At 46.6% G+C, this 244,605-nt stretch overlaps 7 protein-coding genes and 1 pseudogene across 10 annotated transcripts; 3 read left to right on the top strand and 5 right to left on the bottom strand.

The window, feature by feature from the left end:
• Window positions 1-13,511: 13,511 nt before the first annotated feature.
• Window positions 13,512-32,077, bottom strand: LOC133348583 (potassium voltage-gated channel subfamily A member 1-like). Of its 2 annotated transcripts, none has more exons than XM_061561484.1 (2): window positions 31,986-32,077; window positions 13,512-16,575 (listed from the first exon to the last, which is right to left on the bottom strand). In XM_061561484.1, exon 2 carries the CDS (start codon window positions 16,540-16,542, stop codon window positions 15,070-15,072), a length of 1,473 nt encoding a protein of 490 aa, XP_061417468.1. In that variant the 5' UTR covers window positions 16,543-16,575; window positions 31,986-32,077; the 3' UTR covers window positions 13,512-15,069. The 2 variants fall into 2 exon arrangements, with proteins under 2 accessions (XP_061417468.1, XP_061417469.1); XM_061561485.1 differs by lacking the exon at window positions 31,986-32,077 and adding an exon at window positions 30,393-30,412.
• A 16,642-nt stretch (window positions 32,078-48,719) lies between these two features.
• LOC133348586 (potassium voltage-gated channel subfamily A member 3-like) lies at window positions 48,720-72,513 on the bottom strand. Its single transcript, XM_061561489.1, has 4 exons — window positions 72,264-72,513; window positions 57,647-57,712; window positions 56,485-56,508; window positions 48,720-55,096 (listed from the first exon to the last, which is right to left on the bottom strand). The coding sequence occupies exon 4, from the start codon at window positions 55,055-55,057 to the stop codon at window positions 53,594-53,596; it is 1,464 nt and encodes a 487-aa protein (XP_061417473.1). The 5' UTR covers window positions 55,058-55,096; window positions 56,485-56,508; window positions 57,647-57,712; window positions 72,264-72,513; the 3' UTR covers window positions 48,720-53,593.
• An 11,893-nt stretch (window positions 72,514-84,406) lies between these two features.
• HP1BP3 (heterochromatin protein 1 binding protein 3) lies at window positions 84,407-109,616 on the bottom strand. The gene is given in 15 exon segments (XM_061561216.1): window positions 84,407-88,763; window positions 89,204-89,395; window positions 89,767-89,878; window positions 91,095-91,227; window positions 93,366-93,456; window positions 94,197-94,342; window positions 97,714-97,782; window positions 98,585-98,728; window positions 99,640-99,763; window positions 100,486-100,744; window positions 102,299-102,349; window positions 105,066-105,126; window positions 105,128-105,157; window positions 109,350-109,442; window positions 109,548-109,616. Coding segments are annotated over 15 exon segments (2,121 nt in total). The 3' UTR covers window positions 84,407-88,216.
• A 1,163-nt stretch (window positions 109,617-110,779) lies between these two features.
• Window positions 110,780-149,686, bottom strand: LOC133348573 (zinc finger protein 595-like). Its single transcript, XM_061561467.1, has 6 exons — window positions 149,233-149,686; window positions 132,580-132,684; window positions 129,334-130,611; window positions 126,931-127,020; window positions 124,900-124,953; window positions 110,780-121,622 (listed from the first exon to the last, which is right to left on the bottom strand). Exons 2-6 carry the CDS (start codon window positions 132,674-132,676, stop codon window positions 120,895-120,897), a joined length of 2,247 nt encoding a protein of 748 aa, XP_061417451.1. The 5' UTR covers window positions 132,677-132,684; window positions 149,233-149,686; the 3' UTR covers window positions 110,780-120,894.
• A 10,909-nt stretch (window positions 149,687-160,595) lies between these two features.
• LOC133348578 (metal regulatory transcription factor 1-like) lies at window positions 160,596-177,546 on the top strand. Of its 2 annotated transcripts, none has more exons than XM_061561474.1 (8): window positions 160,596-161,415; window positions 166,268-166,506; window positions 169,892-170,023; window positions 170,900-170,973; window positions 172,022-172,134; window positions 175,532-175,618; window positions 176,078-176,177; window positions 177,223-177,546. In XM_061561474.1, the coding sequence occupies exons 1-8, from the start codon at window positions 160,603-160,605 to the stop codon at window positions 177,534-177,536; spliced, it is 1,872 nt and encodes a 623-aa protein (XP_061417458.1). In that variant the 5' UTR covers window positions 160,596-160,602; the 3' UTR covers window positions 177,537-177,546. The 2 variants fall into 2 exon arrangements, with proteins under 2 accessions (XP_061417458.1, XP_061417459.1); XM_061561475.1 differs by having other exon boundaries at window positions 176,059-176,177.
• A 174-nt stretch (window positions 177,547-177,720) lies between these two features.
• LOC133348597 (uncharacterized) lies at window positions 177,721-184,696 on the top strand. 2 transcript variants are annotated; one of them, XM_061561504.1, is made up of 4 exons: window positions 177,721-177,892; window positions 178,006-178,081; window positions 180,048-180,236; window positions 181,763-184,696. In XM_061561504.1, the coding sequence occupies exons 1-4, from the start codon at window positions 177,770-177,772 to the stop codon at window positions 182,290-182,292; spliced, it is 918 nt and encodes a 305-aa protein (XP_061417488.1). In that variant the 5' UTR covers window positions 177,721-177,769; the 3' UTR covers window positions 182,293-184,696. The 2 variants fall into 2 exon arrangements, with proteins under 2 accessions (XP_061417488.1, XP_061417487.1); XM_061561503.1 differs by having other exon boundaries at window positions 180,048-180,242.
• Window positions 184,697-190,353: 5,657 nt separating this feature from the next.
• Window positions 190,354-197,829, top strand: LOC133348420 (beta-1,3-galactosyltransferase 2-like; annotated as a pseudogene).
• A 36,232-nt stretch (window positions 197,830-234,061) lies between these two features.
• LOC133348592 (beta-1,3-galactosyltransferase 2-like) lies at window positions 234,062-236,300 on the bottom strand. The gene has a single exon (XM_061561497.1). It carries the CDS (start codon window positions 236,252-236,254, stop codon window positions 235,067-235,069), a length of 1,188 nt encoding a protein of 395 aa, XP_061417481.1. The 5' UTR covers window positions 236,255-236,300; the 3' UTR covers window positions 234,062-235,066.
• Window positions 236,301-244,605: the final 8,305 nt, after the last annotated feature.

The raw sequence follows: 244,605 nt of genomic DNA, 5'->3' as shown, positions 1-244,605 counted from the left end.
ACGCAGTGGCAAAGCGCCTGTCAACCTGATATTACCAGCCGAGGGTATGCTATTATGCTAAAATGTTAGCAAGTGAAAGGTTGCTCTGCATTTACATACCTGGGCGTCCCAGTCCCCAGTCCCAACTGGGTCGAAGCGATACGCCGCTTTGTAATAATGCCTGCGATTCCCTGCTTCCTGTCCCACTAGATCAGTGGTTCTTTCTTGGGGTGCTAGACGTGGCCACATTTTTTTTGGAAGGTAAATTATCAAAGCAAATTAAGCACAGGCACGTAAGTACTACTTTGTTTCATCAAAAATTTATTGACATAATTTTTTTTACGATTGAGAACCAAAAGGATGCAAGGCTGCAATAAAGGTTAAGAACCACTGCACTAGATCATGGTTGCAAGCTTAAGCAGCGTTAAACTTCTAACTGTGTTTCTCTGGTTCATTTTCACACTGGGACTCCAGATCACGATCACAAGATAACTCGGGTTGGACTTCAAATCCTGGGGGCTCACAGAGCCACTGGCCTCTATGACTCGTGTATTACTGTTACCAGGACCACTGGCACCCTGTCTCCTTGTGTCCATGTTTGTCTCTGTGTCTCCCTGTGGCGTTTGGTATCTCCCTGGGACTCTCTGTGTGGATCTGTGTCTCCCGTCTCACTCGGTCGCAACTCAGTCAAGGAATTTAAACTTTTACATTCCCAATAATAATGCTTCCGGCGTGGACTCGGTGTAAACTGCATTGAGCGGGGCTGGCTCGACAGGGTAGCCGAGAGAGCAAACTCCTGGTCGTTGAGGAGATGCCGAGAAGACAGTCTCTTGAGGCAGGGCGTCCAGACAAGGACAGGGTGGCCACGTGGCGAACAGGCCGTGCCACAGCACCCCAACCTTTTCCTCGTAGACTCGGTCGGCGACAAGGATGACCTCACGACTCTGTCCAGCTATGTAGAGGTCCCTGCCTCAAAGCGGATGCCTCATAAATGTCTTTGTGGTGCCGCACATAATTTAAACGCCGTCAACAGGCATTTCATATTTTTGTTTGTACTTTCCAAAATGCCATCGACAACATATACAATTTGTCGTACAAAAATTTGGCTAAAGACGGCCTTATATTTGGATTAAAAGTAGTAAAACTGAAAATAAAAAATCCGAGTGGCTGTTGAGGACAAATACACACACACGTGTTTGTAAATTATTTTTTTAATGAGTCGTTTCGAGAATAATTGCACACGTTTTCGTACATGCCTTGAATTTTATGTTAATACTTGGAATACTGTTAATATTTAAATGTCTTTGATAACAGTGCACTGGTGCCTTTATTATTTTTAAAAGCTATATTTTAAAGGATGAAGCTCATGTTCCTTTTTATCTAAAAGCTAAAATCCCGGCAGCCACAGCGGGCAGTACCGGATATATCAAAGTGTGCAGGCGGTGCAACTGCACCGGGACACACCAGCCAGAGGAGCCCAGGTGCCAAACTATGAAGGTGGGGGGGGGTAGTTGATGGGTTGGGGGGCGAAATTGAACAGGGGGCCCCATTTAATTCCTTGCACCAGGGTCCAAAGCCGACCACGTGATGCCACTGCCCAAACGCGTCCCTTAACCTCCATACGTTACGTAACTTATTGTACTTATAATCATGCCTAGTGTATTGACACAGGACTTAAGAAAACAGATTGATTTAAAATGTAATTTAAAAGTGCAACGAAGCTGGCCTTTCCCGACCTCTGTTGAGTTAATTTCACAAAGCTGTTGTCTATAGTACTCTCACCTGTCTCTCGTTTATCTTGGGCTCGCTTATATGCACCCCTTGCTCATCTCTCTCACTCATCTGTATCTGTATGGGCCATTCTTAAATAAGTATAACCCGTAAAAACAAAGTTTTTCACTCTAAATCCTTTATATGCGTAGCGGCTAGAGTCCTCTCGTCCTCTGGCTTGAGATGGCTGCCACCTATGGGTCAGATAATTGTCTGCCAGTATTAAGCAATTGGTAATTACATATTTTTTTCTTCCCTAAACAGTGTAACATTTTGGAAAAAAAATTTCACGAACATTAATTGTCTCGCACAACGAGTCTGTGTGCAAAATGTCAGCTCGATTGGATCACGGGAAGTGGGTTAAAAAACGACCGAAAGATTTGCACGGTCGTAAGCAAGCAAGCACGCAAGCAAGCAAGCGAACTTAATATAAAGGATTTAAAAAGAGCCTTCACGGGTCACATGTGGCTCTTGGGCTTCCAGTTAAAGAACCCTGGTCTAGAAGAACCCACTATAACTGTGGAAAACTGAAGAGTCCACAGATGATTAACATGATTGCATGCGATGATTTGCATACTGAGAAGACCTCTGCTTATGAACACGAAGGGTGATTAAAGACCCACCTAGACTCTGAAGACCCGTCACTCGAACAGAATAGTCATTTCATGTGTACATTTATTAGCTCACAATTAAAATTTGACTTGTTGATCAGGAATTCTCAAGATGGCAACAGATCGTCGAGTTCATCTTCCGTTGTAGTCGCAAGTAACTCACGGCAGCTGCTCTATGAAGTGTTTGAGAACCTTGACACGAAGCTCTCAGCGATGAGACACAACTGCAGACGTTTGCAAAGTGATCCTTCTCGCAGCCATCGTGCGATATTGATGAAGGCAATGCTTTACTCGTGGCCTATTTGAGACATGGCAAATGGTGGCCCAGGTTGAACTTAAAACTCTATTAGCCGCTGATAAAATAATTAATCTTCAGCAATAACCCTGTCATTTGTTGCGATTTATATTCTAAGGTTTTTTCGGTAAAGTCACGTAGGTAAAAAATTCAAATTAATAAAAGTAAAATAAAAAATAAAAATCACGACGTTTCGGAGGCAACACAAGCTTCCGTCTTCAGGTGGAACCGTCACAACACGATACCTCTCACTTGATACAGCTATCGTGCTGTGACGGTCCCACCTGAAGACGGAAGCTTGTGTTGCCTCCGAAACGTCGTGATTTTTATTTTTTATTTTACTTTTATGAATTTAATTTTTTTACCTACGTGACTTTACCGAAAAAACCTTAGAATATGAATCCTTGCAGTCACGAAAGCTTCAAATCTAGAATTGTTGCGATTTGCTATGCATTGTGGCATGTGTGTGTGTGTTAGCCATTACAAGCGCAGGTTAATGGCGCATCTGTAAAACCTGGGTAGAAGTTGTAGAGTTCTGTTGTCAGAAACGCTCTGCGCTGCTGCTTTTCAACCTGGTTGGCCACTCTATAAGCAAGAGCCTGAGCACAGGTTCAGCACCTGCGGTTAGTGCGGTTGGCTACGTACGGTGCGAAGACGTTCAACATACATGTTATAGACAAGGCCATGACATTAAGATACCTATCGAAAAAGATTACACTTGCACAGGGACGACATGAATAAACACTTTTTTTTTAAATCAGATTAATGCCTGAAGGAAAGGTTTCCCAAATGGACGCATTCCACGCACTAGATCAGGGGTCGGGAACCTTTTTGACTGGGAGAGCCATAAAAGCCAAATATTTCTAAATATATTTCATTGAGAGCCATATAGTATTTTTAACGTATAATAAATTAAATATGTCTTACTTTTAATGCGACTTCTGGTCACGGGACCCGTGACCCGTGAAATTTATCTTCAAAACTAATTTCTGTTTACTTTAAAATGACACAGTATTATTAAGCAATATCACAAGTTTTTAAAAATCAGTTCCAAACTGATTTTTTTTTTCAACTCAAAATTGTCTGGGAGCCATATGCCGTCACCGGAAGAGCCATATATGGCTCGCGAGCCATAGATTCCCGACCTGCTGCTCTAGATTGTTGTTAAAGACGTCCCGCGTGCACGTGTGTCGACGTGTTCCACGACTGTGTGTGTACACGTGCTGCACGTGACGCAGGCAGTGCTACTTTGTTATCGCGTCACGTGGGGCGTGTTTAACAATCATCGGGTTTGTGCAGCGTGTGGAGTAGATTGGTAAACAGACGTAGCTCGATGGGTCGCGAGGAGTGGAGTTTGGGAAACCCTGGCCTAAAGAAATGTCGAGTTGTAGTACGTTGATTCAACTATTTATATTTACACTGGACAGTCTACAGGATGGTCCAGATGTCTTGTGACCCCACAAATTAATTTATCCCTAACATTTTTTCCCTTTTCATATTTATTTCTGTTTAAATAAATCTTACTTACAAAAGATTACGTTTTAGAGATTTCGAGAATGGGTTGTCACAAGCCATCTGGACCACCCTGCACATTAACAGTTTAACAACTAGCCACGAGGTGGCACTGTTTACCAAAATGCATTGCAAAAGTGGTAAGGTCCGTACTCGTTGGTTCTTTCGGTAAAGTCACGTGGGTAGAAATAAAATAAAACAAATCTCGACGTTTTGATCGCAACACAAGCGATCTTCATCAGGAGGGACAACCACAGCAAGAGAGAGCTGCCGTGGCAAGAGGTTATATAGGTAAGAGAGGGGGTAGGAGGCAAGGGGGGGAGAGAGAGAGGGGGGGTAGGGGAGGGGCCGCGTGAGCGCTAGGGGTAGAGGACGTGAGGCTGGTGAGGGGGGAGAGAAAGTGGGCGGTGCCCACTGCATCTCCGACCAACACCACCTAGCCAGTGAACTGGAACACGTACACCAAGCCCTCAAGATGAATGGGTACTCGGACCGCATTATTCGCAAAGCTGTTTCTCCAACCATGGAGAAACAATCGCCCGAGAATACAATAAAAACCATCACTTTACCATACATAGCAGGTGTTACCAAAAAGATTTCCAAAATCTTAAACAAATACAAGATTCAGGTCCGATTCAATACAGTACACAAAATCCGTGATCTAATCCTATCTGTGAAGGAGGCCATTCCTGACATGCAATACCCTGGAGTCTACAAGCTGAGTTGTACCTGCGGTAGCAGTTACATTGGGGAAACGAAACGACATGTCTCGTACCGTGTTCGCGAACACAAGGCAGATCTTAAACATGGCAGAACCAATACCTCTGCCGTAGCTGATCATTGTTACAACGCTGTGGCCTCGCATGATATTGTTTTTTTCCGAGACCAAGGTACCCTGCAAACCTTCGGGCTGCTATCAAAGGATTTGTTCATGAAGCCATCCAGATATATAAACATAGACAAAACGTCAACCGAGAAGATGGATACAAATTGAACAATCATTGGAAGGATGTTATCAAACAGGCAATGCCTTAACTTGGTGTTGTTTCTATCATTACCTGCCTGTTTACTGCTAGCCCCGCTCCCGCCCCCAGCCTCACGTCCTCTATCTATTCTTCCCCAACTTCCCACTTCTCGCCCCGCCCACTTCCCCCCCACCAGTCTCACGTCCTCTTCCCCTAGCGTTCACGCCCCCCTCCCCCTACCCCCCTCTCTCTCCCTCCTTGCCTCCTCCCCCCTCTCTTACCTATATAACCTCTTGCCACGGCAGCTCTCCTGGGCGGATTGAAAATGCAGCGGAGCCTGGGATAGAAGAAATAACGGCAGCCGTACGAGGAATGTCACAAGGGCCTACCCAGAGGATGCGTCGATGGGTGCCTCACCACCCTGGAGCAACCAGTCGACCACGCAACGTCATCTTCCACCCCGGCCACATTGCTCATGGTTGCTGCACTGACGTGGTCCCTCAGACAGCTCCTCCACATCAACAGCAGCCACCCACTGGGGCATACCCCTCAATGACTCATTCATCTCGACTATCTTCCATCGCAACCGTGGCCGACTTCTGGCACACATTGGCGTAAATTGGCCAGAAGAGTAGTGGCGGCCGCAGCGGTAACGTCAGTTGTAGCGGGTTCGGTGGGGGGAATCAGCATCCGCATTTCGATAGACACCGCGGCGTTGATGACCATTATCTCCCTGTGTGTGTTTAACATGCTCCCCCAGAAATTTCGCTCATTACATCCCGTGAAGTCATGTTATATTGCAGCAAACGGAGGGAGTATGGGTATTCTGGGGCAGGTGGAGTTACAAATTCAAGTAGGGGAGTTGGTCATATCGGAACCTGTGTTGGTCTCTAGAACATTTGCGATTCCTTGCCTTCTAGAGATGGATTATTTGAACTGCCTCCCTATTAAGATAATGGCGAATACACTTTTTTTGCTGCTAGACAGCGGAGCAGAGAGGCTGTCTCCCGTGCATGCGGTTGTCAGGGAGATGCTCGCGGTACCGCCAGCTGCTCAGATTTTGATTCCCTTACTTTATCGCACGCCGCTGGTGACAGCTCACGTGGACTCACCCATTCTGGTCTCGCCAGCGGCGATGGCCATGCATCGTCATGGTCTAGCGGGAGCAGACACCGTGCTGCGCCAAGGGCAGCAGCTATTCATGCAAGTGTTGTGTGGTGCACGCCGACTCGTAAGGGCTTATGCCAGTTTATTAACACAAAAGGGGTAACAATACACACCAAGACATAGGTGCCCTATACTCGGTCCTTCACTCGGACCTAGCTCGGCTATCTCTTGGGCTCTCTCACTCGGGTCGGGACGGGGGCTCAACCAACACCGCCCTGACCGAAGAGAAGCAGCACTCCACGTAAACCTAGCCGGCTCTTGCAGACTTCTCTGAGCCCTACCCCTGGCTATATCTTCGGCTCTCCTACTCATAGAATTCGGACGGGGGATCAGCCAACACCGTCCGGTCACGAGCCGGAGAGACCTCCTTCAGACGCTCACCATCCCGGGCTCCCACAACTGACCCCTCTTTCGTCCCGGGGTCCCCCTTAAGTATCCCCTCTGACGTGACGTCATCCCGCCTTCAGCGCACATGACGTCACATCATCATACTACTCCTCTACACAAGCCTTGAGTACTGCTGACACAGTGATCAGTGAACATAAAGCAGACCTGATAGACGGTAGGATAAACACCTCAGCCGTGGCAGATCACTGTTACAATTCAGTGGGCTCACATGACATTGACTTCTCCAAGCAAGCAATCTGGCTACCATGAGAGATTCGTTCATGAGGCGATACACATATACAAACACAGAGACAATTTCAACCGAGAAGATGGGTTTCTGGCTCAGCAATCATTGGAAGGACGTAATAAACCATTTCGGATCTTAACTGATTGTGTTCACGTTTACGGTGACTTTCAGACCCTAGTCCACTCACTGGCATGACTATATATCTTGTATTCTCCGCAGGGAATGGATTCTTTGCTCCGCTGCAAGTCTCCTACTACCACTCTTCCATTGACATATTTCGTTGCTTCCTCTTAGTATCTTTCACTCGGCGGTCAATGGTATAGTGTATAGCAGATTGTATAATAATAAATAGTATAAAATTGTAATGTTTAATGCAATGTATAAGGCAATATATTGTATCGTAATTGTATAGTGAATATACAGCAGTGTGATATACAGTAGGGTGGATAGAATAATACATAGTGTAATATTACACTATGTATTATTCTAAGGTATAGGGTGGTGTATAGTAATACAGTATATAATTTAATGTTGGGTTTGTCTATGGCAGCATATAGTACGGAATAGGACCCGTGTGATGTAAGGTAAAAAAGTTTAGCTGGAAGCATATTATATTTTTTGCGACATAGAATTGTAATGTATTACTTACTGTTAGTAGCTCAGCTTATTGGAGAGTATATTTAGTATACTGATGATACTATGTAGTTTATACTTTAGTTTTTTACGTGGTTGTTTACTTACTGCAGCTACATACTATTAAAATTCCTTCCCTTTATTAATGCTACCCTTATCCCCTCCCTTTGATGCTGCTAATCCTGCATAATGCACGGGCATAATATGACTTTGAAACCCCCCCGCCCACCTCCTACGCATTTCACAAATAGTATTAATCACATACCTGCATTTCCCATAAATATGCTAAATTCCTCTTGATATGCACATTCTGTTGTCAAGGCGCCCTTCCCCCCTTCCAACCCAGCTTAAATATACGCTCCAAGCGTGGTGGTGTTTCATTCAGACGCTGTCTCCCCGACAGATCTTCACCTGAGGATGGCTGCTTGCGTTGTGGCCGAAACGTCGTGAGAATTATTTTATTATGTTTTATTTTTATTATTTTATTACTTCCCTTCTACGTGACTTTACCGAAAGAACCAAGAAGACAGTGATCAGTGTTCATGCGGGGATGGTTCTGGCGCGCGTACGGCCACTGTCCATGGAGGGGGAGAAGGTCTAAGCGACTGGCGTAGAGGCTGATGCAGAGCGCACAAATGCAGAAGCTGCATCGTGGTTGGATGGGTTAGCTTCACAGAACCCTGATTTGTCTGACTCCCAACGCCGGGGATTGAAGGTACTGCTACAGGGGTTTGAAGGGGTTTTTAATGAAGGCCCCTATGACTTGGGCCGGACGGATTTAATGTCGCACTACATTGAAACGGGGGATGCACCACCGATCCGTCAGAACTCATACTGCATGGGGCCGGTGGAGAAGGCTCACGCACAGAAAGGTAGATGAAATGCTACGAGCAAAAGAAATTTCACCCTCCACCAGCCCGTGGCGGGCCCCGATCGTGCTTGTCAGAAACTCCGATGGATCCTTACGGTTCCGCGTGGACTTTCACCGATTAAATAAGGTTACCTTGGCAGATGCCTATCCGTTGCCACGAATCGACGATTCTTTGGATGCACTGGGGGAGCCAAATGATTTTCTACTCTGGATTTATAGTCAGGATTCTGGCAGCTACGTTTGGACGAGGACTTCAGGCACAAAATCGCATTCAGAACACCTCAAGGCCTCTTTCATTTCAACTGTTTGCTGATAGCTCTTCAGTCAGCACCAGCCACTTTTTAACAGTTGATGGAGTTGGTCCTGACAGGTCTTCAATGGGACGTCTGTTTTGATTTACTTGGACGACGTCATCGTCTTTGGTCGCTCTTTTGAGGAACATTTACAGCGGTTGGCACTGGTCTTTTCACGCATTCAGGGGTCGTGCCTGAAGCGCAAACTGTCCAAGTGCCATCTAGCACAGGCCTCTGTAAAGTATTTGGTGCATTCTTAATTTTGGAGCTTTCGTGACTGCAGGAATTATTCTTTGTTTTTTTCGGTAAAGTCACGTATAAAGATAAAATAATAAATTAAATAATAGCATACGACGTTTCGATTGCAACACAAGCAATCATCATCAGGTATAATGAAATAGCGACATAAAATCTAACCAGAAAACTATAGACAGACATATAAGCAGACAGATATCACCAAGATACATAGAGAGAGCACCCCAGGTACAGAGAGGGGTGATCGTCTCTGTGGGGTGGCCTTAAATAGACAGAGGGGGGCGGAGGCAGAGGGAGGGAGGGGGTAGGAAAAAAATTTACATGTCAATGAGTATGAAGGGAGGGGAGTAAGGTAAGCAGGCTTAGAGGGAGACAGAACACACTAAATTAAATAACCTAGCAAAGTATCGAAATGTTATGTAAAACGACACAGAGAGTCGGTCAACACACAATTAACGCATAGCCTGGTCGATTACGTATTTCAAAGATTGCTAAGTTAGAATTTAAGTGTGAAAATTCCAAAGAAAGACAAAACATAAAAAACAAGAGGAACGGAGACACACAGACAGAGCAATCGAAACGTCGTATGCTATTATTTAATTTATTATTTTATCTTTATACGTGACTTTACCGAAAAAAACAAAGAATAATTCCTGCAGTCACGAAAGCTCCAAAATTAAGATTGAACCACTTCTACGGGGAAGTTCCAAGTTTACCTTTTTCTCTCTCTCTGGGTTTTTGTTCTCTCTCTCTGCCTGTATATTTAGTGTAATTTTTTCTGTCTACACTCGTTTTTTATCGTTCTTAGGTTCTGCTCTGTCTGTATGTCTCCGTTCCTCTTGTTTTTATGTTTTGTCTTTCTTTGGAATTTTCACACTTAAATCCTAACTTAGCAATCTTTGAAATACGTAATCGACCAGGCTATGCGTTAATTGTGTGTTGACCGACTCTCTGTGTCGTTTTACATAACATTTCGATATTTTGCTAGGTTATTTAATTTAGTGTGTTCTGTCTCCCTCGAAGCCTGCTTACCTTACTCCCCTCCCTTCATACTCATTGACATGTAAATTTTTTTCCTACCCCCTCCCTCCCTCTGCCTCCGCCCCCCTCTGTCTATTTAAGGCCACCCCACAGAGACGATCACCCCTCTCTGTACCTGGGTTGCTCTCTCTATGTATCTTGGTGATATCTGTCTGCTTATATGTCTGTCTATAGTTTTCTGGTTAGATTCTATGTCGCTATTTCATTATACCTGATGATGATTGCTTGTGTTGCAATCGAAACGTCGTATGCTATTATTTAATTTATTATTTTATCTTTATACGTGACTTTACCGAAAAAACCAAAGAATATTTGATGCATGTTGTCAGCACGGCAGGGGTGGCCACAAACCCTGGTAAGACTCGCTGTTTACTTGATACAGCGAACGTGCTGTGACGGTTCCACCTGAAGACGGAGGCTTGTGTTGCCTCCGAAACGTCGTGATTTTAATTTATTTTTTTATTTTACTTTTATTAATTTTAATTTTTTACCTACGTGACTTTACCGAAAAAAACCCAAGAATATGAATAAGACTCGCCGTGTTTGCGACTCGCCCACACCCGTCTCGGTGTTGAATGTCCAGAGGCTTGTTGGATTCGTGTCATACTATCGCCATTTTGTACAAGATTTTGCCACCATTGCGAAGCCACTCCATGCACTTACTGCCAAGGGTCATAAGTTCCACTGGGGTCCTAAGGAGAATTTGGCCTTTAGGAAGTTGCGAGGGTTTCTTTCGGATGTCCGCCACTGGCTTACCCTGATTTTTTCGTTGCCTTTTATATTGGACACGGATGCCAGCGATGTGGGGTGTCGGGGGCATGTTATCGCAGGCTCAGTCTGGCTGGGAAGTCGTGATCGCCTATGGTAGTCGGGTGTTGTAGCTGGCTGAACAGCGGTACTGCATCATGTTACGAGAACTCCTGGAAGTCGTACATTTTGTCATTCAATTCCGCCCTTATACGGCCGGCCATTTTGTGGTGAGGACTGATCATGCGGCGCTGCAGTTTTCATTGCACATTGAACATCCTTCAGGCCAGATGGCCAGATAGATTGAGCGCCTGCAGGAATTATTTTATGACGTGGTCCACAAGAAAGGGGTGCGCCACGCCAACGCGAACGTGAATGCCTTCATGATAAACGTTTTTGGAAAAGATTACGTTATTTATAAGTGTGTCGTAACCCTCCACCACCCGACACGGCCAATCAGTAAAAAAGTGTCACGTTGACAAAAGACAAATAGTTCACTACTTTAGCCCACCAGTGTGTTGAAGAGTGAATCCACAACATCGAATGCCTTGTTGCACCTGCCAGCTGGGATGGCTTGCGCTTTCTCCGGGGGGTCTGCTAGGTGCAGGCCTATTCCGACCGAGATGCTGAGCCTCATGGTCGCCGATCTACATGCATGCAGGCTCCTCCGAGGCTACACTGCCGGAATGGGATATAGGGCTTTGCCTGGAGGATTGATTGCATTTGCAAACGGACGAAACATTCATGTCGTTTCGTGCCCGGGCTCACCCTCACGCTCCCACAAGTCGAGATCTTGTTGTGACATCGTTTACTAATGTTGGGGGACTGCTTACGCGGTGGGAACTGGACACCCAGTGTCATTGTCTGGTTGTTCCTACTCCTGTGCGGGAACGGCTGGTGACGGAGGTTCATGGTCGCCGTCTCCTGCGCTTGGGTGAACACAAGACGCTCTCCACACTTAGAAGTCGCTACTTCTGGCCAGGCATGGCAGCAGATGTACGCACATGGATAGCCACGTGTGCTGAATGTGCACGCCGCAAAGCCCCCTGCACGCCCGGTGACAGTGCCATGGCCATCCATCACCATCTCCCAGGTGAATGAGCTGGTGACTCTCGACATTTTAGGATCTTTCCCTCGCACTGCTCGTGGTCGTACATTTTTGCTTGTGGGTGTTGAGGTATTTCACCCGATGGCATTATGGCGTGGCCCCTCGCCGATCAGACGGCTCAGTCCATTGCGGAGGTTTTCTTACAGGGGCACGTTATGGACAAGGGTGTCCCGGAGAAATTGCTCACGGATCAGGGCCGCAATATTTCTCCTCTAAACTTGTGCAGGAGCTGTGCGACATTTTGGGTACGAAGAAGTTGCGCCCATCACCGTACTACCCACAGACTGATGGGATGGTGGGACGCCGAAACCGCACCATCACCGCGATGCTGAGCCAGATCGTCGATAAGTCACAGACCGATTGAGACCTGCTGTTGACATCCTGTACAGGCCGCCATTCGTGCGTTGTGTCACCCTGGCTCTCTTGTTTTTTTTCCATCCCTCGACCCTATTACACTGTGGGTGTATTGCTGCCTGCAGGATTGTCATTTTTGTTTCCATTTCAGGGGTGTGTATGCTTATGTCGTTCCCCCCTTTCCCCAGTCGTTGTGTTACTCAAGGCGGGTTTTCATTTGGGGGTGGGGGGGGGTATTGCAGGTGTGCGTCTGCACGCTGAGGTGGGACACGCACGCACATACGAGAGCGATGGGTTCAGGGATGACTCCTGCCGGCACTTTATTGGGACAAAATGATGTGGTGTATCTGGGCATTGTGCTCGCACGGGCACTGTGCAGCGGGGTTCCGTCGAGGACGACTTTTTATGGGGGGAGGGGGGGTAATGTAGGATACTCAGGGCAGCAACGCGTAGCAGGACCTCCCTCACCGCTCTCATATTGGAGGACGAGCCGCTGACACCCCATGATGCACGGGAGGAAAGGCCCTTTGGGGGGACATGGTTGTAGGGAGAGACATCGCAATCGGGTAGCCGATACCCGTACCCTACCCGATACCCGGCTACCCGTACCCGCCCGGGTACGGGTACCCGTTTGCGACCCTGGTGCGGTCGGGTACGGGTACGGGTAGGCCGTGAGTCACTGGTGAGTCACCGTTTGTCACTCATTTCCCAACGTCTTGTTTCTTCTCACAATTCAAGTTCCTAGAATCAACCCACCCGCGCCTGTAACATGGCTTCATCCCAGAGGTCGCAATCGGGTACCCGATACCCGTACCCTACCCAATACCCGGCCGGGTACAAGTAGCCGGGTATCGGGTAGGGTACGGGTATCGGGTACCCGATTGCGACCCTGGTGCGGCTGGGTACGGGTACGGGTAAGGAATCAAAACCCGTTTGCGACCTCTGTTGTAGGGGAGAAAAAAGAGCGGGAGTCGCGCAGGCGGAGAGGGTTGTAGATGGATTTGTAAGGGGAGCTGGAGAAGAGAAATAAAGAGGGTTGATAGTTACCTGTCTCCCTCGTGGATTTCATTACACAAGTCACAGTTTTTGTCAGGTGCCTGATAATGCATCACTCAAGGCAATACATTTGCATGCATTCATATGTAATTCCCCCCCCCACCCACCCCTCTTCCAATATGTGAGATATTCTTATTCACCATCATATGCCCAAGTTGTTTGTACCTAAAGTCGCTCACAAGCAACCACCAGCTCTGTTCACGGGTGACTATGAGAGGAAGTCAATGATGACACAAACATCTGGTACATACAAAACATCATGGAATGGCCTTCACACAGCAACGGCGTGTTGTGCCGAGATTCCCACCACGATGACTACAATCAAAGGCTGGTCTCTCACGAGTTATTTCAACTTCAGTACACAAGCCAACTAACGATTTACACATCCCAATCCTAATCTAAGCTTCCAATTCTAAGCCATCATCCTAATTGCTCTTCCGTAGTCCCAAGAGTAATGCGCGTCGCTTGAGTTGCATTTCAAAGCTACTTAATTTGAGTGCAATTGTCTCTAACGCCAAGCTTACAAAAAACATAAATTGTGAATTGCCTGCTGCTGCTCATGAGCCAACAGGCTGATGGGACAGAGAGATCCTGTGACTACAAAGACGTGGGCTTGTGTATAAGACATTCACCACTTAAGAAACATTTTCTCCTTTTCAAATGGTCCACTCACAAAATAAACTCTAAACAGTGATATTGATTCTTGCACATGAGTCCTGTGAAATCAAACACAGTGACAGCTCGAGGAAGCCCTACAGTCTACAAACTCCAAGGCAGACATCACAAACTACATTAACACAGACCAGCAGTTCCCAGTCTCTGGTCCGTGGGCCACTGTCCATCTGCAAGGCCGTGGGTACACTTGCCAGTGGAACTGTTGCAGATCCGTACTAACGTTTTTTTTTAACAAAAAATTACTGACTGCCCATTGCACAATTATTTAGAAGATTGAATTAATAGCAAGTTAATGTTTTTTTATTGCTTTTTAATGAACAGGGTTGTATTGAATGTTATGGCGGACTGCTATTCCCACGTGGTGGTCAACGAAGATGTCTTGATTGGACTGTGGTCGGCGGGGCCAGAACGGTTGGGAACCACTGACTTATACAATTTACATTTCTAATGAGATTAGATATGAACATCAGTTTACATTATTGATGCTTACTTGTAATTATTATTCGGCATGCATATATCATTACTACGAACGTCTCGCCAGTCGCTTATATATTAGAATTTACCAACGCAAAACGATTTAAAGTATACAGCAAAAAAAGCAAGATGGCAGAAAGTTACAGGATTAAGTTAAGTGGCTTTCACCTGGCAATTAACTCATTCCAAGCTTTTCAAGTGATTGCATTGCGTTAAAGTGCTTATGAGCATCAACAAAAGCTCTCGGGAAAGCCGAGAAACACAGGACTTGCAAAGCAATTCATAGTGCGGTAATCATTTCATAATTGAAACTAATTCAAACAAGGCCATGTCGGTATCTGAGACGATAGATTATAAACACATACAAATTGCATACCATTCGAGATTTCAAAAAACAAACAAACGTCGGAAATATTTTCACATATGTGTTAAGCATTCGGAAAAAAGCAATGTATGTATAAAGATAAGTATAAAAGTAAACAAAAGATATGAAAATACTGCCAATGCATTTCAAAAAGGTAAATAACCCCCACCCAAAAACAAAACATGGAAAAAAATGTATAGTACACAGAGGCTACATGAATTTAGACAAAAGGGTTGAACATTTCCAACCAATGGCCACGTGGCCTTCACACATCGGTGGGCTTGCACTGATGCTCAAAGCTGTTGGCCACATATGTGTGTGTGCGCGTGTTGTCGCTCTTGCTCATGGAGCCTGGTGCGTGGACGGGCGTGCTCGGTGCGCTCCTCCTCAGCGACTGGACGATTGACATCCTGGCGGCAGAGTGCTCCGGAGAGTGGGCCTTGCCAGAGTGCGAGTCGTCGACGTCGGTCTCGCGGTGGTAGAAGTAGTTGAAGTTGGACACGATGACGGGCACGGGCAGCGCGATGGTGAGCACGCCGGCGATGGCGCACAGCGACCCCACCGCCTTGCCACCCACCGTCACGGGTACCTTGTCACCGTAGCCAACCGTCGTCATGGTGACCACGGCCCACCAGAACGCGTGCGGGATGCTCGTGAAGTACGTTTTAGGCTCGTCTACCTCGGCGAAGTAGGCGGCGCTCGAGAAGAGGATGACGCCGATGAAGAGGAAGAAGATGAGCAGCCCCAGCTCGCGCATGCTCGCCTTGAGGGTCTGGCCCAGGATCTGGAGGCCCTTGGAGTGGCGCGAGAGCTTGAAGATCCGGAATACGCGCACCAGGCGGATGACGCGCAGGATGGCGAGCGACATGGTCTGCTGACCGTTGCCCTGCTGCTCGGCCAGCTCCATTCCGAGCGTGATGAAGTACGGCATGATGGCCACCACGTCGATGCTGTTCATGATGTTTTGGAAGAACGCAGTTTTGCTAGGGCACGAGAGGAATCGTGCGACGAGCTCGAAGGAAAACCACACGATACAAAGGGTTTCCACCAGAAAAAATGGATCTGTGGCAAAACTGGCGGTTGAAGAAATTTCGGTGGCATTGAACTGCTCTTCTTGATCAACATGGTCTCGGAATTGCGGCAGCGTTTCCATGCAGAAGATGAAAATTGACACTAAGATGACGACAACGGAGAGAATCGCGACGAGGTGGGCCGCACTCGAGCTCTCGGGGTACTCGAAGAGCAGCCAGACCTGGCGCTTGAGCTCCGACTCGGGCAGCGGCCTCTCCTCCTCGCGGATGTAGCCCTCATCCTCGCGGAAGCGCTGGATCGTCTCCTCGCCCAGCTCGAAGAAGCGGATCTCCTCGGAGAACAAGTCGAAGGGGATGTTGGCGGGCCTGCGCAGCCGCCCGCCCGACTGGTAGTAGTAGAGGATGGCGTCGAAGCTGGGCCGGTTGCGGTCGAAGAAGTACTCGTTGCGCAGGGGGTCGAAGTGCTGGGCGCGTCGCGCCGGGTCGCCCAGCAGGGTGTCGGGGAACTGGGCGAGGGTCCGCGCGCACGTCTCGAACTTCATGCCGGCCACGTTGATGACCACGCGCTCGTTGCTGTCGAGGAGGTGCGCACGTATGTCCTCTCGCGTGACGGCGCGCACGCAGTCACGCGTCTCGTTCGTCGGGTTGTAGAGGCTGCCCGTGCTGCCATGGCCCGTGATGCTGTTGTTGGCGCTGGCGATGGTCATGGCTGGACAGTGCCTGGGAGTTTATGTAGAGATCTGCGAGTGAAAGAGAGAGAGAGAGTATGAAGCGGAGTACGTACTTGTTGAAGATATTTAATAATTATTATTAATAATGATTATTAATAATTATCATTATCAGGTGGGTTGTTGCACTGTTGTATTGCAGGATCATGAGGTCTTAAAATGCAGCAATCCATCTGGATCTTGCACGCAGGCTAATATCTCCGTGGTTCTAATCCTCTCAGGTAGTGAGATTGACTTTCCCAAAAATCTGGAAGGGCTAAGTCTCCATTCGTTTTTAGGATAGGTTAGGTAATTGGTTTTAAGTCGAGAGAGTCATTCAAATTTTGGCTTTTTTTTCAAGATATCATCGGGAATGTTGATGTGGAGAAGAAAAATAAAAGTAGTTTTGGGAGCAACACCATTGTTCCTTTGCTCACTCAACCCAAAAGTGAAATTAGAGTATTCCTGGTGCTGAAAGCCTGAATGGAATTATTCCGATACACTTGGGTTCGATTATTTGTCATATATACGCCCCCAGGTTTTTTTTTAATACGAACCCAAACCGAACAGTCCTTTGAGAGGTATACATGTGAACCAAAATGCTCAGCGAACCAAAGTATCATGTTTTCGAGTATGAGACCTATAAGGTGAAATTTGTATCTGCCCCCCCGCCCACCCACCGTGGATGCCCCCAGATAGTTCAAGATGTCTGATCGCCCGGTAAAGGGACACAACCACTGGGTCAAAGTCATGGAGAATTGAGGTTAAGCGGCCTTATCTTCGAAGAGTTTGAACGTATTTTGCGTGAAACGTTCCCCTAACCCAGTGCTTCTCAACCTTTTTTCATTCCATGGCACCTTTTTCTGGGCTTGCTCTATCTCTCAGCTCTGCACTGCTATGAAGAAGGGCCTTTGTCCAAAAACATTGCCTATTGTATATATTTGGTTCTCTTAAGACAGTGTCATTGACGAAGGTGTTGGGAGTGTGTCGATGTTTGTCTGAACAGCTATGCGTTTAAAGCAGTGGTTCTCAATATTTTTTTGGCAACTTGTTGAATTTCGTTTCAATTGAGTAGCCCCTTGCCTGACCTAACACGGTTTTTAGAAATAAATGTATGAGTAATGAGCATATTTTAACCAATTATCCATCTTGCGAGGTATCCTAACGAGTGAGTGAGCTAATGGGATAGTGGCGCAGCTTTTCGGCAATGCGAAAGCAATTGGAATGTCGAAAACAAGAACGCACGGTTAAACAACCGCAGAAGATACACTCTCCACCAGTGTCAAAAGCTCTCCTCTGTCTGCAGCTGTACTTCCGGAAGAAATAGATGCCGCACTGATGGTAAAAAAGGCAGATAAAGCCGCAGGAATAGATGGGATTTACCTGGAATTCCTTAAACACCTTTGGCAGCAGAGGAAGAACCTGGCTGATTAAACTTTTTTCTTTTTTCAAAAATCATCGCCACCAGCAAGCTACCAAGACTTTAGAAAAAAGTAAAAGTCATTGCTCTCCTCAAGCCAGGAAAACCGGATGATGACTTACACAGCTAAAGGCCAACCTTTCTTATCTGTACAGCCTAATCCTTTCTTGGAAGCCACCATACCACTTGAGCAGGCAAGTTTTCAGCCACAACGAAGCAGTTGTGACCAGGTCCTCGCCTTGACATCACACATCGAGGCAGCTTTAAGCATAAACAGAAAACAGCGGCTGCTTTAATAGACTTGTCCTCTGCAATAGGACACGGTCTGTCGCCGAGGACTTCTCTTTAAACTCGCCAACACCATCAAGTGTGAAAAAACGGTTTGCCTCATCGCCAGTAGGCTCAGCAACAAACAATTTCGCGTCCATCTTGGAAACAAGATCAGCCGCCCACGAACTCTATAAAATGGCCGACCGCACCAGCCCTGTTTAATATTTACACCAGCGACATGCCGGCTACATTAAGCTGCAAGTTCATTTACGCAGACGATCCAGCACTGGCCGGCCAAGCAACGGCACTCAGCGCAGCTCAAGAATATTAAACACCGACTTAAAGAAATTGGAAAATGATTTCTACTCCCGGCGACTTTAGCCAAAACCAACCAAGACAGTGACCTCAGCGTTCCATCTCACGAACGCGGAGGCAAAAAGTATGCTGAAGATCGAGTTTAGTTGTAAAACCATCACCCGCGACCCACTCCCGAAATACCTTGAAGTGGTGCTCAATCAAAGTCTCACTTTCAGGCAGCACATTGAGCAAAGAACAAGATAAAATCCGCACAAACATCCATAAACTGGCGGGAACTAGTTGGGGCTGTGATGTTCGAACACTACGGACTGCCTCGTTTGCCCTCGTATATTCGACGGAGAGTATTGCTCATCTGTTTGGAGATGCAGCGCTCACACTCGAGTTATCGACACACAACTGAACATTGTAATGCGTGTCATCTCAGGTCCGCTGAAGTCGACGCCAACCCAGTGGCTCCCAGTGCTCACCCACATCGCTCCGCGGCAAAGCCGTCGTGAAACAGCGGCCGTCCGGGATGACCAAAAAATTATTGTCAACCCCCGCAACCTTCCGATACATCGGGACATAAACCCAGCGCTGCCTATTTGCCTAAAATCACGCCACCCCTTCTGGATCACAGCAGCCTCAGTCCACGCCACAAATACAAATGAAGACGCGAGATGAAAGCAAGTCTGGTCTGCGGCCGATATCCAAAGTAAACATCTCATACAGGACCCCTTCCGTCGAACCTGCCGGTTTCAACCTTTCACCTCGCCAATGGTCGACTATATCAACCGAATCAGCACCGATGCGGCCACCTGCGCATCGAATATTGCGGCCATGAATCCAAAACGATCAACCACATTGTAAACACGCTGCTGCTGCTGCTTCTGTCTGCACTCCTTTGGAGGAGGAATGGGCGAGATCCACTCTGCTTCTGAACAGACAATTAAGAGGACAACAAATCTACAATTGCATCTTTAATCTGCTGGTATTTATCCACACGAAAGACGACGAGTGAGTTAACTGCATGCGAATAAAAACTAATTTAATGGACGCACTGCACGCATGACGTAATTTGTTCATGCTAGCTGGTTACTCTCGGAAACCAGCATTGTTTATGATCAATGAGTTTAGAAAGGTCTTTTGTATCGTTCTAGGTTACTATATCGATTTAAATTTGATCGTAGTTATTTTATATTCGCAGATTCATACGTAATTATTCACTCATGACTAATTTATGGTCTAATTCCACGCATAAAAAAAATCACCTCACGTACCCGCTGGGATCGAAGTAGCCCCTGTTGAGAACCACTGGTTTAATTGTCCATTATACCACTTCCTGACTGTTGGGAGACAAAAGATGAATGTAAGACTTGTCCTCTACACAACCTACAGATGTTGAATGCCTCGGTGATCATCAAATGTATCTCCTGGAGGAACACCAAGTCTGGTTGAAATAGATTAATATTAGTAAGTGCGCTGCCTTTGGATGGGGATGATTTAAGTCACGGACGTTATAGGAGACAAGGTTAACCTGTTTAAGGCTTGGAGGAGCTCCGTCTGTGAGGGCAGTGAGGTGATTGATAACGCTGACAAGAGTAAACAAAAGATTGGGGTATTACCCAATTTATCCCGTCGTTCTACCCAGCATCAGGGGTCAATTATCTGGAGTAGTTTCGTAATGTTTCAGATCTATACCGAATACCGGTCAGTAATATGTCGTACATCGGAGTTGCCTTCATAAAACCCCTGTACTTACTTACACCTTGCACTTCAGATGGGGCGAGAGTGACATCACAATTTACATCGTGCTCAGTATCGACCGCTAGAGAACAACGTAATCCGTAGAAATACTCCAGTGTAGCTAAAACACGCCGAAAACACTCTGCTGGGGGGATAATTTATAATCCATTAATCATTGTTTGGGTTTGCGTAAATTTTTTTACTCCCGCACTATTTGTAAACAAGCACAATTTTGCGTGATCCAGGCATCAAAAATAATCCTGTTGTGTGTTTAAAAAAAATGTCTTAACCATTCACAGTTAAAGTTTTTACACTTAAGACAACCCCCTTCCTTTCTACTCCCTTCCCTTTAATATTGTCCTGAGAATAGATACGTGCCCACTATCCTCTTCTAGAATAACTACCTGGCCACCATAGCCCGTGACAGACTGTTGGGGCAAGTGCTGTTAGCGAGCAGCACCTATGCAGTCCGGCATGGCACACACGGGGGTGGGTGGCCAGCACAACGCCCGGGTCGCTTTTGTCTCCCCAGTGGCGATGTTTATACACACCATGTACTGATTTGAGGCTGAGTCGACCTAGGGGAGGCCCAGGAATGGTTCAGATAATCGTCACTGGTGTTGGCCGTGAGCGGGAATCGAACTCGGGTAGCAGGGTTCGTAGTGCAGCGTAGCGCTAACCACTGCTCCACCGCTCTTTACCAAGGAACCTAAACCACTCCAGCACATTCCCTTGATCCTATAATGTTCTATATTAAAACGACACGTGCGAAGAGTGGGTGTTCACACAAAAACATGGAGATCCACGTGTGAGTTATTGCAGGGAGGTACAGTTACACACGTACACATATATCTCCAGAGATGAATGTCTATTGGAATCTATCTTTATGCAGTATATATAGAGTACAGTGTACATGCGGTATCTCTGTTACACATCAAATCGTTCCATGTTAACGGCCGCTTATATTGCATATTGCCCTCGAGGCATCCCCATTCCATTTGCTGTAGAAACAAGTCCTCAGACTCCCTTCTTTGCTTGAATGAAGGTCATTTGTCTTAGACGATGCTTTTAATGGTCTCTCTTGGTGACGATGGCCCCACGGTGGCGAGATGTTAACTACTTGGTCTGGTATGCAGGAGGTCGTGGGTTCAATTCCCACCCTAACACCTGTTGTATATTCGGAGTTTGCGTGTCTCTCTTTCCCTGTGGTCGCGTGTGTTTTTCTCAGGGTCCTCCGGTTTTTCCCTCCGTATTTAGAATCACCATGCCAGGTGGCTTCTGAAAAAGAGCTATAATGATCAGTGGGTTGAACCTGTTAAAATAAAAAAAATAGTTTTATAGTTTCAATTATGTTTTATTTTACTAGGCATGGCCCACTGAGCTATATAGCTATTTTTCAGAAGCGACCTGGTTATCACAAATGATAGCCCGACGAAGTGGCTTATCATGTAGAAATGTACAGCAGCCAAATATTGGAAACGCGTGATGTTGATTCTAAATGTGGAGGGGAAACCGGAGGACCCGGAGAAAAATCCACGTGACCACGGGGAGAGAGACACGTAAACAGGCGTCATGGTCGGGATCAAATCCACGACCTCCTGTATACCAGGCGAGGTAGTTAACATCTCCCCACCGTGGCGCCCCATTTGGTGGGGCAATGCCCAGGATTCTAACTTTGTGATGATGAGGATGGGTATTGAACACGGCGTTCTTCTCGTATCTACAATTTTGCATACCTGTTCACCCGCTCCCGAAATAAACTGAATAAAGAATACCTGTCAACGCCTTATGAGTTCCTACTTTATTACAGACCGATTCAGACCGTATTGGTCACCCCGTGCCCTTATAAATTTCAACGTTCATCCTACAAAGTCCCATCAAAAGGGAGAAACACACACAAATAGACAAAAAAATTATTTGCCCGTATTGAAACAGCTGTACGCTGTATGGACCTGAAAACTCAATTTCCCTGCTCAAGAATACGGGTAAACCGTATGGGTTGACAGGTACGAAACTATAAGTTCCGTAAAATAAAACGGACGGGGGCACGGATTAAAATGGATTTGGACTCGGATTAGCTCCGCCATTTTGTTTTTCTCAACAGTGAACACAATGTCTCAAAGTCGCGATTGTCCCCTTATCCACGCGTTTTGTTCCCCTGCATCTCATTGTAATTCCAAGCGTGCACCCTCCTGCTTGCTCTTTTTCCCCCCTCTGTCTCGCATATTATACAATCCAATAACATTTGGATTTGAACAGCAAACTAAAGGTGACCCGCATCTCAGTATGCGACGCACATCGACGAAGCGTGCCCATTTAAGGACGTTACAGAGGAGGTGGTTCAAAACAGCAGAGGGGATCTTGAATTCTCGAGAACGGAGAGAGAACACTGAGACGACATCACGGGAGCTAGGAGAGTGCATGAATTGGGGCGGTTACAATAGTTTTTTTGCGTACATACGCCCCAGTTAGTCGATTGCCAAGTCGCGTGTGAGCGAGGTAAAAGTCTGGGTAAGCTGACCCTCTTCTAACAAGAGTTGAACAGACACAGTGCAGTTCTCTAGAGCTTCCTCGAGTGGAGGCGCTTCTGCCAGCAGTAGCGTGAGCGGGCAATTGCAGTGCTGCGCCTTTGCCCTGTGCGTCTATGAGAAACAAGGGCAAATGTGCCCTTAGGGCTACGGCCGCTCACTTTGTAGCTACGCGCGTGCCAATTCAATGTCTTCATGACTAAAATGCTGCTGGAAACGGTTACCGGTTCATGCCTTTTGTAACCAGATATGGAATGGGGAAACGGTTATCGTTTTTTTTACTGAATGTCGTTTTAACAACAACAACAACCCGTGACATTAAGACGCTGTATAATATAGTCACTTTGGTTGAACCAACTTTTGTGATTTGTATTATATACTTTATCTATTTTTTAAAAATCTATTTGAAGTATTTTTTTGTGATTTGTTTACCTTTCCTATACTTTGCACTCCAACCGTTTGTTTGGTATGTGTCGTAACTTTTTGACCCACCTCGACTGGACATCTGTTAAAAAACGGCTTCATAAGCTCTTCGAATTTCTCCAGGATAAATAAAGATTCTGTTTCAAACATCCCCCCAACACAAACACACACACGATCAACGCGGCATACGAAGGTATTCACGCAACTGGCTGGTGGATTGACAATGGGCCATGAATAACGTCAGTCTGTAATTGGCAGGCCACGCATCGATGGCCATCCCAGAGCTTTGCAGCCTGAGCCAATGCCCTTCCTTTGCTCTTAGTGGCCGTGCCGGGCAGGCAAGCAGCGCATGCGGCTCGTACGCAAGTCCTTGGCGTGAACTTGAAAGGAGAGAGTGGCATTCGTGGAGAGAGAGAGGGTGCAATTAATGGTTGGGATTTTCGGTTTTTTATTTCAAAAATGTACGTGGTACGTGTCCAGTCATTTGTCGAGTCCACTTCTGGATGAGGAGACCTCCCCAGTCGTGGGATGTTGTTTCGCCATATTTCACCACGCTGCCCGGTGCGTGTTTTTTTAAGGTGGGGGAGAATTCGGCGTGGGAGCACAGATGTGCAGTACAACAATGGATGCTGCTGCAATGCTCTCTGCTGTCACAGCGTAGACCCTGCAGCTGCCGATAACACGTGTTATGCAAGGTGGGCGCCTATGCTAAGCGCTGTCAAGGACCGACCCTGTTTTGTATGCTTCTGAGATCTGATGACATCGGGCGCATTCTGAGTGATTTGGCGATAGGCAAGTTACCCTTCAAGCTAGATTTGAAGTTTCCGTGACTGCAGGGATCCATACTCTTTGGTTCTTTCGGTAAAGTCACGTAGGTAGAAAATAAATGAAATCACGACGTTTCGGGCGCAACACTAGCGTCCGGATGCTTGTGTTGCGCCCGAAACGTCGTGATTTATTTTATTTTATACCTACGTGACTTTACCGAAAGAACCAAACAGTATAGGTTATCCTTCGTGTTGCAGTGCGTCTTCCCTGCGAGCACTGTGTGTGATGCGCCACCCCCACACACAAAACAAAACTCGCCGCTCAAGAACGTGGTGGGATTCGAGCCGCCGAGCCACTTGACTTCCGCCGGCTGCGTTCGATGGGCAGAGCGCTCTGCCGTGGGGGCGATTATTATTGAACGGTGCGTTCAGGCGGCAGGCGACGGCACGTTGCTCGCTCGGCCAAATGAGCGCGGGCTTTGCGTCCGCGAACCCCAGATTTCGCGGATGGATTTTGTTGTTTGACTTGCATCCCACTGGGATTTTTGCACACAGCGTTGGTGTACGGTGTTTTTTCTGCAATGTTTTTCCGTCTTTTCTTGGTTTTTCTGTTTGCACATAGTCACATATTCACTTTAAGATGTTTTCTTGTTCATGTTTTTCTTTTTTTGTTTGTTGCGGTTGCACCCGATTCAAGAGCCGAATGGCTCACAGGGCTACACCTAAATAAATGAACTTGAACCTAACACTGAGCGAGGAAGCGCCTCGGATCGTTTATCTGCCTGTTATAATGCGCTCCAGGCTAAGAGGACATTCAGCAGAAAAAAGTGCTTTGGAACGCTCTGTCCATTGAATGCACCCCTGCTCGATACTGGTTGAGTCTTCAAGCCAGTTCTCCCGTCCAGGGCCAGAAATGGGAATAAATTACTGGGGGAACTCATAAATGATCCCCCCCACCCCCACTAGATCTTAGGAGGAAGAGGGTGAGGAGGAGGAGCTTCGCTTGGTGTGTGGGTCTCTGTGCGTGTCTGTGGGTCTCTGTGCGTGTCTGTGGGTCTCTGTGCGTGTCTATGGGTCTCTGTGCGTGTCTGTGGGTCTCTGTGCGTGTCTGTGGGTCTCTGTGTGTGTCTATGGGTCTCTGTGCGTGTATATGGGTCTCTGTGCGTGTCTGTGGGTCTCTGTGCGTGTCTGTGGGTCTCTGTGCGTGTCTATGGGTCTCTGTGTGTGTCTGTGGGTCTCTGTGGGTGTCTGTGGGTCTCTGTGCGTGTCTGTGGGTCTCCCTGTCAGATTAGGGGTCTATCTGTGAGTCAAATAAAAACAAATATAAATCCTTGATTCCTTCTAAAACAAATGTTCAATCCCGCCACGGCGTTCTGGGGTGCTCCGGCCCATTTCCACCACTGCTCCGGACCAATAGGGACTTGTCGTGTCCCGAGCCTCTCTTCTGGTTTACATGGAGGATGTCGATCAACAGGAGCGTATCCATCGAGTGTGCAGGCGGTGCAACTGTCACGGAGCCCACGGACTGGAGGTGCCCAGATGACCCGGGCTATGAAGAGGGTGAGAGGGTGAGAGGCTGTTTGGGTGGGATTGGACAGGTGGCCCCAACCACACTATGCCACTGTGACCCACATACTTACTTAGTGACTCATGCACTCACATAGAGACCCACTGACTGTGCCAAGGTGCCTAGGTTTCAGTGGACGGGCCCCATTTAATTCCTTGCAAAATGGCACATTCAGACCACTGCTACGCCACTGTCAATCAATGAATCTATGAATCCTAAAGAGGATCGCCGGGCTCAGGAGGTCAGCCGGCATGCAGAGCACGGCGATTGATTTTATTGTAATTTGATTAAGAGCCCCCCACCGTGAAATGTCTTTCAATGACTCAACTAATTGGCAGCAGGGGAATGCCACGGCTGCTGTTTTTCGGTGCGTGGATCACGGGTAGGCCAGACGACGCAGCGTGACAGCTCTCTGGAGCGCCGGTGATGGCGTGTGAATGGTATTTGGCCTACTCTTCCACGCTGGCCAGTCGTCTTGGAAGAGGTGGGAGTGCCCACGCTTTACCCCACCGCACGCGACCTGCCGATCGCTGGGTGGACAAGAGGCGAAGTTTGGGAGATTTCAACAAACTTGCACCATTGTTTAAACTGCCGCGCCAGGAGATCGAATTGGCAACCAGTGGCATTGCATGTCCAGTGTAGATACCATTACACAACGGCAACATCGTGTGATAATATACGTATTATAAATCACTTTTTGCGCGTAGTTTGTTCGTTTAAATTGTTTCCAGCTGTGATCCCGTTCTGTATGATGAGTATCTTGCTCTTAGTTTATAGTCGCGCCAAGGCAGTGCCAGACTGTCCCCACAGTCAGAATCTTTATACTGGTTACACCAGCCCACAGGGGATTATTGTGTCCGTCCGTCCGTCGTGCAGGGAGGCGCTGGGTGGGGAGGGGCTGGGTGGGGAGGGTGGGGCTAGGTGGGGAGGGGCTGGGTGGGGAGGGGCTGGGTGGGGAGGGTGGGGCTGGGTGGGGAGGGGAGGGTGGGGAGGGGCTGGGTGGGGAGGGTGGGGAGGGGCTGGGTGGGGTGGGTGGGGCTGGGTGGGGGGTGGGAGGGGTGGGGCTGGGTGGGGAGGGGCTGGTCACCCCGTGGTGCCCTTATAAAACTCAACGTTTAACCTACTCACGCCGGCTTGTGGCCGCCCTCACAGTCGGGCATATTTGCGGAATACACCACGCCGCCGTTGACCGTGGCCATTGACCGAGCAACCCAACGTTCCTACCAGCTCCCTCCGCAGGAATGTGTTTTATCCCCGGAGAAATCCGATGAGCTATGAAGCTCTTTTTCACAGATGTCCAGTAGGGGCGGGTCAGAACGTTCCATTAACAAATGGTAGAAAAAAAACAGGATAGGAGTGCAAAGTTTCAGCAAATCACTCGAATAAATACGAAAAATAAATCAAGTATGTAAGTTCAAATGTCATAAGTACACAAATTGTCAAGCTTGGCCACAGCGGCAACACAACATCAACAAGAGTCCCAGACCACACCAAGAAAACACGGTCCCGCAATAAAATCTCACGTTTAATTCTCCATACACGGGTTAGGACGAACGTTACAAACCACATTTTCAAATGCAATTGTACCCAGCATTGATCGTGTGCTTCAGGATATTTTTTTGAAGGAATATTTACGGTGTTAAGGCAGGAAACAGGGTCGTTGCAAAACGTTGGTGCTGCAACGGCAAAGGCTTCGTCACAGTGATCACGCTTTATCCACACGAACCACCTGGGACTTATGGCAGCTGTGGGCAATTGGGGGGGCTGAACTGCAGTGACGATCACTCACGAGAATGAAACCGGTCATACAACAGTTATCCAAATTTATTGCTGTTGCTGCCAGCCAATAAACACATTCCTGCGGAGGGAGCTGGTAGGAACGTTGGGTTGCTCGGTCAATGGCCAGGGTCAACGGCGGCGTGGTGTATTCCGCAAATATGCCCGACTGTGAGGGCGGGCACAAGCCGGCGTGAGTAGGTGAAACGTTGAGTTTTGTCATGGCACCACGGGGTGACCAGCCCCTCCCCACCCAGCCCCCACCCAGCCCCACCCTCCCCACCAAGCCCCTCCCCACCCTCCCCACCCAGCCCCTCCCTGCACGACGGACGGACGGACACAATAATCCCCTGTGGGCTGCTGTAACCAGGAGGTTCCTACCAGCATAAAATTGGCCCAATTTTGTCTCCTTTGAGATGGTGGTCTACAACAGTGGTTCTCAACCGGGGGTTACCAGTCGGACCCCTGGGGGTTACCACGTGGCAATGTCCCAGGGGTACGTGAGGTCATTTATAAATGTGTGAAATTATAGCATACATGATAGTCCATTGGTGAATAATCACGTATAAAAATCAACCAAAATAAAATAACTATACGATAAAATGTAAATCCATATGGTAACCTAGAACGATGTGAATACCTTTCTAAATTAATTGATCTTAAACAATGCGGGTTTCCCAGAGTAGCCAGCGAGCGCGAACAAATTACGTTGTGCATGCGGAGCGTCCGTTGATTGTGTTGTCCATTCACTTGCGGTTACTCGTTCGTTAGGATGCCTCACAAAATTGACGACTGGTTAAAATATCAACGTTCACTATTCGTACGTTGAAATCTCAGGACAATTTTGGGTCAGGCGAGGGGGGTGCTCGCTTGAAACAAACATAGCCAGAAAAGGTTGAGAACCACTGGTCTAGAACAAAAGGCTGTGGGAATTACTCAGTGGTTTTTTTTCTTTCGAGATTTGAAGCTTTCGTGACTGCAAGGATTCATACTCTTAGGCTTTTTCGGTAAAGTCACGTAGGTAAATAATAAAAATTAAATTAATAGAAGTCAAAGTAAAAATAAAATAATAAATCACGACGTTTCGGAGGCAACACAAGCTTCCGTCTTCAGGTGGAACCATCACAGCACGATTGCTGTATCAAGTAAAAATTAATTACTCAGTGTGGTGAATTCACGAGACAATGCCAGGGGCGATGGGATCACCCATCCAGTCTACAAGGTGGTCCCGATGCCTTGTGACCCCCAATTAATTGACCTTGAATATCTTTTCCTTTGCATATTGATTTCTGTTTTGGATACAATTATTTTCAAAAACTTATTACGTTTTAGAGGACCTTTGGCTGTCCATAACTAAATTAATACACCGACGATATGCCTCCTTTATACACATTGAAATTATTTCTTACACACAGTGACCCATCAGCCGCACAGGGAGTGCGTCATTTCAACAGCACCGATTCAAGGCGAGCACACCCTCGGCCGGTTTCGACATCCAGTGTGTCATCAGCAGCGACGGGCTTGCTTCAATCAATGCCGGTGAACTGGCCAACACTGCAGGCGAAGGGCCCCCTCTCTTTGCGCTCTGGGGTCCGAGTTTGACGCACCCGTTAGAATAATTGCGTAAATGCATAACTCGGAGCGATCGTTCGCGTTGTGGGGTGACGTTTGACGCAGTCGCCTCGCGGTTTACACGACGCGATTGTGGAATAGCCCGTTAGATTTTAACTCACGCTTTAATTTTTCGGTTGCGCGCCCGCGCGCTGCTATTGAAATGACGCGCTCCATCCAGCGCGTTGGCCACGGTGCACGGGACGCGCCTTGCGAGCTTCATCGTTAGTCGGGGCAGCAAAGTTCAGCAGCGAATGCCGCGTGACGTGCAAGCGGCACGCACACCTGTCAAGCCTCTATCAGTGCCCTCCCTACCTTATTACTGACCGATTCAGACTTTATTGGTCACCCCGTGCCCCCTTAGAAATCTCAACGTTCATCCTACAAAGACCCATCACAAGGGAGAAACACAAACAAATAGACACGGTTTTGTGCCTATATTGAAACGGCTAAAAAAAAAATCGCCGTATGGACCTGAAAACTAAATGTCCCTGTACAAGAATACGGGGTAAGACTTGTGGGTTGACAGCTATGGGTACGATAGCAACCACAAGCGCGGACCGCATCAGCATCTCCTTCTCGCGCGCCATGTTGAAGATCTTGTGAACTTTGCCTCGTTTAAATTCTGTTTAATGTTCGCGATTTTGAGTTACTCGCCGCTTTTTTCTTTTAAAGAACACAACCTCCGCCTAAAACACGAGATGTAGCTGCAACACAAATAAATACGCGGACAATACGTGGATCCGTCTCTAACATCAACTCTTGCGTGAATTGTTTCACCCACACACACACACGTACGTGTGTGTGTGTGCTGGAGCCTGGTCAGCCAGGTTCGATTCCTAGCATCTACACACAGGGGCAGTGGGGGGGGGAGGGGCAGTGGGGGGGGGGGGCAGTGGGGGGGAGGGGCAGTGGGGGCAGGGGGGGCAGTCAGGGTGGTCATCTGAAATTTCAAGCGTTTTAAACGACAACAACAAAAAGCCCTCCAATGTATTTTCTTTGGTATATATCAATAAAATAACAATTTTGGGCAACTTTTTTTGGCAACTGGTGGTGGTCTGTAGGAGGCATTACCCACCCCCCCCCCCCTTTGAATCGTCCAATTCACAGCTCTTGGGTTTGCAAGGGGTTCAACAGCACAGAGGCGACACACAACGGGGTTCGAGTAGACGTCACGTTACTACACGTGCCGCATTACAATGTACGCACGTGCGTGCATTTCCTGTGTCATTACCGCATCCCCCCGATTAGCGCGGTTGGCTACGTACGGTGCGAAAGAAGTTCAACATACGAACCATTACCAGTTATTACATATCCATACGCGTGTATATACTTCTAGCTTAATACGCGATATAATTATCGTCATTTATATTCCTTTGTCAATCCACCCGCTAACGTGTATACCTCCCCACGCCGTGTCGGTCACGTGGGTCGTGTCGCCATACTTCACCACGCTGGTCAGTGCTGTTTGGTGAAGGGGTGGAGGAGGGGGCGTCCAGGATCGGTGCAGAACCTCCCACTACTTAGAACCTCCCACTGCTCAGAACCTCCAACTGCTTAGAACCTCTCACTGTTTAGAACCTCTCACTACTCAGAACCTCTCACTGCTTAGAACCTCTCACTACTCAGAACCTCTCACTACTTAGAACCTCTCACTACTTAGAACCTCTCACTACTTAGAACCTCTCACTGCTTAGAACCTCCCACTGTTCAGAACCTCTCACTAGTTAGAACCTCTCACTACTCAGAACCTCTCACTACTTAGAACCTCTCACTGCTTAGAACCTCTCACGACTCGACTGAACACAACGTGTGTTATGCACGCTGTAATGACTGCCTGCCCCCTGTCGAAGTTCGGCTTCAAGACCTCCCTTCCTCGTATCCTCCTCCGCGTGTGTCCCATCGATAAAGTGTGCCACGTCGCCCCCCGGCCTTTACAAATGTGCACACAGAATGTAAACACTTGCCGACCAATGACAACTTCTCGGTGCGCGACAAAGCCGACAGTTGCGTGCGTTAGGGCGCGTGGCTCCACCACAGCGTGGAAAACAACGGAGTGGATTGAGGATATTGGAAATGGGATGGATCCGGGAATCATGGGATGGATCTGGTAATATTGGGATGGATTTGGAGATATTGGGATGGGTTTGGGGATTTTGGGATGGATCAGGGAATATTGGGATGGATGTGAGAAAGATGGAATGGGTCTTAAAAAAACGGGAGTGAGCTGGGAATATCGGGATGGATCGAGAAATATTCGGAAGGAGCTGAAAATATTTCAATTTATCTGAGAATGTCGGGATGGATCTGGGAATATTGGGATGGATTTAGGAATAATGGGATGGATCTTGGAATTTTTGGGTGGATTTGGGAATATTGGGATGATAGGGGATAGAGCCGCACTATTTCCCAAGTCTTTTGGAATTTTGGGAAATTAGGATGAAGCCATAAATTACGGGATTGGCTGGAAATATGAATATTATGATAGGATGCAGCCAGCAATGATATAATGGGACACAACCAGGAGTTACAGCAATGAGTGTAAATGGGAATAATATAATGGTATATGGAGACTACTCCATTCAGGATGAAGCCGGGAATAACATGCTGAGATGGCAATCGTAGTAATTCGATGAGACGGAGCCAGAAACATTGCGATGAGATGTAAATTGAATGGGTTTTGACGGAGCCGGGAGTAATAGTATGAGAAGTGAATTGAAAGTGTGGCACGAGAGTGATCCACGGGATAATTGGATGAGAATTCGTCCACGGTTTATTGGGTTCGGAAGGAAATGAGAACATCGCAATCCTTAGTTTTCTTTTTACGCAATCATCAACAACTGGACGAGAAGAACATCGGAGCGATGCAATGATGGCATGTGATGCGTTCGGGAATACGGGAATGTTACAGAATGATGATGGAGAGGCACCTCGGCGGAACGAGCCTGGAATATCGGGTCAGCGATGGTGACTTGCGGAGCCCGGGTTGATGGGATGTTGATGGCAACCCGCTGGAATGCGTTGGAGGCGCCACGCACCTGGGTTGACGTCCCGTCACGGGCAGCTCGCTGGCGCGCCGCGTCTCCTCCTCCTCCTGTGCGCAGCTTCACGCGGAGCGAGGAGGGAGAGGAGGACACGCGAGGATGTGGGGGGTGTGAGGGCGGCGGGAGGAGGGGGGGCTTCGTGCGCATGCGCGTGCCATCCTCTGTGTGTATCAGCACGCGTGTAGTGGGTAACACGTGTGTAGTGTGTCAGCACGTGTGTGTTTGTGTCGTGTGTGTAGTGTGTGTGTAGTGTGTGTAGTGTGTCATCCCGTGTGTGTGTCGTGTGTGTAGTGTGTGTGTAGGGTGTGTGTCGTGTGTGTAGTGTGTCAGCACGCGTGTGTGTGTAGTGTGTCATCACGTGTGTACGTGGCGTGTGCCAGCACGTGTGTGTGTGTAGTGTGTGTATAGTATGTGGCAACTGCGAGCGCAGTGGTTATCGCACTGAGCTGCACACCTGGCTCTCCGAAATCGATTCCCGGCCACGACCAAAGTCAGTAGCGATCGTCCTGAACCTCCTCCCATGTCGACTCACACTCACGCGGCTGCCGGGTGCTTTGAGCAGGCGGTAACCTCGTGTTTATGGTGCTGAGCGAGTGTTGGAAATTCCACTTCCCTATGGCGGGCTCGAGTCTAACCATTGAGCATCGCGCGTTTTCAGATGCGCTTCTGGAGGCCGTCTGGAACGCTCTTCCTTCCGATAACAGGAAGCCACTGGAGCGACGCGCTTTCCATTTTAACTTGAAAATTCATTTCTTTAGAACTGCCTTGTTTTGTAATTCGTTCGTTGTCCTCCCCCCCCCCGCACCTCCGATAGGCGCGTTTGGCGATGTAGGATGCGAAAGAAGGCTTCGTTATTGGAGAGACTGAGATCAAGGGAAGGAGTGGCGACTGCCGATCACGCATCAACCCCTGCACCTTCACTCGGGGGGCACCATTCGAATGCCACTCGTATTCCATGCGAATACAGGACCCATGTCGGAGGTCGTAGGGGCAGCATAAGTTCAGTCGCCGGCCACGTGCAGGCGATGTGCAGCTTCTCGGCGACTGCCCTTTTCAGCGAGCACATGGGGCATGAATAATGGAGACGGCTAATGCGGTGCATTTACTCCCGACAACTCATCCTCAGTGGAAGGTCACCGACTTGAGACGCACTCCGGGCAAGACGCACGGGTAACGGAGCACTTTTTCATTCGGGGGAGAGAAAAAAAACCTCACAAAAAACAAAGAGATGATGGTCAACGGTTTTGTGTTTACTGGCAATGGGAGCCCTCCCTCACCACTGTCCAAATTCCCCTCCTCTTTGGAGCCCAGTTCCTGCGCAGTTGCACCGCCTGCACACTTTGATAGCTACGCCACGCGTCACCACCTAATTGGCAGATATCGCCCAGCGTGTTTGCCCATGTATCGTGGTGCAATTTGTCCACGGTGGGGTTTTCTTCTTCTTTTCTTCTTCTTTACCTCCAGTTGGGTGTTTCACGCGTGTCCTTGTAACGCACGCTCTGCAAGTGATGTACCTACGGTACAATATGATCACGTTTAGTAGCGACTGTTCTTGTTCCTGCGATAACACATTCCTGCGGAGGGAGCTGGTAGGAACGTTGGGTTGCTCGGACAATGGCCAGGGTCAACGGCGGCGTGGTGTATTCCGCAAATATGGCCGACTGTGAGGGCGGGCACAAGCCGGCGTGAGTAGGTTAAACGTTGAGTTTTATAAGGGCACCACGGGGTGACCAGCCCCTCCCCACCCAGCCCCACCCTCCCCACCCAGCCCCACCCTTCCCACACAGCCCCTCCCCACCCTCCCCACCCTCCCCACCCAGCCCCTCCCCACGCTCCAGCCCCTCCCCACCCAGCCCCACCCCGCCCACCCCCCACACAGCCCCACCCTCCCCTCCCAGCCCCTCCCCACCCTCCCCACCCAGCCCCTCCCCACCCAGCCCTCCCCACCCAGCCCCTCCCCACCCTCCCCAACCCAGCCCCTCCCCGCCCTCCCCACCCAGCCCCTCCCCATCCAGCCCCTCCCTGCACGACGGACGGACGGACGGACACAATAATCCTGTGTGGGCTGGTGTAACCAGGAGGTTCCTACCAGTATTAACTGTTGCTCTTTGCCAATGTGAGTGCTTACGTGTTTCATGCCGCCTCGGGCTGACGAGTCCAGTGACGGCGACCTGAGACTCATGGGTGTATTTATTTATTTATTAAATGTGCGCGTATCAAAATGCGTACTTTTACCAGGGGGTTGCGCTTAACACCAAACAAGGCTCTTGGACTCATGTCTAACGTGAAACAGCAGGCTTCCTTTGCACTTGAGCGCAGCTGCACGTCAATGCATCTGCACTTTATTGGCAGTCGAGTTGCAGCAGCTGTGAACGTGACTCCCAGTCCACTCCCCTCGACTCGTGCAGCTTCATAGTCGCGTGATTGGGTTTTTAATCATTGTTATTTTTAACAATCGCTTCACGACATTGACTGACAATCGTTTTTATTCTAACCCCACCAATGTTTCGAAAGAGCCGAAGCATTTTGCAATTTATGTTTCCATGAACAGATTTTTGTTGTTGTTGTTGTTGTTTGTTGTTGTTGTTGACGTCGTGGAAATGTTTGGCGTTAAAAGTGTCCGCGTTCTTCATTTCGCCCTTCGTGTGGCCTCGCGCCTCCAGCGCTGTGTGGGAGCTGCTACTTTGTCGCGCTTGAGATTGACGTGCGGCACGAGGCAAGAGCGCCTCCTCCAGGACAAGCTGTCAGCCATCCACTTGTATGTAGTGTGTGCGCGTGTGTATAAACTAAAACTATTATAGATTTGAAGCTTTCGTGACTGCAGGAATCCATGCTCTTTGGTTCTTTCGGTAAAGTCACGTAGGTAGGTAGGAAATAAAATAAATCACGACGTTTCGATTGCAACACAAGCAATCATCATCAGGTGAGAAAACCACGACAATATATTTTTTTTTGCTGAAGTGGGAGAGAGATGCCGTGGTAAGAGGTTATATATATAAGAGAGGGGGGAGGGGCAAGGGGGATGAGAGAGGGGGGGGGGGCTGCGAAACGTCATGATTTATTTTATTTTATACCTACGTGACTTTACCGAAAGAACCAAAGAGTAAAACTATTAGACTAAATTGATGTTTTTATTTGACCAGGTAAGGCTCAATGAGCTGTAGCTCTTTGTCAGAAGGCGACCTGGCCACAAATGATTGCTCAACCAAGCGGCTCATCCATGATAGAGGGTTTTTTGGGGGGTTAGATCTCGATCACGATCTAACCCCAAAAAAACCTCCATCAGGGATGATATCGTCTTATAATCCGGTAGTTGTGTGTTTGTGCGTTTGAAGCGACCCGGGTTCAACTCTCGCTCACGGGTCGACACCAGTGACAGCGATCTGAACCGGCCCTGGGCTTCCCCTAGGTCGCCTCAGCCTCAAATAGAGTGGCTCATACGGTGTTGTATAAACATCGCCAGTCGGGAGAGAAAGGCGGCCGGGCGTGGTGCTGGCCACCCACACACCCTCGTTGTCCGTGCCGGTTTTCAAAGGTGCTCGCTAACAGCAAATTTCTCCTAAAAGTCTGTTGGGGCTTTATGTATGATTCGACTTCGCCAGAAATGTCACCGTTGCATCTGTGACCCGGTCTCCGAGTGATTGTGAAGCTTGGGTTCGAGACGGCTGTGGTGGTCACTTTGTGGACAAGCGTCGTCCCGTCTCAACATGCAAACTCCTGCAGCAAATTGCGCTCACCACAGATGGCGGTCGACGTTTCGAAGTGGAACTCTGACGACCGTTAAAGGAGTAGTGTCGCCATCCCTGTGGTCACCGCCCCCCCACCCCCGCGTGTAGTAACACCCGACACTAGCAGTCTTCAGACTCTGTCGTCTCGACAGACCTGTTCTTCACCTGAGGACAGCTGCTTGCGTTGTTGCCGAAACGTCGTGAGAATTATTTTATTATGTTTCATTTTTATTATTTTATTATTTTCATTCTACGTGACTTTAACCGAAAGAACCAAGAAGACAGTCTTCAACAGTTCGCTCGTTTCTCAATCCGCTTGTTCTGTCGTGGGTCGCTGCGGCAGCATGTTGAGCAGGGCGGTCCAGACCTCCCTTTCCTGGGAAATTCCCTTGCGTTCCCAGGCCAGCCGGGCGACATAGTCCTCCCGCCAGCGTGTCCTGGGCCTGCCCTGGGATCTTCGCCCAGTGGGACGTGCTGCTGCTGCCCGGTAGAGTTCCAGGGGGAGTCTACCGGGGGGCATCCTTACCGGGTGCCCGAACCACCTCGACTGGCTCCTATCGATCCAGAGGAGCAGCGGCTCGACTCTGAGGCTCTCCCGGAATAGCGAGCTCCTCAACCGATCACGGAGAATGAGCCTGGAATCCTGAGAAGAAATCTCATTTCGGCCCCTTGTACCCGCGATCTCATCCTTTCGGTCATTACCCAAAGCTCATGATCATAGGTGAGGGTGGGAACGTAGATCGACCTGTAAACCGAGAGCTTTGTTCGAGAACTCATCTCCCGCTTCGCTGCCACGGAATGGTACAGTGCCCGCAACACTGCAGCTGATCTCCCGCTCCCACTTACCATCACTGGCGAAAGAGACCCGAGGCACTTAAACTCCTCCACTAAGGGCAGCTTTTCCCTCCTCACATTGGAGAGCACAATCCACCATGACCTACAATTTGGAGGTGCTGATACTCCTCATCTTAGCCGCTTCACACTCGGCATCAAACCGTTCAAGTGCACGAGACTACACACGGATCTTCAAAAATTATCTTCTTTCCGAGGGTCCCGACCTCTCCCGCATTATCCAATAGGCCACAGTAAGCGCTGTGCACAGGGCCTACGAAAACTCAAGGGCCTACAAAAAAATATTTAACCACGTGTTTTTTTTTGTTTAAATTATTTAAAAAATTAACCAAGATATATTATTGAATAAATATATTTGCATAGCAAGGATAGGCACATCGTATATAAAAGAGGCAGAGTCATGTCAATGTTTTTTTTCATAAAGTGGGAGAAATTAAACACCGAAGATGAACTTTTCGACATTTTTTCCATTGCAAAGTTCGCAATAACATATTCATATGGTGTGTTTCACACAATCAAGCCGAGTGGCAGTGGCGGTAGCAGTAACACGGGGCAGCAGCAACTGTAGAAACGTATCACGGAAGGCCTACGAAACAGAAGTGCCTAGGGCCTACAAGAACCTTAATCTGGCCTTGTCCCTCAAGTCCCCTTTCTCGAAGTTTCCTTGACCTGCTTTCCCTCCACCTTCCCACTTTCCCGAACGGATCCCTAAACAACCGCCCCTGTCAATCATCCTCCGTTTCCCGGCTCTTTCCGTTTCATTTATCGTTTACCTCTTTCAATGTACCTGCTTCAAAATCTAATTACCCTTTCCAGGCCAGTTAAGTAGCAATCAGAGGGCTTTGTTTTATTTCCCGATTGTCCATCTCCACCCACGTCAGATGTGCGCCGTCGGCTCGTGACACAATCTCTACACGTGGATCGAACACCAACAACAGAAACATCACTCGGAGACGCCGGTGTCAGGGCAGCAAGGGCAGTTCATGCGAAAATCGGTCACAAGAGGTCACGCGTTTGGCGCAAAGGTCCTTTCGCCGACTCCTTTCGTGATGGATCCCAGCACTTGCTCCTCAAAAAGTCTGTGAAGGCTATAGCGGCGTGATATATATTTCAATTTCAGTAACACTATAAACACCGGCGCACCGTCTTATAATCCGAGGAGAAATACGGTAAGTGAGTGCAACTTTGCAGGAGAAGAAAATTCGAGCGAAGCAGATACAACTCCCTCCGAATAAAACCACACGCACTCCCAAGTAGATCCATGCTTCATTTTATTTATTATGAATAATTATAATCGAGAACGCAATATATTCCATACGTTTCATTTGTAATTAAGTGCAAACTATGCAAGCACGCGTGCACATGCGCAAATCATAACACAGACCAATAATAACAACCAGAGATCTTCGTGTGCGTGATAGGTAAGTGTCAGTGCTGTGTGGCATTGTTCAGTACAAACACCCACGTGTGTGAACGCATCTGTGTGTGGCTGTATATGTGTGTGTGTGTATCTGTGTCTGAGTCGACCTTGGGGAGGCCCAGGACCGGTTCAAATAGTCGTCGCTTTGTGTTGGCCGCGAGCGGGATTCGAAATCGGGTCGCTGGGTGTTGTGTAAACATCGTCACTAGGGAGACAAAGGCGGTCGGGCGTTGTGCTGGCCACTCACCCCTCGTGTGCCCTGCCGGCTTTCATAGGTGCTCGTACAACAGCACTTGCCCTAACCGTCTTCTAAAGGCTATACGGGGGATCTTTGTCTTTATGTAGTCTGTATGTATTACCGTATTGTTGTTGTACCGTCTGCCTATGCTCCCTCCGTGCCATCACCAACCGACACTGACCATCGTGAAGAATGGTCAAATAACCCCCACGACCTAGCATGGGGTTAGGCGGCCGTCATCCAGCAGCTGTACACATACATATGTGTATGTACTATGCAGCATGAGTGAATGTTACGTGCATGCAGATTCCATCGTTAAATGCATGCCACCAAGTGCATTGTGTTATGTGAGCGCACCGTGTATGAATTGTAGGCACAACAACACACGTACAAGTGCTTGCAAATGCATTCGCTTCCCAACCTCGCATCACAGACGCCACGAAGGCCATTAAAGCGACTAAACCCCGATTTTCATTTGTTCCGTGACTCACGTCCTCGTCGCAGTGTGATTCCAAAGCGTGCTCCTCTAACCGTAGCTTCTTTGCGCAACTCGTCAGCCTTTTGTTCCACGTTCTTTGTCCATGTTTCACGATCTGTATATTTCATGGCACTTAACTGTGGCAAGACGTAAACTAAAATTCAAACATCAATAATAATAAAAAGTTAACACAAAGGCAATCAAGAGCTGATAAGTTAAATCCAAGGTTCACGTGCAAACAGCAAAGTTGGCAAGTTAAACCACAAGTTGTCATTCAATACACAGCAGACAAACCCAGCTTAACATGCAGGCAGTGGCGAATCAGTTAAGCCCAGGCCAACACGCAGTACGCAGTTGATAAGGTAAACCCCCAAGTTAAAGCTGCCAAGCTAAAACCCAGCTTAACGTGCAGGAAGTCGATAAGTGAAACCGTGGTCAATATGCGGTCTGAAGCTGATAAATTAAATCCAGATTAACATGAGCACTGGCAGAGCCAATGATCCGATCGAAATCCCTAATTTATATCGGATAATTGGGGGTTATTAGTGATAAATCGGCATTTTGCGACCCCCACTACCACTGTGTAGCATATTATTATGTGCCAGGGACTCTATGATATGATAGGACAATAGTCTGAGTCCATAATTGGCAATAAGTAACGGCAAAGCAGTTATAAGTGACTCACAGAATTGTGCGCAGTTGCATCTACAGGACACGACTTCCCTGAAGGCATCAACACCTTCAGCGAGCGCGATGCCGATCACACGACGCGGTTCGAATAAGACCCTCGATCGATGGCTGCACCATCGCCGCACACGCGTCGAATAAAAAGCAAGGGGCAAGTCCTTACTTACTAACAACTCCTATCGTTTTTCATTGCTGGAGGGGTTGCCCCCCCCCCCCTACCTGAAGATCCTGGCTCCGCCATTGAACATGAGAAATTAAACCAGGTTAAGACACATGCAATGGCTGATAAGTGAAATCCTGGTTAACATGCATTTTGTGGCTGATAAATTAAAACCAAGTTAAAAAGAATACCAAACTGACAAGTTAAACCCAGCTCGACGTGCAGAAAGTGGCTAATAATTACTATATTATTTAGGTATTTCAGTAAAGTCACGTAGATTGGTTCAAAGGCGTCGGCCCTCGTCATGGACGTTGCCCTCCGATCCCTACATTGACATGCTAATTTATCACATTAATATGCTAATTTCTTACATTAACATCACTAGCCCCGCCCACTTCGTTGATGACCATTGGGTTACACCCATTTTAAACCTTTAAAACAGTCTGCCTCAGCAGCTTTCCCCCTCTTGTTTTCTTCCTGATGACGAACGCTTGTGTTGCGATCGAAACGTCGTGGTTTTTTGTTATTTTTTTGTTATTTTCTTTGAACCTATCTACGTGACTTTACCGATAGACCCACAAAGAAAATGAATTCCTGCAGCCACGGAAGCTTTAAGTCAAGATTTGGCTGATAATTATTTAATCCAGATGAGCGTCATTTAAATCCAAATGAACGTGAGAAACGAAAGCAAGTTAAGAAACATGTGATGGCCGAACGGTTACATCCCAGTTAACATGCAGGCAATGGCTGATAAAAGAACCCGTAATAGCACAATTTGAGTCCAGAACAATATGATAAATGTACCCGGGTCAAGATACATGCGATGGCTGATAAGTTAATCCCAGGTTTACATGCATTATGCTGCTGACAAGTTAACAAGATTCGCAATTATTAAATACAGAATAACATAAATTAAACTCGCGTTAAGACACATGCGATGGCCGATAAGTTTGACCCAAGGTTGGCACGCAGGCAACGGCTAAATTGAACCCAGGTAAACACGGCAACTTAACCGATAAATGAGGTCCAAGCAAAGCAGCGCGCGTGAGTAGGCACGTAACGTCCAAGTTGTCCCGTGTGTGAACAAAGCCTTTAGCCCACACACGCAGTTGCGAGGATTTTCAATGAAAGAGAAACAAAAATGTGATATTCCAATTGCCTGGCATACCGGTGAATGCGTTCACCTGTGGATGCCATAAAGGTGCGAGCGAGTGCTTGCGAGTCATGTGTGAACGTCAGAGCCGTTACGTGTAGATACTCGCACGCTTTAAACACGCACGCGTTAATGCGTGCATCTGAATGAAGGAATGAGCAAGCGAACGTGTACGTGCGTGTCCCCCAGTGGTATAGGTGCATTGACGTGTGCGTATGAGCGTGTGTAACTGTGTGAGCATATGTAGGTGTGCAAATATCAGTTTACGTATACGAGGGATGGTCAAGGAGCAAAGGTCACCTGCTGGAGCCTCTCCTAAACATGTGAATGTGCACACACGTGCGTGATACAGACCATGTGTGTGTGTGTACGTAAAGGCCTTCATAGGTGCTCGTTAACAGCACTTACCCCAAAAATATGTTAAGGCTATGCGGGGGATCTTTGTTCTTGTATTGTACGGATTGTGCCTGAATGTACGCTGTGTAACGGACGTGGACCAGGGTTCAGATCCTCTAAGGTCTGGGGCGTCTGAAAATCTAATCCTCGGGAAACTAAACTACCTCTGGCACGATGCACCAACCAACACTGCCCATCCATATGCTTACCGAGGTGCATCGTCAATCCTTCAAGGGGCCAACCCATATTGCACAAACGCCACGCTAATTTGTCCAACGTTATAATTACCTAAGTGTTTTCTCTGTGCCTATCGGACAAATCTGGAAAATGCTCAGAGCTGGGAATAATTAAGTGCAACATTCATTATACCATGACGTTTTGTGTGTGCGTGCAGGTTTAATAACGAGCGCCTTGCCTCGAATTTGTGAGTTTAGTGGTGGCAACTCTGAGTGTGTAAAACACTGCAGTAGCAGCCTCCTCAACCCAGTAGCCATCTCTGGTCCCATTGTTTTTAGACTCTCATAGCGTCATAGGAAATCAATGTGTTTTTGGTCTCAAGTGACACGTGTGTTACAAAGACATGCAGATGGTGACCATTTCATATTTCCCAAAAAAATCGAACCCATATTATTTACAAACATAGCGTGCATTAGTATACCATATTTTCTTTTCTTTTTACAATTTGTTTTTTTTTTACAAAAATATTCAGTCTTTTTTATTTTAATATTCACATAATCTTAGCCCACACAGCTCTTAACCCGCAGTATTATGACGAGCCATGAAACAAATAGTGGCAGTTTCTCCCACTTCCCAGTCAATGCCCAACATAACCATCGACCCTTCACTGTGCCAGCACGTGATACAAGACCATGATACACTCTAGAAATGTCAGGACAACCGTTGACACCAGTTGTCACTAGAGGAGTGGTAGCTCCTGCAATCTCTCATTTACTTGATACAGCTGTCGTGGCTAGTGACGGTACCACCTGAAGACAGAAGCTTGTGTTGCCTCCGAAACATCGTGATTTTTATTTTATTTTACTTTTTTAATGTTTTACCTACGTGACTTTACCGAAAAAACCTAAGAATAGGCCTCTAATTGTCACCAACGACGGTGGTAGCGTCACCATTTTCCTCGTTCAAACAAAACTCGTTGCCCAAACTGGGCAAATGTCACAGTCGATCCCTCTCGTGGGCAACTTGAGATCGCAACTTCTAATCAGATGACAGCGTTGGGTTTGTCACACGACAACACGAGCTTGTGTTGCGCCTTGTCGACCAATCGTTGTCTGTCATTGGTTCACTCTGTGACACTGCCCTATCATCACAAACGCGTCGCCGGTGGCGATCGCCAGCGACGGGTGGCGGGTGACGATCGTCGTGGTCTCATGGTCCCAAGCGATGGTGGGGGTGGTGGTGGTGGGGTGGTGGTGGGGTGGTGGTGGGGGGGTGGTGGTGGGGTGGTGGTGGGGGGTGGTGGTGGGGTGGTGGTGGTGGGGTGGTGGTGGTGGGGTGGTGGTGGTGGGGGTGGTGGTGGGGTGGTGGGGGTGGTGGTGGGGTGGGGGTGGTGGTGGGGTGGTGGTGGTGGGGGTGGTGGTGGGGTGGTGGTGGGTGGTGGTGGGGGTGGTGGTGGGGTGGTGGTGGGGGGTGGTGGGGGTGGTGGTGGGGGGGGTGGTGGGTGGTGGTGGTGGGGTGGGGGTGTGGTGGAGGGGGGGTGGTGGTGGGGGTGGTGGTGGGGGTGGGGTGGTGGTGGGGGTGGGGGGGTGGGGGTGGTGGGGGGGTGGTGGTGGTGGGGGTAGTTCGTGGCTCCAGGTTGAGGAGAGGACAAAGTCCGCCTCGGGTTGACCAGTCTCAGGTCGTCTCGCACGCAGCTGGATTTAACGAGACACTGGAATGCGCCGACACAGTGCCGGATGATCCTCGTAGCAAAAGTAGCTACTACACATGTAGTAGCTACTACACTACACATGTAGTAGCTACTACACATGTAGTAGCTACTACACATGTAGTAGCACTTTCAAGGACCCCGCGCTCAATGCTTTCAAGCTATCAATTCCGGTTCAGTGATTCTGCACTTGCTCTATTACTATAGTACTATACCGCCTTCAACTTTTACGAACGACTGGGTGTTTAAGGTTAGCGATTTGTCGTATTTCCGGCTGTATAGCAAATGAAAAAATGCAATTATTTTACTATGCAAGTTTACAAAGTTATGTGTTTAATATTTACGTGTTTTATTTTATTTTATTTAGGGCCCCTTTATAACACGTGCTACAGGCCCCGCACTAGCTTAATCCGGCACTGCGCCGGCAGCGGCTCCGTTCGCATCGCCCCCCCCCCCCCCCCTCGGGAAACCTGGTCCGGTGTGGCCCAGGACTCGTGCGACATCGTCCATTCCACGTTGACAATTTGTGGCTTCAATCATCGATTCATTCCACCTGCGCGCATTGTAACCGGGAGACTGGGGGGAGGGAGGAAACAGAAGTGGCCAAATGTTGACCCCTCAAAGCTGGAACTCAGCGACTGGCACGGTCCATTGTCTCCCAAGACGACTTCCCAGCGCCCCAGAGTCAACATTGCTCCCTCCCATGCGAGTCTCGTCATCCGAGGGCTCTTCTGCCCCAATCACTTCACGACCCCCCCCCCCCCCCGCAGTCAATTCACCTCTCACTCCAGCGGTGTCGTTAGAACGGAGCTCGTGTTGTTTTTCTCTTCATTTGTGTCGCCTCCCCCGGTCACATGCAATGTTCACGTCACGCAATACACTTAACAGGTGTACACGCACGAGCTTAAATATGGTTGTTTGTAATTCGTATACGTGATATCGTCATATAGGTTATGCATAGAGTATAACAATATGTTTTCCCCTTTACTACAGTGCATTTCGTGTTTTAAAAAGTAGCAGCATTTTTTTCCCCGTTTGTTTACAAATCAGTGGCGTGAGCGTCAATGCGGGCGATCCGCTCTGCGTACCCTGCCTCGGGCGTGGGGGATCTTGCTCGTCCGAGCCAGCGATCCCTAAAAGCCCCCCCCCCACCCCCCCCCATGAATCTAACCCTAACCCCACCACCCCGACCAACACGAATTAAACACGGCCTTTTGCCAGAGAAGAACTTTGAGCCGGCTTTCATTACTCTTTGGTTCTTTCGGTAAAGTCACGTATAAAGAGAAAATAATAAATTAAATACTAGCATACGACGTTTCGATTGCAACACAAGCAATCATCATCAGGTATAAATGAAATGGAAACGCAAATCTAGTATACTTAGAAATGTAATGTAATACAACAGAGAGTCGGATAACATAACAGTCAACACCCTACCTTGTTGACTACGTTCTTCCTTATACCTGATGATGATTGCTTGTGTTGCAATCGAAATGTCGTATGCTCGTATTTAATTTATTATTTTCTCGTTATACGTGACTTTACCGAAATAACCAAAGAGTAATTCCTGTAGTCACGAAAGCTCCAAATTAAGTACGAACCGGCTTTCATTATTTGATAATGGCCCTTTCTGCAAAGCCATCATCAATGAATTCCACGTAAACCATTGCAAATAAATGTAAGTTCGCATGTTGAACTTCTTTCGCACCGTGCGTTGCCAACCGTGCTAATGGAGATGGAGGGAGAAGGACAACAGACTGAACATAACACAAAAAAAGTTGCTTCCTCGTGTGATTGTGCCAACCCAGTTGATTTTGCCAAACTATTTCATGCCATTTATTGTTTCGTTCTCTCTCTCTCTCTCCATCTCATTTGTATGTACAGGACTGGAAATCTAAATTCGCAAGGCAGATTAAGGGTTATTTATTTAATTTAAACGGCCTAGGTAGACTCACTTAGTCAGAATTGTCTTTCGTGCAGTGGTGGGCATATAAAATTCAAATAAACAAAATTTGACCTCGCAGTGTATTGTAATGTAGAATTAGCAATTTGCATTGCGGCATGTAATTTAGATACAAATCACCAATTACTTTGAGGTGGGCAATTTAGATAGCAATTACAAATGTAGTGAAATTGCGTATTAAATGACATGCAATTCGGATAATGGCCATCCCTGCCTGCTTATTCTGTGAATTCCTGATTCTAGTGGGTTTTTGCTGTGCGTGTCTGGAGTGCCCAGAGAAAACCCCACGCAAACATCGCACACGGAAGCCTTTCACAAGTCAATTCACCGTAAATTAGTATCTAATTATTTATCCAGGAAAGCCATACTTTTTCGATTTAAAGCTTTCGTGACTGCAGGGATTCATCTTCTTGTTTCTTTCGGTAAAGTCACGTAGAAGGGAAGTAATAAAATAATAAAAATAAGACATAATAAAACAATTCTCACGACGTTTCGGCCACAACGCAAGCAGCCGTCTTCAGGTGAAGAATGAGACACTACCAAACTAGAAGCTTATATATAAGCTGCATTGGGGGTTGAAGAGCGCCTTAACAAAAAGAATGTGCATGTGAAGAGGAATTTAGCATATTCATGGAAAATGCGTAGGCGTTGGGCGGGGGGGTGTCAAAGTCATATTATGCCCATGCATTATGCAGGATCAGCAGCAACCAAGGGGGGTGCAGGGATTAGCAGTAACAAAGGAAAGGAATGTTAATGATATGTAGCTGCAGTTACTCAACAACCACGTAGAAAACTAAAGTATAAACTACATAAAAAACTAAAGTATAAACTGCATCGCACCATCAGTATACTTACTATACTCTATAATAAGCTGAGTTACTAACAGCAAGTAATACATTACAATTCTACCTCGTAAAAATTCTGTAATATGCTTCCATCTAAACCTTATTCTCTTACATCACACGAGCATATACCGTACTATATACTGCCATAGATAAACCCAACATTAAATTATATACTGTATTGCTGTAAACCAACCTATATCTTATACATTTAATATAACACTATGTATTATTCTACACACCCTAATGTGTATCGAAATGGTTTATTACGTCCTTCCAATGATTGCTGAGCCAGAATCCATCTTCTCGGTTAAAATTGTCTCTGTGTTTGTATATGTGGATCGCCTCATGAACGAATCTCTCATGATAGCCAGATGGCTTGCAGAGAACCTCTGTCTTGGAGAAGTCAATATCATGTGAGCCCACTGAGTTGTAACAGTGATCTGCCACGGCTGAGGTGTTTGTCCTACCGTGTTTCAGGTCAGCTTTATGTTCACGGATGCGGTCCGAGACATGTCGTTTGGTTTCCCCAATGTAACTGCTACCACAGAGGCAACTTAGTTTGTAGACGCCAGGGTACTGTATGTCTGGAACCACATCTTTTACAGACGGGACCAGATCACGGATTTTATGTACTGTGTTGAATCGGACCTGGATCTTGTGTTTAATCAGGATTTTGGAGATCTTTTTTGTGACCCCAGCAATGTAGGGTAAGGTGAAAAAAAAAAAAAAAAAAAAAAAAGATCTCCAAAATCCTGATTAAACACAAGATCCAGGTCCGATTCAACACAGTACATAAAATCCGTGATCTGGTACCGTCTGTAAAAGATGTGGTTCCAGACATACAGTACCCTGGCGTCTACAAACTAAGTTGCCTCTGTGGTAGCAGTTACATTGGGGAAACCAAACGACATGTCTCGGACCGCATCCGTGAACATAAAGCTGACCTGAAACACGGTAGGACAAACACCTCAGCCGTGGCAGATCACTGTTACAACTCAGTGGGCTCACATGATATTGACTTCTCCAAGACAGAGGTTCTCTGCAAGCCATCTGGCTATCATGAGAGATTCGTTCATGAGGCGATCCACATATACAAACACAGAGACAATTTTAACCGAGAAGATGGATTCTGGCTCAGCAATCATTGGAAGGACGTAATAAACCATTTCGATACACATTAGGGTGTGTAGAATAATACATAGTGTTATATTAAATGTATAAGATATAGGTTGGTTTACAGCAATACAGTATATAATTTAATGTTGGGTTTATCTATGGCAGTATATAGTACGGTATATGCTCGTGTGATGTAAGAGAATAAGGTTTAGATGGAAGCATATTACAGAATTTTTACGAGGTAGAATTGTAATGTATTACTTGCTGTTAGTAACTCAGCTTATTATAGAGTATAGTAAGTATACTGATGGTGCGATGCAGTTTATACTTTAGTTTTTTATGTAGTTTATACTTTAGTTTTCTACGTGGTTGTTGAGTAACTGCAGCTACATATCATTAACATTCCTTTCCTTTGTTACTGCTAATCCCTGCACCCCCCTTGGTTGCTGCTGATCCTGCATAATGCATGGGCATAATATGACTTTGACACCCCCCCGCCCAACGCCTACGCATTTTCCATGAATATGCTAAATTCCTCTTCACATGCACATTCTTTTTGTTAAGGCGCTCTTCAACCCCCAATGCAGCTTATATATAAGCTCCTAGTTTGGTAGTGTCTCATTCTTCACCTGAAGACGGCTGCTTGCGTTGTGGCCGAAACGTCGTGAGAATTGTTTTATTATGTCTTATTTTTATTATTTTATTACTTCCCTTCTACGTGACTTTACCGAAAGAAACAAGAAGATCCATACTTTTTCGTAAGGGTCTTGCTTATAAAATATATTAAAATTTAAAAATGTTTGCAGCTAATTAATGATGTCGTTATTATACAAGTGGTGGGAAACCGGAGCACCCGGAGAATGCCCACGTGTGCGAGGGGGCAACACTCTATCCCCATACAGACGGAAATAGATGACGATCATTCCACTTCTTCTTGGTTCTTTCGGTAAAGTCACGTAGAAGGGAAATAATAAAATAATAAAAATAAAACATTATTAAATAATTCTCACGACGTTTCGGCCACAACGCAGCTTAAATACACGCTGCCAAGCTTGGTGGTGTTCATTCAGACGCTGTCTTTCCGACAGACCTGTTCTTCGACCTGAGGACGGCTGCTTGCGTTGTGGCCGAAACGTCGCGAGAATTATTTTATTATGTTTTATTTTTATTATTTTATTATTTTCCTTCTACGTGACTTTACCGAAAGAACCAAGAAGATGAATCCCTGCAGTCACGAAAGCTTTAAATCGAGATTATTCCACTTGTTTTGCTGCCTTCTCCTGGCGACCCAGGGTATGGCACCATTGAGGCCCACGTGAAGGGAATTTCACAACAACGGGGCAGTGACCCACCAACCCTCACGGCCTGCACAGTACAGGTTCACACGTCACCTGCATAGCCACCACGACCACCCAGCTGCTTCCTGCCCTCTTATAAGCAGCAACTCACAAACTGTACACATCAATATCATCATTATCACCATCGTGGCTCTCGACTCTTAGTGACCCATACTCTTAGTTCTTTCGGTAAAGTCACCATGTAGGTAAAAAATGAAATTAAAATTAATAAAAATAAAACTATAAAAATCACGACGTTTCGGAGGCAACACAAGTCTCCGTCATCAGGTGGGACCGTCACAGCCAGATTGATGCAGCAAATCTGGCTGTGACGGTCCCACCTGATGACAGAGACTTGTGTTGCCTCCGAAACGTCGTGATTTTTATTGTTTTATTTTATTAATTTTAATTTCATTTTTTACCTACGTGACTTTACCGAAAGAACTAAGAGTATGAATCCTTGCAGTCACGAAAGCTTCAAATCTTAGTGACCCACCAATGCCACCTCCAAACCGATTGGTTACAGGTGTACATCAGTGCTTCCACCGCACTTGGCAGGTCATCTGGGTTAGCGCAATCCAGCAACATCAATCGACGGTTCTCAAGCATTTCTAAGCAAGCTCTGTTTTGCTGCCTTAATATCGATTACGTGCTTTGAAAGCGATTAAATTGGACGAGACGATACATTCTGAGATTAACGTTACACTTTGGCGTCAGCAACAGAATATAGGTACTGGGTGTACCGCAGAGGCGGCATGCTCTCATTACGCGTAAACAGTTTAGAAACTTAATATCATCATCGTCGTCATAATCATCGTCATCGTCGTCATCATCATCATCGTCGTCTTTGTCGAAATTTTCAATATGCCAAGTAAAGTATTGCCCTGGAGACGTTTGGCCCCAACAGAGATTTTCTCAATGTTTATCACAGATGTGTATTATTCCAGCAAGTGGTAAAAATCGCTTAAACTCAACATTACATTTGGGTTGGTGTGAACAATATTAATGCATTTGTATTTGCTCGGGAAGCATAATCGAATCCCAACACCACTTCTCAGGCGAGTCCTTCGTGGAATGTTTAGCTAATTCCGTTTGTGTGATCGTTCGTTGCTTCTACACTATGGGAACCTCATTTGCCAGTAAAAATATGATAATTGGTTCTTTACCCTTCTATCTGGCAACAAAACTGACACCTTTTTACAGTGCACATTATCAGAGTGTCTTTCCGACAGAACTGTTCTTCACCTGAGGACGGCTGCTTGCGTTGTGGCCGAAATGTCGTGATAATTATTTTATTATGTTTAATGTTTATTATTTTATTATTTCCCTTCTACGTGACTTTACCGAAAGAACCAAGAAGATTTGCATACTCGTCACGTGTTGGTGATCGTAAATGGCGTATCATGGGGCCTGTTTTGCCAGTATCAAATTTTTACCCTTTCTGGCAATAAAACAGGTGTAAAGATTTTCGAAAACCAAACAGACAGTTTAACACTTAGGCTTTCGCGACCAATATCATCCATAATAGGTTGTTTTTGTTGGGTAAATCTGCATTAACCACACGTACTTGTGGTGAACATGCCAACAAACATGCTCTGAAAACACATGCCTTGTCCTTAAATCTGGTTGGCCGACACCAGAGATAGCCTTCTCTAGGGCCTAACCTCACCAAGGACAACGCATATATTATCAGAACATTTTTGTTTGCATGTTCACCACAAGTACGTGTGGTTAATTCCGACGTGATTCCTTGCAAAATGTATCTATTTGGTACTCTTTGGTTCTTTCGGTAAAGTCACGTAGGTCGAGTATGGATTCCTGCAGTCACGAAAGCTTCAAATGAAGTTTATATTTGGTGTTTGAACATCTTAACACCTGTTTTGATTGCCAGAAAGGGTAAAACACATTCTCATTTTTCATTAATGGCGTACCTCTCTTGCTGGTGGAAATCAGTACCTCTGTGGCGCTTGGCCAAACGTTGACCATGGTTAAGTGCTGTAGAATTCATCAACGTTGCCCACACTCACGGCAAAGAACTCTAAATCAAGGGCAAAGGCAAAATTACTACATACACGGATGGGTCCTCTGGTTCACATTTCAGTTGAGATGTTTGGGCCATGTGGTGGTTTCCTGCTCAATTTAGCAAGTGTTCGTGCTCCATTCGTAGCCCTGAGCCAGTGGCGGTGGAAATTCCACAATCCTGCGATGGGGGGCCAAATGTATCCACAGGTCAACCACCGTTGATTGCCCACAAATTGGTATTCATTTTATAAACACCCCAGAGGGATGATTACCCTATCAATCCCTGATCGGGATTTGAACCCACAACGTTCTAGATGGCAAGCCACACACTCTACCACTGCGCCACCCAACGGGATCTGGGAACCATGCAATGGGCATCTACTGGGCAATTGTTTTAAATGATCAAGTCTGAGGGCATTCACTACCCTTCCGCTTTACATGAGGCTGGGACGTGCACATGCACACACTAAAGGCAAGGGAAACTTACGTAAGATAATATTATCCCGGTGTAATTTCGTGAGCAATTGTTGCTCGCCGATTGTGCTAAACATTTTTGGGATTCTAAATTGTTTCAATTCTCAACCAAGTGTCTGGTCACGGCTGTGGCCCAAGGAACTGCGTGGAACACCGAGTTTCACCATTATTTACATTCGTACGCGAAAGCAGGAATGTTACTTTTTAGCGGCCTTCGCACCCGACTTCAAAGGTGGACTTGTGCTTTTTTGTAAAAAAAAAATAAAAAAAAATTTTCACGCAAAACTTTACCAATGTGCGTATTTGTTTCTTTACTTGCTCAAGTAACACGTCTGCAAGGTACATTGTTATAAGCGTGGTTAGTCGTATGACGTTAGATATGTAATGCCTTGAAAGGGATTCCCAGAGTTAATGATCGGCGCAGAGCAAATAACGGATAATTTAATGTTGGGACCTGTGCAGTCAGCAAAGAGGAAGGCTATTTCTGATAATCGAGTCTACCCAATTGGCCAATCAACTGATTACAGTGTGATTGCTACTATGAACCGGTTCACAATAAATATTCTACATACTGTAGAAAACGTGAATGTTTCTGTGTACCCTGTGTATACGAGTACAAATGTCCTTGTGCGTGTCCTATATACATACAGAGAGTGGACGTCTCGTGGTTCAAGCACTGCACACGACTCCAGCTACCCAGGCCTGGCTATTGGCAATAATGCACAACACCAGCGGCAATCGGTTACTGGGCATTGCCTGGGCATCACCTAGATCAACTCGGCTATAAATGAGGACCTGGGCAGAAACAGTGGATAGATGTGCATGATTGTGGCCACAGCTATCCTTTGTGCACTGTGCCTGTATTTTTTTAAATAGGTGCTCACGAACGGAACTTTGCTCTGACAAGTTCAATAAGACCTTGAAAAATGTACTGCGCATGGTTACCGTAATGTAAATGTAGTGTATAAACTAATGAGAAATGTTTTTTGACGAGTCAGTGAATTTATACGAATGTGAGTATTAATGTCAGTATCGAAACAATGCATGGCAATTAAGAAATGTGACCTTCCACGTAATACGTGGGTTTCAAATTGGCAGCCACGTCGGGCTGCTCGTTTAACCGAGAACCATCAGCAAGCTGTCGAATCACAAACCAATGGCACTCAAGCTGCGAGACATTCAAGGGCATAGGGGCTGTACTTTTTTTTACACGTTTCTTGGCCCCATAATTTGTGTTGTGCGGGATTGCGGCTCACTTGTGTGACCAGTAGTGAATTACATTGATACAGTGCACAGTGCTGCAGAGGGTTGTACAGGGGGAAAAAATCTATTGTTGTGTTTAGACTTCTATGCTCCCACACACCGTGCTCACCACCGTGACCAACCCGCAGTGACCACCGTGTTGACCTGCACAGTGAGGAGGGGTCATGATCAAGGAGCGGGTTCACAGAGGGCTATCCATGCAGTGTGTGTGTGTATAAGACAGCGTTGTCATGTGCGAGCTGTATGTATATTGTAATTTTGGAACCAATGTGCATGCTCCCTTGTATGACCTTTATGGTTGACCTTTTTTAAAGGTGGTGGGGGAGGGGGATGAGGGTGGGGGGGAGGGGTCAGTAATCCAGGCGAGGTGGAAGAGCAGGGAGGGAAAATACGTGTTATCTTGTGTCTACACGGTCATCATCATCGTCACGTCGTTGTCAGTGTGCCATCTGTCGGGCCAGAGGTGGCAGAGCCATAAACTCATGACAAGCCCCACTACCCTTTTTGTCAGGAGCACCACGTGCGTGCTTCGGTCCTGACGACTAAACGTTGAAGCACGCAATCCGTGTCAAACGTAAAGGGCTACATTCACACTACCGCAGGCAGCGGTCGCCCTCTGTTGAGAGAGCGCCATTTAACCACTGGCCTCCCATGCTGTGAAAGAAGAGAGGTTACCCACACACTGCCCCGCTGCAGTCGATGCATGGAGTTAATCTGAACGAGGTGAAAACATATCAACAGACACCCACGAGCCATGAGCAGAACAACCAACCGAAACATGACAATCGCGATTTGTAGATATTCTGAGTGCGTGTGTGATGTTACGTGACGGCACTTCACCAGGGCTTTGAAAGCTGCAGTCCCACGATCAGTCTCTTTCGTGGTTAACGACTTAATTCGCAAATTAAGTTGTTTATGGTCACATGTACTGCACGGAAATGATTGAAGGACCGGGGTGGTAAAAGCTCCTCTGTAAACTGCAAGAAATTGTAACCGGTGATACTCATACATCGGCAAGTGTAAATTAATTTGCGAGCAAAAAAAATTAAGCACTGTTGAGATTCTACCAAAGAAGCAGGATCTAGCATGCGAAAACCATGAAGTTTGCTGGTAATGGGATGAGAATGAAAACTTTCAAGTTTTTAAAGATCATGGAATAGTTTTTGTATTCGAGTTATTAAAAGCGCAAATGAGGCCTTGACTTATCTTTCATATTCTCAAGTAAAAAAGCACTGATGACTGCGGGCTGGCGCACTTGCACACAATGGAGTGTTTACAAACGTTCCCAAGGAACGTCTGTCCGTATACACAGCTCCCTCCGTTGAAATCATGTGATCGCAGATGAAGTATCTTCCACAAGCTTGTGCACAATAACGGCCGCGGCCTGTTTTCAACGTCACGGTTAAAGCGATTGTGGAAAGGCGGCCATCTTGTTGCAGACAGCGTAAATGTGGCATCGAAATGAATAAGGGACCAACGGGGACGTTAAGAGTCCTGTTGAACATAATGATACACGACTGACAAGTTGCAGCATTAAATTAACTCAAAACTAGCAACCTTAAATTCGCGCTAACAACATGGTCGTTCACACGTCGGTGGGCTGGCACTTATGTTCATAGCTGTTGGCCACGTACGTGTGTGTGTGCGTGTTGTCGCCTTTGCTCACGGAGTGGCAGCTCACGGAGCCCGGCGTGTGAACCGGTGTGCTTGGCGCGCTCTTCTTCAGCGACTCATTAGAGGGGTAATTAACTGCGGAGTTTTTCGGCGACTGCGCCACGTTGGAGTGCGAGTCGTCGACGTCGGTCTCGCGGTGGTAGAAGTAGTTGAAGTTGGACACGATGACGGGCACGGGCAGCGCGATGGTGAGCACGCCCGCGATGGCGCACAGCGACCCCACCACCTTGCCGCCCACCGTCACGGGCACCGTGTCGCCGTAGCCAACCGTCGTCATGGTGACCACGGCCCACCAGAACGCGTGCGGGATGCTCGTGAAGTACGTCGTGGGCTCGTCCACCTCGGCGAAGTAGGCGGCGCTCGAGAAGAGGATGACGCCGATGAAGAGGAAGAAGATGAGCAGCCCCAGCTCGCGCATGCTCGCCTTGAGGGTCTGGCCCAGGATCTGGAGGCCTTTGGAATGGCGTGACAGCTTGAAGATCCGGAAGACGCGCACCAGGCGGATGACGCGCAGGATGGCGAGCGACATGGTCTGCTGACCGTTGCCCTGCTGCTCGGCCAGCTCCATTCCGAGCGTGATGAAGTACGGCATGATGGCCACCACGTCGATGCTGTTCATGATGTTACGGAAGAATGCGGGTTTGCTTGGGCTGGCCAAAAACCGTGCTAAGAGCTCAAAGGAAAACCACACGATGCATACCGTCTCTACGAGGAAAAATGGGTCAGCTGCGAAGCTGGCCTTTGGTACACTTTCCATAGTGCTATTGGTCTCTAACTCATCGTCACCGTCCTGCCGGAACTGTGGCAGCGTTTCCAGACAGAAGATGATAATCGAGACCAAGATCACGACAACAGAGACGATCGCAACTACGCGGGCCGCACTCGAGCTCTCAGGGTACTCGAAGAGCAGCCAGACCTGGCGTTTGAGCTCCGACTCGGGCAGCGGCCTCTCCTCCTCGCGGATGTAGCCCTCATCCTCGCGGAAGCGCTGGATCGTCTCCTCGCCCAGCTCGAAGAAGCGGATCTCCTCGGAAAACAGGTCGAAGGGGATGTTGGCGGGCCTGCGCAGCCGCCCGCCCGACTGGTAGTAGTAGAGGATGGCGTCGAAGCTGGGCCGGTTGCGGTCGAAGAAGTACTCGTTGCGCAGGGGGTCGAAGTGCTGGGCGCGTCGCGCGGGGTCGCCCAGCAGGGTGTCGGGGAACTGGGCGAGTGTCCGCGCGCACGTCTCGAACTTCATGCCGGCCACGTTGATGACCACGCGCTCGTTGCCATCTCCGAGCTGAGCGCGCTGCGCGTAGTTGCCGTGCGTCTGGCTGTAGATCGCCGTCGTGCTGCCGTGCACGGCCGTCCCGTCGTTGCCGCCAGCGACCGTCATAGCAGGAAAGGGGGCGGGGGGGCGGGTCGGAGCCTAAGTCTGGAGAGTTGGTTGAGCAGGGAGGGAGGGAGGGACGGAGGGGAAGGGGAGGGATCGGATTTGAAAGCAGTCGGTACACGTACATTGTGTCGGCGAATCGTTGACAAGGACGGCACGGCGGCGACGTCAGCAGCAATAACAGCAAGGGCAACGACTGCAGCAATGTCAACAGCAGCACATGCACCAACACCAGCCAATGGAAACAACAGCAGCGGTGGCAACACTGCGCACCTCCGATTAGCACGGTTTCTGCTGCGTACGACGCGAAAGAAGTTCAACATACATGCATACATACAACACAAACAAAGCAAAAGCAAGGACCACCGCCATGTCAGAATACAAAATCATATGTTGCATTATAACAAACATCAGCGGTGATGCACATGGCCATGACAAAATAGGGAGCAGTGGACTACATGCTCCCCCAAAGTTGAGATGCAATGCAACCTCAAATAATAGCTTTCAAGGGCTTCCTTTATGTGAATTTATATTACATCGCATGGTGCACAATTGGTAAGTTTGAGACAATTTCAGAAACAAAATTCAGAGATTGTATTTGTACATTCCTGGTAAACATTGAACATTGGTCAACGTTTGCATGTTTTTTTATGGGTTGTTGCAAACTTTACGATAATTTGGAAAAATGTAATTGTTTGGCATATGTTTACACCTCAAATGAAAGCTCCATTGCCTATGCTATGAACTCATGTGGATTTCCAGCCCCTGAATTAGGACTAGGAGATAATTTATTTGGCACATTCATTGAGCATATCAATGTTTAATTGAGCATGTAAGCATTTACAATAGTTACAATGGTAACTAGGCTGTCTAAATCATCTACACCACGAATAAAATTTTCACAAGCATCATTTTCTGATTGCCGATTTTTCAATTTAAATTTGACCACGTAAAATGTTACCAGGTAAGGCCCACTGAGCTATATAGCTATTTTCAAGAAGCGGTCTGGCCACAAATAATATCTCAACGAAGTGGCTCTTCACGTGGAAATTTATAGCAGCCAACTACTTTAAACGCGTGTTTTTAAATGTGGAGTTAAAAACCAGAGTACCCGGAGAAAAATCCACGCGACCACGGGGAGAGGGAATACGCAAACTCCACATATACAGGCGTCTGGGTCGGGAACAAAACCACAACCTCCAGCATACCAGGTGAGAGGATTTAACAACTCGTTTAAAAACATCTTCTAAAATTCTATATGTTGAGTTTTCATAAAAAGTGAGAAACCCAGTAAACCTTTGGCCCAACGTTCGCACCAGCGTCTACTGGGAAAGGTTATCTTCAACAATTCGATGCTTTTTTGAGACTGGGGCCCCCAGTGGCCATTTCCCTTCTCCCCGCTCAACAATTTAAAAATGGACGCCACCCACCTGGTGATGTCGCCACAGCAACAACTGCAACATCAAAACACAAGTGGGCAGCAAATAAGAGGCGAGTTAGTTAACACAACAACAACAACGTGCATTCGTGCATTTTGTGAAGTACAATTCCCTAGGACAAAATTATCTGGTACAGGGTGATCCACTTATAGACACCCCACTCAAATAATAGGGAGACCTCGCATTGAAATTTTTAAACTCAAAGTCTCTACAGGAGTACAGTCTTAAATCTTTCAACACTCTCCTGAGTCTCTGTCTCTCGGGTCTCACTCGCAGTGTGCTCAGAGGAAGGGCCATTACCCCAAAACGTCACCCAATGTTTGTTTCCCTTTTCAAGGCCACAGTGTTCTTAAACTATACAATTTTGTTTATTTTACCAGGTAAGGCCCACTGAGCTATATAGCTCTTTTTCAGAAGCGACCTGGCCACAAATGATAGCTCAACAAAGCGGCTTATCATGTGGAAATGCATTGCAGCCAAATACTCGAAACGCACGTTTAGAAATGTGAAGGAAAACGCCGGAGGGCCTGGAGAGAAATCCACGCGACCACAAGGGAGAACATGCAAACTCGAAATGTACAGGCGTCAGGGTCGGGATTGAACCCACGACCTCCTGTATACCAGGCGAGGTAGTTAACATCTCCTAGCCACCGTGATGATGATGAGAGAGAGAGAGACATGCAAACTCCAAATGTACAGGCGTCAGGGTCGGGATTGAACCCACGACCTCCTGTATACTCAGGCGAGGTAGTTAACATCTCGCCACCATAGTGCCCTCAACACATTCGTTATTGGTGAATGTGTTTAAAAAAATCTGTGCTAATGTACCACTGCCAATGCTGCTTCACGAAACCAATTAGCTTACTCCTGATAATGGTTACGTAACATAGCCCGTGTGATGTTCTTTCAGCATGAAACCATGTGGTAATCTGCAGTCATTAAGTCATATCAGTGGGGTATCTATAAGTGGATAAAAGTGTGTGTGTATAAACATATAAATATGCGTGTCCTGTAGAGTATGAAGGGCAGCCAAAACGTACAAATATATTTTTGAAATGCTGAACTTGGACCCATTGTTATTCCTTACAGTATGAACACATTATAGGTGTTAGACTTGGGCACCTAACAAGATGTAAATAAGCAAATAACTCACGTTTTGTCAACGCGCAGTTTGAGTTCAGTGGCTGTCTCCTTGGCGTTGCATTTGAGCCACGAGCACCTAGAGACATGCACGGCAGCATTTGAAATAAATAAAAATGCCTCCTGCCAACACAAGGGCTGTAGTCGTGAATACTAAATTATCACTAATCAAGACGTTTATTGAGCTCCATATGCGAGGTATTTGAGTTCGTAACTGAATATATTTACCCAAAGCCTCAAAACTTGTTTTTAACGTCAGTCCTGCATTGAATGTTTGTACAGCCCTTTGCAAAGCCACCGCTGGGTGGATAAAGGCCTCGGTCAAGCTGTGTCGGTCATGAGGTGGTTGTTAAACCATACTTCACCACGTTGGTAAGCACGGGTTTGGTGAAGGAAAACCCCGTGGCTGTAAGTTGAAAGTAAACTGCCCTAACCACTGCACCACCGCACCCATCTGGTATGTGTGACCAATTCCTAAATGAGTATTTTGCATGTGGGAGGACACCAAAGTGCCGAGAGAACTCCCCCTATAAACGATGGGGATACCACTCAATTCTATATTTGAAGTTTTCGTGACTGCAAGGATCAATACTCTTTGGTTTTTTCGGTTAAGTCACGTAGGTAACAAATATAAAATAAATTAAAATTAACTTGATCTGTTTTCATTTTTTGTATTTTATATTTTTTACCTACGTGACTTAACCGAAAAAACCAAAGAGTATACCACTCAATATTGGCGCACGCAGATCGGATACTCATTTTGTGTACCGCCGTCTCCTAACCATTTCACGCCCCCGCCGGCTGTCAGTCTGCTCACGATGACCTTTGTCTGATCTACCAAACCCACTTCGAGAAGGGATGCCTTTGCCAGAACAACTGTCCAATTGTAACACAGCACAGTGAGCGGCGCACAGACATGTGGGATGAACTTAGTGAAAGCACGTGGGAATTAATTATTCCTTCGTAAAAAAAAGACTAGGATCTGTTTCGCCGTGGAAACATAAAACAACAAGTCGGGTCCAGCAGCCGGGGGTTTCTGGACCAAACCGATTGTGGTTTTCTGAGTTTTATCATCACCTCTTAGGTTTTTTCGGTAAAGTCACGTAGGTAAAAAATAATAGAAATAAAATAATAATAAATGAAAATAAATAAATTAAATCACAGTGATTTAATTGATTTATTTCATTTATTATTATTTTTATTTTATTTCTATTTATTTTTTACCTACGTGACTTTACCGAAAAAACCTAAGAGTATGAATCCTTGCAGTCACGAAAGCTTCAAATCTAGAATTTCACATCACCGTTGACGACGAAAAATACTGTTCAAGCACTATTCCATCTGAAGGGACAATTCAACACGAAATAAATGTTTGCAGCCCAAAGCTAAATGATTTACACACACACAAATAAGTGAATTAAACACCAAAACATGTCAGCATTCCAGCACCCTCTGCATGCCAATATGCACAACAACCTCGTGATGGCCACCAGCTCAAATAATCTTACGCAGTGCATTTTCATTTATTTAGGCAGCAGAAGGATAACAAGGCAACTATGAATCGCATTCATACCAATTGGGCCTCATCAGCACAGCATAGCCATTATCGTCAACTTCTGCCGTATTTCTTTTCTGGCTGCTGGAATTGCCTTCTCAGTGACAGCTTGCATTTGTTTTTGTTGCTGCCCTCAGGATGTGCTGAATTTGTCACCACAGAGACCTCTCCCTTGGCCACGTAGGCCCCATTGTTTCCTCCCAGAAGTACTCCATCAGGCCTTGGCCAAACAAAGACAAAGATCCCCCGTATAGCCTGAGCAGACTGTTGGGGTAAGTGTTGTTAGCGAGCACCTATGAAGGCCGGCACGGCACACGAGGAGTGGATGGCCAACACCACGCACGGCCACCTTTATCTCCCCAGTGGTGACGTTTACACACCACACCAGGTCCTCATTTCCTGGCTGAGTCGACCTAGGCGAAACCCATGACCGGTTTCGATCTCACTGGTCTTGGCCATGAGTGGGGAATCAAACTCGGGTCGCGGGGTTCGTAGCATAGCACGACAACCCACTACACTGCTGCTCCCCATTAACATCCCAAAGTAAGATCCTCATGAATAAGTCTTGAGACTCAGCAATGGCATCATATTTGCTGCTATGTTGCTATTCGTACGGTATCTCGAGCCCCCTGTCAACCCACTGCTGGATGAAGGCCTCCCACAAACCACATCAGGCCTCGGGGGTTATGTCACTTTACTTCATGCTTGTCAGAGCATGGGTTGGTGCAGGGGATATTGGGTGGCGGGAGAGGTCCAGTTCGGATGTCACTAGCCACCGATGTTGGCCCTGTCCAGGAATAATACTCAGCTCGCTGAGTGTTCAATAGGGTGGTCCAGATGTCAGGTGATCCCCAATTAATTGCCCCCTAAGATTCCCCCCCCCTTTGCATATTCAATTTATGTTTAAATGAAGCTTACTTGAACAATGTTTTTTTAGAAAATTAAATGGGGGGTCACAAGACATCTGGACCACCCTGTACTGTACATGTCGACTGCAACAGAGTGACTGATGTAGATTCCAAAAGTTGTTCTCGAGAGGCCAGAAAGCTTACATTTTACACAAAAACAATGGAGTATACGATTATAACTTACAACATCTGAAAACCATAAACTTACCCATTCGGCAAGGTCAACCTAAAGTTCTAAACTGCTTTGTCTCGCGCTAAACACTTATAAATATACGATCCCTATCATCTGTGAACAAAAGTAATTTGCCTCATGTGGAGTGAGATACTAAATATTGCCAAGCTCGAAACCAATTACAGCCCATGGTTGATAAAACAACAACAACAACCACGTAGTGTATATTACGTGATTTAATTAATTTTCCTTTTTTTACCTACGTGACTTTACCGAAAAAACCAAAGAGTATGAATCCTTGCAGTCACGAAAACCTCAAATCTAGAATCAGTGTATACACTGTAGTGTTGAAATGAACATACTTTATTTAAAAGTTAACGCAGCAAACATTGTCATAACCTATGTTTAAATTCCATCTCCCTTGGACGCACGTACACTTAGCCTACACATCTGCAAAGCTACACAATTTCTTGAAGGCTCAACCACAGGACACGTGCCGAGCTTGGCAGTCTCTCCATCCAGCAGCCCCACCCACTTTTCAATAGTCACACCCACTCAGCAACTAGCCCGGCCACCATTGTGAACAGGCCCTCTCTCATTGGCACCTGCCTCCTGCCCCTAGGCTCCGCCTACTCCTGCCAACCCCGCCCACTACTCGGGTAGCCCCTACCCATTGCACATACTAATCACATACGAGTCAAGCATTAAGCCAGCCGAAATAATAATCTTTCGCAAATGCTTTAGGGAACAGGAATTATAAAACTGTGACTGTCCTGATCAAGCAGCGCTGTTTAGTAACCTTTTTCCACGTCTGAGACTGTGTTTGGACATTCAGTTGATCGTGAGCTTGGCCTTCTACTCAGTAGTGATCTATCATATGCTGTAGTGACCTACCTTGTGACACAAAATAATGATTCGCGTTGCCGTGGAGAACATAAATAACAAAATAAACAAGCAATGTCTTCTTCATATATCTGTCTTTACACATAAAAAAATATCAAAGTATTTCTTACACAACCCATCAGCTGCTCGGTCTTCTGGGAGTTCATAATTTCAGTAGCGCTGATTTCAAGTCAAGCAAACTCTGGACCGGTTTAGACATACTGCGTCTCATAAGCAGACTCAGGATTGTTTGAATCAATGCTGGTGAGCTGCCGATCTTACAGCCAAGTACCCCCTCTTTACCGCATGTAACATGTTGGTGCATGTGTAGTGGTGGTACGCGCTGGCAGTAAGGGATCGTGTGGCAGCGCGTGGTGATTGGCTACGTAGTGGTGACACGCGCTGGAAAAAGGGATCGTGTGGCAGCGCGTGGTGATTGGTCAACTAGAGTGGGTGCTCACATCGCGGTCCGTATAGGCTCCACCCCCTCGGGAGCGGAGGACTATGAAAGGCGATGCGCGCGGGCGCTCGGGGAGTTGGTAACCAGTGAAGACAGAAGACGGAGGAGGAAGAGATAGGGCCCTGAGACCCCTAGCCCCGCTGTCCTTGTAAGGGCCGGGTCCCTGTGTGGCTCAGAGGCGGGACCTTGGGACCCGCGGCCGGACGTCCTTGTGAGGGCCAGGCTGCTGGACCCAGTGGTCGTGACCCATACCCCAGCTGGGGTGGGTCTGTGAGTTCTCCTGGAAGCTACGGGGCTGGAGAGCCCGTGTGTGTGTCGCCGGGTAGAACGTGTAGCGTAAGCTGAGGTTGTCCACACGTGTTATTGTGACTAGAGAAAGTGTTAATAAAGTGTGCTACCCATCAAGTGGTCTCCCGCCGTAATTTACGATATTACACATGTAACGTTTTGGTGCACGTAACATGTTGGTGCATGGCGTTGCATTGATCTCTTATGGGAATGAGACCAGATTAAGGACAGAAGGTCGCTTCATAATTCAACTGAATACCGTTCAGGCGGCAGGACTGATAAAACGCAACTTCACATAAAGCATAGCTTTATTTTGGAGTGCTAGACAAACATTACCCTTTCTTAGTTTAAATGTTATATGTTTGTTTTATGTTGTACTTCAGATCACAATAATATTGAGCAGTTAAGTTCCTTTGATTGAGGTGGTGGTGATTGGGCCCAGGGATGCTCTGCTGGGTGGATAGGGCCTTGTTCTCACACAAGCCTACCTTTCCCACAATGCAACATGCCATCAACGTGTTATAATTTTACTATTAATATAAATCACGTTGTTTTATACTCTTTGATTATGCAAGGGGTTGACTTGTACTCAATAACTTTTAAGTAACTATTCATATGCCTCTTTTAAAAAAGGTAAACAGAAGTGTTGTGGTTAATGCAAACATGATCCCTTGTAAAAAGGGGTCAGTTTTTGTTGCCAGATAAAAGGGTAAAAATCTATTACTATATCTTGTTACTGGCAAAGGAGGTCTCAATGTAAATGCTTACCCCGAGCTCCCAATACTCTGATGGTGCGTTGTCTTTGAGTTGTGCGCCTTTTGGCGTCATCTGGTCCAACACCAAGTGAGACTAGGCTCTAAGAAAAGCTGTCTCGGGTGTGGACCAATCAATTTCAAGGACAGTGCATACATTATCAGAGTTGTGTTTTTTGTTTGCATTACGACCGCAGGTGTTGTGGTTAATGCAAACATGATCCCTTGTAAAAAGGTGTCCGTTTTTGTCGCCAGATAAAAGGGTAAAACCTATTACTATAGAAAATATGTTTAAAATGTAATTCTCACTTCATGATGTTGTGCATTCTACAATTCTTATTAACTCTATCGCTCTGGTTTATATGTGCTGTGGAGGGCCATTGCCTGAAATGTTGCCTATTATATACATTATTTTTAGGTCACAATGTTATTGCCAAATTTATTGGGGATTTGTTTACCAGCTATGTCATTACCTATGATATTCAAATTATAATACATATTTCCCTAACTTTGTACACAACAAAACTCTAACCTTAAGCCTAGTAGATTACTTGAGTTATTCGTGAGCACCTATGAAGATCAACGCCATGCACAATGGGGTGGTGTGGCCAGCACCATGCCCGACAACCCTTGCTTCCAGTGTTGATGTCAACACACTGCACCAACTCCTCATTTTACGGCTGAGTCAACCTCGAGAAGGCTGAGAACCGCTTCATATAACACACGCCACAGATGTTAGCCATGGCTGGGACTCGAGCTCAGGTGGGTGGGTTTGTACTGAAGTGCGCCAAACACTGTGCCACCGCTCCCTGCTACATATATGAAACTTTTTTCGCACTCTACGTAGCCAACCGTGCTAATCAGAGGTGCGGGGGAATGGACAACACACTCCACACAAAAAGCAGTTCTAAAGAAATTAGTTTTAAATCGGGATTTAAGGTCGTATAACTCCAGTGGCTTCTTAATGTCAGAAGGAAGAGCGTTCCAGACGGCCGCAGAAGCGCATCTGAAAGCGCGCGATGCGGTGTCCGTCTTTGTTGTTCGATGGCGATCCAAAAGCTGCTGCTGAGAGGATGACCGGAGTTTGCGCGATGGTTCATGCTCCTTGGCAAGAAATGTATTCTTCATAAAATATGTAATGACGAGATCAGAGATCTATTCAGAAGAGACATTCAAGGGGCAGTCAATTAAGACGTGAGATACTGTGTTGTGCAACAGAGAGGAAAGAGATATACGAGAGAGAGAGAGAGAAATGGGAGATATGTTCTCAGACAAATAAATGAGAGAAGGTTGTAATAAGAACAACAATATGAGAATTGTTCTTCATTGCAAGGCCCGCAGGCTACTGGCGGCCCCTGATGGCCTTTAGTGCGCCCCCCCCCCCCAATAATACACACAACATGTGAACATACTCCCCCCATCATCATCATCGTGCTGCTGTCATACCCAACAACCGACGATGCCTCATCGGCTAAAGTGTCTCCCCCCCCCCGCCCGCGCCCCTGATAATGAGTCAAGTAACACCGAGATGGAGAGACAAAAAATTAACCCGTAAAAACAAAGTTTTTCACTCTAAATCCTTTATATGCGTGGCGGCTAGAGTCCTCTCGTCCTCTGGCTTGAGATGGCTGCCACCTATGGGTCAGATGATTGTCTTCCAGCATTGAGCAATTGGTAATTAGATATTTTTTTTCCCTAAACAGTGTAAAATTTTGGGAAAATTTTTTCACGAAAATTAATTGTCACGCACAACGAGTCTGTGTGGAAAATGTCAGCTCGATTGGGTCACGGGAAGTGGGTTAAAAAACGACCGAAAGATTTGCACGGTCGTAGCAAGCAAGCCCGCAAGCAAGCGAACTTAATATAAAGGATTTAATAAACAAGTATAACCCGTAAAAACAAAGTTTTTCACTATAAATCCTTTATATGCGTGGCGGCTAGAGTCCTCTCGTCCTCTGGCTTGAGATGGCTGCCACCTATGGGTCAGATGATTGCATGGCACCATTAAGCAATTGGTAATTAAATATAATATTTTTGTCCTAAAACGTGTACAATTTTGGAAAAAAATTTCACGAACATTAATTGTCACGCACAACGAGTCTGTGTGGAAAATGTCAGCTCGATTGGATCATAGGAAGTGGGTTAAAAAACGTCCGAAAGATTTGCACGGTCGTAAGCAAGTAAGCACGCAAGCATGCAAGCACGCAAGCAAGTGAACTTAATATAAAGGATTTAAAAAGAGAAAACAGCTTCCACGCGAACATCACTTTCACCACTGGTCGGCAGTAATCGCTGCACAGGGCCCACAACTGCCACTGCCACCACCACCACCACAGCGGCCGCAAACCGACCCAGCATCGCTGCTATGTAACGTTCACTGCTTTACGCGAAATGTTTTATGGGATCATTTAATTCATCGATTGAATCCCAAAAATGCCACGGTGGACCCGCGTTAGTGACGCTCGCGGATCGGATTAAATGCAGTTTTCTTTTTGCGGGAAAACATTGGACCGTCGGGCAGTCACACACACACGCGCGTAGTTTGGACGGCTCCATCTGTAATTTGTCTAATTTACACATGGTGTATGCTTTACAGACCAACAACAGCCGCCGTTCACCACTTAGTGGCGGGGACGTCACCACGGCGCTTGTGCCAGGCTAGTTGCACTTTGAGGCCACGTGAAGTGTCGAAGGCCCGCTAACAGGAGGTCACGGGACAGACCCAGCAGGTGGCATGGCTTGTGGCTGACTGCGATGACCTTTGTCCTTTTGCTTGACAAAAGGACAAAGATCCCCCGTGCAGCCTTAACAGACTGTTGGGGCAAGTTGCTGTTAGCGAGCACCTCTGAAAGCCGGCACGGTGCACGTGGGTGGCCAGCACACACGCCCGCCCGCATTTGTCTCCCCAGTGTCGATGTGTACACACACAGCACCAGGTATTAATTTGAGGCTGGGTCGACCTAGGGGAGGTCCAGATAATCGTCAATGGGTGTTGGCCGTGAGCGGGAACCGAACTCGGGTCGCTGGGTTCGTAGCGCACTACCGCTCCCTACAAGCTCTGTGCTTTACAGAGCAAAGACAAAGATCCTCCGTATAGGGACCACACACATATGTCAGTGTAACACCCCCTGTTAGCCGTACTAACACGAGAGGTGAGCACTTGGTCCGGGTTAGCTGACATTTCTGGCTAGCTGCGAACACCTTGAAGAATCAATTTAACACACAACAACAACAAGCCAGCAACCCACGAAAACCATGGCTCACATTTAAAACTCACAACGCAAATGAAAGCACCTGTAAATCCTTACAATCAAGTACAACTGAGTAATTTTAAACATATCTACACTTATTTTGAATACATTTACCGGGCTGTTGCATCAACGGTTTCCGCGGCGTGCTGCGTGCACCACAAACCTGGCCACCCGAGTTCAATTCCCGCCCACGATCAATGAAAGTGGCGAATATCCGAACCGGTTCTGGGAACCTCTCTTCGGTCGTCTCGGCACCAACTTAGCTTCCTGGCGCAGTGTCAACACCGCCACTCGGGAGACAAAGGCGGACGGGCGTGTTGGTGGCCACCTAACCGCGACCCGTGTGTCGTGCCGGCCTTATTAGGTGCTCGCTAACAGCACTTGCCCCAAAGGTATGTTAAGGCTACACGGGCGATCTTTGATCCGATGCAGAATTACGTTTTACTGTGCGGCTAATTACGGTCTCGAGGTACAGTGCCTGGCTAGGCACAAATTGCTTTTCATTTTACAGCCCTCCAACCTGCTCTCTGTTGTATCATGTTGATCACGGTCTGCCTTCAATAACTCTCCTGGGTTTTCATTCTCTGATGTTTCCCACTCGTGTACCTCCGACAAATATTTTTGATGGTATTTAACAGACCCTTTTGTACAAACATTTACAACGTAGGGTTTGTGTAGCCAATGCAATGCTCCGTATTTGTTTTTTGGGTAAGACCACGTGGCCTAATCCAACATACAAACGTGGATCTCTGTTGTAGAAGAATGTTATTATACAGGTAGGAACAATATGTTCCACACTGCCCACCAGGGATTATTTGTCTGTCTGTCGTGCATATTTGTCTGTCGTGCACGAATGCGCTGTCCAACCAAGTTCCTACCTGCCCACTCCGAAGGAACGTGTTTGCTCATGTTTATCTTGTTTAGCTTAAGCCTTCTTTATTATACTCTTTTTTTTGGTAAAGTCACGTAGGTAAAAATAAAATGAAATAAATGAAAACAACTAAATTAAATCACGACGTTTCGGGCGCAACACAAGCGTCCTTCTTCAGGTGGGGACAACGTAGTGAAAGCACAACCGCTTAAGTGTGTCTAAGAGATGGCTGTGACGAGGAATTATATAGTCGCGGGGGATGGATGGAGGGAGGGGGCAAGGTGAGTGTGTGGGCGGGCTGTGGACTGGGAGGCAAAGATGTGAGGAACGGGGAGGGCGTTGGGAGGCAACGCATGTAGCTCAAACTGAAGCTTTGTGATGCAGGGGGCGGAAGTAGATAAGAAAGCTAAGTTTCGATTTAAAGCTTTCGTGACTGCAGGGATTAATCTTCTTAGTTATTTCGGTAAAGTCACGTAGGAGGGAAAAATAAAATAAATAAGTTATTTTATTATAATATATTATTTTATAATATTTTATTTTTATTATTTTATTATTTTCCTTCTACGTGACTTTACCGAAAGAACCAAGAAGAAGAAAGCTAAGATTAAGCAGCTTTTTGTTAGGCTGCCGGGGGAGGCAAATTAGAAATGCGCAAGATGAACACGAACGTGTGGTAATGGTGATGGTCGTGTGTGAAGCTGAAGTAACAGGCTGGGAATAAGGATATTAATATGAAAATAGATATAAACTGGCTGTCTAGCAGTAAACTGCACGGCAGCTAAAGTTTAACTTGGTTAATTACATCCTTCCAATGATTGCTCAATTTGAATCCCTCATCTCGGTCTTTATTATGTTCCTTTTCCCTGTAATTGATTTACAATGTTTCGATTTAAAGCTTTCGTGACTGCAGGGATTCATCTTCTTGGTTCTTTCGGTAAAGTCACGTAGAAGGGAAATAATCAAATAATAAAAATAAAACATTTTAATATTTCGATTTAAAGCTTTCGTGACTGCAGGGATTCATCTTCTTGGTTCTTTCGGTAAAGTCACGTAGAAGGGAAGTAATAAAATAATAATTATTATGTTTTATTTTTATTATTTTATTACTTCCCTTCTACGTGACTTTACCGAAAGAACCAAGAAGATGATTTACAATGGTTGCCCTACAATGTTATCAGCAGATCGGAGATAGTTAATATTTTCCCATATATGTTTATGACTTTATTTTCCTCCTTTCTCACGTCGAGGGTGAATTATTTTGGTATCTCATTGCCTGGCTCACCTGATTTGTATTCTGCTCCTTTCATTATTCACTCTCTGTGTAGTTATTCCATCCTTGCAAAAGGTTTTCATTTAAAAAAAGTGTTTATTTCGGCCTTGGTTTGTGAGAGATTTGATGACTGCATCATTTTCCAGTGAGTTACATGCATTGTCGTAGTGTACAAAATCGAGGCATTGCACTGTACTTATTAAAGAATCTGGTAGAGAAAACGTTTATAATACCAGCTTTCTTTTGCGGTTCGTTGGCCTCTGAACAGTATGTTTTTTTTCTTTTCCAAATGATCTTTGTGAATAATTTCTGTACGCATGTTGATGCTAAATGTGGAGGGGAAACCCGAAGGACCCGGAGAAAAAGTCCACAGGGACCACAGAGAGAGAGAGAGAGAGAACATGCAAACTCCAGATATACAGTAGTCGGGATTGAACCCAGGACCTCCTGTATATCAGGCGGGGTAGTGAACACTCGCCACCGTGACGCTCAATATCCTAGCAGGAACCTACAATAAGTATAACCAGTAAAAACAAAGTTTTTCACTATAAATCCTTTATATGCTTGGCGGCTCGAGTCCTCTCGTCCTCTGGCTTGAGATGGCTGCCACCTATGGGTCAGATGATTGCATTGCACCAATAAGCAATTGGTTATTAAATATAACATTTTTGTCTTAAAAAGTGTAAAATTTTGGAAAAATGTTTTTCACGAACATTAATTGTCACGCACAACGAGTCTGTGTGGAAAATGTCAGCTCGATTGGATCACGGGAAGTGGGTTAAAAACGACCGAAAGATTTGCACGGTCCTAAGCAAGCAAGCGAACTTAATATAAAGGATTTAAAAAGAGTAATGAGACCCCGCGAGGCTTTCCTGGGGGACACAAACGTAATCATATGATATTCTTTGGTTCTTTCGGTAAAGTCACGTAGATAGAAAATAATAATAAAAAATTAAGTGAATAAAAATAATAAAAATAATCAAAACAAAAAACACTAATGTAGACTGTAGCCTGGTTCTTAATCGGAGTGAGTGTACTGGCAATCTATAATGTGGACTTAAACTTCGGTGAGCGTACTGGCTACATTATAGACTGCCAGTACACTCACCCAGCTTAATAACCATTGCTACAGTCTACATTATAGACTGCCAGTACACTCACCAAACTTAATAACCAGGCTACAGTCCACATTATAAATTGCCAGTACACTCACTCCGATTAAGAACCAGGCTACAGTCTACATTAGTTTTTTTTTATTTTGTATTCACTTTATTTATTATTATTATTTTTCTATCTACGTGACTTTACCGAAAGAACCAAAGAATATGAATTCCTGTAGTCACGAAAGTTTTAAGTCAAAACGTAATAATATTATCTCTCATGTTAATCCACTGCTGGATGAAGGCCTCCCCAAGCAGTGCCGGTGATGGGGGTTGTTTCACATCTTTGTTCAGTGCTGGCTGGTAAAGGGGGCGAGGGGGAAGGTTAGGTGGGGGGGGGGGCAGGAATGATTGAGGTGTAAATCGCCACTGATGTTAGCCGTTGTGGGGAATTAATGTCTCATTTGGCTTCAGAGCGCAGTGCGCTATCCACCGCGACTGGATGTTGTGTGCCGGGTGTGGAACTATTTTCCAGATCGCTGACCCGGCCGACATTAAACCCGGAGCACACCCATTGCATTATGCATATACTTTCACAAATAACAACCCTCCTTAGCCTATATTCTATATGTTATGTGCAAATACACCTACACGCACACATACATATTTATCATCAAGGTCTAATTTCTCATGGAATATTTTTCGGAGGCATACCCCCAACCTCCCCCAGGCCCCGCCCAGTGGAAACATTTTCCGGAGCTCAGCCCCAGGCAGCTCCGGTTTCAATGAAACCCTGTATACATTATGAGACGCACAATGCATTGTGTACTTTAGAACACACATATTCCACGCCCAATACCCCCGATCTCGTATTTTGTAAGCTAAGCAGGGTTTTATCCTGGTTAAATTTTGGATGGTACCTGGACCTGCGTGGTTGCCAGGAAATGGCAGTGCCAACAATGGATCTTTGCGTCCATCTGTGCGGTCCTTTTTCAGTGTTTCGCGGGTTCCCTCCCAAAACACTCGTTCGTGGAGTTGGTCATACACATCCCAATGCGGGACAGGCGCCTCTTGGAAGAGTGTCAGAGACTCCGTGAGGGTTTTCCCGGATACATAATGAGCACGACTGAGCACTGTGCCGTACGCATTGTGTGCCTGGCGTAATGCAGCTTACAAAGACAAATATTCCGCCGGCTTCGAAGCGCAGTGCGCTAACCACTACCCTCACCGCTCACACGCACATTGACAGCCCACGTGTATGTGTATGAATACACCCCTGTCCACGTGTGTAACACTACACGTGTGTGTGGGGGGGGGGGGGTGACAACGGTTAGCGCACTGCGCTACGAAGCCGGCTGACCCCCAGTTCGATCCCGTCCACGGCAGACAGCAGTGACGATTATCTGAACCGGTCCTGGGTCTCTCACCTAGGTCGACTCAGCCAACGAGTAACTTGTGCGATGCGTAAATATCGCCGCTGGGGAGACAAAGGCGGCCGGGCGTGGTGCTGGCCACCCACACCCCCTCGTGTGCTGTGCCGGCCTTCATAGGTGCTCGCTAACAGCACTTGCCCCTACAGGCTGTGAAGGCTACACGGGTGACCGTTGTCTTTGTATTGTGACAATGGACATGCGCTAATTAACACACACACCTTGTATATACACCACATTATACACGCACATATAGGGTACATTAAGACAATGCTCCCCCGTGTAGCCTTTAACAGGCTATTGGGGCAAGTGCTGTTAGCGAGGACCTATGTGAAGGCCGGCACGGTGGCACACGAGAGGGGGGGGGGGTGGCCAGCACCATGCCCGGCCGCCTTTGTCTTCTCCCCCAGTGCTGATGTTTACACACCGCACCAGGTGCTCGTTTAAAGGCGACGAGACGCAGCACCGGTTCAGATATTCGCTCCTAGCGTGGGAACGATGTGCAGCACAAACGCGTTGTTCCACTGCGGTGTACATTGACAAGGCACCCTCTGGCACGTACATGATGACACATTCGCGATAACACGTGCACATGTAAATATGGTGTACATTAAGACGCGCGTATTAGCGGAATATGTGGAATAGTCCTAAAAAAAAATCAAAAGGCTGTATGGGAGGATGCACTGTATATGTAAATCACACGGAACACACGAAGGCACCATTGATGCTGTTGGTGACGAGTCACAAAACATCTGAGCCATCCCACAGGGCCTCTCCAACGCACTGACCAGCGTGGTGAAGTATGGTTACGACAAAACATCCACCCCCCCCCCCCTAAGTGACAGACAACAGAGCGTGGAGAGAGGCTGGGGGAGGGGATTCGTTGATCCAGCAGTGGAATGGTAAATGGCGTTATATCTGTGTATATATAGACACAGTCTCGTGGTGCGTATCCTGTTACAAGAGGACTGTGCACATACATTGTATTGTACACACACACACGCGGTCGCATGCTCAATAAACGTTGGGTGAAATATGAAGGCATTGGCAAAAATCATCGTCACCATCAGCCATGGTCAGTCCACTGCTGGAAGAGGGCCTCCAAAACAAGACGCAGACGCCACCGATTTGCAAGGCTTGGCACATCGGCACATTATACAAAGACAAAGATCCCCCCCCCCCGTATAGGCTTTTCTGGCTGTCGGGGCAAGTGCTGTTAGCGTCGGTGCGGTCATAACCACGCCCGGCCGCCTTTGTCTCCCCAGTGCTGATTGTTGACGCACCAGCAATACCCATTTGAGGCTGAGTCAATCTACGGGAGGCCCAGTTTGCCGGCTTCGAATATCCGCCAGTGATGCACACATACACACGCTCATTGCGAAACGCGCGCAATTACGTCGCAAAGAATAACAATACAGCATCGGAAGTCTGGGCACATGTACCCTATACGGCGTATTTACAAATATAAAAAAAATACATCCATGATATAGTGTACGTGTGTATATATATAAGAATACGGCGTGTGTGTGTGTGTGTGTGTAAGGGGTAGTATGACAGCTACCGCATAGCAGCATCCCTGCTGTAAAAATGCGCACGAGAGGAGCTGCGCTTTTCCACCTCCAACGCCACCGCCACCCACCCGACCCACCCACCCACCCCACCCCCCCCGGCTCCACGATCAGGAATCTCACCTCTCCGCGTCTTCTCCACGGCGAGCCTCTCGTCGCCTCGTCTTCACGGACGGCGAACGAATCTCCGTCTTGCATTCATTCATTCAGGAACGCGCGCGCGTGATGGAAACACGCGCGTGTGGTGTGGGAGGGAGGGAGGGAGGCAGATGGAGGGGTAACAGCAGCGGCGGCGGCGGTGGTGGCGGCATCAGCTGCCTCCGCCTTCCTCATCCCTGATGAGCGAGGATGCGAGGATGCTCGCTCGCTCGCTCCCGCTATTGGCGCATGCGTGTCCGTGCGTGAGTGCGTGGCCAAGTGCGCGCGCGCGTGTGTGTGTGTGGGGGGAGCGGTGGTGTAGCGGGTTACTGTGTGTGTGTGTCACGGTGCGTGTGTGTGTCACAGTACGTGTGTGTGGGGAGCGGTGGTGTAGCGGGTCACTGTGTGCGTGTGTGCCACAGTGTGTGTGTGTCACAGTGTGTGTGTCACAGTGTGTGTCACAGTGTATGTGTGTGTGTGGGGAGCGGTGGTGTAGCGGGTCACTGTGTGCGTGTCACAGTGTGTGTGTCACAGTCCGGCAAAAACAACCCCCTACCTCCTCGCGGTGCCGGACGGGCAACACTGTCGTGGACAGTGCTCTGGGGGGAGGGCCAATGCCCATTGGCCTCTCCCCTCATGGCGTCTGTGACCACCACAGTGGCTAAACGGGGGCTCTAGTCGGGTGCGAGGGGCTGGTAACCCCTCCACCTTCAATTTATTACCACGAAACTACGAATTAAACATAAATATGTAACAAATAAGCTTGTGCCGGAGGCCCCGGGGGGACAGGCGTCTATGACGTCTCCTGGCCAAACCCCAATTGGCAGAGCCAGGAGATTGAATCTTCACCCTCGGGGCTCCTCCAGAAACAACGAAAAGCCACTACGGATGGCCACGTGGAATGTTCGAACGCTCACTGCGGAGGAGAGGCTGCCACTCCTCTGTCGGGAGCTGGACCGGTACCGCCTGGATCTCTGTGGCATTCAGGAGATCCGGTGGACCGGTTCTGGCTCCTGCCACTATGAGGGGTGGACAGTCCTCTACTCGGGCCAGGAGACTGCCAAACAACAGGGTTTGGCTCTTATTCTGAACAAAAGAATGAAGGGGGCGTGGGAACGTGGCAGTGAGGTGTGGGAAGCTGTAAGCCCCAGGATACTTTGGGCTCGCCTTCCCATCAACCGGAGGCAAAGAGTGGTGGTCGTGGTTACTTATGCCCCCACCGAAGACGAACATCCGTGGAGGGATGCAGGCAAAGCCGATAAGTCAGATGCCTTCTATGACCTCCTGTCACAGGTGCTGGCTAAAGTGGCCCCTCGGGACAGAGTCATCTTGTTGGGTGACTTCAATGCCCGAGTTGGTCATGATGCTGGCACCTGGTCTGGAGTGACTGGAAGGCATGGGCCAGATCAGCTCAATAACAACGTTAGGAGGCTGCTAGATTTTTTTGTGCAGCTCATGGGCTTGTAATTACCAACACGCTCTTCCGGCATCGGCGCATCCACACAACATCATGGATGCATGCCGGGTCCAAGCAAGAACATCTGCTGGACTACATAGTGACGGACCAGCGGATGCGAGCCCATGTCCTTGACACCAGGACCTACCAAGGAGCTGATCTGCCCTCTGACCATCGACTAGTCATCTGTAAGATGCGCCTGCCATTCTTCCACTCCGGCGATGGGTGTACACCCAGGACCCCATTCCGACCTAAAGTGGCCTGGTCTCAGTTAGCTGATGAAAGTTGCAAGCGAGAATTTCATCATCGCTTGCAGCTGGGGTTGGCATCGTCCCCCACTCCTCCTGATGTCGAGAGTAAATGGGCCAGGTTTAGGACTGTGACTCATGCAGCTGCAATGGCTGCTTTGAGTACGCGGTCCAGACCTCCCTAGAAACCCTGGCTGACAGAGGAGGTGTTCAGGTTAGTTGAGAAAAAGCGGCAGGCCCACTCTCATCGGCTACAGCATCCCACGTCAGAGAATGAGGAGGTTTACCGCAGACTTCGCTCGGAGGTTCGGAGAACCGTAAGGCGCTGCAAGGATGGGTGGTGGTCGCGGTTTGCTGAGGAGATGGAGTCTGCCTCAGTGGCCCACGATCACAAATCACTATTTGACTCCATCAAAAAAGTAACCTGCAGCGCCACACCGGTGATCCAATCTCCGACCCCCAGGAACAGGCTTGCAGATTTGCTGAGCATTTCTGTGAGGTCCTGGGGGAGGGGAAATCCCTCAGCCAGGAAAACACCCTGGCACAAAGTGGGGATAACCCTGCTGAGGCTGCGGTGCCTCAAATATTGGAAGAGGTCACCCCCTGTGAGTGGCTGGCTGAGGTGCCATCTGTTGAGGAAGTACTGAAGGCGATCCGGAGTCTGAGACCAGGAAAGGCACCGGGCAGAGATGATCTCCCAAACGAAATGCTCAGGGAGGGTGGCGTTTGTGCACAGACTGCCCTATATGACATCATAACAACAGTCTGGACCACTGGACGGGTTCCGCAGGATTGTAAGGATGCCCTGGTGGCCCCCCTCTTTAAGAAGGGGGACCACACAGACTGTAACAACTACAGGGGCATCTCACTCCTCAGTGTGCCGGGAAAGGTCCTGGCAAGGATTATTCAACATCACCTTGCTAGGCACGCTGAGGAGAGGCTTGCGGAGCCCCAATGCGGTTTCAGGAAAGGGCGGTCCTGCACAGATGCCATATTTTCTGTCCGTCTGCTACAGCAGATGTGTAGGGAATTCCAACAAGACCTACATCTCTGCTTTATTGACCTGGTCAAGGCCTATGATACCATCAGTAGGCCTGGGCTCTGGGTTGTTCTTCGTGCTTTCGGAGTCCCTGACCCTCTGCGCACGATCATTAAGGAACTTCATGATGATGAGCGGGCCCAGGTAAAACTACGTGGCTGGGAGTCAGAGCCTTTCCCTGTACACCTTGGGGTGCGACAGGGATGCCCTCTGGCTCCCACATTATTTAACATCTATTTTGACCACGTAGTTCGTGAAGCCTTCAATAGCTGTACCGGGGGAATTTCCATTTGGTACAGATATAATGGGAGGCTGATCGATGCCCGGGTGCGATCAAGGGATGGCTCCCTATTGGTCAACCACGTTATGTATGCCGATGATTTGGTAATAGCTGCTCATTCAGAGGAGGAGTTGGAGACGCTGCTGCTGAGACTGGAGCGTGCGACTAAGAGGTGGGGCCCTACCATCAGCCCTACCAAAACTAAGCACCTGCCTGGGTATTTTGTACCAGCGGACACTCCACCCCCACAACTCCCAATCGGTGATGGGGCAGTAGTGGAGAGAGTTTCCCATACCTGGGCAGTGTGCTTATGACCGGCTCCAGTTTAACAGCAGAGGTCTCACTCCGAATCAGTCGAGCAGCAATATATTTTCATCAGTTGCGTAACGCTGTGTGGATGCTACCTGGTCTGTCGCTCCGCATGAAGCTTCAGGTCTTCCGGCCACAGTCATTCCCTCCCTTCTCTACGCTTGCGAAACGTGGACCCCCCTAATGGAGCATCTTCGCTGGTTGGGAACATTTAGGCTGGCCTGCCTACGATCCATCCTGGGTTTAACCAGGCTGGATTGTGTGAGGAGCTCACAAATCCTTGAAAGATCTGGGCAAAGTCCCATCGGTGAGCTCCTCCGGCAGGCAAGGCTGCGTTGGCTGGGTCATGTAGCCCGCATGCCCAGCCACCGCATGCCTAAACAGCTTTTGTTCGGCCGGATCGAGGGGGATAAACGGGCGCGGCACGGGCTAGAGAAGAGATGTAGTGATGTGGTACAGGAGGACGTGGAGCTGAGTGGACTTGCCGATGACTGGTACCAGCGGTGTCAAGATCGGCCTCTGTGGAGAAGGCTCGTGAAGGACGCTACTGGGCAGTTGGAGGCAGTCGCCCTCCAACAACAACGGAGGGCGGAGGAGCGACGCTCACAACAACGAGCGGAGCGCCGGGTGGCTAAAGCACAGCAAGTTGGCACAGTAGGGGGCACAGGTGGTGCATCAGCCAGTCATCTCGGTCATCTCAGTCAGTCGACCCGTGGCACCTGGGTCTGCCCCGTGACCTCCTGCCAGCGGGTGTTCGACACTTCACGTGGCCTCAAGGTGCACATGGCCTGGCACAAGCGTCGTGGTGACGTCACCGCCACTTAGTGGCGAATGGCGGTTGTTGTTGTGTCTGTGTGGGGAGCGGTGGTGTAGCGGTTAGCGCTACGCTGCACGAGAAACCCGGCTACACGGGTTCGGTTCCCGCATAACGATCAACACCCAGTGTGACGATTATCTTAACCGGTCCTGGGCCTCCCCTAGGTCGACTCAGCCTCAAATTAGTTCCCGGTGCGATGTGTAAACATCGCCACTAGGGAGACAAAGGCGGCTGGGCGTGGTGTTGGCCTTTATAGGTGTTCGTTAACAGCACTTGCCCCTACAGTCTGTTAAGGCTACACGGGGGATCTTTGTCTTTGTGCTTGCGCGTGTCACCTGTCTGGGTAGCAGCGGTCGTGGAGCGGTGAGCACGACGCGCTGCGAAGCCGCCCACCCGAGTTCGATATCCGTGTCACGGTCGACATGGGTGACGATTATATGAACCGGCCCTGGGCCTCCCCTAGGTCGACTCAGCCTCAAATGAGTTCCCGGTGCCGTGCGTAAAAAAAAACCCCATCACCAATGGGGAGACAAAATCGGCCGGGCGTGGCGCTGGCCACTCAACGCCCTCGAGTGCCATTACGGCCTTCATAGCTGCTCGCGAACAGCACCTGTGTGTGTGTCGATCCATGCGCTGTGTATCTGCGCGTGTAATGGTTTAAGCGGTGTCCCTGTGTTTTGCGGGTCCGTACGTGATTGTGTGTGCGCGTGCGTCTGCGCGTGCACGCGTTGAGTGTTCGTAGTTGTGGGTGCGCGTACTGTGTCGGCGTGTTTGTGATTCTACGTCTGGCTCGCGTGGGAGAGTTTGTTGTCCTTCCCCGGGGGCAATTCCGATCACCACGGTTGGCTGGGTACGGTGCGAAAGAGCAATTTATCTTTCACTATCTTTATTTAACCAGGTAAGGCCCACTGAGTCAGACAGTTCTTTTTTTTCAGAAGCGACCTGGCCACAAATGAGAGCTCAACCAAGTGGCTTATCGTGTGCCAATGTCCAGCAGCCATATGCTCCAAACGCATGTTGATTGTAAATGTGGAAAGGAAAACCCGGAGAAACATCTACGCGACCATGGGGATAACACGCAAACTCCAAATGTACAGGCGTCAGGGTCGGATTCGAACCCACGACCTCCAGTATACCAGTCCAGGTAGTTAACATGGAAATTTATAGCAGCCAAATACTCCAAACGCATGTTGATTCTAAATGTGGAAGGGAAAACCCGGAGAAAAATCCACGCGACCACGGGGAGAGCACGCAAACTCAAAATGTACAGGTGCCAGGGTCGGGTTCGAACCCACGACCACCAGTATACCAGTCCAGGTAGTTAACATGGAAATTTATAGCAGCCAAATACTCCAAACGCATGTTGATTCTAAATGTGGAAGGGAAAACCCGGAGAAAAATCCACGCGACCACGGGGAGAGCACGCAAACTCAAAATGTACAGGTGCCAGGGTCGGGTTCGAACCCACGACCTCCTGTGTACCAGTCGAGGTAGTTAACATCTCGTCACCAAGGGGTATAATATCATCCAGAGCGGTGTTTCTCAAACCTGCGTGGCTCACCCGGTTGATGCAAACATTTATGCGGATTTGAAGCTTTCGTGACTGCAAGGATTCATACTCTTAGGTTTTTTTTCGGTAAAGTCACGTAGGTAAAAAATAATAATAAGTTAAAATAATAATAAATCATATTTTTTATTATTTTTTACCTACGTGACTTTATCGAAAAAACCCTAAGAGTACACTTATGCGGAACCACCCACCCAGCCCCCACTAATACAATATGATTAACATTGCCGGAACATACATACACATTTTTTTTCTTTCTTAGGAGGGGGGGGGGGACATAAAGATATTGGGGGTTAGGTTAGTTTAATCAGGGTAGTTTACCGAACTTAAATTTGTTTCATTAAATATCACGAGTAAAATATTGATGTCCGAAACAAAGGCTTTCGTGACTGCAGGGATTCATCTTTTTGGTTCTTTCGGTAAAGTCACGTAGAATGGAAATAATAAAATAATAAAAATAAAACATAATACAGAGAAGACAGAGTCTCGACAGACCTGTTCTCCACCTGAGGACGGCTGCTTGCGTTGTGGCCGAAACGTCATGAGAATTATTTTATTATGTTTTATTTTTATTATTTTATTATTTCCATTCTACGTGACTTTACCGAAAGAACCAAGAAGATGAACGTCGTCATTATTGTGCGAATCGATCTGCGTTTGCATCACAGCTACCGGGGTGCACCTGGAGGACCGACTCGGGTCCGGGGACCACCACTTTGAGAACCACTTGGGGGGGGGGGGGGTAGACTTGAGGTGCTGTCTAGAGCGCGTTCTGGTGGAGGCCCATCCGCTGTAGCAGTGGGGTAAGCGGGGGGGGTCCATTTAGTACGCATGGAGCGGGGTGGGGGGGTAACCCAAATGCGTACGCGTGAGTATGGGGGGGGGGGGGTCTACTGACAATGTGCGCATAGGAAACGGGGGGGGAGTGGGGGGTGAAGCCTCGATAATAATTTGTCTACATTGGCCTTCAAATGAGTTCGATAGTGCGGCGGTGGACTGTCTGTTTGCTTCAACACGTTAATATTATTAATATTCTTGGGTCTTTCGGTAAAGTCACGTAGATAGGTTCAAAGAAAATAACAAAAATAACCAAAAAAACGACGAAGTTTCGATCGCAACAGAAACGATGACGATGTCTTGTGTTGCGATCGAAACGTCGTTTTTTGGTTATTTTTGTTTTTTTTTTTGAACCTATCTAAGTGACTTTACCGAAAGACCCAATAATATGAATTCCTGCAGCCACGAAAGCTTTACGTCAATATTATTAATCCTTCATCGTTTCTGCGTGGATTAAATATCTGCCGTTCTATATGATTCGGGGGGGTGGGTGGCGGTGCGTCACCCGTACGTACGCAGATGGGGGGGGGGGGGGGGGTCAAGTGTTGACAGATTTTTGCGTACCTCCTTAATGGATGGGCCCTAAGCAAGCAATTGCAGGGCTGCGCTTTCATACGACACCTTTAAGTTGACGCCCAGGCTGTATCCGCGTGGCGTTGTGTGCGTGTGTAATGCGTGTGCATTGCGTGTCGCGTGCGTTCTGTGAGCCCGTGCCGCGTGTATTTGTGAACGCGAAGTTGATATGCAGCGTGTGCAAGTGCTTATGTCTGAGTGTGTGTATATATGTATATTTTATATAGGGGCCGTCCATAAATGACGTCACGCACCTAGGGGGGGGGGGGGTCAGATATTTGTGACGATGTGTGACGAGGAGGGGGGGGGGGGTTTGAGAAATGTGACGTCACATCAAAAAGCGCAACTTTTAATAAATATAGACAACACGTTCTATTTAATTAAATACTTTTTAATAAATGTTTTCTCCTACAACATCAGAGTGCAGCGCCACATTAAATACGCACTACAATGACAATAGTTTAAAGCGATTTGAAGCATGTTTTATTTTTTTGGGGGGGGGCAGAGCTTTGTGACATCATATTTGAGGGGGGGGGTCTGACTTTTTGTGACGCCGTGTGACGAGAGGGGGGGGGGGTCAAAAATCGTCCAAAGTCGTGTGACGTCATTTATGGACGGCCCCATATGCCTTAATAGGCGCTCGCTAACATTACTTACCCACCCGATCCATCCAGGCGTGAGACACGGCTCATCGGCATGACAACGCGATCCCCAATGAAGTTTCGGTTCAATGTCTGTCCATGATTACACATCACCACCAACCAGCGGCCAAGCGGCATTTTGCACGCGACTTTTAGCCGCCGCCTCGAGGTCACATCAGCCTTTACAAAAAGGAAAACACCCGGTCCTGTGACATGATCAGCATCAGCACTGGGAAGACAAAGACGGGCTGCTGACTCAGGCAATCCCTCTGTGCAGTGTCAGCCTGAGTTAGTGCTCGCTGACGGTGCTTGCGCGTGGCCAATACGACCACGTGTCTTTGTTTTTGTCCGTGGGGGAGCGGTCGTGTAGCAGCTAAGAGCGCTGCGAAGCCCGGTCACCCGAGTTCTATTACCCGCTCACGGCCAACACCGGTGACGATTATACGAACCGGTCCTGGGCCTTCCCTAGGTCGACTCAGCCTCAAATTAGCACCTGGTAAAACATCACCAATAGGGAGACAAAGGCGGCCGGGCGTGGTGTTGGACAATCATCCTCTCGTGTGCCCCGACGGCCTTCGGAGGTGCTCGTCGACAGCACTTGCCCCAACAGTTTGTTGAGGCTAGACGGGCGATCTTTGTCTTTGTCTGTGAGCGCGTGCATGGAATTGCGTGCGATTCGAACGAGGGGAAACGATGTAACTTGCTACGTTTGCTGTTCAGCAGGGGAGGCAGGGGTTGGCTCTGCCTGACCTTGGCGTAATGGCCTCTGCGTGCATTAGTCGTACTGTGGTTAGAATGGGCTGCTTTAAACGTAATTGGCTCATACATGTATGCAGGGGCCAACATTATGTATCTGTATGTGTGCGTGTTCACACACAATGCCGATATAGATTGAGAGATGTAAGGAAGAACACGTGGATTAGAGAACATAGACCGTTTAAAGGCATTTTTTTGTATTCCTGGAAGATTGAGGGGGCAGTGGCAGAACTCGCCCATGGGAGCCACGTAGCGGAAATTATGTTTAAACAATTCTAATGAGATGACATGAAATATAGATACGAGATGTAGGCAAGGGATCGAGGTGTACGTATTGGGTAGGTACATGTGGACAAAAATAGAGATGAGTGGATGTTACGTTAATTAACATATTGTCATTTATATTTTAATGTGAGTTCATATTTGCCGCACCCACATTTTTCACGAATCCGGAGTCACCACTCGAGTTGTTGGGGGCCATTCGATATTGGTTCGTTTCCTGTGACGTTCGGAATCGCCTCTCTTGATTTGACAAATGCCGGCACATCGGTAAACGAATTTAGATCTTATAAGCATTATACAAACCTGTTGTGGAAGGAAATGAAACAAGAACATAAAAAACAAAAAAATATGCTCATGTTAAAATATATTATCGGTATCCCATGTTACAATTCCATGGCAGTCAATTTGACAATATACATAACCGGACTGACTTTCTCCATAGGAATATGGAATTTACACTTTAGGCTTCGGACCAACGCAAAGCTGAGCAAAGCACTTACGCGTTTACACACGGGGCAACTTCGGAGAAAAACAGAACGTTTCTCGTAACACGTGCATTCATTTGTGACGTTCCTACAGAAGTTCATCTCCAAGCCACAGGGATGCTGATGTCAAGCTACAATAGGGTGGACGACACGGCGTATTTACTGCCTTGCAGACCATCATCGAGGATGCATTTATTGATGGCGAATGATGCCTTCACCTGAGTCTAAGGCGAAGCAAGCACTACCAAAGTGCTTGGCTGATACATAGTTCACAGTAAACAGAGGGGTTTTAATAATAAAGGAACTCGTAAGATGTGTATTGGAGGAAGAACCACACAACTCAGTGGAAGAAGCTCCTGAACTCGTAAACTTGGCAGATGTTTGATGCTGACGAATAATACATTTAATATGTAGGCACTTTAGAAGTTGGAAACAATAATTGCATTGCCTGATCCCGATTATTGTGTAATGTGAGGATATATCCGGCTCACTGACGTATCATAACTCGTCATGATGATTGGCTCTGCCGGTCCTTGTTCATAGCCAATGGGGGGAAGCCTAGGGGCGTGGCCCTGACGTAATGCAAAGGTAACAGCTATAAGGAGAGGATTGGTTCTGCTGGCTTTGGCCACAGCCAATGGGGAGATGAGTCAGGGGCGTGGTCCCGGGAGCCTACGAGGGAGTCCTGGAATTTCCATGGAGGCTAACCAGGATTGGTGGAAACGTACCACGTGACCCGGGTATTAAATAGGGGTAGAGACGAACAACGCGAACGGAGGAAGGGGGCTACGCGTGAGCGGGGCTCCGGGTTGCCACGTGGCAGTGCGTCTCTATCTATCCCTCTCACGCTGCCTGTCAGCAGCAGTGAAGGAAAGCTGTAATGCAAGTTTAATAAAATACCGGATTCCAGAAGTCGCCTCAACGACCTTTATTACAATTGTATTGGACGTACTGTATGACAGACCCTCGACTCTGTAGCTCTATTTTGTCCTAAAAAGTGTAACACTGAACATTTTAGACAGGTCAATTTGCAATATAACTTTGGATGGGGGCCCAAGATCAAAACCCACTCATATAATTTGTGGATTTCTACCTCGTATATTGTTTTAAAATGTGAACAATTGAATCATTTCGATACCTGACACATCAGTATAATCAGGATTACATAAAACTAAATTGATTTATATTATTTAAAGACTCATTTCACCTTTTTTTATTTGGAAATGCCATACTTTAGGACAGCAAGTACCATATAAAGTTATCCCTCGTTTTATGCGGTAAATGCTTTCCAAAAAAGGGCGCACAAAGCGAAACTGCACGAGACAGCTGCCTACCAAGTAGTGCACACAGCACACGCGGCAGATATAGTACACACAATGTTGTCCCACGTCCGACCGCAAAGCCGTAGGTGAGTGAATTAAAACCTCATGAAGCGAATCTTGGGGTGAAATAGGTTTGCCGCATATATGCGAAATCGCGAACCGAACCCGCAGAAAGCAAGGAGAAACCTGTATATATTAACTAAACATGTAAATATCAACGATAAATACAAAAGGGCTTTTTAAGATATTCCTGACGGGGGGTGGGGGGGTTCTAGTTTTGGTTCACTGTCTCGTCCTCTGTGAAGGGTGGTTTGCATTTCATCTGATATATTCATGCATTTTGGCCCTCAAAAGCTGGGGGAAGGCCGAAATTGGTTAATTGTACAATCATACAATCGTTTGTTTTAAAAACGTCCAAATGTGACTGCAACGCAAGAAAATACAAAATAGTGAGCATATTTAAGTTGTAGATACATCCAGCCATAGGCAGAGGGGGGAAAAAGGTCTTAAGCCTGGACTTGAAACATATTCCTGCAGAGGGAGCTGGTAGGAACGTTGGGTTGCTCGGTCAATGGCCAGGGTCAACGGCGGCGTGGTGTATTCCGCAAATATGGCCGACTGTGAGGGCGGGCACAAGCCGGCGTGAGTAGGTTAAACGTTGAGTTTTATAAGGGCACCACGGGGTGACCAGCCCCTCCCCACCCAGCCCCACCCCTCCCACCCAGCCCCACCCTCCCCACCCAGCCCCTCCCCACCCTCCCCTCCCAACCCAGCCCCTCCCTCCCCACCCAGCCCCTCCCTGCACGATGGACGGACACAATAATCACCTGTGGGCTGGTGGAACCAGTGGGTTCCTACCAGTATAAGGGGCAGGGAATCCACAGCCCTAATGGCTGTGGGAGGGAGTTCCAGACGAAGGGGCAGCATCGGGGAAAGAGCGACCTCCTACTGAGCAAACGTTGGACAGGGGGCTTGTTTGATGAAGCGACGAGTCCGTGGAGAGGAGTTCAGTGAGATGAGAGGGGAGAGGTAGGGAGAGGCGAGTCCCTGAAGAATCTTGGAGTTTGTGTGATCTTGAAATGTATTCAGGATTGGCTTTGGAGCCAATGGAGCGACTAGAGTGTTTAGGTGATGTGGTCACATGTATGGGTGTGGGTGACGAGTCTGGTACAGGTATTTTGTATCATCTCTAGTATGGAGATGAGCAGTTTTGGGAGGCCATAGCGGATAATTGCAATGGTTGAGTTGTGGTCATAGCTAAGTTGGTTGAGACCATTAACTGACTCTACTTGGGTAAATGGGTTAATTAATGGTGACTGCTAGCATACAAATACAATATCTCGGGTGCTGACTCAATCGCTGTAAACAGCTTCCTGTGTCAATACAACAACAGAGTTGCAACTCAGTCAGAATCCAAACTGAGAGCAGAGAAATAAGATCATAGCTCACTCCATTGTAAGCAACATGAATTTGTAATCTCTCCACACCAAACCATATAAACTCCAGGACCATTGAATGGAATCAAATGTCAAAGTTTAATGCTTCTTTATGAACTAAAACAATTGGTTAGTATGTACTACTCAACATGCATTTGCTAAGCGTATTACAAAAAACACAAAGGAAAATTAAGAAAGACAAGCTGGTCAAGCCAATACTATATGTGGGCCTTCACACATCTAAATACTCTCTAATAGATCACAGCGGGGAGGGAGTTCGTAGTCTGTTATCGTTGTTATTAAGTCTGGGCGATCACAACATTAAGATAATCGCTACAGCCTTCAGCATAGCTTGTCCTGTTACGGCAACATTGGGTATAAAGGTGTTGTCTTGGAAAGTGTGGCTAAGAAAGCTCAAGATGCAGTAATAACTGGGGCTGCACGATGCAGGTGAATGTGTAATGACAGGTGGGGCAGACACTCGCTGATGCCCAGCTTACGCAAATACAGAGGTACCGAATGCCAAACTTGGAACGTTCACGCAATGCAAATAACATTCTGCCAGCAGACCTGACCCCTTCAAATATTGCCAGCGAAGAGGAAAAAAAAATCCATACAAATTGCTGAGCACTGAAATGCCAATAGCTGTTGGAAGCAATGCAAGCCATTGTTATTTGTGGTGTCCTCTTTCATGATCATACCCTTTTCCAAAACATGATGTTTCATACTTAGGACAGTGTCTGAATATAACTATTTCATAGCGTTGCATTTTTTTTTTTCAGAACTGCCCGTGCTGATTTAATATCATCGAACTCGCGCCTTTGACCTGATATTTTACTTGCTGGGGCTGTCAAGAGCGAGACCGGCAAATTCATTTGAATCCATTAAACATCTGCGGGGAAGACAACGGCGGTTTACCGTTTGCCTTTAAGACACAGAATGGGTGGCTTCTACAGAATAGTACTTTAGTAGTACAGCGCATAAGCAGTGACTCAAGATGCAGCCCAGAAATGATGTGACTGACACCTGTTCAGATGCTTCCAAACGACGTGTAGAAATTAAGTGAGAATATTTGAACAGTCATCACAACCGCCCAGTTTGGAAGTGGACGCAGAGCAATGGGAGTAGGTCCCCCTCTTAAAGCTTAAACAATTAGTCAAATGTGGACGTCAGTTGCTTCTCGACCATTGTTAAAGAAAGCAGCCTTTCCCTTTTAAATCACTGGTATATCAAACAGTGATGAATACAGAACATGATCTTAGATCGCTTTAATAACCGCTCTAACAGCTTGATTACGATCTTTTCACATTACTAATGTCGTGTTGAGTTCTAAAGCTATGTCTTTGCTGATGATACCGAGAAGTTGGAATTTGAAACTGGTTCAACGTTTCCCATTAAATGGGGGCATCCATTGGAATTGGTTTATGTGGTCAAACTAAGCTGACGAGGCTTAGTAAAGTTTAAAACCATTCCATGCTTGACTTGTGTTTTTATTAAAAACATGCCTAAGGGAATCAAGATAATAATGCCCTCCGACTTACTTCTGTTCGACAATCGAACCTTATTACCTATTTAGTGGCATTTTTTGAAACGGCAAACAAAATTAAGGTATGGTTATCAAAATTACACCACAAAAACCAAAGCAGCTTACTTTCATGTTTCTGTATGTATGCATGTTGAACTTACTTCGCATCCATACGTAGCCAACCATGCTAATTGGAGTTGGCTAAAACAATATCGTTCCAAAAGAAAATCCCTCCCTAAAATTAGGTCAAAAATAACTCTGCAACAGGAACAAACTGGGAAGTTCAAGCCACACAAAATCACGACTGTGATGTTCGTATTTAACTTTCAACCATTTCGTTGTCTGTGTGAACACATTTGAACCTGTCAGCCATGTTGTCAATGCCAAAACGAAGTCATTGTCTACACACGCACAATAAAATCGTACACCGTAACGCAGCAAGGGTGGTATAAGACATTCCTTATCGATACCGTTCTTCTGCCTTGCTGGCAAGCAAGCTTCTACGACACTTCTCTAGGTGAAGCTTACAACAAAATGCTAGCTGTATTATTAATAGCAATACATACTTAAAATAAGAGAGTATACAAAATGTATAAGCATTGTAACTGAAAATTATTACTTTTAAAAACTAAACTATCAAACAGATTGACATTTTCACATTGAGAAAATTCTGCTTGTGGGGGCCTGCATACGATGGCCTTGCACAGCAGATGGTGACAGAGTGTTTAGCATCTTCTAGATTTGAAGCTTTCGTGACTGCAAGGATTCATACTCTTAGTTCTTTCGGTAAAGTCACGTAGGTAAAAAATTAAATTAATAAAAATAAAACGTCCACATCGCCGACTCTCGTGTACCACTTACTGCCTTCTTTTAGCCCCGCCCCACTCCCTCCCGATACGTTCCATTCATTGGCTACCACATTCTGATGAGCGCCCCCCCCCCCTCTCCTCCCCCCTCAACTTGCATTTAAGGGCGTACATCTTGAATCCTTGCCTCACTTGATGCAGCAAATCTGGCTGTGACGGTCCCACCTGATGACGGAGACTTGTGTTGCCTCCGAAACGTCGTGATTTTTATTGTTTTATTTTTATTTATTTCATTTTTTACCTACGTGACTTTACCGAAAGAACTAAGAGTATGTTAAGCATCTGCTTTGCACAGGACACGCACAATGCGGTGGTAATAAAAGCGTGGTGGGATTTGAACTAAACCATTACACCGAGTGCCACGATTAACTTCAGGGAGCCACAACCTTGGCCATGAACACCAAACTCTCCAGAGTTCTGTTACTAAATATTTCTCCAGATGTTTGTGTACTCTTCCATGTTCACCCACCTTATGAAAAGTGATCAACGTTGGCATGTTAGGTTAACAAATAAATGCGATGCAAGTATCGATTTATTTTGTATGTTCATCACCGATTGCGATATCACAATTTGTATTGTTATAGGAGTCATGTAACAGAGAGAATAAAAAGTAATTCCAGAACTCCTATAATCAGCAGAGGCTAGAGGGGTGGCAGCATAAAATTACACAAAACTATTTTATATAGGATCCCCTTCAATCATAGTCCTTTATTACACAAGAAACCAAGAATTAGCAGTGATTTGTTTGGCAATGTGTTCTACCAATATCAATCTCTAACACTGCCCTGCTGACAATGCATTCCCTGTTAATGTCAGGGGTGAATGCATGTCTTTTTAGAGGGGACATTATGTTGTCCACCGACTTTAGAATGGACATTTAAAAAAATGTTTGCGTCACTATTGGGACAAGTGGGCCAATGTCTGCCGGCGGAAGGCGAACTAAATTTGCCTGGAAGATTAACGACTGTATACTGTGACAAATAATAAGGGGTTAGAGAGAGGGAGTGCATTAAAAAGATGGGGCACTGGTAACTAATAGGAATTCACACAGCCTCAGGGAAAAGGACATCTCAACTACATACACATGATTAAAATTGTGTTACTACTCGATTACTCGTCGTGGTGTGGCTACGACTAGAGGCCTGGATCGGCACAAAATCCCACGAGGCTCCGGGAGCCCAAACCAGGCACTCACGAGGAATCCTAACAAATGTGCACGCGCGCGAGACCCACGCGCGTGCACACACACGCGCACGCAGAGCACCTTCAATCGTCGGCGAGCCACGGTGTACGTCGTAAAGCACGCCGGGCTCAAAAAATAAGAAAACTTAAAATACCATCGTTGTGCCGCTAAACTAGCGTCGACACGCACGCAACGAGACCGGACATATTAATATCACTCATGAAGGCCCAATAAACAAACGTTAAAGAAGAACAAAAAACTGTATCAAAGACACCTCAAGGCTTTTCCTAACTAGGGTCTGCGCCGTCGTACAGGCCTAGTGCCGTCTGGGCCTCATCTTTCGTGCGGGCGATGCCGCAACAACACCCTTCACGGCGGTGGCCTTGCGCGCGGCCTTGCGCGCGGCCGGAGATCCTTTCTTGCTCGCCTTAGCGACCGCAGAACCTGCCGCCTGCTTTTTGCCGGCGGTTTTGGGCGTCGCGTCGCTCTTGGCGACGGCTTCAGCCTTGGGCTCGGCGGCTTTGGCCGGAACCTTCGCCGAAGCGACTTTGAACCTGGTCGGAGTCTTGGCGGCGACGACGACGACGACGGGGGGGGGCGCCGGCGCGGCGACGGAGCTGCGAGATGCGCGGCCGCCGCGTTTTTGCCGCCCGGCAGGGGCAGCCTTGCCTCGCGACGCCGCCTGCTTGGCGGGGGCGGCCGCGACGACAGCTGGCGGGGCAGCGGCGGAGCGGCTCGCGCGCGCGCCGCGCTTGACCGGCGCGCGGGCCTTGGCGGCCGTGCTGCGCTTGCGACTGTGGGCGGCGCGGCCCGACGAGGCAGAGGACCGACGCGGGGTCTTCTTGGCGAGCACCAAGCGAGGTCTGGGGGCACAGGTACAAGGTCAGGGCTGTGAGTACTCTTGATGCGCAAACTCCAACAGATTGCGCACTTCAGTTGGCGGTTGAAGTTCCAAGTGGATTGCAACCCTCAAAGGAATGGTGCCGCTCCCCGTGGTTGCCACCCCCCCCCACCCCGATCCGTGGATCAGACAAATCACCGAGGACACGGGTGTATGCCGCAACAGTCCTTCGCCGACTACACGCGATGATTGATTGTGGTGCTAAAGCTATGGTTATGACAGCAGCCTTGAAGGCGAGTGTATTCGTCCTTTGGTTGCTACACCAACCTTAATGTTAGTGCTAAAGGTCTTGTTAATATAACAGACCTTAGCGCTGGTTTGCTAATCCCACTGTTAAGATAATTATTGTGCTGCTGATATTGTTACGACAGCAGGTGCAGGACAGGGGATGAGCCGTCGCACCTCTTGCGTGCCCGAGCATGCCTTGGCTCAGAGTAGTCGCTCTCAGACTCCTCGTCCTCATCATCGTCGTCGTCCTCATCATCGTGCTCTTCCTCCTCTTCATCCTCGTTGACATCTTCCATGTCGTCATCGGTGTCTCGGCCGGCTCGGCCCTCCAGCATATCCTTGTCCTCTGGGAAGAGAATCAGGGGGCTGCAGAGATGCACAGGTACAGGGTTAGAGTGTGGGTGCACCGTGAGTGGAAGTACGAAGTGTGACGTGTCTGTGTTTGAGGAGCTGTGCGAGTGTGCGTGTGAGGTGTGAGCATGTGGGTACGTGCAGGTACGTGCAGATACGTGGTGTATATGAGGTTGTGTGTTGTGTATGTAAGGTGTGGGGTTTAGGTGCGTGGATTGACTGTGTGGTTGTGTAAGGTGTGGGATGTGGGTGTGTGGATGCACTGTGTGGTTGTTTATGGTGTGGGATGTGGGTGTGTGCATGCAGTGTAGTTGTGTATGTACGATGTGGGTGTGTGCATGCATCGTGTGGTTGTGTGAGGCACAGGGTAAAGGTGTGTGGGGCACCTGGGGTAGTACGGAAATGCGAGGCGGTAGGTTCCACTGAAACCGTGACCCGAGATCTGATCGATCCAGCCGTTACGCACGCACTTATGCAGCACGCGCTTCAGCACGTGGGCTGTACACAAACATAAGTACACACGCACAAAAAAAACATCAATCAAGAAACAAAGATAAAGATTCCTCAAGTGGCCATACATACGATGAAAATAAGAATAGGTTTTACCCCCTCGTATGCCGTACCAGCCTTCATAAGTGCTCGCCAACAACACTTGCCCCAACAGTTCTGTTAAGGCTATACGGGGGATCTTTGTCTTTGACTGTAATGAGTGATCAGGCTTAAAACTAAGTCATACATACTGTTGGAGTAAGTGCTTCTGGCAAGCATCTCCATGAAGGCCGACTTGGCACACGAGGGGCTGCCAAAACTATGCCCGACCTCCTTCGTTTTCCAAGTGCCAATATTTCCACACCTCACCAAGTAATCGTTCAACGCCGAGTCATCCTCAGGGAGACCTAACACTAGTGCATATGTTTGCTACTCATCAGACTCTTTATTTAGACTGGATTAATCTAATGAGCTATTTTTTCAGTGATGTTGCCCATTACTACTATAATAGCCCAAAAATGTGTAACGTGTGTGACGTCACTCCACATGCCGCACCCCCTCGACCCCCCCCCACCCCCCCCCTCATTAATAATAAAACAATCACGAGCGGGTGGATTTTTTCACTCAAACGGAAAAAGGTCGAACGGAAAGACATTTTTTATCGCAAAGTCGCTTCGAATATCACGTTTCCTTACAGAAAGTGACGGTTAAAAATTAATATATGCAGGACATTGCTACATCCATACGTGATGTCACTGCAAAAGCGCCCCCCGCCCCGTCATTACTATCATAAGCAAGACATTTATTTACGCAAATTCGCTTTAAATTAGACGTTTCTTTATTGAAAGTTAATCAGAAATAATTATACGCAGCAACAAAGTGTATTTGGTGTCTTTATTTATTTCTTCAGCACCTGAAACAAAAGGCAAGTCTAATTTTTGCTTCTAAATTATGATAAAATATAAACATTTCTCTGTGATTTTCCAGACATTGTATTGAATTCAAATTGATTACAACCCCAGCGAGCGAAAGCAGAAGAAAATAAAGTATCAAGGCAGTGATTTTGAACTAATTGAAGGAGAGTTAAATGCAGTCCTATAGTGGCAAAACTAGGATAGCAGCGGTGCCGGCGGTGCTCTTGACAACATTTAACTCTCTGTGACAAACGGGGCCACATCTACAATCATCTTTTTTTTTTTTCGTCGCAGCGCCCACGCAGCCTTACCCTTGACGCCATCCGCAGCGAAGTGCTTGCGTAGTGCCGTGGCGGACGCCGTTTTGGGCTCATTCATCGCCACAATCGCCGTTGAAATGGCACGCTCCAGTGGCTGCCGTGGAAACGGAGACCTGGGAGAAAGCTGGGGGCGGTGCGGAGTGAGAGAGGGAGGACAGACGTGGGAGGTGGGGGAGATCAGAATCTTTATTTAACCTGGAGAAATCCGATGAGCTATGCAGCTCTTTTTCACAAATCTCCTTGATAGTAAGAAGGACTAGGATGAGGGGCAGCTCCAGTTGTACTCCCAGTGCATCCCTCCCTCTGGTGTCACCAAGGGCCTGGGGTAAAGCTGTTCAACGAAATGTACCGCTTTGTAGCGAACATCATAAATGCAGTATCGACTCTCCAACGTTTGAACTCAGGAATTTGGCATCCTTCCAGAGATGTGCATTCGAGGCGAAAATGCCACGGACAGGTCAGTGGAGAATGACTTAGCAGGTGCTCACTGCGTGTATTTATCCCCAACGTCAGCAGCGTCATCTGTGTCTGCACGTGTGACTGTGTTACTGCTTGAGTGTAACGTTAAGCGTGTGAATAGAGGCAAGTGTGTGTATACGACTGTGTGATTTAGTATTTTGTATTCATTCTAGATTTGAAGCTTTCGTGACTGCAAGGATTCATACTCGTAGGTTTTTTCGGTAAAGTCACGTAGGTGAAGATAAATAATAAAAACAACAGAAATAATAATATAAACGTCGTGATTTTTTTTCTTCTATTATTATTTCTATTATTTTTATTATATATTTTTACCTACGTGACTTTACCGAAAAAACCTAAGAGTTAATATTTTGTATGTCTGACAATTTGCAGTATGCAGTTATTCTGATATCCTGGAGAAATCTGATGAGTTATGAAGTTCTTTTCTTTTTTTACAGATGTCCAGTAGGGGCCGGACAAAGTTACAACAAACAATATAAAAAAACGATAAGAGTGCAAAGTACAGGTAACTGTAAGCAAATCACAAAAAATAAATACAAGTAAATTAGTTAAAATTGCACAAGTACCCCAATTCCCAAGCTTGGGCAAGGCAGAAAAACAACACGCATGTCGCACAAGATTGTTTATGCGTGCAGGTGTTTGTGTAATAGTCTGAATCTAATTAATCACAGTTTAAGTCGATGTGTATGTGTGTGTGGGTCCATGTGTCAGTCGATGTGTGTGTGTCAGTCGATGTGTGTGTGTACGTCGAAATGTGTGTCTGCGCGAGTCCATGTGCATTTGTAAGTCGACGTGTGTGTTTCAGTCGATGTGTGTGTGTGTGTGTGTACGTCGATATGTGTGTGTGTGTGTGTGAGTCCATGTGTGTGTTAGTCGATACGTGTGTTTGTGTAAGTCCATGTGTGTGTGTAGGTCCATGTGTGTGTGTAGGTCCATGTGTGTGTGTGACTATGTATGTGCGTGTGAGTCGATGTGTGCGAGTGTCTAAAGTCGATGTCTGTGTGTTACTCCACTTGTGTGTGTAAGTAGATTCTGTGTGTTTGAGTCCATATGTGTGTGTGTGTGGAAGTCGATGTATTTGTGTGTGTGGGTCGATGTTTGTGTGTGTTTGGAAGTCGATGTGTGTGTGTGTCTTTTTAGCCCGAGCAACGCCGGGTACTTCCCGCTAGTCTCCGATAAATAAGAACAATGATTTGAAAGTCCGCCACCTCGTGAAAACCCGTCCCCTGTAATGTGATTGGTAAATCCCTCTCTAAAGCAGCCAAGCTCTCAAAGCTTGCAAAAATGAAATTGTTGGTGTGTGATTGTGTGCGGTTGTGCGCAGTTGTGTTGGGGGAACGGTAGTGTAGTGGTTTGTGTGCTGTGCTACAAACCCGGCGACCCGAGTTTGATTCCTGCTCACGGCAAATAGCAGTGACAATCATCTGAACCAGTCCTGCGGCTCCCTTCTAGGTAGACTCAGCCTAAAATGAGTACCTAGTATGGTACATAAACATCACCACTGGGGAGGCAAAGGTGGCTGGGCGTGGTGCTGGCCACTCACCCCCTCGTGGGCCGTGCTGTCCTTTAAAGGTGCTCGCTAACATCACTTGCCCCAACAGTCTGTTAAGGCTATAGTGGGGATCTGTCTTTGCAGTTGTTTCTTTGTGTGGTTGCTTTTGTTGTTTTTGTCTTTGCATACGATTGTGTGTGACTGTGCATGGTGTTGCATCATTGTGCGCGGTTGTGTATGATTGTCCTTGGTTGTGTGTAACTTGGTGTGGTTTGTGCGCAGGCTGGAACCTGGAATGTCCCAGAAGCTCCTTTGCCTGTGATTTGCTCCAGCTGCCCTTTCCCAACGCAGCGCTGTAGAGCTTGCTTCAGCATGGTGGGTCTAGACAAAAGCACACACACAACACAATCATTCCCCACCCATCCAGCCTTCCAGGCTATCTGGAACGGTACTGTTAGGGAACACTTATTAAGGAATACACAGAACACAAATGAGGGAATTCTGGCCACAACCAAAGAGATGCACCAAACAAGCATGCAGACTACACCACAGCAGGAATTAATTTCAAGCCAAGTTTACCTATGGGTGGCCCAGGCCAAGTTGAGTTGCCAGTTGCTGATTACAATGTGAATCATGTTCAGGTTTCCCACCCGGGTGGTCAGGACCACAGATTACAGTGTTCGAACTATTGACACCACGATTCCCCCACATTCAACATATGTATACACACACATACCTATGTATGTATGTGTGTGTACACGCAGGTTTGCATATGCACAATGCAACTCACACAAATAACTTTTGGTGAGCAACCATTTAATGCTGCTTTCCCTAACTTGAAGAGTGCCCGCTCAGAAATTGCATTGTGTGGGCTTGGCACATCAACTTCCACCTCAGCCGTTGCAATACAGGACGCTAATCAAGAATGCCGTCTCCCGAAGAACAGAAGCGAAAAACCCAGGGAGTCATTTGTAAGATCACAACGCATGTTTATCTCTCCCCAGCAGAGAGACCTGAGCAGCACTGTGGAAACACGTCATTTGTGTTTGAATGAGGACGGCTGAACGCGGCAGTAGTTGGATGCGGCATGTGCTGGAGGCGGATAAGTCCAGTTTGCTCACCTGTCACCCACGGGCAGGTGCTGGTAGTGCTGCAGCAGGTACTTGCGGATAAAGGCAACCGATGCCTCCTTGGGCACGCAGACGCGCGTAAACGCCAATGGCAGGGCATCCTCCAGCTTGGTGGGAGGAACGACTGCCTGGGGACCCTGGAGATTGCACAAGGACAAATATCCCCCGTAAAGCCTTAACAGGCTATATATTCTGGGTTTTTTCGGTAAAGTCACGTAGGTAAAAAATTAAAATTAATAAAATAAAAATATAATAAAAATCACGACGTTTCGGAGGCAACACAAGCTTCCGTCTTCAGGTGGAACCGTCACAGCACGCTTGCTGTATCAAGTAAATGAGAAATTCCAAGAGATCCAACCCCGTATATATACTTGTTGAGGGGGGAGGAGCCAGGACAGGCCCCCTTTTTATTATTAACAGACTGTTGTGGTAAATGCTGTTAGTGAGCACTTATGAAGGCTGACACGGCGCATGACGGGGTGGGGAGGCCAGCATCATGCCCGACCGCCTCTGTCTCCCGAGTTGCAAAGTTTACACACTGCACCAGTTACTCATTTGAGGTCAAGTCGACCTAGAGAGGCCCAGGACCGGTTCAGATAATCGTCACTGGTGTTGGCCGTGAGTGGGAATCGAACTCGTGTCGCCGAGTTCATAGCGCAGTGCGCTAACCGCTACGCTACCTGCTCCCCATTGCACACACACATGCAAAAATATCCCCTGTTTAGTCGTACATGCCTCTTCCGCCAGCAAGTCCAAGCCGAGCCAGCGCAGGGCCCTCACGGTAGGGGTTGTTTTACACCGGATATTTGGCATGCCGAGCTGGAACGAAACTGTGTAACGCCTGCCTCACAAGATGTCCGAATCTCGCTCGGGGGCAAAGCAGGGCCAGGGGTGAAACGAATGGCGTGTCTAAATTTTGATTTAAAGCTTTCGTGACTGCAGGGATTCATCTTCTTGGTTCTTTCGGTAAAGTCACGTAGAAGGGAAATAATAAAATAATAAAAATAAAACATAATAAATAATTCTCACGAAGTTTCGGCCACAACGCAAGCAGCCGTCCTCAGGTGAAGAACAGGTCTGTCAGACGCTGTTTTCCCGACAGACCTGTTCTTATTTCCCTTCTACGTGACTTTACCGAAAGAATCAAGAAGATGAATGACGTGTCTATTGCATGTGAGGTCTGTGTCAGTCCGTACACTGCGAGGACACAATGTCGTCGAGTCATCGAAAACCATCTTCACTCGTTCGTTGCATGGGGAACAGCTCAGATTCTGCAGTGGAAAAGCAACCTGGCACTTCCTGAGCTTGCTTAGGACTCCTCAGTGTGGCTCCAGCTATGCTGGGGCTATTAGCCAGCACCTACGAACACCGCCACGGAACAAGAGAGAGTGGTGTGGTCAGCACCATGCTCGGCTACCTTTAGTCTCCCCTGAGCTGATGTTTAGACACTGCACCAGGTACTCAATCAAAGGCCAAGTCAGCCTGGGTAAAGCCTACGACAGCTTTAGATACCACTTGACACCTATTTTATCCGCGCCCAGAAATTAAACCTGGGTCGAAGATTGTTAACCACTGCACACAAATACCAGCGCTCACACCTCCAACGACTGCACGCACACAAGTGCACGCACACCACCAAATGCAAGACCTATGCATACACAAACATGCACTCGTGTGGTGGACGATGCACGAAAGCTCCTAAACAAAATTTTGCACCGAATCAATGGTATGCACTCACTGAGCACAAGTGGACATAAATGCAGCAAGGCAAAGGCATGCACACGCACATTGTGAGAACACACACAAATGTTGATGGAAGAACGATATTACTAATGTTAAGGAGAAGCCACGAACCAGACAGGCCACGCGGTTCGGTGTTTCCGATCCCCCACTGCAGCCGGTTGCGTACATTACAAGACAGGCGGATAGGCTGATGTTCTGTCCTTCTCATGGACAGGGAAATGAAGTGTGACCCCCTTCACCCAAAGTTTATAAACAAAAATTCGTTGTCTGTTGCAAGAAATCCTGCAGGGACCCATAAATACAAAGACACACTCACACACACAAGTTGAAATGTCTGAAGTGTTACTCAATATTGCCACCTTCTCTCGCTCTCATATTGCATCAGGTTTCATGTAACGTGTGTGTGGTTAGACTCACCCTTGCTACGGAGTGGATACGTTCCCCCCCCCCCCTTGCTGCTGAATGGATAAGTTCAGCCCCCTTGCTGCTGTGACGTGTATATACTACGAAGGTCCTAAAGATGTAAATGTGTGTCACAGTATGTGGAGCAGCCTATACTATGGTGTGTCTGATGATACTCTGATAACTTATTCTACCAGATGAGAGCTCATTATCTCTTTTACGGGAGAGACCTGAGTTACGCGAGAACATTTTGGCCGTGATTTTCAATTAAATTGTGAATGAGTGTTTTCCTGACGCCAGGCACGCAGTGGTGTACTTTGATTCAATGGCATCACAGGTGAACTTTATGTAATCTCGACAAATTTCTCACGTTATTTAAAAGATGACAACAACACAAAAAACGCTCTTGTCTTGCAGCTCCACACCGAGACTGTGTCTCACGTGGTTTAATATTCCTTTTTAAGAAAAAAATACTTTAAAGTGATTTTCAGGAGCAATGCAGTGAATATTGTGGTGTTCACCATGTTTTTATTTGTCAATTTAGTCACTTTGATGTGATATTTGCTCACTTACATAGCTTGACCTCATGTCTGACAGTCATAGGTACAGAGCCAATGTGAGTACCGACAAGAGCTACTTGTTTCCAGGGTTATGCCCTCCTTTTTGCAATGTGTTACTCGGACCAAAATCATCATGCACGTACATTATGAGACCTCCTTTGCCAGTAGCAAGATATAGCAATAGGTTTTTACCCTTTTATCTGGCACCAAAACTGACACCTTTATACAAGGGATCATGTTTGCAATAACCACAACACAAGCAGTCAAAATGCAAACAAAAAGAAAAAACTCTGATAATGATATGCACTATCATTGAAGTTGATTGGTCTCTACTGGTGGAGACGAGGCTCTAAGAAAAGCCGTCTCGGGTGTGGACCAATCAATTTCTAAGACAGTGCATATCATTATTATGGTTATTGCAAACATGATCAATTGTATAAAGGTGTCAGTTTTGGTGCCAGATAAAAGGGTAAAAACCTATTACAACATCACGCACGTATTTCATCTTTAATCTCATCGCACCAGTTAATATACATTGACTAAAGTTCAATGAGGAGTGCTCAATGTACCCAGACACACGGTACATTCTCAGATCTCACCAAATGATTGCACACTGCTACATATTTAAAATAATTTCGTCAGCTCGCTCAGTTGCGTCGTGCAACCTATCGATGGAATTTTTGAGGGAGCACGAACTCTCGTGTCCGCTCACCTGGGTAGACGCGACGAGGTTCTAATAAAGGCCGAGTGAAACTGGTGGCTGGAGGTGGGGGGGGTGCGATGTGTGCTGCTTGGTGCGTTACCGTTTTTCCATTTGCACGGGCACTTGGTTTGGACAGCTCAACCCTGCCAGAGGCCCCTTTGCCTGTGAGCTGGGGGGGGGAGGAACAAAAAATGACAAGTCACACACATACACAACAATTCCCCCTTACAGCCTACGTGGACTGTTTACACACTGCACACTCTGCAATTATTTAAAGCCGAGTGGCTCTAGGTGAAGCCCTGGACTGGTTTTCCACTCATTTTATCCAACGCCACGAAACAGAGGTTCAATGCAGCGCACCAACTACTATGGCACTGCTCCCCCAAGGACAAAGATCCCCCATATAGCCTTAACAAGTTGTTGAGGAAAGAGCTGTTAGCGAGCCCCTATGAAGGCACACAGATACACACGAACATACATAAGCACACTGGACATGAACAGAAATCACTGTCCAAGCATTTCGCACCAGCTTGCCTTCCACAAACAAGCATACACCACCAACACAACACATATACAAAGACAAAGATCCCCCCTATAGCCTTAACAGAATGTTGGGGCAAGTCCTGTTAGCGAGAACGTATGTGGGGATGAATACACACCACACGAGGTACTCATTCGAGGCCGAGTCGACCTAGGGGAGGCCCAGGATCGGTTCAGACATTCTTCACTGGTGTTGGCCGTGAGCGGGAATCGAACTCCCATATACACTCACTCATTCTCATGCAATCACTCATTGCCGAATCCTCAATTTCATCCCCATCACTCTTTCACTCTCGCAACCTCCCTTTGCCTTTCACATTTCCACTTCTGAATCAGAGCTACAGTATAGAGCTCAGTGGGCCTTACCTAGTAAAATAAAAAAACACGTACTCGTACTCCCTGACGCTATCCGCCCTCCCGCCCCACCCCACCTGGCGGATGCGTCCGCGCTCACGCTCGCGGCTCAGCGCCTGCTTCAGGAGGTAGCCACGGCGCTGCAGTCCAAGGCCCGGGTACTCGGCCACGATGTACTTCCTGAGGGCCACCACGGACGCCCCGCCGCGCTGCGCGCAAGCCTACTCACACCCCGCATGGACCAGGACCACCAGCCGTGACGCGCACCACACAAAAACCACGTGCACAAAAGATCCGCACGTAAGCACACGCAGTCGTTGCATGTGTAGTCCATGTGCGGAGGTATCATGCACACGCACTCAAACTACACCCTGACTACACACACACAGAGCAAAGGCATGCATATACAGCGACCATGCATAGAGGTAACGCATACACATTGAATGAATCGTCACAATACGAGGTTGCGATTTGATTGAATAATCTAATTTGTGCCGTTTTTACCATATTATTTGGATTGTTTATCTTTTCCCGGTCTCATTTGGAGTCTTGTCTGTCCCACGAGTTTAAATATTACATGAGCATATGCTTTTAATTAAATGTAGAAAATGCAAATAAATAATTCTCAGACACACACTATTCAATGCATACATCAAGTGTAGGAATGTATTTAAATTGACAAATCATTACATGCCTATGAGCACGCATGCGAGAACTTGTCACAAATCGGTGTCGCGATTCAAATATTTAATATATTTTTTTGACTGGGTTGTACTGTGGGTGTCATTCATATTGCCGTGTTGTATGTTCCGTCTCGTTCATTCCATTAGTTTATAGTAAACAAGTGCATACATTCTGAGATGCGGTCGTATTTAGATGCTACATAAATCCAAATTGTCTTGTAATTGACAAAAATGGCACGTGATAAATCGTGTCTTATGTGCACAAGCTTTGATGCATAGAGAATATTCCGAAGGTAGGAATCTCTTTTAATCAACTGCCGTGACCCTATTTCTAAATGTATGTATAGTCCAAGCTCGCATGCATGCATGTTATGCTAATGTTATGGACGCAACCGACTGTGTGCGCATTATGAGCAATTGTCCGTGTGTACGTGTATGCGTGTTCGTGCCTGCAGCGCCTCGGTCAGGATGGCAGCCATCTTAGGTCGGTTGGACGCAACGCGGCAAGTGCCGCGTTGCACCAGCGCATTCTGGGAGTTCGTGAGGCTGGCCCAGGAAGGGATGATGCGGCGCCTGCACGCAAGATAGATGACAAACTCACCATTTTTACAAGCCAAACCTTCGCAGCCATTATAGCAGAAACACGCGGATAAGTTGTAGGTGAGACATTCATGTATGTGTGAACAGCCCATTGTCAATCCACTGCTCGTGGAGGTTATTTTATTTTACTATAATTTCACCACGCTCATCAGTGCAAGTTGGTGTTAAGAATTCTCATGAAATCAACTATAAGTAAAATAGTAAAATTTTCACACCGGCTTGAGACCACCAATAGTAATTACCAAAAGGAGATGACACTTGGATTAAAATGTATTGTTACTAAACACGCATGTATTCACTGACTTTGTGCAGCGTTTGCATTAAGGGTCTACAGTAGAGTTTACAGTGTGTTCTAACACATGCATTCAAAAGCACCTCTGCTGTGCTTCCTGTCAATATTGGGCTCAATGTGGAGGGGACTGATAACGCCAGCCATGGGCTTCGTGTGCGCCGCACACGGCACACAGTTTTGTTCAAAGTCTAAATAGCCGGAAATGTTAATTAACCATAACATTCTATTTTGCGTGCTACAAATTCTCATTTCAGGAAGACAAAATTTAATAACACCTGGACCTGTGACAATGAATCTCTTCGGGTACAAAGGAATCGCACGGTGCAGTATATTTTTAAAGAACGTCAGCAGCGGCACAAAATGAAAATGCAAATGATGGCAAACATCGGCGTGGCGAGCTCACTTCTGCTTGCCGTCATCTTTCCCCGCACCCGCTGCTTGCACTCCCTTGGCCCCAGACACTGCCCCCTTGGCTGGAGACCCTGCCTCCTCTCCCTCTGGCCCCGCCTCCTTGTCCACGGTTTCCACCTCGTCGTTGGCAGTGGATGCGGTGTTGGCGGCATCATCGGTGTCTGCGTCGGGGACCGCGTCGGCAGCCTTGGGGTCCATGCTCACGAGTGGCTCAGCTCCGTCAGATGGGGGCACAGTCGCTTCACGATCAGCTGGGACAATAGCAAGGCGTTATTATTCATATTGGTAATGTACATGCACAACCCTTTTATCAATACACTGGTGGATGAGGGCTTCCGCATTTTGTGGCAGGTCATGTTGGTTATTTGGTTCTACTTTATTATGCTTGTGTGGGTTGGTAAATAGCAGTAAGCATGGATGGTGAGACAAAGTACATCATGGATTTGCTTCACTGTCCTTTGTTGACAACATAGCTTTACAGTTGCCTACAACATCTGTTTTATGCATGGTGGTCATCCATCCAAAATTCTTTATCGGGGATATAAGACACCGTACACCACCAAATCAATATATGACTTTATACGACCTCAATTATTAGTACATTTTATTTCCTGCCATTTTACTTGAAAACTTTTCCAGATCTATTTTATGAAAATGACATGAAGGTAACTTCCATGGACTAGGCTGTGCAGTCATTTATTAAATATACTACAGATCCTCAATTGCAGGGTTCTTCAACTGGTGGCCTGTGAAGGCTCTTGGAGTGGTCCACCAAGGTGTGGACTGCCGAGATATATGGCTCGTTGAGACATAAATAGGTACAGATTAGTGAGACGAAAGAGATATAAACAACAGAAATGAGACAGCTGTAGATAAGGGATAAAGATTAGTGGTCACATGTGCAGACGTTATGATGCCCCGGACCCCATTCGATGTTATAACAGATGACGTAACGTGGTCCCACCAGCAAATGCTAATCTTATTACATAGCCAGCTGGAACATATAGATGAAGAATCCTGCTCTATTAAAAGTATATGGAAGGCAGAGAATTTATTCAGGTAAATGGCATTAACGTATCCAGCAAAGCCTCTGAGTTGTTCAAGAGGATCATGCATGAGAATGTTGGACCAATACCTTTAAAATTAGTGTTTTTTGGATTGTAGGTAATCGGAGTATCCAGAGAAGACTAATAAGTACAAGCAAAAAACATAGGTTTGCACAGATGGGTTCACAAACCCACCTCACATCCCAGCAGATTTGGGAGTTTTATAAATCTGCACGATCCATAACGGTTTGCCTCCAAACCGCTGGATCACATAATAGCGTGCGCCACCACATCTGGCTCAAAAGCTTCATTCAGCCTCAGCTACAATTACATACATGTGCATAGCCGGCCGGTGAGTGCAACGCAAGTGTGGCAGTGTGCATGGTACCCTGCACGTGACAACATTGCCTGTGTAATGCGGGAGCACCAACGGTAACAATTTGGGCATCGTGTAGCACTTCTTTCTTCACTAATACTGATCCTGATGCTGTCTGCTGGACCAGGGGGATGAGGATGGTCACCAGCCTCCTGTCTGCAGCAGCTTGACAACTAAGGGAGCTCCACTTGTTGGATTGCCAGAAGCGAACACTTGAGTTGGCGTACAAACTTAATATTTGCGACTACAGTCCACCAAAGGTGTGTGTACACACACGTAATATTTCAGCCACAGCACTATTTAAACCAAGTGGTTATGGGTTGGCACAATCCTGAGCACACTGACACACTTGCACAGCAGTGTATGTGCATGCCAGCATTTACCTTTTGCTTTGGACTGTCCTTGCTTTTGTCTCTTCTTCAAAGAAGGCATGACTACATGTAAAATACACAATTACCGTGTTAATGAAATTACCAAACCCAGAGGGTGAAGATTGCTTATTAAAGCTTGAACAGCTTGTGGGGGAAAAGCATTAATTGTGGGGTGACATGTCACAACTGAAGGTGGATCAGTGGGGGATGTCTTGTGATATATGGATATATATCTGAAACATGGACAACAATAGTGAACATGGAACAAAAGCTAAATCGTATGCAAGCAATCAAGGATAAATGTATGCTGGGATGTATGCCGAGTAGAAAAAAAATGAAAATCAGAGAATAAATGCAAAATAGAGACATCGTGTCTCTCGTGGGATACACTGCTGGAGGTAATGATAGCAGTTGGGCGAGACCGTTGATGGACTGGCAGCCAAAGAATACATGACAGACAGATAGAGCGGCCACAGCATAGACTGCGTGGCGAGATCAACTCATGCACACAAACAAGATGACTTGTGGCATCGCAAGACCATGTGAGATGATGACGATGCGAGGCCTTCGGCCAGTTGTGAATTGCTGATGACAATAATACAAACGTCTCAGATGAGTCGAAACCAAATTGGGCCTCATCGGAGAGGTGCAACTTGGCCAATAAAAAAATCCACAATACATTGCACACGACTGCATGCATCTTTGACATGTTAACGATTTAAATTACGAGTTGAGTCTGATTGACCAATGTTTAGTCCAATAGGCATGCCTCTTGAGTAATTTCCACTGCTAAATGTGGGCTTCCCCATCTCGCAGGGCAATGGGGAATTGTTTGACAATGGCTTTACCACGCTGGGCAGTGTGGGTTGCTGATGGCAGAAAGTTTTGACTTGGGAGCATAAAAGTACGGTACAATAATTTATGTTTTTGCACTGCCCTCTGCTGACCACCATGTAGCCCCGTAAACGATATACAACATGTTTTTTGTGCAGTGGTCACCCATCCAGGCACTATCCAGGCTCAACTTTGCTTAGCTTCCGAGATGTGACGCGATTTGGATGCATTTAGGGTTATTTGCTCAAGAGGGGTTCTCATATTAATCTTATTTGATTATTTGCCGACCGCTCCTTTCCTGTGATAACTGAACTCCCTCACGATCAATGCATTTTCTTAGCCAATTATTTTCACTTAATCCCAGACAATTCCTCTCATAGACAAGCCCTCTCCAACCCTGCTCCACTTTCCATTTCCACGATCAATCGATCATTTTCGATTATCTGCCATCTCGAATGTCTCGCCCATTTTTTGAAGTTATATGTCTTTACCAAACGACTGCACCGTACTTGATATCTGCCCGACTAATCGTGGCACGATTAATGCATCCCTCCATTAATCACTTCAATCGATCAGCCCTTTTCAACCCCAATCGCTCAGCTTAAGTTGACCCCATGTCAAGGGTCAACTTTCCTTCTCGATTAAAGCATCGAGGCCAATCGATTTATTTCTCGATTACCTCCGAGTAATCGACTACCATCAATCCCAATTCGCCCGCAAAAATGCGCGAAGCACGCAAACCAAAACCCAAAACATCCGCTCGCCCTAAGAAACAAAAATCCCGCCTAATCGAACCCAGCTCATCGAATTATCGACCACGAATCATTCCACCATCCGAGGTGGGGATGCATTTCACCCACCTCTCGCTTAGCTAACGGTTTCAGTTTCATTGATTTGAATGTTTAGTCCAATAGGCATGCCTCTTGATTAATTTCCTCCTTCCAAACCATGGTCAAGCCACTGCTAAATGGGGGCTTCCCCATCTCGCAGGCCAATGGGGAATTGTTTGACAATGGGGAATTGTTTGACAATGGCTTTACCACGCTGGGCAGTGGTGGGTTGTTGATGTCAGAGAGTCAATTTGACTCGGGAGCATCAACAATTACAGGACAGTAATTTAGGTTTCAGCCCCGTGAGCAATTCGGCTCTTGAATCGGTTGCAACATGAACGAGCAACATCTTAAAGTGACTAAGTGCAAACATAAAATCCAGGAATCCAACACAAATCCACGGTGCCCCCCACTACACGTGGCGTGTTGTGGTGGTGGGGAGGAGGGGGGGGGGCACGAGGTTGCTAACGCAGCGGGGTCCACTGACAGCCTTCGGGGGGGGAGGGGGGGGCCTTTAGCGCGGCCTCTGTCAATACAGAAATTATAAAATACAGAAATTATAAAATACCGCCCCTTCCCCCGACCACCACCACCACCACGACTACAGTCATCGTCATCATCGTCGTCGTTGTCAACCCCGACAATGGTGTTGGACACGCGCGGCGACGGCGGCCGTCCTAGGGGGCTAAAAGTGAAGGGGGCACCGCGGGCGAACGCGTCGCAAACCCGACGAGGTGTTGTTGTTGTTGCTGTTGTTGTTGTTAAAACTCGGTACCCAGACAAACTACGACGGCGTGACTTGAGGAGAGAGAGAGAGGAGAAGGAAGGAGGCTAAGAGAGAGAGGAGAGAGAGACGACGATGAGGAGGAGGAGGAAGGGGGGGGGGCAGAGACGAAGCGCGCTGTCGACGCAGCCGCCATGTTCCCCCCGTGCGAGGCGAGCGCCTCGTCGTCCCCATCCTCCTCCTCATCGTCATCCCTCCCTCACCTCGCCCCACACAACGAACGCAGCAGCAGCAGCCGACGACGATTGCACGGCGCTGCCGGGAAGGAGGAGACGACGCGGGGCGCCAGGAACCTTCGGCGAGTGGCGGAGGAGACGGGGGCCGCCGTTACCTGGGGAAGGAGCGCTCCGCGGATCCGGATCCTTGCAGGAGTGAGGATCCGGATCGTTACTGGTTATCAATGGGATCCGGATCATGCAAAAACTACCCCCCCACCACCCCCACCCACCAACACCCCCCCCCCCACCAAGCCCCCCACCACCCAACCAGCCCCACCAACACGACCCACACCACCACCATCCCCCATCAACCCCCCCACTACCACCCCCCACCAACCCCCCCACCACCACCTCCCATCATCACTACCCCCCACCAACCCCCCCCACCACCATCACTACCCTCCACCACCCCCCCCCACCACCACCACCCCACTACCACCCCCACCAACCCCCACCACAACCACCCCCCACCAACACCCCCACAACCACCACCCCCCACCACCAACCCCCCCACCACCACCACCCCCCACCAACACCCCCCCACCACCAACCCCCACCACCACCAACTCCCCCCCACCACCCCCCACCAACCCTCCCCACCACCACCAACCCCCCCACCACCACCATCCCCCACCACCCCCCACCACCACCCCCACCACCACCCCCCACAAACCCCTCCACCACCACCATCCCCCACCACCCCCCCCCCACCACCCCCCACCAACCCCCCACCACCACCCCCCACCACCACCACCCCCCACCCCCACCACCCCCCACCAACCCCCCACCACCACCCCCCACCAAGCCCCCCCCCACCACCACCCCCCACCAAGCCCCCCCACCCCCCCCACCACCCCCAACACCACCACCCCCCACCAAGCCCCCCCCACCACCACCCCCCACCAAGCACCCCCCCCACCAAGCCCCACCCACCAACACCCCCCACCAAGCCCCCCACCACCACCGCCCCCCACCACCCCCCACCAACCCCCCCCCCCCCACCACCCCCCAACACCACCACCCCCACCAAGCCCCCCACCCCCACCCGATGTTGTAACGTGGGATCCGGTTCCCTGCGCTAAGCGAACGAGGGTCTCGCGTCAAAGTGGAATCCGGATCCCCCGGATCCCACGAGGATTGTCCAAAAAAATTCAATTTTAACATTTTTTTAAATTTAATTAAAGTCGCGGATTGTCCATAAATGTTTTACTTTCCCGCCGGGTCTCTATGTCCCATCCCCCCTCCCAAAAAAAACGCCCACTAGTATAGCTATAAATAATGCTTAAGTGAAGGAACTTGAGTTTGTCAATGAACAAAAACTAAAAATCTCCGTAGAAAATATCCTGGTATTTTTCTTTTGTATTACAAAAGTCCAGAAGAGTGCGCCCACTAAATGTACAGCACATACCTGTACAGACCAATTCAGACCTTATTGGTCACCTCGTGCCCTTATAAATCTCAACGTTCATCCTACAACGTCCCATCACAAGGGAGAGACACAAACAATTATACTGGTAGGAACCTCCTGGTTACACCAGCCCACAGGGGATTATTGTGTCCGTCCGTCCGTCGTGCAGGGAGGGGCTGGGTGGGGAGGGTGGGGAGGGGCTGGGTGGGGAGGGGCTGGTCACCCCGTGGTGCCCTTATAAAACTCAACGTTTCACCTACTCACGCCGGCTTGTGCCCGCCCTCACAGTCGGGCATATTTGCGGAATACACCACGCCGCCGTTGACCCTGCAGGCCATTGACCGAGCAACCCAACGTTCCTACCAGCTCCCTCCGCATGAATGTGTTTTAGACTGTAGGACGAATCTGATGAGCTATAAAGCTCTTTTTTTTCAAACTGATGTTGCCCATGAGCGGGAATACAACTGGGATGGAATGACTTAACAGGTGTTCACTTTGTGTATCCCCATCAACGTCAGAGGTGGCATCTGTGCCCGCGTGTGACTCTGTTACCACTCGAGTGAAACATTATGCGTTTGAATTAATATATGCAAGTGTTCATATATACGACTGTATGTGATTTAGTGTTTTGTATGCTTAACAGTATGCATGCGAATGACTGTGCGTGTGATAGAATCAGAATCTTTATTTATCCTGGAGTAATGCAGCTCTTTTTCACAGATGTCAAGTCGGTGCAGCTCGGAACGTTTCAACAACAAACGATACAAAAACATTATAGGTGCTTCGATTAAGTATTTTTTCTTCTTATTTCGTATGGATAACAGCAAATTATAAGATGTGATTTTAAATGTTATCCCATACCTGTCAACCTGTATGGTTTACCCGTATTCTTGTACGGGGAAATTGAGTTTCAGGTCCATACGGCGTACAGTCATTTCAATACCGGCAAAAATAAATAAAACTGTTTTTGTCTATTTGTGTTTCTCGCTTGTGATGGGATTTTGTAGGATGAACGTTGAGATTTATAAGGGCACGGGGGTAACCAATAAGGTCTAAATTGGTCTGTAAACAGGACCCTGCGGGGTGGGCTGGTAGGAATAATAATTAGTAACCGGGAGGAGCGATGCGCGCCAGAGGCTCCGAGTCCCCGCCCTCTACCCCGCCCCTTAGCAACGCGCCCTGCTTAAGTGGTGAGGGCGGCGTGTGGTGATCATGGTGATCGTGGGTGTCCGAGGAGTCGTGTGGATGCCGCTGTGTCGACTGTCCCCCGTCTTCAACTACTTGGGGCGAAGTGGTCGTTTGCAGACTTCACGGCGACCGACTTCAGCGAGGAGGCGCTTTTATCTCAGCGACGCCATCAAATCGACGACGCCGTGACAACAAAACGCAGCGATTTTTGCGGGAGCCGACGACTTGCTGACGCGCAGTTGACAGCCCCCCCAACACCCCGCCAACACCACCCTCAACACCACCCCTCCCACCAGCCCTCACCACCCCCCCACTACCCCCCACCACCACCCAACCACCCACCACCCCCCACCACCACCTTCTGCACTAGGCCTCGCGAAGCCTCCCGCACTAGGCCTCGCGAAGCCTCCTGCAGTAGGCCTCGCGAAGCCTTCTGCACTAGGCCTCGTGAAGCCTTCTCTGCAGTAGGCCTCGCGAAGCCTTCTGCACTAGGCCTCACGAAGCCTTCTCTGCAGTAGGCCTCGCGAAGCCTTCTCTGCAGTAGACCTCGCGATGCCTTTTCTGCAGTAGGCCTCGCGAAGCCTGCCGCACTAGGCCTCGCGAAGCCTGCCGCACTAGGCCTCACGAAGCCTTCCGCACGAGGCCTCACGAAGCCTTCTCTGCACTAGGCCTCGCGAAGCCTTCCCTGCAGTAGGCCTCGCGAAGCCTTCCCTGCAGTAGGCCTCGCGAAGCCTTCTCTGCAGTAGGCCTCGCGATGCCTTTTCTGCAGTAGGCCTCGCAATAAGGCGATTAAATGTATCTCGTGTCTGTGTTAATATAAATGTATCTTGTCTCTGTGTTAAAAAAACGTGCTGCGTTTCAGTAAAGTAAATTTGAAGCGAAGTTTAAAGTTTCGCCGTGAGGCCCCCGGAAGCGGCGGCCATCTTGTTTAGTTCACAGATCGCAGGGGGAGCGGGCGGCCATCTTGTCGGACAGACGGACAGACGGACGGACACAATCTATTGGTGGTCTGGTCCACTTCGTTCCTACCAGTATAAGGTAAGCACCTGTAATGAGAGAGCGCCATCTAGTGGGTGCCAGGGGGTAACTGTACGGGCACGATCGGGTAATTGGCATCCAATCCTAAGCAGGGATAACATTTGGGCCAAAGGTGATGGGCGGAGTCGGAGAAGAATGTTCGGGAACCATCGGGAAGGTTCCACGAGGGGGCGTGGCTGGAGGCGGAGCCTAGCATAGCTCCGCCCAGGAGGAATATAAGCAGAGGCAGGGGAGGACTTGCGGTCGGTGTGGGAAGCCTTGGTCCGGACTGCGTCGTTGCTCATCCGCACCTCACCATCGACCACGTGGCAGATCCCCCAGCGGAGCTCGCCTCTTCTCCTCGACACGCCGCCAGCCAGCGGCGGGATCGGAGAGAAAGTGGCGAACCTCGACGGTGGGACGGAGAGAACGCCTCATCCACGGCATTTGATAAAAGGGAAATAACCCGGAGAGGGAAGGGGCGGAGCCGAGCAGTGGCTCAGTTAATAAAGAAGCACCATTCAAGAGGCGTCCTGGAAGTCCTTTATTACACACCTGATAAAAGGTTGACATGAATGTTATCCACTCGATTGTTTGTTCATAAGCAGAATGGATCTCGCCCCATTCCTCCTTTGGCAGGAGTGAAGACAGGAGCAGATCCAAGTCCCGGTCGAAGCCGGGTAGTCAAGCTAGCCAATTATAATTGGTTCTAGAAATGTGCACGACTTGAGCATGTTGACACAAGAAAGAAGTGGAAACACATGACAAAACGTGCAGTGGGCACCTGCTCATGGATCGTGGTGGTGATGATGGTGGTGGTGATGGTGGTGATGTTGCTCGAAGTCCAACGGCGTCCGGATCCCCATGCTTCCGGTTGCTAAACGAATATGTTATAACGAGTCGCGCTCATTCCACACAACCTTCTTGCCACACATTCGACCACTGCCGAGTCATGACCTCGCCAACACGGTGGCTCGCTTGCCACTTTAATCAGCTGTCGAATGGCAGAATCTGTCAGTCCAGGGGAAGTCTGGAAAGTGATGCGAGTCATAGCTCTGCCCTGGTGGTAATATGCTCACTATTTAAACCAGCAGAACGCTTGGGGCGTTCGTCAACGGTTTCTGGCATAGAACATCACGGGCTGGGGACTTCGGTGGCCAAGGACCTGCTGCGCTGCAAGGATGCCACTCTCCGAGCTCGTGCAAGGAAAGCCTGCCCAGAAGCGACCAATGTGCATGCATTACCGCTGTATATGCATGTCTTTGCTCTGTGTGTGTGTAGTCAGGGTGCATGGTACCTCCACGCACACTATGCGTGCAGTGACTGCGTGTGCTTAACGTGCGGGTCTCTTGTGCACGTGGTGGCCATCAGGAAGTACATCGTGGCCGAGTACCCGGGCCGAGAACTGCAGCGCCGTGGCTACCTCCTGAAGCAGGTACTGAGCCGCGAGCCCGGACGCATCCACCAGGTTGGATAGGGCACGGGATAGTGAGAGGGTGGGGAGTAAGAGTAGGTTTTTTTTGGCGTCATCTGGTCCAACACCATGCGAGACTAGGTTCTAAGAAAAGCTGTCTCGGGTGTAGACCAATCAATTTCAAGGACAGTGCATACATTATCAGAGTTGTGTTTTTTGTTTGCATTCCGACCGCATGTATTGTGGTCAATGCAAACATGACTCCTTGTAAAAAGTGTCAGTTTTGTTGCCATCCGGTGGAAATTTAAAGCAGCCAAATACTATAAATGCAAGTTGATGCTAAATGGAGAGAAACCGGAGGAACTGGGGATAAATCCATGTGACAACGGGAAGAACGCGCAAACTCCAAATATACAGCAGGCGTCAGGGTCGGGATCGAACCCATGGCCTCCTGTATACCAGGCGAGGTAGTTAACATCTCCTAGCCACCATGCAACCCCATTTAATGGAGTGGTAGCCAAAGAATGGAAGGCATCGAAGAGAACATCCACTGAGATGGTGCAATACAATAAGTTTGAGTATAGGTTCTGGGGAAAGTGGTGTTTGTGAGCACCCACAAAGGCTGGCACAGCATACGGCCAGCAAATCATGCCCAGTCGCCTTGCCAATGACGTTTTCCATAGCCGGGAATCAAACCCAGGTCCGCCCCCTGATCCATAGCAGTGTGCGAACCACTGCACGAGTGGACACAAACACCAGCACACATGCACACACATAAGCAAAAGATTCAAGTCACAAAAGGTTATTAAACTGGTTTTATTTCAACTATTCCAATTACAACTCTACCTGTATAGATACAATACTTTAAAGATTACGTCTTAACATGGTACGGTCATACGTTTCATACTGGCTACTAAGAACTTTAAATATAATTACAATGTACATTTCAGCATTTTTTCCAGTAGGTGAATATGTGTTACACAATACCGCGAATGTAGTCTGGTCAAGTCTCAGTTTATACACGGACTGAAGCAGGAGAACCTTCGCAAAATGTGATGCAAATAAGTAGCATTTACTAAAATCAACAATAAAAATACCCCATTGTATCTGATCCCATGTTATTATGCTCAGCAGCTACACTCTTGCTACAATTCATATTGAGTTGCAGCTGCATTTGTTGAGGGCATGATGACGGAGTCCACATGGTTATCCTTGTTTACATGCAATCGGATTGCATACACCTAGGCCTGGCTAAATGCTATTGGATTCCATACAGGCTACCCTTGGTAACATGCCATCAGATTCCAAAGGGCTGGGATTCCCCAACATGCAACTTAATTTAACAAGGTTCATTGTTTTCTTGTTACATAGATTACAACACATGACCCTATGAACCAGTGTTAATGCGACATGGCATGGACATTGCCAACGTCTTAATGTCAATGCATGTTTCTGGGCCGCTGTCATAATATAGATTTAAAAGGTTGAAGACGGACATGGAGATGTCCGCTTGTTCGTGCATTTCGCCAGCACTGTATTCTTGCTTCGTGTGGGAGGAAAATGTAGTGCCCAAAGAAAATGTATGCACATACTGGGGTAACACTCCAATTGTCACGTACATGAGCCAGAAACCTACTTGCTTCATTGCACCTAATGTCCTGCAGGCAGGAGCCAAGCACACATTATTGCTCCATTTCTGCATGATTCACCAACGCCTAAGCCACTGCATTACAGGTATTTGCAAATGAACTCAGCCACATCGATCCACAGTACTTACAGGCTCACTTGAAATGTTCTTGTGCAGAGGTAAACGTACATTCTATCATATGCACAATTCCCAGCAAATGTTGCTTTTACAATGACAATCCAGATGAATACATAATGAATATGGTACCAAGCAACACCTCTGTATAGCACAATAGCAACTATTGCCTACATTGGGCAATATCTTGTGATACAACCAATCCCCATGTATTGCAATACTGGAATTACCCGGCAATGTTAAACAGCAGTATTGATAAGGGTATTATAGCAAAAACAATTCCAGAATCGCAATCTATATTTGTGTGGTGGGTATTACATAGGCATGTAACAATTCACATTTCCACCCTGTGCCTGATTCAATTGTTACAAATTTAGGATGGCGATGTCATTCAATAATTGATGTTTTGTATTGTTTTCATGTTATTCGCATTGGTTTTTTTAAACGTTTTTTTCTTTCTTGTTTGTATAGTTTTGTTCACTTCACTGGCAGTGCCAGAACAAATTGTAAGTGTACAACTCGATATAGAGATTGTAAGTGTAAGAATAGATTTTTATTCGAACCCAATCATTACATGCCAGCGTTTGCATACGACATTTGCGGGTATCTCCCAGGACTATCCGCCCATTGGCAAGCACATTTTAAATTCCATGCTACATCTTTCATCGGGAAAAAAAAACATGAGGGGTGTCAGAGCCAAGACGCCCATGTGAGTTTCCTTGACAAGGACTCTTAATTGTGGTGTTCGAGAAACTAGTCGAGTGTGCTCGTAACAAGCACACTCTTAACGAGCACACGGCAGTGGTCAGTTTTAAAAAAAGTGTTTAAAATAAATAACGTTGAGCATATCGGGGTACACGTTTATATTTCAGCTAACATCCTTGACGTCCTACGAGCGTCTCAGCGCTGCGCACGCTACACGCTATATACACAGTAGAAGCATACCTTCACTTCATCGTTACTGACGAGGGCTCCGACACCTCGGCTTAGAGGCGGACAAGGTCCAGAGGACCTCCGTTGCTCACTTTCGACATGAAACCCAAACCGGATGTCTTAAGAGGGCAGTGGCGTTTACACGCTGAGGTGTACAAATTGAGACAATTTATTCAGCAACCTAACGAAACGAGCACGCCGAGACAGGGCCACAGCTAAGCCCCACGGCTTAGCAGCTCAAGTAGGTGCATTCAGCAGACTGCGACAGGCAGCCACACGCACACGGTCATCGTTAAAAGTTTACATTAACAAGCTCGTCCAATACCTACCGACACACACACACAAAACATTGACTAAACATTTATTTATACTAATGTTAAACTGGGATTTGGGCTTGTGACTGCACAATCATATTCGATAGGGATCCATCATATAGTTTTGAAAATGGATATCGGTTTCCCACCATGGGTGTTACTTGCATCACTGGTATTGTTTTACACCTCCCAGTTGGTTCCATAAGCATGGGAGATTTGGTTACAAAACTCATCTGGGCATGACCTTGGAAAGCAAACGGGGAGGTAATTTCAGTGGTGTCGTTTAATTTTTTGCCTGCATCTTGAAATTGTTCTGGTTTGTGACCACAGCCAGGTAAGTTCCACCTGTCCCTCCTGGGACTACCAAAGAGGTCCGTACCCCAGCATTGTCTCGATACTAGCACGCACACCGGATCCACGAAACAGTGTCAGCAAATCAGGAATTAAAGCAAGACGATAAAACGGTGAAACGTGGACGACGACGACACCACTTTACAGTTCCAAGTTTACGAGTTCGAATCTCAGTCTGGAGTTAACTCGGTTTTATTCTTACCGCCTCACTGGGGTTGCTAGAATGTGTACCCCACTTTGGGTGAAGTCAAGTCGTATTCGTATCGACTGATCCCTGCCATAGGAATTTGCAATACAGTATACACCACTGACTCTGTGCTATACACGGAGATTAGCAGTGCCAATTAAGGACAACTTGACACTTTTCATAGCTTTTACAAACGATAAATTGATTTTCTGAATTAATCGAATTTAAAACTGAAATAAAGAACAGCACTGTGCACATTTGGCATAAGCTGCTAATCTTTTCCAAGTTTTCATTATTGCTGATTTACAAGATTGTCTCGTGAATTCTGAGGAAAAACATCACTAAACAATGCTAAGTTTGGTTGCTCTTGAGCCAGGTTTGCACCAGAGTATTTTTTCCAGCCTAGTAAATATCCCTGTGGAATATCCCCTTTTCAAAAATTAAAATACCCTCTGTTACACCTATATTTTAATAAATGAACGAAAAAGAGCATCTGAAAGCAAGAGCTCTGATGTTGTAACACTGTCCGGCGTTGCAATTTAGATACGTAAACATTACATGATAACATCTAAAATCAGGTCAGGTTGCTCTTATTGAATAGCTGACATTGAACATTTTTGGCCAAACAACTTAAACGCGCTGCATTTTTCAATAGCGGCATTACGAAATAAAAATGTGATTAGGACACCCAATTTCAAAAACACTTTGCTGGTCTCCCTACCATAGACTAAGAAAGTTGAGCACGACTCGGCATGGGTTTTCTTTTATCCTTTATAAAGAGTGGTTCACCACATGCCGAATGCCTGCTATATTTTTCAATATAGGTAGTCACGACATCAAAGAATAATGTCCAAAGTTGCACAACAGAAGCCCACCGATGTGACTTGGCAAGTCGTTTTGGTATCGTCTGGGGTCCTTTCCTGGAACACAATAAGAATGTTCACTAACAAATGTGGCTTAGGAAAGATGTTCATGTGTCTCATGGCTCTGACACACAAGTGGGGGGAGATGGGGATCAGTAATTTATGCACATTACTCCCCTTGATTTAACAACAACAGACTCGCAAATGGGTAAGGAGCCAACTGGAGCCCAATCGAAATTTGTAATCAAAATGTTCTGACATGGATAGACTCTACAATCTGATATTTGGTATTCTCAGTTTATAAATGAATCCATAATGGCAAAGTTAAATGATGCAACAACTTATGGAATAACATCACTTTCAAAAGGAATTATATCCATGTTGCTCCATTTCACACAGGACTGGAGCACCGTTAAAGTAATGTTGATTTGGATGAGAAGTGTGTCAAGATTAAAATAAGTTCTAAATATATCTACATGGCATACGACACAATGCTGACACCGATTTTGGGATCAAACAGATTTGAAATTTATGTCAAGGGCCAATGCCAGTCCAACAAACGGAATCGGGCTGCAAATTCAGTGGAAAGGCTCTGCTAATACTTCATAATGAAAGTCAAAATGAAAGCTACCTTCATCGATCTTTAGCAAGTCAACCAATACACGCGACGATGCAAATAATACATGGTAAGTTAAATTTAATGTTTTTTGTTCCACAACTGCAAACAATTGAGTTTTCATAACGCATGTCGGCTGCAATTTCTCATCCTGTTCCCTTGCCAAGATTGAGTGGGTTGTTAAGGTTGGGGTTATCGAGATAAGAGAGGTGAGGTCCAGGCCTAACATAGCTTTTCTAATTAGTTACATCAATGCACTCATTGGCTAATAGTGTGCACAGGTTTGTTGCAAAACATAAGCAACAAAGTTTAACAAACAAAAACGTTGCGAGCCCAAAACAAAACTGTATGTACTAAAGTGGCTCGGTTTAACTTCAAGATGCACACACGACATGCATGGGTGGTGTGAATGTTTGTGTGCAAGCATCACTAACTGTGGTACTATTCGGGCATTGAAATGTAAGTGTCACCGACAGGTTCGCAATGTTGTCGTTTGAATCATCCCCTCCGTTCCTAATCTAAATTTGTCCCCATTCCTTTTATAAAGTTGTCATTGCGGGACTGAAATTGCGTGCAAAGTCTCTTTGCGACCAATTCGAAAGCTAAAATCCGACACGAACAAAGTCTTGGCTTTCACATCGAGTCATCATTTGTAACACCACGTCATTAAAAGGAATTGCTCAAATAAGTTAAACCAAAACAAGGGGTGGGGCAAGTACCACCGTCAGTCGTTCTCCAATCACTGCCAAGTTAAGTGTCTTCCATGAGTGCAGCCCTCAATACAGCAACACTTTACTACAACACTGGACAACAACAGCAGCAGCAGCATCAGCAGCCAGGTGGAACAAGCACCAAATCTCCAGTGCACATTTCCATACCTGTGACGAAATTGGCAGACAACGAAATCTGTAGCGACCCTCGTACAGAACCAAGCCAATTCTCATAGCTGACGTGGAAAACTACAGCACCTCTCTCTCTATGTATACCTGCAATGTCTTTAAACACCTCTGCAGAACAGCAATTGTTGTTTAAATTGGGTGTTGTTTTCCAACATGGGAAAACGGGGACTTTTATACTCGGAAATTGTATCCAGTGAAGGCACACTGCGTCACATGATTCCTTGGGAGGGTCCCACGGTGGAATGTTAGTCCAATTCCTCAATGAGTACATAAAATTGCATGCGAGAGAAAACCACGGTTATAATTGTTTTTTTACCCTTCTATCTGGCAACAAAACTGACACCTTTTTTACAAGGAGTCATGTTTACATAGACCACAATACCTGCAGTCGTAATGCAAACAAAAAACATAACTCTGATAATGTGCACTGTCCTTGAAGTTGATTGGTCCACACCCGAGACAGCTTTCCTTAGAGCCTAGTCTCACATGGGTTGGACCAGATGACGCCAAAAGGCGCACGGTTCTTGGAGAGGGCTATTATTGACGTCTGGTTGGCCAGGGTTAGGGGCAGTGAGTGGGATAACACTCACGGCTGGTTGGCTCAGGGTCAGGAATAGCGTTTGGATGTTTAGTGTGTTATGCCACACAACTGTTTCGCACTCCTCCCCAATGCAAGTCTTCTCAGTGTTTGACCAATGTTTGTAGAGTTTATAGCGTCACCACGCTCATTCCAGAGAAGGGGGCATTCATTGGTGACATCGATGTGTGATACAAACATACACAGGTTCGTACGTTCACATGTTTTGTGGACAAGGAGGAAGTTCTCTTTCGTCCCAAAGCAAAAGCATAGTTGAGGAATTTGCTGTTCCTGACAACGATCTGAGCAAGATTTTCCGAATACGATAATGTTACGATGAGGGTTACAATTGAGTGTTTAGGAAATGTTAAAGTGGAGACAGAATCTGAATTAAAGACAGAGTAAAGTTAGGTTAAGGATTCAATTGCAACGGTTAGTGTTAGGCTGGGTTTAGAGCTAAAGTTATGAATAGGGTTAGCATTAAAGAAAGCACCAAAGAGTATAGATCCTTGCAGTCACGAAAACTTCAAATCTAGAATTAGCGTTAAGTTCCCCATTAGTGTTAAGGTACAGTACATGGAACTGGAGCAGGTGGTATTAGTAGTGATGGTGGCGGTGCTGTTGGGGTTGTAGTGACAATACCATCCTGACCTCCTTTTAGCCAAAACATGACTAACTTCACATGCAAAGTGTGTATGAGTTCGCGTTACACTCCACCATGGTGGGGAAGGTTACTTGGACACAATCCATTGACTCATTGACAAAGCACGAGGCTTTCACTAGCGCCTTGCTCATTCTTGACTGTCAATGCACGCACTCGTACACACAAAAGAAATACAAAAAACCTTACAGATAAGCAAATGGACCTCTGCTTGGACGGACAAAAATTACCAAAAGTTTAAAGTATAAAAGTTAATAAAAATATCAAGTGGAAAAGACAATGTAACTTTTTTGTGCGTGCATGCCAAAGTGTGCATGCAGTGTATTGTGTTTCTCTCCCACAATGCATTGTGGCTTAACGGTTGTTTCATTGGAGCGTCGTTATTATTATCCACGAAATGCACTCAAACGCATCACAAAGCGCAGGGAGGTCTGGTTCGGCTCAGGACTCGCTGCCCACACTGCCACCCAAACCATTTTCAAGTTACAACGTCCTCTGACCTGCGAGCGTAACGCAGTTTACACGTAAACGTCATCGAATAATCCGTCGCAATTAACTCACAAAAAATACTGCAATCTTAAACATCAGAAATGAGGCCAGATAGAGAAAAAAAAGTACACTTTTTTTTTACATTTGACAAACATGATCAGCCAAAATTCTGATGAATTATTTTTCATTTCATCCATGAATTGCTGAATCCGCCTCTGCGGATCACCAGCTAAGTGAATGGCCGGACCAGCCTGGGCAACACCACTCCATCCCCACGTTTAGTGATGGAAGTCCTCAGCCTCAGTGGGCAGCTGCTTCATGCCCATCCCGTGGGGAAACTACTTCCCAGGGCACCAGTATTAGGTCACCCCACTCTACCTCTAAACTGCTCATGTTTGAGCAGAAACAATGGTAACAAACATGTGATCCCATTGTGCTACCGAAAGAGCTTTCACGCATTTCTGAAAGGGGATGAAAATGTGGGCACGTGTACCCATGCGTGAAGCAAATACTGTGCATCAACTATATATGCACACACACATATATTGTAAATATATATGTATAATGTACATATATACACATTTCTACACACGTACAATGTGTATATACAGTATAAATAATGCATATACAGTACACACATGCATACATATACAGTAAATACACATACATACATAAAAACACACAAACTATACGCTGTAAGTATGCATACACGATCACATCTCTTTGCCTGAGCCAGCTATTCCTTTGGCAATAGCGAGCCACACGCAAGCGACAGATTTGCTGTCACGAGATGGTGCCAGTCAACAAAAGGGACATTGCCCCTCAGTTAAGACGTTATGAGACTCAAGCACACCACACATTGGACTCCGTAACAAATAGAAACCACTTATAACACATTTATAATCCATAGCACTGATCGGCATGGCACTCACGTTGACTTTTCACTTCCACGCCGAATTTCATGGCTGATGTATGTCGTCCCAGTCGCCAACCTTACTAGGTGTGAAAACGACACGTGCAATCTTGATAATTGCATCAAATGCCGATTAGAATGACGTATTTTCGCAAGTGTTACAGATGCCTGGCGAGTTGACAGGCGTTTAGGTTGCAGGGTATCCTGGGAAATACCCACAATACTTTGCAAGCTGCATGAAAGAGCAGCCAGATGTAATCACGGTTAGTAAGAGGGAGCATTCACGTGTGCCCCTGTCAAATTTAGTTTCAGTTTTCCCATGGCCCACAGAATTCACAAGGTAAAATTGATGCCTAACCTTGACATTTACAATGAGACCACGCTCAAGTGAATCATTCTTGGGCAAGTCACACATGCACCTGCTAATCAGCGTCAAAACACCCACGCATGCACTAATAATACAATTAACAGCATAACATTCTCATACTTTCCAGTGGGTAAATTATCAATCGCACTCATCCCACACACACACACATCACCCCCCTTCTGGCCTACATAGTCTGGTCAGGGCAAATAATGTTCGCAAGCACCTCTCAAGGCTGGCACAGTACACGGATGAGCAGTATGACCTGCATCACGTATGCCCCAGCCACTATTGTCTCCCCAGTGCTGATGATGAATAGTACAACAAGGTGGCACCTCACTTTTAAGGCAGAGTCAACGTAGGAGAGGCTAGTGCCAGGATAAGAAAATTTGCCCACTCTTTCAATTGTCACACCTGGAGACTGAACCGACAACATCTGGATTGCAAGTCTTGTGTACAGGTAGTCCCCGAGTTACGATGGTCCGACTTACGATATTTCGATCTTACGATGGCGATAGCGATTCGACAAAATTGCCATCAACAACCTAACATCGTTCAAGTATGCAGACGACGGACAGAATCTTGATGAGTACAGTACAATATGATACGTTACGATACGTTCAATGCATGTATGATACGTAGCTTTAGCAATTTCATTTCAAGGTTACCACAATAAATGTCACTGTTTTGCTAAATTATCACCATTCTTTAAGACTCCTGGGTAGGCGAGGTCATCTTCGACTTACGATCTTTTCGACTTATGATGGGGTCGTCGTAACGCATCTCCATCGTAAATAGAGGACTACCTGTACTGACCATTACGCTGTGGCAGCATCCCAGTCTATCAATAATCCAGTAATTGATGCATCTCGTGTCAAGATATTTAATCCAGGTGGATGGGAATGTGACACATTGGTGCTCGGTTTACCTATGATCCTCTAATTATGCAGTCACGTACTTCCACAAACATGCACCCATGCACGCACACAAAGACACACAGACAACAAAACATCACGACTGGTGTGCAATTCCCGTGAGGGTAAACAATTGGCAGGTCAGTGTTAAATCATCGCGACAATGAAATTAACATCCGGCTACCTGCAAAATGTGTGACATGGCAATTCATTACAATTTATAATGAGGGTGAAGTGTTTAACAATTCATAGTAAAACCTAGCTAAGTGAAATGATAACAGGAACATAAAAGGATTTTGTCATTCCTTTCAAAATGACCATCTTTGAGTTATCAAGATTGCATGCTGCGTTTCACCAACTTCCTCGATTTACTTTTTGTGGAAATCATAAACGTAGCAATGCAGTCCCCTCCCTGTTGGGTGCCAGTGTTTCTACAGGTGTATGTGTACGTACATACGTGTGTTTGTGTACAAATGCGAACACAAACGCAAAGTGTGTACACAAACACACACAACAGTGCACCGTTTGTATATTTTGCAATGAAAGATGATGGGAGGAGCGTGGTGGGTTTTTGAGCAACGTACAGAATTCGAAATTCATTACTCAAAAAGACTAAGTTTGAAAGTACTATTTTATAGAATGCTTGGAATTGGATCATTCCTGCTCAAAAGTACTTTGTTATTTAGTGTGTGGGAGGAAACCGCAGTGCTTGGGGAAAAAAACTCAAGCATTCAAGAGAACAAACTCCACCGCACGCATTACGCCTGTCATTGAAAACGTCCACCACAATGGGTCATAAACTTGCTGGCTGTACCACCTAACCGAACCACCAGAAATCTATGCAGCCGAATGTCTTAAACACATTATCATGATCATCATAAAATGATAACAGATCTGGCTTAAACCACCGATTCACAATTTTCATCCTTTCGCATCCACCACCAATTTCTCTCACAGCAGCCAAACTGTGACACACTCGTAAATTCCTAAAAGCTTCCACTCCGAGCCTCACCGGAGATTTTCCCCATGTATTCCGTGTCACCTTGGGAGAGATCAAGCGCGCACGCACACATCACAGCGCCGCCATGTGTAGCTTCTGGTGACTGCGCAGCCGCGACTTGCGGCGAAACGAGCGGCCGCACACCTCGCACTCGAATTCTGGCGGTGGCGGTGGCGGGGGTGGTGGGGGCGGCGGCAGCAACGAAAGCGGCGACGACGGCGGCTGCGGTGAAGACGGGCTGCTGGGCGCGTCGGCGTTGCTCAAGCACAGCTTGTCGAGGAAACCTGCGCCGCGGCCGCCCTTCCGCGGCGAGCCGTGCAGCGCCGCGTGCATCCGCTGGTGCTTCCGCAGGTTGTCGCGCCGCGAGTACGACTTGTCGCACACCTCGCATGGGTAGCGGGCCTCCTCCGCCGCAGCCTCGTGCTCCAGACTGTGGCTCGCCAGGTACGCGGCGCGCGTGAAGCTCTTTCCGCAGTCTTCGCAGCGGAAGCCTGGGGCCTCGGCTCCCGAGTCGCCAGCGGGCGTCTCCTCTTCCTCCGTCGCAGCTGCCGCAGCCGCCGCTGCCGCGGCTTCAGCCGCGCGCTCGTGCTTTTTCTTGTGCGATAGAAGCGAGGAGAGATGCACGTAAGCACGGTCGCATTCGGTGCACTTGTGCGCCTTCTCAGCCTTGGGAGGCTTCTCAGGAGAAAGGTTGGGCCCGTCGTCCATGACCATCGAGCCGCGCCTCACAGGAGTCATCGCACGCCTGTCTGTCGGCACAAAGGATCCCGAGTACTTGCGGTAGCGCCGATCGGCCATGTCTGCAAGGGAGAAATTAACAGGATTTAGTGGGATCAGTGAATTGTGGAAATGCGACTCTTCCTACCTCAAGGTAGGTGAAAATAACCTGTGTTCGACCAGTTACGTGCTAATCAAGAGGGCCTGACAAAGTGTGTGAGTTAGTGGTTGGTGGTTTCACTCTGAATGTTGCTATATGGAAATGCAGACGATACCAGATTAAATCGCTTATAGTTCGACTCGTACAATGAAAAGGACAAAAAAAAACTTTCACCTGCATGGGCAAACTATTGGGCCAGCGATACAGTAAAACCCCAGATAGCCAACTAAAAAGTCCGGCTTGCTGCGATTGTAATCAAAATACAGTGAAATCTCTTAATTCATTCTTTTTCTTTTCTCACGAAATTTGATTAAATATTCGTATACCAGGTTAACTTTCACACCTTTTTCCTTTGACTATTCGCGATTTGAAAACATTGCATCATGGGGGGGGAGGGGGTACTGTGCTTGCGAAATACAGCAGCGGATTGTGGCCCGTGTGCCGTGACACACATGCTGAAGCTTTTTACTCTTTAAATGCCGCTGCCTTTTGCATTCCGTTTGCCTTCGTTGTGGTGGGTCCTTTATATTTCGATCATGGGATCTAAGCGTCAAGTGAGTGGAGGAGGTTAGAGTAAAAGGCAGAAACAAATGAACGAGTTTAGCTATAAAAGTGGAATCGTTGGAAAGACTTGCTTGTGCGTCTGGTGTTGGCCGCCATTACATTGTAAATGAGTCAACGGTTGGATTTAGCAATAAAAATTTTTAGAAGGCAATTAGGAAAAGTGTGGCGGAAAGTGCACCGATGACTGCCAAAGTAGCATCATCATAATCACACCCCATCATCATCCAGGGTAAATAAAACTTCAAAATTTACAGTACACTGGAATGTATTATGTATTTTTTGTTGTATCGTTTATGTTATAAATTTGTATTATTTTTGTACAATCTAATTAAGTATATGGCTGTTATTTATGTGCACAGTACAGGATTAATGCGATTGTAGTGGGTTGTATGGAGACAGGGAGTCTTCTTAGGAGGCAACACGCATTAATTTAACAGTAACACAGAAGGTCCCTAACACGAAGGGGTAATGACCCCTTCTACCCAACAACCTAAGGGAGGTACAGCCTCCGGGCTAACGTGCCCTAGCCACTGGCACCAACCACTCTTCGCCCTCCGGCTAACGGGACCTAGGGGAAGCTGACCCGACCCACTGGCCCACTCAGACCCGGCCCTGAGAAGGACGTCGGGTCCGGGGATCCTCAGGGTCCGAGCCTACTGACAGCTGGCCTCACGGAGCTCCGGCCCTTAGAAGGACGGCGGAGCTTGGGGTCCAGGGCCCCATCTTCAGGCGACCTCTTGGGTCTTTGGCTTGACGCTGACTGACTCGAGCTGCTCTGGGGTCAGGCTTTTATGGGGCTCCCAGGGTCACGACGCCCCTGGCCACGCCCACCCTCTGGAACCTTCTGGAGGGACCTAGATTGTTGCGCAATCCCCCAGCCCCCACTGGGGGCCTGGGGTGTCCCCCTCTGGTTCCTAACCGCCCCCCAGGTTGCCTAACCCACGAGTCCTACCAAGTACAGACCGGACCCCCTATTGCCCCCTGTTGGGCCCTGACTGGTGGTACATGTTTAATCGCAGTGGTGGCGGCGTATTACGCCCGACAATTACCCAACACGATGAAGCATTTTAATTTTCTCCTGTAAGTTCAGTCGGACATGGGAACCTAACCTTGCGCATATTTTCAAGAATATAACTCTCGCGTATGTCGTGGCCTGACCGTAATGTAAAAAAACATCCACTGTAAACTAATTGTGCAGTGTAATTTCTCGGCAACCACAAGCACAACTCCCACTATTTTTCTCATGAACAAAAAAAAACACTTTCAAATTAAGGGTCTACAATTACATAAGGTGAGCAACAGTTTGTAAGTAATTTGATAATAACATCATCACCATCCAATAACTCCAATAACCATAAAAGCCCCTCACAGCCCCACCTGCCTATTATGCCTATTACTGGCGGAGCCAGTGGGGGGGGGGGGCACGTGCCCCCCAAATGATCTGATGAAAATCCCCAATTTCGATCAGATCATTGGGGTTTATTAGTAATAAATCGGCATTTTGCGACCCCCACTGCCACTGTGTAGCATATTATTATGTGGCAGGGACTCTATGAGATGATAGGACAATAGTCTGAGTCCATAATTGGCAATAAGTAACGGCAAAGCAGTTATAAGTGACTCAGAATTGTGCGCAGTTGCGTATAGAGTCCACGACTTCCCTGAAGGCATTCACCTTCAGCGAGCGCGATGCCGATTACACACAGTTCGAATTCGACCCTCGATCGATGGCTGCGCCATCATCGCACACGCGTCGAATAAAAAGCAAGGAACAAGTCCTTATTAACAACTCCTCTATCATTTTTCATTGCTGGAGGGGTTGCCCGCCCTACCTGAAAATCCTGGCTCCGCCATTGCTGCCTATTCCATTATCGTACATAATTAATAACAATAAACTGCACTTGTAAGAAACACAGGGTAGGGCTGTGGGCGGGTGTGCTATGATTAATAGAAGCTAGCCCCTGACCCACAAATGGCTAAACAAATTAATAAGACTCCCAGCTCATAAGAGGCTCTCAAAATTGATGTCCCATTGTGAGGAAAAAAATTAATTGGTGCATTCTGAGCAGGTAGTCACATGGGTTGTGTGCGCTCTCTGCATGCGTGCCGTTTATATTTAACTTAGTTAATGTAGAGCAAATATGTGCAGTGATTAGTATCTCCAGTGGCCTGTCCTCGCCTTGTCTGCCAATGGAAATTTAAAACGTTTAAATGTTTACTGCTCGTTATATTTTCTCCTTCTGTTCTTTCTTTCGTCACAAGGTGGCGTGTATGCTATCATGTATGGTGACATCTGGTCACGGTGTTGGAAACGTGCTGAAAATTTCCATCTCATTTTACAGATGTTCACGTCTCGACAGCAGGAACCATTGTATGAATAATCCATTAGGCGGATACATTTTGCAAAGGTCAGGGAGCTTAATACACGAGGCAAATGTTATTACATGTGGAAGCGTGTAACGTGATACTATGACTTGAACCTTTTGGATTGCCAATCGCTGGCAGATTCTAGTAAAATGGACAGGACGTTGAGTGGATATGAGAGTACCACACACAAGGCTTGTATACAAGAGTGAACATTCATGCCCTTAAACAAGTGGCTTTTATAAAGGCGAATGAAAAGGTATTGGACGCACCCATATCAGGTATCCCATCCCCGTCTGCGTGATCCAAGCCAAAGTCTTCATCATCTGAAAAATGGCATGCACACATATAGACAATTGATGATATGTATTAGGACACATTCAAATCAAACCCAGCTATCCACACATAACTGTAGACACAAGGATTACCCCTATGTTTTATCTATATATAGAGTGCCGTTAGTGAGTCTCTATTAGCCCAAGTGGCAAACAAGAGGGTGGTGTGTCCAGCACTGTGTCCACACCTCTGTCTTCCTATTGCTAATAATGATGACAAAAGACACCACTAACTCATTGGAGACCGGGTTAACCTAGGGGAGGGCCCATGATAGGTTCAGATAACACATCACGAGTCAGCGATGTTACCCGAGACCAGGAATCAAACTCTGGTTGCCCAGTTCATATAATACTGGGCACAAATGACTAAACTGCAGCAACCCACGAACAAACACACGCGCACAAATACCTGTACAGACAACTTACAAGTACGCACACCTATCTACGCACTGGCACATGAATGCAGACATGCGAATAAAGCCGTGCCTACAATCACGTTTTAATTTGCCGAATCGAAGGAAGAACAAATGAAAATCAAAGCATCGGCGCTGAGAACTGCGGGCTGCTGGAGACCATGTGACCACCACACCAGAGGTGGGGGCAGGCAGGAAGGAAGGAGCCACCGGGGACAATAGCTGTGACAGCAACAATTATAGCCCCGGCCACACGCACATGGCGAGGGAGAGACAGACACACACACACACACACATGGGATGGGGACACAGTGAGAACAAAAGATATAGAGACATGCGAGAGAGGGAAACATAAAGTAATATGGAGGGATCAAGAGAGACAGATAAAAAAATACACAGGGAGTCCGAGAGAAAGGAGGAATGACAGATCAACAGAGAGACAGATACAGAGAGGGAAAAGGATACAGCGATGGGGGCAAGACGGGAAGAGAAGAAAAGACGGGAAGAGAGGAAGAAACGGAGAGACAGGAAGACGGAGGGAAACCGAGAGACCCGTGACAAAATACACTTAGAGACAGCAGTACTGTAGACAGAGGAGAAGACCGAGATAAAGAGGGAGGGAAAGATGTGATTAAAAACTAAAAATATGACCAAAAAAACTTTTGGGTTTTGAGTTCCGAATACCTAGAGAAGGTATTTGTTAATAGGGTTTTTTCCCCTTTTTTCTGGCATCAAAACTGACACCTTTTGCAAGGAATCATGTTTACATTAACCGCAATACTTGCAGTCAAATGCAAACAAAAAACAATACTCTTGAACTATGCGCCTTTTGGCGTCATCTGGTCGAACACCATATGAGACTAGGCTCTAAAGAAAGCTGTCTCTGGTGTGGACCAATCAGTTTCAAGGACAATGCATAAATTATCAGAGTATTCATCTTCTTGGTTCTTTCGGTAAAAGTCACGTAGAAGGGAAGTAATAAAATAATAAAAATAAAACATAACAAAACAATTCTCACGACGTTTCGGCCACAACGCAAGCAGCCGTCCTCAGGTGAAAACCAGGTCCGTCGAGGCGACAGAGTCTGAATGACTTAAATCGAAATCTGTCGCCTCGACGGACCTGGTTTTCACCTGAGGACGGCTGCTTGCGTTGTGGCCGAAACGTCGTGAGAATTGTTTTGTTATGTTTTATTTTTATTATTTTATTACTTCCCTTCTACGTGACTTTACCGAAAGAACCAAGAAGATGAATCCCTGCAGTCACGAAAGCTTTAAATCGAAATTTATCAGAGTATTGTTTTTTGTTTGCATTTGACTGCAAACATTGTGGTTAATGTAAACATGATTCCTTGCAAAAGGTGTCAGTTTTGTTGCCAGAAAAAAGGGGAAAAAACCCTATTAGTATATTTTGGTACTGGCAAAGGAGGTCCCATAAAGTATTTGTTATTCGGCAGAATAATAAAAAGCACAAATCAGTACACCCTTACTAAAAACGCAAATCGCGCTCCATACCTACACACACTCACCAACACAGATACCACACACTCACTCACCTTCCATTGGAGCCTGATCCAGGCCAAATCCTTCTTCCTCGGATTTCATTTGGAATAAATCTGTTAACTCGGGATCTGACATGACTGAAACTGCAAACACGACCACACAAAAACACACGTGTAATTAGGTCGTGTTTGTGGACGAATGCAGATCAGACTGGCATAGCATGGCTCCCAATCATAAGGCTACAAATGTTAAAAAACTTCCATCCAGGTTCAACCCAACTCAGTTTCACCTTTGCAAACACCATCCCTTTGGAGTAAGGATGTAACATTTGGTGAAGCAAATACAACAGCAGAGACTGATCCCATAGGACAAATGACATGTACGCACTCGTACATATCTACACACACACAAGACAAAGATCCCATGTATAGCCTTAACAGACTGGAAGGGCAAATGTTGTTAGCAAGCATCCATGAAGGCCAGCACAGTACACGAGGGGGGTGTGTGGCCAGCACCATGCTCAACCACCTTTATCTCCCCATAGGGGATGTTTACACACCGCATTAGGTACTAATTTGAGACTGAGTCGACCTAGGGGAGTCCCAGGACCGGTTCAGATAATTGTCACTGGTGGTGGCCGTGAGCGGATATCAACCCGGGTTGCCAGGTTCGTAGCGCAGCACGCTAACCGCTACACTACCGCTACACACATTCAGACATATGCACACGCATGTATACACACACCCCACCGAGAAATCTTCAGATAAACTACACGCTCAGGGTGCACAGAATATTTGGATGGAATTTGGATGCGGCCAGTATCCATCTGGTCTATTTTTCAATATTTGTTTCTTAATGAACAGTAAAAGGAGCAAAATAAATCATTTAAATTAATGTTTAACTCATATTAAGTCTAATAATTCAATTATCCCACACAACAGTGTAAAATCATTAAGATATTCAGCTCAACGTGCCTGAGTCATGTGATATGGGGTTTGGGTGGTGAAGACACTACTCAATACAAACAATGTGACATCTGTTCAGTGGTGTTCATGTGTTTTAATCTCTCTACATCTCTCTCCCTTGCATCGCCTCTGAATACATCTCCATCATACATCTTCAATCCCTTCTGAATACACCTCCATTCAATCTCTTCGTTCTCTTATCAATCTACCCAGGGGTTTCCAATCTGTATTTGGCCTTCATAGAAGTCTTTTTATGAACAGAAAAGACAAGACTTGACATTTGGCAAGAATTACAAGAATGTTGCCACGCGTTAACCACGTGGCTGAAGAAAAAAAATACAAAAATTATTGTATCGGCGACAAAAACCGAGGTTTAAGTTTAGACATAACACATCTCTTGTTTCTGTTTTTATATCTCTTCTGAATACATCTATGTCTCTTGCTTATTCCTCCAACATACATCTCACCAACCGACCCATTACCCATGGATAGTTCAGGGGGTGGAGGGTTTGACAACAAAGTGGCACGCTTCAACTCTTTGTTCCAAGCTTCAGGTTCAGCAGCAGTCTCCAACTCCTTCTCAGTGAGCAGCTGTTACCAGGCCATCAGCATACAAAACATGGCTGAACAACAGGGAGATCTTTTTTAACTGTACCTAGCCATTGATCGGCCTCCCAATGTATCTGTACCATATGGATATTCTATTACGACAGCCATGGACGGCTTCTTGAAATAGTAAAAACATTTTTTTATAGTATAGGAGTCATATTTCAGTCACACCCAAATGTGAACAGAAAATGTCTAAGACTCGTGGCCATGCAGCTTCACCCAGGCCTATTCACTAACATCAAGGTCTTTAACGATTGTGAGCGGGTCAGTAACCCAGAACGCACAAATCTCAAATGAAAGCCCTGGCTTCTTCATGGGGGGTGGGTGGCCAGTACCACGCCCGGCCGCCTTTGTTGCTCCCATGCGGATGTTTACACACCACACTAGGTACTCATTTTAGGCCGAGTCGACCTAAGAAAGGCCGAGTATCAGTTTAGATATTGAACACCGTGAGCAGAAATCGAACTTGGGTCGCCAGGTATGTAGCGCAGTGCACTCACCACTACACTACCGCTCCAAACCAAACACACCAACACAAAAATCCCCTGTATAGCCCTAACATACTGTTGGGGAAAGTGCTGTTGACGATCACCTGAAGGCCGACACGGCGCATGAGGGGGTGGGTGGGCAGCACTGTGCCCGACCGCCTTAGTCTCCCTAGTGGTGATGTTTACACTACTCATTTTACAATAAATCGACCTAAGGGAGGCCCAGGACCGGTTCAGATTATCGTCACTGATGTTGGCCGTGAGTGGGAACCGAACTTGGGTCGCCGGGTTCGCATACGTGGCGTGCAAACCGCTACACTACCGCAACACACACAAACGCATTCATCCACACAAACCACCACAGAGACTCCGACACACACAGAGTGCTCTCTACCGAAGGGGTGATGGGCGCTGTGCGTGTCTCTGTGCGCGGCGAGCGCTGCCGCCGCCAGGCACATGAGGCCGCACTCGCCGCAGCGGTACTCGCGCTCACGCTCGTGGATCTCCTCGTGCTTCTTGAGGAAGGCGCGGTGCAGGAAGGACTTGCCGCACACCTCGCACGAGTGCGGCATGCTGCCCGAGTGCACCGTCTCATGCAGCCGCAGGTTCGACAGGCGCCGGAAAGTCTTGCCGCACACGGGGCACTCCAGCGTCGCCTCGGGCATGGGCATGGCGGGCCGCTTGCGCGAGTGTCGCCGCTGGTGCTTCTGCAGGCACTGCTGCACACGGAACGCCTTGCCGCACGTCTCGCACACGTACGGCTTCTGGCCCGTGTGGATACGCCGGTGCTCATTGAGCGTGTACGCGTCGAGGAACGCCATGCCGCAGTCCGTGCACACGAAGTTGCGCTCGCCCGAGTGGCGCTTGAGGTGCATGGTGAGCGAGCAGCGGTGGATGAACGCCTTGCCGCACAGCTCGCACTGGAAGGGCCGTTCGCCCGTGTGCGAGCGCAGGTGCGCCACGAGCTGAGCGTTGCGCGCATAGATGTTTCCGCACTCCTTGCAGATGTATGGGTTGTTGTCGGAGTGCAGGCGCTTGTGCGCGCGCAGCGCAGGCTTGTGCTTGTACGACTTGCCGCAAACCTCGCAGACGTAGCGCTTCACGTCCGAGTGACACGCCTTGTGCTCCATCAGGTAGTTGGATGACACGAAGCCCTTCTTGCACACCTCGCACACGTACGGCCGCTCGCCCGTGTGCTGCCGCTTGTGCTGCACGAGCTTTTGCTTCTTGGCGAACGTCTTGTCGCACACGTCGCACACGAACGGTTTAGGCGGCGGCCCACTGTGCGTCGCCTTGTGCACCGTCAGATAGTAGCCCTGCGTGAAGCCCTTGCTGCAAATGTCGCACACGTAGGGCTTCTCGCCCGTGTGGATGCGCGCATGCAGCCGCAACTTGTACTTGCTGGCGAAGGTCTTCCCGCAGTGCGACTCCTTGCACTTGAAGGGGCGCTCGTTGGTGGAGCGCGACACCGTCTTGTAGGGGAGCATCTTAGGGCGTGAGCGGAACATGTGCACCGCCTTCTGCTGCTGCTCATCGTCCTCTTCATCCTCCTCTTCCTCCTCCTCCACCTCCAGCTCCTCCCCGTTGTTATTCTCAATGTCGTCGTCCTCTGGTTTTTGCTCGTATTTTGGCGACAGTGATGGCGAGGAGGAGTTGTCCATCTCAGCGTTGACTGTAGGAACATGAATACACCATCGTCATTACCATGGTTATCGTCATTCGTTGGCTCGTGTTAGCAAGGGCAGCTCTTCACACAGGCAACACTGTGGTCATTCAGTTTTACTTTGTGTTTCTTATAATTGGCAGAAATTACTCGACACCTCGATTATGCTCAGCATCCACACGCTGAGAAAAGCATTTTCATTTGCAAATGTTCGTACAAACTGCAGCACCATACATGACATTGGCGAACGGCACTGTTAGTCACATCTGTGGCCTTAATTGATTTTTGTCATCCAAGGGTTCTATCTTACGACAAAGCTAAGACTTTGAAATTTGGCTGTGTACTGAGTAAGCGCTTATCTCTGAGCGTATCTGCAAAGCCTGTGCAGGCCACATTTAGAGCAAATCCAAATTGAAATAATATTTTTAGCGTGCAGTCTCTGGTGACCAGGTTAATATTATCCAACTCATTAATATTTGACAATCAGTTTTAATTAAATTAAACACTATGGGATTGCGTGGCAGTGGTGTATAAGTGCAAATAGAATTAAAAAAGCACCACTTTCATTATTAAATTATGGGTTTTTTCACTTAAGGCAGCCCAACGCAAATGTCCACTTGCAGTAGTGCCACCTTGCTTTCCAGCCATTTGTGAAGCTCCCAAATTTGCCTTTGAATATATTAAAGAATGCTTGAGCGGAGTACGACATATGTCAAGGATGGAGGAGAGCCGATTGCTGAGACAGACAATGGAGTCGTTTCGACGAGTCCAGCGACCAAGGGAAAGACCAGACGGTGGGATCCTGTTAGGGCTGATCCAAGAGGTCGCGTGTCTACTATGCAGCAACAGCTGTGTAGTGTGGCAGAAGGCAGAAAGCGTACGAGGTGTGGTGACATCAACAGCTTTGGCCACCATGACACCGTGAGTTTGATCTTTTTAAATTTGCATAATGTGCCTGGGTAGGTCAGAGGCCTAATATTGAGCACACAGCCAGCACTACTAAGATCCTAGGTTCAAATCCACATTTCAGCCATCCATAACTAAACCAGATTAAGTGCAGTAAATTCATCATATCAAATATGGCTTTTTACTTAATTTGGCTGAGGGGAGCTAAAACTTTCATGTTTGATTTCCATGACAAATATAGCTCTCAGGCAGGTATGTGATAATATGCACCGAGTCACCATAAGAAACAATTCAAGAGATGTCAGACCAGAAGCTGCTCTCTTAACGTGGGGTGATGCATCACTTTCTATGAAAGTTGCAAATTTCATCTCAGGACATAATGCAGATAGCACAATTGAATTATAAATATATATGTATCTGTTCAGCCCTTTGTCAACCCACTACTGGATAAAGGGCTCCCCATGCCCTGTCGGTCATGGGGGTTTTATAACCATACTTCACCAGGCAGGTTAGCGTGGGTTGATTCAGCATTTAATAAGCAACTCATGTTAGCTGTGGCTGGGAAATGAACACAGGTTAATAATAATGATTTGTTTTGATATAGCACCAAATATGCCGGGTTGTCTCCAAGTGATAAAACATCAGGTTGCCGGGTTCATAGCGCAGTCCGTGAACCACTGAACCAGTGCTCCAACCCATGAAATATCATCATCAGTCAGGGTCAAGGCCTCCCCAATTCACTGCCATCTCTCACAATCCTGCCATGTAATAATCCACCCAACACTTGCTGCTCCCTCATTATTCCCGACCCTTGGCAATCTTTCCTGCCAGCGACACGTCCAGCCATTGGAGCTCACTTACTTTTATAAACTTTTTTCAAAGATAGAATTAACATGTTAATGTTTTCAAATAAACGTGTTCCTCTTCCAGTGCCTCATTGTAATTGAGGAGGGTGGGGGCTCAGAAGTGGGAAAACACATTTTTTAAAGTTTAATAAAGCCTGCACAATCCACCAAATCTGGCCTGCGGAGTTCTAGATTAGAGGCGTATTGCCTTTCCACCGTGACTCACTCGCATATCCCGCTCGCTGTGCGGCGCGGATGACGCTCGCCCCCTCCCACGTGTCTCCGTCCATGTCTCCGTCGTAGTGTTCCTCCATTTCTGACATCGTCACACCTGTGCGAGGGCGAGAGCAATAGATGCGTGAGCACAAAGCCCGCAAAAACACAAAGACAAAGATCCGCTCCCCCCGTATAGCCTTAACAGATTGTTGGGACAAATGCTGGTAGCGAGCACCTATGAAGGACGGCACGGTACATGAGTGGGTGGGTGGGCAGCACCACGCCCGGCCGCCTTTGTCTCCCTTGTGGAGATGTTGACACACCGCACGATATACTCATGTGAGGCTGAGTCGACCTAGGGGAGAATCAGCACTGGTTCAGATAATCGTCACTGGTGTTGGCCGTGAGCGGGCATTGAACTCAGGTTGCTGGGTTCATAGCACAGTGCGGTGACCGCTATACTCCCGTTCAAGAACATACACGCAACGCAAGCACGTACATGTGTGCACACACCCACACGTATCATTACACCAGTTAAACCCCGTCGGCCGGGTTACAGATCCGGTACGTAGGCTAATGTTAGTGAGCGCCTATTATGCTCACGTTTCCCCCAGTGTGAGATTTGATTAACAAACACAATAAGACCTGCTTCAGGAAAAACCTGACTTTGTGGTGGTTTGTGTTTGTATGTGTCTACGTAAATGTGTAAAACGCTCCTATGAAAAAAACCACTCGACCTGAAACTATAGCTGATTGTGCTGTGTATTTTTCAGCTATAAGGCAGTGTTTGTAATGACACTGGTACAGTGTTTGCAACCTGTGATTCTACACCACTGCCAACACGGTAGATAAAACGTAACGTCTTCATGTGTCTATTAAATATTAGAAATAAATAGATGTACAGCCACTTTGTCACTCCACTCCTAGACGAGGGCCTATGAATGCCACGTGGGTCGTGAAGGTTATTTGACCATACTTCACCACCCCGATTAGTGGTGGCTGGCAAAGGCAGGGAGCATGGACGTGGGAACATAAGAGTACGATAAAACAATGGATTTTTCTGCACCTACACTCTCCTGCCCATAACTTAGTCCCACATCCCTATAATGAACCTTTTTGTGCATGGTGGTCACCCATCCAAGTACAATTCGTGCTCAGCCTTGCTTAACTTACAAGCTATTGTAATGACATGGTGACATCTGCTGGCCGGGAAAGGGAAGCACAGGTACAGACACGGTTAAAGGAACAACCAATCAGAGAAGGAGAGGTATCTGGGGCAAAGGTAACAGGTGGGGTTAGCCGAGATACTCCAGGGAGCTGCTCGAAGGTTCCACGAGAGGGCATGGCCGGAGGCGGGGCCTAGCCATGCCTGGGGGGATATAAGGGGGAGCGGACCCGGGGCTCGGGGTTCGTGTGTGGGGTCTGGGTCCTGGCTGCGTCGCTGCTCGCCGACATCTCTCTCCGTCGTCCGTTCACGTGAAAAATCTCCTGCGGGGGTTCCATCGCCATCATCGTTACGCCGCCAGCCAGCGGCGTAGCCGAGTGAGGGCGGTGGGACCACGCCGAGTGATCGGCGGTGTGTAGCCAGTAGAGACGTTAATATCTAAGTATTGTACTCAGAGTGAGAAGAATAAGGTTGGCCTGTGTTGTGCTCAGTGTGAGAAATAAAAGAAGTACCCTCTACACGACGTGTCGCGGAAGTCGCTCATTACACTATGATGAGCTTGGATGCATTCCGGATGATTTGTTTTTTCACACTGGACATAGATTCAATGTGTATACTGCATTTACAAGGCACGTACCGATTCACCGCCCTGATGATTGGTTAAATTGTTTGTCATCTCGCTCTTGCTGTCTTGTTGAAGCAATCTGTATCGCATGTTCTAACTGTGATGCTGCCGTGGTGTAATGGTTAGCGCTAGGGCTTAACGATTAATCGATTTCAAATCGAAATCGCAATTTGAAACAATGCGATTAGCAAATCGCAAAGGTTGCCATTTTTAGTGATTTGAAAAGTCCTATTACTTTCTTATTGGAATTTTTTATTTTGTATTATTATAACTTTTATTTATTTAACTTAACAATTGTTCTATGTTTGATTGTTCTATTTCAATTAAAACATTTTAATAAATACATGTTGGAAGCAATTCATATCTTTTAAGTTCTCATCCTTGCATAAGAATATTTTGAGCAGTTCACATTTTTCTGGTATCATGTGGTAATGCTCCATCACATGTTTAAATCTATTACACAGTGAATATTGAACTGAAGCTTGACTTTAAAAAACATTTATCACAATGGCAATATCTATCAGAAAAATCGCAATTAGATATTTTCCCCAAATCGTTCAGCCCTAGTTAGCGCACACTGGACTTGCAATTCAGAGGTTGCAGGTTTGAATTCTCGGTGAGGCAGTTGAAACAATGGGGAAGTTTATTTAATCCCTCCCCTCCCGCCTCTTGTCTACCCAGCAGCATAAAGGGATGCGCGCTCTGCAGTTAGTTGACTGGTAGGGAGCATAGACGGGTAATGTGTGGGTACGCCCACCTCTTCCGAGGCACTGGTCAGCGTGGTAGTGTAGACCAAAACACCCTGTAGAGGACCCTGAAGAACTCCCTCTAGTGTAGGCCCTTCCGTCAGCAGTTGCTTGAGCAAGACATCCCCGTTAGGGTTTGCTGTCCTTACCCTGCACTAGAGGTCGCAACCGGGTACCCGATACCCGGCTACCCGTACCCGGCCAGGTACGGGTACGGGTACCAGTTTGCGACCCTGGTGCGGACGGGTATGGGTACGGGTAGGCCGTGAGTCACTGGTGAGTAACCGTTTGTCACTCATTTCGGGTAGGGTACGGGTATGGAACGGGTACCCATTTGCGACCCTGGTGCGGCCGGGTACGGGTAAGGAATCAAAACCCGTTTGCGACCTCTACCCTGCACCTCCGATTAGCACGGTTGGCTACGTACGGTGCGATAGAGCTACATACAGTGCGAAAGAAGTTCAATATGATACGTACAACACATATAGTACATACAAATTGAAGGACTATACCACGTTTATGTTCTAGGATAAAGTATATTACATGTAATTTGCATTTATAAAATACATATACGTATTGTTATATGCAACGTTTGGATTCATTTTATTTAACGAACGTGGATTGGTTTCGTATTTACACATTCATGTGTAAATAAAACCAGTCAACAAAAACCAGCGCTCACTGGCTCAATCAATGAACTCGAGGCACACTCATCCATCTTCATTGGTCCAAAGCCAGTGGTGGAAATTCCACATTTCCGTGGCTGGTACCATTACCTCCTCGACGTAATAAAACCCTCTTTGCCAAGCAGTGCAGCCCCGCCAGATGGTGCTCATTTTAGTGACCCCCCAAGGAATGGAGATGGCATGATTAAGATGATGGGGCTGAGTCAACCCTGACCGGGATTTGAACTCATGACCTCATGATTGGGAGCCCTGCTGTTCCACCAACTGAGCTACTTCCTGGCCATAAAGGCCAGCCAGGAATGCCTAATTAAACATTCGTGTATGGGGGAGGGGTGTGTGTGATTGTGGGGAGTGGTAGGGTAGCTGTTACCACGCTATGCTACGAACCCAGCAAACCAAGCTCGAATCCCGCTCATAACCAACACCAGTAATGATTATCTAAATCGGTCCCGGGCCTCCCCTAGGTCGACTCAGCCTCAAAATGAGTACCTAACTGTAAACTATTTTTTATTTGACCAGGTATGGTCCATAGAGCTACTTAGCTCTTTTTCAGAAGCAACCTGGCCACAAATGATAGCTCAACTAAGTGGCTTATCAAGTGGATATATAGCAGCCAAACACTCAAAAAATGTTTCTAAATGTGGAGGGAAAAACAGAAAAAAATTCCACACGACCACGTGAACAACATGCAAACTCCATCTATACAAGCGTTAGGGTCGTGATCAAATCCAAACCTTCCTGTAAACCAGGCGAAGTAGTTCACATCTTGCCACCATGATGGGGAGCCAAAGGCATTCGGGCATGGTGCTGGCCTCCCATCCCCTCGTGTACCGTGTTGGCCTTCATAGGTGCTCACGAACAGCATGCCCAAAAAGTCTGTTTAGGCTATACGGGGGATCTTTGTCTTGTGTGTGTGTGATCAACATTCGAGCCTTATTACATTGTATGCTCCACGATCTGTAGATGCAGCGTATGCGCATGTGAAATTGTGCATTAAACAGCCCTCTGTCAATCCACTGCTGGATGACAGCCACCCCAATCCATATGGGTCGTCAGGCTTATTTGACCATATTTCACTGCGTTGGTTAATGCGGCAGCATAGAAGTACTGAACAATATTGGATTTTGCTGCACTGGCCTCTGCTAACCAAAATATATAGCTGCAGCAGCCTATGAAACCCGTTTAATCCATGATGGTCACTCACCAAAGCATTGTCTAGACAACCCCGATTAGTTTCTGAGATTTTATGAGATTGGGCGCATTCAGGTGGATTGGGTGTTTATTATGTGTAAATAATGTACAGATAATCGTAAACAATTATATAAACACATGTATTATACACTGTAACGTATAATATGTAATTACATTATGATATGACTCACAACCGGAATTTCACGTGCTCCAATCCAAATAGAGGGATAACTGTGCTCATCACACTTCTACAGCCGATAAAATTAACGACCACATTGTCAGTGAATGTCCTATGTACAGACCGACCCTTTAATAAGAATAATTTCAACTTGTAATGCCCACAGTATTTACTCACTCTCATAGAGAGAGACAAACCCAGAGGAGGCGTGATGGACCACAGACAATCAGGAGAGCAGCGATGCATTGAGCCAGTGCCAACAATTGGCCAAGCTCTGCGGTCCTCTATATATTAAGGCGGTATCATCCAATTCATGAGTGTTTACATGTAGGAGAAAACCGGAGCACCAAGAGAAAAGCCACGAGTGCGAGGAGGGAAACACCATCCCATGCATATTGAACAGATGGAGTCCACATTTGTGCTGTATTGCTTTGCCTTGGCAAGCCAGGGAATGGCACCTTGATGCCCGAGGGAGATTCGCAACATTTGGGCGATCCACCAACCGCTTGCCGCTACAGTGCTGGATAACCAGCCTGTGCCAGGAATGTGGAATTTTCATTCCTTGCTCATGAACACCAATGGAAAAGAATGTTGCCCAAAGCTCATAATAAAAACTATTAGCTTTTAAATGTACAGTACTCAACTCAAACTTACATAAAGCACACATAAGCATATTTTTTTGAATCCGCAATTAATTTTGCTCTGTACATGCAACAGCACATACGTTCACAATGGGACCCTCTCGTACAAACGAACCACGGTAAATGATCGACCCATCGCCATAACGATTTTCACGCCTGCCCTCTCTGCGGACACAAAGGATGTTCTATTGCTGGGAGGGAGCTCGGTGACTCCCTGGGCTGTCATCTGCGTGGGATTGGCCGAATGACCCGGTCCCCAGGAGGGGACACAGCCACTGCCACCATCCTCACCGCCTGGGTTTCATTGCCTGTTATTCAACGAGCTCTAGGGGCGGGAATCTTCTCCACGGGCGGCTCCGAGCAAATGCCGGAAATTACATTTTTAGAAATATAAATCACAGTTGCTAAGTACAAGCCCAATATGCCAAGCGGATAGCAACAAACAGGACGATTAAAAAGTTGTAATACGTAAGAGTGAATACGTTAAATTTAATTGAGCGAGGTTATAAGAACTTGGGAAAAGTAGTGATGGGGAGGAATTCCAAAGTGGAGCAGCGTGAGGGGAGAAGCAGAAAGAGAAGTGAAAGAGGAGTGATTTGGACCTGTAGCACGATGGTTCAAGGATGAGACGACACCGTCAGTCTATTACAAATGGCAGGCGAACAATCTCACCACAGGATATGACCAATAGGCATGCGATGACTTTCTGCTTTTACAATATTTCACTTTTAACTAAACAATATACAAATTTTCACCGCGTTTTCAAGTGCTTTTTTCGCGGAATGTCCCAAAGTGGGATTTTTTCCCAGCTCCCTGTTTAAGTGAAATTTTTGTGTGGATGTGTGGAAGGAAACCCGAGTATCCAGAGGAAACCCACAGATAACTACCAGGTGGCACACGCCTGAAACACAATAACTTGGAGAGAAGGGTTGAGGGATCACGTGGATATGTGCCACTCCCAAAGTCACTGGGCTGCAAGGTGGCCATCAGTGAGGTGGCCATGAGTTGGCAGCATGGTACATGGGTTCATACACCTGACTTTGCAGAAACCTTTGAGTGTTATAATCTCGTGTGTGTAGGTTCTTCACAAAGTCTAATTGCTCCCACACACCAAAACACTCCTTAAAATGTAATTAGCCAAACATACTAGTGCAGAACTCTCCTGAAAATAAGCCTTGATAATCTAAGATTTTCCTGGATTAAAAAATAATAAAGAACACTCAAATTACACGGACATATGGTTAGAAACGTACTTTCTTTATTGCCTTTTACAGGATCAACATAGTTGTGTTATAGGCGTCATTATCATCACCACAGAAGCAGCGATACTGGATCAGCATCCCTGTCTAATTCTTCACCACTCAACCCATTCTCCAATATCCCTTTTCCACTGACACATCCAAGCTGAGCCAGCACGGGGCCCTGAATGTACGAGTGGTTTATCCACTTGTGAGGGGCTGAGCCAGAACCAGACCACGATTTGCTGACCTCCGAAGATATCACAATCTAGATCAGGGCACTATCATGGACAAGGATAGGGCCACGGCGAATGGCCCATTGGTCCATTCACTATGCGTGACTGATGTCACAGCTTGCTTTCTGCAGTGTAAAAACATGGTGACTCCTAAACTACACTGGGCTGGATTGGCACTACCCTGGCCTGGCTTGGTTTTACAGTAGAAAAGAGGTACTGGTTCAGAAAGGGAGAGTGTGCACCGAAGCCAACAATACCAATACCCATCATTCGCCACTAAGTGACAGTGACATCACCACGGCGCCGATGCCAGGCCAGGTGCAATTTTAGGCCACGTAAAGTGTCAAAGGCTTGCTGACAGGAGGTCTCGGGAGAGACCCAGGTACCATGGGTTGGCTGACTGAGATGACTGGTAGATGCACCAACTTGCTGCATTTTAGCCACCCGGCGCTCCGCTTGTTGTTGTGAGCATCGCTCCTCTGCCTACCGTTGCTCCTGGAGGGTGACTGCCTCAAACTGCCCAGTAGCATCCCTCACGAACCTCCTCCATAGAGGCCGATCTTGACACCGCTGATACCAGTCGTCGGCAAGTCCACTCAGCTCCACATCCTCCCGTACCGCATCAGGACATCTTTTCTCCATCCCATTTCGTGCCCGTTTAGCCCCCTCTATGCAGCCAAACAGAAGCTGCTTGGGGATGTGGTGGCTGGGCATGCGGGCTACACGACCCAGCCAATGCAGCCTTGCCTGTCAGAGGCGCTTCACTGATGGGAAAATGTCCACATCTTTCAAGGACTTGTGAGCTCCTCACACAATCCAGCCTGGTTAAACCCAGGATGAATCGTGGACATGCCAGCCTGAATCGTGGGCATGCCAGCCTTTCTAACTGGTGCAGATGTCGTACACAAGCATAGAGAAGGGAGGGCATGGCTGTGGACGAGAAGACCCAAAGCTTCATGCGGAGTGACAAACCAGGTAGCTTTCACACAGCATTGCACAGCCGATGAAAATATAATGCCGCCCGAATGATTCGGAGTGAGACCTATGCTGTCAAACCGGAGCTTGTCAGAAGCACACTGCCCAGGTATGAGAAACTCTCCACTCTCTCCACAACTGCTCCATCACCAATGGGGAGCCGAAGGGTGGAGTGTTTGGTAGCACAAAATACCCAGGCAGGTGCTTAGTGCTGGTGGGACTGATAGTAAGACCCCATATCTCTTAGTGGCACACTCCAGGTTCAGCAGCAGCACCTTCAACTCCTCCTCTGAGTGAGCAGCAATCACCAGATCATCAGCATACATAACATGGTTGACCAATAAGGAGCCATACCTCGACCACACCCGGACATCGATCAGCCTCCCGTTGTATCTGTACCAGATGGAAATTCCTCCGGTACAGCCATGAAACCGGAAGACTGTAACAAAGCCACCACCACCACGCATGCTTAAAAGCCTTGACGTTCATGTGCTGCCCGTGTGGGCGAGTGTGCACACCTGGGGGACATGACCCTCGGACTGAGGGGGCAAGGGATAGTCCAGGCTTGAGGCACTATCAGGGAGCTGCATCACAGGGTAAGAGTTGTGCAACGGACGGCACAGCGGTGGTGGCAGCAGTCGTGCGTTTTTAAGCTGGCCAGCCGGCAGAAGCAAACAGTAGCATAGTGGTGGCTGGGTGGTTCAGGAGCTATACCACTCTGTCAGGGCACTAAGCCAGCCCTGCTGAGCAGCTGCATTTGGATCATGATTAAACCAAATTCTTAAGTATTAGCGATAGTTTCAACCTGGTCACCAATGACTACACACAAAAACATAATATTTACATGATGGTTTGTCACTTACTTATTCTTATTTCAGCTCTGAGATTTAAAAAAATCAGTATGTTGAAATAACAATGACCACTTCTTGCAGGGCATATTTAAGTCTGCTCTTGGTGTGGATAGACACATACTGAAGTGTGAATTCAAAAGTAGCTCAGTGACATGATCCTTTGGGTCCGTTCTCTGGCTACAAGAGTTCCGCATGGAATTCATCATCTTGCATGATAATGCCAATATTACTATTGGCATTATCAATTTTTTTTGGGGGGGGGGGGGAGTGGAGATGAAGAATATTCATTTGATTGAAATAAATAAAGAAAAGAGAAGGAAACAGCAACACCGATCAACTACTTGTCAAGTGAGTGTCCACTGGGGTGAATCGGAAGCTTAAGCATTTCCATAATCAATTTACAGGACGGGATGTCAATCCCAACATGCCACACTCTCTTAATCCAGTAGTTTGGAGGGGTTGGTGATCATACCAGGATTCAATCCATTACGATGATGTGAGGCACACATCTGCTACGTGACGAAGTGGCACCTTAATGCAGTGGCAATGCAGCAAGTAGGTTCTGATTGTTACAATGAAATGCCTGTGTAGTGAATCTTAAGTGTTCTCCTCTGTTAGGTCTAGATTTTTCACGCCATGAAAAGGATACTAGAATAAGGAAGAAAAAGTATGTATAGATCCTGTAAATCTTTCCAAAATGCACTCGCGATGAAAATACTTAATTGAACATTGACGTTATGTTTCAAGCCGCACAAGGAGATAACATCACGCGGCGTATGACATCGCATGATGACATAACATGTGATCGGGAATGGAGGCAGCAAGGAGGTGCATGCGCCTCAGGCATTATGGTGCAAACGCCCAAGTGAATCCATTCAGTACTGGTTTTTGTAGCCAGGTTTTAGGTAACGCTTTGATCAATTTGGCCGATTTTACAGAGGCCAAGTCCCTAAAATCAACACAACTTCATACCAAATTTATGTTTGTACTGGATTATATTTACAATCAACATTGTGCTCTCTTGCATATTTAACAGAAAGGTAGACAAGCACAGCTAAAACATCAACACTTTCAACATTAGTCAGAAAGTGTTAAAAATAGGAATTGGACAAATATCCCACAATCCTCATAAAAAAAAATGTGTGGCTCAGTGAGGCTTTTGTAGGAGAAACGTTTAATGATTATTTTGGTTGAAGTGGTGGTTAACACCGATAGCGGATTAAATGTAGAACTTATCTATGTGAACATTATAAATCCTGACCCCCATGTCCATCCACCTGGGATTATAAATCCTGTAAGAACCGATTTTATTGAAAGGTTGAACTCACAGCTGAATTGAGTATGAAGAAGTGAAACTTGTGTAGCTTCCAATGAAAAAGTGATAGGAATTTCACTTTACTGTTATTGCTGTCAGTGCCCTCATGTCTTTATACGAGCACCCTTCCTTTAAACTTTACAATGCCACAAATGCTTTCCACACTTTTTGTGGAAAACAATGCCGAGTTTTTAATGTTCACCGTATAAAACTGTGCTCTGAAAACACGACACGGGCTGATGCCTATATTATATAAATCAGACAGCAGTTCTTCTGAAGCCTTGGTTTAAACCCTGAGGCAGGGTCTCTCTGTCAAGAGATAATGCCTTCGTTAGGGCACTAAGCCAACACCTCTGAGGCCCTGGGTTCAAGCCCCATGGCTGGGTGTTTCACTCCCTCTTCACGTCGCTATTGCCGTTGCCAGGGCACTGAGACAACACAGCTTCTGGGTTGAAGCCCTAAGGCTAGCTTCCTCTCTTTAAGGCAGCTGGTGCCTGCATCTAGGCACGGAGCCAGAATATTGGAGGCCCTAGGTTCAAACTCTGGGGCGGGTGTCTCTCTGGGAGCCATTGTTCATGTCAAGGCACTGTGCCAACATGGCTGAAATGCTGAGTTTGAAGGAGGAGTTGACCTAGAGGGCTTAAAAAAAAACCTTTTCCATGTGCAACGAGTTTACCAGTCTCAGCCTTGGTCACCGTTGACTGGATAGCCTCTCCCCACCCCATAATAAACTAGTAATTTCATTTAATTCAGCTCTGTTCGGCTCCGAGCATGGGGTTGCACAGCAGCATTGAGCCTGCCAGCACTGCGGAAGCAAACCAATGTTTAACGGTGTTCCTTTAGGCAGCGGTTGATATGAAACCCAGCGCGTTGGCTGGTGGGCACCTAGGGAGCGCCATGACCCAGCCATTTGTTGGCGCTTGCCAACAGCGATATAGCAAATAGGTTTCCAACCAATGCGTGCACAGTTTCAAGTGTTCCCGTGTGTGGATTTTTCTCCAGGCACCCAATTTCTTCCCACATCACAAAAATACTTAAGATCATTGAAATGACATTCAATGCAATGCCATTTAAATACATATTTTTAAATGAATATGCCTAATAATAATAATGCTGTCATTTGTTTACCCAGGAAATGTTCAGTCTTCAGACTTTTTAGAGGGATTCTGCTTGGGATGTTTAAGAGATTTCATTTTTGGTATCATTCTGGAAATAAACAACAATATTCGTGGAAGAAACACACAACATATGAGGATATATAATACTCAAACCCTCTAAGCATGGCTCACTACAAACGACCTGGTGCACTGCTTTCAACAAGCACATCACTGCCCTGCAGTCGAGCATCAAATACACCGCTATCATTATAATCGTTCTCATCCCAAACCAATCTAGAAGTTTATGGATTACAGGCATGTAACTACTTGTTTTTAAATCAAGGATCGGACTTATTGATTGGTCCATCTCACATCTTTTAAAGCAATTTATCCTGTCACGGTCATTGCTCCATCACAACTGAAACATAAGCAAGCCAATGGAATTTCATTAAAGAGACAGCGCAGTTCACTTGTCAAATTTGAACAGACCATCACAAACTCACCGACAGATACAATCCAATGCCATTATAGAAGATCTTGATTGCTGACATTTGGCACAAAAACAATTAAGTCGAGGCTTTTCATAGACAAATCAAATATTATTTTATTATTAATAATTTTATTTTTTATTTTTTACCTACGTGACTTTACCAAAAAAACCCAATAATATGAATCCTTGCAGTCACGAAAGCTTCAAATCTAAAATTGAATCGAAGGTTGATTTGTTGTTTGTCATCGGGCAGGCTCCGCCTAAATTTGTAATCAGCTGTAAGCCTCATGCTAAATATTAGTGAACCAAGTAATCACTGAATCAAGTACAATAGAGCTAAAGCCAACCAGCTACTCGAAATTTATGTAGACAATTATATAATAGTATCCACATGCTAAAATATGATATGTTTGGGTATCACTAATGTCCACTGGTGGTGAAAATGCAGTGGTGCAAATTCCATATTTCTATGGCAGGGGCTAATATCTCAAAATTTTTACTTATTTGCAAAGCCACTGAACAAATGTGCCACCCCTGGTCTCTGATGCATAGCTGGATTTTATGTGCTCGCTTCACAATTCACGTAATTTACGATTCATGTGTGCAAAGCTAATATTTTTCCAATTTATGCATTGAGCTATGAAATAGGCGGCACTCAACGGCATGCTCTCAAGAATGTTAATGTCACAGAGGGTCACCATTAACGTCCACTTTACGGCGGGACGGTGTACTATAGAAATTACAGTAATCTCCCCCAGCACAAATTAATTGGCAGTTGAGCAGGAATCCAACTGTCGAATCCAAACCCAGCAGTGATCAAAACAGCGACGAACTGTTATACAAATTGTGGACAGAGTATACAATCAAACAATTATGGATTATTTTAATTTGACATAACAGCAGTGCACGACAACCAAGACAATTTAATGTAGGCATTGATTTGATAATAGCATTGCTAGAGAAAGAGGTGTGAATCCAACCCACATATGCCATCGACTTGCCACGGTAGTAGAAAACACCAGTCTGTATAGGTGTGCCTTGCATACATATATAACACACACACTGTAAAGGGCACATTGTTTTACGGGTATCACTTAACCATGCAGTTATGTCCAAGCTATGTGGAAGAAATGGGAGGAGTGGTGGAGTGATGGTGGCTTCCTGCACTGTGCTATGACGCTGGCGACCTGATTTCGATTCCCGGCCACCACAGCTAACGGCATTGACGTGCAATATCTGAACCAATGGTGGGCGACATCCCCCCGACCAGCATTACGAAGTATGTCAAACAACCCCCATGACCTACATGGCATCGAGGGCCTTCATCCAACAGTTGATTGACAAAGGACTGTAAATAATTGTTAATGAAGGTATATACAACACATTCCTGCGGAGGGAGCTGGTAGGAACGTTGGGTTGCTCGGTCAATGGCCAGGGTCAACGGCGGCGTGGTGTATTCCGCAAATATGGCGGATTGTGAGGGCGGGCACAAGCCGGCGTGAGTAGGTTAAACGTTGAGTTTTATAAGGGCACCACGGGGTGACCAGCCCCTCCCCTCCCCACCCAGCCCCACCCCTCACCCAGCACAACCCCTCCCACCCCCCACCCAGCCCCACCCTTCCCACCACCCACCCTCCCCACCCAGCCCCTCCCCACCCTCCCCACTCCACCCAGCCCCTCCCCACCCTCCCCTCTCCACCCAGCCCCTCCCCACGCTCTCCTCTCCACCAAGCCCCACCCCTCCCATTTTTGGATGCACGACGGATACAATAATCCCCTGTGGGCTGGTGTAACCAGGAGGTTCTTACTAGTATATACGGAGACTACCCCAGTTAAGCATGATATACTGTTAGGGCCAGAGATGTTAGCGAGCACCTAATACAACTGTCACAGCACCGAAAGGGTAGGTGGCACCAGCATCATGGCTGCCTAGCTGCCTTTGTCTCCCCATTGCTGATGTGAACACAATGCACCGGGCATTGATTTTAGGCTAATTTGATCTAGCGGAGGTCCAGGCCAGCTTCAGGTTCCCTAAGCCAGCTGGTTGTTGAGCATCACAGTGAGGAATTGAACTTGGTTGACTGGAATTGTAAGTTTGTGCACAAACTATTGCACCACTGTGTATATGTAAACACACATATTCTTATAACAATACATGCTACAGTATATACACTGAGGGTTAGTGAAGAGGATGAACAATATATAAATAGTGTACAAATACCAAAATATCACTTTTTTGGAGATTGTGTAAAGTGTTGTTAGCGGGCACCTATGAAAGCTGGCGTGGCTCGTATTAAGTTCGGCTGCTTTTGTCTCCTCAGCGGTGATGTTTATACACCGCAACGGGGTACTCAACTAAAGCTGAGTTGGTCGAGGGGAGGGCCCAGAAATGGTTCAGATATTCACCACCGATTGTGGTAATTACTACACTACCACTCCCCCTTATTTATGTTTGTGTGTTTATATATATATATAAAACCACAGAGACATGCAATTATGGCCAATGTGAATAATAATATGAAGGAGAGAGGAGGGGGGGTGTTAATATTAGAGCCTTCGAAATATAGCACTATGGAAACAAAGAGAAGATCATTCCACCCCACAGGAAGACGATAGAATACACGGTACTGTACTATACATGCACACATGCCAGTCATTGAATATGTATTTGCTTTGGCACTGCACTGACATTGTTAGTCTTGGTAGTTTCAGGTGGCAGTGGTGTTGATGATGGTACTTGTGGTGGTGTGGGTGGCCGAGTAGCTATTCAGTTGGGGAGGTAATATTGTTGGTGGCTGTGGTAGTATAGGGGTGATGCAGTGTTATTGATGGTGGCTGTAATGGTGACATTAGTAGCAATGTTGGTGGTAGTAGCAGTGTTAATGGAGGTGGTTGTATGAGTGGTATGTGTGGTAAAGCTGTACATTGTGAGTGACACGCTAGGAGAAAGGGTGATGGTGGAGGGATAAGAATGCAGAAGGTGATGTTGTTGGAACGTAACTAATTAAAGACGGAGATGAAATGGAAGGTTTTAAGCCTGGACTTCAATGAGGGATGGAGTCAGGTGAAAAGGTTTATGTTGTTTTTGGTAGTGAGTAGACATAAGTAGTGGTAATTATATCAATGCTGCCTGTGGTAGGGTATACAAATCATCACCCCTCAAACATTACCTCCGCTACCTCCTCTACCATCATCAACACTATCACAAGCACAATTTTATTTTACCACCACCGTTATCTCCTCCATCAGCACTGCCATAATAACTAATATCACCACCCTAATCATCACCATGTTCCTCCTCATCGTTATCAGCACCACCTCACCATGACCTTCTACATCAACTCTATCACCATTTGCATCCAATCCCATCATCACCGAAAACTCCATCACTGCCTTCTCCAACATCACCCTCTCATCAACTCTCTTACCACCAAATCCATAATCATGATTTCCTTCAATGCCATTATCACCATCTCTCACATTATGACCATCGCCAAAATACCTCAATCAATACTTCCTCAATTATCACCGCCCTGTTACCACCTGGGGCCCGACCCTGACGCTTGTATATTTGGAGTTTGCACGTTCTCCCCGTGGTCGCGTGGATGTTTCTCCGGGTCCACCGGTTTTTCCCTCCACATTTAGAAACATGCGTTTGGAGTATTTGGCTGCTATAAATTGCCCCATGATAAGCCACTTCGTTGAGCGATCATTTGTGGTCAGGTCGCTTCTAAATAAGAGCTATATAGCTTAGTGGGCCTTACCAGGTAAAATGTGTTTAGTTTTAGTTTGCCATGCAAACCATCTCCCTCTCACCAACACAACTATCTCTTCAACCATTACCACCGTCATCATCATCATCACGATGATCATCGATAGCGACCTCCAACCCCATGACATCAACCATTTCCAAGCTCATCACAACCCTCATCGCATTACCACCATCACATTATCATCACCTCGTCTATCATCACCAGAAACATCCCCATTATAATCACCTCCATATTAATTATCACTAACCCCATCATCATCCCCATCATTACCAAAAGTGCTCTCCCACCACCACCAATATGAGAAATCACATTCCTCACCATCATCACTATCAGTCACCACCTCCATATCTCCCATTATTATCCCATCATCATCAACGCTATCACCTCCCCATCATCACCATCACCACAAATAGCTCTCCTTTACCCCTCCACCATATTCACCATTGCCCTGACAACTTAATATATGAACGTCACTTCTATTATCACCTCCCCATTTGCCCCATCATCATCCCATCACCAAAAAGTTCCATCATCCTCACCCATCATTACTCTCACACTCAACATACAACTCCCACCACTACCACCAGCCCCATCATCACCATCAACCCCATCAGCTTTATCGCTCCCACACGATCCCACCACTAATTGTCACCATCACATTAGTATAACTTTCATGTTCAGCATAACATCACCCGTCGTCACCGATCCCATCACCTCCATCATCACCACCCTCATTTAGCACCACAATCATTATCATCACTCCCAATTTCACCATCAACCCCACCATCCGGTCATCCCAATCAACCACAATTGTCACCATAATCAACATAACCTCCCGCATGAGTATCGCTCCAAATACCGCCTTCACCCACAATCATCTCCATCACTCCCAAGCACCACCACCGTTATCATCACCCTCATCACTCCCCCAATGATTCACAACCCAAATCATCAACATCACCTCTCTGCCTCCCATCACCCCAAAACCATCACCTCTATCATCACCTCTCCCAACATAACCCTCTCCCATCACCACCATCATCCACCACCACCGTCACTCCCACCATCATCCACCACCACCACTCCCACCATCATCCACCACCACCGTCACATCCACCACCATCCACCACCACCATCATCATTCACCACTACCATTCACCACCACCATCATTCACCACCACCACCACCATCCACCACCATCACCATCCACCACCATCATCCACCACCACCATCATCCACCACCATCATCCACCACCACCGTCACTCCCACCATCATCCACCACCACTATCCTCCCCCCATCATCCACCACCACCATCCTCCCCCCATCATCCACCACCACCACCTCCTCCACCATCATCCACCACCACCTCCTCCACCACCACCATCCACCACCACCATCCTCCACCATCATCCTCCCACCACCACCTCCCCCACGGTCCCCGATCTCCGCCTCACCGCTCCCTCCAGGCGAAGCTTCTCCGCCGAGGGCGCTCCCAGCCGCGATGCTCCCCTGCTCGCTCCCGCCTCCATGCGGGCTCCGCACTCCTCGTCAGAGCCGCCTCCTCCTCCTCCTCCCACCACCCCTCCCCGTTCAAGCCGCAACCACGAAACAACAACAACAATAATAACAACAACAATCAACAGCTCCACAATAGCCGTGCAAATCCGGAGCTCGACTGCCTAGGCCCGTCGGCTCCGTCTCCTTGTTTGGAAGAAGCCACGGCCGCTAGTTCTTCGGGCGCATCTTTAACATCTTCATCGAGGCTATTTGCACAATTGGCTCTCTTATCGCTTGGCGTTGTCGCTCAGTTGTTGTTGCTGTTGTTGTTGTTGGTTGTTGTTGTTGCCGCGCGTTGCGACCTCGCAAATCGCGCGCGGTTCGGTGGAGACGCAGAAGCCCGGGACGGCGGCTTTGGAATTCGTAGCGCGGATACGCGCCTTTGTCAGGATGCCTTTGGAATTACTACCACGGATGCGCATAGGGGTGACGTCACCGGTAGAATCCGCACACAGCATAGGTCTTGCACCCCACCCCCCCACCTTTAGAATTCGTAACACGTATTAGCATGCGATGACGTCACCGACTGAATTGATAGACCTCTTAAGCGCCTTTGTGATGGGGCTCGCTAGAATGTATAGAGCGGATAAGTAGCTCCGTGACCGGCTCGGATAGAATTTGTAGATCGCATAAGCAGCTTTTGTCACGGAGCTCCATTCGAATTGGTACACAGCATAAGCCGAGTTGTGACGTCAACGATGAAATCCGCAGACTGCATAGACGGCTGGCACGATGGAGATCGATAGAACGCGCCATTGTACACGGCTCTCATGAAAACCCCGCACACAATTATGAATCTGGCTTTGTGGGAGAGGCTGCTGATACAAATTACAAATTCGTAGACCGCATTTGGGGCGCTTGTGAAGGAGCCGGTTGAAACATGACACGATACGGCGCTTTTGTGAAATGTATGTGTAATTCATAGACCTGCATAAGTATCCGTATGACCGAGACGTTGTAATTCGTAGACTGTATAGGAGCGCGCGTTGGAGAGACGGGGCAAATGCAATTCTAGATTTGAAGCTTTCGTGATTGCAAGGATTCATACTCTTAGGTTTTTTCGGTAAAGTCACGTAGGTGAAAATAAATAATAAATAATAAACTATAAATCACGACGTGTTGCCTCCGAAACGTCGTGATTTATTATATTTCTATTATTTCTATTATTTTTATTTTTTATTTTTACCTACGTGACTTTACCGACAAAACCTAAGAATACAGATACAATTCATTGATCGCATTGGCGTGAACCATTGTGAACGGGCTCCTATAACTCATAGACTTAATAAGCACCTTGGAGACAATGCGATCAGAATTCGTAGACCATGTGAGCACCTTCAGCGATGATATCCTTGCAATCCACACGGGATAATGTTTCTCAAAAATAAATGTAATGTCCTTCTTGTCAACTTCGGAGTGGCAGACAAGGCATGGCAGGGTCGTGAGAGATGGCTTGGGCAAGGTTTTTATTTATCCAGCAGTGGATTGGTTATGGCTGAAAATCCAAGATAAGATGATGGAAAGCTTGAGATCTCAAAATGTTTTTCAAGAGCCCTTCTTGAATGTTTATATATACACAGGATATATTTTTCATTTTAAATGAAACATTCCCTATACAAATACTCAAACTCCATTATATACCTAGTCTGGCGACAACCTACTTGCTGTACCGCCTATTACAGCGACGTCAAAGGATGTCCGTATTGGTTGAGCGATATAATGTTGCACAAATCTGCCAAGTCCTGTTAGCGAGCCCCTATGAAGGCCGGCAGGGCACATGGTGGTGGCCACCACCACCACCACACCTTTGTCTCCCAACAGCTGATACACACCGCACTCGGTGCTCATTTAAGGCCAAGTCTACCTAGGGGGGTGCCCAGGACCGGTTTAAATACCCCCGTAAAAAAAAATTTTGGGATTATATAACTCCCCCCCCCCCACCACAAAAATTTTAAACCCCCGCAAGTGATTTATTGTTTCTGGGGCGGTAATCGAACTCGGGTTCACCGGGTTCGTAAGCTCAGCGCAGAAGCGGTCGCCACGCAGACACGGAGGATGAAATTGCTTTTATAGGTTTATTTTGGTGATTTCGTAAAGGTTTTTGATTTAGCCATATTTGTTTGTTGTAGTACAGAGTTAGACTGATAACTTTCATCTAAATTGTCTTCTGGTTGTTATTGTTTGACTTGCATCCCTCCACTGGGATTTTTGGCACACAGCATTGATATTCGGTGCTTTTTCTGGAAGACTTTGCTGTTTTTTCCTGGATTTTTCTGTTTGTGCGTAGTCACTTTAAGATGCTTTCTTGTTCATGTTTTTGTTTGTTGCGGCTGCACCCGATTCAAGAGCCGAATGGCTCACAGGGCTCTACATAATCAATTAAACTGAAAGGAGGCGGGGGGGGGCGCTGGCGGCGCAGTGGTGGCGCAGGGGTTCGTCTCCACTAAGCTCTGAACCCTGCGACCTGGGTTCTGTTCCCGGCCTGTTGGAGCCTGAAAGGGGGAGGGAGGGGGGAGAGGGGAGGGAGGGGAGAGAGGGGGTGGGAGGGGGAAGGGAGGGGGAGGGAGGGGGAAGGGAGGGGAGGGAGGGGAGGAGGGGAAGGGAGGGGGAGGGAGGGGGAAGGGAGGGGGAGGGAGGGAGAAGGGAGGGGGTGGGAGGGGGAAGGGAGGGGGAGGGAGGGGGAAGGGAGGGGGAAGGGAGGGGAAGGGAGGGGGAAGGGAAGGGGAGGAGGGGGAGGGAGGGGGAGGGGGAGGGAGGGGGAAGGGAGGGGGAGGGAGGGAGTGAGGGAGGGGAGGAGGGGGGGTGAGGGAGGGGAGGGGAGGGGTGAGGGAGGGAGGGGAGGGGGGGGAGGGGAGGGGAGGGGGAGGGAGGGGAGGGAGAGAAGGGAGGATGGGGGAGGGGAGGGAGGGGAGGGAGGGGAGAGAGGGGAGGGGATGGAGGGGAGGGAGGAGGGGGGAGGGAGGGGAGAGAGGGGAGAGAGGGGAGGGGAGGGAGGGGGCGGAAAACCAAATACGCAGTAATCACAATAATACATTTGACCCCCCACGAAGCCGAGGAATAAACACGACCGCGCAATTGATGTAAATGCGTGCGAAAATGTTATGTGACTCCACTTCGAATTATGGGATGTTTATTCATTTACAAAATGTATGCGATTGGGATGTTTTATAATTATTGGTGGTGGTGGCGGTGTAAACTCCACTTCGAATGAATTAAAACCACGACCACCAATGAGGGTGAAACCCCACCTGCATTCTAATGTACTCATTTCCGGTGATGTTTAGTGTTCATTTCTTAAAACGAGAACGTACTCTTCTTGAATTAGCATGCTATTGCTATAGACGGATTACACGTATACATGAACAACCCTTGCAAGCCAGCTGGTCCATTACAAATAATTCTCAAGGTTAATTGTTTTAATATAAAACTCTAAGAAAAAAATTTACACCTACTGCTGGATTGGAACCTAAATTATGCCGTGCATGTTTGCGGTAGGGGAGGGTGGAATTTGACCATATTTCACCATGATGAGTTGCAAAAGGGAGGGAATCAGAGGACGTTGGCATATAAAGTGATTTACGTATTTGTGCCTGCTGCTGCTACTGCAGCTAACACCATCCGCCTCCTAACTTTCCCAATAATATGTATACGGTATTTCTTTTGAGAGTTTTCGTGACCCCTCTCCACATCTCACTGTTAATGTTACAGACACATGGTCATAACTAATGTATCAAAGCTTTCCACTGACGTTGAAAAGTTTTTAAAAATACATTTCATTCCATTTACTCTATTCAAATAGCTGTCAATCACACCCTTAAAACCGAGGCTCCTCCATCACCAACCTTTAGTAGCACCTACGGCAGCCTAATTAAATCCACACACTTTCGAGTTTAAATTTCGATTTAAAGCTTTCGTGACTGCAGGGATTCATCTTCTTGGTTCTTTCGGTAAAGTCACGTAGAATGGAAATAATAAAATAAAAAAATACGTGACTTTACCGAAAGAACCAAGAAGACTGTTGAGTTTCTCAGTTCAGGTAAAAAGGCTAAAGGTGCAACCCTGCAATTGCTTGCTGTCAGAACGGCCTCCAATAGAGGGCGCTCTAAAGGGGATCTGTTCTAATCTTCCACGCTGACCAGACATGTTGGAAGAGGTCGGTGTATCCACACTTTTATCCCACCGCACGAAACCTGCCAATCGACGAAGTGCAGAAAACCCATTGTACTGCTTGGTGGACAGAGGAGGGAATACGAATAAACTTGTCCCAATGTGTACTTTTTGGTTATTTCGGTAAAGTCACGAAAAAACCAAAGAGTATGGATTCCTGCAGTCACGAAAGCTTCAAATCAAGATTGTCCCAATGTGCTTCACTACTCGGTAGTGAGGTTGACTGCTTGTGGCTGTCTTGCAATTGAATGCAATCCAACCACAGACCCCAGTTTATCTAGGTCTTATATATCGAAGCAGCAGTAACCTTTCAAAAATATCTGGGCTGGGTGTGAAAGTGAAAATAACTTTCCATGCAAAAGATAATGGAGCAATGTTCATGTCTGTTGGCAGCCCTGAACCAGTTCATAGTCGACATTCCCAGAGTAGAGTCCAGTCTCTATGTTCACCGTTGCAGATATGATTACGAAAAACTGTAGAGCGTTGAAGCAAATACTTTGGTGACATGGCCAAATAGCAACGTTTTGCTGTTTGGTGCAGAGATTTTTGTGGTTAAAGGCCCCGGTCACCTTGGTTAATACTGAGGGTGTATTAACCTAAACTAGGCACTGTCTGCATCACAGTGGACATTGATGATCCCGTGACATTATTCGAAAAGCAGCAGGCCATGTGTGCTGGAGTCATTGTTCAAATTTACCAATAAAAATATACTCGCAAACAAGTGCATTGAAAAAAAGCAACAGCAAAATTGCCCCAGACTGACAGACTAATGCCCACTTACAGGCTTGTGCTGCATCCCCTTGTATCTTACAAGGACAACTGTCATCAGAGATTCTCCTAGGCATAAAAAGGAATACACTACAGCTCTGCATTACATGGTTGAGATGAGATGCAATGCGCTTTGCAATGCAATGCATTTAAACGCGAACGAAATGCAAATTAGTATCTTTAATAGAATGCTTAAAGATGTATATCGGTTTGTTAAAGGAGGCGTGTTGGCTTGTTCAGGAGATGCTCGTTGGCTATTAACCTGTTTTTCAAAAAAATTTCAATTGCTGTCCATCAAATATTGGCTGCTTAGTTAATGATACCTTCCATTTTAATATTTATTTGCATTATTTTTGGACATTGCACCATTAGTGGACCATTATAAAATGCTTATTTGCCAGATAAATATTATAGTAACTTTTCATTTGTGAGTGACTGACTTTATGCCCAGCAATTTAAATATAAAATGACACGAATGTGTCACCCCTCGAAAGCGCACGACACAGCTGCGATTCTAGAAATGTTTCGAGTGCAACAGAGACATCTTTGTGCGCGACACCGATAATTACAACGGCGAGCATGAGCCTCGACATACACGCAACTCACTGTCCGACGTCTCCGGGTTACACCCTGGTACACCAATCGAGCACGCGAAAGATAAATACAGGTAGTCCCCGACTTACGATGGAGATGCGTTACGACGACCCCATCGTAAGTCGAAAATATCGTAAGTCGAAGATGGCCTCGCCTGCCCAGGAGTCTTAAAGAATGGTGATAATTTAGCAAAACAGAGCAATTTAATGCATAAACTATATACTGTATGTATTTATTAATTACAATACTGTATTGTACAGTAAAATTTAAAGTAAAAAACAAGGTAAATTCTTAGCCTACCTATATGAACTGCAATTTCATAGAAGGTTTTTTTCGGGAAACAATCTTACCTGCTAAAAAAAACTTTTAACATGCATTGAACGTATCGTATCGTGGTAACCCTAAAATGAAATCGCTAAAGCCACGTATCATACATGCATTGAACGTATCGTAACGTATCATATTGTACTGCACTCACCAAGATTCTGAAACACAAAAACACAGGAAAAAAATACACGCGCTAACACCGTGACAACTTAACTCCGTCGACCGCTGGTGAGAGTGAGAGGCATCACCACACAAGGTGTGAGATGCGTACAGAACATCCCGGCGCGAAATGTAAAATATTTTACAATTTTGTCATATCATCTCACTGGGATTTGTGCACACAGCGTTGGTGTACGGTGCTTTTTCTGCAATATTTTGCTGTCTTTTCTTGGATTTTCTGTTTGCACGTAGTCACAGAGTCACTTTAAGATGTTTTCTTGTTCATGTTTTTGTTTTTTGTTAAGTTGCGGTTGCACCCGATTCAAGAGCCGAATGGCTCACAGGGCTATACCTAATAAATGAACTTGAACTTGATATCGATATCACCATCGTAAGATCGAAATATCGTAAGTCGGACCATCGTAAGTCGGGGACTACCTGTATTGCCTTTTGCTTTGGCAAGAGATATTTGTGCAGTCCGGCTTAGTATCGTGCATTGCCAACATCAACAACAAGCAATCTGAGCAAACTGTTTGCACTGAAAATATCATCTCAATATCTCACCAAACCTGACGAGCTCGAAATTGAAGCTATCAAAAGTTTAATAAATCACCATACTGAAAGATACTTGCGATGACGCTAAACAGAACCACTTTTAAGTGAACTCTTAACCTTTGCCTCCTCCGTGTGGACGTTGCATTCTTTGCATTGTTGGGTCAGATTTTTTAAATGTTTGCATTGTAAGAAAAGTGTTATTGTGATTTCCTTCATAGAATAAATAGTTGAAAGACATACTCTCGAGTTAGGTTTTGGTGCCCGTGTATAATGTAACTTAATTCCGATTATGAGGTGTGTCGATAAATCCCTAAAAAACGAATAATAGATTCATTAACAAGACCTCCCTACAAAACAGTATACAGAGGCACAAAGATACAAAGTGATACAGAGCGTATGAGATGCAAGGAGTGACAGATATGGAAATAAATAAAGTGTATTTCCCTCTCCTAAGACGTTTATTTGTGAGTGTCACTATCTCCTCTAAAGCTTCGGTGACTTGTGTGTTGTCGGTGTTTGGGTCCGTGTCACTGTGAGTGAGGTCTCCAGTCTTACAGAAGGGTATTGAAACTTACTGACCTGCTCTTTGGTTCTTTCGGTAAAGTCACATATAAAGAGAAAATAATAAAGAAATATATTTTAAAATAAATGTTTATTTACTTACTTTATTATTTTCTCTTTATACGTGACTTTACCGAAAGAACCAACGAGTAATTCCTGCAGTCACGAAAGCTTCAAATTAAGTTTTTACTGACCTGCCCCTACTGGACCTACTGTGAAAATAGCTTTATAGCCATCGGATTCCTCCAGTATAAAGATTCTGATTGTGATCTGTAAGCAGGGCATGGATCTGTACGTAGGATGGAACCCAGAGCTGGAGATGGCAGGTGGTGGGTTTCAGTCATTTGTTTGAAGGTGTCTTTCTACGTGCTTATTTTCGGCATGATTAAATATATTATTTGAAGATAGAATAAGCATTTGATTGGCATATACCTGGAGGCGAATTATTTAAACAGCAGGGGGCGTGTTAAATACATTTCTAACATGAAATTTAGTTTTATAAAGCGCCTTTCAAATTGGTACGAGAATCCTAAAGCGCTGTACATCAAAGGTCAAAAAAATATGACCTAAAAATAAAACACTGACACACCAGTAAAACCCAAACAAAATCAAATAAAACGAAAGATAAAAACTAAATAGAAACATATGCAATTATCGGTGGAATCCACGCGAGCTACTGCAGTATACAAACTAATTAAAATGTCACGATCTCCATCAAATCAGTCCGGAAGAAAATCCATTGCATAAAATAAAGGTGTTTAGGCTTGACTTAAAATAACCACGAGAGTCGGATTTCCTGATGTGGATGGGAATAGCTTTGTGCATAAAAACAAAAGGCAGGTCGCTGGGGTGACATGGGGTGCAAGACCATTTAGAACATTGTAGGTTAGTAGCAGCATTTACATTTTTTCTGAATTCCACCGGGAGCCAGTGCAAGGATGATAAAACATTAGCAATGTGCTCGAAAATCGTGGATCTTGTTAAAACCCGGGTATCTGAGTTTCGTACATACTGCAGATTAAAAAAAATACATTTATTGGGCACTCCAGTAAGGCACAGGTTTGCAGAAGTCAATTCTAGCAAAGACAAAGGCATGAATTCGATTCTCAGCATCGGCTTTTGTTGTGAAGGTAAAATGACATCTTATATGCTGTCCATGTTCCTTTCGAGTCGTATTTAAAAATATATATATCATAGCTTATGAGCGAATTAAAAATAACTGTTAATTAAAGGGGAAGTATTTTCACGTAAATTTATATTTAAATGTGGGCAAATATCATCAGGATTGTCTGTGTTTAAAGGTGTTAATTACTGTTTTTTTCTTATCAATTATGACGTGTGAATCAATTCACGTAACAGCTAACATAAGTAGCAAGTGATATCTGAACCGGACCTGGGCTCCACCATGCATCAACCAGTATGGTGAAGTATGGTCAAACAACCCTCATGATCAGCACAGTATGAGACCCTCATTCAGCAGTGGCACGACAAAGGGTTATGCACAATTATCTATAAGCTATTCTAATAATATTCCTTGGGTCTTTCGGTAAAGTCACATAGATAGGTTCAAATAAAATAACGACGTTTCGATCACAACACAAGCGATCGCTTGTCGTAGTTTTTTGTTGTTTTATTTTAACCTATCTACGTGAATTTACCGAAAGACCCAAAGAATATGAGTTTCTGCAGTCATGAAAGCTTTAAGTCAAGATCTATTCTAATAATAAAAAAAACGCACTTTTTACCAATCTACCACTCGATCATATTTTTTTCAACAAAGACGCTGCATCGTAATTCACTTCCACAATGTAGGAATGTATATTTTTTCAAAGTAAGACAGGCGATCGAAACACCGCTGTCTTCGCGAATCGCTGTCGCCTGTTTGTCACCACAGCAAAAGAATAGAACTGCATGCAGCTGTCTGGAACACTGTACTGTATAGGGTTGCCACGGTATAATTTTACACCATACGATATCAACTTGATCAGTTTCTCAGAAATTTACACCGTAGGGGGGCAGCTCTGTAATGTTCACGACGCGAGTCAAACCTCGAATTCACCGAATTCCGTTTAAGACCACGTTTAATGTGCGGGGTTTATATCGTGTGCAGTCATTGGCGACCAGGCTGAGAATATACTTGAATTCTAGATTTGAAGCTTTCGTGACTGCAAAGATTCATATTCTTAGGTTTTTTCGGTAAAGTCACTTGATACAGCTGTCGTGGCTGTGACGGTACCACCTGAAGACGGAAGCTTGTGTTGCCTCCGAAACGTCGTGATTTTTATTTTATTTTACTTTTTAATGTTTTTACCTACGTGACTTTACCGAAAAAAACCTAAGAATATAAATATACTTGAATTTTAGACGAAACTCTTTGGTTCTTTCGGTAAAGTCACGTAGGTATATATATAAAAAAAAATATCACGACGTTTCGGGCGCAACACAAGCGTCCGTCATGTTGCGCCCGAAACATCGTGATTACAATTTTTTTAACCTTCGTGACTTTACCGAAATAACCAAAGAGTATGGATCCCTGCAGTCACGAAAACTTCAAAACTACTTGAATTTAGTTTCAAAGGCAATATAAGCATCACTCAGTTTTGTTTCCATGTGTAAATACAAATATATTGCAGTCCATCAACTACTGTATTGGCTCTCCAGACCAACAAGATCAACAGCACGCATTTAAGCAATCAAAACCTCGACCAGTTTCAATCTTCTGGGTCTCGTCCGCAGTCAGGCTTGTCAAACAAATGTTGTCGGATTATCACATACACTGCATATAAACCATGGGGGCCCGTTCAACGCTATGAGCAACGAGTTTTTAGTGCTGTCCTTGCCTCTAGCATTTGGCAGTTCACCCGCATTGGTTGAAGCAAGCCTGGCCATTCTTACTCTTTGGTTCTTTCGGTAAAGTCACGTAGGTATAAAATAAAATAATTTTAATCACGACGTTTCAGGCGCAACACAAGCGTCCGTCATTATATCTACGTGACTTTACCGAAAGAACCAGAGTATGGATCCCTGCAGTCAGGAAAAACTTCAAATCTAGCCTGGCCATTCTTATGAGGCATCGTAAGTCAAAACCGGTCCAGGGTTTGCTTGTACGGTATTGAACTCAGTTTCATTTATTTCATTGATTTGGTATAGCCCTGTGAGTCATTCGGTTCTTGAATCGGGTGCAACCGCAACAAACAAAACCATGACCAAGAAACATCTTAAAGTGACTATGCGCAAACAGAAAAATCCAGGAAAAAACTGCAAAGTCTTCCAGAAAAAAAAAAGCCACCGCACACCAACGCTGAGTAACCAAAAATCCCAGTGGGATGCAAGCACAGCCGGCCCAGCCACTAAGCGACCCTTGCAATTGCAAAGGGCCCCGTGGCCAGCAGAGGGCCCCCTAGAGTCACTGCTTAGCGAGTGGGTGAAAAAAATCGAACATCAAAGGGGCCTGCAACCAAATTTTGCTTAGGGCCCCCAAAGGTCTAGGGCCGGCTCTGGATGCAAGAACTAAGGCTGATCGAATGATTCCTTCCCAGAAGGTCTTGTGATTGACGGGAAGTGTAAATTATTTTGTGCGTGTTGTTTTACAGAAAATTACTTCATTAAGGGGCAGTTATATATCAATGGGCCATTGCCCAAAATGTCGCCTCTTATATACATTTATATTTTTAAGGCAATGTTATTGACGAATGTGTCAATTTGTGCTAGTTTGTGCTCGTGCAGCGCTCAAATAATTTTCTTGGCTCTTTCGATAAAGTCACGTAGATAGGTTAAAAATCCGTGACTTTACCGAAAGACCCAAGAATATTAATTCCTGCAGTCACGAAAGTTTTAAGTCAAGATTTAGCACTCAAATCATTTGATTTTTAAGGAGCGCTGTATGAATGGGCGGGACCACGCGCGCAGAGGGGCGGGGGACATGTGGTGGAAGGGGCGGGGCATGTGGTAGAAGGGGCGGGGCATATGGCGGAAAAGGCGGGGGATGTGGTGGAAGGGGCGGGGCATATGGCGGAAAAGGCGGGGCATGTGGCGAAAGAGGCGGGGCACATGACGGAAAAGGCGGGGCATATGGCGGAAGAGGCGGGGCATGTGGCGAAAGAGGCGGGGCATGTCCCTATAGAGGGGCGGGGCCAATGCGCATAGGCGCCTCCTCTGTAAACATGGCGGGCGGCCGAATCGAGCGGCCGCCGCTTGCGCTCGGCGACGAGAGCGACGCGGCCGAACCACCGCGGCCGCCGCTGGGCGACGACGCGTTGCGCCGCGACGACGACGGCGACGAGGAGGACGACGAGGCGGAGGAGCGTGATCGTCGAGACGGAACGGACGGAATGAACGACGACGACGACGAAGACGACGACGACCTGGAGGACGAGGACGAGCAAGATGGCGGGCCGGGCCTCGCGCTCGAGCGCTTCCTGGCGGCGCGCGCCACCGAGCGCGAGGACGACGAGACGCGCCGAGAGCGCATGCGCGACGACGACGTCATGCGCGCGCGTGCCGGTGGCAGTGGCGGCGCGCGCTCCTCGGGGGGCGTGTCCTTCGGGGGATTTGTGGGCGTGGCTCGGGGGTCGGGGGGCGTGGCCGAGTTGGGCCCGCGGCGGCGAGCGGGGCCTCGCGGAGCCTCGGGGTCGCCCGTGTGGGACCGCACCACCGTGCTCATCGAGGGCGGCGCCTGGCCGCTAGGCCACGCCGAGGCTTCGGCCCGCGCGTCGGGGAGTCGGCGCGGGGGAGAGGAGGGGAGGGACGACGACGAGGAGGGTGGAGACGACGACGAGGAGGAGGAGGACGACGACGACGACGGGATCGGTGGCTACATCGAGCACACCATCTCGCAGGACCGCATCCTCATGACGCTCAAGCCCGGCGCTCACACGCCCATGCCCGCCGACATCCAGGGAGCCACGCTCACGCTGAGCGCGCAGTGCCCGCGGACACGGAGGAGGGAGGTGAGGACGGTGTGGGGTGGGGGGGGCACACAGGTACATGGGGGGGGGGGGGGCACAGGTACATGGGGGGGGGCACAGGGACATGGGGGGGGCACAGGTACATGGGGGGGGGGCACAGGTACATGGGGGGGGGGCACAGGTACATGGGGGGGGGGGCACAGGTACATGGGGGGGGCACGGGGACATGGGGGGTTACAGGGACATGGGGGGCACAGGGGCATGGGGGGGGCACAGGGACGGGGGGGGGGGTTACAGGGACATGGGGGGCACAGGGACATGGGGGGCACAGGGACATGGGGGGGCACATGGACATGGGGGGGGTACAGGTACATGGGGGGTACAGGGACATGGGGGGGGGGTACAGGTACATGGGGGGGGCACAGGGACATGGGGGGGGCACAGAAGGCATGGGGTGGGGAGCTACAGGACACGGAAGAGGGAGGTGAGGACTGTGTGGGTGGGGGGGCACAGTGACAAGGTGAAAAGTGGGGGTACACGTTAATACAACATGCGGGGGGGCATTGACGATGGACATGGGTTAGCTGCTTGTGGGGAGGAGAGAAGGGCACGGGTTGGGGGCATCGGCGAGATGAGTGGGGAATGGGAGAGTTAAGTGATAGGGGGAATAGAGGGGGGTTAGCTACTTAACAGCGGGGTCTGGGTATGTCAGGGAAGAGAAGGGGGCATGTGTGAGAGGAGAGAGGCATGGCTTAATTATCCGTATGGGTGAAAGTAATGAGGAATAGAGGCGAGAGAAGGAGGCATGGCATATGAGAGGCAATTGAAAAGGGTGGTATGGGTTTTGAGCAGAGGAACAGGGGAGGAGAGGGGACGTGCATTTGAGATGAAAGAGCCAGTGGTTGGGACACTGATGAGGGACACTGCAAAGGTCAGAGAAGGGCATTGTGGAGGGGTCCAGGTGCGGGATAGGAGAATGTAAGAGCATCATGGGTTGTTGCGGTGAAGAGGTTCCTGAGAGGACACGTTTGTGGTATGCACAGAGCTTTGCGGAATAATTTGGTTGAGTCGGTGTTTCTTTAATTTAAATAAATGTGTTGTTCATGTAAATGTCGAGGCTAGATATTCTACTTATGGATGTGACGGCATCTGCACTCCGTGGAGGTGATTTGTGACACATGTTTCGCGATTGTCTTTGCCGGTATGCGTAGGAGCATAGAAGTTGTGTCCAGAGTGGTCACCTGTCGAAGCATTATAAGTTTCTGTCCTGCCAAGAGAGAATGCTTCCTATTTGGTCAGTTTCCTGAGATTGGTTGAAAGAAAAAACATTGCCTTGCTTTTATTTGTTCCTGAAATTCAAGCTGTAGACCATCACAGAGCTTGGGATTGTGGGCATGGGGGTTCATTTAAAAGTCCATGGTGGCATCATGGGGTGTGGTGGTTGATGGGCGGCGTCTCATTGAGTTCACTTAACAGATTCCAGTTTCACTACAAACTAGACGCTAAATCACAACGATGGGGTAATGATGGTGACAATTGAAAATAAATAAACAGCCGGTTGGCTGTCAAATACAGTATTCAAAAAAGCCTCCAAACCATAGCAACCCAGATTAGCCATCTGGGCTTTTCCATTTGCTTTGTCAGTGGAATTTGTATCACAGTTGGAAATGTTTAATTTGTGCTGGGCAAACACCACAAAGCAGAGGTCGCAACCGGGTACCCGATACCCGTACCCTACCTGATACCCGTTTGCGACCCTGGTGCGGCCGGGTACGGCTACGGGTAGACCGTGAGTCACTGGTGAGTAACTGTTTGTCATTCATTTCCCAACGTCTTGTCTCTTCTCACCATTAAAGTTCCTAGAATCAACCCACCCGCGCCTGCAACATGGCTTCATCCCAGAGGTCGCAATCAGGTACCCGATACCCGTACCCTACCCGTACCCAGCCGGGTACAGGTAGGGTACGGGTACGGCCGGGTACGGGTACCCGTTTGCGACCCTGGTGCGGCCGGGTACGGGTAGGGTAAGGAATCAAAACCCGTTTGCGACCTCTGCCACAAAGCCACTATTTCAATTGACTGTTCACCAGAAGGGGCAATACGGGAAAGACTGCTGTTGAAATAACGTTCATAAGCAAAGTGGTTATAAACTCCCCCCCATGGCTCAGATAAGATTCTCATCTTGAACTGTTTTCCAAATTTGAGGTGATGTCAGATAGTCTATCACCTCACATTTGGAAAACAAGTGATGTCAGTCTGACATCACCTTAGTCAAGGACTTGTGGTTGTCTAACCCGAGAAATGCGAATAAAATAGGGATGTGAATGGTTACGCATTTAAAATACTGTACAGTTATAAACTGAAAGTAAGTGGTTTACTCGGGTGGCTCATAGCACTGTCAAAACACCGAGCCAGCACTCGTGAGATTCTAGGCTCAAGTCTAAGCAAACCACCCGTTTGTAAATTGACTGCACAAGAAAAATATAATAGCCTTTATATTCATAATCATAATCAACTTTTGGGGTTAGATCGCGTTATCAGCAAAAAAGTGTCACGTTGACAAAAGACAAATAGTTCACTACTTTATCCCACCGATGTGTTGAAGCGTGAAACCACAATATTTACAATTTTTGAATACGACGTTTCGCTGGTAATTGCATCCAGCATAATCGGGAAAATCGCCAGAATGGTGAGGCTCTGCTCTTGCTCCCGGTCTTAAATAGAGTAGCAGCAGGGTGACATCATCGCGAAAGCCTACGTGTTAAAATGAGCCTTTATATTTTCACCAAATTCAACTTTGACAACATTTACAGTTAGTTTCCGCAGGGTGTTAACCACTTTTTATTGTAACACGTAAAAGCCTGTAAGCGTTGTGAAGTGACTGACTAGGCATGGTCCTGCGCACCGCTTCCAGACGTCATGTTGTTGATGGCACAACTGGGATACATTTGGTGATGAAATATAAATAGACAACTAAACTAAAATAAATAACAAAATCTTTGCCCTTTATGTAAACAGTTCTCTCATGGGTTTTTGGGTTGAAGTAACCGTGTGTTGTTGTGCATGATGTCTGACGTTTCGCTCATGTGCTGGGAGCTTCTTCAGAAGCCAAGTAGTGTAGGTCACGTTCTCAATTCTATCAAGTTGCCAGTTGCTGGTGCTGGTGTAATTACAACACCAGCAGCCAGCAATATCAGCAGAAGCAGCTTGTGGCAACCTTTTATATTGGACGAATTTGAGCTTCCCAATTGAGTTCATGGAGAAGCTTCCAGAATGTTGAGCCGTACGTCGGGTCTTGTCCAAGAACACGTAGTGCAGCCTGCAGTCACACGAGAGAGAGAGCTGTACAGCATGGCTAAACCTACGTCGTGGTGTTGTTTATTAAAAAAAAACATTTCTAATGGATATTAAACATTGACTTTTTCCCGTGTAATGCAGCTCGGCATCCAAGCACATAGAGATCCCAGCTGTGTGACTAATGGCAGCGTTTAGCAACACAGGTGACACCCTCCCTGTAATAACATTAGCAGCAAGCCAGGGGTCATTTGTTGAACATTCTTCTGTACCACGCTCATCAAATGTAATTAGTGGTAACGTGGCCAGGCTGTGTGTTTTGTTTGTTAATTTTTTTTTGCCACATAACATTGTTGAGCAAGGAGAGCTGTGTTTTTATATTTAATTACGTGCTTTTGAAGGTTTCATTGGTTGTGTATGACGAGAGAGCAATCCACGGATACTGACGGGCAAGACATTTCGCTGACAGTAAAATGTACAGTCTCCTTTTCCAGTTCACTGCTAGGATGAGGGTCTCCCCACATTGTTGTGGCCATTGAGGTTATACTGTACTATATTTGAGAATACTCGCCTTGCTAGTCAGTGCCGGTTGGTGGAGGTGGGAAATATAGAAATGCTGTTGGTTCACTTGAAGACCTCGTACATCCAAGAGGGAGACCACCAAGGAGATGGAGCGATGATAGTGGCTTATGTGCAGGTGCTAGGTGGATAGATGGGTGGTGGCTTATGGAGGCCTTCATCCAGCAGTGGATTGACCTTTGTCATTCGCCATTTATATCATGCCAAGAGACAAAGATTCCATTAGGATATCTTGCGGTGCATTCCTTTCTTACTTTGTGTTAAAGCATGGCCCACGGAAGCGCACATCACAGGACTACCTGTGATAGTCCTTCAAGTGACTAGGGGGCCAAACTTCCCACACAATCTTGCCACTGAGAGAAATGTTTGTAATGTTGATTCTCACGGGTGGAATTTTGTGACATTAAGTGGATAATTATAATTAGCGTAAGTTTATTACGTGTAGTGATTGTTGTCCAGGCTAAGACCATCAACGCACTACACATGAGAACGTCGTTGAATCATGGGTGACCAACCCAGATCCAAACCCAACATCTTGGTAGTGCTAGCTCATTGTTCAAGTTGCGATCTGCTTTCAGAGTCTTCTCTTTACAGGCTCCGACCCATTGCCATCTTCACAGCAACGCTGCATGCTCGCATGTTCTCATTGACAACTTCTCGCTTTATCTTCTTTAGTCTGCCTCCCCTCTTTCTCTTTTGCTCAACCTTTGTCTGAACGTCCTTTTCAACATAGTCTACCGAATTGGCCACATATCTAAACCATCTTAGTCTAGTCTCGCTCAACTTTTCCTCTTTCGACGCTACCTTCAGCCATCATCTCAATTCATCATTGCTCACATAATCTTTTATACTTGCTCCATAAATTAATCTCCGCATTCCCATCACTGGCAGCCTCGTAACTAGTAGGTTGACTATTTCTTGAATGTCCAAGCACTCCGAGCCATACATGAACCCTGGCATAATTGCCATCCTGTTCCCAGGCAGTCGCTGAGATGTCTTTTTGCGCACTTGTTTCATGCAGGTGAAGCGCTACCAGTGCGCCTACGAGGGCTGCGAGCGCACCTACAGCACGGCGGGCAACCTGAAGACGCACGAGAAGACGCACCGCGGCGAGTACACGTTTGTGTGCGAGCAGACGGGCTGCGGCAAGGCCTTCCTCACCTCCTACAGCCGCAAGATCCACGTGCGCGTGCACACGCGCGAGAAGCCCTTCGAGTGCGGCGTCAGCGGCTGCGAGAAATCCTTCAACACCCTTTACCGGTGCGCTGGGGTGTTGTTGTAATGGTGACAGGAGGACGTACCGTGCGATAGAAGAGCCACGCTAATCGCGTTGCTAAAGATCGCTGCCATCAGTGCAGATGAGCGCTGCCTTCTGCTTGAACGGGGAGATGCTTGTCAACGCCCGACTTCCATAGCTTGCTCCTACATTGTCCCACGTTCTGGTTTTAGGTTTAGTCCTCGGTCATGGCAAGGATTTTGAACCCATGTGGAAAGGGGGGGGGACGGCTTCGATACCTCTCCATACGTAAAGCCAATGAGTTTATATTTAGTTTCATAGATTGTTGGGACAAGTGCTGTTATCGAGTACTTTATCAGTATCAGAACACTGATGCTGTCAAGATGTAATTGTTAGCAAACTGGACTTGCAATCCAGAGGCTGCTGGTTTGATATCCCGGCGTGGCAATTGAAACAATGGGAAAATATATTAAATGCCCCCCCAACTCTGCCCACCCAGCTGTATAAATGGGTACTCCACAGTCCATTGGCAGGTCACACGTGGAGTAAAATGTGGATAAACCCATCTCCAAGATGGCTGGCCAGTATGGAAGAGTAGGTGAATTACCTCTGTCGGGGTTCTCCAGAATTCTCTTGTGGGGAGGCCCTTTTGCCAACAGTGGCATGAGCAAGACAGTGCGGTGTGGCACCTCTGCCTTTTACACTGCACACTGGGGTGGTGTGGATAGTACCACTGCCGATCACCTTTTTAAATCCTTTATATTAAGTTCGCTTGCGTGCTTGCGTGCTTGCTTGCTTGCTTACGACCGTGCAAATCTTTCGGTCGTTTTTTAACCCACTTCCCGTGATCCAATCGAACTGACATTTTGCACACAGACTCGTTGTGCGAGACAATTAATGTTCGTGAAATTTTTTTTCCAAAATTTTACACTGTTTAGGGAAAACAAATTAAATATTTAATTACCAATTGCTTAATACTGGCAGACAATCATCTGACCCATAGGTGGCAGCCATCTCAAGCCAGAGGACGAGAGGACTCTAGCCGCCACGCATATAAAGGATTTATAGTGAAAAACTTTGTTTTTACGGGTTATACTTATTTCTACCTTATGCTGGTGTTTGCACCGTGCTAGGTAATTGCACGTCACTGATGGCCATGACCAGGAATATTACTCAGGTCGCCTTGATCGTAGAACATTATATGAAAACCACAGCGCCACTTCCTCACACACTCACACGCAGACACACGCACACAGACCAAGACTTGTACAATTTCAGTTATCGCGTTGTTCGTGGTGTCAGCACGAGCGGACAGAAACAGCCTGTGCTTTCAAATATACACATTCACTCACACACTTATGCACACAGACTCGCACACTCACATGTACAGTCTGGAAGGAACACGTTGTTATCGCTTGGCACAAAGAGACTAAAAATACCCTGTGAGGAGGAGTATCGTGGTTTGAATCTGCAACGGAACAGCTGGATTGGAGTGCGGTGTTGAACAAAGTGTCAACGTGTGTTTCCACATGGGGGGTGGGGGGGGGCGTTTAGAGCCGTGATTATATAATATTTGCATATCATTTATGAGTTTCAATTACCCTTTTAAGTCTTTCCCAGGTTGTAACAGTGTTTAGACATATCGTTCAGGTTACTGAATAACCCTTTTCAGTCACACACTTTATTTACATGGTTTAACAATTTTTAAGAACCTGTAAACCGTGTCACTGCTCTTAACAAGCATTAGAAAGGTGTCCTTCGTTAGCTGTCAACCAGTGCTGAAAATTATATATTCCTATGGTAGACAGCGGTCTCCCCGTTTGCAGACCACTGCTGGAATTCCACAAATTGGCACTCCTAACCCTTCAATTTGGAGTTAATCGCCACTATGAAAGGAGCTAGATCCTGGTTGTTAAACATGATGTAATTCCTGCAGTCACAAATGCTTTAAGTCAAGATGATGTAATTCACTCATCGGTTTTCATACGTGTGGTTTTTAAAACGGGATGCAATAAAACCTGAGTTCTGACGCTCAGGCTGGCTGGTAAATGACAAACGCCTACACGAACGCTGATGCGAATCAGCATGCTGCTATTATTGCTGCTCGCGCAACCGCACAGTGCCTGCTGTGCATGGACAGCATCCACAGCAGCTCGTAGCTAATCCTCTCGCTCTCCCTTGCGAGTGCACGATTGGAAAAAAAGATGGGCTGAAATGAGGGCTGCATTTCATTTGGATGTCATGCGATTCCATGCGAGTTAAACATTTTTACAAATGTGTGAAGTCTGTCGTAACAAAATTCGGAAAATAATAGTTTACCACCCTTTGTCGACCTAGAATAAGACTTGACAAAAATTCCACGGGTTTTTTGTTGACTAGAATAAGACTAAATGATGACACTCAGCTCTAGCACTAGAGCTTTCCTTTCATTTGCAAGATTACACTTTTTAAGATTCTCAAGGGGCTCATCTCATAACTCCACTCTAGGAAAGAAGGGTTTTCGGAGAAACTCGCTCTCAAGTCAACTTTCAAACCGTGGTAGGTCACTCATTTGCCTCTTCTGTCCCCCGTAGGCTGGAACTTCTTTGCCCAACTGTTTTTGCTTTAGACTCTGGGCTCTTGTTCAAGTCTAAGTCGAAGATCTTCCTTTTTTCCCCTTTGCCTATGACTGATTGCCTCTAAAATAAATACGTGCAATATTTCTGCACAGCGTTTTGAGATGCAGCTTCATTTAGAGCTGGGATATTAATTCAATTGCTCACCATACCAATTGTTTAGATTCCTCGACTAATAAGGATAATACTAAAATAGTTGTGGGAAATGTCTCGCCTCTGTTCCCACGTGTTCAGCTAGATGGGGTTTGATGACATCATCTGTGTCGTCAGCTACATTCTTCTGAGTGTGGTGTGTAGGGGGTAAATCACTTTCAGCAGGCAGGGTATTGGGTGCAGCTGCCAACTTAAAATGTACCTGAGTGAATGACCACAAAACAAAGACTCAACACATTTCAGACTTAGTTGATAAATCTTACTAATTGACGAATCTTAGCACTACGCATATCCACATACCCTTTGGTTCTTTCGGTAAAGTCATGTAGGTAGAAAAATAATAGATCACGACGTTTGGGACGCAACACAAGCAATCGTCATCAGAAACTGCTGAAGTAAGCCTACTTCAGCAGTTTCTTCTTGCTGTGGTTGTCCCACCTGATGACGATTGCTTGTGTTGCGATCGAAACGTCGTGATCTATTATTTTTCTACCTACGTGACTTTACCGCAATAACCAAAGAGTATGGATTCCTGCAGTCACGAAAGCTTGAAATCAAGTATATCCACATTACATCGTGTAAACTGGTGAACTCGTGGGGAAGTGAACCTATTGGTGCTCCCTCCATGTGCCTCCCGCAGGCTCAAGGCACACCAGAGGATCCACACGGGGAACACGTTCAACTGCGACTCGGAGGGCTGCACCAAGTTCTTCACGACATTGAGCGACCTGCGCAAGCACGTGCGCACCCACACGGGAGAGCGACCCTTCCAGTGAGTGCGTGTGTGCTGCTGAAACTGAGCGGTGGAAGAGTCGGGTTCACTGATTGGCCGGTGCTCGCCTACGTTCAGGGTCGTGTTCCAGTTTGTTGGGTGACTACCGTTGACTTGCCTTCACCAAATTGGTCCTCATTTTATACCACCTGCACAGGAACGAAGACATTTCCTTTCCAAGGGTGTTGCTGCTGTATCAGCTGAGCCGTAGTTATGAGACATATAACAATCGTACAATTCATCACTTGAAAGTGATTGATCTGCTCACATTTGTCAAATTGAAACTGACCCAAATCAAACAACGAAAGAGTTGAGCTCCCTGCCACGTTTAAATTGGCATTGGCCAGCCCTCATCTACATTCGAAGTCGCGTGCCATTTTGTGGGTCGGCCGACCGCTGCTGACTTCCCTGCACCAATACATGCAGCCCGACAAAGTTGCTCATCACACTGGGATGATGATAATGATGATGACAGTTTCTGGCTGAGAGTCTTGCTGCTGTTATGAGCAGAGCTATGTGTAATATCCTTTTTAATGGTTCCATTAGTTCAGAGGGAGCGCCGTCTGGTTATGGTTGTGTTGGTGGTAAAGGTGACCAATAAATGTAACTCTGTGGTGCCTTTTCTGGGTATAAATCTTGACTTAAAGCTTTCGTGACTGCAGGAATTCATATTATTGGGTCTTTCGGTGAAGTTTCGGTAAGTCACGTAGATAGGTTCAAAGAAAATAACAAAAAATATTTTCTTTGAACCTATCTACGTGACTTTACCGGAAGACCCAAGAATATGATTTTCTGGGCATATTTCTCTGGTCATGAGACGTTGACCCCCTGACCTGGCCTTCCCCCCCCACTCCATCATCTTTCTTCCTCTCTCAGGTGCAAACACAGCGGCTGCGGGAAGGCATTCTCCGTCAGCCACCACCTGCGCACGCACGTGCGCACGCACACGGGTATGGCCTGGTGCTCGCACTTGCTTGTGCAGTATTTGTACACACATACACACTTGAGTCGTGCATCAGACGGGTACCCGTAAAGTTGAGTCGGAACTCAAGTCGTTTGTTCGGCTTGCCGTGAGTGTGTGGGTCGGGTAATGACGTGAAGGTGATGTGATGGACATTATCCGACCCACACCCGAACGGCAAGCAGTAAAGCAACTAAGTTCTGACCAGCCTGGAGAGTCACCCTTAAGTACCTAACCTATCGTTTCAGAACACACTATAGTCATCAAGTGTTCTTCTTTCCCATCACTGCCAACTTGCAGTATTCATCAAGAAGAAGGATTTTTATTGGAGTGAATCATAGAACAAGTGGTCATGTGGGAGGTTTTCTGGAATTGGCACTGAACCATAATTATTATAAGAATGCCTTAGGCTGGCTCTAAGCCTTAGGCGTTTACGATGTACACGTACAACCTTGTTTGCTAATCCTGTGCTGGATGAGGGCGACCTGGGGTTAATTACACATGTAATTGCTTAATTCGTAATGAATTGGCATCAGAATGTAATTGCAATTTCAGATGACAATGCTGCTCTAATTGCAATTACAATTGATGTCACTAGGGTGCCTTAGAGGACGTGGTTTGTTACTTTAGTCATATTTTAATATTTACGAAGCTTCAAACTTGTGGCGGACTGCCCGAGGGGCATAGCTTAGGACGTGTCTCTACGAGGTGGGAGCTGTGGGTCACACTAGTATTTAATTGGGAATGACAGCTGGTTAGTCTTGTCGTCGCTGACTCTGTTGTTGCTGTGGGAAGCGCACTTGCGCTTGTGGAGGGGACAAAAACAAGTAGAGTAGCGTATTTTCATCTTCAATGTTTATTCTCGTTTGTTAATTATTCGTACTGAATTGTAATATTATTGGTTTGGAACATTGTATTTGGTCTGCAAATCACTTCCTTACCGAGTCATGATCCCAAATAACCTTTTGTGCTGGGCGCCGCAAGTTGTACTGCATGGGAGGTGTGGTATAAATAATAAACGACGATTATGATGACAGGAGAGCGGCCGTTCCCATGCCCCAGCGGCGGATGCGAGAGGGCCTTCTCCAGTCAGCATAGCCTCAAGAGCCACATGAAGGGACACCCATCTGGGGCCAGCCTCAAGTCAGAGGTGAGCACCTTCACCTCGCTGCAGGAGTGGGGGCTTCACTTGATTGTCTGTGGACTGCCTGTCTCTCCCCAGCTGCCTACCTTGGACAGTCACCCCTGTCTAGACTAGTTTAGAGTCACTGCTGTCCTGTAAACAGCCCGAGCACTTTATGTATGAGTGTTCTGAAGCAGTAACTTCATTAATATAATATGACAAACATACGTGTATATGTAAAAAAACATCACTCGTTATAACCTAAACAGACGAGGAGCAAGTGCTGTTAGCGAGCACCTATAAAGTTTGGCACAGCACATGAGGGGGTGGGTCGCCAGCACCATGTCTGGCCGAATTTGTCACCTTTTTGGCGATGTTTACACAATGCACCAGGCATTCATTTAAGGCTGAGCTGACCTGGTGGAGGCCCAGGATCGATTCAGATAATCGTCGCTGGTTTTGGCCATGAATGGGAATTTAACTTGGTCACCGGGTTTGTAGCGCAGCGCGCTAACTGCTACACTACTGCTCCCCACCGTATATGTATGTATGTACACGTATGCACAACCCCATATGTAAGGATATGACCAAATTGCCCAGAATGCGACCGAACTCGTCGAATCTAGGAAGCTAAGCAAGTTGGAGCTTGGTAAGGTCTAGGAATGGGAAACCACCGCACATAAAATACGTTGTCAGCTGACGCGGTGCTATGTTGTGGCTAGCTCAGGGCAGTGTAACAACAGCCGTGTTTGTGCTCTTAATTATTTTTCCGCGTGTATGCTGCCTGGCTTTGTCATCTTCCACTGCCAAGCGTGGTGAAGTGTGGTCGGCAACCCCCATGACTAGCATCGCTTGGGTACGCCTTCCGCAGTGGCTTGACCAAACGGCTGTAAATTATTCGTGGTTTCATCATAACGTTTACACAAATATATTTCTGCAGTTCAATACTCTGCACATCAGCCCCCCTCCAGCCACCAACAACAATAAGTCATCCATTCATTGCCAAGTCCCATCAGATTAATTCGAACAGCTCTTATACAAGTCATGTGGCATGGCGGGTACTGCAAGATCTATCTGACCATTGTCCGTTCATTGCTCGATGAGCTGCATTGGCAGTTGCCGAACGTATACATTATAAGATCGCATTCATTACATGTAAAGTGCTTGCCAAAGATTAAACACAAACCTTGCTGATCTCGTCAAGGAGCATGATCCACGCAAGCTCCTGTCTTCTTCACAGCGGCTTTTGGCTGGCCATCAAACAAAGACGGTCACTGCATCGCGCGCTTTCAGATGCGCTTCTGCGGTCGTCTGGAATGCTCTTCCATCCGATATTAGGAAGCCACTGGAGCTAGGCACTTTTAAATATAGCTTAAAAACGAATTTTTTTAGACTTAAAGCTTTCGTGACTGCAGCAATTAATGTTCTTTGGGTCTTTCGGTAAAGTCATCAAGATAGTCACGTAGAAGGGAAGTAATAAAATAATAAAAATAAAACATAATTTTTTATTTTTATTTTTTTTATTATTTTATTACTTCCCTTCTACGTGACTTTACCGAAAGAACCAAGAAGATGAATCCCTGCAGTCACGAAAGCTTTAAATCGAAATTTCATCAAGATAGGTTCACCAGGACCATCACTGCCCACTACTACCATCACCACAAGCAGTAGCCCTTTATTGGTAGAAGCCCACCACCAGCACCATCATTACCCACAACTACCATCACCTCTAGCAGCAACCTCCACCGTCAGCAGTGTGGGTGTGTGGAGCAAGGTGCAATGTTTGCCTGGCGGCCCTTTGATTGGTGGAGACCCACTGCCGGTGTCGTTGTTTTCCCCTACATTAACATTAGCTGCCCCGCCCATGCTGCCGACACACTTGGGCTATGCCCATCTTTAAACCTTCATAAACGGTTTGCCTTTAGAGGCTAACCCCCTTTTCCTGATGACGACCACTTCTGTTGCGATCGAAACGTCGCAGTTTTTTGTTATTTTCTTTGAACCTATCTATGTGATTTTACCGAAAGATCCAAAGAATATAATTTCTTTAGAACTGGTTTTTACGTTTAGTTTGTTGGCCTTCCCCCGCACCTACGATTAGTACGGATGGCTACGTACGAAAGAAGTTCAACATACATACATACATACGAGTAAATTTGTATCTTGGGATGCTGTGCAATAGTGGGGAGATGAGGGCTGGTTGGACATATGTATGTGTTATTGTGAACACCTTTTCAAACAAAGGGGTTTCATCTCGTGGGAGTTTCTACTTGGAATATTTTAATCAATAACAATCATCCCAAGGTCATTGTTGAGTGGGAAGGAAATACAGGGTGATCCATTTATAGATACCCAACAAAAACAATAAGAAAATATATATAATTTATTTTCAACATATGAAAGCCTCTTGCATGTCTCCTGTCAGTCTCAATACTCTCGTCATCGAGTGAGATATGGAGCCATTGCATTCACAATATTTAATCGCCTGTGTAGAAGAGTCTGTGAATGGATCACTCTATACATTGCAGCAATTATAGTATTGCTCGTGTATGTAAGCATTATTCTTCCTTTTAAGGCTAGTGTTATTGACGAATTTGTTGAGTTTTTGTTGTTCTTGTGCACCTCTGCAAACACAGCATCAACAAATAAATGATATGTATGATGCATATGGATAATGGGATAAGGCCATAATTATATACAGCAGGGATATTATATGCAGAAACGTTATAATACAGATTTCTACAGTAGCCGGGTTCGTTTTGTGTAGGAGCATCGTAAAGGGCATTCCATTCAACAGGGAGATTACGCGGGAGCAATCGTAAAGGTGTTTGTTTAGAGCAGCAGCGCAGAATGTCATCAACTGTACATTAAACAGGGCCGTGTCCTTGAGTAAGAATCGAAATGAATGAGGAAGTATTAGAGAAAAAAAAGTGGAAATTCCACCTTCTTTAATGGCTTACAGGAAGGGGCGCAACCCAGAAAACAAACAGCGATTGTCCTTACGTGCCAAGTCGAGGCTGTGTGGCATGGATTTAAATTGTTAATCTGAAGAGACTTAAAAACTTTTGTCAATCCACTGCTGGATGAGGGTCTTCCCACACCATGCGGGGCATGTGGGTTAATTGACCATGCTTCATCATGCTGGTCAGTTTGAGTTGGTAAAGATAGAGGGGGGCATAGATAGAGCATAGATATGCAGTACAATGTATTTTTTTGCACTGCCCTCTGCATCTCAGCACTTAGCCCCACAGCAGCCTATGAACACCTCTCTGTATGTGGTGGCCACCCATCCAAGGACTATCCAGGCTCAGCCCTGCGTTCGAGATTGGGCGCGTGCCGCGTGATTTAGTCAAAGGCTGACGTACAGTTGTCTCGTGAATTTTGAATTGTGATCACAACTGGTGGTGCTTTGTGCCCCTGACAGGACAGCCAGAACGCATTCTACCTGTCCGACTTCGACCCAATCACCCCAGCCTCCGACATCAGTGAGGAGACCCTGCAGAAGTGCCTGGTACCCACTCCACACACAGACAACAACATTATGCACCTTACTCCTCTGAACCTTGGCTCTTGCGGCCGGTAATAGCAATTATGAACAAATGATGAAATGAAGATCGATTCTTTCTTGAGTTGAAGCTTTCGTGACTGCAGGAATCCATACTCTTTGGTTCTTTCGGTAAAGTCACCTATGCTTAAGATGCACATTTGGAATCGTGTGTATAACTGTCGATAGTGTGATGTTATGAAAAGGTATCGTTGAATGGCTTAAAATAGATGGGGGCAAACAGGGATGGTATATTCAAGATGGACAATTCAAACAAGACTGTTTAAACAGTCTCGAAAGAATCTGGTTTACTTTAGATGGTCGCGTGCCCCCTCGTCTCCGATTTCGCTGTGTGCGCTACGCGCCTTTTTATGAGCACTCCGCTTGTGTTGTGTTGGCGTATTTTGACGCCGCTTCGTGGACCAGGCGGTGGAACCGGACCTGACGACGGTGACTGTGGAGAGCATCTTCGACTCCATGTTCCAAACCGAAGACACTGGCTCCACGGGCGGCGACAGGGACCACGGTAAAGTGCCTTCGCGTCGGTCGGCATTTGGCTCTCAGGTTGCTGTAATATCGTTTTTTTTATGACGGTTATCATGTTGTTAGTTTCCCGAAATTTTTAAAAGTGAATTTCAAAATTTGTATCGTTTTTTTGTGCATTACTTTACCCATGGCACACAACGGGAATGGAAGTAGAGTCAAGGATATGATGCATACCAAAAAGGAAAAAGAATGGGAAAGTAAAAGGAGAAGAAAAAGAATGAGAATACGAAAAGAATGGAAATGGAATGGAGAATGGGACTCCTGCATTAGGAAAGATGATAAGGAGGTGAACATAATGGCCTCGATGCTGCACGGTTTCAAAGTTTGGGTGGCCACATAAACGTTTTTATGGGAGGATTGAGCTGAATAAGATAAATTGATAAGGATTATAGATCGTGAACTTTCAACGATTAGAAAACTTAGTCTGCAAACTTATGTTGAGTGAACCGCCGCTCCGATTAGCAGTTCAATATGCATACAGCTGAAGGTAGCAGTATAGCAAATGGGTTGCCGACCTCTATGCATGGATAAGTATAAGGCCTTATAGACAGCGGGAATTAAATGCTTTTTTTGTGTGGAAAACTGACAGCCGTCATAGAATCGTGGAGTTTGAGGGCCACTTAACGGACGAGCAACACTACCCAACAGCTCTCTCCTTTGAAGATTACATTTCATCATCCTGGATAAGTAAACGTGGCCCTGGTATGGCTATCTTCAGACCCATATCTGTAGCGGTTTCTTGTGCAGGTATTACATGTACATGTAATAATGTCATTACACTGCTGGATGAATGCTTCCCTGAGCCACGTCGTTCATGGGGGTTATTTGACTACTTCACCATGCTGGTCAGTACGGGTTCAAGAATGCGGGGAGCAAAGATGTGAAAGTGTAGGAGTACAGTGTAACGGGTTTTTTTTGCACTGCCCTCTGCTTCCCACAATGCGCCAAAATGCCATCACCACTACACACGTTATAACCGGTGACTTTGTGCCCATCTCTGCCACTTCCCATTCCGCTCGCTCCAGACCCGGCAAGTGCGGACAGCCCAACAGACGCCGGCTTCCCGCTGCCTGTGCTCCGAGTCATTCAACCGCCACCGCCACCGAGTGCCAGCTCCCTGCAGCAGCTCGTGGTAGTGCGGCAAACGGACGGCGGCAGTACCGGAGGTGCCGGTGGCAGCAGCGCCAACAACGACGAGGGCATTGACGTCCCATACAAGTGGGTGGTGCAGAGCGATTCTGGCGTCATGGAGGTGGAGGGGATGGAAGGCAGCTGTGCCATCGATGGCGTCGTCGCCACCATCGTTGAGCAGGGAAGCGAGTGCAGCAGGTGGACCTGACGGAGCGGCCGTACCAGCATCGTCGGTGGATGGCGGCAGCGCTAGCGGCGATGGCGTAGGCCATGCCGCTCCTCCGTCGACGATTGTGCTGGATCTCTCGGAGGCTCTGAGCCTAGCGGCGCAGCCGAGGGCCACCACGGAGAGTGCCCCCGCTTCGGCGGGCGCGGGCGTTGTCATGGACGAGGCGTCCATGGAGGTGGGTGAGACCCGGCCGGCCGCCACGGGTGACAAAGATGCTGCCGCCGCCTGCCGCCGAGAGCATCAACCCCGGCGGGCTGCCCGAGGAAGAGCTGCGCTGGATCCTGGAAACGAGCGGCATCGGCGCCGCCGCCATGACCGCGCCGCCGGGCTCATGGGTAACTATCGCTCCAGTTCAGGTGGCTGTGATTTTGGTTAAACGTCGAACGGTACGGATGATGTACAGCCATACACACAGTATCACAAGTCCTGCTTGGTCATCTACCTCCAGGTTGCCGGGAAGGACAAGGTGACGGTGGAGAAAGTGTACCTCACCACGGCCGTTGGGAGCCCCGCACAACTCGGAGGTGAGGGTGCATTCCTCGTTACAGAGCAAGTAGTATATAACTAGTGATGTCGTAGCCTTTTAAGCCTCGCCATGAGTTTATGTCACACGATAATGTCGCACATTACCACGGAATGGCATCGTAGCATTCACCTGAAAGGTGAATTTTTTATGTATTAAAAGTTATAGTTATGGTGGTGCTCTTGAAAGTCACTGTATCTACAAGTGTGTGTGCATCTGTGTAACAGCTCACAGCTCGGGACACAAACTCTGTATCTGTTGACAGTGAAATAGCCATTTATTTTGGGTTGCATCGTTAATGAAGATTATCATTATTTACAGGAATTGTCCATGATAGAAATAGTCCGTAAAAAAACTGAAATAGAAATACAGAACAGTGATACAAGCAGCAGTAATGTTTTGATGGTCCAGAGACGTGGGCACTGAGGAGGCAAGTGCTTGAAAGGACAGATGAGATTACTGAGGTGGGGAAATAGTTAAGGGAAAGGAGAATGAATGAGTCTAAACAGGGGGATTATAATAATAGGGGTTTTCCCCTTTTTCTGGCAACAAAACTGAAACCTTTTTACACGGATTCATGTCTGCATTAACCACAATACTTGCAGTCAAAATGCAAACATAAACACACTATGACAGTATATGGGCATTGTCCTTGAAACTGGTTGGTCCACACCAAGGGACGGCTTTCTTTTGAGCCTCGACCCAATTGGTGCTCGACCAGAGGACGCCAAAAGGCGTACAGCTCAAAGACAATGCTGCACTATCAAAGTAATGAGGGCTCAGGGTGAGCATCTACATCATTAGACCTCCTTTGCCAGTATTGCGTTTTTGTTTGCATTTTGACTGCAAGTATTGTGGTTTTAATGCAGACATGAATACTTGTAAAAAGGTTTCAGTTTTGTTGCCAGAAAAAACGGGAAAAACCCTATTATATTTTGGTACTGGCAAAGGAGGTCTAATGAAGGGATTGCTAGTATTCTCAAGAAGGCGAGGTGGTTTGAACTTGTGTGGTGAAAAGACTTAAGAAGTTGCAAGCAGAAGGACTTTGGAGATGAGCGACCGATAGACTCCCATCGACCCATAGATGATAAAGATGATGGGGGTGCAGGGAAGGAGTAGAGCAGTGTTCTTCACTAATTTTCAGGGGGGGGGGGCACTTTTCCCCATAAAACATCCGTGTGAGGGCCGCCACACATTTGAAACCTTTGGGTTTGACATAATGATGGGATGTTTTCACATTTGTGTATTGTCGGGGGACACGTCAGCAATACTGGAGTAGAGGGAGAGTGAGGGTATGTGGTAGAACGACTTATGAGGACGGTACATGTGATGAGAGAAGAGCTGCAGAATAGAAGTTCATGGAGAAAGCTGAGCAGGTGACCCCCACACCGTAATGGGACTTGTGACTTTTTAAAAAATCCTTTATATTAAGTTCGCATGCTTGCTTGCTTGCGTGCTTGCTTGCTTACGACCGTGCAAATCTTTCGGTCGTTTTTTAACCCACTTCCCGTGATCCAATCGAGCTGACATTTTCCACACAGACTCGTTGTGCCAGACAATTAATGTTCGTGAAAAAGAAATTCCAAAAATGTTACACTTTTTAGGCAAAAAAAATGATTTTACATATATTCAAATAGAACTCATTCATCGCTTTGGCTGAACGTCACAGTATAAGAGCCCAGAGCGTAACCCCTCCACAGGCCGTGGCGGAGTAGCGCAGTTGGTAGCGCCCTCGCTTCCCATGTCAAAGGTCGCGGGATCGATCCCCGCGTCCTCCACAGGCGAATATATTTTAAATCCTTTATATTAAGTTCGCTGCCACGCATATAAAGGATTTATAGTGAAAAACTTTGTTTTTACGGGTTATACTTATTTGTACCGCTCTTAGAATATTGCTTTCCTTCGTCTCCCTGTGCCTTGCTCGTGCGCGGTGTGTGTTGGTGACTGCGTCCCGTTGGCTCGCGCAGGCAACACGGCGCAGGTGATGGGGCTGAGGGTGCCCGTGATCATCATCAAGCAGGAGGAGTCGTGCCAGTGTCACTGCGCATGTCGTGACGCCCCCGCGGCGCCCCAGCCGCCGCAGCCCGGAGCCGGTGGGACGGAGCAGCTCGCCGAGGAGCCGGGAGTACCCCCATCGCAGAAACCTAGCGACTGGGGTGATGGTGACCACACCCCGCAAATGAATCGCACACATGGCAGGCTGCTTCCTCTGATGACAGCTGCCCCACAACACCTATGCAGGACACTGACACCAAGTCGGTTTGATGCCTATGCAATGGGGCACGGCACGACAGAAATACAACACATTCCTGCGGAGGGAGCTGGTAAGAATGTTGGGTTGCTCGGTCAATGGCCAGGGTCAACGGCGGCGTGGTGTATTCCGCAAATATGCCCGACTGTGAAGGCGGGCACAAGCCGGCGTGAGTAGGTCAAACGTTGAGTTTTATAAGGGCACCACGGGGTGACCAGCCCCTCCCCACCCAGCCCCTCTCCACCTAGCCCCACCCTCCCCACCCAGCCCCGCCCCACCCAGCTCCTCCCCAATCTCCCCTCCCCACCCAGCCCCTCCCTCTCCACCCAGCCCCTCCCTACACGACGGACGGACACAATAATCCCCTGTGGGATGGTGTAACCAGGAGGTTCCTACCAGTATTACTTGTGCTCATTCATCATGACTGCAACGCAACATCAACACTGTGTCAAGACAATACTGGCACACCAACGCAAGAACACAAAGACGTTGAAACATTTCATTTTGAATGTCGGTGTATCACCATCCTCTGGACGCTCTTGTTATTATGAATACCATTCGCTATTTTCTGTCTGGCCTGATAGGATGCAGAGGTTTTTGGGGGAAACTCTCATAGTGACTCTTCCCCCGCCACTTTCTCGTCCCCTTACCACTTCGTGTCATGCCTCACTCTCCTGCTCTGCACCTCCACAGGTGCAGTGTGGGATTTGAAGGCCACGAGTTTTAAGAGTTATTTAAAGCAAGAAGTGTGACTATAGTACCCCTAATACAACAATTTAAATGCATTTGAATATTTCATTTGCTGCCTTTTGTCAATTCACTGCTCAATGAAAGTCACTGTACGCATTTTGTTCTTCTTGGGGGTTTGTTGTTTGATCGTATACTTCACGACGCTGGTAGTGCAGGTTGGTGAAGGTGGTAGGTGGGTGATCCGCACCCGTTAAGATATTACTCACTCCTGATATTAGTTGTGTCCGGGAATCAAACGCAGGTCGCCAGGTTCCGATTCCAGCATGCTAACTGCTGTTCCACACCTCTAACCCGCACAAATGTTACCGCATTAACTCAAAGCGACAGAATAAAACATTAACACAGCATCAACATGAGAATACAATATTGGCACTATATCAACACGGCCAACAAAATTCTGACAATCGATATGACCGCAACATGGACACGATATCAAGGCTGACCTGAAAACAACCTTGCACCTTCACGGCTCCATCACAACACCAATGACTTCATGAATGTGACACCTTCGCATCAACACAGCACCATCTCAAAAGTGCACAAGTGAATCCATCAAAACTTCCCAACACTTCTCAGCAATCCAGACTCCCCAAATCTGGACAATCTGGACGGCTTAAGTTATAAAGGCAGCGGGTCGGTCACTTTCATAATCCTTACGCTCTTTCCATCGCTGCCACACAGGGAACGAGCTGCCACTGGGTGCACCGATTCAGCCGGCACGCCTGCGTCGCAGCCCCCTGCTGCGACGGTTCAACCACCGCTGCTGTCTTCTCCATCCACGCCACAGCAGCAACAACTCGCTGCAATCGTGCAGCAACTCGTGGCCACACAGCCTCCCAGCGAGGAGAAGCGTCTCCCCAGCCAGACTCCGCAGGCGACGTCGACCATGGAGCAGCCCCTGCTGGGCTCTGCGCAGCTTGCAACGATCGCTGCGCAGCAGCTCATTATCGCGCCGTCATGCCCGCCCAAGGCCGATGCAGCGGGCGCGTCGCTGTTGCAAGAGCAGCAGTCCTTACTTGAACAGCTACAACAGCAATCGATTCAGCAGCAGCAGCAGCAACAGGATCCATTTCAGCAGCAGCAACTTCAGCAGCAAAATCAGACCTATCGGCAGCATTTGTTGCAACATGTGCCACCAGTTCAGCCACTGCAACAGCAACAACCGCCTGAGCAGTTGCTTCAGCAGCAGCAACAGCCGCAGCTGGGTCTGAGTACCACACCACACAGGAGAGGCACAAAAGATCCTCCTTCACCCACTCCCCTCGCGAACGTGTCACTCAACAACCGCACGGACCCCTTTGTGCTGGTGCACAACGACCTGAACACGCAGCTCTCACATGGCCTGGGGGGCACGGTGACAGCCGGAGGCCCACTCATCACGGCCGACGGCGGCGGCGGAGGAGGAGTATTTGGCGACGCCGGGAGGCCCAGCCTCGTTAGTCCCGCGGGAATGGTCTCGTTGGCCCTGGCGCTCGCCAAGAACGTGTCAGGTAGCCGGGTGGGCGTGACGGGAGAAGTGGTGCCGCACCGGTGTTGTGCGGCACAACCATTTTGCCAGGGGACGCACTAACGGGGTGGGTGGGTGGATTGGCAGGAGCTTATTGACACCAAAAGTGAATATGCCATATTTGGAATAAGGGAAGGATAGACTGTTAAGGGACGTACTACACTAGCCAACCGGATGCTAGCCCGACCCCAATCCCTGATCTTAACTCCACTGCTAACCCTTAACCTGGCCTCCATTTCCCTACCGAGTTGCTTTGCAGTTTCAATGTTGGTGTTCTGTGAAACCCGGAAGTGAAAAGCAGATCGGAGGTGAATGAGGTGTGAGAAAAGCAGGTAGGAAAAATAATTCTGAATGCTCAGTGAAATTCTGGGTAGAAAAAAAATTCATGTTACTGTATTTTATTACTTTTATTTATTCCTACAAAGAAACAGGTATGTGTTTTATAGCTGTTTTCTACAGCTGAGCAATACGTGATGAGGGCAAGGCTAAAGAAATGGTAGTTTTGTGCGCAAATGCAGATAACACGTGCATTGTGTGTGATGCATTTAATAACATTTGGTTGTCGTGTTTAGGAAATTACCAACTTTTGGCGATTCCGCAGGGGAGTGGAGTTGTCTGTGCCCCTGTAATGATAGTGGCCCCCCGCTCCCCCCCCCCCCCGCCTTGTGCCCCCCATTCTAGAGGCAGCTCCTCGGGATGGCTGTGGAAGCACTCGAGCTTAAGTGAAGGATTTCATCACAGCCAGTGCTGCTGATATGCTACCGCATCTCACAACCGCTTATTTTTTTTGACCATGTTCTGCAGTGGTTACATGGTTGACATCTGACTGCCAAATTCAGCCCTTTGTCTTGGTCTCTCTTAGGGAGTTTTACTTTGAGGGCGTGACCATGGGTGGTCCCACTTTAAGAAGGTGGTCCCGCTGTTTACCGTGTCCTGGAATTGCTCCTGTGACCAACGCACATGTAATGTAGAGGGGGATATATTTACAGCAGTTCTCTTCTTGTTCATGGGCAAAATTAGGAGAGGTTATAAAAAATAAAACACTACCTATTTTTGCAAAGGTATGAGCTAATATAGCTTGAAAGTGGGGCACACCTTTTGTGTTTATGTCCGTTTTAACATACCGGGAGAGATGGAGGGAGGGTTGATTGCAGTGTCACAGCATTCTTGGGCAAACATTTCAAGTAGTTAACATTTACATTTAGGCAGCACCATGTGGATCCTGAACTGGCATTGAACCGTTGTGGCTATTGTACGAGTGGTTACCGGTTCAGTAGATGACAAGTTTGCAAGCCCATTGGAACCACAGTCAATGGGACATTTACAATGGAACCAGTGTATTATTAGATTTTTTTTTTATTAAAGTCAGCATTCTTTACAAGCACTTTATGGTTTTTGGTTAGCGTGTGTTTATTTGTTTGCATTAATTTAACTGTTTGCCTTAAAGTTCAGTCTGCCATTTTGGAGCTTTTTTGTGTTCGTCTATCCTGCAACTAAAGAAAAAATGAAAAAATATATTTAAAATATTGGTAAATTCTTGCGCATTGTGGTTCAGTTATATATTTTGTGATTTGGCAAGATTCCATGGTGTATAAATTGAGCCGTGATTTTGAGTCCTGTTCTCGTTCTGAGCACATTTCATGGACGTGTCGCGCTGGGATCAAATGATCAAGGCCAAGAAATTCATGGCCTCAATCTGCAGGTTTATTCTTTATTGATGCAATGTCGGCATTAAGGTGTACTGCACGAAAACATCAAGATGTTTTCGTGCTCATGAAAAACAACCCACGGTGTTTGCAGAAGTAGGCCATTGCCTGTGGTGTGGTGGAATTGCCCACAAGATTTAAAGGACTGCTATCTCTACCTGAAAGCTTGCTGTAACATCATTCCTCGATTTAGCTTGGTGGGTGATGGGCACTAAATTGCTGCAAAGGGAATAAGCTTACAAGAGATAATGATAATGCAATATCATGCTTTAAAGTTCCTCCTAGTATTCTCCACAGAATCGATTGTTTAATATGACTTGGTTCCCTGTTTTATAACCATAATATTGAAAGATTGATAAAAAAAAAATTAGGTAACAGCCCCACATACAATAACTGGACTACTTCAAAAATATCTATTACATTTTTTGTAATATTTCCCCAATTTTATTCCAATTTTCCTATCGTGTCATGTGACATACCCATCCATATCTCTTGGCAAAGCAGTCAACCCTTCGCATTGGAGAAAGACTCGCAGAATTCCTTATTTCAGAGCTACATCCAAGATCACCTTAGAGTGACGAGACACATGACTACCTATTGTATCCTTTTCTCTTGGTGTACAATGTATAAAATCACTCGGTGGCAGTGTCAAGATTTAAGAATTCTAAAGCAGTTGCATTCGGAGGCAGTTTTTTGCCTCATTTGAGAAATCAATTTTGCTCCGTTGAAAGCAGAGGGAATTTGTGGCAGCCTTTACCCGTGGGAAGCATTGTGGAGGGGAGTGGCAACAGCTTGCCATGCGGTCGTGGTCATTTGAATTATTTTAAGGCCAGTACAGCCACGTTACATTATCTCCCGCGGTACATCGCAACCTCCATGTGGCCGATGCATTCTCGCAGATTCGTTGTAATTTTGAAATGCTGAAAGTCGAGGAATCAAAGGCTCTGCAATATTTGTGACTTGGAGCTGTAACAACAAAATGTCTTTGCGACGAGGGGCAAGAACTGCTAACAGGTTTGTCCACATGGTGGCACCGTTGAGTTTGAGGTCTGTTGCAAAAAATTTACACCCTTCTCCCCCCACTCCTTAATTAACTTTCGAGGCATTAAGAGTTTGTTGCTTTGATCTCGATGGAAGTGTTTTCTGTAGGAACTTAATTTTGAATTTAACAAATTAAATTATATAAAATGCAGTAAATGTAACATCTTAAAAAAAGTGCTTATTGATTATATATGTAAATATTGATATTTGGCAATAAAACTATTTTCACCAAATAATACCTTGTTCTCCTGGCCGCTGTAGATTTAATATTTCACAAGATTTCTGGTGTATGAGTACGTACACGGTGAAGTCATGTACAATGGTGCAGCAAAGATGTTCTGTCATACACATGAAAAGCCTACATCCCAATATGCCTAAATAAAGTTTTGAATGTGTGCGTGCTACCTGCTATGACGTACAGATGATAAAAATATGGACTCAAAGAAAATAAAGGATGAATTTTGCGTAAAACAGCATGTAGCTTGGAATTAAACTGAGACTAACGACATGTATAAACTAAAACTATGAACAAATCAAGTATGAACATTTTATTTTACCAAGGCCCACTGAACTATTTAGCTCTTTTTCGGAAGCTACCTGGCCAAAAATAATAGCTCAACGAAGTGGCTTTTGTGGAACTTATCGGAGCCAAAAACTCTTAAACATGTTTTTTTAATGTAGAGAGAGAAAACTGTTGGACCTGGAGAAAAATCCACGAGCACAGGGAGAACATGCAAACTCCAAATCTACAGGCGTCAAGGTTGGAATTGAACCCACGACCTGTATACCAGGCGAGGTAGTTAACATCGCGCCACGGAGGCATCTCGCCATTAGTGCGCGAGTGGTGCACGTGTGCTTTGCACAAAATTAGATGCTGCTTAATCCAGGAAAATCGGAGGTTTTGCTTTGGCATTCAGGCTTAGGCGACAACATTTGTGGGAGGATCGGGCGTGGTGCTCGCAGACTGCAGAATTCTGTTTTCTCGTCATCGAAAAGTGCCTCTGCACCATACGAGACCAGAATGTCGTTTTATCGCCACGTGCAAAATATCGTCGGGTCCTGCAATTTTCACGACACGTTTAACCGCTATTGAGTCCATATTCTTGGTTCTTTCGGTAAAGTCACGTAGAAGGGAAAGAATAAAATAATGAAAATAGAACAAGATAAAATTCGGCCACAACGCAAGCAGCCATCCTCAGGTGAAGAACAGGGCTGTCGGGAAGACAGCGTCCTAATGAGCGTCCTAATGACGACGCTGTCTTCCCCACAACTGAACCATAAAACCTTGCTAATCTCAACAAGGAGCATAAATCATCACGTAAACTCCGGTCATCCTCATGGTGGCTTTTGGCTGGCCATCGAACAAAGACTGTCACTGCATCGCGCGCTTTCAAATGCGCTTCTGCGGCTGTCTGTAACACTCTTCCTTCCGATATTAGGAAGCCACTGGAGCTATGCACTTTTAAATATAGATTGAAAACTCATTTCTTTAGAACTGCTTTTTATCTTTCATTTGTTGTGCTTCCCCCGCACCTCCGATTAGTGCGATTGGCTGTACATACTGTGCGAAATAAGTTCAACATACATGGTTGTACACACTGGTAAACCACAGACACAGGAACAGGACTTTAATCCAAGCAAGTATTTTCTTTATTAAAAGCCAGAATACCAGTCATTAATACACACCCGGTGGTCAATACAACGTATAATACTGTTACGAAGGTATATATATATTAATGAAAAAGCAAATCAATCAGGTAATGTTCTATGTAAAAGCAATCAACATTCAACTTTTAAATATATTTAATACATCAATAGTACTGTACCACATGTAACTGAGTTGCTCTTTGAATATTCAGATTAACACATTCCTGCGGAGGGAGCTGGTAGGAACGTTGGGTTGCTCGGACAATGGCCAGGGTCAACGGCGGCGTGGTGTATTCCGCAAATATTCCCGACTGTGAAGGCGGGCACAAGCCGGCGTGAGTAGGTTAAACGTTGAGTTTTATAAGGGCACCACGGGGTGACCAGCCCCTCCCCACCCAGCCCCACCCCTCCCACCCCCCCACCCAGCCCCACCCTCCCCACCCAACCCCTCCCCACCCTCCCTTCCCCACCCAGCCCCACCCTCCCCACCCAGCCCCCCCTCCCCACCCTCTCCCCACCCAGCCCCTCCCACCGCACCCAGCCCCTCCCTGCACGACGGACACAATAATCCCCTGTGGGCTGGTGTAGCAGCATCTCATTGGCCCAGGTCTCGGATCACCGGGCATTTTTCCAGTTATCTGGGCACAGAAGTGATAAGCACCACAAGGAACGGAAATTTAATCTGGCATTTGTCAGGCTCATTCAGAATGTACTCATACTCTGGGTCACTGTCCAGATTTTCACCTTTGTCATGACTGTTTTTCAGCGACGTTTCAAGATTTCTTCTCGCCGTGGTTGAGTTTGAATTCCTGTCAGTTGTGTTTGAAGCACGATGTCTATCAAACCAACGACTCAAACTATAGTCTTGAGGCTCCACAGACCACCCTGGCCAAGTCATGCAGACAATCACGACCAGACAGAATGCAGACAGGAGGTAGATCAGATGCCGGCAGCCCCATGGTCAGACCTTTGCAATGCTCTTCATCCACATTGCAGATTGAAATTCTGCTGCGGGCTTCTCAGTTAGCAAAAGCTCACAATGCATACATAATAAAGGCATGGAAACGAGTACAAATGAATGGTAAAACTCTCACGAGTTTTATCATCGTAAAACAAATTTTCCAATTGATCCTTTAGCTGAAATTGTTGAGGTTGAGCTCCCCTCTATATGCATTTGGTGGTTAATTTATTGCCGTTCTCCACTAAAGGGTAAGCCAGTTTTACTATTATAGTATGCAATAATGCGAGTTAATGATTTTGTCATATTTATACCATACTTTGAAGACCCTTTTATGGGCGACTCATGGTACGATGTTACGCACCAGCATAAGTTTTGTCTTGTAATGTGCACGATGGCTCATTCAGGCATTCGTTCATTTAAATATTTTGAAGACAATTAGATCAAAGGTTGAGCGGTACAACCCCTCGCCGTTCTAATGGAGACGGTACCAGGAGCGAAGAGAGGTTGTCACATCCGCCCATAATGATGCGTGTTTTTTAAATCCTTTATATTAAGTTCGCATGCGTGCTTGCTTACGACCGTGCAAACCTTTCGGTCGTTTTTTAACCCACTTCCCGTGATCCATTTTGCACACAGACTTGTTGTGCGAGACAATTAATGTTCGTGAAAAATGTTTTCAAAAATTTTACACTGTTTAGGGAAAACAAATTAAATATTTAATTACCAATTGTTTAATACTGCAGACAATCATCTGACCCATAGGTGGCAGCCATCTCAAGCCAGAGGACGAGAGGACTCTAGCCGCCACGCATATAAAGGATTTATAGTGAAAAACTTTGTTTTTACTGGTTATACTTATTATTACACGATTCGTAGAGCTTTCCTTTACCGCCCACCCCTCTCTCCCTTTTACACCCTCTCCCCCTACCTCTGTGTTTCCCTTATGTGACTCGTGCCCACTGTGCCTCGATCGTTATCGAGGACACAGGACGGTCATCAATAAATGATGAAATAAAAGTTTTGGTAGCGCTCTGCGTTTTACTCTTTGGTTCTGCTGCGTGATCCTCCTCCTTGTCAACTGTGACACGAATCACTCTTACTCCCAGCAGTGGCCACGCGAGAGGTTGATGAGGGTCCGAAATAGCATCGGTTTATTTGTCCCGCTCACAACACACACACAGGTACGCCAACGGACCTGCAATATCAGCGTTCTGGCGTCACAATTGGCCGCCCGATACAGGTCTCCCGCTCTTCAAAATCATTCTCCAGTCGTCACTTTGGCAATTGAATCACGTGCCTGCCTATTCTGAGAGGTTAATGAAGGACGTCGTCTAACGTGCCACACTTTTATCCCTAAGCCAATCGTGGCCCGGTAACATTGACAAGGTTTGACAACTAATGATTTTATAGTGCGAATATATGCACCATTTATTAGTAACACAACCACATTGTCTTCGTGTTTCTTTCGGTAAAGTCACGTAGAAGGGAAATAATAAAATTATAAAAATAAAACAATAAAATACAATTCTCACGACGTTTCGGCCACAACGCAAGCAGCCGTCCTCAGGTGAAGAACAGGTCTGTCCGAAAGACAGCGTCTGAATGAAGACCACTAAGCTTGGCAGCGTATATTTAAGCTGGGTTAGAGGGGGAAGGGCGCCTTGACACCTTATGACGGCTGCTTGCGTTGTGGCCGAAACGTCGTGAGAATTGTATTTTATTAAGTTTTATTTTTATAATTTTATAATTTCCCTTCTACGTGACTTTACCGAAAGAACCAAGAAGATGAATCCCTGCAGTCACGAAAGCTTTAAATCGAAAATCGAAAAATACAACCACACTGGTTACATTCACTCCCCCACCACCCTAAATGGTCATTATTTTGCGATACCTGAACTTGGCAATTTATCTCCCAACCATTACTATTAACCAAAACATTGTTGAGCACACGACCCTTTTGTCTCTCCTGGGACAGTCCAGCATCTGGGCATAAGTATCTGCCGAAGGAACATCCTTCATAAACAGCTTCTGAGCCACCTGCATCTGCAGGTTCAGAGAACATCATGAGTGGCCAACTCACGTGCCCCCCCTTAGTTTAGTGTGGTACCGTTTAGATCACACAGCACTTGCCCCTTCTCCTTGCTCTGTACTACACAGAAACTAGTCAAATGAGTCCCCTTTCATTTAATCAGATTCCTGCAATGTATTACTCCGAGCGCACCTGTACGCCGAACAGTGAATGCGCCCTCACGACCCATGGATGACCAGTATTCTCCTTCGTGGGGTGCTGAGTTATGTTCATAATCAGTCGTGTCACAAGCTTCACAAACCTTCCCGCTCTAGTCTGATACGATGTCCCCATTTTCTGTGTTGCCACAAGTCGCATTTGGTTGTCTCCTGTCAGACCAAAATGAGCAGGACGGGCCAGAGACACACGAGCAACGGGAACATCCAGATTCCCATCACCATGTCCAGAAGTACGTCCGGCACAACCACGTTCATCATGCTCTGCAGTTGAGCCTTCCTTAGAAGTCTGCGTGTAGAGGGTCACAGCATCTGGTGAACTCCGCAACACCCAGGACCTTTGGGATTCATACTCTCGATGGTCCCAATCTGTCTGTCCGTCCAACTCCGTGGATAGCTGACTACCCATGGCATCCATGCAGGATTCCCCATCCTGGGATATCACATCGCAAAATGATGTCGGGCCACTGTCCAGGGAGGGCTGTTCCACGATTTTTCCATGATCGGAAAGAAATTAACCCCAAGAAGCATGTTCCTATATCTGGCTCACAAAACTGACACCTTTTTTACAAGGAGTCATGTTTGCACAGACCACAAATACCTGCAGTCATAATTCAAACAAAACTCTGATAATGTATGCACTGTCCTTGAAGTTGATTGGTCCACACCCGAGACAGCTTTCCTTAGAGCCTAGTCTCACATGGTGTTGGACCAGATGACGCCAAAAGACACACACTTGCATTATGACTGCAGGTATTGTGTTCTATGCAAACATGACTCCTTGTAAAAAAGGTGTCAGTTTTGTTGCCAGATAAAAGGGTAAAAAAACAATTATCATATTTTTTACTGGCAAATGAGGTTCCAATGGTGAAGCATGTTCCTGTGCAATACTTGGGGATTACCCTCTGGGTCTCCGATTTCGTACATATGCGTCTGAGGGTTCTTGCGGATTACTGTGTAAACCACCAGTTCCCACGTGTCTGCCAGTTTATTCTTTCCCCGTTCCCCTTTATTGACTAGAGGTACGCGGTCACCCTCATGGGCCTCTTGCTCTCCGGTCGTATCCTTCAGCCTGATGCTGCTGCTCCTTCGAGGCCTACTTCTGAGCAATGTTGATAGCCATCTGAAGGTCCGATGACAATGACCTCACATAGTTGCTGTAGTCAACCACAATTGGGTCACCCAACACCTGTTGAAACAGGTGTTGGAACAGGTAAAATATCGAATTTTTTGATACCAGAACTACCTTTCAAAAATTTACATTTGCGTATAGTTTCCCCAATTTTGTCCGGATTGTGCTATTGTGTCATGGTCGAAGTGCCCATCAGCTCTCTTTGTAAAGCAGTGCAACCCTTGGTGTTAGAGAAAGGCCCACAAAATCAGATATTTTACAGCCAGATCTGAAATCAACTTCCAGTGACAAGACACCTGAATATCTATTTAAGCATTTTCTCCTCGTGCTCAATGTAGAAAATTCATCAGTGGCAGAGTCTGATTTAAGGATAATACACAATTGCATTCTGAAGTAGTTGAAAGCGTAGGAAATTTGTGACAGCTTTTACTGCGCGAAGCGTTGTGCTCAAGGAGAACATACTGCACTGCTTTATAGAGGGGAGCGATAACAGCTGCTGTGGCACACATCATAGTCGTATTAATTTCAATGATTTCAAGGCCAGCACTGCAGCAACGTTAGATTATGACATGTAGCACATCACAAGTTTCAGTTTCATTTATTAGGTATAGCCCTATGAGCCATTCGGCTCTTGAATCGGGTGCAACCACAACAAACAAAAAACATGAACAAGAAAACATCTTAAAGTGACTACGTGACTATGTGCAAACAGAAAATCCGAGAAAAGACAGCAAAATATTGCAGAAAAATCACCGTACACCAACGCTGTGTGCAAAAATCCCAGTGGGATGCAAGTCAAACAACAACAACAACCACAAGACAATTTAGATTAAGGCCATCAGTCTAACTCTGTACTCCAACAAACAAACATGGCCAAACTAAAAAAAAACCTTTCGAAATCACCAAAATAAAGCCACAAAAGCAATGTAACAGTGATCATAGGAACTGTGACCGAATTTTCACAATAAACGACATAAACAACATGTACCACCAAACCCTGCAGCCAACTTCACTCATGCCAACGCATTTGATCAATTTCGTTTAAACTTGGAGATGTTGAAACTGGCGCATTACATATTTATTGTAACTTGAGCAGAAACAAAAAGTCGATGTTCCTAGGGGCATTGCCACCTGACAGTTGTCCACATGGTGGCGACGGTGAGTTGAAATCTATTGCACAAACTTGTCACCTTTTACACGCTTTCATTGAACTCACTCTGTTGTTGTTGTCGTTGTTGTATCCTCAAATATTATACAGTAAAACCTTGGATTGCGAGTAACTTGGTCTGCGAGTGTTTTGCAAGACGAGCAAAACATTTAATTAATTATTGATTTGATAAACGAGCGAGGTCTTGCAATACGAGTACTGTAGTACGTACAGTACACGCTTTGTCTGCCGAGCGTCACGTGATCACAACTGAGCCGATGGTTATTCTCTCTTTCTCGCTGCGGGATTGTGGGTAATCGTCTCCCATGCTCGGTCTCAGTCGGCGTGCCTCACTCGTATAGTCAACATCCGTGCGAGCGTATACTGTTTACTATAGTGTTGTGACCACGTGTGTGTGCGTAAAGCATTTTTTAAATCCTTTATATTAAGTTCGCTTGCTTGCGTGCTTGCTTGCTTACGACCGTGCAAATCTTTCGGTCGTTTTTGAACCCACTTCCCGTGATCCAATCGAGCTGACATTTTGCACACAGACTCGTTGTGCGAGACAATTAATGTTCGTGAAAATTTTTTTCAAAAATTGTACACTGTTTAGGGAAAACAAATTAAATATTTAATTACCAAGTGTTTAATACTGCAGACAATCATCTGACCCATAGGTGGCAGCCATCTCAAGCCAGAGGACGAGAGGACTCTAGCCGCCACGCATATAAAGGATTTATAGGGAAAAACTTTGTTTTTACGGGTTATACTTATTTATTTTGTGTCCAATTGTAGTGACTGTTCTTTAGTAACTGTACTGCAAGTGAAAGTCGTCCTACACAATAACCCTCTTCCTCCTCTCCTCTCTCTCGTCTCCCTCACACCAACCACGATTAAATGTAGTTAATACATTTGATTACTTTATATTAAATTTAAATAATAAAATATAAAAAGGTATTTTGTATTGATAATTTTTAAATGAATACAGTATTTTTGGGTTGTGGAACGAATCGTCTGAGTTTCCATGATTTCTTATGGGGAAATTCGCTTTGATATACGAGTGCTTTGGATTACGAACACGTTTCCGGAACGAATTATGCTCACAATCCAAGGTTTTACTGTATTTATGTCATACTGATGACAATACTATATTATATTATAAAAATTATTTATTTTTAAACATTCTTTTTTATATGTTATATTTCGGCTTGGCTCTAATTGTCCACGGTAAACTGACGTTGGCTGTAATTGACCACGGTTCCTTACGTTATGGCAAGCTTCGGGGCCACTTCCTGGAGTCGTGGAGTTCTTGCATTACTAGTACGGTACATTTCATGAAAGCGTGTTTAAAAAAGAAGTTTAAAAAAAAAAATTATTGTTACCGCTGTCGTTGCTGTCTATTTAGCCGACCTGCCCCCCCTAGCAAAGATTCACGATGGGAGGAGAGGGGGCAGGGCAGACCGGCTACAATTAGCAAATAATTACCATTTTATCTTTAGATTTACGCTATAAAACTAAATGTGTAAGTGAAGTTACTCTGTGATCGCTCATGGTTATAGATGACAATTCAAATATCCAAGCTCCGCGTGCCGACTTCCTCACCTCTCAGCGCACCATGTGACACTGGGCTGTGAGTCACGTGCCCCACTTCATGTGTCCAGACGAAGGGATGGGGCCTAAAGTGTCGCCAATCTGCCCCAAGCCAATTGTGACCCAGCACTCTACGTGCCACTCTTATATACTTATATACGTGTTTCATTTGACCTGATATCAACAAAACATCAATTGCATGGATCGAAATCCACGTATTGGCTACCAATGATACGAGGGTTATTCTCCCTCATCTTCACTCACCTCCTTCCGTTCTTCCCTGAAAATCAAAATTTCTCATCTTGTTACTGAAACTCCCTGCCCCCACCCCCAACAACAATGAGCCCTACCCCAAACCCGAATAACTACCCCAACTCCTATCACTACCCCTACATCACTACCCCAAACCCATCACTACTCCTATCACTACAACCCTTTCTGCTACTCCCTGCCCCCCAGATACGACCAGGCCTACCCTAATCCCTCCTGAACCACTCCCAACTGTTTTCCTGTCACCATAACTACACCACCACCACCATGTTTAATGACCCCACTCTTTATATGAAACACTATGAGCGTATGTACAATTGTGTCATTCTAAGCGCCCTGGAAAAAAAGGCACGATACACATCTATACAAGATAAGAAATCCATATAAGAAAATTTGCGGTGACTGGCAGAGGGAAACGGCCCCTAAAACTGAGCGCTATCAGTTTGACAGCTGACTGTTTGATCTTGACTTAAAGCTTTCGTGACTGCAGGAATTAATATTCTTTGGGTCTTTCGGTCAAGTCAGGTGAGGACGATTGCTGTTGTTGCGATCGAAACGTCGTGATTTTTAAAATTGTTTTTCTATCTACGTGACATTACCAAAAGACCCAAAGAGCTGACTGTTGGGTTTGAACAACGTAGAGAGACGGGCATTTTGGAGCTCCATAGATTAGCTATTTGAATTATACAATTTAGTGTTAAAATTTGAAGTTTTTCGCGTTACTTGTTGAACATTTGAAGTGTAGCTGTTTATTGATAACATCGTAACAATATATAATTTATTATATTTTCGGCCCACTGGGGTCTGATTAGAAGTTTAGTGTCCGAGTCTTGCATCTTTGGTTAGTCTTTGTGAGACCGACATTACACGTTGATCATGAGCGAGTGAGCTCTTCACACAATTTGTAGATTTGTGCGTGTCAATCAGTGCATTCATTACACAATTCCACTGGAAACAATTACTGATACCTGACTTTCAGAACCAGCAATCGATTCTGAACACGTTCACTGCTACTTTTTTCAATCTTAATCGTATTTTACCAGGTAATACCCATTGAGCTATATAACTAATTTTCGTAAACGGCCTATGGTTGAACTTTTGGTTCTTTCGGTAAAGTCACGTAGAAAGAAAATAAATTAAATAATAGATTACGACGTTTCGATTGCAAGACAATCAATCATCATCAGGTAGAAAACAAACCTAGTAAACTTAGAAATATAATGCAATACAACACCGAGAGTCGGCTAACACAACAGTCAACATCCTACCTTCCAAAGAGAGCTAAATTTGAGAGAGAGACAAAACACAGACACGGAGACACATAGACAGACACAAACAGAGAGAGACAACACAGAGACAGAGAGAGAGACACACACATATAGACACACAGAGAAACAACGCCTCTGTGTCGAGGCCTTAAATAAAGAGGGGGGGGCAGAGAAAGAGAGAGGGGGGTTTGGAGTAGAGAAATTAGCAAATGGACCTTTACAAGCCTGGTAAAATTTAAAGAGAGAAATAGAAAGTTTGAGAAAACAAACTTCGCAATTTTTTTGGAAATGTAATGCAATGCAACACAGAGAGTCAGTTAACACACAGTTAACTCATAGCCTGGTTGATTACGTTCTTTCAAACATTGCTGCATTATGTTTGGTCGTGATTGTCTACGTGACTTTATCGGGGTGGTCTGTAGAGCAGCAAATTTACAGTTTGAGTCGTTTGTTTTATAGACATCGTGCTTTAAACACAACAGATAAGAATAACGATGACAAAGGTCAAAATCTGGGCAGTAACCCAGAGTATGACTACATCCTGAATGAGTCTGAGAAATGCCGGATTAAAGATCCGTTCCTTGTAGTGCTCATCACTTCTGTTCCAAGAGAACTGGGAAAACGTCAGGTGAATCGAGAGACCTAGGCCAATGAGATGCTATTGCTAGGCATTGTGATTAAGATACTTTTCCTGCTGGGGTCCGTACCTGCCTTGACCAAGACCGACCCACTCGACTTACAGCAGCAGCTCGAAGAAGAGAGCCATCGGCACAGAGACCTGCTCCAGCAGAACTTTGTGGACGCTTACAATAACCTGACGCTCAAGACCATGATAGGCCTGCATTGGGTGTACGCTCACTGCCCGCATGCTGCGTACGTCATGAAGACGGACAGCGACATGTTCGTGGATCTCGAGGTGCTGGTGAAGGTCGTTCTCAAGCGGGAGCTGCCACCGCGTCCCGACTACTTCACGGAATGTCCAATGAACGTCTTCTTACCGATTTGCAACAAGAACAGCAAGTTGGTACATATCTCCTGAAGAGTTCCCAGGAGAGAGATACCCACAATACTGCTCTGGCACAGGGTACGTTTTCTCGGCATGGTTGGCGTCGCAAATTTACCGGGTGTCTCGTGTCGTTCCAAGAATTTACCTTGAAGACGTTTATGTGGGATTCTGCTTGGAAAACTAAATGTCAAGCCGGTCGTTCCACCCCGAGCGGGCCTTTTCAACTTCAACAAAGTTCCCTTCTCCGTGTGTAAATACAAGAACCTAGTGACGTCCCATCAAATTCCACCACCCGAGTTGCGTCGGTACTGGCAACAGCTGCAGCACAACAAACACAGCACGTGTGTTATCTTCTTGGTTCTTTCGGTAAAGTCACGTAGAAGGGAAATAATAAAATAATAAATAATTCTCACGACGTTTCGGCCACAACGCAAGCAGCCGTCCTCAGGTGAAGAACAGGTCTGTCGGAAAGACAGTGTCTGAATGAGTGACTTTACCGAAAGAACCAAGAAGATGAATCCCTGCAGTCACGAAAGCTTTAAATCGAAAATTAAACGGCACGTGTGGATAAGCCAAGTGACGAGGACGCATGAGTTTGCCTTCACGGGGAGATCCTGAAGCAGCATTTAAGGAACATAGCACAACATGGATTACAACGTAGGTTTTCATAGGTGTGCTGTACAGCTTGCCAATGTGTTGAACCACGTGCTGTTTAACATGATGGTCGATTATGGAACCTCATTTGCCAGTAAAAATATGATAATTGTTTTTTTACCCTTCTATCTGGCAACAAGGGTAAACAACCAATTATCATATTTTTACTGGCAAATGAGGTTCCCATAGTGTAGAGGCTTGCCCCGAGCTCATACTCTGATGGTGCATTGTCTTTGAGTTGTGCGCCTTTTGGCGTCATCTGGTCCAACCCATGTGAGACTAGGCTCTAAGGAAAGCTGTCTCGGGTGTGGACCAATCAACTTCAAGGACAGTGCATACATTATCAGAGTTATGTCTTTTTTTGCATTATGACTGCAGGTATTGCGGTCTATGCAAACATGACTCCTTGTAAAAAGGTGTCAGTTTTGTTGCCAGATAGAAGGGTACAAAACCAATTATCATGATGGTCGATGTTTTGCTCCACGTGCCAAATCATAATGTTCTGTATAATTCTCTTGCTACCTCACCGGGAACCCGCACCGCATATTGTACAGGGTTCACCCAAGCCCCGCTAGGGCTGGTACTGCGCCCAGTAACCGGGTTACACTTAATGGCAACATACTATCCGCCGTGGCCACGCAGGCCCGGCACCACATAGTGACATACCTAGTCACCACACAACCGCTCAAATATAACAACACGCATCAACGCCAACAACCACATGGAAGACAAACCCACACACAACTCTTCAAGCACAACGACAAGAGCTTCAGAGCCGTCCCGAGGCTACGGCGAATTGGGACGACCGCCCCGGTCCCCGAGCATTGGGGGGGGCGCATTTCGACGTCACAGTGTCAGATGGAGTACATTCGGTTTAGTTTGAAGGCGTCGGTGGGTGAGGTGGGTGCACACGGTGTGGGATTTGCCCCGGGACCTGCATCCCCCCACTTGTGGATGGCCCTGCAGAGAGTGATGTTGGACCACGGCCGCTCGGTATCTCGCAGAAATGTACGAATTCTCTGTGCGTAAATCCTCTATGGAATCGGAAATGGGAGAAGCCGCGGCTCTACGCACTTTAAATAATCGCCTTCATAGGTGCTCGATGGCAGCACGTGTCCCAACAGTCTATTGAAGGCCACATGGGGAATTTGTCTTGTTCTGGTGTACGTAGACAATGTTGCACGGCTTCGTCGTTATGGGCAGCAGCAATTTACATGAGATGGTCAGCTTAAAATGTATAATTTGCCTGAGTGTACCTGAGTTAATAAAGCATTTTTTAGCTTTGTTATTCACGATTTTAGTTTTAGTTTTATTGAGAGTAACAGAAGCACAACAGTTCAACAGCAGTTCGGTCTCGTGTGCTTGCTTACACAGCAGTTAGCCTCATACTGGCATTGTCTTTGTACTGTTCGCCTTTTGGCCCTCTCTGGTCTAACACTGTTGAGTTAAGGCCATAAAGAAGGCCGTCTCTGGTGTAGGCCAATCCTTTTCAAAGACAATGCATATCGTATCAGAGCACGCTTGCATGTTTTGCCACAAGTACGTGTCGTTAATGTAGACTTAACGCGCTGCAAAATGTATCTATTTGACGTTTTAACATCTTAACACCTATTTTATAGCCGGAAATGGTAAACGCCATTCTTATTTTTCATCATTTTATAATCTTCAAATTACCATCTTCATTGGGCCATCGTTTCAAGTTTAGCAACGAACTGCAGCAGTGCATTTTTTTAACAGCACGCAAAGGTTTGCATTGCATGTGTTGTGACAGAGTTACAGGGTTGAATTGCGACGGCTATAATGATGCTGGTGACAGACGTGATGAGGATGATTCGACGATAATGGGGATGTTGATGTGAGGGGACAATGTTTTTAATGGTTCTGATGATGTGTGGCTGTCATTGCGAGGTGCTTCAGCGTGTTAGTTGCGCGCGAGGAGACGAATGGCTCATACTCTTAGGCTTTTTCGGTAAAGTCACGTAGGTAAAAAATAAAATTAATAGAAGTAATAATAGAAATAAAATAATAAATCACAACGTTTCGGAGGCAACACAAGCTTCCGTCTTCAGGTGGAACCGTCACAGCACAAAAGCAAGTCAGGGCTGCTCGGTCCTGACTTGCTTATCTGCTTCTGCCATCGACATGACAAAGGCTCAGTACCAACAAGCAGCAGACGTCCTAATCGTCTCACAACAACTCCTTTCCCGCGGCCCACCCTGGCTCCTCCCCCCCTTAACCAGTATATATATAAGGTCGGGTCTCTTGGGACTTCTCTCTTTACTTGATACAGCAATTGTGCTGTGACGGTTCCACCTGAAGACGGAAGCTTGTGTTGCCTCCGAAACGTCGTGATTTATTATTTGATTTCTATTATTACTTCTATTATTTTTATTTTTTTACCTACGTGACTTTGCCGAAAAGCCTAAGAGTATGAATCCTTGCAGTCACGAAAGCTTCAAATTTAGAACGAATGGAATCTTAACTTTGTAGCTTTCGTGACTGCAGGAATTATTCTTTGGTTCTTTCGGTAAAGTGACTTTACCGAAAGAACCAAAGAATAGAACGAATGGCTTACTTGTAAAGAACTTGAGAGTGATCTGAGATAGTACACTCGCGTCTTAGTAATGTTACCAGATATCATCACGTATTTGAGATAGCTTACATTGTTTTACACGTTTTATTTTAACAGTGAGCGATTAAACGCAAGAAATTGAAGAATGTGCGCCATCGATGTATTCGCTTTGGATTACTCACCAACGATATCAGCCACTGAAAGGCGGATAGGATACAACATGTACTGAATGTGTGGTGGCCGTTTTGTCGTTGAGACCACCAACTCAAAGAGTTGATCTATGGGGCTCCTAGAGGAATATCCGTCACACACGCACATACCAACCGCTCAAAATATAACGCACCAACCACAAAGAAGATAAACACACACACACAACTGTTCAAGCACAACTACTACTTGTAATAGTTACAAATTGTAAGAAAAATATGGAGGCAGCGAACATTGTTGACTATTCTGTACTGACGAGTCCTAATTGAGAACGAAACCAGTCTAGAGTTGTGCTTTTGTTTCACTGCTACAGTGAGGGAGAAAGTATTTGATCCCCTGCTGATTTTGTACGTTTGCCCACTGACAAAGAAATGATCAGTCTATCATTTTAATGCTAGGTTTATTTGAACAGTGAGAGACAGAATAACAACAAAATCCAGAAAAACGCATGTCACAAATTTTATAAATTGATTTGCATTTTAATGAGGGAAATAAGTATTTGACCCCCTCTCAATCAGAAAGAGTTCTGGCTCCCAGGTGTCTTTTATACAGGTAACGAGCTGAGATTAGGAGCACACTATTAAAGACACCTGTTCACAGAAGCAATCAATCAATCAGATTCCAAACTCTCCACCATGGCCAAGACCAAAGAGCTATCAAAGGATGTCAGGGACAAGCTTGTAGACCTACACAAGGCTGGAATGGGCTACAAGACCATCGCCAAGCAGCTTGGTGAGAAGGTGACAACAGTTGGTGCGATTATTCGCAAATGGAAGAAACACAAAAGAACTGTCAATCTCCCTTGGCCTGGGGCTCCATGCAAGATCTCACCTCGTGGAGTTGCAATGATCATGAGAACGGTGAGGAATCAGCCCAGAACTACACGGGAGGATCTTGTCAATGATCTCAAGGCAGCTGGGACTATAGTCACCAAGAACACAGTTGATAACACACTACGCCGTAAAGGACTGAAATCCTGCAGTGCCCGCAAGGTCCCCCTGCTCAAGAAAGCACATATACATGCCCGTCTGAATCATTCAGATGTTCATTGGCAAACTTCAGAGGACAACTGGGTGAAAGTGTTCTGGTCAGATGAGACCAAAATGGAGCTCTTTGGCATCAACTCAACTCGCCGTGTTTGGAGGAGGAGGAATGCTGCCTATGACCCCAAGACCACCATCCCCACCGTTAAACATGGAGGTGGAAACATTATGCTTTGGGGGTGTTTTTCTGATAAGGGGACAGGACAACTTGACCGCATCAAAGGGACGATGGACGGGGCCATGTACCGTCAAATCTTGGGTGAGAACCTCCTTCCCTCAGCCAGGGCATTGAAAATGGGTCGTGGATGGGTATTTCAGCATGACAATAACCCAACACACACGGCCAAGGCAAAAAGGAGTGGCTCAAGAAGAAGCACATTAAGGTCCTGGAGTGGCCTAGCCAGTCTCCAGACCTTAATCCCATAGAAAATCTGTGGAGGGAGCTGAAGGTTCGAGTTGCCAAACGTCAGCCTCGAAACCTTAATGACTTGGAGAAGATCTGCAAAGAGGAGTGGGACAAAATCCCTCCTGAGATGTGTGCAAACCTGGTGGCCAACTACAAGACACGTCTGACCTCTGTGATTGCCAACAAGGGTTTTGCCACCAAGTACTAAGTCATGTTTTGCAGAGGGGTCAAATACTTATTTCCCTCATTAAAACGCAAATCAATTTATTACATTTTTGACATGCGTTTTTCTGGATTTTGTTGTTGTTATTCTGTTTCTCACTGTTCTAAAAAATCTACCATTAAAATTATAGACTGATCATTTCTTTGTCAGTGGGCAAACGTACAAAATCAGCAGGGGATCAAATACTTTTTTTCCCTCACTGTACCTGTCGGTTCCATTTATTTTCTCCATTCTTTAAGTTGATGGTCTAACATACAAAATGGCCACACATTCAGTTATTTTGAGCTGATGGTGTAAATAAATATGAGCGCTTTAGTGTGCTTATTTTGGTTGATAGGTTGTCTTGTTATTCACAGATTTAATTTAACATCATACACTATTTTCCTGTCTCCGACTTTTTGCCTCATCCCTGAGCTCTAATTTGTCTACCGGCCCATTGTTATGATCCCAGCCAGATATTGCTTGGCCACTGTGTTCGCTCTGCCTTCTGGCTTCTAATTCATCAATAATTCTTCCTCTAGACCAGGGGTCGGCAACCTACGGCTCCGGAGCCGCATGCGGCTCTTTACGGGCTGCTTCTTGACGATATGTACATATGTACAGTATGTACTCAGATGCATTGCGGCTCTTGAAATACTGAATTTTGTACCGAATTGGAAAGAAATGGCTCTTCTTGTTATTTTGGTTGCCGACCCCTGCTCTAGACTTATACAGCCTGCACAGGTCTACAATTTGACCAGTGCGATATCCATCAAGAACTTCAGCCGGCGCTGACAAACGCGTCGTCTAGCAGAATCCCTGCCTCATCAACGTACACTCACATTTCATCTCTCACACACAACTCCTCCAGGTATTCCACATTACAGAATTGAGAGGGGCGAGTTATTCTAAACCGTATATACAAATGCACCGGGAGCAAGGTCCTTCGGCCGACTTTCAAAATACGGTTTACGTACATATATGGGGGTTTGTGAGCCGTCCATAATCGGTCGCAGAATCGTTTAACAAGTCACTGATCGTAGAACCAATTATCGATTCTAAAGTTAGATTATTTTGGTACTTTCCCAAATGTATTCCACTACTCTATAAGTGTCATGCTATGAAACACTGGTGACTCGTAATAAGAATAGCACTGCAAACAATGTATAAACCTGAGCATAATCATATTCTTTGGGTCTTTCGGTAAAGTCATGTAATTAGGTTCATAGAAAATAACAAAAGTAACAAGAAACTTCGACGTTTCGATCACAATGCAAGCGGTCGTCATCATGCTAAAAAAAAAGAGAGGAAAGCTGCTGAGGCAGACTGTTTGAAAGGTTTCAAATGGGTGTAGCCCAAGGGTCATAAACGAAGTGGGCGGGGCTAGTGATGTTAATGTGAGAAATTAGCATGTCAATGTAAGATCGGAGGGCGACCTCAACGATGAGCGTGCGGAGGTGGCTATGTTAGTGTGACAGAAATTAGCATGTTACTGTAAGATGGCAGAGCCGCAGCTACGTCGGCGCACGAGGTGGCTGAGAAATTTAACCTGTTAATGTAAAATCAGAGAGCCGCAAATAACAACTAACATCGGAAGGTGGCAGGATGGGAACATCACAGCCAGTTATGACTTAAGCTGGTTAATAACGTCCTTCCAATGATTGCTCAGTTTGTACCCATCTTCTCGGTTGAAATTGTCTCTGTCTATAAATATGGATGGCTTCATGAACGAATTTTTGTTGATAGCCAGTGGGTTTGCAAAGTACGTTCGTCTTGGAGAAATCAATTTCGTGTGAGCCCACTGCATTAAAACAATTATCAGCCACGGCTGAGGTGTTGGCCCTCCGGTGTTTCAGATCTGCCTTATGTTCATGAACACGGTCCGAGACATGTCGCTAAGTTTCCCCAATGTGACTACTGCCACAGACACAGCTCAGTTTGTAGACGCCGGGGTATTGCATGTCAGGGATCACATCCTTCCCAGATGGGATCAGATCACGAATTTTATGCACTGTGTTAATACGAACCTGGATCTTGTGTTTGTTCATGATTTTGGAAATATTTTTAGTGACCCCTGCTACGTATGGCAAGGTGATGGTTTTGATTGGGTCCTCAGATGGTTCTTTCCCAACGGTTGGGGTGATAGCTTTACGGATTGTGTAGTCTGAATATCCATTCATCTTGAGAGCTTGGTGTACTTGTTCCAGTTCACTGGCTAGGTGATGATGGTCATAAATACATTGAGCTCTATGGTGTAGAGTTTTGATGAGGGAATTCTTCTGGGATGGATGGTGGTGGGAGTCAGGTTTTAGGTAGGTATCTGTATGGGTGGCTTTCCTGTAAACCGAGTGTCCCATTGAGCCATATGGTCTCTTTTCAATTAAAACATCCACGAATGGTAACTTGCCATCCTTTTCTACCTTCATGGTGAATTTGATGGCTGGATGTATGGAATTGATGTGGTTGAGGAATTGGTTCATAGCTGCTCGGCCAGATGACGAACGTGTCATCTACGTACCTCTTCCACTTGGACGGGTGTAGAGTGGATGCCTGGATGGCATCTGTCTTAAAATGTTCCATGAAAACATTGGCTACAACTGGAGATAAGGGAGAACCCATTGGGGTACCTGCAACTTGTTTGTAGAATGTTCCATTCCAGGTGAAGTAAGTGTTGGTGAGGCAGTGTCTCACCAGGGCCGGTACATCAACATTCAGTCCTTGTTGGACCAAATCTTCAATGATTGCAATGGTGTCAAGCACAGGAACTTTGGTAAACAAAGAGACCACATCGAAACTAACGAGCAAATCACCTGGAGATAGTGAGATGTCCTTGATTAATGATACCAAGTGAGCTAAGTACAGCTGAGGTGGTCTTACCAGTGAATGGTTGTAAGGTCTCAGAAATAAATCGGGACAGTTTATAAGTGGGTGAGTCAATGGTGGAGACGAAAGGACGAGGAGGTGTCACTTCTTTATGGATTTTTGGTAAGCCATACAATCTGGGTGGTCGAGCAGCAGAGGGTTTTAAGGAAAACCACTTGGTCGGTTCGATTAAAGATGTCGAATCAGTGATGATATTGTTGGTTTTCGTAACAAGGGGTTGGTGGGATCTCTTTTAACTTTGGTGTAGCTCCATCATTAAGTAGTTCCTGCATTTTGTTATTGTATTTGATTTTGTCCACGATGACTGTGGCATTGCCCTTGTCGGCTGAGAGGAGTCCAATGGTTTTATTTAACCACGCAGAGCCAAGCTACGCATTGAACATCACCACTGCAAACACAAGGCACTGCTGACATGCATCAGCACGACGTTTTAAATTGTAGATGGAGATTAGTTGGGTAATTTTCATATTCCATGCATGTACGTTGAACATCTTTTTCACCGTAAGTATCCAACCATGCTAATCGAAGGTTCATCATCAGCCATGATCGATCCACTGCTGGATGAAGGCCACCCAAGTCTCAGTTTTTGGGATGCAACAATTTATATTGCACTTGCAACGTTAGCTGGTTTCATCGTTCCATCTCCTCGGTGCATAACCTCAAGGAACGGGTTCCATTCTTCGGCTGCCACTCCATCATTTATTCTTGATCATTGGCCATCATTTATGCGATGCGTCCTGCCAAAGCCCACCAACCTTAATTTAATGTATTGCATTTTTGTCATTGAATATTGATGGTTGTTGGTCAGTTAATCCCAGTTTTTTTATTATAAAAAAACTGGGATTAACTGACCAACAACTATTATAAAAAAACTGCTTTTTTAATGTTGAACATTTTAAGTTTTTTTTATGACTAAAGCAAATATAATAACGACTACAAATGGTATAGTTTAACGATACTGAATATCTTTTTGGTTCTTTCGGTAAAGTCACGTCGAGGACGGCTGCTTGTGTTGTGGCCGAAACGTCGTTAAAATTATTTTATTATGTTATATTTTTATTATTTTATTACTTCCCTTCTACGTGACTTTACCGAAAGAACCAAGAAGATGAATCCCTGCAGTCACGAAAGCTTTTAATCGAAATTTATACTGAATATGGTATTCTGGTGGAACAAGAAGACGACTCAACTCAGCTACCCCAGATGCCGTGGAATGAAATTGTAACGCTGCTCTTTTTTTTTTCAAACACCATAGGAAAGAAAACTGCATATGGTCATGAAACACATTTGTACAAATATGCATGCTACTTAACATTTATGACCTCGGGCCAAATGACTGAGAATGCACCTCTAATGTCATCAGATCTCATTAGCTAAGCAGGTGTTGGCATAGAAATCGCACAAACAGGTCATCCGAGTGCTTTTGGGGCTATTTAGCTTGGACACCTGTGAACAAGTATAACCAGTAAGAACAAAGTGTTTCACTATAAATACTTTATATGCGTGGCGGCTAGAGTCCTCTCGTCCTCTGGCTTGAGATGGCTGCCACCTATGGGTCAGATGATTGCATTGCACCATTAAGCAATCGGTAATTAAATATAATATTTTTGTCCTAAAAAGTGTAAAATTTTGGAAAAATTTTTCACGAACATTAATTGTCTCGCACAACGAGTCTGTGTGGAAAATGTCAGCTCGATTGGATCACGAGAAGTGGGTTAAAAAACGACCGAAAGATTTGCATGGTCCTAAGCAAGCAAGCGAACTTAACATAAAGGATTTAATAAGTATAACCAGTAAGAACAAAGTTTTTCACTATAAATCCTTTATATGCGTGGCGGCTAGAGTCCTCTCGTCCTCTGGCTTGAGATGGCTGCCACCTATGGGTCAGATGATTGCATTGCACCATTAAGCAATTGGTAATTAAATATAATATTTTTGTCCTAAAAAGTGTAAAATTTTGGACAAAAATTTTCACGAACATTAATTGTCACGCACAACGAGTCTGTGTGGAAAATGTCAGCTCGATTGGATCACGGGAAGTGGGTTAAAAAACGACCAAAAGATTTGCACGGTCCTAAGCAAGCAAGCGAACTTAACATAAAGGATTTAATAAGTATAACCCGTAAAAACAAAGTTTTTCACTATAAATCCTTTATATGCGTGGCGGCTAGAGTCCTCTCGTCCTCTGGCTTGAGATGGCTGCCACCTATGGGTCAGATGATTGTCTGCCAGTATTAATCAATTGGTAATTAAATATTTCATTTGTTTTCCCTAAACAGTGTAAAATTTTGGACAAAATTTTTTACGAACATTAATTGTCTCGCACAACGAGTCTGTGTGCAAAATGTCAGCTCGATTGGATCACGGGAAGTGGGTTAAAAAACGAGCGAAATATTTGCACGGTCGTAAGCAAGCAAGCAAGCACGCAAGCAAGTAAGCAAGCGAACTTAATATAAAGGATTTAATAAGTATAACCCGTAAAAACAAAGTTTTTCACTATAAATCCTTTATATGCGTGGCGGCTAGAGTCCTCTCGTCCTCTGGCTTGAGATGGCTGCCACCTATGGGTCAGATGATTGTCTGCCAGTATTAAGCAATTGGTAATTAAATATTTAATTTGTTTTCCCTAAACAGTGTAAAATTTTGGAAATGTTTTTTCACGAACATTAATTGTCTCGCACAACGAGTCTGTGTGCAAAATGTCAGCTCGATTGGATCACGGGAAGTGGGTTAAAAAACGACCGAAAGATTTGCACGGTCGTAAGCAAGCAAGCACGCAAGCACACAAGCAAGCAAGCAAGCGAACTTAATATAAAGGATTTAAAAATAGCTTCTGAGCCCATCGGGTTCTTTCAGCTTAAATGGTATGTGAATTTGGTTAGCAGGGGAGGGGAGTTTAATAGAATGAGTAAACGCTGAATAGTTTTTGTTATACACATTGATCACTAAACGCACAATATATAGTTGATATTCTTAGTTTTTTCGGTAAAGTCACGTAGGTAAAAAATCTAAATTAATAAAAGTAAAATAACATAAAAATCACGACGTTTCGGAGGCAACACAAGCTTCCGTCTTCAGGTGGAACCGTCACAGCCCGACAGTTGTATCAAGTAAAATCTAGAATATATAGTTGAACAAATTAATTACAAAAACATGAATAATAAGAGTAATATTCAATCGATTGCCTAAGCAAAATATGCGTAGAGATGATTGTAACGAGCACATGTTATAAATATACTTGAACAGAACACCTTTCATGAAGGACTCTTTAGTGTGGTCTTAGAGTCGTTTGGAAGATAAAACGGATGACCTTGGGACTTTAGTCATTGCACTTCGTGGTACGCCAAGTAATAGATGGTGTAGATATCGAGTGGTTAACCGACACACCTTAAACAATCGTATGTCGGACTATTTAGTCGCCGCCACCGCTTGGCTTTCAAAAGAAACCGGTCAAGCTTATCAACTTGGTATGAGCTTTAACCACCCAAGAGCCATATTGTACTTACTCTTTGCTTCTTTCGGTAAAGTCACCTTGATAGAAAATCGTCAATAGATCACGAAGTTTCGATCGCAACACAAGCGACTGGCATACTCATGCCCACTTCGAGGCCACGTGCAGTCCACCTTGTGACAAAAGAGACAGCTGCCACCTGCGGGTGCCATTTCAAATATTTGAGATGAAATGTGACGTAAGTCGGTTAATACGAGTAAAGTAACATGAAACGCTCCTGTAAAACGGGTGCGCTATATTTGTAACAAAAACATATCTTTGTCTTTTTGAGCCATAGCTTGGTGGACCACTCCTCAGAGCCTTTAAGTTCTAAATAACGTCATCAAAGCTATGAAAAATAACAAAGCTCCTGATCTAGATGGCATTCCAACTAATGTCTTCAAACAGAGTGGAAGTTTTCTCGTTGACAAATCACTTGAATTATCACCGACAATGCTCTATTTGAATCGCAGTATGACTTTCGCGCTCAACGGAGTATGATGTGACGAGACAAATTCAGCATTTATCGGGTGAAAAATAAAAAACTTTTGTATCTAGTATTATCCAAGTTTTGATGCCCCCATAAATGTATCAGCATCATCCAACAATTCCACGATGGCCCTGGACTGGCAGAATCGGTGTCAATGGGAATCTAACAGTAAAAAATGGGGTTAAGCAATAATTAATAATCGCCTCCAGCCTTTTGTGTCTTTTCCCCCCCCTCCCAACCCAGCTTATATATATGCTCCAAGCTCGTGTGCTGTTTGATTCAGACTCTGTCTCCCCGACAGACCTGGTTTTCACCTGAGGACGGCTGCTTGCGTTGTGGCCGAAACGTCGTGAGAATTATTTTATTACGTTTTATTTTTATTATTTTATTACTTCCCTTCTACGTGACTTTACCGAAAGAACCAAGAAGAATGTTCTTCGCTGCTCGAGGAAACACGACGCGGCTCTTCCAATGGTGTCTACAAACGCTTCTGCGCCGATAGGTTCTTCAAACTGTACTCTTAGGTTTTTTCGGTAAAGTCACGTAGGGAAAAAATAAAATAAATAATAAATAATAGAAATAAAATAACAATCACGACGTTTCGGAGGCAATACAAGTCTCCGTCATCAGGTGGGACCGTCACAGCTGAATTTACTGTACCTTGATACAGCTGAATTTTATTGTACCTTGATACAGTAAATTCAGCTGTGACGGTCCCACCTGATGACGGAGACTTGTGTTGCCTCCGAAACGTCGTGATTATTATTTTATTTCTATTATTATTTCTATTATTTATTATTTATTTTTTACCTACGTGACTTTACCGAAAAACACCTAAGAGTATGAATCCTTGCAGTCACGAAAGCTTCAAATCTAGAATCTTTAAACTGTCTCGTCTACATGGACGCCACTGGAGCTATGTGCTTTAACATCTAGATCGAAAACTAATTTCTTTAGAACTGTTTTCATGTTTAGTTTGTTGTCATTTATCCGTACCTCTGTTGTATCCTAACCCTTCTTCCAGAATTGAGATTAATAATATTTGATGATTTTTATATATTATCTTTTTACTTGTTTTTTTTAATGAGTGAAACACACCAAAGCGCACCAAACTGCAAAACACCAGGTGTTGTTAAGTAATGAACGAGAGGAGGGCTAGGATGACAGAATTGCAACCTTGCTTCAAGGCAAAGGCAGTGAAAGGAAGCAGAGGCGCCTTTGTCTAAGTCATAACCACAGAAAGCCAGGAATCATCACTGATTGTGTGTTAGGGATTCCGAGCTAATTAGAACACGTGCACACAGAAAGGGAGGTAGAAGCACGCCTTGTTCTCCTGCAGCTGAGGAAACAAAGATAAACCAAAAAGGCCTTGGACCTGAAATTAAGAATAACATTCCCAGAGCAGAAGGTTGGAGGGCCACAGGGAGCTGATTTAAAAGAGTGTTGTATATCTCTCAAGGCGGGCAAGACCCAGCTGAATAACAAGCCTACGGGGGTCACCAGAAGTTCGCATTCGCCTAGTTAAGACAAAAAGCTCAATTATTCTGTATTGCTATTAAAGTAACGTTAAAGTCGGAATTTAACAACAGGGTAGGCTAAAGTTATTGATATTCACACCCACTCCAATTAAACCAGGCCACAAGTTACGCCTACTGAACCATCACCATCATTAAGTCAAATGAAATGTTATTTCCATACTTTAATACTTTCTATGCAACTCGACCCGAAGCATATGACAATCAGAACCTTCCTAAGTCAAAATTGAATCGCACCCAGACAGGAGCGAATATATCATATATAAGGTTGAAGAGGGAAGGAAATTAAGAGCACGGCGGCAGACAAAAACCAGAACTGACTCCAAGGCTCAACCGCCCTCACCTCAGGAGTGACGGAAATTAATGAGGCCTTGAACAACGGCCAGCTGGACGGCAACAACAACGGCGAGCAGAGATAGGGTGGGGCAAAGACTGCGGGGCTATGAAATGCAACTTCGTGTCAGTAAAGCTCTGACAAACAAGTTAAGTTAAAGACATCACAATACATAATATCTACATAACATCAATGTTAACGCTATTCACCGTAAACTAAAGTAAAACTTATGAAAAGCCAGGATAACGGGATGAATCACCACCAGGTCGAATATAATACATAAAAAAAACGATGTTAAACCCAGGGTCGGAGAGAAAGGGAGATCCCGGCCGTCTTTGTATCTCCGCCGCGCGGGATAGGAGTGTGTATACGCTCGGGGAAACACCTCCACTTGAGTCAAGCACCACGATGGGAAACGACAGACCTTAGGTTACATACAGAATCATAACTGTGAAATAGTAAGGGACAAATGTTAACTTAAAACTTTTTAACCATTTCTTTGTGCGCCGGGTCGGAGAGAGTGTTGCCCCTCCCTCCAGGTTGTGCAACACGAACAAAGACGCCTATGAGACGATTTGTAACGTCTGTGTTTTGGGTTCATGAAGAAGGCCAGACAAGAGATAATATGGCACCCAGACAGAGAGACGACCTCGAGGCAATTTGTAACACCTGATTGTTTGCTCGTGGGTTTTACGGAGGGAGTGGGACAACGGAATACCGTGAGTGATGCACACAAGGACATACGGACGTACGGACACACACATGGACACACCTGCCTGCGGACAGATCCTGACACAGCAAAAATCGGAAAGAAGCCCCGCCTTGTGGGCGGGATCCAGGGGGATTTTTCGGCATAAAGGAAAGGATCCTGAGCATTGGAAATCAGTGCGACCAGTGGGTTGGCTCAGGAACGAGTGCGACCAGAGGGTCGACTCAGGAGTGCGACCAGAGGGTCGACTCAGGAGTGCGACGGGAGGGTCGACTCAGGAACGAGTGCGACCAGAGTGGGTCCACTCAGGAGTGCGACCAGCGGGTCCACTCAGGAGCTCGACCGGGAGGGTCGACTCAGGAGCGAGCTGCGACCAGCGGGTCGGCTCGACTCATCTTCAGCTCGTCAACCTCTGCCGAATCGGGGGTCTCTGCTGCCACCGGAGTGGTGAGCATCGCGGTTCGGCGACAACCCAGAGCTGCACGCTACGAGCGAGTTGTGGGCGCCACCTACCGACCGGGTTCCGAACTGCGACAGCGTATCAACAGCCATCCGAACCAGTTCGCCACGGTGACAGGGGATCGACTGATACGTATGACGCGCACCGCCCCCTCACCACACGACCACCAGGCGTCTGTTTGACCTAAAGAATCGACTCCGAACACTGACTATTCAAGACAACTCTTACCACTCAAAAACACTCGAACCCATAAGCCATCCGTGGCTGGAAAGCATCACAACGAGACCGAGTGATGGCCCTCCGTCGTTTATAAGAGTATTCTTAATTTTTATCTTTAATATTTAGTGGGCTGTACTCTTAATCGCATAAATTCCCAACAGATCCATCAATACGAACTGATTCTTGGCACCTCCTTCCGCCGAGCCACGCTCACGTGGGGAGTGGTGGCCCACCGGATCCTTATCAGGTGATCTGGTCCCCAATTAGTAAACTTGGTATAAGATAACGAGCTTCGGAAAAGGAGCACCGTCGCAGGCCCTTACTCCGAGCCGTTCTGTTGTCAGATAACCTGCCGATGTATCTGTTGAGATTGGTGCCTTTAAGAATAATAACTGTTTTTGATTGTGTTTTTTTTTTATCGCCGTATAATCTTTCAAGTATCTTCCAGTCATAATCGCCGCACGTACTCGCATCCTCTACAGAACATTCAACTGTCCCGTGACCCAAGGGTTAACAACGTGATAAGGGTTGCGTATGGTCAATAAGGAGTGTGGTACTGCGTGAACAATATTGAGTATAATCATTCATTAGCGTTAAGGTTTTCTTAGCATAGTATTTGCATATTTCAACGACTCTCTCTCTCACTAACAACCATCGCGTTATGAACAATATTGAGTATAATCATTCATTAACATTAAGGTTTTCTTAGCATAGTATTTGCGTGTTTTAACGACTCTCTCTCTCACTAACAACCATCGCGTTATGCGGGATCCATGTGCAGTTGTCAAAGTGAAATCAGACAATCGTTGATGATACTGTATTGATGCCGTGTTGACGTTCCGGGATTGAGAGTTCGCATATTATATCATAGTTAAGGTTGAATTAGTAATAAATTGATCAATACAGAAGTGGTTGTGTGATTCTTTCCTGAAATCTATGCATAAGATCTGCTTCTGCGTTGAGATTTGAACTTGGTGACCTTAATAAACACACTAATACATACTCAGTAAATGTTAAAGCGATAACGGGGTGAACCGGGGACCTAAAAATATAACCACGAATAAAACTCTGGGAATGTTAAAGCGAGAATGAGACGAACCTAGACAACGATGCCGAGTTAATCTAAGTTAATCTTGCATACTTACACCACACCTGCATAACTGCATACGATTAATTGCCTTATTCCGATCGATAACCCACCCTCGTCACCGAGGCGGGGTCTGGTTATCATAACGACTTGTATTATCATAATTACACCCACTCGCATAATTAATCCGATTACCTCTCGAATTGGCATAATTAAAATGTGCGTAATTACATAAATTAACATATTTCCGGATAATTACACATTTGGCCAGATTTCATTTAATAATTATTATTTTCACTGAATATTCATAACACACAGGTATAACATAATAATTTCACCCACGCACGCATACAACATAACAAATTTTCATAACCCACATATACAACATAATGTGGGCGTCGTCCAGGATTTCTCGCAGACAGTTTATGCATGAATTCAGGAACGAATCACTGTTGTGTTAATCAAAGTGTTGTGAACTAACGTTGCCTTGTGATTGTAAACGGGGGTATACAAACAAAACGCGCTCTGAAGGGAAATACCAGAGTAGCAGAGTATAATAAAGACAGCTGGGCTGAGATTATTTGCTCGAGTTGAACTGACGCATCCTGTGATACAATTGTTTATATGTGCTCTGAAGGGGAATTCTAGACGCACATGAGATGTTAGAATTAAGATACACTCTTAAGTCTATTAACCACACTACATAATAGAGATGGCACAGGATCCACAACATTCTGAGTTTGACACACCAACGCATAACACTGATACAGAGTGGACCTCTGAGGAGGAGATGGAATCTATGGAAAAACAATATCGGGAATTTGTGTTAAAACGTACTGGACGGACTGCTAGCCAGCAGACGGAGCAGAGAGATATATGGGAGGGGAGCCATACAGAAGATGTTAAGGCCCATAGAAGGAAACTACTTAAGGACGTGATGAAATGTGGCAAAGCCAAACGTGACGTAAAAATTGCAGAAATAGCGAGGGTAGACTCGTATCTCCTCGCACAGACAGACAGAGAAAGATTATGGAATGAGGAAAAATTTGAAAGGGAGAGACAAGAGAAACTGTCCTTAATGGTGCAGGTAGAGCGTCTGCACGCCCTCGTGAGAGAGAAAGAATCCGCACTAAATGCACCAGTGAAACACCCAGACGTTGATACACAGAACACATACGGGAGTAACAATTTACCACACTCCGAGCCACGTGGACGTAGCCCAGGGCCAGGTCTCATAACGAGTATGGCTACTATACAAAGCAATTTTGATAAAGTAACACCCTCGCAAATCGAGGAGAGAGAAGAGGAAATAATAATACAAACGGGAAAACATGAGGCCGACCACCCCAACGTTAGAGAGAGACAAATAATTAACCCTAAGTCATCAGGATACACTGTAATGATAGAGCGGAAAAGGGCGGAGCTGGTGCAAGACGGGAAACATGACATAAACAGCACACCAGGCAGACGCACGCTACGCAAGTATGACCGACATGATGCAGATGACAAAGACAGCTCACCAGAGAAACGCACCTCGCACAAACACGACCAACACGACACGGGTAACAGGAGCTCACCAGAGAGACGCACATCACACAAGCATGAGCCATGGGATAAGCAGAAATCACCGAGCCAAGTTGACCCACGTAACAGGTGCAAAAGGCACTACAAAAGTTATGTTAAGCAGAGCCACCGTGATGGTGACGGCTCATCTGACACTGACTCCTCTGACGATGACCAACACGACATGGGTAACAGAGAGAGCTCACCAGAGGGACGCATGACATGTAAAAATCACCCACGCAAAACCACCCGCACCGCAGATGACAGAGACAGCTCACCAGAGAAACGCACCTCGCACAAACACGACCAACACGATACGGGTAACAGGAGCTCACCAGAGAGATGCACATCACACAAGCATGAGCCATGGAATAAGCAGAAATCACCGAGCCAAGTTGACCCACGTAACAGGTGCAAAAGGCACTACAAAAGTTATGTTAAGCAGAGCCACCGTGATGGTGACGGCTCATCTGACACTGACTCCTCTGACGATGACCAACACGACATGGGTAACAGAGAGAGCTCACCAGAGGGACGCATGACATGTAAAAACCACTCACGCAAAACCACCCGCACCACAGATGACAGAGACAGGAATCCCGATAACCATGAAGCACGAGACAAACATAAATACAACACCTCACCTAGCAGGCACCACACACGTAGTAGGCAGCATGAAGGTCAAGGACAAAAACACTCACCACATAGACACCGCTCAAGGAGACCACGCACACCAACCCACAAGCACGAATCACGAGACCCACATAAGGAAAACAAGAGACACAAGCAACGGGACAGATACGAATCCTCGGACAGAGGGAGATCACGACACAGACACGGGACACATGACAACAGTGATAGTGGAGACAAGGGTAGCTCAAGGGAGCACTCCTCAGGAACCGACACCACTGATGACGAACAATACACTTCTAACAGTAAGACACTAAAACTAATGGACAAAGCACTCGTGAGAATTCCCTATTTCGATCCACATAACAAGAACAGGGATATACACACTCACATAGCTACAGTGGAACAGGAGGCTAAGATCCGGGGTCTGGGTAAATCAGCAGAAAAGGCATGTTTATTATCAAGGAGCCTACATGAACCCGCCAGACCATGGGTAGCCTCCCTGCCAAATAGGGTGAAGAGTGACTTTAAACAATTGAGCCGAGCAGTAGTTAAGAGATTTGGGGAATACTCCACACTATCCGAAGGATTGAACGCGGCAAAGTTGATGACCCAGCGTGTAGACGAAGACCCACGAGATTATCTCCTACGCCTTAAGAAAGAATATTACGCAGGGGACGTGGACAATGCCCAGGGAGATAAGACAGTCTTAAAAGTGATGTTCTTCCAATCATTGAGACCTGAAATAGTGAGAATAGTAGGAATGATGTTGGACCCCGAGACTGCCTCCCTACGCCAGATTGAAAGCAAGGCCCACACGGCCTGGGTGAACGGACGGGAAACCACTGGCATAGCCAAAACCCACATCGTCACCAGAGATAAAGAATGCCTCGATCTGGAGGGAAGCGAATCTCCAAGGAATAATATTAGCGCCACACGGGGTGGACATGAATTCCCCCAGGAGAGGGCGCCTAACCCAATAGAATCAACACCCGTCCACAACACGCTGAATAACGTTCCACGTGGGGGGAGGAACGAGGCCAGAGGAACCTGGCACCCACAACCGCCACCACCATGGAATGCAGAAGAGGGCGGAGGCTGGAATTATGGAGGAGGAAGAGCGAGTGACGGGCCATACCTACCCCGCGGAGGCCGACGCCCACCAAACCAGTTACCATATCGTCCCCCACTGCCGCCTCCACTAGCAATAGAGCATAGACCACCGTTAGCTAACAGGAATCGATATGCTCACCACATTAGGATGGAAAAAGAGTTCCTAGGGAGTATGAAGACTCCCATGCAAGTAGCGAAGGGAAAAATACCAACTATACCCACACAGGAGGAGGACACACCCAGCGCAAAGGTAGCCCAAGTGAACGTAGGGAAGACAAGAAGCCTCAAAGCAATCACCGAAGTGGTACCAGAGGGAAAAGGGTACCATCTGGGGGAATTGATTTCCGTAGGACCAGTCGGACGAGTCCACGTGGAAGTAATACTGCAAGACACCCTGACCAGCCAGGGCCTTTGGGATACTGGAGCAGAAATATCCATGATATCCAGAGAATTATTTGACGAACTCCAGACTGCCCTCCAGAGGAAGAATGAAACACTACAAATGATGCCAAGTAAACTTACCTACTCAGGATGTGAAGGGACCCACATGCGACCATTGGGCAAAGTTATGACGAAGTTGACGTTCAACAAAATTAACATGAACCATCCCCTATATGTCGTACGGAGCCCCGGAAAAGAGCTGATCATTGGGATAGAACTACTGAATCGCCTGAAACCCATTATGAACCTTGAATCCCGACAAATTTGGGCACAGTCAATGCCGGAGCAACAAAGGGACTCAGAAGATGAAGACGTTATGAGAGACTCCACGGGAATCCAAGTGATAACACAAGAGCTCGACGACCTATCAACGACAATCAGGAACGAAGACGAGCTCCCAGCAGGAATTCGAATCACTCAGCTAATGACTAACAGACTGAGAGAAGACCGAAAGGAAGCCGACTTAGAGTCAGTATCACCAAATGAACGTCCCCTCATAGAGTATATACCGCCCCCTGGAGGCCAAACCGACGAACTGCAAACTGATGAAGGAGAACACAAGGGCAAGAGCGTATTACCCTCGGATGAAGCCAAGGCAACTCAACCGATAGTAACGCAAAAGGAACTTTCAACCGAGCCGCCCAAAACCACGAAGGCCTTGGACCCAGACCCAGGACAAGGAGTCTCCCTAATAGAAGAACAAATCGAACAACAAATTGAAGCAGCAGACGCCCTCGAGAACGACACTCAACGAAATGAGCTTCGTCAACTGCTCCACAAATACCACTTCCTGTTCTCAGAAGACCCCTATGATTGCGGCAAAACCGGCCTACACGTGGTATCTATTCCCACACTGGAAGGAGCGCCAGCGGTATATGTGAAACAATACAAGGTTCCACTGGCTGCCTACGAATCAATCCGAGAAACCTTGGAGAACCTACTCAAGAAGAATATAATTCGAGAATGCAACTCAACCTACAACTCACCGATTTGGCCTGTATTGAAACCCACAGGCAAGTGGCGACTCACCATCGACTATAGGCAACTCAACAAAACGGTTCCCCTATCTCGATGGCCAATGGCAGAAATCGACCAGAATCTCAACCAAATAAAAGGCGCAAAAATTCTCACCACCATGGATCTATCAAATGGCTTCTGGACCATGCCCGTGAAAGAAGCGGATCAATACAAGTTGGCATTTACATTCAATGGAATACAGTATACTTGGAACCGATGTCCATTTGGATACTCAAATTCACCTGCGGACTTTAACATATTCCTACACAAGGCAATGGACGACGCAAAAGAGCGAGGTACCATCGTCTATGTCGACGATATACTGGTCAAGGACTCCTCATGGGAAGAACACCTCGAGAGCCTCCAGCATACCCTCGAGCAGTTAAAGGAAGCAGGCGCAAAGATTTCAATACAAAAAGGACAGTGGGCACGCAAAAGGGTGGACTACCTCGGGCTCCAGGTCGGCACTGAGGGAATGTTACCCCAAACCAAAAGACTTGAAGCCCTCCTCGCACTCAAATCGCCCACCACAGTCACGACCCTTCGGAGCTTCTTAGGGATTTGCAACTACCTTCGACAGTTCGTGGACGACTACGCAGGAATCGTTCGACCCTTAGTCAAACTACTGCAAAAAGACGAACCATGGGAGTGGGGACAGGAACAGGAAGCCGCAGAAAAAGAATTAAAACGACAGATCACAGAGGCATCCTGCCTAGCATACCCAGAGAAAGGGAAAGAATACTACCTGGAGACCGCATACTCAGATCATAGTATCAGCTCGGTACTGTACCAGAGACAGGAAGCAGAGAAACGAGTTATTGCCTATGCCAGCAAAGCCCTCCGGGGAGTGGAGATGAAGTTCTCCGAGTGTGAGAAGGCGATATTTGGAAACATCTGGGCCATACAACATTTTCGGAACTTGTTGAACGGAGAGAAGATCATCCTGGAAACGAATCATGAATCCTTGGCATACCTCAACAGTAAGAAGATTCGAGAGGGCCGCGTAACCAGCAGCCGAATAGCCAGCTGGGCACTGACACTCCAGGGCCTACCAATCACAGTGAAATACGCAAAAAACAAGAAAAGTCCAATGGCCCAAGGTCTTGCCGATTTACATGATTGTACCCTTGACAGCATAGAAGCAGAGGACGGAAAGATACCTCCGGAGGACAACAGGTACCTGCCCTTCAGGAAGGAGACATGTGCCGACCTACCAGTGGTATACATCGATGGATGCTCCAAGATGAAGGAGAACAAGCTTCACGCTGGGTCAGGAGTCATTTGGGAAACTGGCCCACTCACAGGGATTCAAGAGGGATTTCAGCTGGGACCAAAGTCAAACCAGTATGCAGAGTTGGTCGGGGTACACATCGCTGTCCAAATGGCATCCGATAACCAAATACGGACCATGGTGGTGTGCACTGATTCCAACTACGTACAGCACAGCTTCCTGCACCACCTACCCATATGGAAAAAAAACGAGATGAAGAACCATAGGAATAAACCAATTCGCCATCGAGAACTATTCGAGGCCATAGATAAGATGGTTCAGAACAAGGATATGAAGATATTTTGGAAGAAAGTCAAAGGGCACTCCAAGATACCTGGTCAAGAGAAAACTGGGAACGACCAAGCAGATGCCATAGCAAAAGTGGGAAGCCTGGAAGGCACCCCGTGGAAGCTAGAAGACCAAAACGACAGAGACGAACAACAAGAGTCGACGAACCAAGACATCGCCGTGATAAGACTGGTCACAAGAAGTGGGAAGAACCCGGCAGAAGCTGGAACCAGAGCCCAATTGAACAGTGCCCAGCCTTCCGAAGACCTGATCAGAATGCAACAAGAGGACGAAACACTAAAGACACTCGCCGATCATGTCCAAGATCCAGCAGGAAAACCAATCACTACTGACAACTTGAATGACAACAAAGAGCTCGAGATCATGCATAGCCAAATCAAAAGGTTCTCAATGCGAAAAGGGCTACTGGTATACACAAACGAAAAAGACGGTCGACCTAGATGGGTAGTCCCCTCTCAATATCGAGAAATAATGTTACAACACGCCCACAATGAACCGTGCAGCGGCCACCGATGCGAGGTGAATACGGGACAGATGCTGCGACAGGTGGCCTACTGGCCAAAAATGGGGGAAGACATACATAAACATGTGTCCAACTTGTTGAACAGTAAAGAATTCCATATGGTGAAATTATCCCTCAGCGAATCAGAGATTAACATAACAGATCTTACTTGGGCGACCGAAGAGGCTGGATATCAGCGAAATCAACAGATGGGGATGGGAATCACAGGGGCAACAGGGATGATCATACTAGTCCTGGCTATTCTAACCTTAACATACCGTGTGGCCAAAATGAATGCCGAACTTAAAAGACTAATCGCAGGCACAAGCCACCTACCATTCGAGCCCAGGAACAGGGATAGAGCCAAGGCCTGATGATGCCACCCAAGAGTAACCGTAGAAACTATCTTTTAACGATATCTCCTATAACACGTAGTCAATAGAATAATTTTTCCCTCCCTTATCGTCTTACCTTCCTTTAGAATATTTTTTCTCTCTCTTGTCACATATAACCTGTTAAGTTGTGACACGTACGCGCGCGTTGTAAGGAATAGCAGCAAAACTTGAGGACAATCGATGGTTCATGATGGAAGAAGGGTATACATTTTTTTAAAAATAACCCGTGGCCATTTGACCACTGGTCATTTTTAAAAGGGCGGAATGTTGTATCCTAACCCTTCTTCCAGAATTGAGATTAATAATATTTGATGATTTTTATATATTATCTTTTTACTTGTTTTTTTTTATGAGTGAAACACACCAAAGCGCACCAAACTGCAAAACACCAGGTGTTGTTAAGTAATGAACGAGAGGAGGGCTAGGATGACAGAATTGCAACCTTGCTTCAAGGCAAAGGCAGTGAAAGGAAGCAGAGGCGCCTTTGTCTAAGTCATAACCACAGAAAGCCAGGAATCATCACTGATTGTGTGTTAGGGATTCCGAGCTAATTAGAACACGTGCACACAGAAAGGGAGGTAGAAGCACGCCTTGTTCTCCTGCAGCTGAGGAAACAAAGATAAACCAAAAAGGCCTTGGACCTGAAATTAAGAATAACATTCCCAGAGCAGAAGGTTGGAGGGCCACAGGGAGCTGATTTAAAAGAGTGTTGTATATCTCTCAAGGCGGGCAAGACCCAGCTGAATAACAAGCCTGCGGGGGTCACCAGAAGTTCGCATTCGCCTAGTTAAGACAAAAAGCTCAATTATTCTGTATTGCTATTAAAGTAACGTTAAAGTCGGAATTTAACAACAGGGTAGGCTAAAGTTATTGATATTCACACCCACTCCAATTAAACCAGGCCACAAGTTACGCCTACTGAACCATCACCATCATTAAGTCAAATGAAATGTTATTTCCATACTTTAATACTTTCTATGCAACTCGACCCGAAGCATATGACAATCAGAACCTTCCTAAGTCAAAATTGAATCGCACCCAGACAGGAGCGAATATATCATATATAAGGTTGAAGAGGGAAGGAAATTAAGAGCACGGCGGCAGACAAAAACCAGAACTGACTCCAAGGCTCAACCGCCCTCACCTCAGGAGTGACGGAAATTAATGAGGCCTTGAACAACGGCCAGCTGGACGGCAACAACAACGGCGAGCAGAGATAGGGTGGGGCAAAGACTGCGGGGCTATGAAATGCAACTTCGTGTCAGTAAAGCTCTGACAAACAAGTTAAGTTAAAGACATCACAATACATAATATCTACATAACATCAATGTTAACGCTATTCACCGTAAACTAAAGTAAAACTTATGAAAAGCCAGGATAACGGGATGAATCACCACCAGGTCGAATATAATACATAAAAAAAACGATGTTAAACCCAGGGTCGGAGAGAAAGGGAGATCCCGGCCGTCTTTGTATCTCCGCCGCGCGGGATAGGAGTGTGTATACGCTCGGGGAAACACCTCCACTTGAGTCAAGCACCACGATGGGAAACGACAGACCTTAGGTTACATACAGAATCATAACTGTGAAATAGTAAGGGACAAATGTTAACTTAAAACTTTTTAACCATTTCTTTGTGCGCCGGGTCGGAGAGAGTGTTGCCCCTCCCTCCAGGTTGTGCAACACGAACAAAGACGCCTATGAGACGATTTGTAACGTCTGTGTTTTGGGTTCATGAAGAAGGCCAGACAAGAGATAATATGGCACCCAGACAGAGAGATGACCTCGAGGCAATTTGTAACACCTGATTGTTTGCTCGTGGGTTTTACGGAGGGAGTGGGACAACGGAATACCGTGAGTGATGCACACAAGGACATACGGACGTACGGACACACACATGGACACACCTGCCTACGGACAGATCCTGACACAGCAAAAATCGGAAAGAAGCCCCGCCTTGTGGGCGGGATCCAGGGGGATTTTTCGGCATAAAGGAAAGGATCCTGAGCATTGGAAATCAGTGCGACCAGTGGGTTGGCTCAGGAACGAGTGCGACCAGAGGGTCGACTCAGGAGTGCGACGGGAGGGTCGACTCAGGAACGAGTGCGACCAGAGTGGGTCCACTCAGGAGTGCGACCAGCAGGTCCACTCAGGAGCTCGACCGGGAGGGTCGACTCAGGAGCGAGCTGCGACCAGCGGGTCGGCTCGACTCATCTTCAGCTCGTCAACCTCTGCCGAATCGGGGGTCTCTGCTGCCACCGGAGTGGTGAGCATCGCGGTTCGGCGACAACCCAGAGCTGCACGCTACGAGCGAGTTGTGGGCGCCACCTACCGACCGGGTTCCGAACTGCGACAGCGTATCAACAGCCATCCGAACCAGTTCGCCACGGTGACAGGGGATCGACTGATACGTATGACGCGCACCGCCCCCTCACCACACGACCACCAGGCGTCTGTTTGACCTAAAGAATCGACTCCGAACACTGACTATTCAAGACAACTCTTACCACTCAAAAACACTCGAACCCATAAGCCATCCGTGGCTGGAAAGCATCACAACGAGACCGAGTGATGGCCCTCCGTCGTTTATAAGAGTATTCTTAATTTTTATCTTTAATATTTAGTGGGCTGTACTCTTAATCGCATAAATTCCCAACAGATCCATCAATACGAACTGATTCTTGGCACCTCCTTCCGCCGAGCCACGCTCACGTGGGGAGTGGTGGCCCACCGGATCCTTATCAGGTGATCTGGTCCCCAATTAGTAAACTTGGTATAAGATAACGAGCTTCGGAAAAGGAGCACCGTCGCAGGCCCTTACTCCGAGCCGTTCTGTTGTCAGATAACCTGCCGATGTATCTGTTGAGATTGGTGCCTTTAAGAATAATAACTGTTTTTGATTGTGTTTTTTTTTTATCGCCGTATAATCTTTCAAGTATCTTCCAGTCATAATCGCCGCACGTACTCGCATCCTCTACAGAACATTCAACTGTCCCGTGACCCAAGGGTTAACAACGTGATAAGGGTTGCGTATGGTCAATAAGGAGTGTGGTACTGCGTGAACAATATTGAGTATAATCATTCATTAGCGTTAAGGTTTTCTTAGCATAGTATTTGCATATTTCAACGACTCTCTCTCTCACTAACAACCATCGCGTTATGAACAATATTGAGTATAATCATTCATTAACATTAAGGTTTTCTTAGCATAGTATTTGCGTGTTTTAACGACTCTCTCTCTCACTAACAACCATCGCGTTATGCGGGATCCATGTGCAGTTGTCAAAGTGAAATCAGACAATCGTTGATGATACTGTATTGATGCCGTGTTGACGTTCCGGGATTGAGAGTTCGCATATTATATCATAGTTAAGGTTGAATTAGTAATAAATTGATCAATACAGAAGTGGTTGTGTGATTCTTTCCTGAAATCTATGCATAAGATCTGCTTCTGCGTTGAGATTTGAACTTGGTGACCTTAATAAACACACTAATACATACTCAGTAAATGTTAAAGCGATAACGGGGTGAACCGGGGACCTAAAAATATAACCACGAATAAAACTCTGGGAATGTTAAAGCGAGAATGAGACGAACCTAGACAACGATGCCGAGTTAATCTAAGTTAATCTTGCATACTTACACCACACCTGCATAACTGCATACGATTAATTGCCTTATTCCGATCGATAACCCACCCTCGTCACCGAGGCGGGGTCTGGTTATCATAACGACTTGTATTATCATAATTACACCCACTCGCATAATTAATCCGATTACCTCTCGAATTGGCATAATTAAAATGTGCGTAATTACATAAATTAACATATTTCCGGATAATTACACATTTGGCCAGATTTCATTTAATAATTATTATTTTCACTGAATATTCATAACACACAGGTATAACATAATAATTTCACCCACGCACGCATACAACATAACAAATTTTCATAACCCACATATACAACACCTCCAATTAGCACAGGTGGCTACGTACGGTGCAAAATAAGTTAAACATACATGCATACATGCATGGAACACCGAGGTACCTGAAGTATTGATTGAGGACCTACTTTGTGCTGATGGCCCCGTGGTGGCGCAATCCGAAAAGGGACCTCAAGAAGTTACACACTCATTCACCGCAGCAGCCCGAAACTTAAGTCTTCCCATGAGTCTGACAAAAAAACGAGGTCATGTACCGGCTACCAAGACCCATCAATACATCTGGAAAGCACCACGCTTAGGGACATCAAACAATTCACTGACCTGGGCAGCACTCTAAACAATTAAGCCATAATCGATGAAGTAGACACACGAATGAAGGCAGCGCTGCCTATGGCCGGCTCTATCATCGTGACTGGAAGCAACGGGACATCCGTTTAATATCACAACAATTAAAGATTACAATTCTCTAATCCTTACAGCACTGCTCGACGGGTGCAAAATATGGACTTGTTACCGATGGCACATCAACAGATTTGATGGCTGTGACACCTGTGAAGAATGCTGGGCAACAAACGACAGGACTGGGAGCTGGTTCGATTGGAATCGAGGATTATCTGACCTGCGCCCAGCTGACATGGACTGGGCATGTCATCCGAATGCCTAAGAGCCGCCTACCGAAACAATCCAATACTCTGTACTAATATTCAGGAACCACGAGGAGGCCGGATGAAACGTTTTAAGGACAACCTGAAACAGCAACCGCAAAAAGCTAAAATCCACGACTCAAGCTTCCTGCAGCTTACTCTTAGGTTTTTTTGCGGTAAAGTCACGTAGGCAAAAAATAAAATTAATTAAAGTAAAATAAAAAATCACGACGTTTCGGGGGCAACACAAGCTTCCGTCTTCAGATGGAACCGTCACAGCACGATTGCTCTTCACTTGGTACAGCAATCGTGCTGTGACGGTTCCACCTGAAGACAGAAGCTTGTATTGCCTCCGAAACGTCGTGATTTTTAATTTTACTTGTATTATTTGTAATTTTTTACCTACGTGACTTTACCGAAAAAACACCTAAGAGTATGAATCTTTGCAGTCACGAAAGCTTCAAATCTACTTCCTGCAGCTGCCAACCGACCGCAGGGCATGGCACCGTGCCGTGAAAGTGGTGCCACGGTTCACTACCTCGCCTGGTATACAGGGAGGGGATCGTGGGTTAGATCCCAACCCTGACGTCTGTATATTTGGAGTTTCCTTTTGTCTCTCCCCGTGGCCACGTGGATTTATCTTCGGGTACTCCGGTTGTTGCCTCCACATTTAGAATCGACGCGTGTTTAGAGTATTTGGCTGCTTTAAGTTTCCACGTGAAAAGCCCCTTCTTTGAGCTTGTTGAGCTCAATCTAGATTTGAAGTTTTCGTGACTGCAGGGATCCATACTCTTTGGTTCTTTCGGTAAAGTTACGTAGGTAGAAAATAAATTTAATTAACTCACGACGTTTCGATCGCACCACTAGCGACCGTCATCAGGCGGAACCAATACAGCAGGACAACTGCAGTTATCCTGCTGTATCGGTTTCGTCGTCATTTAATTTAATTTATTTGATACCTTGTTGAGCTCATTTGTTGCCAGGTCGCTTCTGAAAAATAGCCATATAGCTCAGTGGGCCTTACCTGGTAAGATAAACAAAATTGTTTAGTTTTAGTTTAGATTTAAGGTGGGCAATGCAAGATTTTAAAAAATATTTGCGTTGCACGGTTTGGAGATGGGGCGCCGAGAACAAAAACAATGAATCAGAGTTAGTCCCAACCGAGCGTGTGGCTCCACAGTCAGAGTTAGTCCCAACCGAGCGTGTGGCTCCACAGTCAGAGTTAGTCCCAACCGGGCGTGTGGCTCCACAGTCAGAGTTAGTCCCAACCGAGCGTGTGGCTCCACAGTCAGAGTTAGTCCCAACCGGGCGTGTGGCTCCACAGTCAGAGTTAGTCCCAACCGAGCATGTGGCTCCACAGTCAGAGTTAGTCCCAACCGGGCGTGTGGCTCCACAGTCAGAGTTAGTCCCAACAGAGCGTGTGGCTCCACAGTCAGAGTTAGTCCCAACCGAGCGTGTGGCTCCACAGTCAGAGTTAGTCCCAACCGGGCGTGTGGCTCCACAGTCAGAGTTAGTCCCAACCGGGCGTGTGGCTCCACAGTCAGAGTTAGTCCCAACCGAGCGTGTGGCTCCACAGTCAGAGTTAGTCCCAACCGGGCGTGTGGCTTCACAGTCAATGGGGCAAGCACTCAGCACGAGCGGCAGGATGAGTCTGCGGCAACGAATTTGACGATTGTCAACATCGTCCTCGAACCCGAGGGACAGGAGGTTGCGCCCTAACTGATGCACAGCAGAAATGTCTCCACTATTCTTTGCTTCTTTCGGTAATGTCAATGTAAAAATAATGAAAGTAAATAAAATAAAAACTACGACGTTTCGATCACAGCACAAGCGATCGATTCCTCCTGATGACGATCGAAACGGCCTGAAATTTTTTTATTATTTTATTAACTTTTTTTTTCTATCTACGTGACTTTACCGAAAGAACCAAAGAATATGAATTACTGCTGTCACGAAAGTTTTAAGTCAAAATGTCTCCACTAATCAAGGTGACATAGATCGGTTCTTTGCAATCCATTACTGAACACGTTCCTTCGGAGTGGGCAGGTAGGAACTTTGGTTGGACAGCGCATTCGTGCACGACAGACAAATATGCACGACAGACAGACAAATAATCCCTGGTGGGCAGTGTGGAACCTGTTGTTCCTACCTGTATTATACTGCCACCGTGCAATGGTTAACACACTCGACTTGCAATCCAGAGGGTAAGAAAAACATGTTTTTCACTCCTCCCCCAAAAAATTAAATATATTTTGTAGGCATATAGGTGTATATGCCTGCACACCCTATATACAATAGAATCAGTAGTACCTGCACACATTGGGGGGGGGGGGGGGGGGTGCGAGGGTAGGAGGAGACATCAGTGGAGGCGACGGGCGAGGCGTCAAGCACAGAGAAGCCCTCCCATAGGCCGCCGAAATTCTAGTTTTATAAAATCCCCTCTCTCCCCCAAAAGGCCTAAACCCTGTCCACTCGGCAGTATAAATGGGTACACCTTAATCGGTGGTAGGTCGCGTGTGACGGGGTAAAGTGTATGTACGCCCACCTCTTCCAAGAGGTCTGGTCAATGTGGCAGAGTAGACCAAACATTCCCTAGAGCTCCCTCTAGTGGATGTTCTGTCAAAAGTGGTGTGAGCAAGCAATTGCAGGGCTGCACCTTTACTTTTTACCTTCATAGGACAAGACTGGTGAATTAATTGCCAGTAAAAAGGGTGCGTATAACTTCAGGGTACTCATTGGCATTGCCTAATGTGACCACACGAGTCTTACTGTATCTCAAAATCAGTCCAACAGGATACTCATTGGAATATATTTTTTTTATCATGGTCACAACTTGTTAAGACCAGTCCGGGGGTTCCTCACAAAATGTACGACACAGACACTAAGTAGCCGAGTGGTATTTGACCATAGGACCACACCTTGCTAACGACAGCAATAAATGTAACCAGTAAAAATCGTATTTAAAAAAATTAAAGCCACTGGGGAGAAAAACATGCGTGTCATAGATTGTACATTCCAGTATATCAATAATTTCTTCAACTTGTATGCGTGTATCTGGTTCATATCATGGATTGCCACACAGACAGACACGTACTTCCATTTACAATTTTAGGCACATATCCCAGTCACCCTCCCTCCCACTTGAGCCTTGCAAATGCTAATTTACAGGCAATTCCGCAGAGCGGCATTCGAAATGTGATGGTCCGAGGTCAGATTGGAAATGGAGCTGTGTATACAACTCATTGCCTATCAGATCTGGAATTCACCAACATAGGTTCAAGCAAGCCTGACTGACGATAGGACGCAATGTTGAAACCAGTCCAGAGATTGCTTGTGTTGAGCCAATGTTGCCCAAGTTATGCCTTCCCAAAATGTATCGTGGCTGATGTAATGTGTATAAAAAATTTGTTACGCGGACGTACAGATGTATGAAGGATATGTATTGTCTCATTATTTATTTTGTATATGTATACAAATGTTAAACCATACGTCCCTCGCCCATGCCTCGTGCAGTGTGTAAATGCTTGGGAGACGAAGGCGGCTGGGCTTGGTGCTGATCCCCCACGCCCTCGTGCGCTGTACCGGCCTTCATAGGGTGCTCGCTAACACACTTGCCCCAACAGTCTGTTAAGGCTATCAGGGGGATCTTTGTCTTTGCCTCTGTGATTTTTTTGTGCGTCTGTGATCCGCACCTCCGATTAGCACGGAAGCGCGGATTAGTTCAACATACATACATATTCTTAGGTTTTTTCGGTAAAGTCACGTAGGTAAAACATCAAAATTAATAAAAATAAAATAAAATAAAGATCACGACGTTTCGGAGGCAACACAAGTCTCCGTCATCAGGTGGGATGACGGAGACTTGTGTTGCCTCCGAAACGTCGTGATCTTTATTTTATTTAATTTTGATGTTTTACCTACGTGACTTTACCGAAAAAACCTAAGAATATGAATCCTTGCAGTCACGAAAGCTTCAAATCTAGAACATACATACAGTATTTGCCATTCGTGACGGTGCGACCTAAAGCAGCTTCTCCAAACACAATGATTGACAATATTGTTTGGTGACCGATAGGCTTGGGAGAACCTGTTTTATACCAACGCCGTGACCTTTAGAAAACGAATTGCTGTACCATGCGTATTTTAGGCAGCAGAGTCTTTGTTGATTTATTTGTACTTTGCATGCTGCATCGAACTGTGAGACTCACGTTCCCTTATCTATGGGACCGTTTTTGCCGGTGTCAAGGTGATGAAAAAATAATAGGCTTTACCCTCTCCGGCAATAATACAGGTGTTTAGATGTTCAAACACCAGATAGACACTTGTTGCAAGGCATCAAGTCTGAATAATAAACCACACATGCTTGTGGTAAAATATGCAAAACAAACATGCTTCTATAACACTGTGTAACACATTTTTTTGTTCCTGGGTAGTGTTATTTCCTAATTGCTTATGCCTCAAAAGTACAGAAAATGGCTATTATTCCCCACAAACTTTGCTTTTGTGACCAGGACAGTGATATTTTGAAATGTAACTATTTTCCAGAACATTCCAGATAGATTCAGTGCTGAGTAAACTTGGAGTAACTTCGAGAGTAATATAAATAGTAGTATTAATACAGGGGCCTTAAGCCCACCAGTTCAGTTTAGTTGCAGTTGCCTAAGTGGATACACATCTGCATTTTTCTGAGATGGCATCAAGAGGCTGCAAGCATCCGGCAGACGCATTTTGCTATGTCTGCGGCCAATTTATCAAGACAAGAGCGAAAAAGTACTCTGTGGAAGCATCTGCTAAGATGTGTGAGGCCTACAAGGCATATTTCGGCATGCCTGTCAGGGATTAAGACAAACCCTGGGCACCTCATTTCACCTGCGAGCAGTGAAAAAAACTCTGGAAGGTAAGATGGACAATTGTTGCTCAGAATTGTATGTTATACATTATTTTTAATTGTAAAAGTTTTACATTTTAAGATGTTTTACAATTTTCAATGTTATTGAAAAAATATATCATATATGAAAAATGTTGCGAGAATCTCTTACACATTAGTCATGGGTGAAATAAATATATTTTTGTAGGATGGTACAGAGGGGAAAAGACAGCCATGAAGTTCGCTATCCCAAAAATTTTGCAGGAACCCACTGACCACTCAAGCAACTGCTACTTCCGCATGGTGGACCCTTCCAAACGTCGGACTGGCAAGAATGCACCTGCTATCACGTATCCGGACCATCCTTCATCCATCGCCCCGGTGCCACACTGCCATGAGCTCCCCGTACCCACTCCTCCGTCAGAAGAGAGTAGCAAGTCAGAGAGCGAGGAAGACGTAGATCCAGATGACAATTTCAGAGGTGGAGCTGAGGAGAGAAACCCATACTACCCCAACCAAAAGGACCTCAACGACTTGATCAGAGATCTTGGTATCACCAAGTCCAATGCCAAGATATTGACGTCTAGACTCATGCAGTGAAACTTGTTGGATTAAAATGTGCAAGTCGCAGATCAGAGAAAGTGTCACCAGCCTTTTTGCAGCTTCTTCACCCGTCAAGATGGGCTCTGCTTCTGCCACAATATGACCAGTCTGTTCGAGGCAATCGGAATCACCTGTAACCAGAATGAGTGGCGCCTCTTCATTGATGGCTCATCCAGGAGCCTCAAAGCCGTGCTGCTCCATAATGGTAACAAGTACCCGTCTCTTCCCCTGGCTCACTCGGTGCATCTCAAAGAGGATTACAACAGCATCAAGACCTTGCTGGACGCCTTGAAGTATGATTAGTATGGCTGGGAAGTCATCGGAGACTTCAAAATGGTGGCATTCCTGATGGGTCTCCAAGGCGATTTTACTAAGTTTCTCTGCTATCTTTGCCTTTGGGACAGCAGGGACACCAAGGCAAACTAGCCCAGGTGGGACTGGCCACAGCGGACCGAGTTCTCTGTACGGAGGAACAACGTCAAGTGGGAGCCACTGGTGGACCCCCGGAAGGTGCTGATGCCACCACTGCACATCAAATTGGGCCTCATGAAACAATTTGTCAGAGCTGTAGATAAGGAGTCGGTAGCCTTCAAGTACCTTCAAGACTTCTTCACTAAGCTGTCTGAGGCAAAGGTCAAAGCCGGTGTCTTCGTCGGACCACAGATAAAGAAGATCCTGGAGTGCAATGAATTCCCCAAGAAGCTCACCAGTAAGGAGAAAGCAGCTTGGAACAGCTTTGTTTAAAACATCATATATGGCATGATGCACCGCACGTATCCAACCGTGCTAATCGGATGTGCAGGGTAGTGCACATTGTATAACAAAAATTAAACAGCCTTTAATGTACAACGAAGACTATCATGGACTGTACAACCTCGCAAACGTGTACAGTACAGGCTTGATTCGCTTAACGAGCGATATACGTTACGTGAAAACCCGATCAAAACGTCATCAGTCCAACAATCATCATTCTCCCATTGACTCCCATGTTAAAAGTTGACATACGTTTCAGTCCCGAAATGTTCCACTCTTGAACAACTTTTTTTAACACTAGAAATATAATTTAGGCGATTTAAATAAAGTAATAAAACGTAAAATATAACACCCCACATGAACCAAAACGCAATGCTTGTAGGTGCCTGGCATTTATGTTGTTTGAAGGGTAAATGTTAGTGGGTGCAGGGAGCAGCAGGGGCCATGTCGGACCGCCGGTTCAAATATCACTGGTCAACACACTTTTTCTGGCATAAGGTATTCCAACGGTTGTAAGGTAATTTTGGGGTGCTGATTCCAAATGTGGCATCAGTTTTTGTCTATCACATCAGGTTTTTTAGATGTCAAATATAGCATTTTCAATAAAAACTGCAGAAGAAAAATATTAATTAAATGTGGATATCTACATAAAATGATGATTTTATAAACACACTGTCCTAAAAATACAGCACCATATTTTAACACTAAAGCAGTCACTGACTCGCGACAACTTGCAATCATAAGTGACAGAGTTAATATCGGGTAAAATCAATGAAAATGGGGTATGCCGATAGCATAAAAATGAGATGTGATAGAGCAAATCTGAGATCAGATTTGGAATCAGCACCCGGAAATTAGTCTAAAACAGCTGCAAAAGTCCAGGCCAGAAAAAAAAACTTTTTTGTTGACCAGTGATATCACTCGCCACTGATGTTACCAATGGCTGGAAATCGAACCACGTGTGCTGGATTCATAGCCACGATGCGGGGATGTGAAATTTGTCTGTTTGTGTTTAATTTGATGTTCTTCCCCTGCACATCCGATGAGCACGGTTGGCTACGTACGGCGCGAAAGAAGTTCAACATACATACGGAGTGCGACTTGCTGTCCTCAGCGCCGTCACCAACACCCTCCCCCTACCCACCCATCGGTGCCACCACGAGGCACAGTCCCTCCACACGACGAAACGCGCGGGCACGCAGCACAGCACAGCTGGTAAACAAACAGCTGCGGGCCACCGTGCGTCCCTTGTGGCCACGGGACGCATATTGATCGATCAGTCTCCGCTCGCTAAGCGAACATTTTAGTTGTTTTGAGAACAAATTAGTAAAAAAATATGCTCGTTATAGCGAATTCTCATAGAAAGAACGCTCGTTATACGAGACGAGCCGGTATACAAAATACTAAAATGCTTGGTGGTGGCGCTGTGGCGCTTGACTTACAATGGCAAGCGTGTCCGAGTTCCAATCGCTGTCAGAGGGTTGACTCTGCTCATCATCATTTTTTGAGGTCGATAAATTTAAGGAGCACGTGTGAACAGTCCGCAACGGGCTGTCCAAACGCGAGACAGGAATGCTGAATTCCCACCTCGGCTCTCAGAACGGCCGGGTGGTGGAAATCAACCGGAACGAGTGGGAGCAGACAATGGTGGTGGTGGTGGTAAACTGGTTTTGAAATCCGACTGCATTCCAAAAGGAACCGCCGACAAGTATAGTGGCGGGTAGCCTATATCGTACACACACACATACTTGTCAACCCCGTATCAGTTGCCTACCGTATTACAGACCAGTTCAGACCTTGTTGGTCACCCCGTGCCCCTTAGAAATATCAATGTTCATCCGACAAAGTCCCATCATAAGGGATAAACACAAAAAAATTACAACAAAAAGTTTTTCACTCAATTTCCCTGCACAAGAATACGGGTAAACCGTACGGGTTGACAGGTATGTATACATTTCGATTTAAAGCTTTCGTGACTGCAGGGATTCATCTTCTTGGTTCTTTCGGTAAAGTCACGTAGAAGGGAAGTAATAAAATAATAAAAATAAAACATAATAAAATAATTCTCACGACGTTTCGGCCACAACGGAAGCAGCCGTCCTCAGGTGAAGACCAGGTCTGTCGGGGAGACAGTATCGATATCATTTACATGTGCCCGTGGTTCGCGTTGTCGATCTCCCATACATACAATCGTTTATCAATATACCTATGCTATTGCAATGAATGTGCTGAAACAAGACGCAACCATTTGCGTTATTCAATTCTGCCGTCCGTCGTTTCCCCCTCGCCACCCCGGCTCAGTTGATATGACCCGGCTCGAGCGGGGAAAGCGTGAATTTGCATCGCACGTCGCCCAGTGGTTTCTCAACAGCGTTCTGAGAAATCAACGTACGAATAATGAACGCGTGCCTCCCCCCCCCCCCCCACCGGTTGAAAACCACTGACGTGGCCCGACCTGCTGCGTGGGAGTCTCAGAGCCAACGGCGATCTCTGCGTGATCCACCAACCTTGACTCCCAACGCACCACCTCCACCGCGCACAGCCAATCAATGTCAACCGCGAATGGCTTTAAATATCAATCACTCCAGATATCAATATCGTTGACACTCCCGTGGACTCAATATCCAATCAAATAGAGTATATATCGATTGCGAGCACCTGGTGCGTTGTGTTAACATCGCCACTAGAGAGACAAAGGCGGCCGGTCGTGTTGCTGACTACCCCACTACTTCGTATTCCACTCTGCCGGCCTTCATAGGTGCTACTCGCTAACGGCACGTGCCACAACAGCCTGTTAAATTTCGATTGAAAGCTTTCGTGACTGCAGGGATTCATCTTCTTGGTTCTTTCGGTAAAGTCACGTGGAAGGGAAGTAATAAAGGCGCTCTTCCCCCTCCTAACCCAACTTAAATATACGCTGCCAAGCCTGGTGGTGTTCATTCATACGCTGTCTTTCCGACAGACCTGTTCTTCACCTGAGGACGGCTGCTTGCGTTGTGGCCGAAACGTCGTGAAAATTGTATTTAATTATGTTTTATTTTTATTATTTTATTATTTCCCTTCTACGTGACTTTACCGAAAGAACCAAGAAGATGAAGCCTGTTAAAGGTTACACGGGGGATATTTGTCTTTGTAAATGGGGAAGTAGATGGGGGGTAGGGGGGGGGGCGTTTAGTTATTAGTTGTACCGGGGCCAATGGCTGTCAACCACGTTGTGCGGCATAGCAATAGTCAGTCGCGAGACCGCTGCCACTGCAGTATTAACTTCAAGCCCCCGGCCCACCCCATCGAGCCCGAGTTCACACCGACTATAATCTCCGTCTCCCTACCATTGCTCTCGATTCAAGACACGCATTAATTCCTGGTTATTATTGTACATTCAATCGTGCTATTTTTCGATTTAAAGCTCTTATGACTGCAGGGATTCATGTTCTTGGTTCTTTCGGTAAAGTCACGTAGAAGGGACATAATCAAAAAATAAAAATAAAACATGATTATAGTATGTTAAATTTGTATTATTTTATTTCATTATTTCCCTTATACGTGACTTTACCGAAAGAACCAAGAATACAGTGTTATCTTGTCATTTCAGACTTTTGAGCCTGTGCTCTGCAAACCGCAAATTGTCGTTAAAAATAAAACCAACCACAATGTAATCTCGAGCTCACAGCCACCCTGATCAACTCAGCGATACCTTATCATCATTTAATAAGTATAACCAGTAAAAACAAAGTTTTTCACTATACATCCTTTATATGCGTGGCGGCTAGAGTCCTCTCGTTCTCTGGCTTGAGATGGCTGCCACCTATGGGTCAGATGATTGCATCGCAGCATTAAGAAATTGGTAATTAAATATAATATTTTTGTCCTAAAAAGTGTAAAATTTAGGATTTTTTTTCACGAACATTAATTGTCACGCACAACGAGTCTTTGTGCAAAATGTCAACTCGATTGGATCACGGAAAGTGGGTTAAAAAACGACCGAAAATTTACACGGTCGTAAGCAAGCAAGCAAGCACGCAAGCGAACTTAATATAAAGGATTTAAAAATTACTCTACTCCAGTGCCCACGCAGCCCAGCCCAGCCCAGCCAGGCCACCTCCAACCCCACCCCGCCGCGCTACCCGCACGGCTCGTCCCGGTGCCGCTGCAGGTCACGCCAATAGTGTCGCAGCTCACTCGGCGAGAACGCGTGCGAGGTCACGATGCGGCTGTACTGGCACGGCGAGTAGGACACCCGCCAGTGATTGAAGTGGAATTCGTACGGTGGGAACACGGGCTCCACGCCCAGGCTGTCCAGGCACACACCCACGTAGACGTCCTCCAGCCGGAGCCGTGGGATCGCGAGGGACGCGCGGTAGAGACGAGTGGCCAACGGGGCCGACATCACGTAGCCTGTGCCCGAGCAGAACGTCGGGTAGCTTGCCCCCGGGTACACGTCCTCGGACATGTACCACTTGCTCTCGGGGTTGCGGTTCGGCAGGAACCCGCGCATCACGTAGCCCGTGAAGTAGTCGGGACGTGGAACTCGCCCATGCTGCGTAATCTCACCCCCCTGCTCCTCCTCCTGCTGCTGCTGCTGATGCCCCTCGTTCACCTGCTGCTCGAGGACAGCTTTGACGAGGACCTCCAAGTTCACGAACATGTCGCTGTCCGTCTTCATGACGTACGAGGCGTGCGGGCAGTGCACGGACACCCAGTGGAGGCCCATCAGCGTCTTGAGCGTCAGGTTGTGGTAGGCGTCCGTGAAGTTCTGCTGGATGAGATCTCCGTGCCGTCGGCTCTCCTCCTCGATGCGCCGCTGCGCGTCGCTCGCGGGGCTCGCGGTGCCGAGGAGGAAGAGGCGCCTGAAGGAGACGCCGCGCAGCGCCACGCTCTCGCTGGCCCACGTCTCGCGGATGGCGTCGCGGGCCTCGAACTCGGTGGGCTCGGACGCGACGAGGACGACGAGGAAGGGTGCGCGAGGCCGGCACGTGTCGGGCTCGTTGAGCAGGTACCGAAACTCGGGGATGTTCGCCGACGGTTCCCTGCCGCTGTCGCCACGAACGGCGTGCAATTGGCCGACGTCAAAAGCACGTCGATCATCATCATCGGCACCACCACCACCACCATCGACTCCCACGTCGCCACCGTCACCACCTGCAAACGCGTTGACGCTGGGCTGCGGCAAACGTCCCGCGTGCTTCCACAGCAGCTCGTTGAGGCTCGCGAATATCTGGTGGTGCGGAATCGCGGTCATGAGCAGGGACAGGGCGAGCAAGACGATCAGCAGTTGACATCGCCGGACCAGCGTCGAGCGGAGACCCATTGCTCACACACTTCTGGGGCCAACTGACCGAGCGCTGTCACTTGTGTCGTTGTTACACCCCCCCCCCCCACCACGCTGCGTTTGACGTAAGCCACAACTTACGTTGCAGTCACTTCCTCGACTGCTGCTTCTTCTTCTTTTGTTTGTCGCTGCCGTTGCAGTAACTTGTCGTCGCCCGGCACTGCGCGCGTGACCCACTCTTTCTACGGCCACCGTTTACTGCTGAACGGCTGTGGCTGAGACAACTCTCAGCCCAAGCCGCAGCAGCGGCGACTCAGCCCCCAAGGAGAGCTCAAGAGAGACGAGGGAACTTTGTCCCCGACAAAGTAGAATGCGCGATGTCCCTGCGATGCGACAGATCGAGTCCCTGAAACAGAGGGACGAGTGTCCCGTAACCACTTTACGCGGCCACGCGCACACGCCCAGGGTAGCCCGATTGGGCATGACACGTCCGCTTCACATCATTATCATAATGATCATAATTGAGGGCGCGACACGGTGGCGAGATGTTCACTCCCTTGTCTGCTATGCAGGAGGCCGTGGGGCTCGATCCCGATCCCTGATTCCCATACCTGGGCAACCCCTTATCAGTCGCCTATCTTGTTACAGGCCAATTCAGACCGCATTGGTCACCGCCGTGGCCCTTATAAATGTCAACGTTCATCCTGCAAAGGCTCATCACAAAGGAGAAACAGACAACACACAAGTTTTTTTGCCCTTATTGAAACGGCTGTATGCCGCATGGGTCTGCCAACTCAATTTCCCTGTGAAATAATACGGTTAACACGTATGGGTTGGCAGCTATAGACTCCTGCTCTATAACATTTGGAATGTGCATGCTCTCCCCGGAGTCGAGTGGATTTTTTTTCCGGGTCCTCCGGTTTATCCCACGAGCGGCCACTTTGTTGAGCTATCGTTTGTGGCCAGGTCGTCGCTTCTGCAAAAAAAAAAGAGCTGTAACATCTCAGCGGGCCTTACCTGGTAAAAATTAACATAAAAGGAAAATAGTTTTATCCCTCCAGAAATCTACGCCGTGTTGAGCCTAGACAGTGTTTGTTGTGGGTGACCGCCATGGCCCAGCAACGCCGCTGTGGGGCTGCTGCCGGTGCAGCGACATCTGTTGTTGTACTCTACCTCTATGCTCCCACGACTATGCAGCCCGACCTCACTGCCCATTACAATGCCAACGAACGTGATACTGGCGATAGGGTTGGGGGTCAGTCTACAAATGACGTCACGCGATTTTGGACGATTTTTGACCCCCCCCCCCCCATCGTCACGCGGCGTAACAGAAAGTCAGACCCCCCCCCTCAAATATGACGTCACAAAGCTGTGCCCCCCCCAAAATAAAACATTCTTCAAATCGCTTTAAACTATTCTCATTGTAGTGCGTATTTAATTCGGCGCTGCACTCTTATGTTGTAGGAGAAAACATTTATTAAGAAGTCTATTTTATTAAGTATAACGTCTATATTTATTTAAAGTTGCGCATTTTGATGTGACGTCACATTTCTCACCCCCCCCCCCTCGTCACACATCGTCACAAATGTCTTACCCCCCCACCCCCCAGGTGCGTGACGTCATTTATGGACGGCCCCTTGCCCATCGATTTAACCCCCAACGAAACTGCACGACGTGGACATTACCTCGTAGAATTTCCTCGTTGAAATTACTTCATGGAGTCTCCTGGCAAACATGCTTTTTGTCTGTCCACGCACACATTGAATACCATCTTACACGAGGGTCACACTCGACACTGCATATCGCTCAGAGGTCGCAACCGGGTACCCGATACCCGTACCCTACCCGATACCCGGCTACCCGTACCCGGCCAGGTACGGGTACGGGTACCCGTTTGCGACCCTGGTGCGGCCGGGTATGGGTACGGGTAGGCCGTGAGTCACTGGTGAGTAACCGTTTATCACTCATTTCGGGTAGGGTACGGGTACGGGTAGGGAACGGGTACCTGTACCCGGCCGGGTACGGGTACCTATTTGCGACCCTGGTGCGGCCGGGTACGGATAAGTAATCAAAACCCGTTTGCGACCTCTGATATCGCTCTTGTGCACTCAAAGCACAGTTGCATGTGCAACCGCACGTGGGGATTTGAGAAATACAACCAAATTCTTCTTCGGTGTCTTTCTGGATGAGTCTGTGCGCCATTTCCCCCGTTGCGAATTCGTGCGTGTTCGTGGTCGGGCAAAACTGCAGCACCTCCAGATGGCAATGTCGCTGAGCAAAGAGAGTACGGTTATCCATGACCTGCTGGGTCAGTTACAGCGAAGAAACAGGTTTTGTGCTCCCCAGCTAGAGTTGTTTACGATATACTGAAATGTTCGATCACACAATGTTCCACCACGACTTGTATGCGCGATTTAAACTAAAATGTGTACGTGTGTGTGTGTGCGGTAGTGCAGCGGTTAGCGCTACGCTGCGCTATGAACCCGGCGACACGAGTTCCAATTCCCGCTCACGGCCAACACCAGTGACGATTATCTGAACCGGTCCCGGGCCTCTCCTAGGTCGACTCAGCCTCAAATGAGTACCTGGTGCGGTGTGTAAACATTGCCACTAGGGAGACAAAGGCGGTCGAGCGTGGTGCTGGCCACCCACCCCCTCGTGTACCGTTCCGGCCTTCATAGGTGCTCGCTAACAGCACTTGCCCCTACAGTCTGTTAAGGCTATACGGGGGACCTTTGTGTGCGGTTTAATAAGAGGACGTATGTTGCGCATTGCAGATCACATCATGATCCGGGCAGCCAGGGTTTTCTTGTTGTTTGACTCTTGACCAAGTTGGCCAACGTTATTGCCCTCATTGGCTCTGTTGTTGTTGTTTGTAGTTGTGGTAGTTTTAAGTTCATAAACAGGGAGGAGTAATTGAGACCAGGAGTATTTTTCAAGGGTTTAAACAAAGTACTGTGCTGTACAAGGTGGCCCAGGTGTCTTGTGACCCCCAATTAATTGACCCCTAACATTTGTTTCCCTTTGTATATTCATTTTCTGTTCTAAATAAATCTTTCAAGAATATATGTACATATTTAGATAATTATTAAATCGGGGTCACAATGCATCTGGACCACCCTGTACAGCAAAGCTGCTTCCAAACGTGTACAAAAAAAACAAAGCACAACACAGGAAACACAAAGTCCAATAAAAAAATGTCACAACTAAGACTCAATATTGAGTAACAATTCTTGGAACAACACAAGGTTTTTATAAAAAAATTTACATATTGTGGGAGTAGTTGTCACTCACCATCCCACAGCCCTGCAGTACCACTGGTTGTCGATAGGATGCAGCTGTGTTACCTCGCTAGGGCAAATGCCGTGGGGTCAGACAGAGGGCAACGGCAGATCCCAATAACGGATCCTGAGACACATTCCCTAGGCCCCCGGGTGGGGAGGGGGGGGAACCGGGGGAATGACGTCACCTTCCAGGATGGCCCAGAGGGCAGAGGTCGCAAACATGGTTTGATTCCTTACCCGTACCCGTACCCAGCCGCACCCGTACCCTACCCGAAATGAGTGACAAACAGCTACTCACCAGTGACTCACGGCCTACCCGTACCCGTACCCGGCCGCACCAGGGTCGCAAACGGCTACCCGTACCCGTACCCGGCCAGGTACGGGTAGCCGGGTATCGGGTAGGGTACGGGTATCGGGTACCCGGTTGCGACCTCTGCCAGAGGGTTCCAGAAAGAGGGCGTGGCTAGGACGGAGCTAGCCACGAACGGGTATATAAGCCAGAGCGCTCACAGCTCTGGCTCAGTTATCGGCACGCTGAGGACAGAAGACCGAGCTGGAAGAGAGGACCTTGGGCCCCAAGATCTGGAGCCCTTCTCAGGGCCGAGCTCAGCGAGGCCAGTGGTCAGGACCCACGGATCAGGGGGGTCCGGGTCAGATAGCCTCCCTGAGGTCTTCATCCAGCGGTGGATTTACAAGGACCTGTTAAATAAAATAAAAAATTCCTGTCCAGGTCAGTGTGGAACAATGTGCCCTCGTCTCCATGATTCGTCCCAATCGAGCCGATCTAATGGCAGTGGCAGGGCCGTATTATCCAATAGGAACAGTCGGCACCGTGCCTGAGGCCTACGCAAATTAAAGGACCTACACAAACAAATTTTGACCATGTTATTTTTGTTTGTATGATAATTTTTTTTTAACAAAGATATATTCTTCAATGAATATATTTACATAGTAAGGGTAGGCACAGTGTATATAACAAGAGGCAGAGTCGTGTCAATCGTTTATTTTCATAAGGTGAGAAAAATGAATGCTGGACATGAACATTTCAATATGTTTTTCATTGCAAAATTAGCAATAACCATTTTCAAATGGTGTATTTTGCACAATCTCGTTCATTTCTTCTGCTTACTTAATTTGTTGGTGGGTCGTTGCGATTTCTTTGCAGGCGTTGACTCGTTGTAAATTAGGCATATTAGACATAATATTACAGTAAAAAAACAATCGTTAAGTTAAACGAATGTAAAGCAATATGGCGCTCGAAATGCGGTCGTCATGTTAGAACATTGAATTTGCTATCGATGAAAAGGAACGACATCGTTTTGAAGCTGCGTCTTCCGATATGATAATCATTGTAAAAAAATAGTTGAAGAAATTTTCGCTTCTAACGCCAAAAGGCGAAACAGGTCCCATATTGTTACCACCAATTCCGTTGCCTACTTCTCTTGGGAGGCTACATGGGCTTCCTGTGCCAGTCAGATTCCGAGGGCGCTGATGATTAAATCTACATGCAGGTGTGACCTAAGACTGTAAACCTGAAGGTGGTGTATTGAATATTTTTTGCCGTTTTGATTTTATACGTCTTATCTTCGACGATATATTTCATGAACGTATTTGGTACACAGCTGCCGTCAATTATTGGCAACATTTCAAATATAATGGATGTAATGTTGCCAATAATTACATGTATTCATTTAGGAATCAGACACGGAAAAACAGATATAACACCAGAGTCAGCGTTTATTCAAATTGCAGCCACAAGCTGAAACTAAGCAGAAGTGAGAAATAAAAACTTGGTTGCGGTGGATAGCATTATATTTATAGCAGTGGAGTGTGCAAATGTGGAACGACTGTGTTCCAGATGCCCAGTCATCAGTGATGCTGTATTTACGCACGCGTGCATCTCGTCCAAATTATCAACTGTATTCCAAAGTCAATTAAATACATTTACGCGTCCGCATGCGATGTGGGTAACCATGGCAAGGATGCACACAATGTATGTTTCATAAACTTTACTAACCTGTTGCGCCACACCCTGAGATGCCGTCAAGGATGTAACCCAAACCCTTCTCCCCCCCCCCCTCCCTTAGGACTACCCCTCTAAGCAGTGGCATAGTAGCGACATTATGAGCTCAGGAGGTGCGGCAATCGGTCAGTCAGGTGGGGCCCCATTCTTGTATTTGTCTCGCACGGTCGCAGCTCGGCCATTATACATCGCGTCTCCTCTTGCCTAACCACATCGTTACGTGGTATTAATTCTAGATTTGAAGCTTTCGTGACTGCAAGGATTCATATTCTTGAATTAATTTTAATTTTTTTTATTTTACCTACGTGACTTTACCGAAAAAAACCAAGAATACACATCGTCACGCTCACGGCCTCGAGCATTAGGGGCATTTCGTCTTCTTCGCGAAATAAGTTGTTCTTTTACACTGCTGAAAACACATCTAATGGTGGTCATCAAGAGGGCCTCAACTTGTAGCTCTGGCCACCGTGGGGGGGAGGGGGCAATGCACCCGCTGCCCCCACTGCCTCTAATCCCTCGTGGGAGACTCGGCCTACATTATTAACTGGCAGTGGCCCAGATCACAACCAGGCAGTCCTCTGCTGGGTAGATTTCGATAGATTTCAATCGATTTTTTATTGATTCCCGACGTTTTCATGGCATGGAGATTGAATCTTGGATCCTCGGAATCTTCGGAATTGTTTCAAAAAAGGGGTTCGTTTCGGAATCGTTACCAGACATCGCGCGGCTTCGATTCCGCGAGCAATCGCAACCTGGGAACCCGTACCCCTCCGTAAATGTACTGTACACGTATATAGAACTTCTTTCGCACCGTACGTAGCGAGCCGTGTTAATCCCTTTACACCCCCACCCTCCCTCCGCCGAACTCTCAAGACAAAGTTATCCCAATTTGATTGGCGCTCATTTACAGCACGTGACAGCAAGCTGGGCAGTGTTCTATTACGATGATCTCGTGCCCCCAGTGTGCCTATGACATGCGGACGTTTAATTTCGATTTAAAGCTTTCGTGACTGCAGGGATTCATCTTCTTGGTTCTTTCGGTAAAGTCACGTAGAAGGGAAGTAATAAAATAATAAAAATAAAACATAATAAAATAAAATAATTCTCACGACGTTTCGGCTACAACGCAAGCAGCCGTCTTCAGGTGAAGAATGAGACACTACCAAACTAGGAGCTTATATATAAGCTGCGTTGGGGGTGGAAGAGCGCCTTAACTAAAAGAATGTGCATATGAAGAGGAATTTAGCATATTCATGGCAAATGCGTAGGCGTTGGGCGGGGGGGTTTCAAAGTCATATTATGCCCATGCATCACCTGAAGACGGCTGCTTGCGTTGTAGCCGAAACGTCGTGAGAATTATTTTATTTTATTATGTTTTATTTTTATTATTTTATTACTTCCCTTCTACGTGACTTTACCGAAAGAACCAAGAAGATGCGGACGTTTGTATTGTAGGCATCCCCAACACTGCACGCGTGTGTATATAATCAACTGAGGTAAAACATGTCTCTCCTGGTCTGTAAACAGGGTCTCTGGCAACCCTTTGTTCAGCACATAAGCCCTTTAAAAACATCCTCCAACGTCTTCTTAGTTCTTTCGGTAAAGTCACGTAGAAGGGAAATAATAAAATAATAAAAATTAAACATAATAAAATGCATGTATAAAATAAAATACATGTATAAAATACATGTATTTTATTATGTTTTATTTTTATTATTGTATTATTTCCCTTCTACGTGACTTTACCGAAAGAACCAAGAAGATGGATCTCTGCAGTCACGAAAGCTTAAAATCGAAAAATAAAATCCTCCAACGTCTCTGCCTTTGGATCTGGTAATAGGAAGGCCATTTGCCGCCTGGTCATATACACCTTACCCACCAATATAAATGCATTGCCCTTTTCTGATTTTGGTCGGGAACCCCCTGATGCATAACATGTGGCCCATCATGATGCGCCCGTATGAAATCGTCCCTCTGTTTTGGTACAGACGTGTGGTCATTTTGATCGGGTCGACAATCACCAAAATACCCTCCCATTCCACCATATGCGGCTGACCTTCGAGTGACTCTGCCTCTTCCCCATCTTTGAGTTTTTTTGTCTAAACTGCTCCATGCTTGCTGAGTGGCCCAGTCTGCCCATGTTTAGTTATTTTTGTCATCTATGGCTTCAGGTGGTAGCAGTTGTGTCGCCACCACATTATGGATGGCCTTGCTGAGGCAAATAAGGGAAGTTGTGGTACCTTGGACAGCGTCTGCATTTGTATGTCTCTGTCCTGCTCTATGTTTGGTTATAAATTAGAATTCCTCCAGCACCTCCAACCACCTGGCCAGCTGTCCCGAGGGGTTATTCGTTTTCAGTACATACTATAAGCCAAATGATTTGTCCGTACTGCAAAAGTACAGCCATACAGATATGGCCGAAATGCCTCTAAATAATGTACCAAGGCCAAAAATTCCCATTAGGTGATGGCTGGAGAGAGCACTTGACGGAAATATGCAACGACAACTTCCCTTCCCGCTCTGTGCTCTGACAATGCGCATTCGATCCCATGATCACGTGCTTCTGTGTCGAGAATAATTGGCTCAGTGAATTTGGATTGTTCAAATATTGGCTAGCCAATTAAGGTTCCATTCAATTTCTCAAATTACTTAAGCTCGTTTGGTCTCCATTTAAACCCAGAGATGTTTGCTACGAATGCATGTAACAGACTTGCAATTCTGGCACACATTTTCTGTAAGAGGCCAACACAAAAAAGCTGAAGAACCTCTTTGGCATTCTTCGGCACTGGCCACACTTTATCACTCTTAAATGTTCTCTGTGTCAGTTGCCACCCCTTCATGGTTAACACTATGGTCCAGGCAGCGTACACTATTTATAAAAATGCAAAAAAAATTGGTCTCAGCTTCAGGTTGTCTTCCTGTAGAAAATCTTGTCGCAAGCATTGCAAATGTTCCTCAAATGATACACAAACGTGTGATCCAAATATATAAGGCGGGACTCACATCGCAACTCTGAAAGGTGGCTGGAGCTGTTTTAAACCCTTTGGAAGGACATGAAATTTGAACAGTCCTCCTGGGGTGAT

Source organism: Lethenteron reissneri, chromosome 27 (assembly GCF_015708825.2).
Source record: "Lethenteron reissneri isolate LAM-NWPU_2019-01 chromosome 27, ASM1570882v1, whole genome shotgun sequence".
Classification (NCBI taxonomy): Eukaryota; Metazoa; Chordata; class Hyperoartia; order Petromyzontiformes; family Petromyzontidae; genus Lethenteron; species Lethenteron reissneri.
The sequence above is the reverse complement of the archived record's forward strand: the minus strand, read 5'-3'. Positions and strand labels throughout refer to the sequence as shown.

Excerpts from the sequence above, each read along its gene's own strand:
- LOC133348583 (XM_061561484.1), bottom strand. The coding sequence starts at position 16,542 with ATGACCATCGCCAGCGCCAACAACAGCATCACGGGCCATGGCAGCACG.
- LOC133348586 (XM_061561489.1), bottom strand. The coding sequence starts at position 55,057 with ATGACGGTCGCTGGCGGCAACGACGGGACGGCCGTGCACGGCAGCACG.
- LOC133348573 (XM_061561467.1), bottom strand. The coding sequence starts at position 132,676 with ATGTCAGAAATGGAGGAACACTACGACGGAGACATGGACGGAGACACG. Across the intron at positions 124,954-126,930 it reads GGATCAGGCTCCAATGGAAG|ATGATGAAGACTTTGGCTTG; the intron begins GTGAGTGAGTGT and ends GCCATTTTTCAG. Across the intron at positions 121,623-124,899 it reads GGATGGGATACCTGATATGG|ACATGGCCGATCGGCGCTAC; the intron begins GTGCGTCCAATA and ends TCTCCCTTGCAG.
- LOC133348578 (XM_061561474.1), top strand. The coding sequence starts at position 160,603 with ATGCGCATAGGCGCCTCCTCTGTAAACATGGCGGGCGGCCGAATCGAG. Across the intron at positions 161,416-166,267 it reads CGCGGACACGGAGGAGGGAG|GTGAAGCGCTACCAGTGCGC; the intron begins GTGAGGACGGTG and ends TGTTTCATGCAG. Across the intron at positions 172,135-175,531 it reads GGGCCAGCCTCAAGTCAGAG|GACAGCCAGAACGCATTCTA; the intron begins GTGAGCACCTTC and ends TGCCCCTGACAG.
- LOC133348597 (XM_061561503.1), top strand. The coding sequence starts at position 177,770 with ATGCTGCCGCCGCCTGCCGCCGAGAGCATCAACCCCGGCGGGCTGCCC. Across the intron at positions 178,082-180,047 it reads GAGCCCCGCACAACTCGGAG|GCAACACGGCGCAGGTGATG; the intron begins GTGAGGGTGCAT and ends TGGCTCGCGCAG. Across the intron at positions 180,243-181,762 it reads ACCTAGCGACTGGGGTGATG|GGAACGAGCTGCCACTGGGT; the intron begins GTGACCACACCC and ends GCTGCCACACAG.
- LOC133348592 (XM_061561497.1), bottom strand. The coding sequence starts at position 236,254 with ATGGGTCTCCGCTCGACGCTGGTCCGGCGATGTCAACTGCTGATCGTC.